Consider the following 222277-nt stretch of genomic DNA (forward strand, 5'->3'; position numbering starts at 1 on the left):
GCTAATGATCTTTCTGCAAATTAAAATAAAGATAAGCCAAATATGGTCATTAGATTTTTTGTTATGTTGGCAAATCATCATTTCCTCAACATACAAGTCAAAATAAGATGCATTTATTTATTTGTTTTTTTATACCCAGGTAAAAATACGTGTCACAGGTTTTGATCAAGTAAACACTATGACGATTTACACACAGGGCTCAAAATGTTTTTGCTACACTCCTGCTACAGCTCATAGCATTCACGTGACATTCACGTAACATTTCTTTAGGTCGACGCTGAAGTTCTGCCACGCAGAATAACTTAAGATGAATGACTCAGTTCCTTCAAGAGCTGCTTTGAAAAGAAAGCATCAGTCACTGCAGTATGGAGGCTGCCTCTGCCTCCCCTCTGCTTTGTTTGTTTCCTTCGTTCAGTCATCAGTAATGACATCATTGCTCTTCAAATCCATGCAATGAACCGGCCATACTAAAAGCAGCTCAGCGTCGGTTCTGAACGCTGCGGAGCTCTGTGCAGCTTTTCCAACCGTCCACATCTCTGGAACAGTAACAGCGTTTTTCATTTGGTAGTCTGGGTATGTGTCTTGTCTTATCCGAGCACATTTTGCCCCCACCACACGCAAATCAGGGAACTAATCAAGTCCTAGACCCACACAAATCACTGTTGCATAACTAATTGTCAACTGAAGCGCTGACAAAAAAAAAAAAAACGGAACCGCTGGCTGTTATCGCCGAATACTGCTGCGAAGGAGCTAAAAAAAACAAACAAACATGGAAGAAAATAACATCCTCTGAGATTTCCATTTAGCAGCTACAGAGAGCGAATAGCTGCCTGTCACAGCTATCATGCCAGAGGAGCCTCCTCTGTGAAGATTTCACAGTTTACTGAGGGAGTGATATATTAAATCAATGTAAAGAGATGGAAAACACTGACTGGTTTTGGCAAGCGTCACTGAGATTCCACTAACACCTGCTATGAATGTTCGGAAAAGTAATAACATCTGCAAACATACTTGGTTTATTCCTTAAATGTTACCTATATAGACACACTATTCATACAAGCTAGAATGGATATATATTTACCACATATATTTTATCCTTACAGTGCTTTGAAAAACATATTTTCTGGCTACATCTGCAGATTAGCCTAAACTAATAATAGAATAAGGCACTTCTCTCTGCCTGTACATGTAGTGTCTAGGGCTACATTCACACTGCAGGGAAATATGACTCAAATCTGATCTTTTTGCTTATATGTGACCCATATCCGTATTTTTCTAGGCAGTGTGAACGGCCCAATTCCGATCTTTTCATCCTACCAAAAAATCTGATTTGTGCAACTTTAAAATGTGGTACTAATTTGGATATGTATTGGATTTCTTTTCAAAGCGTCCACAGTCTAAATGGTCATGCTGTATTTTATCCGTGTTTTACATCACTCTCCTGTCTCTCACTACACATCCACACAGTAGCAGCAGTTAGCAGTCCACAGAAGAACAGTGTTAATAGCTGTGCTGCTTTCTTCTTAACTTACCTCATCTTGCTATGATGTGGTCTTAATATTGTCAGCTCCCATTGCTCAACAACTTTCTAATAATAACAAGGAGAGATGTGGCTGCATTTATTTATTTTTTAAATTAAACTTTATTGGATAATCCTAGAAACAATTACATTCACCATTACTTCCGTAAACAGAGCGCCGCTGTGTGACGGCTCCTTCTGTTATCTGCGCACGCGGGTCGCTTTGCGGTCTTGAACCGTTCAGACAGCAGTATGATGCCGGTTGCATTTAATAGTATAATAGTAATATGAACGGTCACCTAAAAAAAAATCTGATTTCAGCAGAATATTGGAATAGAGCATCAAGACCTGCAGTGTGAACAAAGCCTATGTCTGTGTTTGTGAGTATAAGAGAGAAAGGCAAAGAGGGGAAAAGAATGCAAACAAGGCTGTCTGATACATTTTCTTTACTTCCTTGGGGGGAAAAAAACTTCTTGTTTATCCTCAACCTTAGCCAATCAGGGAAGCGCAGTGTATTCACATCTAAGCTCTGCTCAAGTCCACTCGGTTTGACCCTCTTCCTGAGCAGGCCAGAGAAACCCATGCTGGCCCTGAGAAGAAAACTGTTGCTGAAATGCTCTCAAAGCAGGCAGGGCTGAGTAGAGATGGCAAAACCGAACCGGTGGAAAAAGGTGCTGTAAAGTTTAATGTCAGAGTATGACTTACATCCTATTTTATATTGATTTTTGTTATTCAGCCCCTTCTGAGGGTAAAAAAAGAAGTCAATAAAAGCCCTTAAACATATGACTCTGTCACATTAACAATAATAGTCCAATTTCTTCTATATTATTACTGTTGTGCTCTGAGCTCAGTAATGAGCCGCCTTACAAAAGCCTTATAATAGTTTTGATTGTCCATTTAAACCTTGAGGTGCTCTCTGAGCCTCTTAGAATCCAAGGCCTCCAGCTGAGGGAAAACAAGTCAATTCTTTTCTCTAACACAGGCATGAAACCAACGAAGAAAAACCCGAAACGGCAGCGCCACAAGGGTGAGAAACTGGACCCAAGGATAAGCTTAGGGCTGATGGTCGGCAGTCAGCTAAAGGTTTAGAAATATTTAGCTGTAGCTTTTAGTAAAATGGTTGCAGGGGTCCAGGCGTTCCATAGGAGACAAAGACTGCAATGGAGGAAGGCAAACATAAGGTGGCGCAGTCTTGAGATAACAGACAAAAATGTGTTGATCTTGAAAACTTGACCTTAAAACTGGACCAAACTTTACTTAAATCTCGCGGCCACTGCACCACCGATACAGACAAGAGCTGACAAACTGTGGCTGGAGGCAGCCGCCTATTAAGCTGGAGCTTGAGGATGTCTGATAGGCAACGGGTGCTTCTTGTCAGCATGAAGAGCACACTGAAGGCTCCACCTCACACTGCCTGTGAAAATGACAACATAAGGAGGGGGAAAAATACACTGGGTTGTGGTCGAGGGAAGAAAATGAACCTGATTACTCAGCAACTGCTTTTAGAAAATGATCCTCTTTATAAATAAAAAATATGCGGTGTGGCCACATCAGATTCCAGAAACTGGGTCTGGTTGGGTGAGCAGCAAGACAAATTAGGATTAAATTGTAAGAGGTAGCATCATGCTTTAAAACGTTTTACATCTAACGGGCACTAACTTGTGCTGAAGTCAAAGCATTACTTGCTAACAAAAAGACATTGACGCATCTACGGCAAGATTTTCAGAAGTTACAATATCAAAACTGCAAAAATTCTGTCATGGCATCCCTGCATTTTACGCTATTAAAATGAGACGCTAGAGGAAGAGACCATCAACTATATGGAAAATAGTTTAGCTTGGTGCTCCACCTCCCACTGTTTTACTTTTAAATATTTATTGACACAAAAAGCTTATGCCATTGTGTCTCAGAGCTTTCAAACTATGAACGGCATGGCTGGCTACCTGAGCAGAGAGCCTGACCAATTATTATGACCTTGTCATTCTGACGTTACTCTAGAATAACAAGGAGTTTCTGCACCAAACAAAAAGTGAAATAATGAATTTGGGATAGAGATTATTATGACCATAGAGTGAATTTTCACAGCAGAAGAAATAGCTTTTTGCTTTTCTGCTTTAAAAATGGTAAAATTATCTTGTATTTATGTTTTTGTGTTTGAAGTTTTTGTCTAAATACAGTGAAACTATAGTATTTTTACAGTCTTAGGTTATCTGTGAGAATCCCAAACCAGACTGTGTCCTCAGTCAAAATATTGTCATGATGTTGGTGTGTGCATGTAAGTTAGTGTGTTCGTCTGAGGTCTTTTCTGAACAAAGTGTGCCTGCTGCGTCTTAATCTCCTCCTTTGGCTGCTGGTATTATAGGAGCTGTTGGATAACCAGTCTGAATCAAGATCTCCAACCTTCATCTGTTTGACTTTATGGAAATGTACTCTGGAACATTGATCCTTGCCGTGACGCCTGCCTCCACAGGCCACCAGGATCTCCTTCCCCTCAACTCTCTCTACTCACGCCGAAACAGTAAACCATTCATACCTTCCTGATTATCTGACTCAGTCCTGTTCAGATCCACCGCTACATCTAACTGCTCCTCTCTTCCTCCAAGGGCACTGAAGACTTCTTTCTTGTATAGTTCTCTCACTTACTTATAAATAAAAACTTTTTTTGTGAATGTATCCCGATTCCAGCGTACTATTTTGCGCGTGGATCAGGAAACTCTCTAAAAACAGGACGAATATTTGCCACGAAGCAGGTCTTGGGCCTTTTTCTGTGTGATTCTACGAGGTAAAGCAGTAAACAAACAAGTTTACACAAGTCTTCTTTATAAGTACAATTTTAATTCGGATAAAGAGCTTCAATGGAAAATATTCATACGTGAAAAGCGATTTGGACAGTTCAGAATTTATAATGCTAAAATATAAGTGCTTTTGCTTTAACATTTCTGTCAGTTTTGCAGCCTTTCTCGCTGCTGTCATGCAGTGAGGTTGGAAAGGCCCAAAATGTGGAGCATTTGTTCCCCAGAACATTTTACTCGCAAGTCGTGCTGAGAGTAACAAAACATTTTCTCACTTTGCCGTCTCCTTTGCCGTCGGGGTTGGGGGTGTGGGGGGTGTGGGGGGTGTTGGCAGGTTGGAAGCCCATCACTGATGCATGGGCAATCGAAGAGATGCAGGGATGCTCCACGGATGGATCACCATTCCATTTAGCTTCGTGCCTGTTTAACATATCACTGCACACTCACCCCTGAGGCTAATTTGGAAACAATTACCTTAACATGCATGTCCAGGGAAGGAGCAGGCAAACCTTGCAGAGTTTTGGTAAACCGAGGCGACATTACTCATTTGCAGAACACCGGTGAGCAGTTCCCACTTAGCGCTTAAACTGTGATTGCAATTCACATTTTTCTTCATGAACGTGTTAAATGATCAGCGCCTGCAGCTGCTGACCTCCAAATGGAATCGCCAGCTGTTTCTTCGGGAGCATCCCACTGAAGCCAAACGGAATAACAACATGTGTGCCGATATCGTCAGAGCTAAAGACAGCACGAGGTATCGCTGGAAAACAGAGGACCCTTCAAGGCAATTCAACGTGACAGCTGACAGATGCTCAGCTCTCCAATGGGCTTTAGCTCCGACTGACGCACATGTGACTTATGGGCCGTCAGGGCTTCGGTAAACCCATTCCTTTGTTGGCTCTCTTTCCTGTTAAAGTGTCTCTGAAATAATAGAGGCAGCTCAAGAGGAGATAATTCACGACATCATGTATCCTATTATCTCATGCCGCCCTTAATCTATGAAATATAGCTCCTGTCAACCGATGTGACGATCGTTTAGATCACCTGAAGTAAAAAAAAGCTCCTCGCTCACAATGCCGGCAACATCAACACAGTAGGACAATTTATAGCAGCCGTCAGCTCAATCTACTGAGGGATATATCTATGTTATGGCTGAAAGAGTTGTCTGAATCTTCCATGTCTTTTTATCCGTCTTTTCATCATTAACAGTTAAACGTCGATCCCCATTACGCAACAGCCCAGCAACATGCAGACTGAGAAGTGTCTCCATCTCCTGCCATGGGGGAGATGGTTCAAAGAGGCAGCGTAATGCTTCCCAAGGTTTCCATTGGCTTGATGACTGATGTGGGTAATCACGCTGCCTGTACCGACTAATGATGAGTGATTTTTCCCTTAGGGGAGAGGAGAAAAATAAAAAAGCGCCATCATCTTTCTCGTTTTTTTCCGCATTCTAATCTAGGACCAATTTCTCGTTCTTTCAAATTTTCTCCATAGACCACAGAACTGGGCAGGCAGAAAGCTGCAGTGGATCGTATAGATTCAGTGATTACGGCGAGCCCTGACCCCTCTGTTATGCCGTTACCGTGTTTTTAGCCCTCCTTCTTTGTGGAATAGATGGTTCTCTAAAATAAATGCGCACGTCAGCCTATCTGCTGCAGCAGAGCAGGTGGGAGAACATTCTCTATACAAACATGGGCGAGAGCAATTAGACGAACAGCGGTGAAAGTAGTTCATCCACGGCGCTCCTGCGCCGTGGACGAGCCGTCTCCCTTTGACTCGCGTCTCTATTGTGATTAGGTCTTCAGGGTCAGACACGGGAACGTCTATGAGACTGAATGAATGCGCAGGCCAGAGGTGTTCTTGGCTAGACTAATCAAAAGAGATAAATATCTACTGGGTATTTTGGCAACTGACTTGAGAAATCCATATCGCCGTTCGTACAGATTAAAGCAGAATTTACGTTTCTGAGCATTCACATTCTGGGAACACTTGTTGGTCTTTCTGTCACAGTCTAGCAATGGTGAAAGTGGGATAGCTGCTCTAATTTTTTTTTAAAAGCTGGTGAGCAAACTTATGCTTTTGTATTTAGAAAAAACTACAACCTGATCCCTCCTTGTAACAAGACAAATTTGCAAAGCCTTGATTGATTCATTGTAATGTACAAAAACAAATCCGTGTCATAAGCATCTGACCATTCATTCTGACGCTTGTTACACATTTGGAGAAACAAAAAAAATTATGTCAATTTTGCCCAATTAAGATTTGAAAATAACTATACATCATAATAAGGAGAACAAGATAAACCACTGGAAACTTGTAGTTCTGGCTTATATCAAAAGTTTATCCTTTTATTAGGAGTTTCAAGAAGAAGAAGAAAAAAGTTTTTTGACCCTTATCTCAGAGAATAGACTTTAAAATACTTCTGTTAGTCTATAAATCTCTAAATGGCTTAGCACCTAAATACATCACAGACTTGTTATCAGCGTATAAACCATCCAGACCACTCAGGTCTTCTGGCTCCAGCCTACTCTGCATACCTAGAACCAGAACTAAACAAGGAGAAGCAGCATTTAGTTCCTATGCTCCACTTATCTGGAACAAACTTCCAGAAAACTGTAAAAGTGCAGAAAGCCTGAGTTCCTTTAAATCGAGATTAAAAACACATTTGTTTAGAATTGCCTTTGAATGTTCAAGTTAAAATGTTTTACTGTTTTCAAATGTTCTTTTTTGTTTCTACACTATCCCTACTTGCTTTTATTCTGTTTTATTTTCCAATATTTTAATCATGTAAAGCACTTTGCATTGTCTCTGTACTGAATTGTGCTATATAAATAAATTTGCCTTGCCTTGCCTTGCCTTGCCTTGCCTTGCCTTGCCTTGCCTCTTGACGCCTTACCTTAATTTGAGAAAAAAAGGAAAGCTATGGCAGCCTCGTCTCTCTGCTCGGCTTATGGGGAAACAGCAGGACACAAAAAGGTGTTGTTCTGGTCCATAATGGTCACACAGGGACTGAAATGCTGCCGGTTCTGGTTCAAATCTTCGAATGACTTGGTGAGTGACCTTTCCACTGGACAACTGCTAACACTAAGCATGTCGAAGGTACACAAGAAAGTCAAAACAGCGATCTTTGCAGGAACTACCTTATAATTCATCACAGCAGATGATCAGTGTTTTTTGACTTTCTATAAAAGGCAAAATAGTGTCACACGAGATAACTTTGACATATTGATACAGATTCAGACTAAACTTGTTGAGCTTTACACTGTGGTGTCACAAAAACATAAATATTTTTAAAAGTTCAAAATCTGTGTGGGAGTGGAGGTTGTTATGGCCAAAAATAAAGGTACAGCCAGGATTTTGTAAAGGAACACGAAGGAAAGCAGCTGTAGGCACAGTGCCGCAGTCTGCTTGTTAAAAACAAGTCTGCTTGTGTCCTCCTATAGCAGAATCTGGCAGGATTTGGCTTTTTAGATAATACAACTCCACTGCTTCTCTCACTTACCAGCTATCAGACAACTTTTGATGCTATCACACTTTCCAGGAGAAAATAAACAAATTATCAGACGTTCATATTAAACATATTTGGTAGTATAATTTTTTTACTGTATGGCTTGTGTCAAACATTTTATTAAAAGTATAGAGGCATACACACACACTCTGTCAACATCAACAAAAAATGAACAGTCCCAAATACCAGTTAGCTTTAATCCAACATGATTAGATTTTATGGCTTCACGTGGATTCAAGGCATACAGCCAAATCAGGAAAAGGACTCGATGAGAAAAGATAGTTTTTGAAGAGCTTAAATCTGACAGAAACTCTGTGGGATCACTTGAAGAGGACTGTGAACTGGAGATATCCTCAAGATTTTATAGATTTTAGTACATTTTGCCTTGGCGAATGTTTCCAAAATTGACTGAATGTGGAAACGCAATCAAAAGGCCCTTCAACAATGTGCTAGTTTAAGGATGGGCAGTGTGCATTTATGTGATAGGGTTATTGCAACTTTTTTTGCCTTTTAACGGATTTGTCTGTTTTTCACTTAGGTTACACAGGGTGTATAGTGTTTAGATTAGAAAATCATCAAAGCTTCTAATTGGGACTCATGTCATATTATCTTTCATAAACGACTTAACTGATGCAGTCATTCCTTAAACAGAAGTCCAACACGTATCATTTAACCACAATGATAACTATGGCAGGATTCATCAGGGTGAGATAAAGCAAGAGTAGTTCAGGGCGCACAAGACATCATTTTCACACCTTGATTGGCCACCAGAGACCAACCCTTAACACTACAGTGTAACAGAGTAGATTTACAACAGCGGCACATGCTGAAAAACAACTGTTGGTCGTAATTAAACCTTAATTTCAAAATATAAATTGTTTTCCTGTGAGGCTGTGTTCCCATGTCTTTATATTATATTCGTTTCATTGTTGATCTGTTTTTGTCATGTCCTGGCCCAGTTGACTGCTAGGTTCTCTCATACGTCCTGTAGCCTGTAAGCAGGGTGGTCCGCTGCACCGGTGACTCTCCTGCTGCAGCAGCGCAATCAGCGTGATCCCATTCACCTTCATATACTGGTGTTCTTCAGCCAGTCGCTGCTCGATTTTTCAAAGCCATTTGGGTGAGCAGTTCCTTGCCTACCTTGCCCATTTGTGATCAAGTTCTCGTCTTCTGGATTCCCCGCTGGACACCTCATCGGCTTCTGTTTTCTGGACAATGACCTGAACTGTTTCTCGACCACGAACCTTGCCAAGCCCCAGAGGATCTCTCGGCACATCATCTGCATCATTGTGTATGACCCAAGCCTGCCTCATGGACCTGATTCCTGCCTCAGCCCTTCTGTCTGCCACCTCCAGCTGAGGTTTTTGTCTCCGTGTTGTGTGCTTACAATTACGATGATGAGGGATGTCATAGATTGATGACGTTGTCATTCCGCTGTGAAAACGCCCAATGAACACCTGCACAGAAATTCAATTGTTGGCTCCTTACCACCAACAAAATGTAGAGAGCACATACCTCGTCTATGACCGTCTTTGGTCAGATTCTCCACAGTAAGGTCCTCTCGCTTACAAGTTTGTATCCAACATTGACATTCCTCTGTAATCCTTCAGGAAGATGAATGAACAAACTCCCTTTATAAGGTCACAATCATCGTATTGTGACTCCCTCTGGCAGATAGCAACGCAGCACTGCTTCGTTGTTACCATGTTTGTTGAGGAAACATTTAGGACAGATCTGTTCACTATTTGACTTGTACAAGTAAAGTAGTATGTTTGTACTCTGGGGCCTGGTGCAGTGGGCGCGCCACGATTACGAATATTGTTGTGTGATTTGAGTCCCAAGGTGACAGCACCCATGGAAAGTACAGACAGGATAAAAAATAAAATTATGCTTGATGATACTTCAAGTTTGCCATTATATAATGAATAAAAAAGGAACATTTCTAGTTTGTTTTTTTTACTTTAATAAAGATACCTTCAATTATGCGCTCATATTCCTGACATTATACTACAGTATGGAGCCACAAATCCTGAAGCTTCGGTTCAATATTAGGCAAACAAGCAGCACATTCATTTTAAGGATTTGATGAATGTATATTTACCTGTCAGTTAAAAAAACTGTTTCCAGCAACATTACAGCATTTCTGAAAAGTAAGTTATAAGGATCCCAAATCATAGATCAAACTGTTGCCTCTGTTACATCTTACATAGATGCAGCTCTGCTGTAATAGCTGCAAATTAGGGGAACGAAGGAAATGCAGTCTGGGTTTAAAACTAGTTATTATACATATCAATTATATCAATATGCTTATATCTTTTTTTCTGTCATTTAAGAAGAAATCAACCTGTTCTTTATTTTTATCATCAACCTCTGCAATATTTGTCTCTTGGTTTAATCTTTCTAATCTTCTGTTTCCTTCAGTTAGTTCTTGTCATCTTTTCACTTTGAGTCTCAGTTCAAGTCGTTGAAATGTGTTTCATCTACCTGCCCTACTGTCCTCTTTCTTGCATTTGGGTCGAGACAGATGCAGCGATCAAAAAGAACAGCTTGAAATAATGTATCCTTAAGTCATGCATGTTCATAGGAATCTTATCCAACTGTCAGCAGCTCAACATAATGTCAACGGTGTCAAATGACATTAAAACCTTGGAGTAGGAGCAAGGCGGCTGCAAACGCAACCATGCGCTAAAAACAAAAGGTACGCACGATCATTAACCATCAGTCCCTGTATTTCAGAGAATAGACTTTAAAATACTTCTGTTAGTCTATAAATCCCTAAATGGCTTAGCACCTAAATACATCACAGACTTGTTATCAGTGTATCAACCCTCCAGACCACTCAGGTCTTCTGGCTCCAGCCTACTCTGCATACCTAGAACCAGAACTAAACAAGGAGAAGCAGCATTTAGTTCCTATGCTCCACTTATCTGGAACAAACTTCCAGAAAACTGTAAAAGTGCAGAAAGCCTCAGTTCCTTTAAATCGAGATTAAAAACACATTTGTTTAGAATTGCCTTTGAATGTTCAAGTTAAAATGTTTTACTGTTTTCAAATGTTCTTTTTTGTTTCTACACTATCCCTACTTGCTTTTATTCTGTTTTATTTTCCAATATTTTAATCATGTAAAGCACTTTGCATTGTCTCTGTACTGAATTGTGCTATATAAATAAATTTGCCTTGCCTTGCCTTGCCTTGCCAGTCCTGGCGCCGGTTCAGACTAACAGTATTCACCGCAGACAAGAGGACTCTACAGTATATTTCTGGTTGCAGTAGACTCCCAACTTTACGCACAAACATAAATAAATGCTTAATTTTACAGTGTATATGAAATGTTTGGGGACAGGAAACATTCTATTTCATGATCAAACCTTTTTAAATTAGTTTTTTTTTAATTAACAGGTATAATCACCAATACATCTGTAGGTTTACTACCAATAAGTCCTGCACCTGAAACTATCCGCTTATGCTCCAACGGCTACCAAGTCATCTGCAGTCAGCCGATGTTACACACAAATGCACATGAAGGAATAGGGTTATATACTGTAGTGAAAATGTCATTACCAATTCTTTTCAGGTTTTTGAACTGGCACGCCAGATTAAGACAAGTGAATCCAAATGAGGACTGTGTATTTAATCCGTGTGCAACAACAAAGTAACATTTAAACAATGACACACAACTGATGGGCACATCCGCCCTGCTGTGCAACTACCAGGTTTTCTTTTCCTCCAGTCTTGCCTCGTCAGGCTGGGGTTTGTGCAGAGAGCAAGGCTCTGCGCGCCGTTCACAGCTTATTTCTTCTCACCGTCGCTGATTTATAAAGGTCATTTTCCAGAGGGTGGCACTTAACGGTACGGCAGACATAAACAGAGGATGATTACAATCTTTCTGTGGTAAAGGAAAACTGTTAGGCGACATTCTCCACGGCCATCAAAAGAACTGCTGATTGGGTAATACATTTAGCAAATATGCTGTTTTATCTTTTAAACCAAGGTTTTAGAAACATGTAGAATTAAAGTAGCAGCAAAGTTGTTTTCTTTGCCTGCTCGGATGCAATATGTTTGCAAAGCGCTCGCAGATGTCTTTGTTCATTTGAATAGCCTGTAATACATTAAAGGTGACCTATTATGCATCCTTTTAAACATTTAGGATATGTTTATGGATGACACAAAACATGTTCATTACATTTTTTTGCATAAAAACGTTCTCAGATAATGAGATTTCACCTCCCCTGTTTTGCCTCATTTGAGCTCTTTTCAGAACGAGTTGTTTTTAGTTTAAGTAAATAAGCCCCCAACTCAATGCTTACACTTTATACACGTGAAAATGGCTGCCAGCAGATGCACAACGGTACCGCCGTACATCCCTGATCCTGAGTCAGAAGCAGAAGCAGAAGTGTAGCCTCCTGCACAACCAGAAGGATCAGCTCACTTAATCAAGTTAATTAATTCACACAAGCCATAATACCACAGGGCTTTAGGGGAAAATATTTTGGGCTGTTGTTCGTGATTTGCATTTAACCTGTTGATATAGTCATATTAATTAAATTAGAACATGTGTTTGAATGAGACTCGTTTGTCAGATTAAAAAATAGATAATAGAAATAACATTTAAACAGGTAAAATACTTTTCATTGAGCCATGTATGTTTTTTTTATTGGTAGTAGTATTCTAATCTTAATTGTAGCGTCTTCATTGGCTATAAGTGGGAAATTATCAGAATTAACAAAAAGAAAGGCTTGAAACCATCAGTCTTTTAATTAATCTATATAACCTGTTGCATTAAGTTACTGTAATAAATTAGCTTTTCAGCAATAATATATTGAATATGATTGTATCTCTAGTTTAGGATTTAATTTCGGTGAAAAACTAAAAGGAAATTCTACAGAAACAAGTCTTCTGCCAGTAGAAATGTTCTCCATCACAGTTGCCTCCATGCCCTTCATCCTGGAACGAGTGAAACAGTCTATATTAGAAATCTGAGGGCATCACGCTGCCCGTAATCTTCTCACTGTGTCTGCTGTGCTGAGCTGATGGTGGCCCTGTAAAAGCAGATTTCTGTAAAGGTCAGTTTATATAAAGGTAGCAGACAGAAAGCAGACACAGCACCAGCCACAGGAGAAGCAATCTGAGCCTGAAATCATCTGACGGATCCTTATGAACACTGCTCACATCAGTGCGTCGCTTTCAGCAGGCAATCAGGTCACGATCATGTCGAGCGACGGAGTCCCTGATATGAATGGCAAAAATAAAAGAGACACACTTTCTTGGCAACTAAGTTGCCAGTGGCCATAATTAGGGATTTAGACACATGTCCTGGAAATAATCACTTTATGTTTCAACCACTTTATTTTTTGATTACTTATTTATTACATTCATTTACTGAAGAATTATACATTCACCAAATCCATGTAACCATCTTCATTTGGATTTATCGATTTTTCCCCCCAGATGAACTAATGTCAATTATGGCATTTTTAATTATTGGACTCTGTTAACACTGAATCAAAAGCAGAAGTCTCAAATGAATACCCCTGTTGGCTATATTTGCCCCATTTAATTTAATTTGATGAAAAACGACCGTGATCATTTCTTGGTACTGCTTTAAAAATCCATGTAGTTGAGTGATAGCCCTTAAAACATCAAACCACCTTAAATATTTAATCAGCACTGGTAGCTAACTGTGTCACACTCGTGCTTTACTGAGTTAATTTCAAGGCACTTGTAACTCCCTCCAATTCGAATAATGGACACAAGGCGTTCTTTGCGTTTACTGGCATTTAATCCGACACAGGTGTCATCAATTATGCCGTGAGAACTGTACAAAAACATAGAATAATCAACATACAATAAGGCATTCTCATGGAGAATAAACAGAGTAATTGTAACAATATAAACCTTTCTGAATTAATAGGTTGACACCCTTGTGTAACATTTAGAGACATGTGACTAATTAACTTAACAGATATCACAAACAAACATATTCATTTATAGAAACACAAAATAAACTTTGTTTACCTCATTGGCCTTATTAAGTTGAAGGGGTTAATAAAAATGCATCTTACAGCACCATCTTCTTCAGGAAAACTTCAGCAAAACCAAAAATCTTCCTTGCAAACGTAATGGACAGGGAAAAATCCAGCGTGCTGCCCTCTACTGAATCTAGCGTGCATTTAAACCATCGATCCGACCAGAAACAACACACTGAACATTGGTTCCACCCTGGAAAGTTAACATATATTCCAAATGTGCATTTTTACCTTCAATTGTTGATTTTATTAAATCAACATTGTTTTTTAACATTTATTGCAAATTAAAACTATGAAATTAACTTAAACAACATAACTGCTCTTGATGGCAGTTACACTCCCACCAAATCACTCGTGATTTTAAAAGGAGAAAACCTTAATGCAAACAAAATAAAGTAGCTTCTTAAGTCAAACATAAGTTTAACACCAAAGTTGTGATCTAGTCAGCTTCAAGTAAAGTAACTGTTTTGTGAATAGGTCTCTCAAGATAAACTGGCTTATTGACCCTTCTTCCTTGGTCATCTAATGTTCCATCACCAAGCAGCAGCTCAAGTTTCCTAATGATTCCATCCTCACTAGGATACACCTTTGTGACTTTGGCTAGCTTCCACTCATTTCTGGGTATACTAGTATCCATCAGCATCACAATGTCATTGATCTTGGCATTTCTCTTCATCTTGTACCATTTCTCTCTCTGCTGAAGATTTAACAAGTATTCCCTCTTCCACCTGGTCCAAAATTCATTGGCCAGGTATTGCACTTTGCGCCATCTCTTACGAAGATAAAGATCTTCCTTCACAAACTCACCAGCTGGTGGTAGAACCACTGAAGACTTCATGGTCAGGATGTGATTTGGCGTAAGAGGCTGTGGACTAGTAGGATCACTGAGTTGGTGAGTTGTCAAGGGCCGACTATTTATAATTGCCATAACTTCATAAAGGTAAGTGCGTAAGGATGAAGTGTCAAGTCCTTTGGAGGCACGATCCAGAGTAGATGTCAGTACACTTCTTATCGTCCTGATCTGCCTTTCCCAGACCCCACCCATATGACTGGCAGATGCTGGGTTCATGACAAATTCACAACCTAGTTGTTTTACGCATTCTTGGTCCATTTTCTTTAAAGATTCCAAGAACTCTCGCCTTGCTCCAACGAAGTTGGTTCCTTGATCTGACCTAAGCTGGCGAACATTTCCTCGTATGGCAATAAAGCTTCGAAGAGCATTGATAAATGCGTCAGTTGTCATGTCATCAAGTAGCTCAATGTGCACAGCACGAGAGCACAGACACGTGAATAGCAGACCATAGCGTTTAAGTTCCTTTCTTCCTTCTTTAACATAAAATGGGCCGAAACAGTCCATTCCACAATAGGTGAAGGGAGGTGACGTTTCAACTCTCTCAACTGGTAAATCTGCCATTTTTTGTACTTCAGCATTTCTCCTAAACTGCCTACATTTCACACACTTGTAAATGTAGGAGGACACAGTGTGACTGCATCCTAATATCCAGATGCCATTTGATCTCAGCTCATTCATGGTCATTCCACGTCCCTGGTGATGAACCTTTCGATGAAAATGTTCAATCAGCAACTTTGATATATGGGTTTTGCTTGGCAGAATTGCCGGATGTTTAATATCAGGGTGTAAATCAGCATACTCCAGCCGACCTCCTACTCTTAGAACACCCTTTTCATCCAAGAAAGGATTCAGTTTGTGGAGACGATTTTTACTGTCCCTTGTTTTCATTTCCTTCTTAGATTTTAAACGTCTTATTTCTTCAGAAAACACTTCCCTTTGGACAGTAGAAATGATAAATAGTTCAGACTCCTTTCTCTCTTCAAGACTGCTGGCTTCATTGGTTCTGGATATGAAACCCTTGGCCTCTTTAACACGCCGCATAAGTCGTGCGATGGCTTTAACGAGTTTTGTCCAGTCTGAGAACCTTGAGAAATGATTGAGCATTGAATACTCTGTTGCCTGTGCCTTGTGAACAAAGGTCTTGCGAAGTTCTGGATCTTCATCTCCCAAATCTCTTATCTGCTCATCAGCAGAAGAAAGTTTGTCATGCCAGAGAAAATCTGGACCAGTGAACCAGTTAGAAGTAGTTAGTCCTTTTGCTGTCAGGCCACGTGATGCATGATCACCAGGATTATCCTCAGACTGCACATATCGCCATTGATCTGGACTGGAACTATCTTGAATACGCTGAACCCGATTTGCCACAAATATGTGGAACCGTCTGGCATCGTTGTTAATATATCCAAGGACAACCCTTGAATCTGTCCAGAAGAATTCTTGGGCTTGAACCTCCAACTCCTTCTTGAGCAGGTCACTTGTTCGGACGGCAATAACAGCTGCTGATAACTCAAGTCTAGGGACTGTAAAGGCCTTTGTTGGAGTTACCCTAGCCTTGCCAAAAACTAGAGAACAGTGGACTTGGTTCGATATACTAATGGCTCTCAAGTAGGAACATGCACCATACCCTTTAACACTCGCATCTGAGAAATGATGCAGCTCATATTTTTCCACGGTCTCAAAGCCTTCAGGGAGATAACATCGCTGAATTTTGATTTCAGACAGATTTTTTAAATCTAAAAGCCAAGACTCCCACCGTGATTTGAGGTCCTCTGATAATGGTTCATCCCATCCAACCCTATCTCGACACATCTGCTGGAGAATTTGTTTGCCAACCAGAATAAATGGTGCTACAAAGCCAAGAGGGTCATAGATGGATGCCACAGTTGATAGAACTCCTCTTCTGGAAAGTGGACGCTCATCCACAGTCACTCTGAAATGGAACTGGTCCAAACCCACGCACCACTTAATTCCTAAAGCTCTCTCAATGTGAGACTCACCAAGAACCAAATTGCGATTTCTTACTGAATCTGCACATTCTTCTTGTGGAATGGATGCAAGTACTTCCTGGCTGTTAGAAATGAATTTGTGAATTCGCAGTTGGCCAGCCATGCAGAGTTGCCTTGCTTCCTTCACCAGCTTTATAGCTTCATCTTTGGATGCAACACTTGTCAGTCCGTCATCAACGTAAAAGTTATGTTCAATGAACCGGATGGTTGTTTCACTGTAATGTCCATGTCCTTGAGCAGCAACATGCTTCAAACCAAAGTTTGCGCAACCAGGTGAAGAGGCAGCTCCAAACAGGTGCACTCGCATGCGATACACTGATGGGTGAGCCTGTACGTTTCCATCATCCCACCAGAGAAATCTCAAATAATCCTGGTCTTCTGCCTTAACATGGAATTGATGGAACATACGTTCAATGTCGCACATTATGGCAACTTGTCCCTTGCGAAAGCGACAGAGAACACCTATCAGGCTGTTTGTTAATTCTGGGCCAGTGAGAAGATGGTCATTTAATGACACACCTTCAAATTTGGCTGAACAGTCAAATACAACCCGGATCTTTCCTGGCTTATGATGGTGGTACACGCCATGATGTGGAATGTACCATGCAGGAGAGTTGTTAATTTCTTCTTCTGGGACCTTTTCTGCATCCCCAATTGTTATGATTTCATTCATAAAGGTTGTGTAGTCTCTTTGGTATTGCTTATCTCTTTCAAATTTTCTTTTTAAGCATCTGAGCCTGTGAACTGCACATACCTTATTATCTGGGAGCTTTGGTCGATCTTTCTTGAAAGGAAGTGGCATTTCACAGTGTCCATCTGCTTTAATGTTGATACCTTCTTCTATTATGGTGATGAAGCGCAAATCTTCCTGAGATAACTTTGCATCTTCAACTCTTCTCTCACTGAAGTCAGACTCAAGCATCCTTAGCACATCTGGTGGGGAAATAAACTCCTTGACTTGAGTTCGGCAAATGTATTTTACTTCATTTGTGAGCTGTTTAGATGTCTGCAGATGAGGCTTCACGGACTTCATGATGATCTTATGGCTGCTTCCAATTGCATCACCATAATCGACACATGGGCTAACACAGCCGATTATACTCCACCCAAGATCCGTTTTTTGAGCAAATGGCTCATTGTCTTTACCTGGTACCACTTCTCGGGGTAACAAAGCCTGCGGACAGTTGTAACCTATGAGCAGTCCTACATCACACTCAATCAATGGAGCGATCTCCTCAGCCAGATGCTCTAGGTGTGGCCATGCTCGAGCTGTCTTTGGTGTGGGGATGTGCCTTAGGTTGGCAGGAATGAACTCTCTTGAATAGGTTACAGGGAGATAAATTTTCTTTGCTGAGTAGAAACCTCTCACCTGCAATCCAACTATCCTCTGACTTGGGATGATTGTGTTTCTGGATGAAAGTGTGGAGAGTTTTAACTGCACAGGTTCCCCTTTTGTTTCTAGAGCTTCTGCTTTATCTTGCATGATGAATGTAGTGTCGCTTTGGTTATCAAGTAGTGCATATACGAGAATTTCATTCTCAGGGTTACTTGATGTAGATAACCACACTGGAACAACTGTAGAGGAGTACATGTTGTCCAAACCTTGCACTATTCTGTTTGATGTAACTTCATTTGATGGTTCAGTTGTGCGTCTGCGCTCTGCTCTTTCAGATGACTTGGCCTGTTCAGAGTTTGTTATATCCTCCTTATGCTCATTACTGCATTTCTTTCTGTTTGTCATTTTGCGATCTTCATGTAAACACGTTGGGTGTTTTCCTTTACATGTTTCACAAAGACTTCTTCTTTTGCAGCTCCTTGACTGATGCCCTGGTTGTAAACATCCAAAACATAATTTTTTTGTTTGAACAAACTTCAGACGTTCTTGTATTGGGGTTTCTTTATATCTCCAGCATGACTGAATGTCATGATTGTATTTTTCACAGAAGACGCACACTTTAGCTTCTGTTCTTTCTTCAGAGTTGCTCACAAGCACCTTAGCACCAACGTTTCGTGTCTTTGTTGTCTTGGCCTTTTCAACATCACTAGACTTCAGTGCATGGAGCGAAGTTACAGGATTGCAAGCAATTTTTGCTTCTCTTGTGATGAAGTCCACAAACTGATTGAATGTAGGAAACATGTTACAGGTTTCTTCTATCTCAATCACCTTTCTGTTCCAACTGGCTACCAGCCAGTCAGGAAGCTTTGTGAGGAGTTTCTGATTTTCATCGCAGTCATTCAATACTTCAAGGCCTTTGATCTGGGACATTGCAGCCTGGCAGCCCCTAAGAAAGTCTGAAAAATCCCTCAGCTCCACACTGTCTTTGGGTCCCATTTTAGGCCAGGATGCAAGCTTATCCTTGAAAGCTTTGGCTATTACAAACGAGCTTCCAAATCTTTCTTCCAAAAGAGACCATGCTGAATCATAAGCTGCATCCGTTCCTAATAGGAAATAACTCAATGGCTTTTCTGGCGGGTCCACCCACATATTTACGAAGGTAATAGATCTTTTCATTTACTGGGATGTTTTTTCTGCTGTTAGGATATCAACAAGGTCAAGTGGAACGAGCTGTTTATCCCAGAACTGCATGGCACACTTAGATGGCACTGACCCAAAAGATTGGCACATATCTATCAGATACCACCCTGGAGGTGACGCAGCTTCCCTGCTGATGTCACAGTTTGGATGTGTACCGCCCTTGCATAGGTAAAAAGTAAGTGGGAGTCGCCTGACTGGGTAAAACGAACTGGGTCCACCGAGGGTGCTTCACCGTAGTCACGGCACGGTGAAACAGTAACAAAATTGGTGTTTCCGCCCGGACCCAAAAGGCGGCATACCACCTTCCGTTTTCCGGCCAGGACGTCATTCCGGAAGAAAAACACACACAGCCCGCGGCCGCAAAAAAGTAAACAAGGCCTGGTGTCTGCCAACCATCTCAACAGAGCATTTTACTGGGGATAAAATGCTTATTGCCTAAAAAAGGACAGGACTCTCATTACCATCCAACTAAATCGTTTTTGTCCATGCGGAGGAACCAAGAAAAGGACTGGGGATGAAGAAGCCAGAGACCTCTGATTCCTTATTCTTCAACGGGAGGAGTTGCCTGAAGAGACCCTAAGCGCGATTAGATTATTTTCTGCCTTGTGCCTGAATGGCCTGAAGGCTTCCTTAACTTTGCGTTATTGACGTACAGACTCTTTTTATATCACAAAACTGATTTTTTCCTTTCTCTTCTCCACTGACTTCCATCACCATGTTTGATTTTATGTGTTATGATGTTTATACTGTGATGTTGCATTATGATGATCGCTATGGCTTTATGACTAAGAATGGAAACTCTCTGTTACAGACACACACACCAAGACCTGCAGTTCTTGCTAACTTTTTGCTTTGTTATATAGAGAACCAGGATCTGATGGCTATCACAGATCCATAAGTTACTCGGTAAGGCTAATTTCTAGATTCAATACAGGGTGTCTTCTCGCTCAGATTGGCCCAGAGTGGGAGTGCCCTTGACTGGGGCTCCATCACTTTTTTGCCATTTCTTAGAGATGGTTTTTTGTGATGAAGACTCAGCCTGCCCTATGATGCCCCCTACTGGTACTCCTGGATTTGTGAGGTGTGAAGATGATGGATCGTTGTCCATAGGAATGGAGAGTGGAGGACCGAGTAGGAGGTTTCTTGGGGTGGGGGTAGAGTAGACGAATTTGGCCTTGATTAAGGTACACCTTTAGCTTATATAGTCTAAAGTAAACTTAAAATAATGTGCGCATAGGAACCTAAAACAGGCCTAGCTTGAATAGTTGAACCCTAAATTGTAGATAAAATGCTTGGACTGTGGGCTTGAGTAAAAAAGGCTGAATTATGAAGTATTCATGCTGATTGATGCTAAGATGTTTCCATTGTGGTTTGTCCGGCCCTTTTCTTGGAACTGTTTTCGTTGTGATGTGCCTTTGGGGCACACCAACAGGGGGGGCTAACGGACAACTGGACTGTTTTTACAAAGTGCTTTTCAGTCACACCAGCAGAGATTGTGTGACCTCAGAGACTGAACCGCACTATCGACTGCCGTGGAGATCACAGATGGATGGACTCTGGAAGCCGGAAGCTGACGTGATTGGATTGCTTGGACTGGACGGAATGACCGACTGTTCTGGGAGAGGGACAGACTGAGAGCTGTCGTTCCACTGGTTGATCATCTTTGGTGATGTGCCATAATGACACATCATCAGGGGGACTGTTAGGATATCAACAAGGTCAAGTGGAACGAGCTGTTTATCCCAGAACTGCATGGCACACTTAGATGGCACTGACCCAAAAGATTGGCACATATCTATCAGATACCACCCTGGAGGTGACGCAGCTTCCCTGCTGATGTCACAGTTTGGATGTGTACCGCCCTTGCATAGGTAAAAAGTAAGTGGGAGTCGCCTGACTGGGTAAAACGAACTGGGTCCACCGAGGGTGCTTCACCGTAGTCACGGCACGGTGAAACAGTAACACTGCCTATTAGAGCTTGAAATGACATTTTCCAATCCTTGTATCTTAGAGGGTCTCCATTAAACACAGAAGGTTCAGGTACTGGGAGACGGCTTACATTAATAGACTCCGCTATTGCTTCAGCAAGGACTGTGGCATTGTCTGTTGGATTTGTCACCGGATGGTCACATGATTTTCCCTTAACACTTGATGGTCTATGTTGCTCAGCTGCATGGTTATGAAGTAACTCTGTTATCTCCTCGTCAGAGCTTGCTTCTTGCTCATAAACTTGCAGCCGTGCCTTTGCTGCACTTAACTTCTTAACAGTCTTTAAGCGCTCTATTTGCCTGCGCTTCTCTTCCAGTGCCTTCTTTCTTGCCACATTTTCTTCCTCTTGTAATGCAGTTCTCTTTCTATCTTCTTCCTCAAGGTTTTCAAGCTCTAATTGTTCACATTCTATCTCTTGTAGGACCTTCAAAGCAGCTTGCGTGGCAGCCAGCTCTGCTGCAGCCTCATGTCTCTTAATGGAGGAACGACTTGACTTTATGCTTGTACTGCTTGCAGAGCTTGAACTTCCTACAGAGCTTTTACTTGTGCCTTCAGAAGCTGAAGATGAAAACACAGAGCTTGACTTAGGCCAGACAAAATCCACTGTCTGAACATCCATTTTTTCTTTACTGCATAGATAGGTGGATGCATTTTCCAAGATTACTTTGGTAACAGCATCACAGTTGTCAACTCTGCGACGGGTCTCACTGTCTGGAGGAGCACATTTGCGCAAATCTTCATAACTGTGTCTAACATCTGCTAAAGCACCACATATTTTGTTCTTTAACTCCTGCACAACCTCAATAGAGGGAGATCCCTGTATCACTTTCTTAGCTTGCTTAACAATCACTTTCCATTTGTTGTAAACAATGGTAAAACGATGATGTAGTTTTTTTAATTTGTTTTCATGCAATTCTTGTGCCTTTTCAGTGAGCTTTCGACTCCTCTGACCTCTTCGTGGCTCCTCTTCTTTTTCTGCTAACTGTTGTAGGTCTGCAGTATTACCTTCATTGAGTAAATCACCCTTTTTTGTTTCAGTGATTTGCTCCATTCTGCAGTGTTTACTCAATTGTTTGCCAAAACAAACAAATAAATTAAATTGATTCCAGCTGTATCCTTAACAGATTCAAAAAGGGATCAACTCAAACAACTGGAAAGATAATAGCTATAAACCTAACTTTGCTTCAGATAAACTTGTTGAAATATTTAAGTGTGTAATACCTTTCAACAATAAAACACTTTCTTTTGTTCGTTTTTCTTTTTGTCAAAGGGACCACAACCTTAGGAAAATATCTAAATGATTACTACTTTAAATTGCATTCACATGATAAACTGTAGATACAACCAACACAACATGCCTGAACATTTAGTTCTCCAACACCCTTAGCATTCACATACACAAATATGTAAAATTACTTCATTCATAAAGCATAAATGGAAAGCACTTTAAACTGATAATGACACAGCACACCAGATTACTTAATATTTTCAGTACTTGCAGTGTCCTTTAAAGTAATTAGCAAAGTTGATCCGCTTCTTTAAATTTAACTTGTTTTAAATTTATCTTGTTGGATCATCCATGTAAAACTTCAAACTGCTTGCTGCTTAGGTTACTGGTGTATTGTCAGTCTTATCTTTATGATGCTGGAGTGCGATGGATCTTCTTTGCTGTTCAGGAGATGTCAGGATCAGCTTGTCAGCTCCTCAGCTCCTCACCTCATGTCGAGCAGGGTGAGTTCTCACTGTAACTCCCTCCAATTCGAATAATGGACACAAGGCGTTCTTTGCGTTTACTGGCATTTAATCCGACACAGGTGTCATCAATTATGCCGTGAGAACTGTACAAAAACATAGAATAATCAACATACAATAAGGCATTCTCATGGAGAATAAACAGAGTAATTGTAACAATATAAACCTTTCTGAATTAATAGGTTGACACCCTTGTGTAACATTTAGAGACATGTGACTAATTAACTTAACAGATATCACAAACAAACATATTCATTTATAGAAACACAAAATAAACTTTGTTTACCTCATTGGCCTTATTAAGTTGAAGGGGTTAATAAAAATGCATCTTACAGCACCATCTTCTTCAGGAAAACTTCAGCAAAACCAAAAATCTTCCTTGCAAACGTAATGGACAGGGAAAAATCCAGCGTGCTGCCCTCTACTGAATCTAGCGTGCATTTAAACCATCGATCCGACCAGAAACAACACACTGAACATTGGTTCCACCCTGGAAAGTTAACATATATTCCAAATGTGCATTTTTACCTTCAATTGTTGATTTTATTAAATCAACATTGTTTTTTAACATTTATTGCAAATTAAAACTATGAAATTAACTTAAACAACATAACTGCTCTTGATGGCAGTTACAGCACTGATTGACTGGCGAGAACAGCCCACCCTCTGATGAAGCCCCCATTAACATGAGCCTTGTACACAGCTCAGTGCAGACATGTTTGATCAGGCCGTCAGGCTGCAATGCAGAGATATTTTGCTCAGACAGGCTGCTTGTTTGCCGAGCTGTGGAAGATAGAATAAGAAGCTATACTATTCAAAGTTTGGAAGAATAGAAACAGGGAGCTGTTGGATTTGAATCGTTGATGACCTTAATTCATCCAACAGATCTGTCGCCGGTTCCCTTTGTTGTTTACTCATGAAACCGTGTCTTTATTTTCTGAAACTAACCATTGTCAGAGCATAAATATTAACCTGTTTGTTACAATTTGCTAATGAATTACAGCCAAATATTAATGTATTGATACAATTGAGATGAATTGTAAAAACAACAAATCCCACAAATATTACTGGTTCAGGCTCTCTCTGTTTAACTGTGTTCCTCTCACAGATAAAGCCAAATGGCAGCTGTTGCAGTCATAACTCTGCGAGGTCTATGATTTTGTTCTTAATGAAAACATTCCTGGATGAGTAGTTGTAGTGGGGAAATGGATTAGTACTTCAGTGTCTTTTTTTCCTGCTCTTTCAATGTCCAGTCAGTTCCAGCACAACCTGAGCTTTGTTCTGCTGCAGGAATCCTTTTGACAAAAGCGACTTGTTTCTTTCCACTGTCGCACCATGCTTGCCCCTAGTGAGGATAACCTGATGCAATGGGCTGAGCTTCGTCAAATAAATACCTTTTTACCATTTGAGATCATAAATAGAATTGTGATTGCCCTGATTAAATGGGAATATGTGTCACTGAATCTAAATCTGACCAAATTCACCGGATTACACATTTTCTGACATAAATTGGAATCCGTTTTTCTTGCAAGGTGCAATGAGACGACATCTGCTGTGAACTGGTACCGTATAAATGAACATTACTGAATCACATTGAAAAATTAAACCAAGAGCCCTGATTCAACATAAGAAGCCCCGAATCGCTCATTCAACGTTGTAAAAACGATCTTCTCATCTGATCTCGGCAGGAAGCCGGTGAGAAAGCGTTCTCTCCTCATTTTGCGCGCTCTGCCGATGGGAGCGCGCACAGACGCACGGAGCGAGCGGCCAGGAGAGACATCCTCTGAGCGCCATATCTCAGACCTGACGGACAGTTTTCTGGTGCGCTTCCGAACACCTGCCGTGGGAGGGAAAAAAAACAAAAAGTCCGACTTCTTTACGCATTTAAATTCTCGCCCAAATTGTTGCGATGGAGTTCCCAACAGTTCCTTCGGAGGACTTTCAGGAGGTCTACTCTTTGTCCACAACTCCTTATTTAAATGTCACATTCCTGGAGGATCTGCTGACTGAGCCCTCTAAAAGCAACCAAACCAGCGGGATCGCCGCCAGAAACACCACAAGTCTCATCATCGCAGTCTGCATCACGGCTCTCTACTCTCTCATCTGTGTGGTGGGACTGCTGGGAAACGTGCTCGTTATGTACGGAGTGATCCGGTAAGGTGCATGTGTCACACTTAGATTAAAAAAAGTAAAAGATTATTCAACTGTTTGTCTGGTTGATGTAAATCATCATAGTCCACACACTGATATATAGGCAAAAAAACATTGGGGTTGATTACAAAGGGTATAAATACCTGATTAAAGTAACTATCGCTGTTTTTACCAACTTTGGGGAATTTGATCAAGTTTCCGGATGAAAATTAATTTTCATTCTGTGCGATTTGGGTTTCCTCTGTCATCCGTTTGCGAGCCTATGGCAAGCAATTTATGCAAATATTGCTTGCAAATACTGCATAAAACCCTCCACTAATAAAATGTAACTGTCGTCTAATATTTTGCTGCACTCATTTTCAACTGCGGATTTTTGGCACATGATAAGCTGACATTTTTTGTTGCTCTACTGATATGGGGGGAAAAAACAACCTTATATCAGCACAACTATGGAATATTAACAGAACAACGTGCCATAACAGCCCTGCGCTTTACACACAAAAACCCACCTCCTACACATAGCAGAGAGGGAAAAGAGAGGGAGGACCTTGTGATCTGCAGCTTCTTGTTCAAATCACTCCACTGTGCCAATTAGTCCTGTTAGGAACAGTGGTGAAGACATGATGGAACAGACGTAGTTAAACACCAGATCCAATTACATGGCTTTTGTTTCATGCAATCCTGAACTGAAGGTTTTGGCTGTGAAGTAATGCTGCTTATATATAAATGAATAAAATGTGAGGTTAAGGTTTGGTCTCTCGTTCTCTAGTCAGAGAGCAAGAAATTCGTATTCTTAGCACAGATAAATACCCCTACACCTGGCAGAGTTAGATTTATTATTTAATGACATTTTGCTTCTGTTTGGAGATGGCAACAGGCTTATTGTTGTGTTCTCTGTTTATATTTACCTTTTACCAGAAAATCTTTGGTCAAAAATAATTGAGAGCCTTCTCAATAATCGCTGGAAAAGCCTATATTGGCGTTACAGCAATCACAAACGTATTACAATTGCTTTAAGCCTGTTTTGGGTATTTTGGATTATTCATTTTATGCAGTGAGCTTCATGTCTTTGAGGTTAGAAGCCCCCAATCTTTAGCTCCCCCCACACATTCAGTGTTTGTATCTAGTCGGGACTCTGGCAGGGCCTCTCTAAAACACTAACATCTCTTTCAGTCGGAAAAACACGTTAATAAAATTTAAAGATTCCTTTAAAGCCAAGACCAGGAGTGGGAATAATTTGGGGTTCAACTGCGGTACTTGATATCAGTATTGCCCTTCTTTCTGGCACACTTTGTCCTTCCACCTAATTTTCCATTAATATGAGGAGAAGTTGAGTTTTGTATTTTTAGCAGATGTAAACCACAATCACCATATATTACAGAAAGAAAAAGAAAACTTTCTGTGATAGACTGGCGACCTGTCCAGGGTGTACCCCGCCTCTCGTCCATTGATAGCTGGGGATAGACACCAGCACCCCTCGTGACCCCAGCAGGGATAGACGTGTTAGAAGATGGATGGATGATGACTTTCTGTGTGTGGCAATGCTTTATGACACATGCCTTTCTATTTTTGAATAAAATTACTGACATAAACTACTTTTCAGTCACCTTCTGATTTATGGAGACACACAAACATGCAGTTTCTGTCAAACCATAGCATGGAGTCATCCTCCCTCGTCTTCTGAGGGTGTGTCCTCTACTGTCTGGTCAAAGAAAAACAAAAAACATACAGGCACATAATCTAATGAGTTAGCAACTACTGCCAGGTTTTGCCAAAATAAATATTTAAACAACTATTCATCTGCCAGAAGGGGCAAAACACACAGGTTTAAGAAAAGGAATCTGAAACTAAGACCGCCTTTGGTTTGATTTTCCAGTTTTAATCCACTCATTTCAAACACAGTTTAAATCCGGCTTACCGGCTCATTTCTTCTGTGTACAAAGGCTTCTGGGCATTTAGTGTACTTTTGTGGCTGAAAAAAAATCGTGCTTTATTAGATTATGTTTGACTTTGCTTGGTGATTGGGTTGCCAGCGAAACGAATCAAAGCATGAACTGTTCTCCAGACTTGAACATACTGCTTGAACTGATGCCACCAATGGAACGTCTGTGTTTTTCAGATAATGCCCTTTTTCCTGACTGCTACTTTGAGTAAGGGCCGAATAAAAATCTCCTCTTCTCTTCCAAACCTAACCAGGTACACAAAGATGAAGACTGCCACCAACATTTACATCTTCAACCTGGCTCTGGCCGACGCTCTGGCCACCAGCACCCTCCCCTTCCAGAGTGCCAAGTACCTGATGAGCACGTGGCCCTTCGGCGAGCTCTTGTGCAAAGCGGTCATCGCCATCGACTACTACAACATGTTCACCAGCATCTTCACCCTCACCATGATGAGCGTGGACCGCTACATCGCTGTGTGCCATCCCGTCAAAGCCCTGGACTTCCGGACGCCTGCCAAGGCCAAGCTCATCAACGTGTGCATCTGGATCCTCTCCTCCGTCGTCGGAGTGCCGGTGATTATCATGGCGGCCACCAAGGTGACAGACAAAGGTGGGTTAATTTAAGAGGAAATCAACGACGTTGTTTAGAAACGCTACTTTATTGGAAAATGTCTTTGCCGCTAGAGTTGTAAGTGTTGATCTTAGACAGTTGTCACACCAGGAAGGGTGATTTGAGCTTGGCTATTAACTCAAAATTAGGTTCCTCATATGGCTTCCTATTAAAGCTCTTATGGGTTTTACCCCTCAGGAAACACCGCCTGCATGCTCCGATTTCCTAAGCCGGAATGGTACTGGGACACGCTGATGAAAATCTGCGTGTTCATCTTCGCCTTCGTGGTGCCAGTCCTCGTCATCACCATTTGCTACGGCCTCATGATCCTGCGGCTGAAGAGCGTCCGGCTCCTGTCCGGCTCCAAGGAGAAGGACAGGAACTTGCGGCGCATCACACGCATGGTCCTGGTGGTCGTGGCGGCTTTCATTGTCTGCTGGACCCCCATCCACCTCTTCATCATCGTCAAGACCATCGTGGAGATCGACCACAGGAACCTTCTGGTGATGGCCAGTTGGCACCTGTGCATCGCCCTGGGCTACACCAACAGCAGCCTGAACCCCATGCTGTACGCCTTCCTGGACGAAAACTTCAAGAGGTGCTTCAGAGACTTCTGTCTGCCGTACCGCTCCCGCTCGGAGCAGAGCAGCTTCTCCAGAGCGCGGAACAGCGCGAGGGAGCCCGTGTCTGTTTGCGCGCCTGCAGGGGCGCAGAGGGCGCCTGGCTGACTAAGCGCGGATCAGTCAGAGGAGGAAGAGGGTCAGGATGGACCGCAGACTGATGACACACAGTTCTCCACCACAGGAGTCTGAGACTGTGACCTTCAAATGAACCGTGGATGGGGTTCATGTCGTGAATCTTTGACTGAAACGTTATTTGGGAATTGTCTTTGAAACATGTGAATGCCTGCTGATAAGAAACCCAGATAAACCAACATTTTGTGTGGGCTAACTATAAAAAAAACATATAAATCACAAAAAAAATCATTAAAAAACAAGTAATTCAGCACTTTATCTCCGTGCATCAAGAATATTTTTTTCTAATTTGATATGTGGGAGCTTCACAAATCCAATATAGGTGAGCAGCACTCATTCAGAGTGTTATCAGTCACGTGTTGACTACATTAAAAGGCAAAATTGAGATCTGAATGGCTTTAAGGAGTATTTTATGGCCAGTTTGGGGACCTGTGATTGTGTATGATTGGACAAATCAGTGTAATCAACACTCACCCCCAAATTACATGTTGTATTTGATGATAATCGCATGTCTTAGATAACAATCTGGCCTGATAGATAATTTCTTCCTGTAAGAACAGCAGAGAGGATTTAACTTAAGATCCCAGCGATGGCTCAAAGTAATGCACAGTTTTGAATTTAAATGTCATATCTGATCCAATTTAAGATGTCCAAAAATGACTTTCTAATCCAAAATATTGTAGGAACTGGTAAAGGACAAAGGACTACAAAGCTGTCAATTTAACAACATTACGGTTAAGATCACTTTGTTTTTAATAATCTGAATCCTTATCAGATTTTTAGTAGATGGTGAAGATTTTCTTTTTGCCAAAAGCTTTAAACCAGGCAGTAGTTTCAAACAACTTCATCAAAGAGTGAAAAGAACTATAAATGCCATTTATGTTTATTCGCTTCTCCATTTAGAAAGCAGTGATACAACAACAGCAAGCCTAATTTTTTTATCAATAAATAAAAAAATGAAAATTAAAAAAAGCAGTAATTTTCTGAAGTATAATTTTAGTACGTTAGCTTCTGTACTATGTTCTGTCTCTTTATTTCGATTGGATAGTAGCTCCCAAAACTGTCATTCTACAAACCTTAGCTCCAATTGAGTTGATTACTAAATTGTCACACTGCAAACATTTAAAAGATTTGCTGAAGCTTTCCTGGGGATCCCCTAGACAGTATTGTCATACCACCTCTTTGATTTAATGAGATTCTACCTGTGAATGTTCATGTGAGATATTTTATGCACTTTATCTGGATTTACTGGATGTATTCAGCTCTTACTACACAGAAGCGCCGCCTTCATGAATGAGTAGCAATCAGCTTACATCGTATTTTACATCGTATGCTGAATGAAATGTAAATATGGGGCTCTCTAAGGGCCAATAATAATACTAGTGTGGTTTTAGAGCTTTTATTTGATTATGTTTATGAACAAATAAGCTGCAGTTGGGTAAACAACTGTGTAATTATTAATGCTGTAAATATTGATTCTCTAATTTAAAAAAATTTATTCTGTCACATTAATGGGTTTTTCCTATTTTTCTGTCCATAATTTATATAGGAGCATTTAAACTTAGCAGCAAAAGTAATTAATCTGTGGTTGGTTGATTATTTCTGTGTTTTAACAACACTAACTGTAAATAAATCTCACACTGTTGTAAAGTCTTTTTACTTCCTCTTAAATGTTGCCGCGTTTTGTAGGAAAACACATTTGTGGGTTAAGCAGCGGAGCTAAACCCATGAAAAACTGCCAAATCCTCTTTACAGCTCACTCTGCCATTGGCTGTTTTGTGGTTCGTGGGATTGGATGATTGAAGATTGAAGTTTGAAGAAATAGGAAATATTGGCAATTTCAAAAACTTATTCATTTACTAAACAGGGGCCTCGGTAGTCTGTGACGAATCCCACAGTGCCACAAAAGCCAGGAACCTCCACCTCATGCTTGGTTACACACTAATGCGGGATGGCATCCCATTCTTTCGCCAGTATTTTGTCATAAATTCATAAGTCAACCAATGTGGTTCAGTTGGTCACTTTGGGAGGCACGGCAAACTCATGTTGCCCCCACAAGTTCAGTGGGGTTGAGGTCTGGTGTGGAGGCAACCTCCTCTCTAGTCCCAATTTCTGGAGGCTGTATCTGAACAACACTTCCTGCAGGAGCTGGGTTCGATTTCCTGGGGGACGTGGCAACCTTTAGGGTGAAAAAAAACAAACAAAAGGCTTTTTAACAGTATAACATTTCTTGCCATTGGGCATCGTTTTAACAAACAAACAGCAAAATAGAAAATATATGCTTAGTTTAAAAAAGCACAACTCATTGAATGGATCTTCAGCGGAAGGAACTGTGATGATGTTATTCAATTATCTCTTTAGTTTTGACTGTAAAACAGCAAATTCATTTAAAGAGAAAAACTATGTTTGATCCTTAACAAGTCTGCATATGTTTACAGATATATTGTTATGTTACACAAATAATATATATACCGCTTTTGTCTTTGGACCTTTAAGTCTGCTAAGAAAACTGGTATAGCTTCTTTCTGGTGCTTTTACTTTGAAATTTGGATTGACTGTGTTTCCTTCTGTGTGCTATTTCTAGCTTATGCTGTTAACAGTAACAAGCTTTGTGGGAGTTCCTTGTGTTAATGGTAAGCTTTGTTGTTGATCATTCTTTGAGTCAGCATAGCTCTGACTGACACCTGCTGGCCGGAGGGCCACAGTTACGAGGTTTGTGCAAATGTAAGTCAATAAATAAAAAAAAAGATCAAATAAGACAGTGATGCTTGTGGAATATTTGGATCAGTCGTGTAAGGGTTTGTTGCAAATTAACTTTGAATATTAAACCAAACGCCTCTGTAGCCTACTATGTGCAGTGGATTAGTATTGATCAGCAGCTAGATGCACTCAGCTGCGTGAATCATGAAAAACCTTTTTTGCTTTATATTCCAATGATGAAGTAGTCCACAACAGCAGAAGAAAAAGCATGCATGGGTGTTCAAAGATTTTACAAATAGAAATGCTAAATGTACAACGTACATTTCTATTCACCCTCCCTTGACTTGATATATGGTAGAATAAATACCAGCAACTACAGCTGTAAGTCATCCCCTCTACCAGTTTTGTATATATAGAGCGACACTGAAATGTACATCTATTCTTGTTTGCAAAATAAGTTCAGATGAATAAATAACTGATAGATGGCATGAATGCTCTGCTCATCTGGCAGATGTCTTCAGAGCGCCATGCACTTTTAGTTTTCCGCATGAATTTGCGTTTTACACGTCGCCCGTAGGTTACATTTTGGTCTTCTCTGGACAGAGCATCCCTGTACACATTCACTGCAAAAATAGGGGGGTCTGAAATCAAGATAAAAATGGTAAATCTGATGGAAAAGGTTCTCAAAACAAGTGAAATTATCTGTCCATGCAGCAAGATGATTTCACTTGACAAGATTTTTTGATTTAATATAAGACAGTGTTAAGTTGAACACTTGAAATGAAAAAAATATATATTATCCTATACATCTAAAGCTGAGGTTGCTGTTTTTTTTGTCTTGGAATGAACAAAATAAGTTGCAGTGCTTGCTGCATGTGTCTCCAACAAGTATTCAACAAAGTTGTTTCTGAAGCACAACATAGGAGTTTACAGGAAAATGACTTGCTGTATTTAAGAGAGTAATCAGATATGACATTATGACTGTTTCTGACTCAACTGTAACTTAGACAGGAGGTCTAAAAAGAGCTTTAATTTGAAGCTTTAAACTGATTTTTTTTTCATTTTCATTTATATATTTTCTTTCTGTTTGATTCCCAGCTTGAATGTGATGATTACAGACCAACTGCAAGTTGACACAGAAAAAAAACAAAAAACAAAACAAAACAACATCACTATTTCTTTGTGTGAAGATAACAAAATGACAACAGATGGATTTTTATGGAAGCATTCATTACTGTCAGCATGTAATCTCCAAGATGTCACAGATGTGGGGTTACTGCCCACAGTGGACAAAGTGGCATATTGGAATCGAAGCTTTTTTGTGTAACACTGATGAGAAGTGCTGACTAAGTGCTATATAACCCAGAGCTTAAAATGCGCCAGAAGAGACGTTCTGATTTTTTTTAGACGCTGCGACGTGGGCTTGATGCTTTCTGCAGCAGATGCTTGCAAAAAAGGGTCCGATTATCGAGTCGTGCTCGAAATGGTAACTAAAAGGCTGAATAACAATAAAGCTGTGAAGCATCATTTTTCGTTGCAGAAGAGCTTCGACTGGATATTGAATATGGAATATGCCTGCCATCTGCTAGCAGTCGTAACAGACGGCATGGAAATTAGAGATTCGTAGAGAGCGAAGCCTGACCCACATATTTTATTTTGCCAAGAAAACACAAACTGCATCTCAACCATTAACAGTTTCCACCTACAGAATGTATTTTACTGACCCTCCCAGCTGACAACTCCGTTAGCATCTGGAGGCCGCTGCGTAAATGACAAAGTGGAGAAATCAGAATCTCAAAATTAAAATGTTTGGTTTGTGAACAACATGGCTAGCCTGAGAAAAAAATTTTAAATTGTTGGAAAAGGTGACAGGCTGTTTAGTCTGTGTCTTGGATTGTAGCCCCATGATCTCTGATTACATCAGTTACTCACATGAATCATGTGACAATTACGGTTGCATTGGAGAAGACTGAAAACCTACATTTTATTTTAGTAATTCAAACAGAAACAGAGATAAGGTGGTACATGTCTGTCATTTTGATGATAAAGGTTCACAATAACGATAACCTAAGCCCAGGTTGCTTTAACAGCAACCTTCAGCTCATCTGCGTGGTCAGGTGAATCTTCCTTAAACTCTTTATGAGGGTTTTCTCAAGGCTGTGGTTATCCCTGTGTCTTCTGCAGCTTTTTCTACAACACTTTTCCTTCCACTCAACTTCCCATAAATATGCTTGAATACAGCAACAGGTCATCAGTCAGCTTCTTCCGCAATAACCTTTTATGGCATACCCTCTAAACGAAGGGCATCATTGGCTCTCTGATGGCCTGCTGACTGCATGACTGTGCCAGCCTTAACACAACACTTATTCATTAAAAGCCTTTTCAACGAAACTGAATTTTAATATTATTCCCTCTAAGGCATGCACATTCAATTTAACAGCGATAAATACCCGAATGGTATCACTAATGCACGAGCTTCCCTTTTGAATTGAATCAGCGAATAACATGAACTTTCGGATGATTTTCTGATTTATTAAGATGCATATGCACATTCCACAAAAAGCAGAATCTCTCATTCTTAATCTGAGTGCTTTTTTTTAAGTCATTGAATCAAAATGTGGTTAAAAGGATCATTCTGAGTAACATGTTTATGAAAAAAATAAATAGCGTCTCTCCTTTTCATGTCCACCCACCACCCCTGCTGTTTGTAGTTTCCATTTTTCTCCCAGACAGAGTCTCCCCAGGCAAATCCTTTCACCACATCATGTATCATAACTCAGATTGCTGCTTAGTCGCTGCCTGGGGAAAGGACTTCATTCCAACCTGTCCAGCAGACCTCAGTAACTAATTACCACACAATCAATGTGAGAGAGACACAAAGGTCCATCAGAGGGATGAGTCACACATCAGCGCGTCCTTCCCTCACGGCTGCCGCTGCACTACTGTGGCCTCCAGAGAAGCCTTCAGCCCACGGGATGAACGGTCCAATCTATCAAGCAAATCACAGATAATTACTGGTGCAGTCCGCGGGCGATGGAGGACCTGCAGTTTAACAGCAAAAGAGATATTTATTTGCAAATGAACCCTAGTTATTTTCCGGCACACTTGCTCATAGAAAAGCATGTTTTTCGTTGTTTTTTTTTATCTCAGAAAAGACCATTTCCGCAACAAAATGACAACACTGGAGTATTGCTAATGTTTAGTACATTAGATATTGACTAATGAATGAGTAAAAGCAGTGGCATTTGTTGCTTCAGTGTACTGACACGCAGCTATTTGAACATCAGACAGGAAGCGGGACTCTATTAACAGTTTAAACTCTGTAATGCGCCCCCCTGGATGACAGGCGAGCCCGCGGACCGCGTGTTTTATTCCCACCTGCAAAGCGAAAGCCGCAAAACAATGCGCCCTCAAGAGTAATCCAGCCTACGTGTTTGATGAAAACGATGCGTGGGTTAAATGTTTTCCCGTACAATCACAAACACGCTCGCTCTCATGTGCACTATCGGTCATTTCATCACAGCACTGATAAAAAAAAACACAAGTGCCCAAGAAGTGGATTCGGGGTAGCTGAGTTCATGTGAGACTGTTGGTTTCTACCAGCCTGTATTTTTTTTTTTTTTTTTTTGTATGGCTTATATAATAAATCAATCCTACTAATGAGGTTTTCTTTACCCCCATTTTGTCGCCTTGCAACCACGAACTTCCATGTATTTTATAAATATTTGATGTGATAGATGGACCAACAAAATGTAGAGCAAAAATAGTAAAGTAAACCAAAATGATACATGACCATCAAAACTGTTTACAGGTAAAAACCTGAAAATCCCTGCATGCAGTTGTACTTAACTCGCCTACATATTTTCTAGCGTAACCATCATTTATGGGAATACTTTTCTTCAGCACAGAAGCAGAAGCTGGTTAGAAGATGGATGGAGCTAAATACAGAGCAATACTGGGGGAAAAACTGTACGTGGCTAAAAGGGACGAGACTGGAGCCGAGGCTCATCTTCCAACAGCACAACGACTGTAAGCCATAGGCAGAAATCACTTTACATGAAAGGAACCTATAATTTCAAACAATATAAAAACACAAAAATGAAACCCTCAATCTCTCTGTTTATCCAATGAAGTGGAATTTTCAACCTTGTGTTAAACAAACAGCCAGCAATACGTTATAATGGTTTCTAGTAAAGCATGTCCGTGTCCTAAAATGGTCCAGTCAAGGTCCAGACCTAAATCCAAATTAGAATTTGTGACTTAGTGTTCAGAAATGCTCTCCATCCAATCTGAACAAATCTTAGCTCATTTGCAAAGGAGAATGCAGTCATTTTCATCGGTGACTCTATTACTAATTGTTACTAAATATGTGACTTCTGAAGGCAACCTGTTACACTGGATTTTATTTAAGGCTATAGCAGAGAAAATAGGACAAATTACAAATGAATGCAGCACATTTTAGACTTTTTGTTACCAAATATGTGACTTCTGAAGGCAATCTCTTATACTGGATTTTATTTAAGGCTATAGGGCAAATTACGAATGCATGCAGCATATTTTACACTTTCATTTGTGAAAACAGTGAAAAACACCCTTTTCCTTCCACCTTACAATCATGTAGCACTTTGCATTTATGTGTCAAACACATACAATCCAATAAAATACCTTGAAGTCTGTGGTCATGATGTGAAAAAATAGGAGGAAAAAAACTAATTTCCAAGGGGAATGAATGCTTTTGGTAAACACTGTCTCCAGGACTCTTAACACAAAAGAGCCAAAAGCATTCACTCCATTAAATAACACAGAGTTTTTTAATTAAAACCAACTTGAGGAACTGGATTCAATCAAATTAGAAAGTGCACGATTGTTGAGAAACCAGCCGTGCGATTCAAGAGCTGCCAAGTTGCACACAAAGAACAGCTACATGATGCAAAGACTGCAATGTTGCGCGTTTTTAGCGCATCCATCATGAGTGCATCCTGCAGTTTGTGGAGAGGCGGCTCCACACACACGCAGCCCGCAGCCGTACGCATGCACCCAGTAGCCGATCAGCTCGCTGCTGTGATTAATGTGACTTTGCCTGTTATTAGGAGTGAATGAGCAGCAGTGCAGGTGCCGGAGACTTCTCGCTCTCCCCTGTGATTACTTTAACAAGGAGGAGATTAGAGCCCACACTCGTCATGACAAATCCAATTCCAGTTTGCGTGAATGAAAGGAGTTAATCACAGGATTCCTTTCCTGCCATTCAGTGCTGATGTCTGCCTTTGTGCTGGGGATGTTTCAGGCGGTTTTTAACAATTATCAGTCACTGAAGGCTTCCGCTGTTTTTTTAAAGCATCCATCCTTGACACCTGTTAACTTTTAGAGCTTAAATCTCTCGCTTATTTTTTTTATCTGAAAAGTCAAAACAATGTATTAAAAAGCAGCTCCTTTCAGCTTTTCTTCTATGAAGGCCATAAAGTTGCAGCTACTGAACATTTACGCGAGTTGAAAAGTTTATCTCAGGGGAAGGAAACAAAACTAAAATGTTCTGCTGTTCAAACAGAAAGTTACTTAGCTAACATGGTACTCCAGGAGGAAAACAAAATGTTTAGAGAACACTTAGTTCTCAGAGAGGGATGTGGTCAAGGTAACAATCCACATAAAAAAGGAAAACAGAAGGCGTTTCACATACAAAGCACCAGAAATCAATACAAATCTTTTTAAAACTCCAACTGTGTAAACATCAGTCTTTCGTTGCAGCCTGACCCCGAATGCCTTTCTGGCATTTCTCCCCCCATCAGAGAACAGAGGCATGCAACGCAACAATGGCTGCACTCAGGACAGTAAAGTGCTCATGAGAGCCGCATTACTGTGTCAAAGCTTTCTGATCAGCCTTTTGCCGCGAGGACTCGGGGGTCCAACAGCGCGTCCACAGTCCATTTGGTCAGATGAGACACCTATCTATGCATGCATTTCGCCTTCACAAAAGAGACTGTGGCTGTGCTGCATGTGCTTTTTGGAATAATTTGCATTCTTTAAGCCCTTTTCTGTTGATTTAAATTCATGACAGCATTTGTCTGGAATGCATCGTTTCCATTTGTAATTGACATGAAGTGACTCAGAAGCAAATACCTGAGCATTCAGGGGGCATGATTTACATATTTCTTTTCAAAGGCTCAACAGGATGGTGTCTAGCTGACAGTAATGGCCTCAGAACGACGCGGTGAAGGCATTATTCGAACGAAAAGCGGAAAGACCACTTAAAGTGGAAAGTAAAAAAAAAAAAATGTTGGCAAGACAACAAAAAACAAGTAAGCTGAACATTGCTTTCACACTATTTTTTTATACCCTTAAAGCAAACTTGACAGCGACTCACACTGTCAAGTAACACTCCATGGTTCTCCAGAAATGCTCTCTATGTTTTCGCCCGCCGACGAAAAGACAAACAGGAGATGTTCCCAGTTTTCATCCGAGAATCTGGTCTCTTAACTTTAAACCAGCAATGATTTCCAGCAGTAACATAAACAGCTGACTGCTAAACGGATGCCAAGCCAGCATTTTTCTTGCTGTGGTTCTTCTGAACCCATGGATCCTGCTCTCAGCGCCATTGGCCCACAGGAACAAGGCTCTTCATCTTTTAAATCAGCTCGGTTTGGACAGAAACTCTAGAAATGTTCTTAGATCCCTCCCCAGGTCGATACTTTCTCTTAATTTTGCCTTTTGAGCGCAAAGCAAAATCTAAAGTCCTGGAAAACCTTTTTTTTAACTAACTCATCCATTCACAACCCTTTTTGTCATAACTATTATATCCCTGCTTCTCTCCTCCCCACTCACTGTCCCTACCACTCCTTATCTCACTCAATCATCTTATTTCCCCATTACCTTTTAATGCGACACGTTAGACGCAGCTCCATTCATCTCAGGGATTATTCACGGTAAAAAAAAACATTAAACAAAAAAAGTCCAAAGTGATATGAGTCAGATTCCTGCTGGTACTGGCCCTTTTCATATTACAACAGAGAAACCCATCAACCCATTCTGCTTTTCTACTAATGTCAATTTGATCTCTTATTTCTCATTTTCCCTATTGCACCATTAAGGGATGGAGGATGCGTAGACAGATGGACAACTCGCCTCTTGAGTTAGAACCCCCCCCCCCCACTTCCTGAGTGTTCTTCTCCCAAGCTACCAGTCGTGAGACTCTCCATATGTTGCTCTGCCTTCTGATCTCTCTGTACTCGCTTCTGCTCTGCTTTTACACTTATTGAACCAGTAAACTCACATCTGCAGCTGTGAACGTTTCATTTCCATTTGCTACTTTCATGGCTGTGAGTGCTGCAGACAGTTAATCCATCAAATCGTATCTTTTTGGCATTGTTCTGTCATTATTTCCCCCCCTCACCACTTCCTTTTTCATCTCAGCATTTCTGACTGTTGTGGCCCAAAGTTTCTACCTGAACAACAAGGTACACACCTAAAATGTAATAAAGTCAGTTATGCAGGAGGATTTCTTTCATTTGCAATGCTGACCTGAGATTTCGATGCAACCAGAACTACAGGACAAGCGCCGATCATTTCATATGTTTGGTTTTGTACTCTTTCTCATAAAATGGCACCATCTACTGCAGGATGTGAATACTGCCAACCCATTGGTTCATATCTGGTTTGACAACCAAGCAATTTGTTTTTTATCAATTCAGTCATTTATAAAACAAATATTAATTTTTTCAATTCAATTAAATTTTATTTATATAGCGCCAATTCATGAAACATGTCATCTGAAGTCAAATTCAACCAGATTATACAGATTGGGTCAGATTATACAGATTGGTCAAAAATTTCCTATATAAGGAAACCAGTTGATTGCTTCAAAGTCCCGACAAGCAGCATTCACTCCTGGGGAAGCGTAGAGCTACAGGGAGAGTCATCTACATTGTTCATGGCTTTGCAGCAATCCCTCATACTGAGCAAGCATGAAGCGACAGTGGAAAGAAAAACTCCCCATTAACAGGAAGGAAAACCCTCCAGCAGAACCGGGCTCAGTATGAACGGTCATCTGCCTCGACCGACTGGGGTTACAGAAGACAGAGCAGAGACACAACAAGAGAGACAAAAAAGCACAGAAGCACACATTGATCCAGTAATCTGTTCTACATTAGATGGTAATAGAGGGTGAGCCGTCTTCTCTGGATGATGTCACAGCTAACAGAACGTCAGACCAGGTGTACCTACTATGAAGAAAAAAGAGAGAGAGCAAAAAGTTAAAAGCTGAAATGACGAGAAGCAATGCAAAACTGGAGAACAGTAGAACTCAATAGTGAGAAAATTAGACCCTGATGTCCTCCAGCAGCCTAAGCCTATAGCAGCATAACTATAGAGATAGCTCAGGGTAACATGAACCACTCTAACTATAAGCTTTGTCAAATAGGAAAGTTTTAAGCTTAGTCTTAAAAGTAGACAGAGTGTCTGCCTCACGGACCAAAACTGGGAGTTGGTTCCACAGGAGAGGAGCCTGATAGCTAAAGGATCTGCCTCCCATTCTACTTTTAGAGACTCTAGGAACCACCAGCAGACCTGCAGTCTGAGAGTGAAGTGCTCTGTTAGGAACATACGGGGTAATCAGAGCTCTAATATATGATGGAGCTTGATTATTAAGGGATTTATACTGTATACTGCTTTATACCTCGCAGTAGAATATCTACTGAGAGGTCGCTCATTACAGTGCCTAATGGTAAATGGACAATTTATATTGCGCTTTTCTACTCATACTAACCGCTTTACATTGACCAGAGCCACATTCACCCAGTCGCACTGACTAATGTTCATTTGATTATAACATACCTAAATTTACTGGATATCTATTGTATGTGCCTTATTCAACTAAACAGATTCTAAAGATAGACTAAATACAACTTATACATTTAACAAAAAAGAAAGAAAAATCAGAAACTATCGGTCAAAGGCTCTTAATATAACACGTATCTTACGATTTCATTGGAAGATGTTTTTGTGGGATTGAGGTAGCTCAAGTATAAGGCAAAATAGAATATCAATACTACTACAAATTAACAGTAAAAACATAAAAAGTATCTATAGTGAATTTTAAAAACAAGCTACTTTGACTAAGATGTTCAGTTATTGAAAAAATTCAAACTTAAACCTCAGAACTCGATTTTCCCATGGGATCAGTTACTGATCATCTTGTTCCTGGTTTAGTCTATAACATTTTTTCAGAATAATCAGAAGACTTAATCTTTTTTTTTTTTTTAAACTCACATACATCTTTCAATTCCTTCAAATTCTGTCAGATGCTACACTATTGTTATAAGTCAAGGGACCTGCAGCAACCTCCCCCGCCTGAATATGATTTATTCCTGTCCTACCCAAGTATCTCTCGCCTCATCAGATCACTTAACTAGAGAACTCATTTATTACCCTGTAATGTTAAAACTTGAAACCGTAGCTGAAATATAACCTGTAATTTAAAAAACCCACATTATCTAAATGTTTCTAAAATAACTTTGTGTACAACAAGAACAGGTCTTAAAAAATAACCACCTTTATTGTCAGACCGGAAAGGCAACAAAATGCAGGATCCAGAATGTGTTATTACATTTACACACAGTCACAACGGCTGCGTGTTTGTGTGCACTGAATAAAATGAACAGTAGTTGCACATCTTAAACTCACAGACTATGAATGTCCCGTCCAGACCAAATTCAGATTATTGCTTAAAGAAAATATTTTAAAAGACTAGTGTACACAGACGTTACCAAACAGTTTCTCTCATTTTTGAACATGCAGTTACTTTCACACACACTAAACACTTTCAGTCATTCAAAATGACTCGATGAGAATTTAAACAAAACAAAAGACCCATAAAAATAGCCTCATTTTACATGATCTACCAGACACAATGTGAACATTTCATCCACGTTAAGAACAAGGCAGTTCTTCTAAAAGAGGCCAAGCCTCACCTCTCCTCTGTGCGCTGAACGTCACGCTTCCTCAGCACAGAGAGTCACAAAAAGGTTCCTGAATATCAACTCTGAGCATCCTGAACATGGCCCCCACATCAAAAACGATCAAAACTATGCCCTCGTTGTGTCAGAGGGACATCAGCTCTCCTGTTTGTCTTTAACCAGTAAGACTGTGTGCTGCCCCCCACTGGATGCCTGCAGAACTTCACGGTTCTCCAGCTGCTTTCCTGTCATCTTTACTGGACTCCACTCGTCTTCTTCCTCTCCTGTGCCGAGCTGCAGGTTGGTTCCCATGCCCCACGCATACAGAGATCCTGGAGTGTGTTGAGAGGGAACAAAGCCAGCAGTGAGGAAATTACATCTAACAGTAAAGTGCAAAATAAGGAAATCTGCTCATTCATTTTTCTAATTTGACTGAACACAACAGGAAGATTACCCGTATAAGATCATTACATTTTTACACTTTCTAGCTTCAACAAAACATTGACTTTGTTTTCCTCCTGATTGTTTACTCTCATCTCAGGAAACCCAGAGCAGCAGCACATTTATTTTTCTTCCGCCGCCTCCTACCTTCCATTCCCAACATGTTTTGATGCAAAGTTCTAATGCAAATGTGATCAGGTGACAGTTTAACAGCACGATCAAAACTGTATTATATGAGCCGTTTAATTTTTTCCAAGACAGTAAAAAGAGCCTTTGGTCTTAGCCAGTCTTTAATTAACTGGTAACCTGCAGGACCAACTAATCTGAATTTGTACTAAATCAAGAAGCAAAGACTTATCTACTGCAGGAAGGATGCTAAGTACGAGGTTTTAACAGAACTGAACTTCAGAAACTCTGAAAGGTCCTTTTAAATGCATGAACACTGAAAATTGACAATTCTTAGTGTGTAAACACTTCAGTTAGTAGCTGATTTTTACTAATCTGAAAATACATTAAAGAAAAAGGCTAAGTTAGTAGTCACCTTTTAATTCCTTCAAATTATGTTAGATTAAACACTACTTTCTAAATCAAAGGACCTCCAGCACCTCTTTGTATTACAGCCAAGGTTTTTTTTTTTTTTTTTTTTTTACATATAAGTGTCCTAAGTCCCAAAAGATCACACATCAAGCTGACCTGGAGAACTGTTAACCAAATAAACCTGCCAAACTAGCTAGTTTCTCACCTTGTCTGGTGACGGCGTAGCTGACAGAAGCTCCACACGACACTCCTTTCACCGGCTCCATCGCCGGCACGGGGGTCGGCTCGCTCTTCTCCTCAGCTCCTTCACCAAGTCCAAGGCGGCCGTACTCTGCTCTACCCAGGCTATAAACCTGCCCTAAAATTAGAAAACAGCAAAAACAAAAAGATCATATTTCCCTCTGGTATATTAATTATATAAACAGCAGTAATATTGTCTTTGCATGCCAACATTAATCAGAGCTAGCCTGTTTTAACGTTAATATCTAGTCTTTAAGTCGCTGTGGTCTGCTTACCTTCAGCATCGAGGCAGAGAGTGTGATGTTGTCCTCCAGAAAAGTCCACCCAGGCCGTGGTGGAGTTCTTAAAGCAGGTCAGTTTTACGGGAACAAAACACATGGCGGTGTTTTTAGTGCCTGGAAAGATGGTGTAGAAAAATGGCAGCATTTACTGTGAAGGAACGTACCAACACCGCATACTGTCAAAGTGAATTAGCGCCGCAAACGATGTGCAATCATATTTAATACACCAAGAAACGTCACTGGTGTCCACAGATCAATATTCTCTCTAAATAATCACAAAAAAAGCCACTCTTACCCAGCTGGTGGTAGTTTGACAGACCGAATCCGTACACATATCCTTCTTTAGACACAGCAAAGGTGAGATACGCTCCACAGAAGGCATCAGTGAAGTGAACTTTCCCTCTAAGTTTCACCATCTGCGGGACCAGCAGTCGCTCTGAGAGGCCAGGGCACAGACGGCAAAGAAACATGAGCAACACCAGAATGACATGTTGCCATCAAACAACGTTCTTGGTTTCACAGAAGTTACCCACCAAGACCTTTCCTGCCGCCTCTGTTTGAAAAATGCTCTGGTACTCGTCCCAGCTGCCCCTGCTCTGCAGAGCCCGACGTGTAAAGGTTTCCATCCAGCGTGAGCAACACCACATGATCGTTGCCTATCACAGACAAACAAACCCGTTAGCTTTTACAACGCAGACATAAAACAACGTGAAAGTGAAGTACAGCACACCTGAGGCAATCTTCACAACAGGTTCTGTGACGGGGAACTTTACTGGAACCGGACACGTTTTCATGGGTTCCAGAAGACCAATAACACCATTGTTGTCCTGGAAAAAAACAAAAACAAAGTGGATCCAACGCACTCATTTAAGCACCTTAAAAAAAAAAAAAATGCCAGAAGCATAACCTAGAAAGAAGGGTTACAACTCAGCATGGGCAAAGCTTTTTAGGTTGAACCTGAACTATTACAGATTTCAGTAATAACAGCACAGAACAGATTCTTTTAAAAGTGTTTTTGTCAAAATAAACAGGTAAATAAAACTAGTTAAACGCTTAAACCCTTTTTAAGACATGTACTGGCTACCAGTAATCAAATGACCCACAAACACCAAGCTCTTCTACAAGGAGATAAAAAAAACAGCCAGAAAATGTAATCATCCTATTTCTATCCAACGCAACCGTCGATTACCCGACTGATGTTTACTTTGCTGCTGTATTTACATTTCACTTTCCATGCTACGGTGACTTGTAACACTATGAAAATAGAAAAAAAGTGCTCAAAGTCAACATCTTTCACATATAACTAGAAAATTTACACCTGTAGGTTTTCAAACATGTGAGAAGTGGATAAAAAAAGATTAAAAAACCCAAACTAACCCTGAAGGAGCCCCAGATGTACACTGATCCATCCTCTGTGAGGGCGGCGGTGTGGCTGTCCCCTGCAGACACCTGGATCACCTTCTCATTCAGCGTCACTTTTCCAGGAACCATCTCGGACCCTTCTTCTGACGTGTCCCGACCCAGAGCGCCCTCGTCGTTGCAACCAAACGTGTAGATCTAGAAACAACCGATAGATGTTTACCCGAGGAACGCGGCTTCTTTAATGCAACCTTTCCGAAAGGAAAAAGACCGACGTAGACTCACATGCCCAGCTTCACTGAGACACACTGTGTGCATCCCTCCTGCCACCACCTGCACCATCTTCTCTGGCAGTGAAACCAGGGCCGGCTTCTTCCTCTCTATGATGTCCTCCCCTAAGCCCAGCTGTCCAACATCACCTTGGCCCAAAACTAGAACCTGGCCCGCCTCTTTACAGTGACTCCTGTGTGAAACTGTGACAAACGCACACAAAAACAGGAATAGAATCAGAAACCTTTATTTCATTTCTTCATAGGACATGGACCCAGACATTATGAGAGCCATGCTCCGCTAAAGGAGCAAAGCTGGATAGCTTTAATAAGGGATGTCGCTTAAAAGAAATAAAAGCAGACAAGATAGTCTTTTTTTTCTTAACTAGCCTAACTAGTTAACACTAACTTAACACTCAGTAGGTTGTAATAAGGCATATTTTAAATTGGTTCGCCAATAACTGCATGAAAAAAGATTGCGTAATACAGAATAAACAAAATTTGTCCAACAGCGCCGAAGCCTGGTGCATCTCCAGTAAAAAGCTTCTGCTTGCCAAAAATGAAGAAATGCAGAATACAAAGTATGCTTCAATGTAGTTTAATGTTCCAGCTTATCTATTAACTCCAACCAACGTAGTGCTCCACTTTATGACTTACCTTTTACTTTCTTGGCCTCCTCCACACCTACAGGACTGTCTATAGTCCTCCTCTTGGTTCCGGTCTTTTTAGCAGGCATGGCAGCAAAGCATTCACACTGCGGGAAACAAAGGAGCCGTGAAAAACAGCATTAGCAAGGATTTTCATTAAAGTTTCTCTATCAAACAACATTATTTGTTAAACAATATAATATCCTTAAAAAACTCTCAGAATTAAGGCTACAAGAGATACAGGCGTAGACAACCTGAACACCAACCTTTAATCTATTAAAGTTTACGGCTTAACGTGAAGACTAAAGTCTGGGAGTATAGAACCCAACATGGAGGCAGCCCCGCTGACCCACTACAGACACAAACAGCCTTTATCTCACTGGCCAGTAGCTGATGGGCTGTAACAGCTGTGAGGGGATCATTTTACACAGGGAACAGCTGTACTTTCTGCACCTCTGCTCCCAAACTCAGACAAAAAAAAAAACAACATTCAACGTGTAGTGAGCCACAATGCTAACTACAGTCTGGCCTGGACCCACAAAACTGATCCCAATTACTCACTTTACACATAAAAGGTACCATTTAGCAATAAGCATACTGTCCACTTCAGTTAACATTGCGGCTATTTATGCATCCGCTTAGTGCCAATTACGTTATTCTGGTATTATTAGACGTGTACGTGTCTGAGATCGATCTGGTTATGGTCCACGACGCTCTGAGACCATTTGCACTGAGTGCTGTTCTGCAACCATCAGTGATTTGAGCCAACTTTCGCTGTGAGGCAACTAAAATATAATTGTTCAATCGGATTTTAAACATTTAGCAATCGCTGTATTTTTTTTAACAGGCCTCGACGTGGCATCTTGCCCTTTAGCAACATCTGCGTCGCGCATGAATCGCAACCCAGTTAATCTTTCACAGCTTTAAATTCAGCTGCGTGATCTAAAACTTTCCACATGTGTGCTGGCTAAAGTTAGCTAACCTGACTAACATGCATCACAGTAAATAACACGCAAGAAAATTAACCCAGTTTATCGGTATAAACAACTCATAAAACAACCGCTTTCACGTCTATATTAGTGAGCTATTTGTTTAAAATAAATGTAAAACGGTTAAGTGGCCAGGAGCCACCGACAGTTAGCTCAGAGTTAGCATCACAATCGATAATGAATGAAAAGCGGGAAAAAACTACGATAACTTCCTGACACACACACTAGTAATGTGGGTTTTAGTTGTCTGCTGTTAAATATATCACGACGAGTAGTGGCTGAAAAGTTTACTAACCGTAACAACTTGTAAAAGTTTGCGGTGTGCGCAGAGGTGAACGTACACAGCGGATTCCCGGTTCTCACACACGGAAGTTACGTCACGTTCTTTAGAGCCACGAGGGAGGGAGCACGTTTTCTTAAAGAGACAGCGACATTTTGAGCTGGCCGAAAAATCACCACATTCACTACGATTCATCGCGACTGATCCCCTTGTATGTTTTATTTTCACTTTTTTTTGTCACGTTTAACATTTCAAATGTTCATACACATGTTTATGTCAGCCAAAGATAACCATAAATAAAAAATGCAAATAAAAAATGGCGATGATTCAGTTTGTTAAGTAGGGGAACAAACAATGCAAGCCATGTGGAAAACTAGTATCCCTGTGCTCTGACCCTTGACAATAACTACCATCAAGTGTTGTTGATAAATGAATGGCAACAAGTGACTGATAAGTGGGTCTTTTACATAAGGAACTTGGTACAACTTTCTTATTCAATGTTAGTTTAAATGAATCAGCAACAAGGGTGAGTTTTTTAGCCTGCAGCATCACAGCATTTGTGTTTTTGTTTTATTTCCCCCAGCAAGCAGCTCAGAGGTAGGATTACTACTGTGCTTTGGACATATAGACTATAAGCATGCACATGTGTGCTGAATTCTTGGTTCCATCAAAGCAGACCATCACATTACCACCACCATGGGTGACTATAACATTATAGTGGTTGACTGTATAACATTATAGTCAACCAAGCTTTCCAAAGGACTCCACTTTGATTTCGTCAATCCCTTGTGGGGTCATGAGGGGTGCTGGTTCCTGTCTCCAGCTGTCAATGGGCGAGAGGCGGGGTACAACCTCACCAGTCTGTCGCATATATATATATATATATATATATATATATATATATATATATATATATATATATATATATATATATATCGGGTCGCGGGGGTAGCAGCTTCAGTAGGGAGGCCCAGACGTCCCTCTCCCCAGCCACTTGGGCCAGCTCCTCAGGAGGAATCCCAAGGCGTTCCCAGGCCAGCCGGGAGACATAGTCCCTCCAGCGTGTCCTGGGTCTTCCCCTGGGCCTCCTCCCGGTGGGACGTGCCCGGAACACCTCTCCAGGGAGGCGTCCAGGAGGCATCCTGACCAGATGCCCGAGCCACCTCAACTGGCTCCTCTCGACGTGGAGGAGCAGCGGCTCTACTCTGAGTCCTCCCCTGATGACTGAGCTCCTCACCCTATCTCTAAGGGAGAGCCCAGACACACTACGGAGAAAACTCATTTCAGCCGCTTGTATTGTACCCCCGCGACCCGACCCCGGATAAGCGGAAGACAACGGACTGACGGACGGATATATATATAGCAAACATGAGATAGTCCTTTGTGCTTTTTTGGTCAACAGTTTTTTCTCTCTACTCAAGAACTCCTCTTCAGATCCTTTCTTGCTAAGTTTTTGTCTCTCATTGTTGAATTATGAGCACCAACCTTATCTGAGTTCTGCGGAGCAGTAGATATTGTTCTGGGTTCTTTTGTAACCTCCTGGGTGAGTCATCAGTGCACTCTTGGAGTAATTCTGGTAGGTCAGTGACTCCTGGCAAGATTCAGCACTGTTCTGTTCTCTCCATTTGTGATAATGGCTCTCAGAAATGGCCCTGTTACCCTTTCCAGAATGGTAGATGCTAATAGCTGTGTCTCTCATCTGTTTTTAAATGTCTTTAGAGTGGGACGTGATGTGTTGCTTTATAAGAATTTTTAGGTTGCTCTTATTCTACAGGACCAACAGTAATCAGACAATGGGGAATCCACATTCAAATATTGTGGTTACTCAATTAATTCAAGATTTAGGGGCGATTGCTTTTTCAAGAACGGCTAAATTGGTTTGGGTAGATTTTTATTTGTCATGAACAAAGTAAATATTCATTTGAAAACTAGTTTGTACATGCTCAAGTTAACTTTGAAAACACAAAAGTATTTTTATGTGACCAAACAAGAAAAAAAAGAAAAAAAACAGCAGAAATCTCGTCAAATATCTCGTCATATTCCTTGATGACAGTTCTGTGTGTGAGCTCAAAAACTTAATGCTGTTCATACAGAGTAGATGAAGGTAAATGCAAGTAAAGGGGAGTATACACCAACAGAGGGAGGTGTTTCGCTACGGAAACGTCACCACATGTTTCGATAGTGACAATTTTAGATGACTTTGAGCCTAGCTTAAAGAGGTTGAACAGCACATGGTTAGCTATCACTTTTGTGAACTATTGCACACATACAAACATTTTTTCTGCCATGAAACCAAACAAAAGTTTTAAGTGCAGAAAATAGGTGTTCGGTAGAGACGTTTCTTTAAGTTATACACTGATTTTCAGACCTTTGAGCACCTTTTCTAAAAAAAAAAAAAAAAAAAAAAGAGTTGTGGCTCAAACCAGTCTTAGCCTATGAGCTGAAAGATTTTTTGGATACATTTTCATGATTTACAAAATATGTACAAAATCAAATTACTTTTTTATGCTTCCCTTTCAAATGAATAAAAAAGACCAATTCAAGACATGCATTGAAATTTAGGACTTAGGGTAGGCGCCAGCCACCTCTCATTGTAAAGTACCCTATAAATTATGATTTTATATAAATTAAACATACTGGTATCTTAAATATCATATTGGGTTTGTATAGTTACTTTCAGAATCTTAGTAAACATCTAATATTTGCATACTTTAACGTTTTAAATTATTATTTTTTTAATTGGGGACAGCAGTTTGCATCAATTCGGTAGAATGGCCCACATATGAATACAAAGATTAGTTAATTTCAAGGCTTTTTGCACATCCCTACCAAACTTGTCCACTGTGGGGGGCTCTGTTGGACAGTCGGGAGAGGGGAAAAAAAGGAGCCGGACACAGCGTCACTTCATAGGAGGTTCAGAGAATTATAGCATTATTTATTTGGATCCAGATATGACTATTTACAGTCAAAAAAAAAAAAAAAAACTCATCAGCTCATACAATTCAACATCCAATTAAAACTCAACTTGTTTTTTGTTTTTACAGAAAAAGAAAGGCGTTCATGTTTCCATTCTTGTAGCATTTAATCATTACTAATGCTTTGTACTTAAAAAAATAGCAACCTATAACACCTTTATATTTCAAATGTATTTCCCAAATGAAAGGAAGACAAGATATACAGAAGCATTAGTTAAACCTATATGAACCTATACACAGCATAGAGAACCCTGTAAGCTACTGGCCAGACAAAAATACAATAAAACACACCTGCAGCTTTAAAATCCTTTTTACCAAAATGGACTCCCTGTTGACCGTTTATACATTTTCTGATTTATTTTTTTGTGTGTGTGTATAAATCCCTGATCTAAGCTCACAGCAACGTATATTTAAGCTCTTATTACAGACGCTATGAGAATTACCTTATTTTAAAATGGCTACAGAATGCATTGCTTGTTCAATCTTTAAAAGGAAGTAAAAAAAACAAACTGATAAAAAAAGTATAAATGAAGAGAGATCATCCAGACGCTGGACGTCTGGTCGGCTCATGCAGTGGACTGCTAAAAATCATTTTCCTATAGTCCTTCAGGCATTGCTTATGTTGGCACGCGTTAAAAAAAAAAAACGCAGATGGCCTCCCTGACCTGCACATCTTTTTTTCTGCAGCTAGTTTGACGCTAAATTGGCCACCTCAAAATCACAACCACAAACACAGGCAAAGGCAAACAATTAAACAAAAAAGGCTCAAATAAAAGCTCTCACTATTCATGTGGTTACAACTGTAAAATAAAATGTCTTGTGCATAACAGGATACTTTATCATAACATCTTTCCCCCAGTTGCATTCTAAGATATAACAACAGCAGTCTGTACATCACTAATATAAAACACAATATCCCAGAGATGCCAAGTCCTAAAGCGGAAAACGTCCAAATCTTCACATTCCGGTCCTTCAGTCTCCGTTATCTATTATTACTGTGTGAAATGTGATAGGTCCTCATCGTTATCACTGCTTTTATTGGATTCTAGTAACATTAACAAGACGAGTTAGCGTTTCCATTTACATCGAAGAGAAGAAAAAGGCAACACAGAATGAGGCCGCGTTAAAGGTTTTAAGTAGATCCAAGTCTCTGAAGGGTACCACGCACGCAGCAGCAGAGCGAGAGTAAGCCCTGTAGTGTCGCTCCTCCTCTGCCTCACTCCTTCGTTGGCACGTTGGGTCTCTCTCTCTCCCCCTCCTAACCTGCACGCTCCCCCCCGTCGACTAGGAGAAATACTGCATCTGGACCTCGCCCGCCACCGCCTTGGGTGAGGCAAAAAGCGATGTAGCGAGAGGGCGATGGAAGGCAGGCATAGAGGATCCACGTTGTGAGTTACTTCCAGGCTCCTCCCCGATTAAACAGTACAGCAAAGTCTGGCAATGTTGAGGGGGCGGGGGGAGGGGGGGGCAATCTGCGCACAGAGCCGCTTCTTCTCACGGAAATCTTAAGTGCTTCTTTATCCGAGCGCGTGGACCCTAAGGCCGATGAAACCTGGGAACAACAAAGGACAGGGAACCAGTGAGGCATGAACGTAAATTCATAATTTCTCTGCTGATCATGGTGCACATCGCTTCACAAGTTAATTAGCACGCTTTTATTACTGTATCTAAATAATCAACTTGCTAAAGTATTAACACCCCTTATACTTTACACCTTGTACAAATAATAAATAAAAAAAGAATACTGTGATATGCATTTGTTTTCATCTCTCATCACGCAGATTGCCTTCCAAGCTCCCCTAGAAGTCCACTATAAGAACAGCTGCTGTGTGGAGGTCTCAGAGGTGAGAGCAAGGGCTACACCCTAGGCTGTGAAGACCTCATGCAGCACTGCTTAATACGTTGCCAAAAATGATATGCCAGGACATGGCTACCTGCTTCAACTGACCAGCTGGGGGGGCAAACAGAGGATTAATCACAGAGACAGCCCCATTATAACTCTGGAGGAACTGCAGAGATCCATAGCTCAGGTAGGAAACCCTATCAACAGCATAAATAAAAGTTGTGAACCCCACCATTCTAGCTTTTATGGAGGAAAAGCAAGAAAAAAGTAATTGTGGGAAGGAAGCAACAAGAAGCCCAGCTTGCAGTTTTTCCTCAAGCCATGTAGGGGACACAGCAGCCATGGAGGTGCTCTGGTCAAATTAGATCCAAATAAAACTTTCTGGTCTACATGCAAAAAGTGTCGTTATGTGTGGAGCACAACTAAAAGTGAATTCATCCCTGAACTCGTCCCCATCCCTACGGTGTAACACGATGGTAGCAGCGTCGGGCTGAGGCAACCTTTTATTTGACACTGAGGTTCGTCAGGGTTGATAAGAAGATAGGCAATATTGACAGAAAACATGTTGGAAGCTGCACAAGACTTGAGACCAAGATGAAGGTTCACCCTAAAGTTGGACAACGGCGCAGCGAGAGCTACAATAAAACATTCGGATGGCAGCATGTTGGTGCCGTACAACGGCCCAGTCAAGGTCTGGACCTTAGTCTAATTGAGAATCTGTGGAAAGTCTTAAAAAATGCCACAGATGCTCTCAATCCAATCTGGTTGAGTTTAGGCTAATTTTAGTGAAAAGAAGTTTGGAGGACAAATCTGTAAAATCCTAAAATTATATGTATACTACTCTTTGTCATTCCTTTTTTCCAATCCATTGCCATTTCCAATTTCAGAGCATTATCCCTACGAGGAGCAGAGAGTTCAAAGAGAAACATTTTACCCGACATAATGTGTGTTTGCTGAAAAAAGAAAGAAGAAAAGGCTGCTTGGAGAAATATTTCATGGTCAATTGAAAATTTGGTGTAAATTACAATATACCCCTTTGCATATAGTAATCTGACTAAACGTACAGCTCCATAGATTAGAATATTATTGATTTCAATTAAAAAAGGGTAACTATATTATATAGAGCCATTTCACACAGAATTATATATTTCAAGCATTTATTCCTGTATTTTGACGATAATCGCGTACAGCTAATGCAAACACGAAATTAGAACTCAATATTTGCATAGGGCTTGTCTGCCATGAATTACTGCACCAGTGTGGTGTGGCATGGAGGCGATCAGCCTGTGGCTCAGCAAAGCCGTTTAGGAAGTCCAGGTTGCTTTAATAGAGGCCTTCAGCTCATCTGTAATGTTGTAATGTCTGGTGTCTCTCGTCTTCCTCCTGATAGTACTCTATAGCTTCTGTTCTGGGTTTATGTTAGTTCAGTTTGCTGCCTGATCAAGCGCAGTGATAAATTGGTAAATAAACCAGGTATAGGTGCTCTTGGCCGGGTGGCCTCTCTGAAAAATGAAACCTACATGTCCATATAGCTTGTTGATGGAAGCATGATGCTCCAAAATGGCTGCTTTGATGACTTTGCAGTATCTGGACTTGATGAAACCCAGTAGACAAATGTGAGTAGATGGCATGTCTCCCAAATCACAGCTGACTGTAGAAACTTCACACTGGACCTCAAGCAGCCTCCATTCTGCGCCTCTGGACTCCACTACCAGACCTTTGGAACCCGATTTTCATCTAAATTACACCACTTAATTTTATCTTAATAATGAAAAAAGAACATTTGATCGCTAGAAAACAGTCCTCTCCTATTTCTTCCCCCATGTGCACGATAAGACGCTTGTGACAACACCTCTGGTTCAGAAGCGAGCAACAGCAGCAGTTCTTGTCCTGGGTACATCTGTGTGGGGGTGCTTTTAAAACAACGACTCCAGCTTCAGTCCACGTCTTGTGAATCTATCCCAAACTCTTGAGTGAGCTTTGCTCTACGGTCTTCATCTGTGCAGTTGTTTCTACCACAGCTTTTTCTTCCACTTAACTTTCCAGTTTCTTTAGTAATGGACTTTAAGGCTTACCCTATTTATGAGTGTTAATGACTGTCTGCTGGGCTACTGGTGAGTCAGAATTTTTTTTTAATGATTTTGTGGGGCATAAACATTTCTGTATTAAAAATAGGCCATTGGGGAGCGTGCTTTGGTGGCGCAGTGGTTAGCGCGGGTTTGACGCCGACCTGTGGTCCTTTGCCGCATGTCTCTCCCCCTCTCTCATACCCCCTTTTCCTGTCAGCCCACTGTATGAAAAACGAGCCGCTAGTGCCATTATAAAAAACACCAAAAAAGCTCAAAAATAGGCCATTGGCCCTAATTATGTAAACTGTAAATGTCTAAATGAATAAAAATGAACACTTAAAATATGTTACTCTGTACAATCACTATATTACGGGTTTCACTTTTTGGAACCGAAACTGCTGAAACAAATGACCTTTTCTATGGTATTCCTATTTATTGATATGCACCTGTGATTTAAACCTAATATTGAAACCATAAAAGCGTACCTTGTGTAAATTCTGCTTTCTTCGTGAACCTCCATTTCAGTGCTTTTGTAGTCATTGAGCTCCTTTCGGATGGCCGCCTGCAGAAACCAACACTTAACAGTTAAAATGAGGAACCTCAGGGGAAAAATATAGGACGTCACTCATGGTTTTATCATCAAGCAAGAAAACAACACCAATCAGGAGTGATTTCCAAAAAGCAACGTCTACTCAAACCGTCTCATGAACAAGGATACCTTGTCTGCTGGAGTCAGCTTGGTCCACGGCTTGTCCGCCCTTCTGTCATAGTCTTGGGCTTCTGTGACCTCCACATACTCGTGGAAACGCAGGATCTTCCTCGCCTGCAGCTCTGCGACTGTGGGTCTTTGACTCAGCTACAACAGAATGATGATTTTTTGTTTTTGTTACCGTTTAATATCCAGGGAAAAAAGAAAATCTAACGCCTGGATGTTTGTTGTTGACGTGGCTGGCTCACCTTTCTGGTCAGACGCCGTTTGATCTCCCTGACCTCCGCCTGCCTGTCAGCCTGATTTTTGGCTAAAAAAAGAACAGGGACGGAGCTTATTTTAGACTCGGATATGAAAGCTTGGTTTGATGTGCAGGAGAAGAAAGAAGCTTCCAAAATTAGATCTCTCAACTGAATTGAGAAACCTTCTCAAGCACAAATTATAGAGGAGACAGCTTTGTTGCGCATAACGCGGGAGCATAGCTTGAGCGATACAATTAGGCTTCGACAGAAACAAATAATTCAGAGACAGAACTATTATAGCAGTCACTGATGAGTAAACACTTAAGGGAATAAGTCCAAATGTGTTACTGACGGATTTAAGGTGAAAGGGAGAGACGGTTAATACTGACGCTGAAGGATGTTTCTTTGCTCAAGTTCCTCAGCAGTCGGTCTCTGGCTGAGCCGCCTGCGCAGGTAAAAACAAAGAGGAGAGAAGAAAAGAAATCACAATAAGTAGGACAATGATCTGAGAATCTATTTCTGTGTTTTCTCCTTAGATCAGGATCAGCGTCGCCTGTTTAAGCCTCAAACGAGGAAAAGCGAGTATGACAAACAGCACGATTACCTTGTGAGCGCGGTGCCGATCTGTGTGCGAATGGCCTCCCACTGCTCCCTGCTCTGCCAGGTTAGGCCCGTCTGCCCCGGAGGGTGATCCTCTCTGTTGCTTCTCTCCTGCGCGAACCGGTCCCTGTCCGGGGCGCAGGGCCGGCTGCTCAGCTTCAGAGCCAGAGTGTCCTTCCTCTGGACCCTGCTGGCCAGAGCACCTGCATGACAGAAAAGCAGCGAAGAAGAGAGAGAGAGAGAGAGAGAGAGGAAGTAGCTGCTCAGGAGCTCCAGGACACTGCATAGAGCCCCAACAAACAAAAACTAAATACATGGGGTTCCTACAAATTAATAATGTGCAAAGTACATATTTCCCAAAAATCCATCCCTGCAAAAAAAACACAGACCGTAAGGGTGGATGGACATATGAACTAAAGGGAGGATAAATTGATGGATTTTTATACAGCTGGGAAATACAAACATCTTCCTATGCTCTTATTTTAATTTTTAAACTCATGCAAACCTCAAAAAACACCTATAAAAATAAAATGTTATAGTTTTTTCACTATTTAGTAACTATTTCAGGACCTGAGATAGTTACTTAAATTCTTTCTCCGTATAAAGCGACTGAGCTTACTGAGTGGGGGCTCGTCCTCTTCATCGGAGTCTTCCTCATTATGGTGCCCAGGGCCGTCTGAATCGCTGTCCTCCCTGTGCCCGTCATGCTGACCCTGCTCATCGTCTTCCTCGTCTTCCTCCTCCTCGCTGCTATTTTCCCCGGGAAGGACGCAAACGCCGGCGTCGCCGACCAGGCAGCGGCGACTCCGTGGCTCCAGCTCTGGCTGGGGGATCTCCCCATCATACTCCTCCTCTTCCTCGTCATCTTCCTCCTCTGAGTAGTCGTCTTCAGATCTGACAGGAAGGAAGCGTTTTTTGAATGGATAGTCAGACGAATGATGATCTTGGCTTTATTTATGGGTCAACTCACATTTTAATCAGAAAATGCTCGTTTTGGGAAATGAACGTTCAGCACATACTGAAACATTGTGGTGTCATACATTTGTCTGCCCAGTCGGCCTGTTATTTCTGTCAAGTTCACAATAATCAGGATCAGATTTAAGGCTCAAGTACAAAGTTTATATCCTAGATTTCAAGAAATTAGGATCTCCTTTCTCCTAAAACTCCACATTTTGCAACAATAGCATCTGTTGCAATTAGAAATATTCCTAGCTTTGATCTGGGGACCAGCATCAGCCAATTTTTAACTTGGCCAGAAATGACCAGTAACCAGTCAGCCAAAAACCCTCTCAGCGGGAACTAATCGGATGGGGTGAAAAAAAAAAATCTGATCCGAGCGCCATTGGGTCACGGTGATCACCCCTCAGTGCGGACGTCTGTTAGTAAAGAAGATTTAAAGTCGTTCATTTTCCGTATCAGTGAGATCTGCCAATGAAGTCAGAGAAAGCACAGATAAGTTCGAAATAAAAAAAAAAACGATATGTATGACGTCAGCTTTGAGACACGTCCACTGTTCATTCAGACTGAGAGAGAGAGAGAGAGAGAGAGAGAGAGAGAGAGAGAGAGAGAGAGATTTAAAGCAGATAACAGGAAGGCTGAACAGAGAACAGCAAAGTTGCTCTAGGCTTTCAGGCTGAGGTTGTCATGAAACACGTTGAATCCTAAAATGGTGGCTTCCATCTTTAAATTGAGGACGTCCCTGCATTCACCAGGGGACCCCCATGGTTACTGCGGCTTTAGCTACGCTGGCTGCAGTAACCATAAACAGAAGATCCTAAAGAGAATACGACTTTAACACTGCCGTTCTTTTGTCTTTGTTTTAAAATGGGAGTACAGACCAGTGTTACAACTCACAGTTTTAGCGGCTGAATGCTGACAGGCAGAGGTCGCCCGCGATCCGCTTGATAGTCCGGAGGGGTCTCGAAAAGTAGCGCGTGCGCGCGCTGCGCCCCGTCTGGGTGCGGCTGCGCCGGGCCGGGACTGGACAGGGCTCTCTGGATCATGATGTGCAGCGGGACGGGGGCTGGGCGCTGGGGCGACTCCACGGTCGGGCTCGGTGGGTCGAACAGCATCGGTATGGGCTGGGGCAGCGGGTGCGGGTAGGAATGCTGATGGTGGAGGTGGTGGGTGTGCATGTGCTGGCGGGGTGGCGATGGAGGTATGTGGGTGGGCAGGGGCGGGGAAGGAGGAGGAGGGGGCAGCTGGAAGCCCAGGGGGAGGTTGCTGTGGTCCTCCACAGAGAGCGGGGACGGGTTGACAGGATGGCTCGCCGTGGAGTCCTCCGTGTTGCGTTTAGTGACCGGGGTTGTCCTCTTAGGAGGCATTGGAGGAGATGGCTTCGCCGGATGAAGACTCGCACCCCCTGCGGCTTGGTTAAAGTCACCTGCAAATAAAAGCAAACCCCAAAACATCTACTCAAATTGTTTCAAACACAACGTGAATGCTGAGGGCTATGCATAACGATGAGCCGCTTGCAAGGTTGTTGTTTTTTTCCAGTTCGGTTTGTCCCTTTGACATGTGTGCATAAAGGTTCAATCACACACGTGCAATCGTTAAATGCACATGAAGACTTTTAGCACATGTGTGACTGAGCACGAGAGCGCACATGCAGTGTGTGCCGGGAGATGCACACAGTGCCCGGGCAGAGCAGAGTGCAGCATGTGCCCCGGGTCAGAGAGACAAACCAGATGCATACATGCTCTTCACAGCCAGATTCTACACAGTCCATCGAAGCTTATATAATTTGCCCCATATTGTGCAAAAGAGCCTCCTAAACACAAAGCGTCAGCTGCTTGCATGCACAGCGATATACTTACTACGGTGGCTTGCAAAAGTATGCGCACTCCATGAACCCCTGCACACTTCATCACGCTTCAACCACCAACTTTAATGTATTCGATTGGCATTTTATGTCATAGAGCGCCTTAAATTTGTGTAAAATTATAAAATGGAAGAAAATGATGTGTGGTTTTGAAATCAGGACCATTCTAGCATGAATGTGGTTTGATCTAAATCTCAACCCCAGTTGTCCTTCATTCAGCTCCATCCATCTTGGGTTCAGCTCTGACCAGTTTCAGTGTTGCTGTCGCCACCATCATCATCATCCTGTCATCCTGGGGATGGTGTGTTCAGGGTGATGGGCAGTGTTGCCCGGTCTGCCAGTCTACCTATGCCTCGGTGGTTTGCACTTGTGCCTTACCATCGACACTTTTGAAACTTTAAGATTGAGATGTTGTTTTTTTATAACTTTATACCTAGCCTTCCACTTCTACACAGCTTTCTCTCTGACCTGCGTTCCTTGGTCTTTATGATGCTGCCTGTCTGAGGCCTTCACAGAACAGCTGGAGCTATCAAACCCAGGTCGACTAAATTTGGTCATTAGGCGACCTTTCAAGGCAACTAGTAGCTCTTTTACGCAAACGCGTGCAGCGGAAGATCACACTGATTCACATTTGTGAAAAAATTTAAAAACCACATTTTTCTTCCACTTTACAATCACAAGTTCCTTTGTGTGCGTCCATCACATACGATCTCGGCAAAAATGCACTAAAGCTTGTGGTCATAATGTTACAAAATGTAAATATAAAAAAAAAAATAAACTTTGCGTGGCGCTGCATATAGCCCTCAAACGCCTCAGAACAGCTGGGAAAGCGTAGCTGTTCTATAGCGGCACGGCGAGACAACAGAGTTACAACATGCAGCTGACTAGGCTGGAGTCTACATGAGGTCCAGCCAACCAGTTTCTCAACTCTACTTTCCCATCCCCTCGTATGCAATCTGCCCGTTCCCTCGGTGGATCATGACACATGTCATCCTGATATGCATTAAAAAGTGATGTGTTGCAGTCAGCGGCTGACACCGGCTCAAGGCTCGCCCCCATTCACACGTAGAGCCCCTAAAAACAAGTCAACCAAGCGCTCTCTCACACAGAAGCGCCCTCGTTTAAACACAAAGCAGGGCTCAGTATCAGCTTATTGTAAGCATGCGACTCTTATTTAGTGCATCCAAAGAAGGGAACTCAGTGCCAATCGAGAAGTTAAAAGGCAGAGCAGCAGAAAAAAAAAACAACAGCAGCATGTTGGCAGCGAGAAGGGACGTGACACGATGAAGGAGGAAGACGCCGAAGGAGGTGAGGGGCGTCCTGATGACGGAGGCGTCTCCTTTTTACCTGAGCGCAGGCCTCCGGCCCGCCGGCACAGGTAGACGGGCAGAGACAAGTAGACGTCGTAGTCGCACTCTCGCTTCCAGCAGGACCAGTAGAGAGGAAGCTGAGCGTTTTCTCCCCCCTGCAGGGCGGATACTGATAGGGAGGAGACGGAGGCCTTTCAGCGAGTGTTTATTGAATAAATGAAGCTACGTGGGAGCGCTGTCGAAGCTGCTGGTTTAGGCAGGGATGTTTCTATGAGGCAGCAGATGGGAACCTTTAAAGGTCATTAATGAAACACGCTGCTGTGGATGGGGTTTTACTCTTCCCTGAAAAACCCTGAAAAATATTTGCCTCCTTCCACATTTCTTTACTGTTTTTTCTTCATGCATTTTATTCACATGTGAATGTTTCAAGTCATCTAAAAAGATGTATGTCAGATAACGATAATGTAAGCAAATACAAAAAGCAGTTTGCAGCTAATTATTTTCTTTTGAAAAAAACAAAAAAACAACAACGGCTTTTTTTGGGGTTGCAAAGCCATTTCAAAGGATTACCGACTCCACTGAAAGTACACAGAGGCACCCGTTATCCACACATGGAGAAAACATGGATCAGTGTTGAACCCCCAGTCGGTCAAGGCAGATGACCGTTCATACTGAGCCCGGTTCTGCTGGAGGTTTTTCCTTTCCTCTAAAGGGGAGTTTTTCTTTCCACTGTCGCTTCATGCTTGCTCAGTATAAGGGGTTTGCTGCAAAGCCATGGACAATGCAGACGACTCTTCCTGTGGCTCTACGCTTCCCCAGGAGTGAATGCTGCTTGTCGGGACTTTGATGCAATCAACTGGTTTCCTTATATAGGAAATTTTTGACCAATCTGTATAATCTGACCCAATCTGTATAATTTGATTGAATATGACTTTGGAAAGTGCCTTAAGATGACTTGCTTCATGAATTGATGCTATATAAATAAAATTGAATTGAATCAAATTGAATTCAGTTGAACCTTCCAAGGAGAATCCTGTAAGTCTCTCAAAGTTATTGGTTAACGATGGGAGGTTATTTGGGGGGGGCGTTTTACGCCAATGCATCTGGTTTAAAACAAACACGGCATTTCAGAAGAAGATCATCTTTGAGGCAGTCACACACAGTGGTGGTGGTGTGATGTTCTGGTTCAGCTTTGATGCTTCTTGACCTGGATGACCAAACATATCTGATGGAACCATGAATCATGCTCTCTACTAGAAAATCCTAAAAGAGAATTTCTTGCCATCATTTTGTGATAGAATAGTCTTTAAGGTTTCGCCATGGGCCAGTCAAAACCTCGGCTTAAGGTTGGCCTTTCATGCTCGTAACAAAACCCCACAATGTTGCTGAATTAAAGCAATTCTGCAAGGTAGAGTGGGCTAAAATCCCTCCACAGTGATTTAAAAGACTTATTACCAGTTTTTGTGAACGCTTGTTGGCAGGTGTTGCCACCAGGGGGTGCTGCAACCAGTTTATTTTAATTATGGGGGCAAATACCTTTTTCACATGGTTTTTGATAGCATTCTCACTCTAGTAAATAAAGTCATCATTTGAAAAAATGCATGCATTTCCTCAGGTTATCTTTCTGTGTTTTTGTTTGATGATGTTAGTCATTAAGGTGCGACAAATAGGCTAAAAACAAAAAAAAATCTGCGAGGTGGCGAATATTTCTTCGCAGCATCTACACCTAATAAGTTTTTCTTTAATAGTTAAAAGCAGTTGAGATTGTCATCTTTTGGACCTTTTTTTAAATAGGACCCAGAACTGTAAGATAAACGTTTTCTGCTTTCCAGAGATTTTAATGAACACAACCCGATTCTGTCTCACTGGTCCATAAAAGAACTGTCCAAAAACAACGGGTCCCTTTAAAGCAAACCATCCAGATCATTACAAACATGGATGGCTTGTTACTCTAACTTCAAGAACACGGTGTACGCTCATTTGTCAAGACGCCCGAATATCAACAGATGTGCTGTTAAGAAAAGAGCGAATCATAACAGAGAGTCTTGGCCAGGAGGGAATAAAAACGAGATCCCTGATGAGACAAAGACCTCACTGTAAACAACAACTACACTGTCTGAGCTGAAGCACAGCCACGAGAGGCTCCGCTATCTTCAGAGTGTAAAACACAGAAAATGTTGACACTGAAGGAGCCCAGGCATGATAAATAACTAGCTGGGGAAAAGCTTCTCAAGCTGTTCAAATAACATCATTAGCACAATGTCTGAACGGGAGCGAGTGGAGCTTCTCAGGTCCAAAACTTCCCGAATAACAATTAGCTCTGCACTGTACACATGTGCACGTTTCCTGTAGGAAAGCCACCTGCAAAGTGAGTACACATTATGCACCTCTGTGAATTTCGGGATAAAGACCCGCTTATTTCGCAGTGCTTACCCAGCATGGCTGCGTTGTTCCTGTTTACGGGCTTAGGCGGAGGCAGAGGAGGCTGCTTGGTGCCCTGCGAGGTGGGCGTCAGGGCCGAAGGCGCAGGCTGGTGCGTGCTGGTGCCCGCAGAAGACACGGATCGAACAGGCTTCGAAGCCCCAGCCGAGGGGGAGGGGTACTGGCTGGAAGGATGGTTGGACGGGGTCCGAGGCGGACCGTCGCTGCCCGGCTCAGGGGTGGAAGTCTTCAGCCACTTGGGAGGCATGACTGACTGTTTAGGCGGCAGAGGCTCGCGAAGGGTGTCCTGCAGGGCCTCTGGGTCAGGTACAAAATGGCTGTCTGACTCTGTGAACAGAGAGTACCAGACAGGTTTAATGCAATAAAGCAAATTCTGGTGGCAGTACTTGGTAAAACTACAGTACCGCAGCTGAGTTTAAGAATATTAAACAAACAGTTCCTGAGTTATTATGTTAGGCGTACCTCTATATATGTTATCCAACTACATGATGGTTCATAGGCTTGGCCAGTTACCAGTTATAGTACAGGTTTTAAAAAGTTACAGCTTTAAGCCACTTATATATCTAACCATACCTTTCCAATGATTTAAATACATTCTAATATAATTCAGGGTTTCTCCTCTTATATTTGGTATACAGTAGCCAGATATATATGATGGATAGAAGTGTAATGAGATCTTGTAGCACAAGGTCTCGCAATCTTAAAATGCCACAATATGTCTGATTAATATGTGAAGTTAGTCTCATAAAGTACAACTATATCTGGTGAAGCAAGTGTAAGTTACTAATATCGCTGTCTGATACAACGCGGGATTTGATCTCGAAACCATGTTTACGTTTTTTTGAGAATCCTGAGACATCCTGAGATGCCTTGTTTAGATGACAGAGTCAAATGATGAAGACTTCTCATCAGGCTGGTGGACAAAACACAAAAACGGGCGAACCATTAGTTGCAAATGATGCTAAAGGCAACATCGGCTTCCACGGGTTAGCATACATAGTGGTGTTTGGGATATCAAAGGGTGCGTCTTGCTTAGCTAAAGTGTGACCATATTTCTTGTCAGAGGGAAGTCTTGTCATGCGCCATCTAGCTGCTGTCAGGATGAGACTTTAGTCGACGGAATCGCAGCTTCTGAGCCCTAGATATGAAGGTGTAAGTCCAAAGTTTAGCACACTTTTGTGTGTATGTTTTAAGACTCTTATTTTTAAATTAAGATACAAAGCAGTTCTTGAGTGGCCCTGCTGTGTTGACAGAGTAGGCAAACAAATATTTCTCCAAGTCCAACAGCACTTGCTTTTATTTAGATATTCCATTACTTGCATTACTTTTCTGTCTGTGCCTTTCTCTAAATTTTGACCATTTCCATCCATATTTTAGAACAGCGCGTTAACCAATAGTGTTGAGGAATTTGATCAAGCTGTGCCTATCAATCACTAAACTCAGTTTGTTGACTTTGGAAACACAAAGTCACAATTACAGTAAATACAAAAGCTGAGTTTTCTTGTCTGACAAAATACTTAAAGGAACCACACCAGATTTTGCACAATTTCAAACTGCGAGTGAGGAGAACTGGTTAGTTTGAACTGTTTTTTCCCAATGAGAAACTCTCGACATACCAATGGAATGAGTATTTTTACCCCTAAAATAAGATTACTAGCTATCCTGCACTTGAAATAAGATAATGGAGATTAATTGCTATTATTTTAAGCGCAAAAATCTTATTTAATTGGCAAATAGTCTTATTTACCTGCTCAAATTAAGGAAAAATACACTAATTTCAAGAATATTTTACTGACTTTTAGTTCTTTTTTGGAGTGTGCACAATCCTCCGGGGGAAACAAGGCTTCATCGGCGGACTTTTCTTTGTTTTCTTTGACATAAATGGCTAAGTCTCGGGTAAAAGATAGTTTCTTATGTCACGGTCAACGCTTACATGCATGCCATGCTGTTCTGTTTACGTAGCCTGTTGTGCACGCGCTGGAGGAGCTGCTGCTTAGCAACGGCTGTGCACCTTGTTGTGCCATCGGCGGAGAAAGTCGTCCCGGGTTGTCCCCAGATTGCTGCTTATTCTGACTAAAAGAAGCCTGGACTCGTTCGATCGTGCAATCAATTAATCAATTGTCATAGAATTACATCTTTACCCCATAATAGATTGTGTAATAAGCATGTTTCTTAACCAGACATTGTTTATTGCAGCACAAAAAGTTTGAGAAGATAAAGAGGTGGTGAAGCTGATAGGAAACTACAGCTAAGTTGTTGCATTGCCAAAACATCCCAAGTCGGACAGAGGCAACCTTTCCATTAAAACTTTAAACTGTGTTTGAGATGGAAATGATAAATGTTTTTTAGTAACCGGATAGACTAATAATTATCTGGGCTCTGTGTTTGATCCTAAAGCAGAAAGACACCAACACTTAAGTTTTGTTTCTGTATTTATCACAAGCTACATTGTTATCTCAACTTTTCATGCATCCCTAAACCAGGGTTTACATTGATCACTGTTAGAATCTTTTCTCAGATCTACTTTTACTGGAAAAGGCAAAAAATGCTGAATGTAATGCAAATGTGTTTTTTAAGTTGCATAATGTAGTGTTAAGGTTATTATAGTCTTAATGGTGGCATTAAATGATATAAATAAAAAGACTATTTGCCATTTGCATTCGCTGTATAATGCTTCCACAAATAAATATGAACTCCTGTTTGTGCCAGCGACAGGAAATTTATTCAAAGCAGAAGCTTACAAAACACCTTCCTGCAAAGCTCTGAATGCTTTAGAGAGTGAGTGAGCAACTCTCTGCAGCTACACCACTCCAAGCACTGTTCACGGCGGCTCTTGTTTGAGAACGGCATTATCTGGGGATCAGCTGTGAAGGCAAACAGCGTAGGCAGCTGCAATTACGACCGAAAAAAAGCCCACCTCCCTCTGACCACCCCACTGCTGCTGCTGCTGCTGCGGCTCCCACGCCATTCCTCAAAGTCGCAGCACCAAAGTACAGAGCTGTTTATTTACAGATGAACCTTTATCAATGCGACGTCACCGAACCAAAGAGGAAACAGTCCGGAGGAAAGCAGGAAGTCGAAATCAAGCACAGAGGACGCAGAGAGAGAGAGAGAGAGAGAGAGAGAGAGAGAGAGGAAGAATGAAAACGAGGACAGAAAGCAGGATATGTGATAAAGATAGAAAGAGTAGGAGAGGGAGAGAAAGGGTCGTCAAAGAGAGAGAGAGAGAGAGAGAGAGAGAGAGAGAGAGAATACAAGGTGAGATTTAGGAACCAGCTTGAAGAGACACATGCAGGAAGGCAAAAACTATTCACATCCACTCTAACTGATTTCCTTTTGACACCTTTACTATTGTTCTTTACACTATTTATACATTTTCAACTATTTTTCATTAAAATGTCCTTCTTATGTCACAGAAACACCACATGGATGAACGTTTCACAGTCTCTTGCAAACGTCCTGATACCGTCTTGCACTTTTTCACATTTTGCCATTTTACAGCGACAAACGTGTATTTTATTTGGATTTCACGCGGCAGACAAACACAAGGCAGGACGTACCTGTGAACCGTCTGGAAAATGCTGCCATGGTATACATTTTATCTAAAATCTTAGATAACAATCTGAAAAGTGTGCCATTCATTCCTAGTCAGTCCCCTTTAATCTGACGCCCTTAAATAATATCCAGTGCAACCGACTGCCTTGAGGAATTTAATGGATTAATGGAGTCAACCTGTGTGTAATGTAATCTCAGTATAAATGCAGCGGTTTTGTGAAAGCCACAGAGGTCTGTTAGAGAACATTGGTGTCTTCTTGAAGACCAGGGACTACATAAGTGGGGGCAGTCATGCCGTGGGGATACTTTTCTTCAGTAGGGGCACTGAAACTTGTCAAAATTGATGGCAAGATGGTTAGAGCTAGAACACAGGGCAATACAAGACTAAAACTTGAAAAGACTTGAGATTATAGAGCAGAGGTTCACCTTCCAGCATGACAATGATCCTGAAACAGCAGCAAAAGTACAGTTCAGCGGCTTAGATCAAAAAGTATTAGTGTGTTAAAATGGTCCAGTCAAAGTCCAGACCTAAATCCAATTCACAATCGGTGACAAGACTTGAAAACTTGTGTTTATAGACGCTATCCATTCAACTACATCAGCAATATGTAGTTTGACTCAGAGGGCTGAACACAATGCATGGCACATTTTGTTGACTTTTATTTGTAAAATAAAAATCTATTAAAAAAATCTAAATTATTTATCATTCTCCTTTCAGTCACAGTCACGCTCTACTTTGTGTTTTTCTCCATTTATCCCATAAAAAAGAAAAACGTTCAAAGGTTTTGAATACTTTTGCCAGAGATTGGAGCAACGGTCTAGTGGTCAAAGGAGTCCATGAAAAAGGGTAACTATTATCATTATTTACCACGTCTGTTTTCAGGAGGATTTGGTTTGCTTTTTCTTTTTGGAACCATGCTGAGCTCACAGCATGAGCATTCAGGAGCAAAAATGATCATAACAGATTAATTAGGAGAGGGGAAGGGAGGACGATCTGTTCTCTCATGTTCCTGAATAAGAAGCATAGCTGGAGCAAGCCTCCCGGGAGCCGACAGGAGGCTGTCTATATCTGGGAGAACAGCATTATGAGCTGAGGAGTGACAGCAAGATGGAGGGAAAAAAATGCAGAGCTGAAGATTCGCCTCATACTTTCAACAATACATCAGCAGGGTCAGGTCAGGAAATGGGAACATCACGGCTTTCATGACAAAAGCTCGGCTGGGAACTTAGGAGTGCAGCTTTTAGGAGTTGCTGGAAAATCTCGGGCGGCAGGACGGACGAGACTTACCTCTGCGGGTTCTTCCCTCCTCTGCGGAGGCGTGTCGAGGGAGCGTTGGCTTCCAGTCTGCTTCTGCAGGCCTCCTCCTGCCGTCCTCCGACGGGGCTTTCTGCAGCCCGGGCCTCCTGTTCCCGTCGTCGGGGTGAAGTCTGCCCCCGCGCCTGCCGTCGTCCATCTGAGCGTGGATCTGTCCCTGCCAGGCCAAGTTGGATTTCCATTCACCCTCTCCATGTGCACGTGCCCCCATCCCCCCACTTCTCCACCCGTCTTCATGTAGTCCGGTGCCCCTGGAGCACAAAGCTCCACGGCGGTCTCCGTCTGAGGGAGAGCGGCCCCTGTGGTCCTCCGGCTGGGTGAGCCTCCCAGGGTTCATCCTAAAGTCCGACTCTCCGTGGTGCTTGACCTGGTTCCCTGGGCTCCTCCCAGTGCTGACTCCTCCTCCTCCTCCTCCTCCACCTCCACTGACTGGCAGTGTGTGGCCATTCTTAACGTAAGACTGCTTCACATTTTGGGCCTCTCCGTCTGTAAAGGTGGGCCATCAAACACAAGTAAAGTAGGAGGTTAAAAACAAGATCTGACCATCCAAACCAAAGACAAAGTGGAACAGGGTAGAGATGAACAATGATTTTTAAAAATCGTAATATTTTATGTGACATTTTAGGCAATAATGCGCAAGGTTTATCCACCAGCACTGCTCTGTAACTACTGTGTTTTTTCCAGCACCACACCTACCAACGTAACCTCTGACCAAAGTACAACGTTCCAATTAAACTCCTGGTAGCATTTAGGGAACTCTACTTGTTAACATTTTTGTGATAGTAGGGCAGAAAAGGCTTTTTCCTGGCATACTTGCAAACACCTGTTAATAAACATCACTTTACATTTTACTTTACATTTTAAAACAGCTGTTGGCTACGAGTCAGCAAGAGCCCTCGTGTCCGTTGGTAGAACCAAAAACCCACTATAGTCTCAGTATGACGGCGGACAACATGGCTACTCAACTAGCTAGCGTTGTGCTACTACCAGTGACCAGCGGGAAAACGACGGTTTATTAAAACCTGAAAGCTTTGAGATTTTTTCTCCTCCACTGACTGAATGTCCTTAAAAATTAAAGATTATGCCTTTTAAAAAAAACGATTCTGGGTGAGAAATATATAACACAGCCTACGTCGCACTAAGGCAACGGAGGACTAGCCTACGGATAGTGGATACCCATTGTTTGTCCGATATAGGAAGAAGCGAGACTAAATCAAAAGCCAGACAATTATCGCCGCTGGCATCAATATGTCAGGTTGTTGTGTTTAATGTTTGTGCAAATCGATATTCTGAGAACTTAAGCTCTACCACAGGCAAAGGGGTGATCAACATATTCAGAGCTACCGAATGCAGCTTTGGCTTCAGGCTCTAAAACGGGTGAATTGAAATGAAGACACTATCAGAAATGTAAGTGCTCATTTTATACCAGATGAGAATATCTGTCTACTCTTTGATTTCACTGGAAACCCCGGTTTTTGTAAACAATTGTTTGAAACGCAGTTTTTACTGATGATGACCCAAGCATTGTACATTGTGGTCTTTTGCCCTTGCCTTTGGTTGGAGAGAGTTTTGGACTTTAGCACATAAAACTTGGAGTCGAAGTCATGGTATGTCACCTCCTGTACATGTTCACAATCAACAGTCATACGCATAAAAGTATTTGTTTGCTCGTAGCTTCTCTCTTGTGTACACGCTAGGTTTTTCCACCAAATATGTAACAGATAGCTGAATATTGAGCCACTTGTTCATGTCATGCTTCCTTTCAATAACTGTCCACATATCTGGAAGCCAGTTTTCATTTGTTAAAGTTCGTTTTTTAAAGTATGATTCACGATCTTTTGCGGATGATACACTGAAGTACCTGGATAACACTGGGCTAGGCACCATAGCTCCATTGCCATGCAGCCTTCTTAATTTACAAACAGTAAATAGGTCTAAAAGTACAGAAGGAACCATAAACACAACCTTTATGAATCTGATCTGCAATAATTTAAGTTTCTTGAATGTTACTGCTTATTGCTTCAGTTCTTAAACGTTTTGAATAACTACAGTGAAAGGGATGCATGTCTGAATAATTTAAAGAGGCTGATAGAAACAAGAAAAAAGTAAAAGGACAACACGGTATAGAGATGTTCAGTGTTTGTTGCTGTGATGCAGAAGCAGCTGTGGGTTTAATAAATGGGCCTCAGCGCTAGCGGGCCGCGCAGAAAGCTTGCACACAACCCTCTCGAAGCTATTTTGCTGGAGGGCACAATTTGTTCCAGTTTTCCAGAGCTCTGCAGAGTGGCATGTAATTTTAGACTGATATTACATTACTATGAAAAACACTGAGCAAATTCCCTTGTCTTAAAGTGTGCCTCAGACACCTGATGGATGCAGCTCCTGCCACAATGTGCTGGTGACCTAACTGTGGAGCCTGTGTGGATGTGATCGCCTCAGGGCAGCTTCTGTCAGAAAAAGATACCGCTGGCCAGAGAACTGAAACGAATCACAGACGACTTCTTACCATTATCTGGGACCTCCTTCAGCAGGCCTTGCTCTATAAGCTCCTGTCGGGTGCGCCTTGTCGACATCTTTCTCTCCAGTTCTGTGGTCAACAAACACAATTCAAGCGAAGTTTTCATCTCCTGATGTTTTTGTTGAGAAACTTCAGGAGAGCCAAAGAACGTGGTAGCATTTAGGTAGAAACACGCAGGCTTCTGACTTGGGTCCCAAAAGCTGAATGTGACCGATATGATCAGTAAGAAAGGATGGGTGGAGCGAGCTTGCAACACAAACCTTCGGATGTTTCTTTGAACTTCTCGCTGCTTTTCTTCTTCCGCCACTTCCAGGGTTTGAAGATCTTGCCAATGGTAGAGAACTTGCCTTTACGCTTCGGGGGAGGGGTAGTGTCCCCTGCGCTGCTCCCCTCTCCCACCATTGTGCTGTGGTGCTGCTCCGCTTCATCATCTAAAAGCATGAAACGGATGGTTACAGTGTCAGATTTTAAAAACACACGGCAACATAAAACAAGACCAGAGGAGCTGGAAAGTCAGAGCAGTGCTCCATCAATGGCAGGGATGCACCGAGAAATCGGCTGGTGACTGGAATCTGCTGAGTTATAGGACCTGACCGGCGACCAGTCAGGGCCTCTTTTTTTTTTACAATCAATGAACGCATCGCACTGGAGAGAGACACTTTCGCGGTAACAATAAGAGTATTCAGCGTGAACGAGGGTGGAAGACGTAAAGTCAGCCATTTTCAGTATCAGCAGGGTTTGTAAGAATGAAGTCAGAGGAAGGAGGGATAAAATAAGCTTTTAAAAAGGAAACCATTTTCTGCAAGACACGTCTGTGGCTTTATTCAGGCGTGAGAAACTCCTAGCAGAGAACAGTAAGGCTGTTATCTCCAGGAAAGTTGTTCTCTTTTATCATTTCCAGTTCCCAACCTTTGTTTGTCCTGGAACGTGCTTGATTTGAAACTGTCGGCAGCCTGTTAGAAATCCCAGAGTTAGGACAAGGGTCTACATTACCAAGGACATCGGTTCTCAAAACCTCTTATAACAAGTACCATCATCTCGACAGACATTTTAAAACTTTATTGTCACAGAACATTTCCCGTTAGTTGTGTCACAACAACAATGAAAACACTTTGGGACACAATCAGTGGTTAAATATGTTTAGAGTTTGCAGACGCAAAGAAAGGCAAAGAAATACCACGTATTAAACCTAGTCACTGGCATACAAATCAGCAAATCCCTCCTGTTTTTGAACATGTAAGTATAATTCTTAATTTTGTTTTGATGTGAATTTTTACTGGAACACATTATAAGATGCTATCAGCAATTGTTAAATTTTTTACATAACAGGTCATTTGTAAGCAAAGTAAGTAAAGCGTCTTTCACAGACACAAAGTCAAAAAGCACTGTACAAAATAAATCACATTTATAAACAGTTTGAAGACAGGCGATGGAAACACATAAAAGCCTGGTAGAACAACAGTTTTCAGCTGGTTTTTAAAAACGCCCACAGAAATATGAAGGTAAAAATTTGATTTTGAATGTGTGTGAGTTTTTGTTTTTTTGTACAAGTAATTATTTTGTTGTACGAGTTAAAATAATTTTGCAGCACAACTTCTCACATCATAATTTACAGGCATTCACATCCAAGCGTTTTGAAACATTTTTACCTTCATACAGAATCTGCAAGCCGAAGCTGCATCGGCAAACTCTTCCACAGTTCAGAAGCCAAAGACTCAAAGGCCCTGTGTCGTTGGAAAATGTAAAGGTAACTTCTTTGTTTGATATTTTGTATAAACTCAAAATAAGTATCCCTCTCGCTGTGCTCTGCAGCAAGGTCAGATTTATGATAGAGGCTGTGTTTGTGTAAAGCCTGGGAGGGTTTCTATAGAGATCAGAATCTGCCAGATGCAGATAGGGATGAAGTCATCCCTGAACTTCATAGGAACAAGGGTTAAATTTCTAGTGTCAACCTGATGGAGAAGTTTCAAATAGCCTATTCATTAGGGCCAAGATTTCCAGGCTTCTTGCTTTCCTTGGTTCATGTGGTTTTATTGCTGTTGTGTGACTTTCCACCTGAATAACACTGTTATAAGCGAGAGGCTTTCTGCTTCCTAGTCAGAGCAGAGGCAGAGCAGAGTGCTTTTGATAATGTTTTCTTCTGTTCCCATTCTTGCAAGTATTAATAAACTACTGGTGGAGCAAAAATCACTGATCTCCTTTCTTTAATTGAGAGCTGGGTTATTTTTATTCAATTATCACATGTCCCTTTAGTTTCTAGCCTTGTTTTTGAAGAACATCCAGAATATTCTAGGTTTGGGGTTGAAGGCTACGAAGAGCAGTGTGTTTGGTTAAATGCTGCAAAAAAATAATCAGGAGCCTGGCCATTTAGAGGCCTGTAGGTGAGGAGCACTTTAAATATTTAAGATCAAATTTAACAATCCACTCAGAGCGAGGGTAGAATATATAAGACTGGGTGTGTTTACTAGATTTAGTAAGAAGTGTGGCTGCTGTGTTCTGAATAGCTTGCAGGCATGAAATTAATGATCTGTCTAGACCAATAAAAAGATCATTAAAATAGTCTAGATGTTATAACTCAAATGCTTCGATAATGTTCTCTAGATCTGCTCGGGAGACCATTTATAGTATTTTAGAAATGTTTCCTAAACGAAAGAAGCAGGAAGGAGAAATAGATCTGATGAATGGGTCAAAACTCAGTGGGGAGTCAAATGTAACTCCAAATTTTTTTTTTCTTAGATTTTTTTTTTTACATAGTTTCTGGGGAAAAAAGAAGAAACTGTCTGATTGATTTTAGATTACAGTTGGCTGGCAGGTATCAAGGTTTTTGTGTTAAAAACCATAAAATTGCAGGAGAGCTCACCGCTGATTCGAGAGATAAATGTTGGATCAAGGTGGACAGTTTATCCTGGAGGAGTAGTTTAAAAGATGCATCTGGAAAGATGTGATAGGAGGTGTCAGAAAAAGCGACTGTAAGATCAAGTAAATATTTGGGCTGAGAACTGGCCCTTGTGGAACCCCACAGAAAAACAACTGGCATCCAAGTATCCGATGAATCTCAACGTTGTTCTAACATCAGTGATTCTTTTCAGGTGCACTTAAACTGCCAGCAAGCTTAGCAAATACCTTTTATACAACCAATTTTTAATGATCAGCCTGCTTCTGTGGGCACACTTTGATAAACTGTATTTTGGGCCATCCATGTTAGTTTGCCGATTTAATGAATTGGATTTTCCAGACCGATCCAAATGTTTTCACCCTTTTAGAAAGATGTTCATAATAAAATACAGGCTCTATTTGATTCAGTTGTCCCCCTCTTGTCTCTACTTATCATTTAACTTGTTCTGGCCAGAATTAAGTTTTTCCTTATGATTACTGAAAGAGAGTGTTGCACAGAAAGTAGCTGAAAGACTACTCAGTAAATTTTACAACCTTAAAAGCAAAATACTCAGTTTATGAAGTGGAAGGACAGCATTTTCTGTAGTCCCTGCCCCCCTAAAATTTTTAATTGGAACCATATTGAAACATATTCCAAACCAAAAGATTCTGCCAAACAGAAAGTAAACATGCAAATGTTAGCATCATCTTTCAGCAACCCACTCCCCCTGAAAAGATTGTCAGCAGGAGCAAGACGTGAGTTTATTTAAGCCGTTTGAGTCAATTTATGTTGAGTCAGACAAATGTTTAGATAAAACCATGCTTTTTTTTCAGAACAGTATTTTAGCTCTCTTAACACGATTTGCCCTCGTTGGAGCAGAACATTGAGGCTGACCTGCAAGAATCTCTAGTTTGGAAAAAACATCTGTCGATGTTTGACAGTATGTATAAAATACGTTGCATCGTCACAGACATCATTGGTCACTGACTTAAGTTGGACACAATCACAGTACTAATGCCTAAGATGCAATAATTGTAGATTTAAAGACATAAATTTGACCTTTTGCAGACATCTCACACTATAAACCAACTCTTTTGAGAAGGCTTTCATTGTGACACTAGACATTGCTAAAACAATGTTTTATTTCACAGATGGATGCTCCGGTAAGCGTAATATTTATTAAGCTGTTATGATTAATACAATAATACATGTCAATACAAGTAAAATAATGCTATTTAAAGAGAATAATCTTATTGCTCTATTTTAGAACCCTATAAACTTTTGCCATGAATGCATGGTTGAATATTTTCCTTATAGTATTTATTACTACTCTTATTTAACTTTGATCTAATTTTTACCAAAACCTGTAATAATTACCATTAGATAAGGAACCCATTGTCGTACATTCCTGTCTATAAACCATGGTTCAAGCACATACACACATAACAGCTGCTTTATTGGGAGCCACGATAACCAGTATTACAAACTAAAGATAGTTTGGGGCGCGGCGGTGGTGCAGGGGTAGAGCGGGCAACCCATGTTCAGAAGCCTTAGTCCTGGGTTCAAGTCCCGGCCCGTGGACCTTTGCTGCGTGTCTTCCCCGTCTCTCTCCACCCTATTTCCTGTTAGCTAACTGCCAAATAAAAGGCCATCAGTGCAAAAAGACAAAGAAAAAAACAAAACTAAAAGATAGTTTAAACTGTGAAGTCTGTATACATTTAGACGAGGCATTTTTATTTGTATAGGGCATTTTTAGTAACAGGACAATTCAAAGAGCATTATGTGAATAGAGGAATAAGCTTAGTTTTGTTTTAAATGTGTAAAATCCTGTTTCACAGTGAATGCTCTCACACACAGCAGGGTGATGATGCCTCCATTCATAATATAAATACATACTGAGGCTAGAAAGCCATTTTGTGTGCTGTTATATCTTAAACATGATAGTTTTTTTTAATGGGAGGAGTCTTAGTTGGCTAAAACTGGAATCGACAGCTCTAAGCTTTACCGCAAAAGATTGATGGGTGCATCTCTAACTACTACATGTCAGGTTTTTGGATTTCTATCTGAACTGAGCCACAGTGCCTTTGTAAAAAGTGACTGCCTCATCATGGAGGGTATTATATTTCGCTGTTACTTCTCGGGCACTGAGTGTGCTTTGGCAGGGTGATGCTGAGAGCTCATGAACTCCTCCACAGAGCTACCATTAACAGGAGGGCTCTGATGCTGGCTTTCAGCCAGCCTTTCTTACTGTCAAGTGCTCACATTCCTTAACTGGATGGAGACTAGTGCCTTATCAGCCCTTCAGCCCGCGCTGTCTCAGTGCAGAGGAGGCGGGCAGGATGGATGCGGTCAAATGCAGCAGAAAAACGCTGTCAGGCACAGCACACACGATACAGCTAACATTCAGGAAACGAGACCTTTTTTTTTTTTTTTTTTTTTTGGTAAGGAACGCTGATCACTATGGGATGTTAATGAGGCTGGGAGCACTCCATCAAATGACACTCTGCAGTGATGGCTAAATATTCTGGGATGCATCACTGACAGCTCCATCGACGGAGTGCTGAGCTAAGAGAGAGAGAGAGAGCTTCGAACGTTAGGTTTGTGTCAAAGCTGCAGCTGCTGCATTCAGCAGACATAATATTTACCACTGGGAAGAGAAGAGATTCAAGTTTAAAACTCCCAGTTGTGGTGCACACACAGGATGCCGTGGCGTCAGCGGTGCCACACAGTCGGATTCCCGCAACAACACGATCTCAAACAATACTAAAGCAGGTTGCTTAGTAAACAACTAAAAATCACAGAAGCAGAATAACAACATTAATCTTTTCTGAAAGCAAATGAACATTTGAAAACACAGTGAGTTAATAACGTCCAGCCTCCACCTAGAGTTTGGCACCTTCCTAATTAACACCTTGGTATAATGAACGCTGCTGACACACGACTTTCAGAGCCAAAAGACAGATTCTTTAAGCATTTATCATCACTGCTAAATGGGGAAAAATAGTTGCCAGTTACTATTACAAAGATATAATAAGATAAGAAAGAAAACTAGTTTCAAAACTACTAGATTTTTCTCAAACCGTTGAGATGCCAGACAAAGAACAGGAGCGCCGAGAGTATCCTGTATGTACGGAGCATGGAGTGCTGCTGAACTGCCCCTCCCTACTTGTTGCTGGTCACTACTGGCTAGCTGGCTGCAAAGAAAGCTAATACACTTTCTCAAGCAGACAGTGGACTACTTAACCAGCTAATATAAGCTTTTTACACTTGAATGACTCTGTAAAGAGCAGAATGGTAAAACGAATAATATTCCACACAATAAGCACCTCAGATATATGACTAAATTCAGTCGACATTTCTATATTGTACTTAAGTCTGTGTATTACAATAACAAATGGCGTGGGTTATGGTGGCCATCTCTACGCCAGCTCATCACGGCAAAGCACATAGACACACAGGACAAACGGCCACGCACGCACACACCCATCCAAGAGAAACCAATTAACCTTTTCAGGCTATGGGAGGAAGACGAAGCGCCTGGACAGAACCCACGCATGCGAAGGCAGAACATGCTAGCTCCGTGCAAAAAGACCTCAGCCTGAGATCTGACCTCCGACCGTTTGTGCTGCAGTGCTAAAAAAAAAACGTGAAATCCCTGTGTTAGTTACATATTGCAATAATAGAGATTTAAATTAACCCACGGTTTTTCTCACTCTTCTCACCAAGATGACCCTTTCCATCTATGTGAGGTGTGGACCATAAAATCCATCCAATCAGCCAGGCACATTATCAGCAAACAGTTTTAACGTATGACGGCAAAAATACTCTCGCAAATCAAATAAGAGCAGTCCTTGCAATTGTGATATCGCTCACCACTATGCCGCTCCGTTAAAGATGACATTATGTTTGTGATAATCAATGGTATTTTATTTTAGCAGCATAAGGTATGTTTAGCTTTTGTGTTTTAAACCAAATCAAGTGGATCTTGGACATTTTTGCAATACATTTGTGTTTTATGTAACAATTGGATCAGTGATCAGAAGGGATGTTCTTTCTGTTTTCATATCTCAGTGATTGCATCAAAACTAGGAAAGCCCCACTATTGTTGTTCTTTAAATGCATCAACCAACCAAAATGTATGATATTGAGTTAAAAAAAAGTTAATTAAGAATCTGATCAAAGTAAAAATACTTAAATGCATATATTTTAGTTCCTTCAGTCCTGTTTGATTCAAAACTATTTCCTCTATAAAAGAATTTGTGGCACTTTTTTATATGTTATACAGCTTGGTAAAAAAAATTAGTAATTGGTCAAAATGGCAGTCGGCAGGTCAGAACTCAAAAAGATTCAGAAATCATTAGAGCCTTTTCTAAAAACAGATCCTGATCTACCTGGAAGAGGGGTGTTAAGCGTCCAGCTTCCATGGTGGTGGGACCTGAAACAGCATGCCATGGGGAACCAGGCGACATTCAGAAGGCCAAAATCTCCAGATATCCTGTTTGCATCCCAGAAACCAAGTCGTAGAGGAGGAAAATCCAGCTGAGCATGTTCCAGTGGAAAACGAAAGCAGAGAAGATCCAGGTTCAAGAAGCAGGTAAATCCATTTCATCTGAGTGAGGCGAGAATGCGAGGATTCAGACCAGCTGCCATAACGTCCAGATTAAGCACTGCTGAGGGGAGCTTCTCTGTGATCCAGCATGGATGGCGTTTCTCACACGGAGCCGACCGTTCTGTCAGAGACGCCTCTGATACAGAGACTCAGCTGAGCCAGTGAAGCAGGATAAGAGCTGTGGCGGTGCCGGGCCTGCGCACACGCTGCGCAGATGACGATTGTGGACGACTCAGCCCGTCCAGCGGGCTTCCGTTGGAAAAAGATCCTGACAATACTCATTAAAATGTGTCAATCCAACGGCGTAAAAAAAAGAGACAAAAAAAATCACTTGGATCCGCTCTTTCACAGAAAAGATCTCCAACTAGTTGTTTCTGTTAGAGTGAGAAGTGATTCAGAGTCTGCTGGTACTGCAGCTGTCTGTTCGTGTGAGTTTGGAAATGGCAGTAGACGGGATAAAAAGAGCTACAAAGAGAGAGAAAAATACAGCCGTGATTGGTGGTGGTGGTGGTGGTGGGGGGGGGGGGGGGGGGGGGGTTGTACTGGAAACGCAGTCACACAATCAGGGTGGAGTGCCATTTCCTCCCCGAGAACAAAGACAGCCTCTTCCCCTTAAACTTAACTCAGTGTACAAGAGAGATTGCAGAAAAAAAGCTGACAAAAAAAATACAATTAATTTTCACTACAAGCATGAATAAACCCAGAATTCAGCCGTGTTCTATAATCAGAAGCTCTGACCAGATGAGGCCTACCAGTCAGAAAAGATGTGGGAGTTTGCTCCTGTGTGGGTGGTTCCTCTGACATATTCCATCCTAACACCATCAAGCATCTCCTGGAGACCTGGACAGGTGATCGAGCCGCTAAAGCAGCCTGCTTTTTTTTAACAAGTCTGCATGAAAGGCTTACATAACACAACCGCATCCACTCCAACGGTCCTCCAGTTGGGAAATCCCTTCAACTTTACAAGAACCTTTAACCCCTGGCAGGGCAGATTATCAAATTTAATCTACTTAATTGAGCACAGTGGTTATAATCACTGGGACTGGATCTTGGGCAAATTCATTCAGTACTTAACAGTAAGACTGGGTCAGTGACAGAAAACAAATAAGAGTACAATACTATATTAGTTACATGCAATTTATAAACGATACATAACCTGTAATAAACACTTTATAATTTAGTATTTTGCCAATTTACTGTACCTTTAATAAACCAAAAATGTTATTGTGACAATCTAAAAGTTTTGCATTAACATACCTTGACAGGATAAACAGCCGACGTAACAGAGATAGAAGACCCAGCTTAAGTTCAAGCTATAGTATGCCATGAAGGTTATTTAGATAAAAGGTATAAAATAAGACAATGAAGTTCTGCCAAGTTCAGAATAAAATCTGGGCCTTTGAAAGTGAAGACGGCTCCAGAACTACAAGTGTTAGAAGGGGGTAAAAAACTGCTTGAAAAGGAGAGGAATGTCCCCAATGGAGCTTTATACATAAAATATACTAGTGCTTTTCTCTTATTAAAGACCCAAGAATTTTAGTCCAAACACGCTTTTAGACAGCGGAAAAAAGGCTGAAAATTATCCGATTCTCTTCAAACAAATATGTTTGATCCATTGTCAAACTAATTTACAGAAGAAAGAAAAATGTATGCTACCATTCACATGTGTGGGGTCACCCATGTCATGTTTTTATTTCCAAGAACACTCACATTTTAATCAATCACATGATTTGTTAAATTAATGAAAAATATAGTCAGGACATTGACAAGGTTAGATATAATAATTTGTACTTTAAAATAATGATTTTGCCCTTAAAACTTTGCTTTTATCAAATAATCCTGCATTTGCAGCTTTGCAGACCTTGGGCATTCTAGCTGCCAGTTTGCTGAGGTAATGTGAGGAAAATCCACCCCATGCTTCCTGAAGCTCCTCCTGCAATTTGGATTGGCTTGATGGGCATTTCTTCAACAGCTCCAATCGGTTCGGACCAAAACGGTCGAAACCGGAGCGGTACAAGATGGATTCTCGTGTCTGTGAACGCATTACTGTGAGAATTCAGCTTGCAGGCTGCAGGCTTGACTTATATGCAAGAAGTTTTATTAGAATTTATGCAGGGAATATTTCATGTTAAATGGACACTGAAACAAGTAGGTGGAAGAGGAAAAAAGGGGAGAAAAGGTGAAAGAGAAAGAGGAGAGAAAGGGGAGAGAGCAATATAACATCTTCTGAGTCTGCTTCTACACCTGCAAAGCAAGATTTAAAAAGAACAGCAAAACCCGCTGATAAAGTATTACAGGTACAAACAACCAACGCCTTGATACCATCACTGAAGAATATACAGTATTATTTAACATGAAATGTATAAAGTGACAGCTAAAAATATTAATAAGGGTTTTCTGCACATAACTGAATCTGTAAGTACTTGAATCGAAGCACCTGTAGGTGTTTGTGAGAGAGTGCTTGTGTATGTGAGGTTTTTCCATGAGAAAAATGCTCAATAGTGGTTGTGAGGAGCCAAAGACCTGCTCCCCAGAGCACTGAGGCAGATGCCAGGGGAACCAAAATACCAGATGCCCGAAGGGACCCCCCGAGCAAAGGTGCCTGGGGGGGCCAAGACAGGGAAATCTGCCTCCCCCACCCAAGGTAGCAGGAGAGACGGACCCCAGGAACCCCCCGCCCAACACCTACAAGGCTGAAGCCCCCGGGAGCCGCGGAGACTAGCCCCTGGGCTCTGCCGGCAGCGGATCCAGCCGTGGGCCCCAAGGACCCGAGGCCGAGGTGGGGGCTCTGACCAAGCCACGGGGGGGCCATGCCCTGCGAAGCAGCCGCCAAGAGCGAGGAAAGTAATTTTGAATGCAAGTAATTCAGGTTCTCATCCAGATCTAAAACTTGAGACTTACATGTGACTGGCAAAACAATGACTTGGTCCCACGTCAGGTTAAATCAACAGATTTTTAACTGAATGCTTACTGTCCACTCCAAAATGAAAACATTTATGCTTTTTGATAAGATCTCCCCCTTGGGTAGAAATAGCAATACCTGATATCTGGGTGTGGTTTATGGAAAACAACACTAGTTTGACTTACATTAAGAACCAACTTTAGGCTGTACAGATAACCTTGCAGGACCTGAAAAGAATTTTGAATCTCATCCAAAGCCAACTAAGTACAGAATGATCTCTATAAATGTGCGCTCTAGCTGTATACATCATTTTTTCCATCTTTGTTAACTAGAAAAATAAAACAGAACCCTGAATTTGAGCCTTGTGGCACTCCTTTTGACATCTTCAGGCAATTGGACTCATATCTATCTGAAAGCTGACATCTAAACCAGCCAAAGCCCCCGTCACTCACAAATCCATATCACTTGTCCTTTTTTTTTTTTTTTTTTTTTTTTTACAGCGGAACAATGCTACTTCCTGTCCTATAATAACCTCATTTGTTACTGTCATAGCTGCTGTCATGGTTGTACAGAACGCAGCACTGTATAAGACCACTGAAAAAGCTTAGGCCAACCAGGTATTGCCTTAGTTTATTCTGGAATATTTGCAATAGAAAAACATCGGAATACAGGGGGATAATTATTTAAATCAGCAAGCATAGAACAAAGGCAGCTTTTCATGTCTCATGATTGGGGTTAAAAATATGAGTAATAGCAATGAAGTCATTTGCAGGTTTCACAACACGGGGTTTTAAATTAGCCCAGAAGACTGTTTTGGATCAACAGGTTTTAATGCGTTACGGAATGCCAGAGTAGAAAGAGGGGTAAAAACAAACGAGACAGTAGGAGGTAAATGGTGCCTTGAGTTAAAAATGATGCAAAGGAACAACCATGTTTGAAATTCGCAGAGCAAGAAATGCCCCGTGCTCTGTAGGAGGAAGATAAATGGGCAGCACGTGCACGAGTGTGTAAAAACACAGCTGAGATTTATGCACACGATCCCGTGATTTAACATTCTTTGTGGTGGTGAAAGTGAAGAAGGAGAACAGACAGAGGGAGAGAGAGAGAGAGGGGGGGGGCATGCAAAGATGATTACACAATCTCCAGCCCCCTTCTCTTCAAGATGTTTAAAGTCTTTAAAAAGGACCATCAAATAAGGAAACAGATTCAAACTGTGTGTGTGAGGGGGGGGGGAGTAAATCCTGTACTTTGACAAAGTGAGCCCGAGTAAGGTCAGAAACTCACCGCCAGAGTTGTGCCGCTGTGGGTCCTGAGCTGGGATCTCCACACGAAGGCTTTGTCCCATGATCCATCCCCCGAGGGGCCTCTACCTGCTCTGCGCCCCGCACCGTGGGCACGACTCTGGACAGATCGGCAGCTGCACCTGCCTTCCTGCCGCTTCAAAAAACAGCACTGTCCCTTTCATCTGCCTTTTACTCTATGCCTTCCACTTGAGTCCTCCCCCCACGTCCCTCCTTCTTCCAATCTCCTTAAGACTTCCCCTCCCTCTGGACTCCCTCTCCCCCACACTCAAGGACCCTCCCTGCTTGGCTCGCAGCACAGATCAGCAGTCAGATGCCTACCATTCCTGGGTGAAAGTCGGGTTATGTTTTTAATTTGCCGCGCGTACTGCAGTATGCGGTGCATTGTGCGGCTCCAGCAGTGGATGTACAAGGTGAGACTTTTTAATGTAGGGGAAACTGGGAAATAAAAACTTACGTAGAAATACTAGATTTAAAACCACAAAGCTTAGACTAACATCTATTTGAATTAAATGGTTGAGGCACAGCAGAAAGTATCTAAATGTTTATTTTTTTTATTGCAGTTTCAGTTAGTTTTTATTTCATTCAGAAATGACTAAAATACGTACACAACCATGCACACAGTAAATATGGCAAATCACTGCATCTTGAATGAGAAAGAGCAGCAAAAAGAGCAATCTTATGTCATTCCTTTCATTAATTTTAACAAACCTACATCAGTTCTGTTATTCAATCTTTTTTTTCTGTATTTACATCCATCTTATCTCAGTTATTTACCTTTACAATAATTACATTTTACTATTTACAGTACTTAAATGTGTGCAAAACGTATTACCATCATACTGTATATTCCCATCATTTTCGTGAACTTTAACTACCATACATCTTTAACATAGTGGTTTTTTATGTGTTTTTTGAATGCCATTATCATTCTTGACTCCTTAATTTCTTTATGGAGTCCATTCCACAAGTTAATACATTTTTCTGTCCGTTCCATCATTTTTGTTTTGAAAAATATATATATATATTTTTGTCTATTCCTTTCAGATTATGTTGACTTTCTCTTTTTACAAACCTTTCTTGGATGTTCACTAGCAATATTTTTTAGTGGCTTAAAACAAAACCTGAAGAACAGTATAAGCTACTATATCATAGAATTATAATAACTTAGACTTAACAAAAGTGGGTTTTAATTTACTTGAAGACACAACAACAAGAAAAAGCATTTACATTTAGATGTAAAGACGGTACCTTTATTGGATTTTAGTTGGATTTTATGTGACAGGCCAACACAGAAATCTATTACTGTTTACTGAACAAAGGACATTTTTTTTATTCTACACAAACAAATCTGCAAAGTGAGGTAGGCCACCTTCACCCTGACGCACCTAAATAAAACCCACAGTGTTTAATGCGCCCTCAGCATAAATGCAGCTGTTCTATGTTCTAATAATTTTTTTTTATCACCTGCACTAAATATATGGTTATTTTAATTAAACAAATTAGTCAGATTTTCTGCAGGGAAAGGATGTGCAAATCCAGAACTTTATAAAGGGTTTTGCTCATTTGCCTTATTAAGAGACAGTCTTCCAGTCTGCAAATTATTTTGAGCTTGAGTGAAAAAAACTGAATACTTTTTGGTCTAGCAATATAAAAACAGAATTGGGGTCAGTCTTTGAAAACACTGGCTGTATTTAGCCAATTTTAATAAATTCATTCAGAGCAGATCTTAACGCACCAAAATCTGCAGTCAATTAAAAATTGTCGGATAGATGTCGTCCTACTTACTATAAAATCACAGAGAGGGTAAAAAAATTTTGTTAGCTTTGCGTTGTACCCTAATAATTTCCAACAGTAAGATTTTAACCTGTATGTAATAATTTTATCCTAATTTTGTTGGGAGCTACAATAGCCTAACAGGGCAGCATCCCTAACACACAGCGGGGGCTACAGTGAAATGATTTAGGTCAAGTCATCCATGTATTAGAAAAGGCCTGGTCAGAATGAGTGGTAAATCTTTAGAACTCTAGCTCCACACAGTCAGACTGAGCTTAAATTAGTTTGCAAAGAGGAATGAGCAAAAGATAAATTAAAAAAATAAAAAATCAGCTTCTAAATGTGCTGGTAGAAACAAACCCCTAAAGGCTTGTAGCTGTGATTGCAACAAAAAGGTGGTTCTACATGTGAACGTCTCGGGAAGACTGAATACCAACGTGTGTCAAATATTCAGATTTCTGTTGTTAAAATAATAGACAACTAAGGTTGTACGTATTAAAACAGGTACAAAGTGATACATTTGTACAAAGCTGATCGCAGACCAGGAGCAAAGCAATTTCCGTCTCTAAAATGAGCAAAACAGTGAGAACTAACTTTTTTTCATAAGTGCCTTCATGAATATGCAGATCACATGCTAATGGACAAACCGCGCAAATTTATGGGGAGGGGATATGCGAATGTAATACGTAATACCCGCAAAGCGATTTTCCGAAGCTGAGGCTGCGAGTTGGCGCAGTTTTTGCCTCCATGTTTAGTACCTCTGAAAGTCAAGTGCAAAAATGCCTGCGGTCCTTGTGGCCATGAAAGGAGGCATTGGTATAATGACAGAAGAAGGACAGAGAGTCTCTCTGCAGGTGAAAATGTTTGGGCTGGTAGAATAACAACAGTAGAGTCATTTTAGTGCGGAAAAGGATGGCTGCTCAATGCAGCGTCTGCCCGTGGGGATTGGGGACGAGGTAATAATCTTCATGCACTTAAACCAAGGCGAAAAATACCGAACCTGATCCTAAACATGCTTGTAAATAAACAAAGCTGCATGTTAACTGCTTGTAACAGAAATAAATGTTTTTGCCATGCTGGACTGACTGGAGTCTTTGAGTAGAGGGATGGAGGAGGAGTAGGGCTGAACGATATAGAAAAAAAAGCATATTGATAAAATTTGAAATCATATTGACTCTTATCGATAATTATCAACAAATTCAAAACATATATATTTTAAGTGCAGCGCTGGCCATTTTATGCTCTTGCTTAACGGCCTATTTTTAAATACAGAACACACAAACACTGAATTCAAACACAACCCTTTATTCCACCAACATTTTACCAAAACTGCAGGTTTTTTAAAAAGAATATGAGCTCTCTGAATTTTTTGAAGGGGGCGGAGCTTAGTTCCCGGGTCTGAGTTTGTGATTGGTTGGAAGGGTGTAATGACTGTAATGCTAACAGGCTGGAATACAAAAGGTAGGAAAACTGTTCTTCCATTGAACTTTTTATTGACCCTTTTTTTCTATCATCGATATATGTCTATCGATCGATATATATTGTTATTGAATTATTGTCCAGCACTAACGAGGAGGAGGGGAGGGCGCTGTGCAGGTCTGACCAGCTTGCTTAAATAAATTGGTCTGCGTGTGGACAGACCTATTTATGTTATTATTTTCTTTTAAATAGTTATTATCATTATTACCTCCAACGACTGGAGGGAGGTTTCTGACAACAGAGGCTGTTGAAGCTCTGCTCCATAACTAATACACGAACCGGTAGAATAACGACGAACGGGGATCTGATTTGCAGGCTGTAATATCTTCTTGTTAAAGTGAGACATAAAATAAAAGTTTTTTTCTTCTGTTTTGCGGGACGTCTGCTGACAAGACCTTTTTTTCTTTATTTTAAAGAATAATTATTATTGTCTCTAAGCCAACCTTTAACAGCAGATATTCTCCATTCATTAAAAACAGTTTTGTGCATCCTGGGTGTCTGGAGGGATTATACGAAAGATTTGATCTTCCTCTTCCTTTGACAGCAGCTCCCAAACTGCCAGCGGTTTACTCATTTAAATGGGGTGGACCAAATCTGTGTTGTACTTCTTATCCACTAAGGACGCAATCGTTGAAGATCAGGGGCAACACGCCCACTTTTTGCTATCGCGGTTTTCTTTCTGCCAACGCAATTTAGCGCTCTTTATTGGAAATCTTTGAAAACCAGGCTCTATGTATCACTTTCCTTTTGCCTCACGATTATGGGTTCCATGTTTATAATATAAAATACCAATGAGAACAAAGTGAATTTTGTGGTTTAGGTGTGACAATAAAAAGAAGAAAAAATAGGGGGTTTAGGGGTATGACTACTTACGTGTGTGGTTTTTGCTTTTGCTCAGAATTGGTAAAGGGATTTTTTTATGCTACTCAGCACTCCCCGTGCCTCCAGACACTATTTTATACCATTCTCCAACTCTTTTATCACATTTCCAGCAGGACTAAAGGAATTAACATGACTCTGAAGCCCATTTGCCAAGGAAAGCATTCTGGTTTGGAGCAAATGCAAATTCAGAAAAAAAATGCTTCTCTGAACCAGGAAAAAAAAAAGAGGAGTAGCAGAAGCTGGACTCCATGAATCAGTGCTCTGATTCCTTTTGAGGTTTGAATGACTTCAGAAAACCTCGTCCAGCATGCCCCTCAGAGGGGTCCAGTCCACCGAGCTGCGTCACTCTGGCCCGGACAGATCTGAGGTTTCAGAGCGTTCGGGCTGCTTCTCTATAGCTGCCTCTAAAGAGGGAGCGCTAATGTGTTCGGCAACGTCCCTCTTCTCTCCCTCTGCCCCACATACACTCTCCACACCGGGCCAGCGTCCAGAGAGAACTAAGCCAATCCGCATGAGCCCAGAACCTGTTGTTGGCCTGACCTGGATAACAGACTGGGCCACGCAATTTCAGGAAGGCAGCCGAACCGAGGACGCTGCAGACATGTGAACACAGATTCACCAAACCGTGCATGTCACAATAAGAGCTGGTGATGGGCCAGAAAAGCATAGAAATGCATCGCCATGTCGTTATCGGCCTGTTCTTTAAAAACACCTAACTCTAAAATGAAATGAGCAAAAAATTTAAACCTTTGCACTTTACTTCAGGACCAAAAACTGCTTAAAGAGGACCTGTGAGATGTCAAAGCATCTCAAATTGGCCGTCGTTCTAATGAAAGAATGCCATTCAGGGAAAAGAAGCTAAAGGGGGGAAATAAATCTGCAGGAAAAAATTTATAAAATTTGTAGAGACACAATAGGAGTTAAAGCAATAAGGCAAAACGTTATGACCACCTTTCTAATAGTGTGTTGGTCCCACTAAACCATCATTGTGGGTCCCTCGGCTTGCCTCCTTCCCTCAGTGCATCCTGATGCCATGTATTTCAAAGGTAGGTAACAAACATGATGTTAGAAAAACCAAACATGATTCATCACCATCTTCCATAATGCTCATGGTCCATTGTTCAAGCTTTCAGTGAATGACAGCAATCAGCTTTGGTACCCTGGCTGATCTGCAGGCCCATATGCAACAGACTGCGATGCAATGTGTATTTTTCAGACTGTTCTGTCAGAATAAGCAATCTCTTCACAAATATGAGCTCATCTGTAGGACCGGACCACACAGCCAGCCTTCACCATTAGGTGCATCAATGGCCCTGCCGCCAGTTCATCGCCGTTCCTTCCCTAGACCACTTTGCATAGGTAATGACCACAGCAGAGTGGAAACACCCCACAGCAGCTGGCATTTTGAAAATCTGGCCTGGCCTTCGTGCTTCGATTCCTGTTAAAACTTGATCTTTACAGTTTCCAGTTGTTCCGGCTTCTCACACGTCAACTTTTGAAACAAAATACCAACTTGCTGTAAAACCTATCCAAGCCACTGACATGATGTAAACTTAAGTCACTTCCCTCTGGGCAGAATGTTACGAAAGATCTGTGTATATTTTAATATTTTTAAAATGCCCAAAAAGCTAAAAGCATGAGGAGCTATAATTTGGGGTATAAAGCGGGATCTCCGCTTTATACCCCACTTCCTAGATTTAGTAACAAAGTATGTAGACCGTTTTCCTTAAAATTGCAGCAGCTTACAATGTGAAATATGGTAACAATTCATAAGACTCTCTCATGCCTTTAGTAATTTAACCAAGACAGCTTAGAGCAACATCCAGCAAAATCCAGTGGATTACCCGTTTACAGCTGTTTTTAAAACTGATATTCATGAAGCAGATGATCAAAGAAAGAACTTAAGAGAAAAATCTAAATACTGTTTAACCAATATTGCGAATATTTTATAGCATTAGATCATAACATTTAAATGTATAACTGTAAATACCCAAAAAGAGAAGTAGACAGCTCCTTTAAAACCTTCAGGCATCATAACTAAAAACTAAAATGGATTTCAGAGTTTAACACAAATTCAACTCACTTTTATTGTGAAGTGACAACAGGAAGTTCTGACTGAAAATCACCACACACTACAGGGCACAGGCACACTTAGCAATGGTTAAGCTATTCAGGCATTTTTAATAAAAAGTAACTGAGCTGTGAATCAAAAAACAATCACCGCAAATAGTCAAGATAAACGTTTCCTTCCCATGCAAAGCTGCCACGGTTACTAGAAAAGCAAGAATCGGCGCAACTATGTGAATATAAAAGTAGTTCATATGGACAAATGAAATTAATCATTTTGTCCATGCTGCAAAAAGGGAACTTAATGTAAGTAAGATTTTCTTGAAATTTGTGTATTTGTCCTTAATAGGAGCAGGGAAATGAGATTATCTGCCAATAGAATGAGTGTTTTAATCCCTAAAATAAGATTATGAGATATACTGCATTTGATGATGGAGATGAGTTGTTGCTTAGTAGTTTACCTTATTAAACCCTTATTATCTTATGAAAGCCTTATTCTATTGGCTCAAATCATGGACAAATACACTAATTTCAAGAAAAATTTACTTACTTTTAGTTCCCTTTTTGCAGTGCAAAAAAAAGCAAACAAAAGAAAACAAATATTTTCGAAAAGCCTTAAAACCCCCCTCAGATTTATCTGAACCAGAAAAAAGAAATAAATAAAAAACACCCGAAGCCTCCACATCTGGGAGGAGAAACCAATCCTCAGGCAGGCACTGATGTCGTGACGATGTGTCCCTCTAAATCTGAGTGGCTCTTAAAATGTGGAAAAGGCAGACAAACCCCATAAACACTGTGAATCCACTGCCTCCTTTCTCAGTAGCAATCACCGCTGCATTTAACCAACCACAGGCAGCCAGTTGGTACTCACCACGATTTTCCATTACAGAGAATGAGCCACGCCAATCACTGGTTTCTGAAAAACAAATGTTTGAAAATCAGCAACAGCTTAAGGTGTGAGCTTAGGCGTCCAGTGAATTACATTCAGAATAATCCTACTTATCATTTTACATCAAAGTATCCTTTGGGATATCCTATTAGGGTAAAATGTCCCATTCATTATATACATGCAAATAAATATACGACAATGACATTGAATTTTATTTCGAGACAGTTTAATATAACTATCTAAGGCTATTTGTTGGTAATAACAAATGAAGACATACACTGTAGAATGTCATGGGTGGTGTTGGGGTGGTAAATGTCCCAGGAAGTCTTTGCATTTTTCTTCTTCAATTTTCCCACATGATAATGATGTCAGCTCCACCCATCCTAACTCATCTACAAGTGGGGAAAAAAAGAAAAAAGATCAAACTTAGTTATGAAAACAAATATACATAGCCAGGAAAGGGTTACCATCTAAAGATTTTTTTTTTATTCAAAGAAACCGGGCCTGGACCGCGTAAAAACAAATCCTAAACCTCAAGCCAAAAACATAAATTAATCAAAAAATAAAACACACAACAGAATATTGAAAAAAACTGAAAGTATTGAAAGAACAAATCAGTGTTGAATATTGTGTGTGTGTGTGTGTGTGTGGGAGGGGGGGGGGGGGTTGGGTGGTTCTCTTTGCTGTAAAATAAATAATTTTTTTAAAGCTTTGTTATAAATATTGTCATTTTGAAATATCTATAAACGAAAGTGTAATTAACCAAGGACCAAGTGACCCCTGGGCTAGATAGGAAAGGGTCTTTCTAACTTTTCACCATCTAAAAATAATGTACAAAAACAGAAATGCCTTTTTTCACTGCGCCTGTTACACTTTTTTTTCTTAAATAACATGCTTTTCAAAATGATTATTAAACAGTCACATTTTTCTTTCTTGGATGATATAAGAACCTAAAGAACAGTATGGAAGGGTGTACAAGACAATAGCTCAATGGAACATGTCAAAAATGTCTAATTTTACAGTGGGTGGAAGATCCTCAGTAGCTCGGTTTGTAGGAACACCTAATTCACACAGTTTATAGGAGATGATCTGCAGCATAAAAGCTGCTCCTGCTCTGTTGAGTCACACTAAGCACAGCGAGAAAGCACTCAGATTTCTTTTTTTTTTAACCTTCCATTCCACTATTCACAAGTAAGAACACTACACTAATGTCATTAAACACTTCTACTGGCCAAGTGCGTACTTTATACCTTCAGACCAACTCTTACATGAAGTGAGTCACTTATCTACAACAGAAAATGTTGATCACCTGAACATTTTTGGTTTATGAACTACGAGAGCAGGTGCAAAACAATGGAGGTTGATTTACTTCAGAAATTTCTGAGACATAGAAAGGTATTTATTTTAATAGATAAAAGCGGTACGGATTTCTATTTTTTTTCCTATAGAATTATTTGAAGACAACTTTTTAAAAAAAAAATGCAGTTATGACAGGAGCTCAGAAGCCATTCCTTATATTGGAAACCAGGACTATTAGTTACATCCATCCATTTTCTAACACGTCTATCCCTGTTGGGGTCCTGTCTATCTCCAGCTGTCAAACTTTTTGTAGCCATTTCTTGACTTAGGAAGGCCAACACAAATGTCCCTTGGTTAAATGGCATGCTCTCTGATGTTTCTTATTTTGACACGTGGCCAAGAGAAGAGAAAGTAGCTTTTGTACAAGAACGTTTAATTGTAAAGATAGACACACATTTCCTTCATTTGTCTGACATGTTGTCGAGTCTGTCTCATTTTAAAAAGAAACAAAGACAAATCGATGTAGGTGTCAGATCATATTTATACAGCAAGAAAACCAAAACCGTTGGATTACTAATCCCATATTCTTTTAAAAAAATAATTAAAAAAAATAAAGTCTGAATAAAAAAGCTTTGGTTACATGTATTTTATAGAAAATGTAACAGGAAGCGATGCTTGTTGCACTACAGATATAAAAAAAATATTGTTTCATAATCTTTTCACACTGAATAATTACAGTCAAATTAAATTCAGAAAAGAATGTTTGCTAAATTTAGCACTTGGATACTATGACACTGCAAAGAAGAATTTATTTTGAGATTGTTTGAACCCCTTTACAAGGGGTGCCAATTGTGATACCCGGGTTTAAATCCTGGGTCAACCGACCTGTGTCCAGAAGGGCATGTGGTGTAAAAACTCTGCCACGTATGTGTGCGAGTTGTAATGAGCTGCTGAGGCGACCCCTGAATGTGAGAGCAGCCAAAATGACACACATAAGTGCACTAGGTGTCCCATCCAGATCCAAACCTAAAGTGGACATACAAAATTCCTTCAGAATGTCTCCCAACATTACAGCGGAAGTTCACTGTAAATTATCTATCTGGTGACCTGATGGTGCACTATATTATCCTGTATTTGACCAAATTACTGGTCTAACCAAATTGCAGCGGTGTTGCCTTGCGGGATAGTGTTATTTTCAGTGCAGAGATGAGACAAAAGTCCCCTTAGACTCTGCTCCAAGTCTGATACCACATGAGGCCATTTGATAAAAAATGTTACTGTAATCAGGGCTCTGTGTCCTGCCACAGACTACAGCTACATCTGCCAAATGAGACTGTGACTGGAGAGTAAAGCTCTAAAACACCATTCTGGATTTCGGTATTCTCTATTCCTCTTTAAGGTGGTGGTAGTGGGGGGGTCAAAGGTGAACTTCCCTAAGAAAAGAAGAACCCAGAGCTGATATCAAATAGGCATTTGTACTGAAAACACGTGCACTGACAACACCATCAGAGTTCTCCTCACCATACAACCAGACTGAAGGAAAACCCCCAACATACAGTCAGAACACAAAGTAAAGGCACTGTCTCTCACTTCTCCGGCTTGTTACCCTTTTCTAACAATACTATAGCTCCACTGTAGTTGTATCTTGCAAAATGTAACTTTAAAAACTGTATGTGGACAACAGTGATGAATGCTGCTTCTTTAGATTCCACGCGACTTTCCCTCGTACCTGCAAACAAGAGGAACCTAAAAAAAGCATCGGAGCTGTCCTTCAGCCAGCTGACCGGCAGTGTTTAACTACGGGAGGGGCACTACTGCATTACTCTACACTTGATACAGCCAGAGACAACACTTTCTGATATCTCTACAGGGCATTAAAACATTTTTGCTGGTTTTGGAACCATCATTCATAAAAACATTGGTTTACCTTTAGGCTATAGCGGTAGCTGGCACACCTGACCACACTGGAAACGAAGTGCAATGCACTATGCTCCACCAAGTGTTGAAATAATTTTCAGTAGATCAGGCTGCCATCAGTTGGAGCTGCTTCAAGCTTTCAGCATCCTGAGGTGAGTGAAAATGTATCAGTGCATCTGCACGATGTAGTCAGAGATAAAGCACCCTTATTGTGAGGGGATTGCTGCACCAATTGAGACATAGCTGTGTAAATACTATAGCCCTGCCACACATGTTGAGTGTGCACCCTGCGTCATGACAGCTGGCAGTAGACACCCTGCAAGGATAACTACAAATTGACGATGGATGGATGGATGGATGGATGGATGGATGGATGGATGGATGGATGGATGGACGAATAGATTTTTATATTTCATAAAAACGTAAAGCATATATGTAATAGCATGATGGGGATGTTCGAATAAAAAAGGATGTACTTTTCTTTTTACCGCAAGGGAAACTGGAAACCGGCAGATGCATTTATGGTATAAAATTGCTTTTTTTTTTTTTTACACTCCCGCCCATCGCCTGCCACAGCCTTGGCCGGATGACTCAAAATGCGGTGAATGTTTCACAGCAAGAACAAAAATATCCCTGAAGTCTGACAGTGAAAGCCGATTAAAGGCAGCAGTGAGTGGGGCAGAACTACAAATACCAGGCACATTTTCTGAACATATCGGCCTCCTTTTGAGACATTAAATAAACAGCACCAGTGCAGGCTTGCTGCACGACAGCGACAACGCAGAGGTACGACAAGGCAGTCATAGCCTCATTAAATATCAGTTTCACTTACACTCTGTGCCACGCTCACGGCCAAAAAACCGAAGGAGAAGGGGATGTTGGTAGCCTAGTTCCCCTTTGAGTGGTGAACCGGCAGCCTATCCCCTAACACGCAGGTTTCTTCTATACGAAAGTCATGGGACTGTCCAAACAGTTTCTCCTTATAAAAGACTCGCTCTCTGAGGACATCAAACTTCACCACGGGTCCATTATTAGTCCAGGACAAACAGATCGAAGAAGAAATCGCCAGCTAATGACACCAGCTCCCAATTAGGGCCCTAATTATTCTGACAGAGAGAATAAATGAGCCTGTCCTCACATCAGTCCCTACCTGTCCTATAACTGACTATACAGCCCCACAAGAGCAGAGCGATGACTCTCCTTTTAAAACTTACATTATCCGTTCACAACCTCCGCAGCTTCGTGCGCAGACGATCCAAGCAGGGATTCAGGCTCTTTTCTTTTCTTTTTTGTCCTCCCTCTTGGACAAACGCGCTCTCCAAGAGTGGCAGGCGGCAACCAGGTGTGAAAAAGTGTGGCCGCTCCAGACCACGCAGCGGTGCCAACTGTGCAACCTCCTGCGCAGCGCGCACACACACACCCTCAGCGACGACTCTTACTAGGTTTGATTCGATTACAAAGAGAGCGGAAACGGCAGCAGCTGGCTGGGATATATGCCGTCTTTAAATAGCAGTTTGCTCCTAACTCCAGGGCTCGGGCAAAAAAGAAAAAAAAAAGAAAAGCCGCCAAGCCAGTTGAAAACACACATTAAATTCACACTCCAAGACCTCCATGCTCTGCCTACTATGAGACCGTCTTGCAAGGAACGCAAGGTTAATTTGGTAGCAATCAAAGTTACCTGAGATAGGTGAGCTAAAGGACTCCTAAAAGGCCAGCCAGAGTCCAGAGTCCACCGAGTCAGAGCCACAGACCCTTTCCTGCTAAATAAGTCGAGCGGCACAATTTCCTCACCTGGCTGCTGAATGGACGGACGAGGCCGTCTGTTCCCAATCCGTGCTGGGCGAGCGTCACCGCCGAGCCTGCCCCAGAAAAGCGCCGCTCACCACAGGGACCGGTGGCCCACTTTTACAAGGAGCCCAAAACGCTCCTCGCCTTTGCTAAACTTTTCCTCCTCGGTGTCCCTCCAACCGGTGCGCAGGCTACCTCAGTCAGGTACGGGCCGACGTGAGATTGTCACGGCAGACGAGCTGCTTTAACTAAATAGATGTGGAAGTTGCAACAAATCCACGTTCTGACTTTCCAGTTTGCGCGACCCAGATTTGCTGGGACTTTAAGCATCTTTGGAACTGGAATATCGTCGTCTACTACTGGGAGACTCCAACCAAAAAGGCTAAGCATTACTGAATTCCAGACAGACTGTGGCTTTAATATCGCAGACACTGACGCTGTGATGACAACAACCACGATCTATTGTGCAGCCCTGGCCATCATCATTTACCTGGGTTAGTTGGCTGAGACACTATCTTAAAACATAGCCGCCTCTCCTGTATGTATTTAAACATCAGCGTGTATTAATATGTAATATTATGACAGAACCTCACGTTAAAAAAAATTACAAATCCCTTAGGATGGGAGTAAAGGGTTGGCCCTGCTTAAACTTTCACACCACATGTGTCTTTTGCATTTGATAATATCCCAACATGGTCAAACCTTTCTTTCTTCTAAATAACAGGAATGAGTAGTGGACTTCTTTCAGCCAGCTGATAGACAGTGCACAGCAACAGGTGGAGGAGGGGGCAGCACTGTGCTGCTCTAGCCTCATTACAGCCGGATACATCAGTGAGATGATGGCTTTTTCCATCATCTCACTCAAATGGCTTTAAAACCACATGATAACGTTGGCTTTGGCTGAAAGCGGAAACTTTTAAAACCCCAGCAAACCTTTTTAAATGGCATCCTGCCCGTTGGCTGATCAAAACGCAGAGTAAAAGTCAACAACTTACACACATACTGTACACCGTGAACATCTAAAGCTTTACAGTCCAGCCCTGCTCCCCCCGGTGACACGCTCTCTCTGAAGGAGGCGAGCAGGAGGGTGCTGGGGCTGTACTGGAGACATTTAGCTGAGAGCTTCTTCAGGAATCTCCTCATCCGCGCGGTCCAAGCGGAATCAATCAAAGCCCAGCTGACAGCTTAACCATCGTGGTCGGCTCTTAATGGCCCATTAAAGAGAGGGCTTTAAATGGGAAGTGGGATGAGCTGCAACACAAGGCGGCGTTTGGTTTTTCCTGGGAGAGCAAATTAAGTTGGGGGGAGCTATTAGGCTTTAGGCACATGAAACCGGAGCAAAAGCACACTGCTGCTGCTGCTGCTGAAGACCTGGCTGGCAGAGGTCTCACATGTCACTGACCTACCTGTTTCATGCAGACCAACACTGAAGTACCAATAGTTTAATATGGTTGCTCTGCTTTCTCAGATGAACTGATAGCCTATGAATGGATGATTCTAATAATTCACTGTATAATCCTGAAAGCAATTTCTATTAACGCCCTGGATAAAGGTATGCATTTCTGCTTCATTGTCGACGAGAGCTTTGGCAGGGTGTAATTCATTAAAAACATTTAAACAGTGGCGGAAGAGCGCAGTTCATTTCGTTACATAGACCCAAATGTGTATATTCTTAAAATAATAATCAAATAAAATCTTTACCCCAGCAATCTGCGTCCCGTGTGGGTCTATCTCAATCTCCATGTGGAACCGTCTCCATCTCCGAAAGCATGAAGCACAGCACCTGAGATGCTGACTCGGTTCTAACGCGAGAAAAGGATTAGATCCAGCGGCAGCGACTCCCGGAACCGCGTCTGTGTGTGTGTGTGTGTGTGTGTGTGTGTGTGTGTGTGTGTGTGTGTGTGTGTGTGTGTGTGTGTGTGTGTGTGTGTGTGTGTGTGTGTGTGTGTGTGTGTGTGTTTTCTGTGATCCTGCAAGCGGTGTGGCCTGAGGATGCAGCTCAGAGTAAAAACACACAGGTGTTGCGCCGAGCTGGGTTCCCCCGTAAAAAACAACAACGAGTTTCCACACTAGCTGCGCGTCTACGCAGCGTTTTACGGTTTTCACGGTGCGTTCACGGACAGCTCCGACATTGGACAGTCTGTATTGAAATTATTTCAAAAGGATGGAATTAATTAACAATTTACTTCATAATAACTGAATATTATGATTGACTGTTTCAGATAGTTTCACTGGTTTATATTATCTTTTGATATATCTGACCAAAACTGATGGATGCTAGTATTTCTTAAACCTACGATCTACAATGGAATTGCTATGAATAGATTTCATTCACTCATTGTTTATAAATGGCTTATTTGTGTAGGCTCCCTGGGGACCTAGAACCTATGTGCAGTGTAAAATTTTAAATAAAAGATGACATTGTAAAATATGAGCAACTACTATTGTCGTTGACTTTGTTTTTCTGTTTGTTCTAACTTTGTCTCAGTAAGGAATCTAGTTGTGTCAGTGTCTCTTGTGAATTGACACAGACCAGGAAACAGTCACAGTATAAGACTGTTTGGGGGTCCTTGAAGCATTGACTCCTCTAAAAACGTGTAAACCTTCCCCAAACTCTTGAATGGACTTTTCTTCTCAATATTGCTTGTACTCTTTTTTTTTCTACCACAAGTATTCCTTCCACCAAACTTTCCATTAATATACTTAGAAACGTCACTCTGTGAACAGCCAGCTTTATTTTTATTTTTTTAAGCAATGACCTTTTATGACTTACCCTGCTTGTGAAGGCTGATATTGACTGTGAGAAAGAAACACAATTTGTGTTTTTTATGACCTTTCATGCATAAAAAAAATAAAAATAAGCAGCAGTTAATGCTTGAAATATTACTCAGCTATTACTCAGTTTTAAGCCTATATTCACTTCTTAAATATAGTTACTGGAATAAAATAACATTTTAATAAACTGTTAATTTAATGAGATTTACCCTAAATGAACATTAGTAGTCTGCCTTTGTGTTAACCTGTCCCCCCGGGACGTTGCTGTCAAAGTTACTATATGGTTGTTGTTTTGTTTGTTGTTTTTTAAAAAGGTAGCTACAGTAAAATATCCTCATATTAGCTATAGATTAGGATTGTGTGCAAAATCTCTGATAACATATTGATTTTAAAGCAAAAGGTTAGAAAATGATTACGCGTATTAATTAGAGGTGAAGAAGACTCGTGTGAAATATTACGGCTCCAGAAGTTCCTGAAATCGGCGTTCTGTTGCTTTCCTGTGAATAATCTAGTAGACGAGGTGTCCCTGAACGCATCACTGGCCGTAAAACGCCGTGTAGAGGCGCACCCGCGTCGGCAGAGCAGAACTGGCGGAGAGGCACTTCTCCAAGCTGAAACTGGACTTGACTGAACACTGCGGTGAAGTCAGCCAGCACGAAGAATACAACAGCTTCCGGTTAAATACAGTGAAACAAAAGCGGACGTTTGCACACACAAACACACACACACAAGAATAACATTTTATGAACTTGTTAAACGCGTTTTCTCCTTCATAAACATGCGCTTTTAAACACGCGTCTGTATCCGCCAATAGCTGCGGCTAACGACCCAAGATCACAAACAGAGCATCCTTTCCGACGCGCAGATCACATGCAAGGCCTATAGATTCTTAATAACGATGCCTGCCACAAACAAAGTCCCTGAGGCTGGATTTATCGGAACACACCCTCCGACAGCCTGCCGCCGCGCTCGCACGCATCCTTTGTTGCGCCTTTTAGCGGCGCATCGGTGACTGTGGGGCTCCAGCGACTGGCCGACACAAGGCACCGGCGTTTTTTCTGGCATGCGGGGTCTGCAGATCCGCGCTGCATCGCACTGCAGACCCCGACAAACTACTCTTGCTGCCTACCGGCCAACTCGCAGCATCGCAACTTGTCGGAGGTTATTGTCTGCGGAGAGAAGCGAACTCACCCGGCTCGCATGCTCCTGCAGGGTCCAGGGTTCATTCATCCCCCTCCAGACTGCTTCTCTCCTCCTCTGTGGAAATAGTCGCAGCCGATTTAAAAATAGCAGCCCGGTCATTTACCTCACACTTTCTCTGTCCCCCCCACCACCCCGACCCCTCCAACACCCGGCCAAACATTTCAGGCTCTTCCCGGAAACCATCCCTGCTAAGGGAATCTCGGTACTGGTAGTTTTCCGTGAGAACCGCGTCTGGTCGCTCCGCAGCGCAAACGCGACCCCCGCTTTGCGGTGCGAGGACTCCAGTACCCACCAGGCATTGCAGCGCATTGATCCCGGGGGGGAGGCCAGGGAGGAGGGGGTGGGGGAGCATACCGTTATATGCGGCTACTACTCATGGAGGGGGGGTGAAAGAATGTTTACCAGCTCCTCTCCTGTTTTCCATCTGCAGCTTTGGAAACCACGTTTCAAACTCCTGCTCCGTCTCACACACGTAGATGAGACGAGTCGGAAATTTTTTCTGCATTTCAGCATAAAAACTGAAGCGCATACATTACACAGCTGTGTTGAAGACAAACCTGGATGCGCTTATTTCTGTTAATCTAGGTTATTATGGTTTAGAGGTAACCACAACACCATAATCATCATCTAATCTGGCTTTAACCACGTTTCACTAAATTGCGAGTATATTTCAGAATAAATGACCACTTAACAACTTGTGTGTGTGTGTGTGTGTGTGTGTGGTGTATATATATATATATATATATATATATATATATATATATATATATATATATAAAACACAATTGAGTTTAATTTACTTAAAAAAGCACACACACACATAACTATATCAATCTATCTATCTATCTATCTATATATATATATATATATATATATATATATATATATATATATATATATATATATATATATATATATATATATATATATATATATATATATATATATATATATACACATACACACACACACACACAAAAGTTGTTAAGTGGTCATTTATTCTGAAATATACTCGCAATTTAGTGAGACGAATAAAACACAATTGAGTTTGATTTTCCCTAATTTTCTAAAGTAAGTGTAATCTGAATTACACATTTTCTAAGTAATCTGCAATAAAAAAATGAATCTATAATTAAGCTCTTTACATTTCTTACTTTATAAGTGCAAAAACTCAGCAGTCAGAATGAGGCTTTCCTCTTACAAGCTGCCATAAGACTTTTATTATTTATTTATTTATTTTCCATTGCATCTAGCAAGAGCTTATCTTGTGTTTCTGTTTTCTTGATTACTGACCGGTGCACTTCCAGATACTGTAACTGGAATTGTAAAATAAACTTTTTTTTTTTTTTTTTACAGCCTTCTTTTGTTTTGAGTAATCCCACGAGCGTCAGCACAGTTGCATACAGAGGACGCTGCTGTTGGTGTTTCAGGAAACCTTGAAGGATTCCTGAAAACCTCAGAGGACTTCTCTGGACCTGTGTTATAAGTCAGAACCTGCTAAGACTTAAAGTCTGAGAGCCTCCTCACATTCATTGTGCCAGAATAAATGTTAATGCATGATAATGCATTTGTCAAGAAAAATACATTCAGTACTTGCTTTTATTCCTCTGCTCTGGAATAATGAACACTATACAGCAGGTAAACCATTAAAACCTGGACCAGGAGTTAGTCTTCGTATTCCATTTAGCCTTTTGTGAGCTACCCAGAGCTGTAAATCTAAGCAGTGAGGTTTAAATCCCTCCAGCAGCATCTTGATGTTTGGGTTTGTTCCAGTCTGAGACTATAGCAGCCAAACGCCCTCTAGTGGTCAACCGCGGAGTTGACATGGTTCTTAGCCAACCTAAAACTGATCTGAGGGCACCGTTGATGGTCTTCAAAGCAAGTCCATGAATGCAGAGACAGGTATAAAAGATTACATCTAGGTAATGAAAGAATGTGCTTACCTGATAACAGGAGGATTTAAAGTCATACAACACCTCCAGCACAAGGAAGCATTCAAACCCCACGGGGAAAAACCTCAACTAATAAAATCTCTTTCTTCTTCCAGGTCCTTGTGAATGTTTGACATCAAACATTACATAATAGGATAATTTAACTTTTCCTGGTTTAATAGGTTATCACCATGTGGCATTTGAGGTTTAAGATACTGTGAGCGGCGCGTTAGTTCGTGGCGCCTGGGTAAAAGTTGGTGTATGCACATCTTTTTAACGCTGGAACCGATACCGAATGCCATCATATGAAATGTCAAAGCAGAACTGATTCTTAAATCTTTATGTGGCGTAAACAATAGGATGGCACTGTCTTCTAAAAAGGTCTTTATCAGTATTTATTCTAGGTTTCTTTACACTATTGCAGTGGAGTGGCACCCTAGAGCAGCGCATTTGTATTTTGAGAACGCCAACCTGCTTTGACCCCCACAGACTGCCACTATAGGTCCCTGAGCAAGACTCTTTGCCCCGTTTTCCCCCTGGGGGCTGTGAAAAAAAAGCTGTTCCCTGCTCCTTAAAGGATGGGTTAGATGCAGAAGACAGATTTCATTGGAATAATTGCAATGACAAAAAAAGCTTTCTTTTTTTTCCCTCTCATTTTGATCTACCCCCCCCCCCCCCACACACACACACACACACACACATACACACGCTTAATATTTCAAAAGCAACACATCCAAATAAAAAATCAGTCAAGAACAAATGAGAAACATAGTCATTGACACCTATAAGCATGGAAAAGCCATTTCTAACACCCAGAGGATCCATTGATCCACGATGGGAGCCATTATCCTCTCATGGAGAAAACAAAGAGCAGTGGTGTTCATTCTAGGTTTGGCCGGTCTACCAAGGTTATTTTGTCATCCAGAAGGTCCCAAAGAGCACAGCACAACACCTAAAGCACTGCAGGTCTCACTAGCCTCCCTTCCACAGTATGATTGATGACCACACAGTAGAAAAGAGACTGGGCAAAAATGGCATCAGTGGGCGAGTTCGGCAAAAAGAACACAAAGACCCGTCTCACATCTGTCAAAAGGCCGTCTTGATAATCCCCAAGACTTTTGACAGATTGTTCCATAGACTGATGGGGGGTAAACCTTTTGGGATGTGTGATTGTCATTATATCTGCCATAATGCAAACATAGCATTTCAGGAAAAAAATTAAAACACCCCACCCAGAGTCAAACATGGTGATTGTGTGATAATCTGCAAGAGTTTGCTATTCCAGGACTGATGAACCATCTGTCCTCTGCTAGAAAACCCTGAAGGAGAATATCTGGCCATCAATTCTTGCTGAAGGACACTCGGCCTATACAGCAGGACAAGAATCTTAATCACACAGGTAAGTCCCCGTTTGAATAGCTAAAAACACAAACGTTTTCAAGAGGCCAACTCAAAGCCCTGATTTTAATCTGACTGAGTTGCTGTGGTGTGTCTTCAGACAGGCTATCTATGCTGCAAAAAGCCTTTGGCATCGGCGAATAAAAAACATTTTGCAAAGAAGAGTAGGCCAAAGTTCGTGCACGGTAATGCAAAAGACCGTTTTCCTGTTATCACAAATGCTTCATGGCAGCTGCTGCAGCCAAGGATGGAGTTAAGGAGCAATTATTAAAACTTAATTTCATCTGAACAATTAAGAAAGAACATTTATATCCTATTTTACTTGGATTGAAGTGTAGCTATCCAACTATCAAAGGAGGTAACTGAGGAAGTTCCCACCCAGTCTTACCACAAGGTTTTTGGGTTTTCAGACTGATCATCATCCCAACTCTCACAAACTGGAAGTAAACCCTCATGGACCTCTGGGAATATAAATTAATAACCTTGGTGAAAGAACAGGATCATTTGGAAGATCATGTAGTGTCAGAATGATAAAGAGGATTTCAGGATTTGATCGACCAGAAGCTATTTTTCTATGCAATTTATCAACTCTAAAGTTGTTATGTGTACCATGCTGTCTGCATGTTGCTGATGATCAGCATTGCTTATATTGTGTTACTATGAGCCTTAGTGTAAGAATTGAAAAAAACTTGAAGTTTATGTAGTTGGTCGTTTTATTGTACAGTATTGTATTTGTTGTTTTTGGCGTTCCCTTTTTAGCCTTTTCTATTGTAAAACAGCCCATTCACTGACTTTGTCATTAAATCCGAAATAAGACATTGTATTTAACCCCTGTTTGATAGATTATGTGATCTGCAACATCTGAATTAGGCTCCTGTGCCCATTTTCACTAGAAACCTCCATCAGATGACAGTGCTGAACTGGTATCTCAGAGTAAAACAGATAAGGGAAACATAAATCAATAAAAAAATGTATTTGCTCCACCACAGGAACAAGATCTTTCATGACACACGGATGTTAATATTTAAATATAATGTGCATTCATTTTGGCACCAATCTATCCTTAGTTATGCTGAACATTGATTTTACTTTGCCATAGTCTTACCCACTCAACATCCATTCAAAGTTAAGTCTTATTATAAAAACAACAAAAAAAGAGATGTATACAATATAAACCAGGGTCCTTTGGTGCAAGGCACACTATCAGTTGAAACTAACTCCTTTATTCATGGAGATCACAACATTTTAAATGTTTGTTGGTTCCGTGTCATGGACTCTCAAAAATCTGATATTTAACTCTTGTTTGCACATCCTGACGGAGAGCTTTGCTATAGATCTTCATCATGAAAATCTCAGAGCAGGCATGATTCCACTGATGATGTTCCTCAGAGACAATCATGTTTGGTTTTTCTCGTTATGTTTTTTTTCTAGCCCTAATTAATCATTAATGCTGATGGCTGTGATCGCTAAATGGAACATTGTATTTTTTATAAGTTTCAGTTAAAGTGTCACATTGAGATTCTAGAAAATATACTGTTTCTGGTTTCTAGTTGCCCTGCATTTAGCTCCGTGCATCTTCCCATCAGCTTCAATCAGCTTCCTGATTCCTGCCAAACAGAACCATTTACACAGCATGATGCTGCTGCCACCATGTTTTGTCCCAGGGATGGTGTTCAAGTCAATGTGCAGTATTAGTTTCAGTGCCAGAGAATTTTGTTCAACATTTCTCTACATACTGCCCATTGTATGGCAAACTGTCAACAGGACGTCTGTCAAACAGGCCTTCTTCTGGTCATTTTTCCATGTAGGCCAGATTTGTGGAGTGCAACATCTCTACAACTTTATCCCTGACCTGTGATGAAAGTTATAAAAATAAAAAAATGAAGGGATATGAATACGTTAACAATACATGGCGTCTTCAACATTTAATGTTTAAAAACAATAAAATGGAAGGCCCCTATCGCATAAAAATACTCTCTCAGGGTGAACTTTTTTTGTAGACACATTAATGGTTTGAAATAATTACAAATACTCCAAAGGAGCTTTCAAAAGAGATAAAATACAAAGTAAAGCTTTTGATTTTTCTGCAATTTCTACCCCTGTTCACTGCGCAGAAAACATGAAAAACAGTAGGCTATTTAAAGACAGGGAACACGCTGTCACCAAATTTGATCAATGCCCGCTGGCTGTCACTTCGGCAAAAGCCTTTTGAGAACATGTGAACACAGCGCACTGAAAGCATAGAGCAGATATTTACCAGTCACTGTGGGTCATTTCTCATGTGATGAGATCTTTGAAACAAGAGCATTCACTCAACTATTGTAATGCTCACAATATGAATGCATCTAATTATGGACATACCGACATAAGAGCATTCCTCTGGCACAGAACAGCTTAGGAGAAACAGACGTCAATCAGAGTGTGGCGTTTCCCGCTCAGTGAAAAGCCGGACATGCGCGGATGCACGCAGGTGGAGGGTTCGAGTTCACTGGCAGAGCATCTCTGGTGTGACATTCAAACCCAGGTGTGATTTGCAAACAAATCTATCAGTATTAGAGGTGTTAGCAGAGCAGTCAGTAGACTGTGGCAACAGTTAGTGTCATGTTCCATGTTTACCTGTAGTGTTTTGCCTCACCTCCTCCTTCCTCAGGGTGTGACAGGCAGGTTGGATCCTCAGCTGTGCCTCATCAGGTAATTGGTGAGGGTTTAAAAGAAGAGCCGGAGCCTGAAGCAGACGCCAGATGGTCTAATCACATCCTGTGGTAACCAGGCCCCAGAAGTACTCTCCAAGCTTAGATTGAGCTTCAACCCTCTTTAAGGACTAACCCTTTGACTTTTTCCTCTCACAGTTCCTCCTCGTGGATTGCTCCCCTTGTGAGTGGTTTATCCGAACCGCATCTGGGCCGCACGCTGGAACCAGCGGATCGCCCCTCCTTCTCTTCTTCGTCTGCTCCGCTCGCTGATGCTATTCTGAAGGCTCCTCTGACCCGTCACCTGTCTGTCCATCCTCCAACGTTTTTCTCACTACTGGAACAAGTAAGCGGACCCACCTGTACCACCTACCATCTAATCCAGCCATGCACTAACAACTCTTCCCTCTCCTAGTGTGGAACTGGACTTCCTTCCCCTGTGATTGCCCGCTCATTATTGTTTTTTCAATAAACCCTTTTTTGAACTCACTACTGGTCTGTAATTGCTGCCTGAAACTGAGTCTCAGCAATCGTCATGACAGAACCATCTGGCCAACCTGACTCAGTGGCGCAATTACGGACCGCACTGTCCGAACAGGGAATCCTCCTAGGTCGTCATGACTCCTCCCTGCAGGCCATGTCACAGCAGCAGGCTGCCTTAGTTGACAGCGTCAACCAGTTGGCCCAAAATCTTCAGAATCTAAGTTCACAATTACTAAACCCTGTTGTTAACCCTTCTCCTCCTGTTTTCGCTGCAGCCGCCCCGCCAAGCGTCTCGGTCCCCGCCTACCGGGAGTTTACCTCGCCCACCCCGCAACCCTTTACGGGGGAACTAGGTAAATGCAAAGGATTCCTCTTGCAATGCACCTTAGTGTTTAATGGGTCGCCCCGTTCCTTCCCTGATGACACCAGTAAGATATCATATATCATTGGTTTACTTAGAGACAAGGCCCTTAGGTGGGCAGAGAACATAATTGATGAGAGCACACTGCCAGCTTACCATTATAGTAATTTCATTGAACTTTTTAAACAAACCTTTAGTCCCCAAATTAGTGATGAGGAGTCAGCTAATAAAATGTGGGGATTAAAGCAAGGAAACCGCTCTGTGGCTGAATTGGCTATTGAGTTCCGCACTTTGGCAGCTCAATCCGGCTGGAATGAAAAAGCTCTTAAGGGGGCATTTCTTCATTCCTTAAATGAGAGAATTAAGGATGAACTGGGGTTGCACAGGGCGCCAGAAACTGTTAACGAGCTAGTCAATTTGGCTATCCAGGTGGACAATCGCATGAGAGAGAGGGTAAGGGTTAGAAATCCTTTCGCCTCTGGTTCCCCTAGAACTAGTCACTATGGCCTGGTAACTTCTAGCGCTCAACCTCCTTCCTGCCCTCCTGAGCCCATGCAAATAGGCAGAACCTGTTTGTCTGCTGAGGAGCGTCAACACAGAATTTCAACTGGCAGTTGTCTTTATTGTGGCTCCCCCCAGCATATCATTTCCTCCTGTCCAGTTCGCCCAAAAGACCAGGCCCGTCAGTAACTCTGGGGGTCCTGGCGGGTGACACTAATTATGATCTTTTGAAAAACCCTCGGCTCTCAGTTCAATCTTCCCTTAAGATAAGAAATCAGTTATTCCCTGTCCTTGCACTCATTGATTCAGGTTCAGAACAAAATTGAATAAGTCCCGATCTTATTGAGCAATACAACATAGCAGTCATTGATCTGCCATCTCCGGTCCGTGTTACGGCCCTGGATGGTCACTCCCTTGCTAGCATAACTCAAAGGACTGAGTTAATCCCATTTCAGGTTTCAGGAAATCATCTTGAAAAACTTAGCCTTTTTGTTTTTCCCACTAAAGATTTCCCAGTAGTTTTGGGCTATCCTTGGTTGCAAAAACACAATCCCCAAATCAATTGGTCGAACTTACGGATAGAGTCCTGGAGCTCATCCTGTCTGAAGCAGTGTTTACAATCAGCTGCCTCCTCCCAGCCTCCCTGCTCTACCCAGTCTGTTTCAGTCCCCGACCTTTCCAACGTTCCCTGCCAATATCATGATCTTCAACAGGTATTTAGTAAGGAACGAGCTTGTTCTCTTCCTCCTCACCGCCCCTACGATTGTGCCATCAATCTTCTTCCTGGTGCTCCCCTACCCTCAGGGCGTTTGTTCAACCTCTCCAGACTGGAGCGAGAGGCCATGGAAAAATATATTAATGACTCTCTCCAAGCCGGAATCATCCGACCTTCCTCTTCACCTCTGGGGGCAGGATTCTTCTTTGTAGCTAAGAAAGATAAAACCCTTCGTCCCTGTATTGATTACAGAGGTTTAAACCAGATAACTGTCAAAAATAAATACTCTCTCCCTCTCATCTCCTCCGCTATTGAACCTGTTCAACAAGCTACCATATTTTCAAGACTGGATTTACGCAACGCCTATCACCTCGTCCGCATTCGCAAGGGAGACGAATGGAAGACGGCCTTTAAAACTCACATCGGCCACTTTGAGTATCTGGTTATGCCCTTCGGTTTGACTAACGCCCCGGCAGTCTTTCAGAACCTGGTCAATGATGTTCTGAGGGATTTTCTCAATGTATTTGTTTTTGTATATCTGGATGACATTTTAATTTTTTCAAACAGCTTGGAGGAACACCACAATCACGTCCGTAAAGTGCTTCAGAGACTGCTGGAGAACAGGCTGTATGTCAAAGCGGAAAAATGTGAATTTCATGTCCAGTCCACAGTTTTTTTGGGTTTTGTGTTTGAGGGTGGACAGATGAAGACAGACCCAGGAAAGATTCAGGCCATTGAAGATTGGCCCACTCCTGACTCCCGTAAGAAGCTCCAGCGCTTCCTCGGCTTTGCTAACTTTTATCGCTGTTTTGTCAGGAACTTCAGCCTCATTGCTGCTCCCCTCTCTGCCCTCACGTCGACAAATAGACCCTTCATCTGGACTCCTGAGGCTGAAAGGGCCTTCTCAGAACTCAAGAAAAGGTTTGTGAACGCACCCATCCTCATCCATCCCAATCCCCAAGCCCAGTTCACTTTGGAGGTTGATGCATCTGATACAGGCGTTGGAGCTGTCCTGTCACAACGGGCTGAATCTGACAACAGATTGCATCCCTGTGCGTTCTTTTCAAAGAGATTCACTCCTACTGAAAGGAATTACAACATCGGTGACCGGGAACTGCTTGCCATTAAACTTGCCCTGGAACAATGGAGACATTGGCTAGAGGGCACAGAACTCCCGGTTGTCATTTGGACAGACCACAAAAACCTGACCTACCTCCAGAGCGCCAAACGGCTCAACCCTAGACAATATCGGTGGTCCTTATTTTTCTCTCGTTTTAATTTAGCTATTACTTATCGGCCAGGTTCTAAGAATATTAAACCTGATGCCCTCTCCCGACAATATGCCTCTGATGACTTAGTTGAGGCCCCTGAGCCCATTCTTCCCACTTCCTGCGCTATAGGAGCACTCTCCTGGGACCTAGAAGGAGCTGTTCATAGAGCCCTGCTCAGCGAGCCAGATCCTGGGGGGGGGGACCCCCGAACCGTCTTTACGTTCCCTCTTCCACTCGGTCTGCAGCCATTCATTGGGCGCATTCCTCAAAGTTCTCCTGCCACCCAGGGGTCAGTCGTTCTATTGGGCTTTTACGACGTTACTTCTGGTGGCCGTCTCTGAACAAAGATGTGGCAGAGTACGTAGCAGCTTGCCCGACATGTGTTCGCAGTAAGAACAGTCACAAGCCTCCCTCTGGACTCCTTCAACCTCTCTCTGTTCCTAGCCGACCTTGGTCCCATATAGCCTTGGATTTTGTTACAGGCCTCCCATCTTCCAAGAGTAAAACAACTATTCTCACTATTATTGACCGATTCTCCAAGGCCTGTCATCTGGTTGCCCTCTCCAAGCTTCCCTCTGCTGCTGAAACGGCGAAGCTTATGTTCCATCATGTCTTCAGACTTCACGGCATCCCGTCAGAAATAATCTCGGACAGGGGTCCACAATTCACTTCCCGGGTCTGGAGAGACTTTTGTTCAGCTCTCGGAGCTAAATCCCGCCTGTCTTCCGGCTTCCACCCCCAAACTAATGGTCAGTGTGAGCGCTTGAATCAGGAGTTAGCTAACGCCCTCCGCTGTGTTTGTGCCTCAAACCCCACTTCCTGGAGCGTACACCTTCCGTGGATCGAATATGCGCATAACTGCCATATCTCTGCAGCATCTGGTTTTTCCCCCTTTGAAGCATCGCTGGGGTACCAGCCCACACTCCTACCATCGTCTTTCCCCGATCCAGTCTTTCCTTCTGTCAAGTCTCACCTCCGCTCCTGCCATAGAATCTGGAACCAAACTAAAGAAGCACTCCAACGCACTTCGTTTCAAAACAAGAGACTTGCTGATCGCAAACGGACTCCAGCTCCCACTTATGTACCTGGGCAAAGGGTTTGGCTGTCATCCAGAAACTTTCCTCTCAAGGACTTCTCTAGAAAGCTTTCCCCCAGGTTCTTAGGTCCTTACATTGTTGACTCTGTCATTAGTCCTTCCTCTGTGCGCCTTAGGCTGCCTTCCCATATAAGAGTCCACCCAGTCTTTCACGTTTCTCAAATAAGGCCTGTCCAGGCCAGCCCTTTGTGCCCTCCGACCAAACCCCCTCCACCCGCCCGAACCATTGACGGACATCCGGCATTCACAGTGCGTCGTATTGTGAGTGTTCGTCCTCGTGGGCGTGGCCATCAGTACCTGGTTGACTGGGAAGGGTATGGTCCTGAAGACCGTTCCTGGGTTCCCCGGTCCTTCATTCTTGACTCTTCCCTCATCACAGATTTTGAGCAGGCTAATGCCTCTTCTGCTCGTCCGCCAGGAGGCGTCCATTAAGGGGGGGGGTACTGTCATGTTCCATGTTTACCTGTAGTGTTTTGCCTCACCTCCTCCTTCCTCAGGGTGTGACAGGCAGGTTGGATCCTCAGCTGTGCCTCATCAGGTAATTGGTGAGGGTTTAAAAGAAGAGCCGGAGCCTGAAGCAGACGCCAGATGGTCTAATCACATCCTGTGGTAACCAGGCCCCAGAAGTACTCTCCAAGCTTAGATTGAGCTTCAACCCTCTTTAAGGACTAACCCTTTGACTTTTTCCTCTCACAGTTCCTCCTCGTGGATTGCTCCCCTTGTGAGTGGTTTATCCGAACCGCATCTGGGCCGCACGCTGGAACCAGCGGATCGCCCCTCCTTCTCTTCTTCGTCTGCTCCGCTCGCTGATGCTATTCTGAAGGCTCCTCTGACCCGTCACCTGTCTGTCCATCCTCCAACGTTTTTCTCACTACTGGAACAAGTAAGCGGACCCACCTGTACCACCTACCATCTAATCCAGCCATGCACTAACAACTCTTCCCTCTCCTAGTGTGGAACTGGACTTCCTTCCCCTGTGATTGCCCGCTCATTATTGTTTTTTCAATAAACCCTTTTTTGAACTCACTACTGGTCTGTAATTGCTGCCTGAAACTGAGTCTCAGCAATCGTCATGACAGTTAGAGTCAAATCATTGATTGTACAAGAAGAAAAAAATTATGTTGGAAAACATCCTTTAATTTCTTTTGTTATTTAGAGAAACGTTTATTTTTCATGAACATTAGGTCATAATGCAACAGTTCATAGAGCCCTGTGTGTCACGTTAGTTTTAATACTTGTGGTGTTTTACAGTATGTTTTGGAAAAAAAACATTTTCCAGCTAGGAGAGGCTGGAGGAGCTGCAGAGTTCAACAGCTCAGATGGTAGAATCTTTTGATTAAATTGAAGAATTGCAATTAAAAAATAAAACATACAAAGTCCTGTTTGGAGTCTGCCATAAATCACATGATGATTCAAACATCTGGGTGTTTAGCCCAATGGTTTAAAGGCACATCAAATTAACCCCTGAGGTCTTTGCTAAAGTATGAAATAGGCGAACAATTGTGCTTTGCCAGTTTTAGTTTCTTGGCAACCAAGTTTACCAATAATATGATATTGCTTCAGTTTGGGGATTTGCGACATCTATTCATCATCTATACCTGCTTATCCATGCAGGGTCATGGGGGGTCACTGGGCAAGAGGCGGGGCACACCCTGGACAGGTTACCAGTTCATCACAGGGCAACACAGAGACACACAGGACAAACAACCGCACACACACTCACACCTAAGGGCAATCTGGAGAGACCAATTAACCTAGCAGTAATGTTTTTGAAGTGTGTGTTAGGAAGTCAGTGTACCCAGAGTGAACCCACACATGCACAGGGAGAACATGCACTCAGTGCTGAAAGACCCCAGGGAGTTGAACCATCTTGCTGTACGGCAACAGCACGGTCACTGTGCAGCCTTTATTACAGCAGTATGATGAAAATAATTGAATTAATAGGACAAAATGTCTGTCACTGCAGCCTGCCTGCTGCTAAAACCAAGTACCAGTAATATTGTTCTATCTAGTTTTGTAAATCAGTGACTGGCAGCTACATTATTTGATCCTCAGCCACGTCTGGCATAATGTTCAAATGCCACAACCTTAAAAAACACATCGGTTTTATTCTTTCAAGCATCATAACACCAATCAAGCATTGTTTGTAGTAGTGTTACAGTCTGAGGCCACTTTGTTGCTTTAGGACTTGGATGACCTGCTGTAACTGATGAAACCATTAATTCTGCTCTTTACCAGAAAAACCTGCAGGAAAACACCCATCCATCAGTTAATGGACTTAGATTACACAGGAGCACAATGACCCAAACCACACCAACAAATCTGCTTCCAATTTTTCACCCCAAAAAATAAAAAATGTAGGTTTTGGAGTAGCCTATAGTCAGAGTAAAAGTTATATAAACAATTTATTGCTTCTTTATCAGAACAGGTTTATAGCAGTTGTTGCTTGGAGGATGGCACATTAGGCCATATATACTTTTACATACAGATTGGTTTTGAAAGCTATACCCCTGGCCCCATCCCCCGAGTGAGTTCATGTGAAAACTGTATTTTTGTGTTGACGCAAGTGACAAAAAAATAAATAAATATGACAAAATTTAAATAAGGGGGGCAAATGCCTTTTTTCATATACCAAGCACTGTAATTCATCATTTGCAAGAGGCACAATCTATAACTTTAAATGAACAACTTTCCAGAAATATAAATAAATCTTATACTACATAGACTGATCAGATTTTTTCTCATTTAAATAGGCCACTGTTGGTTTTATTAAAGTACCCAAGAGGTGCCAGAGGACGCAGCAGAAGCATTAGACAGTTTACTATGGAGACAAATTTCTGCCAAAACGTTGCACACAAAAAAAAAGCTTTGCACACAAATAAAACTTGTTTTGCACACAAAAAGATATGTTTCACACAAAAAAAATTGTTTTGCAAACTGTTTGCCAACCTTGCACTCAAAATATCATTTATAAGTTTTCCTCAAGCACAAAACGGTCTCTGCTCGCACAAAACAGCCTCTGCTCGAGTACGAAACAATCCCACTACCGCTGCGGTAAATTTGTGCCAAAAGTCACGTGATGCATTGAGTTGTTGTTGTTGTTGTTCAGACTTCCCGACAGCAGGGGGCGCACCCGAAAGAAACTGAAACGCGCCGGTTTGGCTAAAGAAGAAAAACGTGACATCACAGCTAACAGCATTAGCACCCCACAGGTAACTTTCAAAGCTTTCCCGGTGAAAAAGTAATAGCTCACTGATAGATCATGTAAGATTTCAGTTAAAGGCACTGTTTAGTTTTATCTCTGATCTAAAAATGTTGTGTAACGGACTTTTGAAAAATAACGTATTTAAACCATGATTTAACTCTCCTTTCAGAATTCAACGTGTTTGGAGAGACGTGTGGTGCGCAGGAACAAACATATACAACAATGTGCTGCACTCAGGCGAGGACAACAGTTTGCTTGAGCTGTCAAACATGTTGGATAACTTCTGTTGTCACTATTTATTTATCCCAAGACTACAACTAAGTTTTCACACCATCAGCAGTGGCTGAGATGACCATTCACTCAGAACTGAGAGGAATCTGACACTTATGGGAGATGGGAAGCATCCAGCATGCTGTGGTAGAACCAGAAATCACAGAGGTAAGATGGATTTTTTTTTTGTGCGTGCTATTATACAGTTTCTCACAATGCATATATTTCAAACCAGAAATTAATTTATCTGATCATTCCAATACAACAAAACATCGAAAACATCAGAGAGGTGGCATTGAAACTGTTTTCTTTGAAATGTGTTTATTATTAAAATAATTAATGGGTTTTGGAGTCTTTTTTTCAATCCTTAGCTCCATGAATTAAATTATATTCAGTAAGTTGTAGCAACAGAATCATGGCCTCTTTTTTATTCTCTATATATCTCCATCTTTCTTGCAGGGACTCTGCCTGCCTCATATTGACAGTGGACTGCTGGATGACCCACACTGTGGGGTCACTATTCCTGAAACTGGCAATGTGTTGAGCCCCGAACAACTGGTAGCACTGAGGGCAGCCATGGATGCACTGGGACATTCTGAATCACACGGTTCAGATATATATATATATATATATATATATATATATATATATATATATATATAAATAAATGTTGCTACTGTCCAGTATGACCAACACTTTACGAGTTTAATCTTATTTTGGTTACCATTGTTGCAAAAGGTTTTCAAGTAATAAAATCTAGCCAGGAAAATGTAACTAAGTTAGTGTATTCACTGAATAAAAATGTAGAATTGCTAGGATTGTGATAGTAAATGTGTAAGGTACTGTATAAACCTTTTGAAAATGCTGAGGTTATTGAAAAAAAGGGGCACATGACCCCTTTTTTTACTAAAACTGAGGATGCAAACATTGTGAGACAATTAAACAGTCCTTTATTTTCCACATTGCATAATAAACATACCCTTTGATAAACTCTTCGTTTCCAATTCTTACCAATATTAATCAAAGTGAATACACCTTTTTCACAAGGATTGCTTTTATTGTTGAAATTAAGACTGAAAGAACTCCATTAATTCTCCAGGTTTTTCCCAGTAAACAATCCATATATTAACAATAAAACGGGCTGTATTAAAAAAACTGGCTGATGAAATGGATGAAGCCAAAAACAGGACTATGAAAAACAATTTCTGCATGTAAGACTGTCAGGAAATTTAGAACAATCTCAAACCTGGCCTTTTTTTTCCTAACTTTTTTTTTTTTTAGCCTAAAGGGCTCCACTAAGAGCTATGAAGGACATGCTGCAACAGTTACTGATCAAAGTAGTTAATACTGGGAACTAAAACGGTTACATATTAAGTTATTTTTTAACAAGCCCAACTCCTCATGTGTTTAAAGATTCCATCAAATCCTGAATTGTTCAAGTCTTGGTAGTCTCGTGATGGAAGTCGACCTGGTAGACTACCAGAGTTTATGTAGGAGCCTTCCATCCAGCCCAGAACTTTGATGGCCTTCACCTCATCAGTGGGTGCTGGAAAACAGATATGTGTTATTGTTATGTAAAGGATAATACTGTTAAAGAAAAAAATAAATCACCACTTCGATGAAAACAAACTTTTCAAGAAAATATCTGCTCATGTGGCTAATTCCAGCTGTGGTTTTTGCCATGGCCAAACCAATTTTATTAAGTGCACAACACATATTTGCAATTGGGCACAGATGACCTCATTTTTACTTTGAAGAAATTAAGGAGTTAGAAAGGTAGTGAGATATGATCTAGATCTGCTGCTATATGCTTTACTTGTAACATTCATATTTATGTTAGAAAACGCAATTTTTAATTAATTTCCTTACCAATTTTCATATAATCAATATCCACTCGTTGCAATTATTTTAAATTCATTAAGAATTCGTTTTGCACATAAGCATACATGCATTGGTTTGACAGTTTTAGGATAAATTACCAAATCCAAACACCAATTTAGATTTACACCAATAAGAACAATAGACAGTCATTTGAAAACAACACAAAAACCACATGATAATCTGTTAACAATGCATTTATCTGGGTATCCACTCAGGTACTATTTATTTGACACAGCACAGTAAAAGCAGAAGCCAACCACAGTGGCTGCATTACAAAGCAAAAGTTGTTTTAGCATGGCGTTCAACCTAAGGCAAGCTTTCATGTTATTTGCTCTAAAAAGTAACATGGTCCCTTACTGTAACATAGCAGGGCCTTTAACTGAAATCTTACATGGTCTATCTGCAAAGTGAGCTGTTACTTTTTCACCGGGAAAGCTTTGAAAGTTACCTGTGGGGTGCTAATGCTGTTAGCTGTGATATCACGTTTTTCTTCTTTAGCCAAACCGGCGCGTTTCAGTTTCTTTCGGGTGCGCCCCCTGCTGTCGGGAAGTCTGAACAACAACAACAACAACAACAACTCAATGCATCACGTGACTTTTGGCACAAATTTACCGCAGCGGTAGTGGGATTGTTTCGTACTCGAGCAGAGGCTGCTTTGTGCGAGCAGAGACCGTTTTGTGCTCGAGGAAAACTTATAAATGATATTTTGAGTGCAAGGTTGGCGAACAGTTTGCAAAACATTTTTTTTGTGTGAAACAAATCTTTTTGTGTGCAAACAAGTTTTGTTTGTGTGCAAAACTTTTTTTTGTGTGCAACGTTTTGGCAGAAATTTGTCTCCATAGTTTACCCTGTAACGCGTTACACCTCTCCCTGTAACTTGTGCTGCTGCTAGGAGGATTCCTGCGTCTCTGTGCCAGCACCATGGACAGAGTTTGGCTCCTGAAGCACATGGTGGTCGTGTTTCGTCACATAGGATAGTCAAAATGTTTTATGGTATGCATATCTTATTCAACCTGATAACACATTTACAAGATAATCGCTTCTTCTGATAGCGTTATCATTATGACCGGCTCTTGGCAACTGAGAAAAAAAAAGAAAATCACAACAAGAGTCCACAGTTACCGCAGAGAGACTTTCCTCAATTTACAAAAGCAAAAGACTGTAGTTTCATGACAAACCAGTGATGCAGAGCGTTGTCATGGCCATTCAAAGCATTGCAGAGCATCCTCTGCGTGCGAGCGCTAATTGCAATCCGCTTTGGAAGCAGGCAGCCTGTGGCTTTGTTCAGGCCTGTCAGGGAAGGATGGCTGCAGGGGGTCTCTATAAAGAAAAGCCCAAGTATGTAAAGAATGACCTGAAATACAGTCAAGCAAGGCAACCCACTTCTTAAAAATAGATGCTCATCAAGAGTCAGCTGCTGCTGTCGTGCAAACCTTCATCGACCTCCTTGCATATTCAGGTGCGCTTGCACTGTGTGCGCAGTGCAAGCAATCAGAGAAAAACACAGAGTGACAGGGTATTTTTGTGCCTCCCCGGCTTACAAAACGAGGCATTCTTTCCACAGATCCCTGTGATAACATGGCTCTTGCCGCCTCTGAATAGCAGGTAAACTCGTTATTGATTTGAAGCGGTAAATTCCTGAGCCATTCATCCATGCAAGGCCTCCTTTTGAACCCAGAAATGTGTTTGCTTGACACACAATTGAGTCACACATGTTCCTCTAATGCGAATTTGTGCTCCTTTGAATTCTTCTTCTCATGAGTTACTTGATTTACTTTGGCATAGAAAACAACATTGTATATTTTTTGTGCTTTGATTTTTTTTATTCCGGATTCAAGAAGACTGAGGCATATCAAACTTGAATGAATCTTGTTTTTTTATTCTTTTTTATGATACAGAAACATATTTAGTTTTCATAAACAAAAAGGACGGAATTACATTAAAAATCTATCCTATTAGAAATGCAAATTGAAGCTGATATTTCTTAGAAATATATAAAATAAGTTGACAATATTGAAGCAAACATAGCATGTATGTTCCATATCTCCATGCTTGTATTCATGCGGTGGCTCCTTTCCTTTTAGGGCTGTGCCTCAGTTGCCTCAGCTCCCATAGGCTCCACATCCAGAGTTAAATATAACCCCGTAGCGTTTTCACCACCTCCGACCCTCCACATCTGTTTCTGCTGCGTACCTGCAGACCTCGGCATGTTTTTCCACCTCTCTGTTCGCAGGAACAAACAGAATATGCAGCCTTCCCGGATCGGACACATCTCTTAGAGACCCCTCTCAGCCAAAGGAGGGTCATTTGTTCAGATGCTCGCCTTCTGCTCCTTCTTTCTTTCTCTTACGCTCCTACTGCTTCTGCAGCTCCGCTGTTCATCAGGCGTTCTTCCGCTCAGCCTGGGACGACTGTTCTCCGCCTGAATGCTCTACGTCTAGTGCCGGGTTTGAGTCCTTGGCTCCAGCTCTGAAAGAGAGGAGAGGTCAGGGAGTTAATGAATGATCAATCCAGGTAAAATAAAAATGTGACTTATAGAGTCTTTTATTGATATTTTCTTAAACTCACATCAAGGTGTTGAGTGTGTCAAGCTGAGGCCTCTTCACAGACTGGATTTCAGGGCTGCAGACAAGGAAACAGACAACTTAGCAAAAAAATAAACTGCAATGCAGCAAAGTCATTGCAGTGTAAATGTTCTTTTAAATCCCAGAGAATGCATTTAACTCCATGGACCTGTAATATGTCTTAACATGTTCACTGTTAACCATGTTGTGTGGCACAGCTACCATCACCTAAACAGACAGGAGAAGTAGCCAAGAAGACAGTTCTGATTGTGGAGGAGCAGCAGAAATCCACAGCTCAGGTAGAATAATTGGTGAAAGGACAACTATTAGCTGTGGGGTCCATAAATTTGGCATTTAAAGATGGCCGGCAAGAAGAATTGTTGAAAAAAAACCAACAAAAACATATTAAGTCTTGTTTGCTGCTTGCCATAAATCATATAGGTAACACAGCAAAGATTTGGAAAAGAGATGGTCTTGTCAGATTGGATCAAATATAATGTTTTGGTCTACAGACAAAACATGATGTTTGTGGGATGCTGCACATTGTTCTGACAATCCTCCCCATGATGAAACATGGCGGGGGCAGCATCATGATGTGGGGGGTTCTACACAAAGAGAATACAACATAAAGCATAGGCATAGTCAGAGGTAGAAAATACAAGTGCACAGAAAATAACCGGGAGTTGAACAGGACAATACACCAATGAACATGGATAACCAGTGAGCTTAAGTAAAGAGTAGGGATGGAGAAATGACACCTAAACCAGAACGAGCAAACAAACAGAGGAGATCTCGAGTAGCTGTGACAGAAGCAAAGTAAGGAAGCTGAGGGAGAGACACTAATTAACACAAAATGAGCTAAACAAGGAAACTGAAACTATAAACCAAGAGGAAGAGATAACCAGAGATGTAAGAGAAATAAAACTATATATACAAAGAACAGAACACAAGAATAAAGATGGAAACTGAACACATAAACATGAACTAACATTGCAAGACCTAAATGAACAACAAGGAAACTCTGAAAACACAAAAGAAAATCAGGATCCAAACACTTGGAGATCGTGTCCAGTTAGAGGCTGGAAAAGACTTGAAGCTGGGGGGAGGGTTCTCTTTCCACGAGGAAAAATGACAGCTGCATTTTCAGCAAAAGGCTCCACAAAGCATTGACCTAAGGGGGCTATACCCACCACCGTTTTATGGTTTTTACATGCAAAACATGTAAGACTGTGGACCAATTCTCACATTTTATTGGTCTATCACATAAATGTCCCAATAAAACACCTTCAAATTGGTGGTTGCAACATGACAAAACGGGTAAACGTCTGAACGATATTCTAACCTTTTAAAGGAAATGCGAGACTCTTCAGCTTGCTGTCTCTTTGGATTTAAGGCGCTGCCATTACAGCGCAGCCATTTCGGGGGAATGTGACTAAAGGTTTCAGTGCCTCCCACACAGGTGCTTCCTCAGGGCAAATGGAAATGAACCCTCTGCAGACTTTGTGTCTGCCCCCACTTCTTCAGGCCCCAGCAGGACTGTTTTGATGCTCACACCTGTAGACACGAAGGCCGCTTGACGCACATTTGGGCTAAATATAGAACATGCCGTCTCACACCCCACCACTCCCTGTCCTTCTCACTATTAACTACCTGTACAAACTGTTTCTTTCTAGCTGATGCCCAGTGAGGAATGCTCGGAGGCCCAACTCACCGGAGACGGCAGAAACTGGTGCAGGTCTCGTCATCGAGCCTGGCGCAGGTGCAGCGCCCGGCGAACCTTTTGCGTCGCAGCAAACCCCCACCTAGGCCATAAATGGTTGTCTTGCTGTGGATATAAAGACAACCTCGGTGACATAAACATTCTGCAGACTTTGCTCCCTGTTCCCCTGAGGCTGCCTGTTTAATTGTACAGCAATAATGATAGGTGGGTTATTCAGAGGTTTCTAGGCTCAAAGTGGAGGCATTAACTCCATTCTAAACAAGCAAAGTCACTGCTAAGGGTTCAGGCACTGTGCAGGGTATGGCAGGCCCTTTTAGTATCTAATAAAAAAATGCACTAGCTATTCAATGTTTCCTTTATAGCCCACCTGGGTGTGTTGACCCAGATGATGTCCAGGTGACAGAAGTAGTGGCACTCCGAGTCCAGGAGGTTGCTGCAGGCGCAGCGCTTGGTCCTCACCGGGTGAGTCGGCACGCCGTTGACGGCTTCTGCTTCCGGCTGCTTCACAACTGGGAGACCCAAACCTGAAGTGTTAAAACAGAGAGGCTAAGCGAACACCGCTTAAACTCCACAGCCCTTTACAAACGGGATTTACTGCATTTTGTTACAACTGTTTTAGGATGATTTTTTTTTTATCAGTTTTTACGGAAAATGTAATCACAAATTAACTTTAATTAGAGTGTTTTTCTTTCTTTCTTTGTCTAAATATATCAGTGAACCGACAAATCTAAGTTATAACAGCTTGTTCACAACTCTAAAAGGACACCTTTTTTTTCATTACGACCTTTTACCACAAAAAGAATGTCAACATTTTCGCTATCGCACAATTAAAACAAAGCATTTTGGCATTAAGAAAATAAACAAAAATCTGATTAAAACCTAGAAAAAATATTTGTAAATCTTATAGGAGGAAGAGATGAGCTGTAATTAAAGCCTGTCTAAATAAAATAAATAAATAACCTGCTAAAAACAGAAACGTCCTAAGGAAATTCAGGGTTTTTGTTTCCTCGAGATATTATCATGTTTTGCTTAAGAGGACAGTAAAGATTTGACTGTTAAAGGTGAGGCAGAATGAAAATGAGTTTGCATAAAAGAATAAAAGCTGAATCATTGTCCAATGTCTTGTAAGCATTTTATAGTTTGATGGTTTTGAGCTGAAATTAGGGAGGAAAACTTAAACATAATAAGCACAATGTGTTTTGAGTGTTTTTTTTTTAAAGCTTGATACAAGTGGTAGTGGCAAAATATTTAAGATACGCTTTATAATTTACACGAAAATTGGATTAAAATGTGTTTTAAATGAAACCATTTCAAAACTTCCAAAAAATTGTTAGAGGTAGAAGACTTACCGTCCTGAACTGAGGCCCAAACGGTGACCAGAAGCAGAAGGCTGCTGTGAGAAGGCATGGCTGGTACAGTGTGGATGAGGCTCTGCAGAGACCGCTGGCTGCTCACTTGTTGCTGCTGCTGCTCTGCTCTGCTTGTTTTGCTGCTGCCGTCTGAACTTTATGCCTCTCCTCCTCAGTTATGTCACCACAGAAGCTCCCTCCCACGCCCGCCCGTGGTGGAGCGGCAACATGCGACCCCGGGCCATTCGAACCTGTAACACATTCCAGGAATGTCTGCACCTCTGTAGCCTCTGTGTGGCACTGATAAATGTCAGCTGCTCAGTGACGTTTACGATTGTGGGTTGCCTCCGATTGAGGGATTTACCTGACCTGAGGGAAAGCGTGGGAACTAATATGAGATAACTGTACAGTGATAGGATCTGAAAATCATTTGGAAGCGCCATGAGGAAAGACAGCAGTGACCGATGGAAGCACGTGTGGGAAGAGGACCAGATCCTGACACGATCACAGGACCTTAGTGGTGACATTTAATCAAGTTGATTTGATTCAAATGTTTAAGTTGAGCATAAGACACAGGAAAACAAGTACGGGTTAAATTTAAAAGTTTAAAAACTATCAAAATATACAGTATTTGTTTTATTTTATTTCAAATTCACATATACTTAACTTGTATAAGTTTTTTATTATTATTATCATCTTAATTTATTTAAAAATTTATTTTTGCCATGATTTACGTCAGTTGTGATATTACAGCTTTTAAAGGCAGCGTCTTTGAAGGCACGCTTCAGATTCTATTTTTGTAAACAACTAAGCTGTTTTCAAATGATGATTTCACTGATTAAGTGCAAAATTAGTCTTACATTGTTGTGGAGAAAACTTGGTAACAGTTTTATTTTGGCAACACCGAGGGGCGTGGAGTCCGTTTGAGCCGAAACACAAGCTGATTCATCCCTGCAGGTGTCAGGGATCGTGGTCGTGTCCCACCCACACGACCTGCCGAGACAGGGCAGCGACGGCACAGTCATGCAGATAGGCAAATACCGGCCTTCACACACGCTGATGCAGGGAACACGTGCGGATTTGCCTTGCAGATACATCCACAATGGTGCTCTTTTCCAAAAAGATCAGCAGATTTGTTTTTTTTCTGAGGAGAATGGATGAAGCGTTAGACATGTAACTCAAATCAGAAGGAGTTTGTTTTCTGTGCGGGGCTGAGAAGGTTTTCTATGACACCTGACAAACCTCCTTATTTAGAACAAATGCAGATGTAGAAACTTCTTTGCCTTGTAGGGTTTGAAGGCAGCGTTCTGATGAAAAAACAAAACAAAAAAAAAACTCCACAGTGCAGAAAAATAACAACACATTAGCCACTGTACTTTTTTCTCTCCTTTCATATTTTTCTTAATATAACGTGGAGAAACTTTACATTCAGGACTATGATCGTCCTTGGTCCGTTTCCCAGCTGTTTCAGACGTCTAACAGTCATATGTGATACCAGACTGCTAAGGGAGAGGGAAACGTGTCTCTCTCATATAATCATGTAAGAATTGATATATTTTCTACATACCTTCAGCAGAGGCTTTAAGTTTGGTCGTAGATGTGCCGTCTCCCCAGGGATTCTTACTGTCAAAAATAAATGCCAGTATTAAGGGGCATGGCGGTACAAACAAGACAGTTTAGTATAATTTTAAATGAACAACATCGCTTGTTTCTTGCATATTAGCAGCATAGTCTTTCTTTAACACAATCTCAAACTATTGATAGCTCTGAGTGGTCATTTTCTACCGCTAAAAGCTGATGAATGAAAAGTTGTCCTTTGAAAATCTACAAATTCATGCTCATCTCACAAGATAGGTAGACAGTTCTTACAGTTTTTTTTCTGCTTTGGCAGCACTTAATAAATCAAACATCAGTAATACTGATAAAATGCTTGAAAGTAGTCAAGTCTTCTTTAGTGTTCCCCTAAAGCGTAACACTCAAATTTTTAAAGTAATTCAAATCATTTCCTAACAATTTAGTTGAATTCCATTCAGTTTATAAAGCCCCAAGACAGACAGACATGATTTGTATCCAGAGGAAGGAAAGGAAATCAATGTCCAGTTATTCAGGCCATGAATGACTGAACATTGTGCAAGTGGAATCTCAATAGCAAGTTAGAGTGTTTAAGCTCTCATAAATAATACAGTCCAACCACGTAGACAGATTCCAATATGATTAATTGTCAATTCAAAACTAGTTATAAAAAACAACTTTCAAATTTAGTGTATCTTGAGAATTCGCAGAGTAATCTACATAAGACTGATGGCACCAGGGCCATTTACTTGGCACCAATCTCTCATTTAGGGCAAGAATATGGTGATAGTGAAAAGAAACCACTCCCTTTTAATAGGAGACACGGCGAAGCAGCAGCAGGTTTATCATGAGCAGACACCCTGACCGGGTTTGAGAGGACAAAGCACTTGTTCAGGTGTGCTTTCTATGATGAGGACAAAGAAGTAATGGGAGAAGTAGCCACATTAGTGGCTTTATCTGGGGAGAGAGGGAGTCTGGTGCTGAATTTCTAGTATAATTTATAGGATTAAAATTATAGAATATGAAGTTCATGGCCATAACTCTGTCAATGACATTGTCCAGAACAAAGATGATGTTAAAAATAAAAACAAGGCCATATGTATCAATCATACATGGACTCAACATTAATTTCTTAGCAGCAACGTACACATCTAAATACAGAAACACTTCCAAGGAGAGAAAAAAAACCCGGAAATTACTATGCATTCAATGAGCAGCTGGTTACCATGGAAACTCTGAGCGCACGCTGGTGGAGAGGCATGACTGACCAAGGAAGTCAAGCTGATTCATTTTTGCTGCTGAAAGATGAAGAGATGTGACAGCTGCTGTTTGATCTCTAACAGGAAACCAAGGATATTACTTCATCAAAAATCCTGCACATAAGTAAAACACAATTTTCCTTTGTTACATATTCCTTCATGCATATGAAATTACGAGTAAATTACTTTTATTTAATGAATTGTGAAATAGAAATATATATTTTTTTAGTTTATAACATTCTGGCAGCTGATAACACACATTGAGGTGTTTTTTATATAAATAGCGATAGACTAAACCTGTTGTATCTTACTGAAACGAAAAACACAGATGAAGTAAAAGACAAGCGGCTACTTATTAGTTCATTTGATCAACATAATGTAAAGTGTTACCACGGTACACCTAATCTTACTCACACTAAAAAAGGATCATTAAAGGGTTGCATAAATGTAGGTTTAAAAGAATATGCAATTATGATTTAAGCTTCTGACCCTTTATTAACCAGTAACAACCAGTAAGACAACCATTAGTGAGTTTTCTTATCCTAATGCAGACCATTCCCACTTTTACCCTATTTCCTAGCATTGAAATAATTCCCTATTAATAGTTGTTGGATTATTAATAACTGTATTAATAACTGGTTTTATGCTTTTTATCATTCATTCATAAAGGAAATCTTATTGTAAGGTAGTAACAGAGCTTTCATTTTTAAATAGCACAAGCCTCACCTTAGCTCACCCTAATGACTAATCTCTGTTCCGAGGTTTATTTTGGGTGATCTGATTGAGCGGTCATCAGATCATCTTTCGACCTCTCATCAATAAACTTGAATAATATGCCTGTGTAAGCTTTACATAACTCCCGTCCTACTGTGCAGTTAAACATTGTTCCTTATGAGGATGGCAAATCAAAAGCGTTGTTGCTGCTGCTGATTCTGTCTGAATAGCATTGGTTGTGCAATCTCAGTATAGTAACGCTAAACACTTACATGCGGATAAGCCAGCATGATAAAGCTATTTTCCAGGGAAGGGTGTGGCAATGCTGATATTTCCCATGCAACCCCTTTGGATGTGTCTCTACAATAAAATCCTGAGCTCTGTTGAAAATTATTTACAGACACAAACCAGCAGCTGACCCACTTGGCCAGCGGTTGTATGCTCTGGATTTTATAACGGGTTATTTAACTTGATGCGGGCTCCAACTTGATAAAGTTTTGAAAACCCTTTGAAAAGGCATGTACCACCTTTTTATCTGCATCAAAACTAAAACGAAGGTAAGTGGAGTACAACATGGCTCAGGTGAGTCAATAGTTATGCAACCAGATGCTGCTGCTGGTGCTTCCTAAATCACAGAGGAAATTGAGAGGTGATCGAGCGTTTTCTGTTCTGGCCCCGAAGCTCTGGAACTCTGATTAGTTGTTGCCACTGAAAGGTGGAGAGATGTGACAGCTGCTGTTTGATCTCTAACAGGAAACAGACAATACTGCTTCATCAAAATCCTGCAGATAAGCGAGACATTTTTTTCTTTTGTTACATAGTTCTGCCTCTCCATATAAGACGAGCTAAACTTCAGTTCAAAGCGCACTTTTAATCTGGCTTTTAACACATTGGGAATCTGACATTGATTGTACCTTTTTAATCTGATTTTATTGTGCTGTGTACATTTTTTTATTAGTTTTTATCTTCTTCTTTATCTTCTTCTTGTATTTTTTACTGGTTGTGCAACACTCTGGGTAAACCGACGAGTCCGCCTGCGGCGGCTCCACCCGGGCTCGCGCCCTAGGCTTCCGTGCTCACCGCGGCGGCCCTCCTACTCACCGCGGCCTAGCCCTCGAGGCTCTGGTTGCCGGCGGCGGCCGGGTATGGGCCCGACGCTCCAGCGCCATCCATTTTCAGGGCTAGTTGATTCGGCAGGTGAGTTGTTACACACTCCTTAGCGGATTCCGACTTCCATGGCCACCGTCCTGCTGTCTATATCAACCAACACCTTTTCTGGGGTCTGATGAGCGTCGGCATCGGGCGCCTTAACCCGGCGTTCGGTTCATCCCGCAGCGCCAGTTCTGCTTACCAAAAGTGGCCCACTGGGCAGCTCGCATTCCACGCCCGGCTCCAAGCCAGCGAGCCGGGCTTCTTACCCATTTAAAGTTTGAGAATAGGTTGAGATCGTTTCGTCCCCAAGACCTCTAATCATTCGCTTTACCAGATAAAACTGCGAGGCTGAGCGCCAGCTGTCCTGAGGGAGACTTCGGAGGGAACCAGCTACTAGATGGTTCGATTAGTCTTTCGCCCCTATACCCAAGTGTTCCAGCACTACGGTGCAGTACAATAGCCACTCAAAGAAGTCTCACATGGTAAGATAAGGTCACCGTGGTTTTGTAAGTGGTTACACACTTGGTAATGATGAGAACTACGCACCGTGACTTTAACACACCTACCTCAGCACCCACAGGACACCAGCAAGCGAGTCTCTTTCTCCTCTTTTCGCAAGAAGCCAACTCTTTCGATAATTTAATCTCTTACCAAATTACTGTTTTTCAAGGTAAACCGACAAAAGTCAAATATAAGGATCGCAAAGGAACCAAAAAGAGCTTGACCCCAACCCCAACCCCTGCCCCCTTACCATAACCCTATTCTAAATTCTAAAATTAACACTCTAAAAAAACAAATGTAAAACAAACAAATTACATAAAACAATTTGTCAATCTTTTATATATTTTTCCAATTATCCATTATTTCACATTCAAGTCAATTATGGCAGAATTCATTATCCAACAAATTAGGCTAAAACACCCTCGAAATTTATTAAAATACTAAAAAACAACATTAAAATGGATTGAAATACTAAAAAACACCATTAAAATACATTGAAAAACTTAAAAACACCTTTCGGACAAGACACATCTCCACATAGAGCTGTTAAAGCCACATTCACTAACACAGTGTGCTCTACTTGCCTGAGGAAGGTCCGGCAAGGACCGAAACGGCGCAGCTAAGCACATTCATTTCTTTTTATTGTTAAAAAAAATTAAAAACATTTAAAAATGTAAAAAAATAATTACTTCCTTTGAGGAGTTTTTTCTTTAGTTTTTTCTTTTTTCTGTCATTCTTCCACTCGGAGCAATTAGCCACAGCAATGGCTTCTCGTGGTGGTTCCGGCTGGACCACCGTCCACTATGGGAGGAACTCCTCCCAAAAAAGATTTGGGGGGCGGGAACCTACGGAGGGACGGACAGTGCCCTACCTGTCTCCAGCCGGAGACAGGCTCATTTCATGTACCGTAACCCTAACCTCTAGGGTATAAAGCTTTATACTACTGCCCAACAAAGGCCTTGTAATGGCTTAGATAACATGCAAATTCAATAGAAACAGGTCCACCCCCTTGGGAGGAAAGTTTCATAGCAGCAGGGGACCCCTGCTCAGTGAAGGGCCGTCCCAGTTGACTCTCTCTCCTTTGTGGCTGTGTGGTCAGAATTCAATCTGACCTCAAATATTCATCATGACGTTAATATGGCACAACACTGAGATAAAGTACCTTTTTAACAGTATTCTCATTTATTACAAATAACTGTATATTATAGTGCAATTATACACTGTTTTAAAGTAATTTAATGTTTATTAAACAATTATTGTCTAGTGATAATCAGCTGTTAAGCATCAACAATGGTTGAAAGGGATGAATTTGACCACTAGCGATCTTTTAACAGCAAAACCTTCAGAATAAAGGAGTGACAACTTCTTTTCAAGTTCAAGAATTTAATAACAGAAATAAAATGAACATCCAGAGAACATCACTATGTAATGCTGTTTATCTGAATTAACACAATATTTCAATCAGTAAATCCTCTCTACTAGGCTAGTGAAACTTAACTAAACTACTAAGCAAAATGAAGGTAAAAAGAAGCTAAGCTAACGAACTATTTACATGCAAAAGTAAACAAAAGACAAAACAAACGTGGTTGAACATAATCAGAATAATTCAGTGAATCCCGTTCACTGCAGATCTGATTCCAAAAAGCATGGAACGGAGTTAAAAAAAAAAAACATTCGGCATGTGTTTCAATCCATTCACAGTGAAAATGGCACTACAAAATAACAGCTCATTCAAAACAAAGGTCCTTTCAGATTCATGCCTGAAAGGCAACACACTCCCCGCCTGACCTCTGCGAGGTCATTTATTGACCCAGATGAACTACATGAGTCTCGGAACATGAGTCTTTAGTTAGAAGTAAGACAACTTCTGTGACTGGTCTGAAGAAAGTCTTTGAATGTCCCTGACTTGCGGTCCTCAATTCCACCTTCCTCACCCTTCCATCTTCTCCAGGGAAGGCCTTTATGATAATAGCCATGGGCCAGTTGTTGCGGGTAGCTTGACTGTCTTTCAGAAGGACAATATCTACTTGCAGGTTTTGGTAAGATTTGGTCCATTTCTTTCGACACTGCAAGTTTGACAAGTACTCTCGTCTCCAGCGACTCCAGAATCTATTGGCAAGAGCCTGAACTTGTCTCTTGTCCTTTTATGGCAAAGAAACACCTCAAAGCGTTAAAACAGCTTGAAGTGTCCATTGACTCAATGACCTCAATGTGGATGGCTATGGAGTTCATACAGCAGAACAATACAGCCCACCGTTTGCTTTCAGCTTGTCCTCCTCTTGTTCGTCTGGCAGTAATACACCAGGATCCAAAGACATCTAATCCCACATATGTAAATGGAGGGTAAGTTTGAAGGCATTCTGGAGGCAAATTTTCTAAGGTTCTGGAGAACCTAAGAAAGCGTTCTGTGCTGAGGCCTTTCGCTTGCAGTTTTGTGGCATAGCTCCTCACTTGTGGATGGATATCCAAGTCCAATTCTGGTTTGACCAGGTTGAAGGACTGAACTGGATCTGTTTCGTGGGGAGAGTTGAGCAAGAAGTTAGGGCCTTGTACCCATGCAATCTGTGCCAAGAGTGAGGCAGGAATAGACCTTTATGCATGGTTTGCAGGATTATCCTCTGTGCGCACATGGTGCCATTGCTCAGGTTTTGTGGTTTGGTGAATGCGCTGAACTCTATTATGGACATAGACATAGAATTGTCTGGATTCATTATAGATATAGCCAAGGACCACTATGCAGTCAGTATAGAAGTTTGTGGAATCCAGCTTCAAATCCAATTCATCATGGATTAAGTCTGTCATTTCGACAGCTAAGACTGCTGCACAGAGTTCGAGCCTTGGAATAGTTAGTTCAGACTGAGGTGCAAGTTTTGACTTGGCCATGGCAAACCCAATTTGAGTTTGTCCGTCTTCTTGTATGGTCTTTAAATATGCCACAGCACAAATGGCTTTGATTGATGCATCAGAAAAATCACAGAGCTCTGTATGCACTGCCTTGTTTAGTAAAGCTGACATATATGTCCTTGGTACATGAAGGTGTCTCAGCTCCTGAAATGATTCTTGCCAGGCTTTCTATTTACTGAATTTGTCTTCAGGTAGTGGTACGTCCCACTCAGAAAGCTCAGAAGTGAGTTCCCGAAGGAGGAGCCTCTTTTGGATTGTGACTGGAACCAGAAAACCCAAGGGGTCAAAAACACTGTTTACCGTTGAGAGGACACCACAGCGAGTGAATGGCTTGATGGTGTTTGCTACAGAGAAGGTGAATGCGTCACATGCCATCTCCCACAGGCGACCCAGGCTGCGTTGAGTTGGTGCAGCCACTCCGCTTAGATCCACATCCTCCACAACTGCAGCACAGTCTTCTGATGGAAAAGTCTCTTCTCAGCCTTTGGCTGTTGGAGGCAAACTTGTGGAGCCTGAGGCTTGACTCAGCCAGTGACATCTGTGTTCTGCTCAGCAAGTCTATGGCTTCAGCATCATGGAATGAAGGCCGTCGTCCACATAGAAGTGGCGCTCCACAAAGTCGACAGTGTCTAACCCATGTTCTCGTGCTCCCTCTCTAATTGCTCTCCTGAGTCGGTAGATGGCTACGGCTGGGGACGGACTGTTGCCGAAAACATGCACTTTCATTCTGTAGTCTATTATTTAATTTCTCACATAATGGTTTTGGTACCATAGGAGTCTCAGATAATTTCTGTGGTCCTCTCGCATCAAAAAGCAGTGGAACATCTGGTGTATGTCTGCCAAGACAGCAACCTTTTCCTTACGGAACCGCATCAGGACTCCGAGCAGAGAATTGTTGAGGTCAGGGCCTGTAAGCAGTACATCATTGAGTGAAACACCTAAGTGTTTGGCAGTAGAGTCAAACACTACCCTAATTTGGTCGGGTTTTTGAGGGTGGTACACCCCAAAGGTTGGCAGGTACCAACATTCTTCGTAGTTTTCTAGTGCTGGAGCGACCTCTGCATGGTCATTCTCCATATTTTTTTCATGTAAGCAACATACTGCTGCTTCACCTCTGGCTTCTTTTTCAAGCTTTGTTAGAGTGATGCAAAGGGTTCTTTGTGCTTTTAAAGTAGGGTTTTTCAGACTTTGCAGGTGAGCCGTTGGTACCTAGGATAGCAAAGCTAGGATCATTCCTTTTATGAGCTTCTTTGCGCACAAACTTGCTGAAGAACTCAAATGGTGGAAATCTTCCTCCATTTTCTTCTTTGTGTTTTGAACCAGCCGAAATCCATTTTTCTTGAAGCCCATTGGGGAATTTTGCGACTATGGGTTCGATGCCGCGTGCGGTGTCCAGGTAGGAAAGAGCTTGGAGGTAGCCATCCTCCTTGGTGCACTGCACTTCCATTAACAAATCTGCTAGTTCCTGGAGCTTCATCCGTTCTTTTGCTGACACTCTCAGGAAATTATCGAGCCGGTCAAAAAGGGCCTTTTCAATTATTTCAGGTGCTGCATAACATTCCTGGAGGCGTTCCCAGGCCTTTGTGAGTGCTATGACTGGGTTTGTTATGTACACTGACCGTAGACGTCTGACATGATTGCCGGATTCTTTACCAAGCCATTTTGTCATTAAGTCTAATTCCTTGGTAGCTGTAAGGCCTAGCCCTTGAGTGGCGCTGATATATGACGACTGCCAAGCACGATAATGTTCAGGCTGATCATCAAAGTGATATAAACTTGAACTCACCAGGTCCCGCCGAGCCAAATACTGTGCCAGGTGTTCATTTGTGAGTCCAGAGTAAGAAGCAGTTGATGCTCTCTGGGAGTAGAAGGGCTGTGCTGACCTGTTCAAGTCAGAGTGGCTCACTTTTGAACCTCTCTCACTGCATGAAAAGTGAGATTTTCGTCCCCGTAAACTACCGCAGATCTCCCTCATTTTCGGCAGTTAACGACAATTTGCAACCCGCGCTTGTTGCCGTTTTCAGTGCCACAAATTGTCGGAACCGGACTCTGACGTATGTGGAGAGCGATCAGCTGTACTAATGGCCCTAATTAGCATATGAATGCAGCGAACCCGCGCGGCTGGCCAGGTCTGGCTTGAATAACCTACTCAGTATTGGCTGAAACCACTTTTTTTAAATAAGTAAAATCGCTCCTGATTGGCAGCAAAACCACACGTGGCCAGGCCAGGCTTGAACGTTCTTACTGAGTATTGGATGGAACCACTTCTTTCAAACAAGTAAAATCACTCCTGATTGGTTGGCAGATCCCCAATAACTTATTTACATATATATATATATTTATATATATTTATTATATATATATATATATATTTATTCATTCATATTATGCTGTATATTCATGTTATCCTATGTAGGCTACTACACTATTATTAGGCTACCATCAAGGATATGAATGAATTTATACAGGAAATGAACATTTGCCAGGAACATGTTTATGCAAAGAAAGAGCTTTATTAAAACAAACAACTATATACAACGCGAGGATCCAAAAACTACAACTCCGTGAACTGTCCGTTTGCCTCCTCGGGGTTGTAGGTAACTGCTGGCGGCGTTCTTTCTGAGGCAGGTCCGATGTGCAGACGCCTACTGTGCGTGGCTCTGTACTTCGGCGTCGCCTCTAACCGGGACTGCAGCTTCACACAGAGTTCAGAGAGATCCGGTGTTGTGCGCAATTCTGTTCCCCCGTGAAAATCTGTTTCCCCCGTGAAAATCTGTTTCCCCCGTGTCGGGAATGCGCTTTGCAGCCGTTTTCCCGGCGCTTCTAATTGATTTCTCGGTAAAACAACTCATATAATCATGTCATGGTTGTAACAGTCAGTTTAATCGGCAGTTGTTTACAAAATTGTAGAATAAAAATAAACAAACTATGTCTTCTTACGCTGTATTGTGTTATAAATGGCAAGATAAACGGTCTTTTTCCAACTTTTGTCACTTTAACCTGACAAATAAAAGTAAGCCATAAAACACTATTCCAGCACCTACTGTGTATTTATGATTTTACATTGCTGAAAGAGGAGGATGGGATGGCTGATAGCAGGACACAAACATTATGGCTGTTTCTCAATTCACGAGAATGCGAGCGCGTTCTCGTGAATTGAGAAACAGCCTAAGACTTCCTGAAAACACAAGAGTGTAGACTTCCCAGTACATCCCTTTGTAATATAAAATATGACAGTTTACTGGATTAAGGAAATTTCTAGTATACTACATCCCATCACACATAATTTTTGAGAATTTAGAAACATTTGCTCTTTATTTCTCAAAGTTTTCGGGAGATGCCTGAAAGACCGTTTATTTATTTTTATTTTACAATTTTGTAAACAGCTGCCGATTAAACTGAATGTTACAACCTTGACATGATTATAGGATTTGTTTTACCGAGAAATCAACTAGAAGCGCCGGGAAAACGGCTGCAAAGTGCGCTCCCGACACAGGGAAACAGAATTGCGCACAACACCGGCCTACGAAATGGCGGCGGCCGTCCAATCCATCCAGAGACCACGCCAACAACGCCATCTTCTTCGCCAGGTTAGAAAATAATTAAATGAGAGTGGTATGAATAAAAATCAAACGCAAGTCACAATAACATTAAACAAGGAAGGAGAAGCAGTAAAAACAAGTCACTTACAGATAATGTCATCTTTATCAACATCGTGTCAATCTGGAATTGCAGACATGGCTCCGAGCAAATAGGAGGTCACCGCCTCGCTCCGGTTCATAGCGCCTGCAATTTGTCTCCGAGTTGTGAAGACGGCATACTGCTTCCTGTAAATGAAAATACACTTTAATAAAGCTTGTTCTTTTGCAAGGCTACTAGGCTAATCTTAGATTTGGTTGTAGGCTAGGCTACTTTTAGCTTAGCTAGCAGTCACCGAACATATTCTTACCTAAGCTTGGGATTCTGCACCCGTCTTCTCTTCTTGGAGTTAGTCTCTCCCGCACAGTTGTTCGACTGCAGAGCCGCCAACTTGTCCTCTATGGACAGCAACCTGGAGTTTACCGAATTCTGCAGTTAAGTGAACCGCTAATTCATATCGGCACTATTAGCTGACGAGACGGTCCGCTTCTTCTTCTTCTTCTTCTTCAGGTTTTTATGGCGGTTGGCAACTAACTTTAATGGTGCATTACCGCCACCAACTGGACTGGAGTGTGGTACTGGAGTCTAACCTTCCCTAATAGGTTGCAAACAAATAAAACAAACACACAAACAAACATAACGAAACAAACCAATCAAAACAAAACAAACAAAAAGATCATACTAAATTATTTTTATTAGTCCTGTATTCCTCAGGAAGCCAATTACGTAGTTTACACTCATTTCCCCTGTGTTTTTTTTGCAGAAGTTTAGCCTCATCTGTTCTCCTTGTAATTGTAAGACTAGTCTTTGTCTTTCTTCCTGATATTTATTACAGTGTACAATAACATGCTCTATAGTCTCTGGACTACCACAGAATTCAGTTGCCATCAGCATGCTTCTTCATTATTAACAAAGTTTTATTTAGACGTGTGTGTCCATACCTCATTCTAGAAAATACATCCTCCTCTTCCTTGCTTCTGTTTGTATTTCTGCTCTTTCCCACTTTATTCTGAATGTTATAGAACTGTCTTCCAGTCTGCCCACCGTCCCATAATGTTTGCCATTTACCCTTAACTATGTTTTTGACCATACTTTTAATTTCTTCTTTGCTGTAGTGCACTTCAACATCTATATTAGAATGTCTAGCTGCTTGCTTAGCACTTTTATCTGCTAACTCGTTTCCTATTACTCCTATATGAGCTGGTACAATACCAGAGTTATATTAATTCCTGACTTTATTAGATTATTTGCAGCTTGCAGTATATCATACACAATGTGTTGCCTTGATTTTGACTGAAATGTTTTAATACTGATTAAAGCTGAGCTGGAATCTGCCTTCCTTGGCCTATTGTCCTCCACCCAAAGCAAAGCTAGCCACACAGCAATCAATTCCGCTGTGTAAACTGCTAAATCATCACTCATTCTTTTTCCAACTTTAATGTTTAATTTTGGAATGACATAAGCAACACCCATTCTTTTATCAGTTAGTTTAGATGCATCTGTATATATAGTTAAATCCTCACTATACCTCTCCATTAAAGTGGGACTTATTTTTAGTTCATTAAACCCCATTTCATTTACTTTAACCTGAATGACCCAACCAAAACTTCTGACTTGAACATTTCCACGCTCTTGGCATTGCTTCAGTACCGACTGACTCATATGAGACAGTCCACTGATAGCAATCAGCAGTTTCTTCTCGTCAGTCTGCGGACTGGCTGAAAGTTGTAGATCGCGTCCAAGAGGAGTTGAAGGGGAGTTGAATGCGAGACATGGGTAAACTCCCCCTGCAACCCTGATTTGCATTTGTATAGCTCACAGCATTTTCATTTACATGTTAAAGCCTCCCCTAGAATTAGGAGGAGGGGGGGTCATGGGGGGACCACGCCAAGCAAGGCCCACGTCAATTTCTGACAATTCACGGCAGTTTTCGGTGTTGCCTGCAAATTACCGTGAACAGCCGTTAACCTGAACTTCCACCACAATCTACAGTGCCGCATAGTGACGAAAATCACACTTTTCATGCAGTGTCTGTTGCTCAGGTTCTCCTTGGGGAGCCCAACTTTCTATTTTGAGCACTGGTGGGACACATAGATCAGGAGGCTGACATGTTGACTGGGGAGCATTAATGGCTGCTTGAGCTGGGGAGTCGGTAGAAGGATAGCTTCTATGTGAGTGCGGGTCGAAGTGTGATACAATGTATTCTTCTGTCCTTCCCATTTTATCCTCTTCTGATGTGCCTACTTCATCTAGCAGCATATAATTTTCCATACTGTCTGCTGCTTCCCACACAGCTGCTTCAGCCTCAGCCATTGCTGCCTCCCTGCGAATAGTGAGCGCTTCTAGCTCAGCATCTTTCTTTGCCGTTTCCAGCTGATATGTAGCTTCTCTTTCAGCCTTTTCTTTCTGGTGCTCTGCCTCTTTAGCAGCTCTCTCTATTTTAGCTTTGGCTTCTTGTTCGGCAAATGCAAGACGTGTTGTAGCTGCCTCTGCTTTAGCTCGTGCTCGTATTAATGAGCCAGTTGATGTTGTAGATGAGCGTGAACTTCTTCTACTTGCCACAGAAATCATGTCGCTTTGTTTAGCTTCCATCTTACCACGACGTACAACGCCGGCTTTTTAACGTCTTTCCACTATGTTGTCCTCACTGCAGTGTAGCAACTGCCGCTATACAACTAGCTAAACTCTTCCTTATAAACAGACCTCTCAACTTTTATCAAAAGTTAAGAGTGAGATTATGCTAATTTTGGGGACGGGGCTTTATTTGGGCGGGGCTAACTGGACCCTGGAAGAGCCGGTGGAGTCTCAACTCCATCTCATTTTTATCCCACCAGACATTGAAGTAGACATGCATTACTTTTGTTAAAAAGAGAAAGAGACATATTAATACCTTATTGTTCAGTTAATGGATTAAAATATAAAAAACACACAATTGTTCAAATAATACTGAATAAAATTAAGTAGTTTTAAGTTATTCACCGAATTATTACACTGTTATACATTAATCTATGGGTTTGTTTATCATTGTAGATCTATAACCTGATTGGTGAATCAGGCTGAGTTTCATCATTCTTTATGGTCAACATTTTCCCCTCAGCAGCAACACTAAAGCACACAGAGGTTCCCGCTGCGTCTTTATGCACGATCCAGCTGCTGATGTCTCCCTCTTTTCAGCTCAATGCACTTCTAGACTGTTACAGTTACAGTTTATAACCAGCCCGTTGCCAAAAAACGCATCCCCTGCATTTTCTACGTGTTTACACATGTGTTCTGAACTACTAGTGTGAATTTCAGGTGTGTGGGACAATTTTTAGATTGCAAATTCTGCCCTGTAAAACAATGACAGTGCAATTGTCGCTCTATGATCTGAAGCCCCATTTGGAGCTTTTAAACAGGCTTTTTAAAAACTTTGATAATTTGCTGCTGTAATATTATAGATTTTTCAGAATAAAAAGCTAGCAGATGTGCAGAATCAAAACATAACAGAAATACAATTATAGAGCATTCAGTATTGTCAGAAAGCCCACACTGTTTCTGGATAAATAGATTATTGTATATGTTAAGTTCTTTTCCGTTTTATGCCTCTTTCCTTGTAAGTTTGAAATGTCCCATGCTCCTGAATGCACCATAGCTTTCTGACGCTCACGAATGCATCCCACTGGTCTATGAACGCTGTGTCTGCACGTTTGATCTTCCGCTTAAGAAAAAGCTTTTCAGTTTCAAAACTCACGTCGGCTCTCACGGTTTATTGTTGTGTGTGAATGACAAGAGACCACAACAAATAAATCAGCTGTACCTCGGATAAAAACTTTAACACCTGTACTTTAACACCAGTACTTTTGTAAACAAATTTGCCAAATACACACAGTTTTTTTTCACACTAGAAGTACATTTAAACGTTTTTATATAACATAACAAGTCGCTCCGTTGGTCGTATTTTAATTCGTTTTCCGTCGATATTCATTTGTACAGAGCGAGGCGCGCTCCCGCAACAGGGGATGCATATCTCGGCAGGCATGCACTTTTGAGCATAACACCGGCTCACTTTCACCACTGGTTAAGACTAAAATTATTCATAACTCTGATCACTCTTCCTGCTGCTCTGTTAACACGAACTGCAGCAGGAATTACTGATGGCCACAAGTTGTGAAAGAAGCCGAAACAGCTCAGCAGAAGGCGGAGTTTTGTGGTCCGCAGCCCAGATGGGCTTTGTGATTTTTATGCGTGAGAAGTGCCATGTTTGCGTGTGAAATGCCATGTGTTGCGTGTGAGCGTGTGAAGTTAGTGAAATTCGTGTGTCACACGGTCAATGCGTGAGAGTTGAGAGCTATGCTTATAAATGAAGACGGGAGTCGTACCAAGCTCTAGTCTCTCTTAACTGTGGCTCTTTTCTTCGTAATACAAGGTAAGAGTGAAAACTGTAACAACACAAACACAAAAATTACCGTTTAACTAGGAATCAGGTGCTTTCCATATGTAAATAAATGTAAATAAAATGTTTTAGGCTACAAATAAATCAACGGCATTTTGATGTAAGTACTACTATTTAATATCAACTTATAAACTTAAATAAGAAATTATGAACATACGACATTGCCTCTGTGACGTATACAGCGATAAATCAGGTAGTTGAACACAGAAATGTAGCAAACATGTGAACACCTAACTTCCAACTGCCTCTAACAGCTGTACTAACTGCCATGGTAACTGAAAATAAACCTGAGATTCGGAATGTTAGAGTGAAAATGGCCCTACAAAATAACAGCTCATTCTAAACAAAGGTCCTTTCAGATTCATGCTTGAAAGGCAACACACAAAGGTACACATAATCTTGAGGAAGATTGCTATCTTGTTATTTGGAGAGGTTTGGAACTCTCCACACACACACACATACATATATATATATATATATATATATATATATATATAAATATATATATATATATATATATATATATATATATATATTTATATATAAAATCAAAACCCACTGTGCATCTTGGAAAGCGAAAAGCAGAGCGCTTCTCGCTTTCCAAGACGCACAGAGAAAAAGATGCATTGGTCTGTGGCAACATGCTTCAAATTCTGCCTTTTTAAGCCGTGATTCAGGAACCAATTTACCTTTCAGCGCCCCTCCATTCTTCTCCCAGAGCTGTGCGGGACAGAGACGTACTTCTCTTTTCCACGTTTTTTTCCCCATGTTGTTTTTGTGTGTGTGTGTGTGTGTGCATGTGTCCTGTCTGGCAATGTGGCAATAAGAATTGTTGTCTTAATGCCAAAGATTGCCCAACAGATTTTGCTTTCACAAGTAGAGCCATACTGCTTTTGCTGTAATGCTCCGCTTGATTTATATACAATTTATACTGGGACAATATCATGTTAAATGGACACTGAAACAGGAAGGTAGAAGAAGGAAAAAAGGAGCAAAACAGATGAGACAAAATGCTTAAAATGGAGAAAAGGTGAAAAAGAAAGAAGAGAGAAAAGGGAGACAGCAATACAACATCCTCTGAGTCTGCTTCTTCACCTGCAAAGAGAGATATAAAAAGAACAGCAAAACCAGCAGATCCAATATTACAGGTACAAACAGGTTCAACATTAATCTCCTCTAATGCCAAAAACTTCAATACCATTATCTTGTTTGTTTATTTTTTTTGTTTTTTTTTTTGTTATTTGATGCTTATCCCATTTTATAACTAAGGTTTTAACAAAACTTTCTCATTGGCATTTATGGATTTTTTTTAATGACCTTAGTGCATGTTTGGTGTGGGAGGAAACCAGAGCACCTGGAGAAAACCCATGCAAACACAGAGAAAACATGCAAACTCTGCACAAAAATATTCCACACTCTGCTGTTAAAGTGAAGGTGAATTAGACTGAACATTTTTAAAAATATTTGCTGTTAAACTTGCAGAAGAAAGTACCTACAAGTGCCTTGTATACAATGGTAGTCTAAAGCTTAGACCATGGTTTCCAAACAGCTAATTGATCAACCCACAAACTTGCCGTATTTCTTTTCCTAATCAGTAGGAGGCACTAATGTACACACCACACCCCCTCCCCCAATTTATTCACCTCTTCTCATCTAGTTTAAACTCAACTCTGGCCCACTTAATATTTTAAGCATTTTTTTAAACAAAATAAACACATTTGCAGATATTTTCAAAACAACTTTCACAGCTTTAAATAATTCTAGTAATATATTTTAATAGGATTTTTTTTTTTTTACTTAATTTTTTTTTTCAGTCTGATTCACCTTCACATATACTTACCCCCATTTTTACTTACTACCCTGTGATTATCCCCTTTCCTACTCTTTTGTCCTTCTGTTCATTCCTCCAATTTTCCATGTACCCGAAAGCCATAGAGACAGGTGTACTCAGAATGGCCCCAATTGCTCTTCACTTGTAAAGTTATGTAGGTGAAGGCACCCATTTTATGAACCTGTGGGCCAAAACAAATAAAATGTGGTATATTAGCACATTACATGATTGGTACGTAAAGAACAGATAAGAAGTTTGAGTAGAAATTTAATCCATTTTCCAGACCAGTTATTCAGTGTTAGTGCCTTTAGAATCAGAATCAGAATCAAGTTTAATTGCCAAGTAGGTTTGCACTTACAAGGAATTTGACAAGGTGTTGATGGTGCAGACAAAAAATAAAAATACAATAAAATAAAAATAAAATGGACATATATACAGAAGCTATATACACTCAGTATATATATTCATATTCATTTTTGTCTTTCTTTAGTTACATTTGTTGATGAGCAGAGATAATATATATAAGTACCACTAGTAAACTTCACTAAACTGGCTAACATTAATGACTTGACTTGGCTACTCTGCAATAGTTCTTTTTCTTCTCCCAACAAGGGCAAAATAGCAATTCATAGCCAATTTAGTATATACAATGCCGTTCCAATGTTGTACTTAAATGTCCCTTCATGGCATGTCTGTCAATGCATTCTTATAAAGTCATGATGAAGTCCAGGGGTCTCATGTACAAAAGAGTGTGCAGCTTTCACACTAGAAGTTGGAGGTAGGGAGAAATCATTTGGTCTGTTGCTCCTGGAGTTATATAAAACTGAATGGAGTCATATTTCAGTGTATTTGGGTATGTTTTAGTACTTTCTTGTTTGTTATTGTGACAAAAAGGTTTGCATGGCTGCCACATACTTTCATGGCAGGTCAAACTTTTGCTTAGCTTTCCACACACATGAACATTACCTTTCAATGTTCATTTGTATACATGCCAGAAACGCTTTATACATGAGGCCCCTGGTTTTCTCAAGAAAACTACCTTAGAACTATTTGCAGTGAGAATGGCTGCTGTGGCTTACAATAAAAATTAGACGAAAGGTAATTTAAAAAAAAGAATAAGTGTGATATATTTACAGGGAGTTTGAAGGTTTGCAGCCGGTCTCCATCCTCATTATAGAGAAAAGTTCCTAAAAGGCTCCCCTCGTCTAGCAAATCATTCTTTCCCTGAGAAAGAGAAAAAATACATATGCAGCTGAACAACATGTTTTCTTCACATCTATGAAAGTTAGACAAAGTTTTGCACAGATTGTATGTCGGTGTGTCTGTTTAGTACAGTGGCATGAAATTGCAGTATTTTTCAGTGTGAGGATGAGGTACATTTTTTTTGACATAATAATACCTTTAATTATATTATTATTTTCCCCTTCCTAATTATATAGATATTAATATAATAAAAAATTTTATTGGTGTTTGGTGTTCCCTGGCTGTCAAATAACTATTAACTGAAGTATTCAGATAGTTGAATGAGCTGACCATTGAGCATCCTGAGTTAATATTTTTTGGTGCAGGCTGTAAAGTGTAGTAGGATATTAATTTATGTCATATCAAGTCATTGCTGCAATATTTGTGCAGCACTTGCATCTAAACCAGAAGTGCATGTTTAAGATATATGTAGTGTCTGAGGGTTTTGACATTAATAATGCATGACTTACAAAGACAGAAAACTCTTTTGGAGCGCTGGGGATGGTGCCAGTCGGTGATAACATTTTGGGAATGTGAGCCAGGGTGACATGGCTTATGGAAACTTTGTAAGGCAGGGCAATTGATAAACGTCCTTGGGAACCTGCAAAGGCCCAGCATTGTCCTGGAAGCAGGTGGGACTTTCCCTGAAGAAAAGAGTAGAAAACAAAGTTTAGGTTGAGTGCCAAGCCTTGGAAAAAAGAAAAATACCATACCTAATATTTTCTCAAAAAGAAATACCACTCAGCCTATTATTAATTCAATGTTCTGAGTGTCGTTCATACCTGGATTACAATCGTTGGTCCCACAGCTGGTCGTCGTATTGCTAATCCATACAAACTACACGTTTCTCTGCTCTGATACGTGTCTGAGGTCATTTGGTGTAAAATCCTCGCTCCTGTACACAAAAACACAAATAATGTGAGTCAGGAAACCTTTAAAACTGAAAATGTACAATTTGATTTATAATCTTATTGCTGATTTATTATGGTAATGTCTCACCTTGAGATTGCAGAGCAAAGTTGGGCAACAGATCTGCTGGTGGTAGAAGGTAGTCCACCTCTTTCTTTATCCTCAGCAGCACTTCATGCTGGTTGGCTATAAGCTTTTCCAGATCCTTGCATCCTGGGGTTAAGACCTGTGCACAACATTAAAGTTAACAGCTTCTTCCCATGTTTACAGAAAATTTTAATATAGTGTTTAGATTAGGAAGATGAAAAATACCATGTCCGTTGCATTTGGTGTAACAAGTGTCTCTGAAGGTTGTGAGGGCAGAGCAGAAAACAGGTAGGCACATCCTAAAGAATAAGGATTAGCAGAAGATGCCAGTTGGTGACATGACATTCAAAGTACAAACTTTCTAAAACACCTTTAAACTAATGTTTGTGGAAGAAGAGCGTTTACCATAAAACAGGGAAAAGAAGATGATGATGATCCAACAAAATGTTTTCAGTGTGTAGTTTTTCTGATTTATATTGCCGCTGCCGTCTTCTGCAGGGACTGCTGTTGTTCTTGCGTTTAATAGCCGCCGACTTCTGCATCTCCTTGTGGGTTTACATGGAACAAAGATAAATGTGTGAAGCGTGAGTTGATAAACAGATGATTGTGTTGTACCAGGGTTTATACAGGAATGAGTAACCCTAATTTATTGCTTTTTAATGCTCTTTTAATGCTCGTAGAAATAATTTTAATGCCATCAACAAGTACCCATGACTGTCCTATATATATATATATATATATATATATATATATATATATATATATATATATATATATATATATGTATAGAGTACTTTTTGATGACTGTGTTCAGACAACAGAGCACCTCTGCATGCAGTGTTGCAATGGATCCAAATGTTGTTCCAAGATCGTCTGATTTCCCTACGTTAGTAGCAGTAAAGCTTGCTCCAGCTACTGCTGTGCTGTTTGCGGTAGCTAATGCGGACGTGACTGCATCGGTTACAGAAAAATAACTTGACATTGTTAGCTGTTGTCTGCCCCTTGCAGCTGATCTGTGGCTGTCCGCAGTGGTGTAGTGGTCCCTGGAGCAGTGGGTATACTCTCAATGTTTGCCCTTTTAGACGCAGCTCAGAAAAATGCTGTCTTAGAAACAATGACATGTAACACTGCTCTATTTAGTTTACCCAAAAATCCATCAGTAGTGTTTACTCGTTTTAGCCTAAAACATTTAGATTAAAATATTTCCTTGAGCTACTATGCGAGGTGTGAAAATACTGTTGTCTCTTTTTTAAAGATTTAATCCAGCTTCTGACAGGTAATGTAACATTTTCTTTGATTTATATTGAAGGAATTCCTACACTACATCCAGAATCAACATTTCATTACTTTATTGTAGGTTTTTCAATTTAGACCCAGATGATAAGGCATATGGAAAGTCCTAAATTGAATGAGAAAGAGAATCTAAAGAAAGAGACAAAATGAATGACGAGGAGAACATCAAAACTCAAATCTCGTTGTCTTTGCAAATCATGAATTGTCAAATATACCAGTTGAAACACCCAAATAACTGTTGATCCTGTTGATTTAGACACCCTGACAATGAAAGTTTAGCCCCTCGATTTTAAAATGAACGGTGATTTTAAACTTGACAGTCAAAAAGGGACCCCAGTTAAGTCATTTTTATCATTTAAGGAACAAAGCAAAGATACAACTTATTCTTTCAAGGCAAAAATATGGAAACACTACTCTAAGCCTTCATTTTATCATGGCTGGATTAGTGTAATTCTCTTTATCTCTGAATCGGTCAGTCCTCACTCAAATGTCTGCAGCTGGTTCAAACACTGCTGCACACCTTTTAATGGAAAAACATAAAATAAAGCACATTACCCCATCCTGGCCTCCCTTCACTGGTTGCCTGTTTATCTTAGAGTTCAGTTTAAAGAAATTCTGTTTGTTTTTAAGGATTTAAACAGCTTATCATTATTGTTGTATTTGTTTTAAACTGTTGAGTCTATACCCAAGTAATTTTACTGGATGTTATTTTGTTTTACCGTGTTAAAGTGCTATTTAAATAATGATGACAATTATGATGATTATGATCACAAGAAACTTTTGCATCATCACCCAGAAGCTGGAAAGAAAAGAGACAAAACGATTTTTCACACTTCACTTAGTAACTCAAGGAATTATTTTAAACTAAATATTTTAGGCTAAAATATTAAATTGTTTATTGGTGGTTGTCTTTTCTTCAACCCCACCGTTATGTTTAGTAATTTCTTCCAAAAGCTGCAGCATTTTCATTTAATCCATCTAAATGCAGTATTTGCAAGCCCTACTCTGATTGGATGTAAAGAAACCTGTCTGTGATTGGCTGGTAAGGCGACAGTTTTTCAAGTCACGAGCACACAGACAGAATCCAGTGAGTGCATAGCTGGTATTGAGCGTGGAAGTAGCAGGTCACGGGCAGACAGGGAACCGAGGGTGAGCAAAATGGGTTGAGAAGAGTTTATCAATTTTGAGCGCGCAAATGATGTTTAAACGGTGAATACCTGTCTCACTGCGAGCTCAAACAAAAGACACAAATATCGCTCCAGGAGTGGATATACGTAATTCTGACTGAAAATTAAGTGGGTATACGCCGTATACCCGCGTACACCCTGGACTACACCACTGCCTGACCGACTTCATGTGAGATTGTGAAGCATTGACACTCATTGTGCAAAGCTTAATTTTTTTTACAAACACGGCAAAATCCTTCGGCATCTTTACCGTCGACAGGCTGCAGCCATGTCCCGAATTCCTCGTTTTCATACACTTTTGTTGAAATTAGCATTTTCCCATTCTCTAGCTCTTTCTCCGCCTCGAGCTCCTTTTCCAAACATTGTAAAAACATACAGCTTTACGAACAACCGGAAGCAGTTCAGCTTGTTTGGTCCCGCGCAAACACACGGAATCAGTTATATCTGATATAACATATCTGATGAAACTGTTTTTATGGACGTATTTTTTTAGAAGAAAAAATAAGGCATTTTTTATGCCACAGATAATCACATTTAATGATTTTAATGCTAATTAAGGCCTTCATTTAAAAAAAAATCATTTAATGACTTTTAATGATTTTTAATGCCCCGCAGAAACCCAGTGTACATGATTTAAAAATATTTGGTGATTTAACTTACCTGACTCTGGTCTCTTTGTATGAAACAGTCGGTACTCCATCAAAGCTGTAGTACCCGTTCAATAGCAGGCGGAGGCTTCTTCTCAACATATCTGTGAAGAAAAACAAAAACGTAAAGGTTGTCGTGACTCTGACACAAAACATTTTAAAAAGACAACACAGCTGTGACATTTACTTTTTAGTGTTGAATGTTATTTCAAGTTTAAAACTGTCAGTATTTCTAGTCATGAAAATCAGATCATCATTTTGACTGCCTTTAAGATCTACTAAAGAGAGTATAAATCTCCTTTTGTACATTAACCCATAGTCTAAACAATCCACAAAATGTATGAAAAGTGTCTGAGGATCAATTACTTCAAAAATGAAAAAAACTTTTTCTGCTTAAATTATCACTGACAATGCTGTCAGAAATCTTTTAGTTAGATCTCCCAGAAGTTTATTATCCCAGGTTTATAACTGTTTAAAGAAAAAATACTTACATTTGCCGTAGCTCATTGTGTTTAGCTGATTTAAGTTAGTCTTGCTTCAGTTTTTCCAACGTTTGTCTCTCTTTGAGCTCAACTGGTAGAAGTGTGAGAATTCTGAGTGGAGTGCTTCCTTAATGACTAAAGTTCCAGAGGCATCTGATGTCACGTTACCCTGTGACATCAGAATGTTCAGCAGTGCCCGCCCACACATTAAATATTGGACCGGTTTTATAGGATTTTAGAAATTATTACACCAAGAATCGGTAAAACTCTCTTCTACTGTAAAGCTAGTGAGTTTGCAAAGACTAACGTGTGAACAAACTAATCCATGTCTTTCATTTTTTGGGTACAATTTTGGGTACAAATATATTTGGGTACAATTCAAGGATATGTATTTTTTTTTTTAATTGTAACTGCTATTTGCATTTTATCATCCCAGGCTGGGCCTTTCTCTCCATTTAGTTTTCATGTTTTCCCTGCAATGTACTGGTGGCCTGTCCAGAGTGTATCTGCCGCTTAGCCCCTGAAAGGTGGGCCCCAGTCCTAACGCCAAAATCCTCTGTGATAAGACAATATAGACAATGGAATACAATATTTTTCAACAATAGGTTATTGATTAGGATTTACAAAATGTCACAATGTAAAACAATATTAATACGTTCTTAAGTGTTATGATGTGAAGCACTAGGTTAGAGCTTGCGTTGTGTTTTCCTTTAGAATGTTTTTACATTAATTAACTTGCTCTTGCTGTTTTTTTTTCAACCAATAAACAGGTTTACTAACCTGTAGATAAGTAATGGTTCAGGGGTTACACATGTTCATTCCTTACAAATTAAATAATTGTGAGGTGAGACTTTGTGTTGATAATTCTCATAACTTATTTAGTGTCGTTATGCTGTTGCTCCATGTTGTATAGACCCAGACTGAGCCATTGTTAGCTGCCCAGATAATAGCCACCTTGATGTGCATTGAGCCGGTGAATCCCCATGGAAAATTTACTTGTCAGTGGAGTTGGGGAAATTTTACAGGTTAAGACTAACAAACTACTCCTCCCAGCATTCATTGCAGTTCTGATGTCACAGACTGAGGCTATATATACATGTAGTCCGTGGGCCAGAATCTGTAGGACGTCTCCTTAAGAACTTTCGTATGAACTGTCAGGGGGCAACTTTCTTCCACTTGGATAAGTTGCTACACATAGCAGTGATCTCAAAACACCAATGTTCCCACGTTGTCACTTGCACATTAATAAGTTATAGCCGATAAAAAATCTAAACTGTTGCGCTCCGGTCCAAGAGGTCACGTGATTTGAGTTTTGCTGCCCAGCCAATCAGATCGCTGTATTGTCAGCTGTGCGAGTTCAACCAGTTCATCATGGCTGCGCCCATAAGGTGTCGTACGCATCTGTTTCCAGATGAAGAAAGCCCAATAATAGCATATTCTGGTGCCAGTTAGCAGAGATCTTGGTGGCAAGGAAAAAGAAATAGCCCAGTCCATCCATCCATCCTATAGCAGCAGGTCTTGGTGATATCACAGTAAATTGGGCCAAAGTCTGAGCTATTTCTGCCCTGCGATGGACTGGCGACCTGTCCAGGGTGTACCCGCCTCTCGCCCATTGAAAGCTGGAGATCGGCACCGGCACCCCTCTCAAACCCAGCAGGGATAAGTGTTTTAGAAAATGGATGGATGGATGGATTTTCGCACCCAGAACAGCAAATAAATTAAAATGTTTCAGAAATAGGTGGTTTAAAGAGACATTTTTTCCTTCAGTTTAAATACAATGTTTATACAAAGTTGGAACAACAACAAAGGGCTGCACTATTGCCAGCAATATTGCCTCGCAGCAAGAAAGTCCCAAGTATGAGTTCTGGCCTGGGCTTTTTCCACATGAAGTTTGCGTCTTTCTGTACGTTTGTGTGATCTGACCAATTCAAGCTATTGTCTGCTCATCTTCACACAGCTATCTGTGGACGTCTAGAGTACTATACAGAACAAGGCAGGAATACTAGAAGGAAAAAAGGTATCAAGTGTCACATTTAAGAACATTCAACATTAGGGTTAGGGTTCCAATGAGGCTCTTTTCTCAAATTAAAGAACCTTTTGAAAAACAACAACCTTTAAGCAGGTATTACAATGCTCTTAATAGAGCCAAGTTTTGTGTATTAAAAATTGTTTTTTTATGTTCTGATGTAAAATTATAATCTTGTGTTTTCCTTAGCTGTAAGTGGAAAATCATCATAGTTGACATAAATAAAGGCTTGAAACCAACAGTGTGTGTGTAATTGATCTGCCTGTATATAATGTGTTTCACTTAGAGAATTGACTTAATGATGTTGTGCAAATATACACTGTATAAATAACTCTCTGTCCGTTAAGTGTTGTCTGGTGATAATCAGCTCTTAAGCTGATATCAAGACAATGGTTGAAAGGGATGAAGTCGAGCAATAGCAATCTTTTAACAGCAAACCCTGCACACACATAGAATAAAGGAGTGACTTCTTTTCAAGTTCAAGAATTTAATAACAGAAATAAAATGAACATCCGGAGAACATCACTATGTAATGCTGTTTATCTGAATTAACACAATATTTCGATTAACAAATCCTCTCTACTAGGCAAGTGAAACTTAAAGTCTAAGTTGCACATAAAATGTATTTCAACGCAGATGCATTCAAATAGTCACCAGAGTAAAGAAATGTATATTATATGTGAATTATGTACGCCATTTGGAAGTAATTTCGATAAAACTTGCTGTATATGCAAATGAGCCCAAACATTCCTCAATCGGGCTGCTCCTTAATGTGACGTCACACACAGACTGAGTACCGTGCATCCGGCAATAACACTGTCTACTAACACTACCACTTTCCTTGCTCGTGAATGTGTTTCAATTGTTTCAAAGATGTACATTAACAATGAGTGGTACACAAGTGTCCTATTGGACAAAAAACATATATTGTATCATAAAAAACTGTATCCTTTTTTACAAGTGATACCTTCCCATTTTCCATATGTAGAGAGTCTGTTGGGAAACATCTCAGGGTTCATAAAGGAAACAATCCACTCATGGTGGTGCTTTCAATTTTATGTACCAGAAAAAAGAGAGGACATTTTGCAGCAGATAATATGGATGAATTCCAATATACTAATAGACGGAAAACCTTTCTTTTGGAAAAACATGTTTGAAAGAGGTGTTATCTTTGTTAATGACATTATCAATGAGAACGGTAAAATTATGGAGCATGAGGAATTTAGAACTTTGTATGGTGATGCTTGTTCAAAGTTTTTCTTTAACCAGCTCATTGGAGTAATTGGAAAAAAATGGAAAAAGATAATTAACAATGGAACTACTAAACTATATGTTTGTAAACCTCCAATAAGTAACTCTAATTGGCAAAAGGGAATTAAAATAAATAAAAAAATATATAATTTTTATTTAATAAAAAAGTCACTGAGGGTTGCCCCATATAATACATATAGAAAATGGGAGGACTACTTTGACTGCCCGCTGCCGTGGGATAACATATTTAAACTAATCTATAAAACTACTGTTGATGTACAAAATCGTTATTTTCAAATTAAAATTATATATAATTTCTTACCCACTGGAAAAATGTTAAAATTATGGAATATGACAGAGTCAGATGACTGCCGTTTCTGTTGTCAGGAGTCTGAATCCACCCTGCATTTGTTTTGGTATTGTCATATTAACCGATAATGAAGGTAGAAAACATAACAATAGATGGGAAGTTCTCAAATGTTTATACTGAAAATGTAATTTGCGGATGAATGATTTCATTCAATGTGGGTGAATGAATGTGAATAAGTGTGTGTGTGTGTGTATGTGTGGGGGGGAGGGAGTGTGGGAGGGAGGTTTTTTGGGTTGGTACATTAACTGTGTAAACGTATTCTGTGCTGTGATTTATGTTGATTTAATAAAAAAAAAAATTGAGGACTACCTGAGCTCTGATAAACCTATTTAAAATTATTTGTGAGCGTTCTTGGTTGGCATGTGGCAGCTGAATTCACTCTATCCCCACCAGGGGGCAGCAGAGACCACTTGTTACGACACTGAAGTTTGTTTTTGACATGAAAAATGAATTAAAATGAGAAAGAAATGTGAAAAAAAAATGCTGTTTATCTGAATTAACACAATATTTCGATTAACAAATCCTCTCTACTAGGCAAGTGAAACTTAAAGTCTAAGTTGCACATAAAATGTATTTCAATGCAGATGCATTCAAATAGTCACCAGAGTAAAGAAATGTATATTATATGTGAATTATGTACTCCATTTGGAAGTAATTTCGATAAAACTTGCTGTATATGCAAATGAGCCCAAACATTCCTCAGTCGGGCTGCTCCTTAATGTGACGTCACACACAGACTGAGTACCGTGCATCCGGCAATAACACTGTCTACTAACACTACCACTTTCCTTGCTCGTGAAGTGTGAATTGCATAAAACACTTTTGTCACTGCCGGCAATCCAGTCCTTTCGCGTTTCTTTTATGATTTTATCCCATTTCTTTCGGACTTTTTGATCCACTGGCCAAGTATGTAGCGATACTTTCTGGCCTGCACTAGACAGCGGTGAAGTTGGTTTGACATTGGACATTCAAGCTCCGCGGAGTCAGCGGAGCACTCTTGAGAAACAAAAATCAAATCAGATTTGTTGACAGTCCCTAACTGTACCACCGCGTATGGAAAAAGGGAGCAGCTGAGAGACGCTGGCCGAAATTGGAGTCCTTCAACCGGATCAACCGTGAGCTAGATCCCGCTGACTCCGCGGAGCTTGCATGTCCAATATCAAACCAACTTCACAGCGGTCTGCACTAGGCCTATAAGCGACACTACAGCCACCAACTACGCACCTAGAAGGCATTTTATCTTGTTATTAGTTCGCCGATATTTTTATAAGCGCTTGCTCAAAGTACACGTGGATCCGCAGATTTGGTGTGTGAAAGATGATCCCGGAAAACATGCATATATATCCTGGTTCGCCGTACCGGTTGTACAATGTAAACGATGTGTGTTTCTATGCAAGTTCGCTTTGCGCGTTCTCGGTGTTCTTGAACTCACGTCACACTGTCGGAAATGGCCGATCGTAAACGGAGGCAGCACTCAAATGCGAAATACCATAATCGGTGTAAAAAATGTGCAATATTTCATATTTAAACTTCAGTTGAACACTTTTGATACATGAAAATTCAAAGTTTACCTTGTTCTGGAAATTATTCAACGGTTTTCAGGATATTTTTTCGGTACAGCACTTAGACTTTAACTAAACTACTAAGCAACATGAAAGTAAAAAGAAACTAAGCTAAGGAACTATTTACATGTATAAGAACACAAAAGACAAAACAAAAGTGGTTGATTATAATCAGAATAATTCAGTGAATCTTGTTCACTGCAGATCTGATTCAAAAGCATGGAATGGAGTTAAATTAGCTCAACTAATTTAGAAAAACATTTGGCATGTGTTTCAATCCATTCACAATGCGAATCCTGAGTTAAATAAAACATTAATAGACAAAATAATATTTTGTTTAAGTTAAAGGACCAAAGTTCAATTTAAAGCTGGAATTAAATTGATGTTAAATTAGCTTGACTAATTCAGAACAACATTTGACATGTGTTTCAACCCATTCGCAATGCAAAGCCCAAGTTAACCAGAACATTATTTTGAGTAAATAATATTCTAAAGACTGATTTGCTCAGTAAAATCAATTAAACCTTATGGCCAATCTTATTAATGCGATTCTCCCTCCGGGCGCCTGGGGTCGCTGTAGCGATCGGTTAAGGTCTAAAGTTATCAAAATTTCCTTTAAACCATCATTGATATTCAATATTAATGCGGGAATAGCTCTATTGGCCGACGGTGCAGTGAAACAACAAGCGTTATGCCTTAAAACAAGCTCTTTTGAATGTCCGTAATAGAAGCTAATAGCATTTTGGCTAGCGGGTTTTCGGCATTAACTTTAAAGACTACTCTTTGAGGCTCTTTTATGTTTAACTTTAAAGACTTTAGTTTTATTTTTAGTCATAGTGAGTGGGCCGGATAACGTAAACATCAATGTCCCATCAATGTATGAAACCCTTGTGGAGATAACCTTTGTTATAACCATAAAACACACTCGAATGATATTAGCAAAGCCATGGCTGTGTCTCATTCCGCCTACTTCTACACTTCGAACACTTAGTTTTGAGTATATAGTGTAGATAACACAAAAAGTCAGTGCACTGAAGGTACCCGTGTAATGCCAGTTCAAACGTGACGAGACTGCATTAATTCGGGACATGACGGACTGCCTTTCCCATGATACAATGTGTTCAAAATGGCCACCAACTCCCATCATGCAACGCGACCCAAAATGGCTGCCGCCCTTGCAATGGAGAGGAGAGATAACGTTGCTAGGCAAAAGTTGATAAAACTTGGCCACGCAGGACAATCTGCCTTCTTCCCTGGCTCCCTGCCAACCCGAGAAGACACACAGCTGTACTCCGTGGATTAATTACCCACACGCCACGTGCTCGAGTTTCTCGCTGGACCGAGATTTTTCGACACAAACTTATTCCCTGCGGACGCAGGAGGTCAACTCAAAAGGTACCCTTTTTAATTCCCTCTGATCAAAATACTGGAAGCCGCCTTATCTCCCAGTGATCGAAAGAGGACTACGCTTCTGCTGGGCCGAGCAAAGTGACTGTTGAACCCGGAGGAAGAAACGAAGGAGCTTCTTCCCCGTCCCGCTGCAGCCTGCGGACAACTGCGTTCGTCAAGACGCGTCCAGAAAGCCGCATTACTCGGAGCGCTCCGGACCAGCCCCGAGGCACCTCAAAGTAACGGGTTCTCCCCTTTTATTTCTGTCTCACCAACAGGGTGTTTAGAAGTGCCTGGGCAGACGTTAGAACTTTGTAGGCGCAGATTAATGCTTTTATTCCACGACAAAGTTGGAATTATTTTGCTGAATGTTTTTCTTTGTATGTGCATGCATTTTACAATTGATTTGGCTGTGTTGATTTGTGATTCATCAATAACCCCGCCGTGGGTCCCTGCTTCAGTTCTTTTCATCTTCTTCCCTGTTTCCCCCCTCTCTCTTTTCGCTTCTTCTTATCAGTTAATCTCTTTGTCCGAGCCCAATTCGCGGGTTTTGCTTAAACTCCCAGTTAGCCGCGCCCTCTCGAAGCGAGGCATTATCCCATCAGCGTAAGCGTGGTTACGTCATTAGGACCTCCCCTCACGCCTCACGTAAATTGGTAGACCATACGTCATCGTAGCAGCCATCTTGGGAGGGTGATGTGTATCTGAACTGTAGGGAGCTTAGCTGAACTAGCTTTCGTAAGACATCAAAGCGTCCAGTGAGATTCCCGAAGCTGTTCTGTCTGTCAATGCTGATACGTCAAATGCCGGTGTTTCGAGGGCGGTGTTAAACAACTGTGAGTTAAGTTAAGATCTGCTAACCGCTCATTTTAATCCATTGTTTATTTTTGTTTTGTTCTTTTATTTCCATATATATATTTTGCATGTTTAGTTTTAGTAGTGAGTAAGAATTCCAAAGTTGTTGAATCAATTACTGTAACAGGGAATTGCTTTTGGTTCAATAAAACCAACGACTGCGGAATAGACATTGTTTTGTGTTCAATCTAATTCACAGTTGCGTGGCTATTCAGAATTCAGAGCTAACCTCCTTTGGAGTTAACATCTGATATTAATACAGAGACATATCATTGGATGGTGATAAGGAATAAGGATTTAAACTCTAACTGCAGGTACATTGGGGTTCTCACAGCTGCCGGATAAACCTCGTCGGTTAAAAGTCCGACCAGATCATTTATTTCAGCATAAATGAGTTCATAACAGCAAATTAACTAATGCATTAGTGGTATAAATTCTTACAAGCCTACAGCTAACATCACCACCATTTGAACTATATTGTGTTATAGCGGAATTTTGAGTTGAATGATTTATTATTTAAATTATAATACCAAATTATAATTAATAATAATAATAATAAGCATATTCAACCAGCTTCTGGCATAACACCCGGATGACCCCCTAAAAACGGGCACAAAATGCAGTGTGTAACGATGGACCCTACTCGCACTAAACGCACGCCATCTTGACTACAAAGCAGAAAGGGAGGAACTAGGGACGTCGGGAAGATGTTCCCATTTTGAAAATAATGGCGGACAATTCAGCTGAGACAGCCGGAGCTGCGACACCGCAATCATATAAATGTAAGTAATGGTGGTAATACGAGGCATTGTACTCTCGTCTAATGCATTACTTACATGTCCCTCACTGACAGAAGCTGATATAATCATTTGGCGAGTTAATTAGCGTAAGTTACATGTTAATGCTATGCTACCTAGTTACCTATAGCTACCTAGCACGTTAAGCCAGCCATTGAGACGAGCACGTTATACATGTGAATACGTTATACTTTTGTCTCATCGAGGTATTTTGATCTGTTTTAGGGACGGACGAAGATACAAGGGAGCTTATCCCATGGCGTGCTGCCAACGCAGATTTGTTTACGGGGAGGAGAAATGCAACCCTTACTGGATTTGAGTAAGTACATTGCATTAACAGTTGTATTACGCTACGTTCTTCACTTCAAACTAACGTGATCACATATGCTTGTTATGGACAGTGCTGTAGTAAACACATGTAAAGCAGTCTGCATCTCTGTCCCAACCCCAGGATAAATAATCTCCTCAAAATAAATGTTGTGATATTGTTGTTGCAAACAAAACATAAGAAATATTTAATGTGTAACATAACATTAGGTGGGCGAACCCAGTACTCGTGTCATGTTAAATGTTCTGGTAGTGGGCCTCTGTATTATTTAATGCATTGATATGATCTGCTGTTGTGTTTTTACAAGGGAATTCATTAAGAAAAAGGGGTTGGAGGGGAGGCTGGATGCCAAAGCCATCAGGAAGCGATGGGAGAATTTGGTCCAGAAATACAAGGTTAGTACAAGGTTGTTCCATACATATCTTTTTGGAAAACTCCTTTAGGATTGTTTGGGAATTTTACCTAGGGTGATTGAGAGACTTTAAACATTAAAAGTCAAATTCATGATTGATAAATTCCTAAAAATACTACCTACCTACTTTATCAAACTGATAAGAAGTACACAATATATTTACCTCTGGTGTATGAATTGAACCATACAATGCTTAATACAATGTTTAATGTTGAACACATTAGATTTTGCAGAATGGTCATGTAATTTATTCAGATATGTTTTGTTTTTTAACATGCCAGATGAAATCAAACACAATCATACAATGGTCATGTAATTTATTCAATCATACATTTTACATTTTTAAATGTAATCATGGTCAGGGACATAACATGCCATTGCCATCCTCTGTCTCTGCTCTGCACCAGAGACGGCTCCTGGAGGTGCTGGTGCTGGTCTTCGTGCCCTCCTGACATCAGTATCTGGTTCCTGCAGGTCTTCGTTGCTCATACATATGTTATGTAGAACAGTGCAACAGACGATGACCTCCGGCACGTAAGTCACATCCACTTCCAGAGCCTTGAAGAAGATGGACCTCCACCTAGTCTTCAGCATCCCGAAGGACCGCTCAACAATGCTCCTGGCCTTTGAGAAGCTGTTGTTAAAGCGAGCCTGAAGGTGGTTGCGAACGGGCTGTCTGAAGGGTGTGATGAGGCTGATGGGCTGGGATAGGCAGGGGTAGCCCCCATCTCCAAGTATGCTGTATCCTGGTGGAGGGTAGGACTGCTGATAGTAGATGGGGCTGTTCCTCAGTACTCTGGCGTCATGAACTGACCCACAGTACCCCACGAACACATCGAGGAACTTCCCCACGTTATCACAGATGGCTTGCAGCTGGATGGAGTAAAAGAGCTTCCTGTTAAAATAACAGGCAGCATCTTTTTAAAAATATTTGCTGTTAAACTTGCAGAAGAAAGTACCTACAAGTGCCTTGTATGCAAGGCACTTGTAGGTACCAATATATGTTCAGCCAATATTTAGAGGATCCTGCGTTGACGTCGGAGGCGATGTATTTTCCACATGCTGTGAATGTAAACGATTGTTGTTTGTAAACAAATGCCGGCATATATTTTTGGCGGGCAGAAAAATTCACGTTCACGTGTGTTAGTTCGTCACGTCATTTCCGCTAAGCGTTTTAACATAAGTGTTCCTTTTGGAACACTACTAACGGTCGAAAGTGGGCACTACGGCAGTAGGTGGTCAGTGCACATCAGCAGTGCACTGACGCAAGTATTCAGAATGAGACACAGCCCATGTGACCCAAGGCTAGCATGAGCTACCTCTGTTAGCCCTTTGTTCAAAGACTCATGTACAAAACGATTTACAAAACATTTCCCAAATGAACCATTTAACTTCTCCCTCTGGTTTCTCTGCCCAAACCTGTCGGCGCCTCATGTGAGTTCTGTCCACTTTGGCCATCCAAGGAAGGAGCACTGAAAAGCAGGGAAAATCATTGCTCTGTTCAAGCCTGCAGCTCTGCGGCTATGGGCTAGCCGAAGCGTGGTCTGGTAAGCTTGGAGGCCTCGACCGATGTCCATTTAATAGTCTGATCGCTCAGCTTGTCTGGTGAGGGAAGGCATCCGCCGTCTCGCAAACCCCTCCAGAATTTTCCTCCGGTCAAACGTTCAGAATTCAATCTGACTTCATGTTTTTATCATGGGTTTAATATAGCACAACAATACCACAAACCTACTTTATCTATAATGTTTATTTATATTGATTTTGAGCATTATGGCTTGCTGCTTTAAAAACTCAAAATTCACTTGCAAAATTACAATATCACATAAGCTCAATAAAATGATTCAAATGTAGATATGCCAAGGTACACATAATCTTGAGGAAGATTGCAATCTTCTCTTTTGGAGAGTTTTGGAAGCAGAGCGCATCTCGCTTTGCAAGATGCACAGAGGAAAAGATGCATTGATCTGTGGCAACATGCTTCAAATTCTGCCTTTTTAAGCCGTGATTCAGGAACCAATTTACCTTTCAGCGCCCCTCCCACTGCATGAAAAGTGAGATTTTCGTCCCCGTAAACTACCGCAGATCTCCCTCATTTTCGGCAGTTAACGTCAATTTGCAACCCGCGCTTGTCTCCGTTTGTCAGTGCCACAAATTGTCGGAACCGGACTCTGACGTATGTGGAGAGCGATCAGCTGTACTAATGGCCCTAATTAGCATATGAATGCAGCGAACCCGCGCGGCTGGCCAGGTCTGGCTTGAATAACCTACTCAGTATTGGCTGAAACCACTATTTCAAACAAGTAAAATCGCTCGTGATTGGCAGCAAAACCACACGTGGCCAGGCCAGGCTTGAATGTTCTTACTCGTGATTGGTTGGCATATATATTCATATATATTTATTTATATATATATATTTATTCATATATATATATATATATATATATATATATATATATCATATATATATATATATATATTTATTTATTCATATTATGCTGTATATTCATATTATCCTACACTACTACACTATTATTAGGCTACCATCAAAGACATGAATGAATTTATACAGGAAATGAACATTTGCCAGGAAGATGTTTATGCAAAGAGCTTTATTAAAACAAACAACTATATACAACGCGAGGATCTGCCCACACATGCGTATCCAAAAACTACAACTCCGTGAACTGTCCGTTTGCCTCCTCGGGGTTGTAGGTAAATGCTGGCAGCATTTTCTCCGAGGCAGGTCCGATGTGCAGACGCCTACTGTGCGTGGCTCTTTACTTCGGCGTCGCCTCTAACCGGGACTGCAGCTTCACACAGAGTTCAGAGAAATCCGGTGTTCTGCGCAATTCTGTTCCCCCGTGAAAATCTGTTTCCTCCGTGTCGGGAGCGCGCTTACAATCCATCCGGAGACTCCGCCAACAACGCCATCTTCTTCGCCAGACATGAGGTCGATGGTGGCGGACTTCCAGAGTTCCACTTCCTCATCCACCTGCACACTCTGCCTCGATTCCAGCAGCTGTAAAAAAACAAAAAAAAAAAAAAAACAATGAATCAGTACTATGCGATGGGATGCACTGCGTATGGACACAACACATCTATCAATGCACCTGAAAAATAGTCACCAAATAAAGTCTTACCCTCTTTCTTCTAGCTCGACTCCGAGCTGAACTCTTGGCAGCTTCAGCTCCTGCGTACCGTCTCATAATACGTCTTACAGGCGGCTGGAAAACAATTAAATGAGAGTGGTATGAATAAAAATCAAACGCAAGTCACAGTAACAAGGAAGGAGAAAACAGTAAAACAAGTCACTTACACACAATGCCGTCTTTATCAACATTGTGTAAAACTGGACTTGCAGTTATTGCTCCGAGCAAATAGGAGGTCACCGCCTATTATAAGGCGTGCTTAGTCTGTGAAAACAAAATGTACAGTTATGATCGGTATCTATCCGTATCTATTTCCTTTTACCGCAGAATGAAAGCATATTCTTTAAATCTTACCCTTGCTACGGTTCATAGCGCCTGCAATTTGTCTCCGAGTTGTGAAGACGGCGTCCTGCTTACTGTGAATCACAAAAAATACACTTTAATAAAGCTTGTTCTTGCAAGTTGAAGGCGAGCTGAACGCGAGACGTCGTCCAGCCATTGATCACTTACCAGCAGTTGTGGTTTAATTTCATCTTCAGGCTCAGAAGAGGACATGAGCACACAGTAGCGGAGCGCTCAGCACGTTTTTTTTACTTCTTCTTCTTCAACATTACCAAAAACCTACTTTATCTATAATGTTTATTTATATTGATTTTGAGCATTATGGCTTGCTGCTTTAAAAACTCAAAATTCACTTAAAAATTTCCAATATCACATAAGCTCAATAAAATGATTCAAATGTAGATATGCCAAGGTACACATAATTTTGAGGAAGATTGCAATCTTCTCTTTTGGAGAGTTCTGTAAGCAGAGCACATCTCGCTTTGCAAGATGCACAGAGGAAAAGATGCATTGGTCTGTGGCAACATGCTTCAAATTCTGCCTTTTTAAGCCGTGATTCAGGAACCAATTTACCTTTCAGCGCCCCTCCATTCTTCTCCCAGAGCTGTGCGGGACAGAGACGTACTTCTCTTTTCCACGTTTTTTTCTCCATGTTATGTTTTTGTGTGTGTGTGTGTGTGTGTGTGTGTGTGTGTGTGTGTGTGTGTGTGTGTGTGTGTGTGTGTGTGTGTGTGTGTGTGTGTGTGCTTGTGTCCTGTCTGGCAATGTGGCAATAAGAATTGTTGTCTTAATGCCAAAGATTGCCCAACAGATTTTGCTTTCACAAGTAGAGTCATACTGCTTTTGCCGTAATGCTCTGCTTGATTTATATACAATTTATACTGGGACAATTTCATGTTAAATGGACACTGAGACAGAAAGGTAGAAGAGGGGAAAAAAGGAGCAAAACAGATGAGACAAAATGCTTAAAATGGAGAAAAGGTGAAAAAGAAAGGAGAGAAAAGGGAGACAGCAATACAACAACATCTGAGTCTGCTTCTTCACCTGCAAAGAGAGATATAAAAAGAACAGCAAAACCAGCAGATCCAATATTACAGGTACAAACAGGTTCAACATTAATCTCCTCTAATGCCATAAATTTCAATACCATTATCTTTTTTTTTTTTTTTTTTTTTTTTTTTTTTTTTGTTATTTGATGCTTATCCCATTTTATAACTAAGGTTTTAACAAAACTTTCTCATTGGCATTTATGGATTTTTTTTAATGATCTTAGTGCATGTTTGGTGTGGGAGGAAACCAGAGCACCTGGAGAAAACCCATGCAAACACAGAGAAAACATGCAAACTCTGCACAAAAATATTCCACACTCTGCAGATAAAGTGAAGGTGAATTAGACTGAACATTTTTAAAAATATTTGCTGTTAAACTTGCAGAAGAAAGTACCTACAAGTGCCTTGTATGCAATGGTAGTCTAAAGCTTAGACCGTGGTTCCCAAACAGCTAATTGATCAACCCACAAACTTGCCGTATTTCTTTTCCTAATCAGTAGGAGGCACTAATGTACACACCACACCCCCTCCCCCAATTTATTCACCTCTTCTCATCTAGTTTAAACTCAACTCTGGCCCACTTAATATTTTATTTCCCACCAGCATTTTTTTAAACAAAATAAACACATTTGCAGATATTTTCAAAACAACTTTCACAGCTTCAAATAATTCTAGTAATATATTTTAATAGGATTGAGATTTTTTTTTTTTACTTAATTGTTTTTTCAGTCTGATTCACCTTCACATATACTTACCCCCATTTTTACTTACTACCCTCTGATTATCCCCTTTCCTTCTCTTTTGTCCTCCTGTTCATTCCTCCAATTTTCCATGTACTCGAAAGCCATAGAGACAGGTGTACTCAGAATGGCCCCAATTGCTCTTCACTTGTAAAGTTATGTAGGTGAAGGCACCCATTTTATGATCCTGTGGGCCAAAACAAATAAAAATGTGGTATGTTAGCACATTACCTGATTGGCACGTCAAGAACAGATAAGAAGTTTGAGTAGAAATTTAATCCATTTTCCAGACCAGTTATTCAGTGTTTGTGCCTTTAGATTCAGAGTCAGAATCACAATCAAGTTTAATTGCCAAGTAAGTTTGCACCTACAAGGAATTTGACTTGGTGTTGATGGTGCAGACAAAAAATAAAAATACAATAAAAAATAAATAAAATGGATATATATATACAGAAGCTATATACACTCAGTATATATATTCATATTCATTTTTGTCTTTCTTTAGTTACATTTGTTGAAGAGCAGAGATAATATATATAAGTACCACTAGTAAACTTCACTAAACTGGCTAACATTAATGACTTGACTTGGCTACTCTGCAATAGTTTTTTTTTTTCTCCCAACAACAAAATAACAATTCATAGCCAATTTAGTATATATAATGCTGTTCCAATGTTGTACTTAAATGTCCCTTCATGGCATGTCTGTCAATGCATTCTTATAAAGTCATGATGAAGTCCAGGGATCTCATGTACAAAAGAGTGTGCAGCTTTCACACTAAAAGTTGGAGGTAGGGAGAAATCATTTGGTTTGTTGCTCCTGGAGTTATATAAAACTGAATGGAGTCATAATTCAGTGTATTTGGGTATGTTTTAGTACTTTCTTGTTTGTTATTGTCACAAAAAAGTTTGCATGGCTGCCACACACTTTCATGGCAGGTCAAAATTTTGCTTAGCTTTCCACACACATGAACATTACCTTTCAATGTTCATTTGTATAAATCCCAGGCACGCTTTATACATGAGGCCCCTGGTTTTCTCAAGAAAACTACCTTAGAACTATTTGCAGTGAGAATGGCTGCTGTTGCTTATAATAAAAATTAGACGAAAGGTAATTTAAAAAAAATAATAAGTGTGATATATTTACAGGGAGTTTGAAGGTTTGCAGCCGGTCTCCATCCTCATTATAGAGAAAAGTTCCTAAAAGGCTCCCCTCGTCTAGCAAATCATTCTTTCCCTGAGAAAGAGAAAAAATACATATGCAGCTGAACAACATGTTTTCTTCACATCTATGAAAGTTAGACAAAGTTTTGCACAGATTGTATGTCGGTGTGTCTGTTTAGTACAGTGGCATGAAATTGCAATATTTTTCAGTGTGAGGATGAGGTACATTATTTTTGACATAATACCTTTAATTATATTATTATTTTCCCCTTCCTAATTATATAGAGATTAATATCATAAAAAAAAATTAATTGGTGTTTGGTGTTCCCTGGCTGTCAAATAACTATTAACTGAAGTATTCAGATAGTCGAATGAGCTGACCATTGAGCATCCTGAGTTAATATCTTTTAGTGCAGGCTGTAAAGTGTAGTAGGATATTAATTTGTCATATCAAGTCATTGCTGCAACATTTGTGCAGCACTTGCATCTTAACCAGAAGTGCATGTTTAAGATATATGTGGTGTCTCAGGGTTTTGACATTAATAATGCATGACTTACAAAGACAGAAAACTCTTTTGGAGCGCTGGGGATGGTGCCAGTCGGTGATAACATTTTGGGAATGTGAGCCAGGGTGACATGGCTGATGGAAACTTTGTAAGGCAGGGCAATTGATAAACGTCCTTTGGAACCTGCAAAGGCCCAGCATTGTCCTGGAAGCAGATGGGACTTTCCCTGAAGAAAATTTTAGAAAACAAAGTTTAGGTTGAGTGCCAAGCCTTGGAAAAAAAGAAAAATACCATACCTAATATTTTCTCAAAAAGAAATACCACTCAGCCTATTATTAACTCAATGTTCTGAGTGTCGTTCATACCTGGATTACAATCGTTGGTCCCACAGCTGGTCGTCGTATTGCTAATCCATACAAACTACACGTTTCTCTGCTCTGATACGTGTCTGAGGTCATTTGGTGTAAAATCCTCGCTCCTGTACACAAAAACACAAATAATGTGAGTCAGGAAACCTTTAAAACTGAAAATGTACAATTTGATTTATAATCTTATTGCTGATTTATTATGGTAATGTCTCACCTTGAGATTGCAGAGCAAAGTTGGGCAACAGATCTGCTGGTGGTAGAAGGTAGTCCACCTCTTTCTTTATCCTCAGCAGCACTTCATGCTGGTTGGCTAAGAGCTTTTCCAGATCCTTACATCCTGGGGTTAAGACCTGTGCACAACATTAAAGTTAACAGCTTCTTCTCATGTTTACAGAAAATTTTAATATAGTGTTTAGATTAGGAAGATGAAAAATACCATGTCCGTTGCATTTGGTGTAACGAGTGTCTCTGAAGGTTGTGAGGGCAGAGCAGAAAACAGGTAGGCACATCCTAAAGAATAAGAATTAGCAGAAGATGCCAGTTGGTGACATGACATTCAAAGTACAAACTTTCTAAAACACCTTTAAACTAATGCTTGTGGAAGAAGAGCATTTACCATAAAACAGGGAAAAGAAGATGATGATGATCCAACAAAATGTTTTCAGTGTGTAGTTTTTCTGATTTATATTGCCGCTGCCGTCTTCTGCAGGGACTGCTGTTGTTCTTGCGTTTAATAGCCGCCGACTTCTGCATCTCCTTGTGGGTAAACATGGAACAAAGATAAATGTGTGAAGCGTGAGTTGATAAACAGATGATCGTGTTGTACCAGGGTTTATACAGGAATGAGTAACCCTAATTTATTGCTTTTTAATGCTCTTTTAATGCTCGTAACAACAGAGCACCTCTGCATGCAGTGTTGCATTGGATCCAAATGTTGTTCCAAGATCGTCTGATTTCCCTACGTTAGTAGCAGTAAAGCTTGCTCCAGCTGCTGCTGTGCTGTTTGCGGAAGCTAATGCGGACGTGACTGCATCGGTTACAGAAAAATAACTTGACATTGTTAGCTGTTGTCTGCCCCTTGCAGCTGATCTGTGGCTGTCCGCAGTGGTGTAGTGGTCCCTGGAGCAGTGGGTATACTCTCAATGTTTGCCCTTTTAGACGCAGCTCAGAAAAATGCTGTCTTAGAAACAATGACATGTAACACTGCTCTATTTAGTTTACCCAAAAATCCATCAGTAGTGTTTACTCATTTTAGCCTAAAACATTTAGATTAAAATATTTCCTTGAGCTACTATGCGAGGTGTGAAAATACTGTTGTCTCTTTTTTAAAGATTTTATCCAGCTTCTGACAGGTAATGTAACATTTTCTTTGATTTATATTGAAGGAATTCCTACACTACATCCAGAATCAACATTTCATTACTTTATTGTAGGTTTTTCAATTTAGACCCAGATGATAAGGCATATGGAAAGTCCTAAATTGAATGAGAAAGAGAATCTAAAGAAAGAGACAAAATGAATGACGAGGAGAACATCAAAACTCAAATCTCGTTGTCTTTGCAAATCATGAATTGTCAAATATACCAGTTGAAACACCCAAATAACTGTTGATCCTGTTGATTTAGACACCCTGACAATGAAAGTTTAGCCCCTCGATTTTAAAATGAACGGTGATTTTAAACTTGACAGTCAAAAAGGGACCCCAGTTAAGTCATTTTTATCATGTAAGGAACAAAGCAAAGATACAACCTATTCTTTCAAGGCAAAAATAAACAAAATAAACACATTTGCAAAAATATGGAAACACTACTCTAAGCCTTCATTTTATCATGGCTGGATTAGTGTAATTCTCTTTATCTCTGAATCGGTCAGTCCTCACTCAAATGTCTGCAGCTGGTTCAAACACTGCTGCACACCTTTTAATGGAAAAACATAAAATAAAGCACATTACCCCATCCTGGCCTCCCTTCACTGGTTGCCTGTTTATCTTAGAGTTCAGTTTAAAGAAATTCTGTTTGTTTTTAAGGATTTAAACAGCTTATTATTATTGTTGTATTTGTTTTAAACTGTTGAGTCCAAGTAATTTTACTGGATGTTATTTTGTTTTACCGTGTTAAAGTGCTATTTAAATAATGATGACAATGATGATGATTATGATCACAAGAAACTTTTGCATCATCACCCAGAAGCTGGAAAGAAAAGAGACAAAACGATTTTTCACACTTCACTTAGTAACTCAAGGAATTATTTGAAACTAAATATTTTAGGCTAAAATATTAAACTGTTTATCGGTGGTTGTCTTTTCTTCAATCCCACCGTTATGTTTAGTAATTTCTTCCAAAAGCTGCAGCATTTTCATTTAATCCATCTAAATGCAGTATTTGCAAGCCCTACTCTGATTGGATGTAAAGAAACCTGTCGTTGATTGGCTGGTAAGGCGACAGTTTTTGAAGTCACGAGCACACAGACAGAATCCAGCGAGTGCATAGCTGGTATTGAGCGTGGAAGTAGCAGGTCACGGGCAGACACAGAACCGAGGGAGAGGATAGTGGGTTAAGAAGAGTTTATCAATTTTGAGCGCGCAAATGATGTTTAAACGGTGAATACCTGTCTCACTGCGAGCTCAAACAAAAGACACAAATATCGCTCCAGGAGTGGATATACGTAATTCTGACTGAAAATTAAGTGGGTATACGCCGTATACCCGCGTACACGCTGGACTACACCACTGCCTGTCCGACTTCATGTGAGATTGTGAAGCATTGACACTCATTGTGCAATGCTTAATTTTTTTTACAAACACGGCAAAATCCTTTGGCATCTTTACCGTCGACAGGCTGCAGCCATGTCCCGAATTCCTCGTTTTCATACACTTTTGTTGAAATTAGCATTTTCCCATTCTCTAGCTCTTTCTGCGCCTCGAGCTCCTTTTCCAAACATTGTAAAAACATACAGCTTTACGAACAACCGGAAGCAGTTCAGCGTGTTTGGTCCCGCGCAAACACACGGAATCAGTTATATCTGATATAATATATCTGATGAAACTGTTTTTATGGACGTATTTTTTTAGAAGAAAAAATAAGGCATTTTTAATGCCACAGATAATCACATTTAATGATTTTAATGCTAATTAAGGCCTTCATTTAAAAAAAATTTCATTTAATGACTTTTAATGATTTTTAATGCCCCGCAGAAACCCAGTGTACATGATTTAAAAATATTTGGTGATTTAACTTACCTGACTCTGGTCTCTTTGTATGAAACAGTCGGTACTCCATCAAAGCTGTAGTACCCGTTCAATAGCAGGCGGAGGCTTCTCCTCAACATATCTGTGAAGAAAAACAAAAACACGAAGGTTGTCGTGACTCTGACACAAAACATTTTAAAAAGACAACACAGCTGTGACATTTACTTTTTAGTGTTGAATGTTATTTCAAGTTTAAAACTGTCAGCATTTCTAGTCATGAAAATCAGATCATCATTTTGACTGCCGTTAAGATCTACTAAAGAGAGTATAATCCTACATTTGTACATTAACTCATTGTCTTACTGTAGTTTCAAAGTCAACTTAAACAATCTACAAAATGTATGAAAAGTGTCTGAGGATCAATTACTTCAAAAATGAAAAAAACTTTTTCTGCTTAAATTATTACTGACAATGCTGTCAGAAATCTTTTAGTTAGATCTCCCAGAAGTTTATTATCCCAGGTTTATAACTGTTTAAAGAAAAAATACTTACATTTGCCGTAGCTCATTGTGTTTAGCTGATTTAAGTTAGTCTTGCTTCAGTTTTTCCAACGTTTGTCTCTCTTTGAGCTCAACTGGTAGAAGTGTGAGAATTCTGAGTGGAATGCTTCCTTAATGACTAAAGTTCCAGAGGCATCTGATGTCACGTTACCCTGTGACATCAGAATGTTCAGCTGTGCCCGCCCACACATTAAATATTGGACCGGTTTTATAGGATTAAAAAATGATTACACCAAGAATCGGTAAAACTCTCTTCTACTGTAAAGCTAGTGAGTTTGCAAAGACTAACGTGTGAACAAACTAATACATGTCTTTCATTTTTTGGGTACAATTTTGGGTACAAATATATTTGGGTACAATTCAAGGATATGTATTATTTATTTTTTTGTTGTAACTGCTATTTGCATTTTATCATCCCAGGCTGGGCCTTTCTCTCCATTTAGTTTTCATGTTTTCCCTGCAATGTACTGGTGGCCTGTCCAGAGTGTATCTGCCGCTTAGCCCCTGAAAGGTGGGCCCCAGTCCTAACGCCAAAATCCTCTGTGATAAGACAATATAGACAATGGAATACAATATTTTTCAACAATAGGTTATTGATTAGGATTTACAAAATGTCACAATGTAAAACAATATTAATACGTTCTTAAGTGTTATGATGTGCTTGCGTTGTGTTTTCCTTTAGAATGTTTTTACATTAGAATGTTTTTACATTAATTAACTTGCTCTTGCTGTTTTTTTTTTTCAACCAATAAACAGGTTTACTAACCTGTGGATAAGTAACGGTTCAGGGGTTACACATGTTCATTCCTTACAAATTAAATAATTGTGAGGTGAGACTTTGTGTTGATAATTCTCATAACTTATTTAGTGTCGTTATGCTGTTGCTCCATGTTGTATAGACCCAGACTGAGCCATTGTTAGCTGCCCAGATAATAGCCACCTTGATGTGCATTGAGCCGGTGAATCCCCATGGAAAATTTACTTATCAGTGGAGTTGGGGAAATTTTACAGGTTAAGACTAACAAACTACTCCTCCCAGCATTCATTGCAGTTCTGATGTCACAGACTGAGGCTATAGTATATACATGTAGTCCGTGGGCCAGAATCTGTAGGACGTCTCCTTAAGAACTTTCGTATGAACTGTCAGGGGGCAACTTTCTTCCACTTGGATAAGTTGCTACACATAGCAGTGATCTCAAAACACCAATGTTCCCACGTTGTCACTTGCACATTAATAAGTTATAGCCGATAAAAAATCGAAACTGTTGCGCTCCGGTCCAAGAGGTCACGTGATTTGAGTTTTGCTGCCCAGCCAATCAGATCGCTGTATTGTCAGCTGTGCGAGTTCAACCAGTTCATCATGGCTGCGCCCATAAGGTGTCATACGCATCTGTTTCCAGATGAAGAAAGCCCAATAATAGCATATTCTGGTGCCAGTTAGCAGAGATCTTGGTGGCAAGGAAAAAGAAATAGCCCAGTCCATCCATCCATCCTATAGCAGCAGGTCTTGGTGATATCACAGTAAATTGGGCCAAAGTCTGAGCTATTTCTGCCCTGCGATGGACTGGCGACCTGTCCAGGGTGTACCCACCTCTCGCCCATTGAAAGCTGGAGATCGGCACCGGCACCCCTCTCAAACCCAGCAGGGATAAGTGTTTCAGAAAATGGATGGATGGATGGATGGATGGATGGATTTTCGCACCCAGAACAGCAAATAAATTAAAATGTTTCAGAAATAGGTGGTTTAAAGAGACATTTTTTCCTTCAGTTTAAATACAATGTTTATACAAAGATGGAACAACAACAAAGGGCTGCACTGTTGCCAGCAATATTGCCTCGCAGCAAGAAAGTCCCAAGTATGAGTTCTGGCCTGGGCTTTTTCCACATGAAGTTTGCGTCTTTCTGTACGTTTGTGTGATCTGACCAATTCAAGCTATTGTCTGCTCATCTTCACACAGCTATCTGTGGACGTCTAGAGTACTATACAGAGCAAGGCTGGAATACTAGAAGGAAAAAAGGTATCAAGTGTCACATTTAAGAACATTCAACATTAGGGTTAGGGTTCCAATGAGGCTCTTTTCTCAAATTAAAGAACCTTTTGAAAAACAACAACCTTTAAGCAGGTATTACAATGCTCTTAATAGAGCCAAGTTTTGTGTATTAAAAATTGTTTTTTTATGTTCTGATGTAAAATTATAATCTTGTGTTTTCCTTAGCTGTAAGTGGAAAATCATCATAGTTGACATAAATAAAGGCTTGAAACCAACAGTGTGTGTGTAATTGATCTGCCTGTATATAATGTGTTTCACTTAGAGAATTGACTTAATGATGTTGTGCAAATATACACTGTTTAAAGTTATTTAATGTTTATTAAATAACTCTCTGTCCGTTAAGTGTTGTCTGGTGATAATCAGCTCTTAAGCTGATATCAAGACAATGGTTGAAAGGGATGAAGTCGAGCAATAGCAATCTTTTAACAGCAAACCCTGCACACACATAGAATAAAGGAGTGACTTCTTTTCAAGTTCAAGAATTTAATAACAGAAATAAAATGAACATCCAGAGAACATCACTATGTAATGCTGTTTATCTGAATTAACACAATATTTCGATTAACAAATCCTCCACTGCATGAAAAGTGAGATTTTCGTCCCCGTAAACTACCGCAGATCTCCCTCATTTTCGGCAGTTAACGACAATTTGCAACCCGCGCTTGTCGCCGTTTTCAGTGCCACAAATTGTCGGAACCGGACTATGACGTATGTGGAGAGCGATCAGCTGTACTAATGGCCCTAATTAGCATATGAATGCAGCGAACCCGCGCGGCTGGCCAGGTCAGGCTTGAATAACCTACTCAGTATTGGCTGAAACCACTATTTTTAAATAAGTAAAATCGCTCCTGATTGGCAGAAAACCACACGTGGCCAGGCCAGGCTTGAACGTTCTTACTGAGTATTGGATGGAACCACTTCTTTCAAACAAGTAAAATCACTCCTGATTGGTTGGCAGATCCCCAATAACTTATTTACATACATATATATTTATATATATTTATTTATTATATATATATATTTATTTATTTATTCATTCATATTATGCTGTATATTCATGTTATCCTATGTAGGCTACTACACTATTATTAGGCTACCATCAAGGACATGAATGAATTTATACAGGAAATTAACATTTGCCAGGAAGATGTTTATGCAAAGAAAGAGCTTTATTAAAACAAACAACTATATACAACGTGAGGATCCAAAAACTACAACTCCGTGAGCTGTCCGTTTGCCTCCTCGGGGTTGTAGGTAAATGCTGGCGGCGTTCTTTCTGAGGCAGGTCCGATGTGCAGACGCCTACTGTGCGTGGCTCTGTACTTCGGCGTCGCCTCTAACCGGAACTGCAGCTTCACAGAGTTCAGAGAAATCCGGTGTTGTGCGCAATTCTGTTCCCCCATGAAAATCTGTTTCCCCTGTGTCGGGAATGCGCTTTGCAGCCGTTTTCCCGGCGCTTCTAATTGATTTCTCGGTAAAACAACTCATATAATCATGTCATGGTTGTAACAGTCAGTTTAATCGGCAGTTGTTTACAAAATTGTAGAATAAAAATAAACAAACTATGTCTTCTTACGCTGTATTGTGTTATAAATGGCAAGATAAACGGTCTTTTTCCAACTTTTGTCACTTTAACCTGACAAAAGTAAGCCATAAAACACTATTCCAGCACCTACTGTGTATTTATGATTTTACATTGCTGAAAGAGGAGGATGGGATGGCTGATAGCAGGACACAAACATTATGGCTGTTTCTCAATTCATGAGAATGCGAGCGCGTTCTCGTGAATTGAGAAACAGCCTAAGACTTCCTGAAAACACAAGAGTGTAGACTTCCCAGTACATCCCTTTGTAATATAAAATATGACAGTTTACTGGATTAAGGAAATTTCTAGTATACTACATCCCATCACACATAATTTTTGAGAATTTAGAAACATTTGCTCTTTATTTCCCAAAGTTTTCGGGAGATGTCTGAAAGACCGTTTATTTTTATTTTACAATTTTGTAAACAGCTGCCGATTAAACTGAATGTTACAACCTTGACATGATTATAGGATTTGTTTTACCGAGAAATCAACTAGAAGCGCCGGGAAAACGGCTGCAAAGTGCGCTCCCAACACGGGGGAAACAGAATTGCGCACAAAACCGGCCTACGAAATGGCGGCGGCCGTCCAATCCATCCAGAGACCACGCCAACAACGCCATCTTCTTCGCCAGGCTGGAAAACAATTAAATGAGAGTGGTATGAATAAAAATCAAACGCAAGTCACAATAACATTAAACAAGGAAGGAGAAGCAGTAAAAACAAGTCACTTACAGATAATGTCGTCTTTATCAACATCGTGTCAATCTGGAATTGCAGACATGGCTCCGAGCAAATAGGAGGTCACCGCCTCGCTCCGGTTCATAGCGCCTGCAATTTGTCTCCGAGTTGTGAAGACGGCATACAGCTTCCTGTAAATGAAAATACACTTTAATAAAGCTTGTTCTTTTGCAAGACTACTAGGCTAATCTTAGATTTGGTTGTAGGCTAGGCTACTTTTAGCTTAGCTAGCAGTCACCGAACATATTCTTACCTAAGCTTGGGATTCTGCACCCGTCTTCTCTTCTTGGAGTTAGTCTCTCCCGCACAGTTGTTCGACTGCAGAGCCGCCAACTTGTCCTCTATGGACAGCAACCTGGAGTTTACCGAATTCTGCAGTTAAGTGAACCGCTAATTCATATCGGCACTATTAGCTGACGAGACGGTCCACTTCTTCTTCTTCTTCTTCTTCTTCTTTCGGTTTTTATGGCGGTTGGCAACTAACTTTAATTGTGCATTACCGCCACCAACTGGACTGGAGTGTGGTACTGGAGTCTAACCTTCCCTAATAGGTTGCAAACAAATAAAACAAACACACAAACAAACATAACGAAACAAACCAATCAAAACAAAACAAACAAAAAGATCATACTAAATTATTTTAATTAGTCCTGTATTCCTCAGGAAGCCAATTACGTAGTTTACACTCATTTCCCCTGTGTTTTTTTTGCAGAATTTCTTCTAAGTTTAGCCTCATCTGTTCTCCTTGTAATTGTAAGACTAGTCTTTGTCTTTCTTCCTGATATTTATTACAGTGTACAATAACATGCTCTATAGTCTCTGGACTACCACAGAATTCAGTTGCCATCAGCATGCTTCTTCATTATTAACAAAGTTTTATTTAGACGTGTGTGTCCATACCTCATTCTAGAAAATACATCCTCCTCCTCCTTGCTTCTGTTTGTATTTCTGCTCTTTCCCACTTTATTCTGAATGTTATAGAACTGTCTTCCAGTCTGCCCACCGTCCCATAATGTTTGCCATTTACCCTTAACGATGTTTTTGACCATACTTTTAATTTCTTCTTTGCTGTAGTGCACTTCAACATCCATATTAGAATGTCTAGCTGCTTGCTTAGCACTTTTATCTGCTAACTCGTTTCCTATTACTCCTATATGAGCTGGTACAATACCAGAGTTATATTAATTCCTGACTTTATTAGATTATTTGCAGCTTGCAGTATATCATACACAATGTCTTGCCTTGATTTTGACTGAAATGTTTTAATACTGATTTAAGCTGAGCTGGAATCTGAAGCAATTACTGCCTTCCTTGGCCTATTGTCCTCCACCCAAAGCAAAGCTAGCCACACAGCAATCAATTCCGCTGTGTAAACTGCTAAATCATCACTCATTCTTTTTCCAACTTTAATGTTTAATTTTGGAATGACATAAGCAACACCCATTCTTTTATCAGTTAGTTTAGATGCATCTGTATATATAGTTAAATCCTCACTATACCTCTCCATTAAAGTGGGACTTATTTTTAGTTCATTAAACCCCATTTCATTTACTTTAACCTGAATGACCCAACCAAAACTTCTGACTTGAACATTTCCACGCTCTTGGCATTGCTTCAGTACCGACTGACTCATATGAGACAGTCCACTGATAGCAATCAGCAGTTTCTTCTCGTCAGTCTGCGGACTGGCTGAAAGTTGTAGATCGCGTCCGAGTTGAAGGGGAGTTGAATGCGAGACATGGGTAAACTCCCCCTGCAACCCTGATTTGCATTTGTATAGCTCACAGCATTTTCATTTACATGTTAAAGCCTCCCCTAGAATTAGGAGGAGGGGGGGTCATGGGGGGACCACGCCAAGCAAGGCCCACGTCAATTTCTGACAATTCACGGCAGTTTTCGGTGTTGCCTGCAAATTACCGTGAACAGCCGTTAACCTGAACTTCCACGACAATCTACAGTGCCGCATAGTGACGAAAATCACACTTTTCATGCAGTGCTCTCTACTAGGCAAGTGAAACTTAAAGTCTAAGTTGCACATAAAATGTATTTTAATGCAGATGCATTCAAATAGTCACCAGAGTAAAGAAATGTATATCATATGTAAATTATGTACGCCATTTGGAAGTAATTTCGATAAAACTTGCTGTATATGCAAATGAGCCCGAACATTCCTCAGTCGGGCTGCTCCTTAATGTGATGTCACACACAGAACGAGTACCGTGCATCCGGCAATAACACTGTCTACTAACACTACGACTTTCCTTGCTCGTGAAGTGTGAATTGCATAAAACACTTTTGTCACTGCCGGCAATCCAGTCCTTTCGCGTTTCTTTTATGATTTTATCCCATTGCTTTTGGACTTTTTGATCCACTGGCCAAGTATGTAGCGATACTTTCTGGCCTGCACTAGACAGCGGTGAAGTTGGTTTGACATTGGACATTCAAGCTCCGCGGAGTCAGCAGAGCACTCTTGAGAAACAAAAATCAAATCAGATTTGTTGACGGTCCCTAACTGTACCACCGCGTATGAGAAAAGGGAGCAGCTGAGAGACGCTGGCCGAAATTGGAGTCCTTCAACCGGATCAACCGTGAGCTAGATCCCGCTGACTCCGCGGAGCTTGAATGTCCAATATCAAACCAACTTCACAGCGGTGTGCACTAGGCCTATAAGCGACACTACAGCCACCAACTACGCACCTAGAAGGCATTTTATCTTGTAATTAGTTTGGCGATATTTTTATAAGCGCTTGCTCAAAGTACACGTGGCAGATTTGGTGTGTGAAGAAGATTCCGGAAAACATGCATATATATCCTGGTTCGCCGTACCGGTTGTACAACGTAAACAATGTGTGTTTCTATGCAAGTTCGCTTTGCGTGTTCTCTTTGTTCTTGAACTGACGTCACACTGTCGGAAAAGGCCGATCGTAAACGGAGGCAGCACTCAAACGCGAGTGCTGCCTCCGTTTTTATCATGGGTTTAATATGGCACAACATTACCAAAAACCTACTTTATCTATAATGTTTATTTATATTGATTTTGAGCATTATGGCTTGCTGCTTTAAAAACTCAAAATTCACTTACAAAATTACAATATCACATAAGCTCAATAAAATGATTCAAATGTAGATATGCCAAGGTACACATAATCTTGAGGAAGATTGCAATCTTCTTTTTTGGAGAGTTTTGGAAGCAGAGCGCATCTCTCTTTCCAAGATGCACAGAGGAAAAGATGCATTGATATGTGGCAACATGCTTCAAATTCTGCCTTTTTAAGCCGTGATTCAGGAACCAATTTTACTTTCAGCGCCCCTCCATTCTTCTCCCAGAGCTGTGCGGGACAGAGACGTTACTTCTCTCGTTTTTTTCCACATCAAAACAGATGAGACAAAATGCTTAAATTGGAGAAAAGGTGTAAAAAAAAAAAAAAAGAGAGGAGAAAAGGGAGACAGTAATACAACATCCTCTGAGTCTGCTTCTTCACCTGCAAAGAGAGATATAAAAAGAACAGCAAAACCAGCAGTTCCAATATTACAGGTACAAACAAGTTCAACATTAATCTCCTCTAATGCTATTAATTTCAATACCATTATCTTGTTTGTTTGTTTTTTATTTGATGCTTATCCCATTTTATAACTAAGGTTTTAACAAAACTTTGTCTGTCATTTATGGATTTTTTTTAATGATCTTAGTGCATGTTTGGTGTTGGAGAAAACCAGAACACCTGGAGAAAACCCATGCAAACACAGAGAAAACATGCAAACTCGGCACAAAAACAGGACTGATGGCGATGAATCATATGTTCCAGTATGCTTATATTCCACACTCTGCTGTTAAAGTGTAGGTGAATTAGACTGAAGATTTTTAAAAAATATTTGCTGTGAAACTTGCAGAAGAAAGCACCTACAAGTGCCTTGTATGCAAGGCACTTGTAGGTGCCAATATATGTTCAGCCAATATTTGGAGGATCCTGCGTTGACGTCGGAGGCGATGTATTTTCCACATGCTGTGAATGTAAACGATTGTTGTTTGTAAACAAACGCCGGCATATATTTTTGGCGGGCTGAAAAATTCGCGTTCACGTGTGTTGCGTTCGTCACGTCATTTCCGGTAAGCGTTTTAACATAAGTGTTCCTTTTGGAACACTACTAACGGTCGAAAGTGGGCACTACGGCAGTAAGTGGTCAGTGCACATCAGCAGTGCACTGACGAAAGTAATCGGAATGAGACACAGCCCATGTGACCCAAGGCTAGCATGAGCTACCTATGTTAGCCCTTTGTTCAAAGACTCATGTACAAAACGATTTACAAAACATTTCCCAAATTAACCATTTAACTTCTCCCTCTGGTTTCTCTGCCCAAACCTGTCGGCGCCTCATGTGAGTTCTGTCCACTTTGGCCATCCAAGGAAGGAGCACTGAAAAGCAGGGAAAATCATTGCTCTGTTCAACAGCGGGCAAGCCTGCAGCTCTGTGGCTATGGGCTAGCCGAAGCGTGGTCTGGTAAGCTTGGAGGCCTCGACCGATGTCCATTTAATAGTCTGATCGCTCAGCTTGTCTGGTGAGGGAAGGCATCCGCCGTCTCGCAAACCCCTCCAGAATTTTCCTCCGGTCAAACGTTCAGAATTCAATCTGACTTCATGTTTTTATCATGGGTTTAATATGGCACAACAATACCACAAACCTACTTTATCTATAATGTTTATTTATATTGATTTTGAGCATTATGGCTTGCTGCTTTAAAAACTCAAAATTCACTTACAAAATTACAATATCACATAAGCTCAATAAAATGATTCAAATGTAGATATGCCAAGGTACACATAATCTTGAGGAAGATTGCAATCTTCTTTTTTTGGAGTTCTGGAAGCAGAGCGCATCTCGCTTTGCAAGATGCACAGAGGAAAAGATGCATTGATCTGTGGCAACATGCTTCAAATTCTGCCTTTTTAAGCCGTGATTCAGGAACCAATTTTCCTTTCAGCGCCCCTCCATTCTTCTCCCAGAGCTGTGCGGGACAGAGACGTTACTTCTCTCGTTTTTTCCCACATCAAAACAGATGAGACAAAATGCTTAAAATGGAGAAAAGGTGTAAAAAAAAAAAAAGAGAGGAGAAAAGGGAGACAGTAATACAACATCCTCTGAGTCTGCTTCTTCACCTGCAAAGAGAGATATAAAAAGAACAGCAAAACCAGCAGTTCCAATATTACAGGTACAAACAAGTTCAACATTAATCTCCTCTAATGCTATTAATTTCAATACCATTATCTTGTTTTTTTTTTTTATTTGATGCTTATCCCATTTTATAACTAAGGTTTTAACAAAACTTTGTCTGTCATTTATGGATTTTTTTAAATGATCTTAGTGCATGTTTGGTGTTGGAGAAAACCAGAACACCTGGAGAAAACCCGTGCAAACACAGAGAAAACATGCAAACTCTGCACAAAAACAGGACTGATGGCGATGAATCATATGTTCCAGTATGCTTATATTCCACACTCTGCTGTTAAAGTGTAGGTGAATTAGACTGAAGATTTTTAAAAATATTTGCTGTTAAACTTGCAGAAGAAAGTACCTACATGTGCCTTGTATGCAAGGCACTTGTAGGTACCAATATATGTTCAGCCAATATTTGGAGGATCCTGCGTTGACGTCGGAGGCGATGTATTTTCCACATGCTGTGAATGTAAACGATTGTTGTTTGTAAACAAACGCCGGCATATATTTTTGGCGGGCTGAAAAATTTGCGTTCACGTGTGTTGCGTTCGTCACGTCATTTCCGCTAAGCGTTTTAACATAAGTGTTCCTTTTGGAACACTACTAACGGTCGAAAGTGGGCACTACGGCAGTAAGTGGTCAGTGCACATCAGCAGTGCACTGACGCAAATATTCGGAATGAGACACAGCCCATGTGACCCAAGGCTAGCATGAGCTACCTCTGTTAGCCCTTTGTTCAAAGATTCATGTACAAAACGATTTACAAAACATTTCCCAAATGAACCATTTAACTTCTCCCTCTGGTTTCTCTGCCCAAACCTGTCGGCGCCTCATGTGAGTTCTGTCCACTTTGGCCATCCAAGGAAGGAGCACTGAAAAGCAGGGAAAATCATTGCTCTGTTCAACAGCGGGCAAGCCTGCAGCTCTGCGGCTATGGGCTAGCCGAAGCGTGGTCTGGTAAGCTTGGAGGCCTCGACCGATGTCCATTTAATAGTCTGATCGCTCAGCTTGTCTGGTGAGGGAAGGCATCCGCCGTCTCGCAAACCCCTCCAGAATTTTCCTCCGGTCAAACGTTCAGAATTCAATCTGACTTCATGTTTTTTTAATATGGCACAACAATACCACAAACCTACTTTATCTATAATGTTTATTTATATTGATTTTGAGCATTATGGCTTGCTGCTTTAAAAACTCAAAATTCACTTACAAAATTACAATATCACATAAGCTCAATAAAATGATTCAAATGTAGATATGCCAAGGTACACATAATCTTGAGGAAGATTGCAATCTTCTTTTTTTGGAGTTCTGGAAGCAGAGCGCATCTCGCTTTGCAAGATGCACAGAGGAAAAGATGCATTGATCTGTGGCAACATGCTTCAAATTCTGCCTTTTTAAGCCGTGATTCAGGAACCAATTTTCCTTTCAGCGCCCCTCCATTCTTCTCCCAGAGCTGTGCGGTACAGAGACGTTACTTCTCTCGTTTTTTTCCACATCAAAACAGATGAGACAAAATGCTTAAAATCGAGAAAAGGTGTAAAAAAAAAAAGAGAGGAGAAAAGGGAGACAGTAATACAACATCCTCTGAGTCTGCTTCTTCACCTGCAAAGAGAGATATAAAAAGAACAGCAAAACCAGCAGTTCCAATATTACAGGTACAAACAAGTTCAACATTAATCTCCTCTAATGCTATTAATTTCAATACCATTATCTTGGTTTTTTTTTTTTATTTGATGCTTATCTCATTTTATAACTAAGGTTTTAACAAAACTTTGTCTGTCATTTATGGATTTTTTTTAATGATCTTAGTGCATGTTCGGTGTGGGAGAAAACCAGAACACCTGGAGAAAACCCGTGCAAACACAGAGAAAACATGCAAACTCGGCACAAAAACAGGACTGATGGCGATGAATCATATGTTCCAGTATGCTTATATTCCACACTCTGCTGTTAAAGTGTAGGTGAATTAGACTGAAGATTTTTAAAAATATTTGCTATTAAACTTGCAGAAGAAAGTACCTACAAGTGCCTTGTATGCAAGGCACTTGTAGGTACCAATATATGTTCAGCCAATATTTGGAGGATCCTGCGTTGACGTCGGAGGCGATGTATTTTCCACATGCTGTGAATGTAAACGATTGTTGTTTGTAAACAAACGCCGGCATATATTTTTGGCGGGCTGAAAAATTTGCGTTCACGTGTGTTGCGTTCGTCACGTCATTTCCGGTAAGCGTTTTAACATAAGTGTTCCTTTTGGAACACTACTAACGGTCAAAAGTGGGCACTACGGCAGTAAGTGGTCAGTGCACATCAGCAGTGCACTGACGCAAGTATTCGGAATGAGACACAGCCCATGTGACCCAAGGCTAGCATGAGCTACCTCTGTTAGCCCTTTGTTCAAAGACTCATGTACAAAACGATTTACAAAACATTTCCCAAATGAACCATTTAACTTCTCCCTCTGGTTTCTCTGCCCAAACCTGTCGGCGCCTCATGTGAGTTCTGTCCACTTTGGCCATCCAAGGAAGGAGCACTGAAAAGCAGGGAAAATCATTGCTCTGTTCAACAGCGGGCAAGCCTGCAGCTCTGCGGCTATGGGCTAGCCGAAGCGTGGTCTGGTAAGCTTGGAGGCCTCGACCGATGTCCATTTAATAGTCTGATCGCTCAGCTTGTCTGGTGAGGGAAGGCATCCGCCGTCTCGCAAACCCCTCCAGAATTTTCCTCCGGTCAAACGTTCAGAATTCAATCTGACTTCATGTTTTTATCATGGGTTTAATATGGCACAACATTACCAAAAACCTACTTTATCTATAATGTTTATTTATATTGATTTTGAGTATTATGGCTTGCTGCTTTAAAAACTCAAAATTCACTTACAAAATTGCAATATCACATAAGCTCAATAAAATGATTCAAATGTAGATATGCCAAGGTACACATAATCTTGAGGGAGATTGCAATCTTCTTTTTTGGAGAGTTCTGGAAGCAGAGCGCATCTCGCTTTGCAAGATGCACAGAGGAAAAGATGCATTGATCCGTGGCAACATGCTTCAAATTCTGCCTTTTTAAGCCGTGATTCAGGAACCAATTTACCTTTCAGCGCCCCTCCCACTGCATGAAAAGTGAGATTTTCGTCCCCGTAAACTACCGCAGATCTCCCTCATTTTCGGCAGTTAACGTCAATTTGCAGCCCGCGCTTGTCTCCGTTTGTCAGTGCCACAAATTGTCGGAACCGGACTATGACGTATGTGGAGAGCAATCAGCTGTACTAATGGCCCTAATTAGCATATGCATGCAGCGAACCCGCGCGGCTGGCCAGGTCTGGCTTGAATAACCTACTCAGTATTGGCTGAAACCACTATTTCAAACAAGTAAAATCGCTCGTGATTGGCAGCAAAACCACACGTGGCCAGGCCAGGCTTGAATGTTCTTACTCGTGATTGGTTGGCATATATATTCATATATATTTATTCATATATATATATATATTTATTCATATATATATTTATTCATATATATATATATATTTATTCATATTATGCTGTATATTCATACTATCCTACACTACTACACTATTATTAGGCTACCATCAAAGACATGAATGAATTTATACAGGAAATGAACATTTGCCAGGAAGATGTTTATGCAAAGAGCTTTATTAAAACAAACAACTATATACAACGCGAGGATCTGCCCACACATGCGTATCCAAAAACTACAACTCCGTGAACTGTCCGTTTGCCTCCTCGGGGTTGTAGGTAAATGCTGGCAGCATTTTCTCCGAGGCAGGTCCGATGTGCAGACGCCTACTGTGCGTGGCTCTGTACTTCGGCGTCGCCTCTAACCGGGACTGCAGCTTCACACAGAGTTCAGAGAAATCCGGTGTTGTGCGCAATTCTGTTCCCCTGTGAAAATCTGTTTCCTCCGTGTCGGGAGCGCGCTTTGCAGCAGGTTTTCCCGGCGCTTCTAGTTGATTTCTCGGTAAAAGAAGTCCTATAATCATGTCGAGGTTGTAACATTCAGTTTAATCGGCAACTGTTTACAAAATTGTAAAATAAAACAAAACAGCGTAAGAAGACCTCGTTTATTTATTTATATTTTACAATTTTGTAAACAGCTGCCGATTAAACTGACTGTTACAACCTTGACATGATTATATGAGTTGTTTTACCGAGAAATCAATTAGAAGCGCCGGGAAAATGGCTGCAAAGCGCGTTCCCGACACGGGGGAAACAGATTTTCACGGGGGAACAGAATTGCGCACAACCCTACGAAATGACGGCGGCCGTACAATCCATCCGGAGACTCCGCCAACGACGCCATCTTCTTCGCCAGACATGAGGTCGATGGTGGCGGACTTCCAGAGTTCCACTTCCTCATCCGCCTGCACACTCTGCCTCGATTCCAGCAGCTGTAAAAAACAAAACAAAAAAAAAAAACAATGAATCAGTACTATGCGATGGGATGCACTGCGTATGGACACAACACATCTATCAATGCACCTGAAAAATAGTCACCAAATAAAGTCTTACCCGCTTTCTTCTAGCTCGACTCCGAGCTGAACTCTTGGCAGCTTCAGCTCCTGCGTACCGTCTCATAATACGTCTTACAGGCGGCTGGAAAACAATTAAATGAGAGTGGTATGAATAAAAATCAAACGCAAGTCACAGTAACAAGGAAGGAGAAAACAGTAAAACAAGTCACTTACACACAATGCCGTCTTTATCAACATCGTGTAAAACTGGACTTGCAGTTATTGCTCCGAACAAATAGGAGGTCACCGCCTCATTATGAGGCGTGCTTAGTCTGTGAAAACAAAATGGACAGTTATGATCGGTATCTATCCGTATCTATTTCCTTTTACCGCAAAATGAAAGCATATTCTTTAAATCTTACCCTTGCTACGGTTCATAGCGCCTGCAATTTGTCTCCGAGTTGTGAGGACGGCGTCCTGCTTACTGTGAATCACAAAAAATACACTTTAATAAAGCTTGTTCTTGCAAGTTGAAGGCGAGCTGAACGCGAGACGTCGTCCAGCCATTGATCACTTACCAGCAGTTGTGGTTTTATTTCATCTTCAGGCTCAGAAGAGGACATGAGCACACAGTAGCGGAGCGCTCAGCACGTTTTTTTTACTTCTTCTTCTTCAACATTACCAAAAACCTACTTTATCTATAATGTTTATTTATATTGATTTTGAGCATTATGGCTTGCTGCTTTAAAAACTCAAAATTCACTTAAAAATTTCCAATATCACATAAGCTCAATAAAATGATTCAAATGTAGATATGCCAAGGTACACATAATTTTGAGGAAGATTGCAATCTTCTCTTTTGGAGAGTTCTGGAAGCAGAGCACATCTCGCTTTGCAAGATGCACAGAGGAAAAGATGCATTGGTCTGTGGCAACATGCTTTAAATTCTGCCTTTTTAAGCCGTGATTCAGGAACCAATTTACCTTTCAGCGCCCCTCCATTCTTCTCCCAGAGCTGTGCAGGACAGAGACGTACTTCTCTTTTCCACGTTTTTTTCTCCATGTTATGTTTTTGTGTGTGTGTGTGTGTGTGTGTGCTTGTGTCCTGTCTGGCAATGTGGCAATAAGAATTGTTGTCTTAATGCCAAAGATTGCCCAACAGATTTTGCTTTCACAAGTAGAGTCATACTGCTTTTGCCGTAATGCTCTGCTTGATTTATATACAATTTATACTGGGACAATTTCATGTTAAATGGACACTGAGACAGAAAGGTAGAAGAGGGGAAAAAAGGAGCAAAACAGATGAGACAAAATGCTTAAAATGGAGAAAAGGTGAAAAAGAAAGGAGAGAAAAGGGAGACAGCAATACAACAACCTCTGAGTCTGCTTCTTCACCTGCAAAGAGAGATATAAAAAGAACAGCAAAACCAGCAGATCCAGTATTACAGGTACAAACAGGTTCAACATTAATCTCCTCTAATGCCATAAATTTCAATACCATTATCTTGTTTTTTTTTTTTTTTTTTTTTTTTTTTTTGTTATTTGATGCTTATCCCATTTTATAACTAAGGTTTTAACAAAACTTTCTCATTGGCATTTATGGATTTTTTTTAATGATCTTAGTGCATGTTTGGTGTGGGAGGAAACCAGAGCACCTGGAGAAAACCCATGCAAACACAGAGAAAACATGCAAACTCTGCACAAAAATATTCCACACTCTGCAGATAAAGTGAAGGTGAATTAGACTGAACATTTTTAAAAATATTTGCTGTTAAACTTGCAGAAGAAAGTACCTACAAGTGCCTTGCATACAATGGTAGTCTAAAGCTTAGACCGTGGTTCCCAAACAGCTAATTGATCAACCCACAAACTTGCCGTATTTCTTTTCCTAATCAGTAGGAGGCACTAATGTACATACCACACCCCCTCCCCCAATTTATTCACCTCTTCTCATCTAGTTTAAACTCAACTCTGGCCCACTTAATATTTTATTTCCCACCAGCGTTTTTTTAAACAAAATAAACACATTTGCAGATATTTTCAAAACAACTTTCACAGCTTCAAATAATTCTAGTAATATATTTTAATAGGATTGAGATTTTTTTTTTTTTACTTAATTGTTTTTTCAGTCTGATTCACCTTCACATATACTTACCCCCATTTTTACTTACTACCCTCTGATTATCCCCTTTCCTTCTCTTTTGTCCTCCTGTTCATTCCTCCAATTTTCCATGTATCCGAAAGCCATAGAGACAGGTGTACTCAGAATGGCCCCAATTGCTCTTCACTTGTAAAGTTATGTAGGTGAAGGCACCCATTTTATGATCCTGTGGGCCAAAACAAATAAAAATGTGGTATGTTAGCACATTACCTGATTGGTACGTCAAGAACAGATAAGAAGTTTGAGTAGAAATTTAATCCATTTTCCAGACCAGTTATTCAGTGTTTGTGCCTTTAGATTCAGAGTCAGAATCACAATCAAGTTTAATTTCCAAGTAAGTTTGCACCTACAAGGAATTTGACTTGGTGTTGATGGTGCAGACAAAAAATAAAAATACAATAAAAAATAAATAAAATGGATATATATATACAGAAGCTATATACACTCAGTATATATATTCATATTCATTTTTGTCTTTCTTTAGTTACATTTGTTGAAGAGCAGAGATAATATATATAAGTACCACTAGTAAACTTCACTAAACTGGCTAACATTAATGACTTGACTTGGCTACTCTGCAATAGTTTTTTTTTTCTCCCAACAAGGGCAAAATAACAATTCATAGCCAATTTAGTATATATAATGCTGTTCCAATGTTGTACTTAAATGTCCCTTCATGGCATGTCTGTCAATGCATTCTTATAAAGTCATGATGAAGTCCAGGGGTCTCATGTACAAAAGAGTGTGCAGCTTTCACACTAAAAGTTGGAGGAAGGGTGAAATCATTTGGTCTGTTGCTCCAGGAGTTATATAAAACTGAATGGATTCATATTTCAGTGTATTTGGGTATGTTTTAGTACTTTCTTGTTTGTTATTGTCACAAAAAAGTTTGCATGGCTGCCACACACTTTCATGGCAGGTCAAAATTTTGCTTAGCTTTCCACACACATGAACATTACCTTCCAATGTTCATTTGTATACATCCAAGGCACGCTGTATACATGAGGCCCCTGGTTTTCTCAAGAAAACTACCTTAGAACTATTTGCAGTGAGAATGGCTGCTGTTGCTTACAATAAAAATTAGACGAAAGGTAATTTAAAAAAAATAATAAGTGTGATATATTTACAGGGAGTTTGAAGGTTTGCAGCCGGTCTCCATCCTCATTATAGAGAAAAGTTCCTAAAAGGCTCCCCTCGTCTAGCAAATCATTCTTTCCCTGAGAAAGAGAAAAAATACATATGCAGCTGAACAACATGTTTTCTTCACATCTATGAAAGTTAGACAAAGTTTTGCACAGACTGTATGTCGATATGTCTGTTTAGTACAGTGGTATGAAATTGCAATATTTTTCAGTGTGAGGATGAGGTACATTATTTTTGACACAATACCTTTAATTATATTATTATTTTCCCCTTCCTAATTATATAGAGATTAATATAATAAAAAAATTAATTGGTGTTTGGTGTTCCCTGGCTGTCAAATAACTATTAACTGAAGTATTCAGATAGTCGAATGAGCTGACCATTGAGCATCCTGAGTTAATATCTTTTAGTGCAGGCTGTAAAGTGTAGTAGGATATTAATTTGTCATATCAAGTCATTGCTGCAACATTTGTGCAGCACTTGCATCTAAACCAGAAGTGCATGTTTAAGATATATGTGGTGTCTCAGGGTTTTGACATTAATAATGCATGACTTACAAAGACAGAAAACTCTTTTGGAGCGCTGGGGATGGTGCCAGTCGGTGATAACATTTTGGGAATGTGAGCCAGGGTGACATGGCTGATGGAAACTTTGTAAGGCAGGGCAATTGATAAACGTCCTTTGGAACCTGCAAAGGCCCAGCATTGTCCTGGAAGCAGGTGGGATTTTCCCTGAAGAAAAGAGTAGAAAACAAAGTTTAGGTTGAGTGCCAAGCCTTGGAAAAAAGAAAAATACCATACCTAATATTTTCTCAAAAAGAAATACCACTCAGCCTATTATTAACTCAATGTTCTGAGTGTCGTTCATACCTGGATTACAATCGTTGGTCCCACAGCTGGTCGTCGTATTGCTAATCCATACAAACTACACGTTTCTCTGCTCTGATACGTGTCTGAGGTCATTTGGTGTAAAATCCTCGCTCCTGTACACAAAAACACAAATAATGTGAGTCAGGAAACCTTTAAAACTGAAAATGTACAATTTGATTTATAATCTTATTGCTGATTTATTATGGTAATGTCTCACCTTGAGATTGCAGAGCAAAGTTGGGCAACAGATCTGCTGGTGGTAGAAGGTAGTCCACCTCTTTCTTTATCCTCAGCAGCACTTCATGCTGGTTGGCTAAGAGCTTTTCCAGATCCTTGCATCCTGGGGTTAAGACCTGTGCACAACATTAAAGTTAACAGCTTCTTCCCATGTTTACAGAAAATTTTAATATAGTGTTTAGATTAGGAAGATGAAAAATACCATGTCCGTTGCATTTGGTGTAACGAGTGTCTCTGAAGGTTGAGAGGGCAGAGCAGAAAACAGGTAGGCACATCCTAAAGAATAAGGATTAGCAGAAGATGCCAGTCAGTGACACGACATTCAAAGTACAAACTTTCTAAAACACCTTTAAACTAATGTTTGTGGAAGAAGAGCATTTACCATAAAACAGGGAAAAGATGATGATGATGATCCAACAAAATGTTTTCAATGTGTAGTTTTTCTGATTTATATTGCCGCTGCCGTCTTCTGCAGGGACTGCTGTTGTTCTTGCGTTTAATAGCCGCCGACTTCTGCATCTCCTTGTGGGTAAACATGGAACAAAGATAAATGTGTGAAGCGTGAGTTGATAAACAGATGATCGTGTTGTACCAGGGTTTATACAGGAATGAGTAACCCTAATTTATTGCTTTTTAATGCTCTTTGAATGCTCGTAGAAATAATTTTAATGCCATCAACAAGTACCCATGACTGTCCTATATATATATATATATATATATATATATATATATATATATATATATATATATATATATATGTATATATATATATATATATATATATATATATATATATATATATATATATATATATATATATATATATATGGAGTACTTTTTGATGACTGTGTTCAGACAACAGAGCACCTCTGCATGCAGTGTTGCATTGGATCCAAATGTTGTTCCAAGATCGTCTAATTTCCCTACGTTAGTAGCAGTAAAGCTTTCTCCAGCTACTGCTGTGCTGTTTGCGGAAGCTAATGCGGACGTGACTGCATCGGTTACAGAAAAATAACTTGACATTGTTAGCTGTTGTCTGCCCCTTGCAGCTGATCTGTGGCTGTCCGCAGTGGTGTAGTGGTCCCTGGAGCAGTGGGTATACTCTCAATGTTTGCCCTTTTAGACGCAGCTCAGAAAAATGCTGTCTTAGAAACAATGACATGTAACACTGCTCTATTTAGTTTACCCAAAAATCCATCAGTAGTGTTTACTCATTTTCGCCTAAAACATTTAGATTAAAATATTTCCTTGAGCTACTACGTGACGTGTGAAAATACTGTTGTCTCTTTTTTAAAGATTTTATCCAGCTTCTGACAGGTAATGTAACATTTTCTTTGGTTTATATTGAAGGAATTCCTACACTACATCCAGAATCAACATTTCATTACTTTATTGTAGGTTTTTCAATTTAGACCCAGATGATAAGGCATATGGAAAGTCCTAAATTGAATGAGAAAGATAATCTAAAGAAAGAGACAAAATTAATGACGAGGAGAACATCAAAACTCAAATCTCGTTGTCTTTGCAAATCATGAATTGTCAAATATACCAGTTGAAACACCCAAATAACTGTTGATCCTGTTGATTTAGACACCCTGACAATGAAAGTTTAGCCCCTCGATTTTAAAATGAATGGTGATTTTAAACTTGACAGTCAAAAAGGGACCTCAGTTAAGTCATTTTTATCATGTAAGGAACAAAGCAAAGATACAACCTATTCTTTCAAGGCAAAAATATGGAAACACTACTCTAAGCCTTCATTTCATCATGGCTGGATTAGTGTAATTCTCTTTATCTCTGAATCGGTCAGTCCTCACTCAAATGTCTGCAGCTGGTTCAAACACTGCTGCACACCTTTTAATGGAAAAACATAAAATAAAGCACATTACCCCATCCTGGCCTCCCTTCACTGGTTGCCTGTTTATCTTAGAGTTCAGTTTAAAGAAATTCTGTTTGTTTTTAAGGATTTAAACAGCTTATTATTGTTGTTGTATTTGTTTTAAACTGTTGAGTCCAAGTAATTTTACTGGATGTTATTTTGTTTTACCGTGTTAAAGTGCTATTTAAATAATGATGACAATTATGATCACAAGAAACTTTTGCATCATCACCCAGAAGCTGGAAAGAAAAGAGACAAAACGATTTTTCACACCTCACTTAGTAACTCAAGGAATTATTTGAAACTAAATATTTTAGGCTAAAATATTAAACTGTGTATTGGTGGTTGTCTTTTCTTCAATCCCACCGTTATGTTTAGTAATTTCTTCCAAAAGCTGCAGCATTTTCATTTAATCCATCTAAATGCAGTATTTGCAAGCCCTACTCTGATTGGATGTAAAGAAACCTGTCGGTGATTGGCTGGTAAGGCGACAGTTTTTCAAGTCACGAGCACACAGACAGAATCCAGCGAGTGCATAGCTGGTATTGAGCGTGGAAGTAGCAGGTCACGGGCAGACAGGGAACCGAGGGAGAGGATAGTGGGTTAAGAAGAGTTTATCAGTTTTGAGCGCGCAAATGATGTTTAAACGGTGAATACCTGTCTCACTGCGGGCTCAAACAAAAGAAACAAATATCGCTCCAGGAGTGGGTATACGTAATTCTGACTGAAAATTAAGTGGGTATATGCCGTATACCCGCGTACACCCTGGACTACACCACTGCCTGTCCGACTTCATGTGAGATTGTGAAGCATTGACACTCATTGTGCAATGCTTAATTTTTTTTACAAACACGGCAAAATCCTTTGTCATCTTTACCGTCGACAGGCTGCAGCCATGTCCTGAATTCCTCATTTCCATACACTTTTGTTGAAATTAGCATTTTCCCATTCTCTAGCTCTTTCTCCGCCTCGAGCTCCTTTTCCAAACATTGTAAAAACATACAGCTTTACGAACAACCGGAAGCAGTTCAGCGTGTTTGGTCCCGCGCAAACACACGGAATCAGTTATATCTGATATAACATATCTGATGAAACTGTTTTTATGGACGTATTTTTTTAGAAGAAAAAATAAGGCATTTTTAATGCCACAGATAATCACATTTAATGATTTTAATGCTAATTAAGGCCTTCATTTAAAAAAAAAATCATTTAATGACTTTTAATGATTTTTAATGCCCCGCAGAAACCCAGTGTACATGATTTAAAAATATTTGGTGATTTAACTTACCTGACTCTGGTCTCTTTGTATGAAACAGTCGGTACTCCATCAAAGCTGTAGTACCCGTTCAATAGCAGACGGAGGCTTCTTCTTAACATATCTGTGAAGAAAAACAAAAACACAAAGGTTGTCGTGACTCTGACACAAAACATTTTAAAAAGACAACACAGCTGTGACATTTACTTTTTAGTGTTGAATGGTATTTCAAGTTTAAAACTGTCAGTATTTCTAATCATGAAAATCAGATCATCATTTTGACTGCCTTTAAGATCTACTAAAGAGAGTATAAATCTCCTTTTGTACATTAACTCATTGTCTTGCTGTTGTTTCAAAGTCAACTTAAACAATCCACAAAATGTATGAAAAGTGTCTGAGGATCAATTACTTCAAAAATGAAAAAACTTTTTCTGCTTAAATTATCACTGACAATGCTGTAAGAAATCTTTTAGTTAGATCTCCCAGAAGTTTATTATCCCAGGTTTATAACTGTTTAAAGAAAAAATACTTACATTTGCCGTAGCTCATTGTGTTTAGCTGATTTAAGTTAGTCTTGCTTCAGTTTTTCCAACGTTTGTCTCTCTTTGAGCTCAACTGGTAGAAGTGTGAGAATTCTGAGTGGAGTGCTTCCTTAATGACTAAAGTTCCAGAGGCATCTGATGTCACGTTACCCTGTGACATCAGAATGTTCAGCAGTGCCCGCCCACACATTAAATATTGGACCGGTTTTATAGGATTTTAGAAATTATTACACCAAGAATCGGTAAAACTCTCTTCTACTGTAAAGCTAGTGAGTTTGCAAAGACTAACGTGTGAACAAACTAATGCATGTCACATATTTTTTGGGTTCAATTTCGGTTACTAATATGTTTGGGTACAATTAAAGTATATGTAATTTATTGAATTGTAACTACTATTTGCATTTTATCATCCCAGGCTGGGCCTTTCTCTCCATTTAGTTTTTTTATGTTTTCCCTGCAATGTACTGGTGGCCTGTCCAGAGTGAATCTGCCGCTTAGCCCCTGAAAGGTGGGCCCCAGTCCTAACGCCAAAATCCTCTGTGATAAGACAATATAGACAATGCAATACAATATTTTTCAACAATAGGTTTTTGATTAGGGTTTACAAAATGTCACAATGTAAAACAATATTAATACATTCTTAAGTGTTATGATGTAAAGTACTTGGTTTGAGCTTGCGTTGTGTTTTCCTTTAGAATGTTTTTACATTAATTAACTTGCTCTTGCTGTTTTTTTTTTCAAACAATAAACAGGTTTACTAACCTGTGGATAAGTAACGGTTCAGGGGTTTCAAATGCTCATTCCTTACAAATGAAATAATTGTGAGGTGAGACTTTGTGTTGATAATTTTCATAACTTATTTAGTGTTGTTATGCTGTTGCTCCATGTTGTATAGACCCAGACTGAGCCATTGTTAGCTGCCCAGATAATAGCCACCTTGATGTGCATTGTGCCGGTGAATCCCCATGGAAATTTTACTTGTCAGTGGAGTTGGGGAAATTTTACAGGGAAAGACTAACAAACTACTCCTCCCAGCATTCATTGCAGTTCTGATGTCACAGACTGAGGCTATAGTATATACATGTAGTCCGTGGGCCAGAATCTGTAGGACGTCTCCTTAAGGACTTTCGTATGAACTGTCAGGGGGCAACTTTCTTCCACTTGGTTAAGTTGCTACACATAGCAGTGATCTCAAAACCCCAATGTTCCCACATTTTCACTTGCACATTAATAAGTTATAGCCGATAAAAAATTTAAACTGTTGCACTCAGGTCCAAGAGGTCATGTGATTCAAGTTTTGCTGCCCAGCCAATCAGATCGCTGTATTGTCAGCTGTGCGAGTTCAACCAGTTCATCATGGCTGCTCCCATAAGGTGTCGTACGCATCTGTTTCCAGACGAAGAAAGCCCAATAATACCATATTCTGGTGCCAGTTAGCAGAGATCTTGGTGGCAAGGAAAAAGAAATAGCCCAGTCCATCCATCCATCCTATAGCAGCAAGTCTTGGTGATATCACAGTAAATTGGGCCAAAGTCTGAGCTATTTCTGCCCTGCGATGGACTGGCGACCTGTCCAGGGTGTACCCGCCTCTCGCCCATTGAAAGCTGGAGATCGGCACCGGCACCCCTCTCAAACCCAGCAGGGATAAGTGTTTTAGAAAATGGATGGATGGATGGATGGATGGATGGATGGATGGATTTTCGCACCCAGAACAGCAAAAAAATTAAAATGTTTCAGAAATAGGTGGTTTAAAGAGACATTTTTTCCTTCAGTTTAAATACAATGTTTATACAAAATTGGAACAACAACAAAGGGCTGCACTGTTGCCAGCAATATTGCCTCGCAGCAAGAAAGTCCCAAGTATGAGTTCTGGCCTGGGCTTTTTCCACATGAAGTTTGCGTCTTTCTGTACGTTTGTGTGATCTGACCAATTCAAGCTATTGTCTGCTCATCTTCACACAGCTATCTGTGGACGTCTAGAGTACTATACAGAGCAAGGCTGGAATACTAGAATGAAAAAAGGTATCAAGTGTCACATTTAAGAACATTCAACATTAGGGTTAGGGTTCCAATGAGGCTCTTTTCTCAAATTAAAGAACCTTTTGAAAAACAACAACCTTTAAGCAGGTATTACAATGCTCTTAATAGAGCCAAGTTTTGTGTATTAAAAATTGTTTTTTTATGTTCTGATGTAAAATTATAATCTTGTGTTTTCCTTAGCTGTAAGTGGAAAATCATCATAGTTGACATAAATAAAGGCTTAAAAACCAACAGTGTGTGTGTAATTGATCTGCCTGTATATAATGTGTTTCACTTAGAGAATTGACTTAATGATGTTGTGCAAATATACACTGTTTAAAGTTATTTAATGTTTATTAAATAACTCTCTGTCCGTTAAGTGTTGTCTGGTGATAATCAGCTCTTAAGCTGATATCAAGACAATGGTTGAAAGGGATGAAGTCGAGCAATAGCAATCTTTTAACAGCAAACCCTGCACACACATAGAATAAAGGAGTGACTTCTTTTCATGTTCAAGAATTTAATAACAGAAATAAAATGAACATCCAGAGAACATCACTATGTAATGCTGTTTATCTGAATTAACACAATATTTCGATTAACAAATCCTCTCTACTAGGCAAGTGAAACTTAAAGTCTAAGTTGCACATAAAATGTATTTTAACGCAGATGCATTCAAATCGTCACCAGAGTAAAGAAATGTATATTATATGTAAATTATGTACGCCATTTGGAAGTAATTTCGATAAAACTTGCTGTATATGCAAATGAGCCCGAACATTCCTCAATCGGGCTGCTCCTTAATGTGACGTCACACACAGACTGAGTACCGTGCATCCGGCAATAACACTGTCTACTAACACTACCACTTTCCTTGCTCGTGAAGTGTGAATTGCATAAAACACTTTTGTCACTGCCGGCAATCCAGTCCTTTCGCGTTTCTTTTATGATTTTATCCCATTTCTTTCGGACTTTTTGATCCACTGGCCAAGTATGTAGCGATACTTTCTGGCCTGCACTAGACAGCGGTGAAGTTGGTTTGACATTGGACATTCAAGCTCCGCGGAGTCAGCGGAGCACTCTTGAGAAACAAAATTCAAATCAGATTTGTTGACGGTCCCTAACTGTACCACCGCGTATGGGAAAAGGGAGCAGCTGAGAGACGCTGGCCGAAATTGGAGTCCTTCAACCGGATCAACCGTGAGCTAGATCCCGCTGACTCCGCGGAGCTTGCATGTCCAATATCAAACCAACTTCACAGCGGTCTGCACTAGGCCTATAAGCGACACTACAGCCACCAACTACGCACCTAGAAGGCATTTTATCTTGTTATTAGTTCGGCGATATTTTTATAAGCGCTTGCTCAAAGTACACGTGGATCCGCAGATTTGGTGTGTGAAAGATGATCCCGGAAAACATGCATATATATCCTGGTTCGCCATACCGGTTGTACAATGTAAACGATGTGTGTTTCTATGCATGTTCGCTTTGCGCATTCTCGGTGTTCTTGAACTGACGTCACACTGTCGGAAATGGCCGATCGTAAACGGAGGCAGCACTCAAACGCGAAATACCATAATCGGTGTAAAAAATGTGCAATATTTCATATTTAAACTTCAGTTGAACACTTTTGATACATGAAAATTCAAAGTTTACCTTGTTCTGGAAGTTATTCAACGGTTTTCAGGATATTTTTTCGGTACAACACTTAGACTTTAACTAAACTACTAAGCAACATGAAAGTAAAAAGAAACTAAGCTAAGGAACTATTTACATGTATAAGAACACAAAAGACAAAACAAAAGTGGTTGATTATAATCAGAATAATTCAGTGAATCTTGTTCACTGCAGATCTGATTCAAAAGCATGGAATGGAGTTAAATTAGCTCAACTAATTTAGAAAAACATTTGGCATGTGTTTCAATCCATTCACAATGCGAATCCTGAGTTAAATAAAACATTAATAGACAAAATAATATTTTGTTTAAGTTAAAGGACCAAAGTTCAATTTAAAGCGGGTGAATTGGTGTTAAATTAGCTTGACTAATTCAGAACAACATTTGACATGTGTTTCAACCCATTCGCAATGCAAAGCCCAAGTTAACCAGAACATTATTTTGAGTAAATAATATTCTAAAGACTGATTTGCTCAGTAAAATCAATTAAACCTTATGGCCAATCTTATTAATGCGATTCTCCCTCCGGGCGCCTGGGGGTCGCTGTAGCGATCGGTTAAGGTCTAAAGTTATCAAAATTTCCTTTAAACCATCATTAATATTCAATATTAATGCGGGAATAGCTCTATTGGCCGACGGTGCAGTGAAACAACAAGCGTTATGCCTTAAAACAAGCTCTTTTGAATGTCCGTAATAGAAGCTAATAGCATTTTGGCTAGCGGGTTTTTGGCATTAACTTTAAAGACTACTCTTTGAGGCTCTTTTATGTTTAACTTTAAAGACTTTAGTTTTATTTTTAGTCATAGTGAGTGGGCCGGATAACGTAAACATCAATGTCCCATCAATGTATGAAACCCTTGTGGAGATAACCTTTGTTATAACCATAAAACACACTCGAATGACATTAGCAAAGCCATGGCTGTGTCTCATTCCGCCTACTTCTACACTTCGAACACTTAGTTTTGAGTATATAGTGTAGATAACACAAAAAGTCAGTGCACTGAAGGTACCGGTCATTTTGTGCCCCTAAAAACGGGCACAAAATGCAGTGTGTAACGATGGACCCTACTCGCACTAAACGCACGCCATCTTGACTACAAAGCAGAAAGGGAGGAACTAGGGACGTCGGGAAGATGTTCCCATTTTGAAAATAATGGCGGACAATTCAGCTGAGACAGCCGGAGCTGCGACACCGCAATCATATAAATGTAAGTAATGGTGGTAATACGAGGCATTGTACTCTCGTCTAATGCATTACTTACATGTCCCTCACTGACAGAAGCTGATATAATCATTTGGCGAGTTAATTAGCGTAAGTTACATGTTAATGCTACCTAGTTACCTATAGCTACCTAGCACGTTAAGCCAGCCATTGAGACGAGCACGTTATACATGTGAATACGTTATACTTTTGTCTCATCGAGGTATTTTGATCTGTTTTAGGGACGGACGAAGATACAAGGGAGCTTATCCCATGGCGTGCTGCCAACGCAGATTTGTTTACGGGGAGGAGAAATGCAACCCTTACTGGATTCGAGTAAGTACATTGCATTAACAGTTGTATTACGCTACGTTCTTCACTTCAAACTAACGTGACCACATATGCTCGTTATTGACAGTGCTGTAGTAAACACATGTAAAGCAGTCTGCATCTCTGGCCCAACCCCAGGATAAATAATCTCCTCAAAATAAATGTTGTGATATTGTTGTTGCAAACAAAACATAAGAAATATTTAATGTGTAACATAACATTAGGTGGGCGAACCCAGTACTCGTGTCATGTTAAATGTTCTGGTAGTGGGCCTCTGTATTATTTAATGCATTGATATGATCTGCTGTTGTGTTTACAAGGGAATTCATTAAGAAAAAGGGGTTGGAGGGGAGGCTGGATGCCAAAGCCATCAGGAAGCGATGGGAGAATTTGGTCCAGAAATACAAGGTTAGTACAAGGTTGTTCCATACATATCTTTTTGGAAAACTCCTTTAGGATTGTTTGGGAATTTTACCTAGGGTGATTGAGAGACTTTAAACATTAAAAGTCAAATTCATGATTGATAAATTCCTAAAAATACTACCTACCTACTTTATCAAACTGATAAGAAGTACACAATATATTTACCTCTGGTGTATGAATTGAACCATACAATGCTTAATACAATGTTTAATGTTGAATACATTAGATTTTGCAGAATGGTCATGTAATTTATTCAGATATGCTTTGTTTTTTAACATGCCAGATGAAATCAAACACAATCATACAACGGTCATGTAATTTATTCAATCATACATTTTACATTTTTAAATGTAATCATGGTCAGGGACATAACATGCCATTGCCATCCTCTGTCTCTGCTCTGCACCAGAGACGGCTCCTGGAGGTGCTGGTGCTGGTCTTTGTGCCCTCCTGACATCAGTATCTGGTTCCTGCAGGTCTTCGTTGCTCATACATATGTTATGTAGAACAGTGCAACAGACGATGACCTCCGGCACGTAAGTCACATCCACTTCCAGAGCCTTGAAGAAGATGGACCTCCATCTAGTCTTCAGCATCCCGAAGGACCGCTCAACAATGCTCCTGGCCTTTGACAAGCTGTTGTTAAAGCGAGCCTGAAGGTGGTTGCGAACGGGCTGTCTGAAGGGTGTGATGAGGCTGATGGGCCGGGATAGGCAGGGGTAGCCCCCATCTCCAAGTATGCTGTATCCTGGTGGAGGGTAGGACTGCTGATAGTAGATGGGGCTGTTCCTCAGTACTCTGGCGTCATGAACTGACCCACAGTACCCCACGAACACATCGAGGAACTTCCCCACGTTATCACAGATGGCTTGCAGCTGGATGGAGTAAAAGAGCTTCCTGTTAAAATAACAGGCAGCATCTTTTTAAAAATATTTGCTGTTAAACTTGCAGAAGAAAGTACCTACAAGTGCCTTGTATGCAAGGTACTTGTAGGTACCAATATATGTTCAGCCAATATTTGGAGGATCCTGCGTTGACGTCGGAGGCGATGTATTTTCCACATGCTGTGAATGTAAACGATTGTTGTTTGTAAACAAACGCCGGCATATATTTTTGGCGGGCTGAAAAATTCACGTTCACGTGTGTTAGTTCGTCACGTCATTTCCGCTAAGCGTTTTAACATAAGTGTTCCTTTTGGAACACTACTAACGGTCGAAAGTGGGCACTACGGCAGTAAGTGGTCAGTGCACATCAGCAGTGCACTGACGCAAGTATTCGGAATGAGACACAGCCCATGTGACCCAAGGCTAGCATGAGCTACCTATGTTAGCCCTTTGTTCAAAGACTCATGTACAAAACGATTTACAAAACATTTCCCAAATGAACCATTTAACTTCTCCCTCTGGTTTCTCTGCCCAAACCTGTCGGCGCCTCATGTGAGTTCTGTCCACTTTGGCCATCCAAGGAAGGAGCACTGAAAAGCAGGGAAAATCATTGCTCTGTTCAACAGCGGGCAAGCCTGCAGCTCTGCGGCTATGGGCTAGCCGAAGCATGGTCTGGTAAGCTTGGAGGCCTCGACCGATGTCCATTTAATAGTCTGATCGCTCAGCTTGTCTGGTGAGGGAAGGCATCCGCCGTCTCGCAAACCCCTCCAGAATTTTCCTCCGGTCAAACGTTCAGAATTCAATCTGACTTCATGTTTTTATCATGGGTTTAATATGGCACAACAATACCACAAACCTACTTTATCTATAATGTTTATTTATATTGATTTTGAGCATTATGGCTTGCTGCTTTAAAAACTCAAAATTCACTTGCAAAATTACAATATCACATAAGCTCAATAAAATGATTCAAATGTAGATATGCCAAGGTACACATAATCTTGAGGAAGATTGCAATCTTCTCTTTTGGAGAGTTTTGGAAGCAGAACGCATCTCGCTTTGCAAGATGCACAGAGGAAAAGATGCATTGATCTGTGACAACATGCTTCAAATTCTGCCTTTTTAAGCCGTGATTCAGGAACCAATTTTCCTTTCAGCGCCCCTCCATTCTTCTCCCAGAGCTGTGCGGGACAGAGACGTTACTTCTCTCGTTTTTTTCCACATCAAAACAGATGAGACAAAATGCTTAAAATGGAGAAAAGGTGTAAAAAAAAAAAAAAAAAAGAGAGGAGAAAAGGGAGACAGTAATACAACATCCTCTGAGTCTGCTTCTTCACCTGCAAAGAGAGATATAAAAAGAACAGCAAAACCAGCAGTTCCAATATTACAGGTACAAACAAGTTCAACATTAATCTCCTCTAATGCTATTAATTTCAACACCATTATCTTGTTTTTTTTTATTTGATGCTTATCCCATTTTATAACTAAGGTTTTAACAAAACTTTGTCTGTCATTTCTGGATTTTTTTTAATGATCTTAGTGCATGTTTGGTGTTGGAGAAAACCAGAACACCTGGAGAAAACCCATGCAAACACAGAGAAAACATGCAAACTCGGCACAAAAACAGGACTGATGGCGATGAATCATATGTTCCAGTATGCTTATATTCCACACTCTGCTGTTAAAGTGTAGGTGTATTAGACTGAAGATTTTTTAAAAATATTTGCTGTTAAACTTGCAGAAGAAAGTACCTACAAGTGCCTTGTATGCAAGGCACTTGTAGGTACCAATATATGTTCAGCCAATATTTGGAGGATCCTGCGTTGACGTCGGAGGCGATGTATTTTCCACATGCTGTGAATGTAAACGATTGTTGTTTGTAAACAAACGCCGGCATATATTTTTGGCGGGCTGAAAAATTCGCGTTCACGTGTGTTGCGTTCGTCACGTCATTTCCGCTAAGCGTTTTAACATAAGTGTTCCTTTTGGAACACTACTAACGGTCGAAAGTGGGCACTACGGCAGTAAGTGGTCAGTGCACATGAGCAGTGCACTGACGCAAGTATTCGGAATGAGACACAGCCCATGTGACCCAAGGCTAGCATGAGCTACCTCTGTTAGCCCTTTGTTCAAAGACTTATGTACAAAACGATTTACAAAACATTTCCCAAATGAACCATTTAACTTCTCCCTCTGGTTTCTCTGCCCAAACCTGTCGGCGCCTCATGTGAGTTCTGTCCACTTTGGCCATCCAAGGAAGGAGCACTGAAAAGCAGGGAAAATCATTGCTCTGTTCAACAGCGGGCAAGCCTGCAGCTCTGCGGCTATGGGCTAGCCGAAGCATGGTCTGGTAAGCTTGGAGGCCTCGACCGATGTCCATTTAATAGTCTGATCGCTCAGCTTGTCTGGTGAGGGAAGGCATCCGCCGTCTCGCAAACCCCTCCAGAATTTTCCTCCGGTCAAACGTTCAGAATTCAATCTGACTTCATGTTTTTATCATGGGTTTAATATGGCACAACAATACCACAAACCTACTTTATCTATAATGTTTATTTATATTGATTTTGAGCATTATGGCTTGCTGCTTTAAAAACTCAAAATTCACTTGCAAAATTACAATATCACATAAGCTCAATAAAATGATTCAAATGTAGATATGCCAAGGTACACATAATCTTGAGGAAGATTGCAATCTTCTCTTTTGGAGAGTTTTGGAAGCAGAACGCATCTCGCTTTGCAAGATGCACAGAGGAAAAGATGCATTGATCTGTGACAACATGCTTCAAATTCTGCCTTTTTAAGCCGTGATTCAGGAACCAATTTTCCTTTCAGCGCCCCTCCATTCTTCTCCCAGAGCTGTGCGGGACAGAGACGTTACTTCTCTCGTTTTTTTCCACATCAAAACAGATGAGACAAAATGCTTAAAATGGAGAAAAGGTGTAAAAAAAAAAAAAAAAAAGAGAGGAGAAAAGGGAGACAGTAATACAACATCCTCTGAGTCTGCTTCTTCACCTGCAAAGAGAGATATAAAAAGAACAGCAAAACCAGCAGTTCCAATATTACAGGTACAAACAAGTTCAACATTAATCTCCTCTAATGCTATTAATTTCAACACCATTATCTTGTTTTTTTTTATTTGATGCTTATCCCATTTTATAACTAAGGTTTTAACAAAACTTTGTCTGTCATTTCTGGATTTTTTTTAATGATCTTAGTGCATGTTTGGTGTTGGAGAAAACCAGAACACCTGGAGAAAACCCATGCAAACACAGAGAAAACATGCAAACTCGGCACAAAAACAGGACTGATGGCGATGAATCATATGTTCCAGTATGCTTATATTCCACACTCTGCTGTTAAAGTGTAGGTGAATTAGACTGAAGATTTTTTAAAAATATTTGCTGTTAAACTTGCAGAAGAAAGTACCTACAAGTGCCTTGTATGCAAGGCACTTGTAGGTACCAATATATGTTCAGCCAATATTTGGAGGATCCTGCGTTGACGTCGGAGGCGATGTATTTTCCACATGCTGTGAATGTAAACGATTGTTGTTTGTAAACAAACGCCGGCATATATTTTTGGCGGGCTGAAAAATTCGCGTTCACGTGTGTTGCGTTCGTCACGTCATTTCCGCTAAGCGTTTTAACATAAGTGTTCCTTTTGGAACACTACTAACGGTCGAAAGTGGGCACTACGGCAGTAAGTGGTCAGTGCACATGAGCAGTGCACTGACGCAAGTATTCGGAATGAGACACAGCCCATGTGACCCAAGGCTAGCATGAGCTACCCCTGTTAGCCCTTTGTTCAAAGACTCATGTACAAAACGATTTACAAAACATTTCCCAAATGAACCATTTAACTTCTCCCTCTGGTTTCTCTGCCCAAACCTGTCGGCGCCTCATGTGAGTTCTGTCCACTTTGGCCATCCAAGGAAGGAGCACTGAAAAGCAGGGAAAATCATTGCTCTGTTCAACAGCGGGCAAGCCTGCAGCTCTGCGGCTATGGGCTAGCCGAAGCGTGGTCTGGTAAGCTTGGAGGCCTCGACCGATGTCCATTTAATAGTCTGATCGCTCAGCTTGTCTGGTGAGGGAAGGCATCCGCCGTCTCGCAAACCCCTCCAGAATTTTCCTCCGGTCAAACGTTCAGAATTCAATCTGACTTCATGTTTTTATCATGGGTTTAATATGGCACAACATTACCACAAACCTACTTTATCTATAATGTTTATTTATATTGATTTTGAGCATTATGGCTTGCTGCTTTAAAAACTCAAAATTCACTTACAAAATTACAATATCACATAAGCTCAATAAAATTATTCAAATGTAGATATGCCAAGGTACACATAATCTTGAGGAAGATTGCAATCTTCTTTTTTGGAGAGTTCTGGAAGCAGAGCGCATCTCGCTTTATAAGATGCACAGAGGAAAAGATGCATTGATCTGTGGCAACATGCTTCAAATTCTGCCTTTTTAAGCCGTGATTCAGGAACCAATTTAACTTTCAGCGCCCCTCCATTCTTCTCCCAGAGCTGTGCGGGACAGAGACGTTACTTCTCTCGTTTTTTTCCACATCAAAACAGATGAGACAAAATGCTTAAAATGGAGAAAAGGTGTAAAAAAAAAAAGAGAGGAGAAAAGGGAGACAGTAATACAACATCCTCTGAGTCTGCTTCTTCACCTGCAAAGAGAGATATAAAAAGAACAGCAAAACCAGCAGTTCCAATATTACAGGTACAAACAAGTTCAACATTAATCTCCTCTAATGCTATTAATTTCAACACCATTATCTTGTTTTTTTTTTTTATTTGATGCTTATCCCATTTTATAACTAAGGTTTTAACAAAACTTTGTCTGTCATTTATGGATTTTTTTTAATGATCTTAGTGCATGTTTGGTGTTGGAGAAAACCAGAACACCTGGAGAAAACCCGTGCAAACACAGAGAAAACATGCAAACTCTGCACAAAAACAGGACTGATGGCGATGAATCATATGTTCCAGTATGCTTATATTCCACACTCTGCTGTTAAAGTGTAGGTGAATTAGACTGAAGATTTTTAAAAAATATTTGCTGTTAAACTTGCAGAAGAAAGTACCTACAAGTGCCTTGTATGCAAGGCACTTGTAGGTACCAATATATGTTCAGCCAATATTTGGAGGATCCTGCGTTGACGTCGGAGGCGATGTATTTTCCACATGCTGTGAATGTAAACGATTGTTGTTTGTAAACAAACGCCGGCATATATTTTTGGCGGGCTGAAAAATTCGCGTTCACGTGTGTTGCGTTCGTCACGTCATTTCCGCTAAGCGTTTTAACATAAGTGTTCCCTTTGGAACACTACTAACGGTCGAAAGTGGGCACTACGGCAGTAAGTGGTCAGTGCACATCAGCAGTGCACTGACGCAAGTATTCGGAATGAGACACAGCCCATGTGACCCAAGGCTAGCATGAGCTACCTCTGTTAGCCCTTTGTTCAAAGACTCATGTACAAAACGATTTACAAAACATTTCCCAAATGAACCATTTAACTTCTCCCTCTGGTTTCTCTGCCCAAACCTGTCGGCGCCTCATGTGAGTTCTGTCCACTTTGGCCATCCAAGGAAGGAGCACTGAAAAGCAGGGAAAATCATTGCTCTGTTCAACAGCGGGCAAGCCTGCAGCTCTGCGGCTATGGGGTAGCCGAAGCGTGGTCTGGTAAGCTTGGAGGCCTCGACCGATGTCCATTTAATAGTCTGATCGCTCTGCTTGTCTGGTGAGCGAAGGCATCCGCCGTCTCGCAAACCCCTCCAGAATTTTCCTCCGGTCAAACGTTCAGAATTCAATCTGACTTCATGTTTTTATCATGGGTTTAATATGGCACAACATTACCACAAACCTACTTTATCTATAATGTTTATTTATATTGATTTTGAGCATTATGGCTTGCTGCTTTAAAAACTCAAAATTCACTTACAAAATTACAATATCACATAAGCTCAATAAAATTATTCAAATGTAGATATGCCAAGGTACACATAATCTTGAGGAAGATTGCAATCTTCTTTTTTGGAGAGTTCTGGAAGCAGAGCGCATCTCGCTTTATAAGATGCACAGAGGAAAAGATGCATTGATCTGTGGCAACATGCTTCAAATTCTGCCTTTTTAAGCCGTGATTCAGGAACCAATTTTCCTTTCAGCGCCCCTCCATTCTTCTCCCAGAGCTGTGCGGGACAGAGACGTTACTTCTCTCGTTTTTTTCCACATCAAAACAGATGAGACAAAATGCTTAAAATGGAGAAAAGGTGTAAAAAAAAAAAAAAGAGAGGAGAAAAGGGAGACAGTAATACAACATCCTCTGAGTCTGCTTCTTCACCTGCAAAGAGAGATATAAAAAGAACAGCAAAACCAGCAGTTCCAATATTACAGGTACAAACAAGTTCAACATTAATCTCCTCTAATGCTATTAATTTCAACACCATTATCTTGTTTTTTTTTTTTTATTTGATGCTTATCCCATTTTATAACTAAGGTTTTAACAAAACTTTGTCTGTCATTTATGGATTTTTTTTAATGATCTTAGTGCATGTTTGGTGTTGGAGAAAACCAGAACACCTGGAGAACGCCCGTGCAAACACAGAGAAAACATGCAAACTCTGCACAAAAACAGGACTGATGGCGATGAATCATATGTTCCAGTATGCTTATATTCCACACTCTGCTGTTAAAGTGTAGGTGAATTAGACTGAAGATTTTTAAAAATATTTGCTGTTAAACTTGCAGAAGAAAGTACCTACAAGTGCCTTGTATGCAAGGCACTTGTAGGTACCAATATATGTTCAGCCAATATTTGGAGGATCCTGCGTTGACGTCGGAGGCGATGTATTTTCCACATGCTGTGAATGTAAACGATTGTTGTTTGTAAACAAACGCCGGCATATATTTTTGGCGGGCTGAAAAATTCGCGTTCACGTGTGTTGCGTTCGTCACGTCATTTCCGCTAAGCGTTTTAACATAAGTGTTCCTTTTGGAACACTACTAACGGTCGAAAGTGGGCACTACGGCAGTAAGTGGTCAGTGCACATGAGCAGTGCACTGACGCAAGTATTCGGAATGAGACACAGCCCATGTGACCCAAGGCTAGCATGAGCTACCTCTGTTAGCCCTTTGTTCAAAGACTCATGTACAAAACGATTTACAAAACATTTCCCAAATGAACCATTTAACTTCTCCCTCTGGTTTCTCTGCCCAAACCTGTCGGCGCCTCATGTGAGTTCTGTCCACTTTGGCCATCCAAGGAAGGAGCACTGAAAAGCAGGGAAAATCATTGCTCTGTTCAACAGCGGGCAAGCCTGCAGCTCTGCGGCTATGGGCTAGCCGAAGCGTGGTCTGGTAAGCTTGGAGGCCTCGACCGATGTCCATTTAATAGTCTGATCGCTCAGCTTGTCTGGTGAGCGAAGGCATCCGCCGTCTCGCAAACCCCTCCAGAATTTTCCTCCGGTCAAACGTTCAGAATTCAATCTGACTTCATGTTTTTATCATGGGTTTAATATGGCACAACATTACCACAAACCTACTTTATCTATAATGTTTATTTATATTGATTTTGAGCATTATGGCTTGCTGCTTTAAAAACTCAAAATTCACTTACAAAATTACAATATCACATAAGCTCAATAAAATTATTCAAATGTAGATATGCCAAGGTACACATAATCTTGAGGAAGATTGCAATCTTCTTTTTTGGAGAGTTCTGGAAGCAGAGCGCATCTCGCTTTGCAAGATGCACAGAGGAAAAGATGCATTGATCTGTGGCAACATGCTTCAAATTCTGCCTTTTTAAGCCATGATTCAGGAACCAATTTTCCTTTCAGCGCCCCTCCATTCTTCTCCCAGAGCTGTGCGGGACAAGGCAAGGCAAGGCAAGGCAAGGCAAATTTATTTATATAGCACAATTCAGTACAAGACAATACAAAGTGCTTTACATGATTAAGATATACCAAAATAATAAAATGTAGATAGAAAATAGAATAAAAGCAAGTAGGGATAGAATGTAGTAACAAAAAAGAACATTAAAAACAGTAAAACTGTTTAACTAGAACAGTCAAAGGCAATTTTAAACAGATGTGTTTTTAATCTTGATTTAAAAGAACTCAGGCTTTTCGCACTTTTACAGTTTTCTGGAAGTTTGTTCCAGATAATTGGAGCATAGGAACTAAATGCTGCTTCTCCATGTTTAGTTCTGGTTCTAGGTATGTGGAGTAGGCTGGAGCCAGAAGACCTTAGTGGTCTGGAGGGTTGATACACTGATAACAAGTCTGTGAAGTATTTAGGTGCTAAGCCATTTAAGGATTTATAGACTAACAGAAGTATTTTAAAGTCTATTCTCTGAGATACAGGGAGCCAGTGTAAGGACTTTAGAACTGGGGTTATGTGCTCTACTTTCTTAGTCTTAGTGAGGACGCGGGCAGCAGCGTTCTGGATCAGCTGCAGCTGTCTGACCCACTTTTTAAGAAGTCCTGTGAAAACACCGTTGCAGTAATCAATTCTACTAAATATAAACGCATGGATTAGTTTTTCCAGATCCTGCTGAGACATCAGTCCTTTAATCCTAGAAATGTTCTTCAGGTGATAGAAAGCTGACCTTGTAATTGTCTTTAGATGCTTTTGAAGGTTAAGGTCTGAGTCCATCACTACTCCCAGATTTCGGGCCTGATTGGTGGTTTTTAGCTGAAGCGACTGAAGCTGTGTGCTAACTTTTGATCTTTCCTCTATTGGTCCAAATATTATTACTTCTGTTTTGTTTTTATTCAATTGGAGAAAATTTTGGCACATCCATGCATTGATTTCTTCTAGGCATTTACTCAGTGCCTGAATTGGTTCATAGTCACCTGGTGACATGGTGATGTAGAGCTGTGTGTCGTCTGCATAGTTATGGTAGCTGATGTTGTTATTTTTTATTATCTGAGCTAGAGGGAGCATGTAGATATTGAATAGGAGGGGACCCAGAATGGACCCTTGGGGAACCCCACATGTGATTTTTGTCATCTCTGATGTAAAGTTACCTACTGATACAAAAAAGTCCCTGTCCTTTAAGTAGGATTTAAACCAGTGGAGAGCTGTACCAGAAAGGCCGACCCAGTTCTCCAGGCGTTCTAACAGGATGGAGTGATCAACTGTATCAAATGCTGCACTGAGGTCCAATAGAACCAGCACTGTGGTTCTTCCACAGTCTGTATTTATATGGATGTCATTAAACACCTTGATAAGGGCGGTCTCTGTACTGTGGTGAGCACGGAAACCTGACTGGAAAACATCAAAGCGGCTGGTCGTAGTTAAGAAGGTGTTTAATTGTTGAAATACAACTTTTTCAATGATCTTACTGATAAAGGGGAGGTTTGAGATGGGCCTGTAGTTCTGGAGTAGAAGTTTGTCTAAATTGTTCTTTTTCAGCAGTGGTTTGATAATTGCTGTTTTTAGGGACTGGGGGAAAACACCTGACAGAAGGGACGCGTTTATTATCTGAGTCAAATCAGACGCCAGGACAGGTAAAACTTTTTTAAAGAAAGCTGCGGGGAGAACATCAAGGCAGCTTGAGGAGGAACTTAACTGCTGAATTATCTGCTCTAAGCTTTTGGAGTTTATTTGGCTGAATTGGGACATTTGGTCAAAATCAATTCTGGTAGGAGACAACGTTGGTACTGAACTTAGTATGGATGTACAAACAGATCCTCTAATCTTTTGGATTTTTTCAGTAAAGAAGTTTGCAAATTCATTGCAGGCCCTGGTGGAGTGGAGTTCTGAAGCCACGGACACAGGAGGATTTGTTAACCTGTCGACTGTGGAAAATAAGACACGAGCATTATTAATGTTTTTCTTAATGATCTCAGAGAAGAAAGATTCTCTTGCATTTTTCAATTGTAAGTTATATCTGTTAAGTCTCTCTTTATAGATGTCATAGTGAACCAGGAGTCTATTCTTTCTCCACCTGCGTTCAGCTTTGCGACATTCCCTTTTTTCACTTCTAACTGCTGGAGCATTTCTCCAAGGAGATTTTTTCTTCCCGGAAACAACTTTCACTTTAACTGGAGCAATAGGCCGTGGGCCAGAATCTGTACGGTGACTTTTCGTATGAACTGTCAGGGGGCAACTTTCTTGCACCGGGATAAGTTGCTACACATAGCAGTGATCTCAAAACACCAATGTTCCCACGTTTTCACTTGCACATTAAGAAGTTATAGCCGATAAAAAATCTAAACTGTGGCGCTCCGGTCCAAGAGGTCACGTGATTCGATTTTTGCTGCTCAGCCAATCCGATCGCTGTATTGTCAGCTGAGCGAGTTTACCACGTCATCATGGCTGCGCCCGTAAGATGGTTGTTTCTGTTGTGTCTGTTTCCAGACGAAGAAAGCCCAATAATAGCATTTTGTGGCGCCACCTGGCAGAGATCTTGATGGCAAGAAAAAAATAAATAGCCCAGACCATCCATCCATTCATCCATCCATCCATCCATTCATCCATCCATCCATCCATTCATTTTCTAACACGCTTATCCCTGCGTTCGCGAGGTGCCGGTCCCTATCTCCAGCTGTCAATGGGCGAGAGGCGTTGTATAAACTGGACAGGTCACCAGTCCATCGCAGGGCAGAAATAGTCCAGACTTTTGCCCAATTTACTGTGATATCACCAAGACCTGCTGCGCTAGGATAGCACAGGTGTCGTTGTGCCAAACGACTTATCCCCGCCAGAATTTGTATTCCCTGCGCCAAGAGCGCATTCAGCTGGAAGAATGAATCTAGTCAACTCCGCCTCATTTCCAACCTATTAGGCGTGGAAATGAGGATGTTTTACTTTTCTTAACGAAATATAGCAATGGTGTCGTTACATTATCGTTCATCCATCCATCCAGTATAATACGTTATGAGAAAGAAACCGGTCATTTCCAGATGTGTCACGAAAATATTAGCTTTATGTTATTAGATTGTCGAATGTCTGTCTGCTGAAACCAAAATCCACCTTCCTAAGTCCATCACAGCTGTCTGCTGGTTCTCTTTTTTTCTTTTTTGGTAGCTAAACCCGCATGAATAGATTATATAAAGCGGATTTCACGTGTGATCAAATGAACACTGAATAAAGGCACAGCCAAAATTATCAGATTTAATAAGATTTTAATTCAACCAAGAACCTTATCGAGATATTAACCGTATTAAGAAAACGAGATATGTCTCTTTTAAAAATAGAACAACGTATTAGGAGTTTAAAAAAAAATAAATTTCATTTTACTAGAATGTGATGTTTAAAATATTTAGACTTCACAAAGCTGGAGGTTAAAACTTTTATTGATTTCAAAAATACAATACAAAATTCTACAAATTCCGAAGGGGATAACTCGTTTGGCACAACGAGTTTATACAACGCGTCTCACCCATTGACAGCTGGAGCTCGGCACCAGCACCTCGCAAACCCAGCGGGGATAAGCCTGTTAGAAAATGGATGGATGGATGGATGGATGGACAGATGGTCTGGGCTATTTATTTTTTTCTTGCCATCAAGATCTCTGCCAGCTGGCGCCAGAAAATGCTATTATTGGGCTTTCTTCATCTGGAAACAAATGCATACAAACATCTTACGAGCGCAGCCATGATGAACTGATGAACGCGCACAGCTGACAATACAGCGATCTGATTGGCTGAGCAGCAAAAATCGAATCACGTGACCTCTTGGACCGGAGCGCCACAGTTTAGATTTTTTATCGGCTATAACTTATTAATGTGCAAGCGAAAACGTGGGAACATTGGTGTTTTGAGATCACTGCTATGTGTAGCAACTTATCCTGGTGGAAGAAAGTTGCCCCCTGACAGTTCATACGAAACTTCTTAAGGAAGCGTCCTACAGATTCTGGCCCACGGCCTACAATGCAGTCAATGATGTCTGAGACTTTAGAATGAAAGTTATCTACTAGCTCATCTACTGAGTTGCAGCCCAAAGTTGAAGTAGCAGAGTAAGCTTGAATAAAAGTTTCAGTGGCATTGTCCTTAAAGGTGCGTTTTCTTACGATGTCCCTTTGGCTAAATGAGTCACTGGTAATGATACATTCAAAGGTAACGGAGAAGTGATCGGATAAGGCAACATCAGTTACATTGACCTGTGAAATGTTTAGACCTTTAGTGATGATTAAGTCTAAAATATGCCCCTGCTTGTGTGTTGGCTGTTTAACATTCTGAGTTAAACCAAAGTTTTTAAGTGTGTCACACAGTTCTTTTGCACTTCTGTTTTCAGGGTTGTCAACGTGAAAGTTGAAGTCTCCCACAATAATTAAACAGTCATAATCAACACATATCACAGACAAGAGGTCACTAAAATCCTTAAAAAAGTTTGATGTGGACTTAGGAGGTCTGTAAACATTCAGAAACATAGTTCGTACCGGGCTCTTTACCTTGAGAGCCAAATGTTCAAACGAGTCAAATTTTCCCAAAAACACCTTTTTACACTTTAGTGAATCATTAAACAAGGTTGCTACTCCTCCACCTTTCCTTTGCTGTCTGCTCTCACAAAGGAAATTGTAGTTTGGAGGTGTTGACTCCAGCAGTATTACTTCTTCATTAGATTCATGTAACCATGTTTCTGTTAAAAACATAACATCAAGATTGTTGTCAATAATAAAGTCATTAATTAAAAGGGATTTTCCTGACAGAGATCTAATGTTTAATAAACCTAGTTTATATGATTTGGTGGTTGATGATGTCTCTGTGACAGGTTGCATCTGACAGTTAATGACTTTCAAGTATTTGTTCCTGTTTATCCTTTTGTTTTTCTTTTTTCTGCCACGAATCATCACAGATATTCCGTAATTCCCGGGAAAAGACCCAAGCTGATTCTCGAAACTGTCTTGTCTGATAAACGTGCAGCGAGGGCCCGCTGTGTATCACAGCGAAGTAATCTGAAGGTCTTGAGGACAGGCATGTTCCGTGATACGTAGAGGAGGATCTGGGGCTCTGCGGCCTTTGGAAGATGCTGGTTTAGTCACAGAGCTGTGGCTATATGGAGAGGATGTCATCTGTAGGCCAATCTTAAATACTTTGTTCATGTTGGGAGAAAATTCCAGAAAAGGAACCTCTGGGCTTTGTGGAGAGGAAGGCGAGGCGGGTGTAGTCTGGATCGGTGTTTGTGACGATGGCGATTCTTGGTCCTCTCTTTGTCCTGCTGAGATCTGGGATGAATCCTCCTGTAATTCTGATGTAGCCTCTTTCTGTGTCATCTTTCTGGCCATGTTTATCTTGGCTTGTTTGGGCTGCACTGGGCTTATCTTTTGTTTAGGCACTGGATGTACTTTGTTTTGGGACAAAGCTGATGACGTATGGTTCACAGAATAGAAGATGTTTGAAATCAGCCGTTTTGCACCTGACCTATTTAGAGAGAAGCCATCTCTGTTGAACAGATGTCTTCTTTCCCAGAAGATGTTAAAGTTGTCTATGAAGGTTACAGTTGTTTGTTTGCATGTTTTTTCCAGCCATTTGTTTAACATCAGAATTATCATCTCCACAGTAAACGGGCGAGAGAGGGCCGCTAAGAAGCACCTTGACATTAAGGCCATGAACTAGGTTCAACAAACGAATGTAATCCTCTTTCAATACTTCTGATTTTCTTATCCGGGTGATGTCGCCCAGGGCTTCAGCTTGTATTATGAGTTTTTCCAAGGTCGGGCGTTCTTTCAAGATCCTCTGAAGGTTGTCTGATATTTCAGACACCAGGCCAGAGTTCGAAGGGTTATAAATCAACACCTCTGTGTTTTTCTTGTTACAGAAATGTTTAATCCCCCTTACAGATCCATTGCATAATATCAGGGTCCTTGGCCCTGTGGCATGTCTTTTCTGGGATGTCTTAGAACGAAAATCGTTGACATACCTCTGATTGTTGTCGTGATCCTCCCTGGTCACATTTTGGAGCGGAGCGAATCTGTTTCGTAATGGAATTCCTGCATTTCCAGCAGGTTTACTCCTATCATTTGTTTTGAGAACAGCCCGTTGTTGTTTCACTTGTCCTGGGACATCTCTCTGTAGTCTCAGCCAGTTTTCTTTGTCTGGGTGCGGGGTTCGTTTATCCTTTGGTCTTGCACCCAGAGTGGTCCAGGGATTCTCATTTTCCTCCGGGGACTGTTTGTTCGCCGAGTCGCTGGGCTGGTGGTCACCATTCAGAATCACAGGCAGGGTTGTTTCATTTCCATGCGTGGCGTTTACATCATAATTCACTTCGAGTCGACAGATTTTCAGTTCCATAACAGCTATCTTCTGTAAAAGCTTGTCAAAGTCCATTGTGGTGAAGGTAGGCATCCTTTGAATCGGGTGGTTCTCCTTCATATCCGCTTCATGTTGAAGTCTTTCCATAAGAGCATTTTTCCTGAGAACTGCCTCCTCTGGGCTGTTGTAAAGAGGCATCTTGTGTGGATTAGCTGAAAACTAAAAGAGTCCACACGGGGAAAAAATCAAACTCAAAAATAAATCACAGAAATTAAATAAAATAAAATAACTAGACAGTTATTTTATTTTATTTAATTTCTGAGACGTTACTTCTCTCGTTTTTTTCCACATCAAAACAGATGAGACAAAATGCTTAAAATGGAGAAAAGGTGTAAAAAAAAAAAAGAGAGGAGAAAAGGGAGACAGTAATACAACATCCTCTGAGTCTGCTTCTTCACCTGCAAAGAGAGATATAAAAAGAACAGCAAAACCAGCAGTTCCAATATTACAGGTACAAACAAGTTCAACATTAATCTCCTCTAATGCTATTAATTTCAACACCATTATCTTGTTTTTTTTTATTTGATGCTTATCCCATTTTATAACTAAGGTTTTAACAAAACTTTGTCTGTCATTTCTGGATTTTTTTTAATGATCTTAGTGCATGTTTGGTGTTGGAGAAAACCAGAACACCTGGAGAACGCCCGTGCAAACACAGAGAAAACATGCAAACTCTGCACAAAAACAGGACTGATGGCGATGAATCATATGTTCCAGTATGCTTATATTCCACACTCTGCTGTTAAAGTGTAGGTGAATTAGACTGAAGATTTTTAAAAATATTTGCTGTTAAACTTGCAGCTACCTACAAGTGCCTTGTATGCAAGGCACTTGTAGGTAGCAATATATGTTCAGCCAATATTTGGAGGATCCTGCGTTGACGTCGGAGGCGATGTATTTTCCACATGCTGTGAATGTAAACGATTGTTGTTTGCAAACAAACGCCGGCATATATTTTTGGCGGGCTGAAAAATTCGCGTTCACGTGTGTTGCGTTCCTCCCGTCATTTCCGCTAAGCGTTTTAACATAAGTGTTCCCTTTGGAACACTACTAACGGTCGAAAGTGGGCACTACGGCAGTAAGTGGTCAGTGCACATGAGCAGTGCACTGACGCAAGTATTCGGAATGAGACACAGCCCATGTGACCCAAGGCTAGCATGAGCTACCCCTGTTAGCCCTTTGTTCAAAGACTCATGTACAAAACGATTTACAAAACATTTCCCAAATGAACCATTTAACTTCTCCCTCTGGTTTCTCTGCCCAAACCTGTCGGCGCCTCATGTGAGTTCTGTCCACTTTGGCCATCCAAGGAAGGAGCACTGAAAAGCAGGGAAAATCATTGCTCTGTTCAACAGCGGGCAAGCCTGCAGCTCTGCGGCTATGGGCTAGCCGAAGCATGGTCTGGTAAGCTTGGAGGCCTCGACCCATGTCCATTTAATAGTCTGATCGCTCTGCTTGTCTGGTGAGGGAAGGCATCCGCCGTCTCGCAAACCCCTCCAGAATTTTCTTCCGGTCAAACGTTCAGAATTCAATCTGACTTCATGTTTTTATCATGGGTTTAATATGGCACAACAATACCACAAACCTACTTTATCTATAATGTTTATTTATATTGATTTTGAGCATTATGGCTTGCTGCTTTAAAAACTCAAAATTCACTTGCAAAATTACAATATCACATAAGCTCAATAAAATGATTCAAATGTAGATATGCCAAGGTACACATAATCTTGAGGAAGATTGCAATCTTCTTTTTTGGAGAGTTCTGGAAGCAGAGCGCATCTCGCTTTGCAAGATGCACAGAGGAAAAGATGCATTGATCTGTGGCAACATGCTTCAAATTCTGCCTTTTTAAGCCGTGATTCAGGAACCAATTTTCCTTTCAGCGCCCCTCCATTCTTCTCCCAGAGCTGTGCGGGACAGAGACGTTACTTCTCTCGTTTTTTTCCACATCAAAACAGATGAGACAAAATGCTTAAAATGGAGAAAAGGTGTAAAAAAAAAAGAGAGGAGAAAAGGGAGACAGTAATACAACATCCTCTGAGTCTGCTTCTTCACCTGCAAAGAGAGATATAAAAAGAACAGCAAAACCAGCAGTTCCAATATTACAGGTACAAACAAGTTCAACATTAATCTCCTCTAATGCTATTAATTTCAATACCATTATCTTGTTTTTTTTTTTATTTGATGCTTATCCCATTTTATAACTAAGGTTTTAACAAAACTTTGTCATTTATGGATTTTTTTTAATGATCTTAGTGCATGTTTGGTGTTGGAGAAAACCAGAACACCTGGAGAAAACCCATGCAAACACAGAGAAAACATGCAAACTCGGCACAAAAACAGGACTGATGGCGATGAATCATATGTTCCAGTATGCTTATATTCCACACTCTGCTGTTAAAGTGTAGGTGAATTAGACTGAAGATTTTTAAAAATATTTGCTGTTAAACTTGCAGAAGAAAGTACCTACATGTGCCTTGTATGCAAGGCACTTGTAGGTACCAATATATGTTCAGCCAATATTTGGAGGATCCTGCGTTGACGTCGGAGGCGATGTATTTTCCACATGCTGTGAATGTAAACGATTGTTGTTTGTAAACAAACGCCGGCATATATTTTTGGCGGGCTGAAAAATTCGCGTTCACGTGTGTTGCGTTCCTCCCGTCATTTCCGCTAAGCGTTTTAACATAAGTGTTCCCTTTGGAACACTACTAACGGTCGAAAGTGGGCACTACGGCAGTAAGTGGTCAGTGCACATCAGCAGTGCACTGACGCAAGTATTCGGAATGAGACACAGCCCATGTGACCCAAGGCTAGCATGAGCTACCTCTGTTAGCCCTTTGTTCAAAGACTCATGTACAAAACGATTTACAAAACATTTCCCAAATGAACCATTTAACTTCTCCCTCTGGTTTCTCTGCCCAAACCTGTCGGCGCCTCATGTGAGTTCTGTCCACTTTGGCCATCCAAGGAAGGAGCACTGAAAAGCAGGGAAAATCATTGCTCTGTTCAACAGCGGGCAAGCCTGCAGCTCTGCGGCTATGGGCTAGCCGAAGCGTGGTCTGGTAAGCTTGGAGGCCTCGACCGATGTCCATTTAATAGTCTGATCGCTCAGCTTGTCTGGTGAGGGAAGGCATCTGCCGTTTCGCAAACCCCTCCAGAATTTTCCTCCGGTCAAACGTTCAGAATTCAATCTGACTTCATGTTTTTATCATGGGTTTAATATGGCACAACAATACCACAAACCTACTTTATCTATAATGTTTATTTATATTGATTTTGAGCATTATGGCTTGCTGCTTTAAAAACTCAAAATTCACTTGCAAAATTACAATATCACATAAGCTCAATAAAATGATTCAAATGTAGATATGCCAAGGTACACATAATCTTGAGGAAGATTGCAATCTTCTCTTTTGGAGAGTTTTGGAAGCAGAGCACATCTCGCTTTGCAAGATGCACAGAGGAAAAGATGCATTGATCTGTGGCAACATGCTTCAAATTCTGCCTTTTTAAGCCGTGATTCAGGAACCAATTTTCCTTTCAGCGCCTCTCCCACTGCATGAAAAGTGAGATTTTCGTCCCCGTAAACTACCGCAGATCTCCCTCATTTTCGGCAGTTAACGTCAATTTGCAACCCGCGCTTGTCGCCGTTTGTCAGTGCCACAAATTGTCGGAATCGGACTATGACGTATGTGGAGAGCGATCAGCTGTACTAATGGCCCTAATTAGCATATGAATGCAGCAAACCCGCGCGGCTGGCCAGGTCTGGCTTGAATGTTCTTACTTGTGATTGGTTGGCATATATATTCATATATATTTATTCATATATATATATATTTATTCATATATATATATTTATTCATATTATGCTGTATATTCATATTATCCTACACTACTACACTATTATTAGGCTACCATCAAAGACATGAATGAATTTATACAGGAAATGAACATTTGCCAGGAAGATGTTTATGCAAAGAGCTTTATTAAAACAAACAACTATATACAACGCGAGGATCTGCCCACACATGCGTATCCAAAAACTACAACTCCGTGAACTGTCCGTTTGCCTCCTCGGGGTTGTAGGTAAATGCTGGCAGCATTTTCTCCGAGGCAGGTCCGATGTGCAGACGCCTACTGTGCGTGGCTCTTTACTTCGGCGTCGCCTCTAACCGGGACTGCAGCTTCACACAGAGTTCAGAGAAATCCGGTGTTCTGCGCAATTCTGTTCCCCCGTGAAAATCTGTTTCCTCCGTGTCGGGAGCGCGCTTACAATCCATCCGGAGACTCCGCCAACAACGCCATCTTCTTCGCCAGACATGAGGTCGATGGTGGCGGACTTCCAGAGTTCCACTTCCTCATCCACCTGCACACTCTGCCTCGATTTCAGCAGCTGTAAAAAAACAAAACAAAAAAAAAAACAATGAATCAGTACTATGCGATGGGATGCACTGCGTATGGACACAACACATCTATCAATGCACCTGAAAAATAGTCACCAAATAAAGTCTTACCCTCTTTCTTCTAGCTCGACTCCGAGCTGAACTCTTGGCAGCTTCAGCTCCTGCGTACCGTCTCATAATACGTCTTACAGGCGGCTGGAAAACAATTAAATGAGAGTGGTATGAATAAAAATCAAACGCAAGTCACAGTAACAAGGAAGGAGAAAACAGTAAAACAAGTCACTTACACACAATGTCGTCTTTATCAACATTGTGTAAAACTGGACTTGCAGTTATTGCTCCGAGCAAATAGGAGGTCACCGCCTCATTATGAGGCGTGCTTAGTCTGTGAAAACAAAATGTACAGTTATGATCGGTATCTATCCGTATCTATTTCCTTTTACCGCAGAATGAAAGCATATTCTTTAAATCTTACCCTTGCTACGGTCAGTGTTGCCAACTCAGCGACTTTGTCGCTATATTTAGCGACTTTTCAGACCCCTCCAGCGACTCTTTTTCGAAAAAGCGACTATCGACAAATCTAGTGACTTTTGGAGACTCTTACGTGAAAGCACGTATCGTTTATACTCTTGTCCTCCAGCGGCAGCTGCTGCCGTGGGGCGCCTCCCCCGTTCTGCCCCTCCCGCAGGAGTCCCTCTCAGCGCTGCAGTCAGAGCCACAGCATGTTTACCCTCAGCGTCCAGATTGCAAATAAAGCGCACATGCGCCGGGATTGACGGCGCAGGTTGATAATAAATAACTGAATTTTAAATATTTTATCTTAAATAAATATCGGCATTTGATTCACACAGCCACGTGTTCATGTTTCACCGTGATTTGTAGGCTCCTAGTGGACCACAAGAGAAAAAAGAAAATGTTGAAAAAAAGTTGAAAAGAAAAAAATTGTAAGTCCGCCATAGTTTCTCTTTATGGTTCATTTTGCCGGTCTCAAACCCGAGTAAAGGAGGAGGGTTAGTATTGTAATAAAATAAACACTAATAAAAAAAAATAATAATAATAATAAACATTAATGGACAGAAAAAAAGTAGCTCTATATATATTGAGTGTTTTTACTCACTTTTTGTCTCTCTCTAACGACGTTATTTCTCACACAGCGTCAATAATATGCACATCACATCATGTGGCAGATTATGCAAATTAGGTGATGACGTCATTCAGCGACTTCTAGCGACTTTTAGACCAGCCAATAGCTACTTTCCTTACTGAGGAGTTGGCAACACTGGCTACGGTTCATAGCGCCTGCAATTTGTCTCCGAGTTGTGAAGACGGCGTCCTGCTTACTGTGAATCACAAAAAATACACTTTAATAAAGCTTGTTCTTGCAAGTTGAAGGCGAGCTGAACGCGAGACGTCGTCCAGCCATTGATCACTTACCAGCAGTTGTGGTTTTATTTCATCTTCAGGCTCAGAAGAGGACATGAGCACACAGTAGCGGAGCGCTCAGCACGTTTTTTTTACTTCTTCTTCTTCAACATTACCAAAAACCTACTTTATCTATAATGTTTATTTATATTGATTTTGAGCATTATGGCTTGCTGCTTTAAAAACTCAAAATTCACTTAAAAATTTCCAATATCACATAAGCTCAATAAAATGATTCAAATGTAGATATGCCAAGGTACACATAATTTTGAGGAAGATTGCAATCTTCTCTTTTGGAGAGTTCTGGAAGCAGAGCACATCTCGCTTTGCAAGATGCACAGAGGAAAAGATGCATTGGTCTGTGGCAACATGCTTCAAATTCTGCCTTTTTAAGCCGTGATTCAGGAACCAATTTACCTTTCAGCGCCCCTCCATTCTTCTCCCAGAGCTGTGCGGGACAGAGACGTACTTCTCTTTTCCACGTTTTTTTCTCCATGTTATGTTTTTGTGTGTGTGTGTGTTTGTGTGTGTGTGTGTGTGTGTGTGTGTGTGTGTGTGTGTGTGTGTGTGTGTGTGTGTGTGTGTGTGTGTGCTTGTGTCCTGTCTGGCAATGTGGCAATAAGAATTGTTGTCTTAATGCCAAAGATTGCCCAACAGATTTTGCTTTCACAAGTAGAGTCATACTGCTTTTGCCGTAATGCTCTGCTTGATTTATATACAATTTATACTGGGACAATTTCATGTTAAATGGACACTGAGACAGAAAGGTAGAAGAGGGGAAAAAAGGAGCAAAACAGATGAGACAAAATGCTTAAAATGGAGAAAAGGTGAAAAAGAAAGGAGAGAAAAGGGAGACAGCAATACAACAACCTCTGAGTCTGCTTCTTCACCTGCAAAGAGAGATATAAAAAGAACAGCAAAACCAGCAGATCCAATATTACAGGTACAAACAGGTTCAACATTAATCTCCTCTAATGCCATAAATTTCAATACCATTATCTTGTTTTTTTTTTGTTTTTTGTTTTTTTTTTTGTTATTTGATGCTTATCCCATTTTATAACTAAGGTTTTAACAAAACTTTCTCATTGGCATTTATGGATTTTTTTTAATGATCTTAGTGCATGTTTGGTGTGGGAGGAAACCAGAGCACCTGGAGAAAACCCATGCAAACACAGAGAAAACATGCAAACTCGGCACAAAAATATTCCACACTCTGCTGTTAAAGTGAAGGTGAATTAGACTGAACATTTTTAAAAATATTTGCTGTTAAACTTGCAGAAGAAAGTACCTACAATTGCCTTGTATACAATGGTAGTCTAAAGCTTAGACCATGGTTCCCAAACAGCTAATTGATCAACCCACAAACTTGCCATATTTCTTTTCCTAATCAGTAGGAGGCACTAATGTACACACCACAGCCCCTCCCCCAATTTATTCACCTCTTCTCATCTAGTTTAAACTCAACTCTGGCCCACTTAATATATTATTTCCCACCAGCATTTTTTTAAACAAAATAAACACATTTGCAGATATTTTCAAAACAACTTTCACAGCTTTAAATAATTCTAGTAATATATTTTAATAGGATTGAGATTTTTTTAATTTAATTTTAATTTAATTTTTTTTTCAGTCTGATTCACCTTCACATATACTTACCCCCATTTTTACTTACTACCCTCTGATTATCCCCTTTCCTTCTCTTGTGTCCTCCTGTTCATTCCTCCAATTTTCCATGTACCCGAAAGCCATAAAGACAGGTGTACTCAGAATGGCCCCAATTGCTCTTCACTTGTAAAGTTATGTAGGTGAAGGCACCCATTTTATGATCCTGTGGGCCAAAACAAATAAAAATGTGGTATGTTAGCACATTACACGATTGGTACGTAAAGAACAGATAAGAAGTTTGAGTAGAAATTTAATCAATTTTCCAGACCAGTTATTCAGTGTTTGTGCCTTTAGAATCAGAATCAGAATCAGAATCAAGTTTAATTGCCAAGTAGGTTTGCACTTACAAGGAATTTGACTTGGTGTTGATGGTGCAGACAAAAAATAAAAATACAATAAAAATAAAATAAAATGGATATATATATACAGAAGCTATATACACTCAGTATATATATTCATATTCATTTTTGTCTTTCTTTAGTTACATTTGTTGAAGAGCAGAGATAATATATATAAGTACCACTAGTAAACTTCACTAAACTGGCTAACATTAATGACTTGACTTGGCTACTCTGCAATAGTTTTTTTTTCTCCCAACAAGGGCAAAATAACAATTCATAGCCAATTTAGTATATATAATGCTGTTCCAATGTTGTACTTAAGTGTCCCTTCATGGCATGTCTGTCAATGCATTCTTATAAAAACATGATGAAGTCCAGGGGTCTCATGTACAAAAGAGTGTGCAGCTTTCACACTAAAAGTTGGAGGAAGGGAGAAATCATTTGGTTTGTTGCTCCTGGAGTTATATAAAACTGAATGGAGTCATATTTCAGTGTATTTGGGTATGTTTTAGTACTTTCTTGTTTGTTATTGTGACAAAAAGGTTTGCATGGCTGCCACACACTTTCATGGCAGGTCAAAATTTTGCTTAGCTTTCCACACACATGAACATTACCTTTCAATGTTCATTTGTATACATCCCAGGCACGCTGTATACATGAGGCCCCTGGTTTTCTCAAGAAAACTACCTTAGAACTATTTGCAGTGAGAATGGCTGCTGTTGCTTATAATAAAAATTAGACGAAAGGTAATTAAAAAAAAAATTAAGTGTGATATATTTACAGGGAGTTTGAAGGTTTGCAGCCGGTCTCCATCCTCATTATAGAGAAAAGTTCCTAAAAGGCTTCCCTCGTCTAGCAAATCATTCCTTCCCTGAGAAAGAGAAAAAATACATATGCAGCTGAACAACATGTTTTCTTCACATCTATGAAAGTTAGACAAGGTTTTGCACAGACTGTATGTCGATATGTCTGTTTAGTACAGTGGCATGAAATTGCAATATTTTTCAGTGTGAGGATGAGGTACATTATTTTTGACATAATAATACCTTTAATTATATTATTATTTTCCCCTTCCTAATTATATAGAGATTAATATAATAAAAAAAAATGTATTGGTGTTTGGTGTTCCCTGGCTGTCAAATAACTATTAACTGAAGTATTCAGATAGTCGAATGAGCTGACCATTGAGCATCCTGAGTTAATATCTTTTAGTGCAGGCTGTAAAGTGTAGTAGGATATTAATTTGTCATATCAAGTCATTGCTGCAACATTTGTGCAGCACTTGCATCTAAACCAGAAGTGCATGTTTAAGATATATGTGGTGTCTCAGGGTTTTGACATTAATAATGCATGACTTACAAAGACAGAAAACTCTTTTGGAGCGCTGGGGATGGTGCCAGTCGGTGATAACATTTTGGGAATGTGAGCCAGGGTGACATGGCTGATGGAAACTTTGTAAGGCAGGGCAATTGATAAACGTCCTTGGGAACCTGCAAAGGCCCAGCATTGTCCTGGAAGCAGGTGGGACTTTCCCTGAAGAAAAGAGTAGAAAACAAAGTTTAGGTTGAGTGCCAAGCCTTGGAAAAAGGAAAAATACCATACCTAATATTTTCTCAAAAAGAAATACCACTCAGCCTATTATTAACTCAATGTTCTGAGTGTCGTTCATACCTGGATTACAATCGTTGGTCCCACAGCTGGTCGTCGTATTGCTAATCCATACAAACTACACGTTTCTCTGCTCTGATACGTGTCTGAGGTCATTTGGTGTAAAATCCTCGCTCCTGTACACAAAAACACAAATAATGTGAGTCAGGAAACCTTTAAAACTGAAAATGTACAATTTGATTTATAATCTTATTGCTGATTTATTATGGTAATGTCTCACCTTGAGATTGCAGAGCAAAGTTGGGCAACAGATCTGCTGGTGGTAGAAGGTAGTCCACCTCTTTCTTTATCCTCAGCAGCACTTCATGCTGGTTGGCTATGAGCTTTTCCAGATCCTTACATCCTGGGGTTAAGACCTGTGCACAACATTAAAGTTAACAGCTTCTTCTCATGTTTACAGAACATTTTAATATTGTGTTTAGATTAGGAAGATGAAAAATACCATGTCCGTTGCATTTGGTGTAACGAGTGTCTCTGAAGGTTGTGAGGGCAGAGCAGAAAACAGGTAGGCACATCCTAAAGAATAAGAATTAGCAGAAGATGCCAGTCAGTGACACGACATTCAAAGTACAGACTTTCTAAAACACCTTTAAACTAATGTTTGTGGAAGAAGAGCATTTACCATAAAACAGGGAAAAGAAGATGATGATGATCCAACAAAATGTTTTCAGTGTGTAGTTTTTCTGATTTATATTGCTGCTGCCGTCTTCTGCAGGGACTGCTGTTGTTCTTGCGTTTAATAGCCGCCGACTTCTGCATCTCCTTGTGGGTAAACATGGAACAAAGATAAATGTGTGAAGCGTGAGTTGATAAACAGATGATCGTGTTGTACCAGGGTTTATACAGGAATGAGTAACCCTAATTTATTGCTTTTTAATGCTCTTTTAATGCTCGTAGAAATAATTTTAATGCCATCAACAAGTACCCATGACTGTCATATATATATATATATATATATATATATATATATATATATATATATATATATATATATATATATATATATATAAATAGAGTACTTTTTGATGACTGTGTTCAGACAACAGAGCACCTCTGCATGCAGTGTTGCAATGGATCCAAATGTTGATCCAAGATCGTCTGATTTCCCTACGTTAGTAGCAGTAAAGCTTGCTCCAGCTACTGCTGTGCTGTTTGCGGAAGCTAATGCGGACGTGACTGCATCGGTTACAGAAAAATAACTTGACATTGTTAGCTGTTGTCTGCCCCTTGCAGCTGATCTGTGGCTGTCCGCAGTGGTGTAGTGGTCCCTGGAGCAGTGGGTATACTCTCAATGTTTGCCCTTTTAGACGCAGCTCAGAAAAATGCTGTCTTAGAAACAATGACATGTAACACTGCTCTATTTAGTTTACCCAAAAATCCATCAGTAGTGTTTACTCATTTTAGCCTAAAACATTTAGATTAAAATATTTCCTTGAGCTACTACGCGAGGTGTGAAAATACTGTTGTCTCTTTTTTAAAGATTTAATCCAGCTTCTGACAGGTAATGTAACATTTTATTTGGTTTATATTGAAGGAATTCCTACACTACATCCAGAATCAACATTTCATTACTTTATTGTAGGTTTTTCAATTTAGACCCAGATGATAAGGCATATGGAAATTCCTAAATTGAATGAGAAAGATAATCTAAAGAAAGAGACAAAATGAATGACGAGGAGAACATCAAAACTCAAATCTCGTTGTCTTTGCAAATCATGAATTGTCAAATATACCAGTTGAAACACCCAAATAACTGTTGATCCTGTTGATTTAGACACCCTGACAATGAAAGTTTAGCCCCTCGATTTTAAAATGAATGGTGATTTTAAACTTGACAATCAAAAAGGGACCCCAGTTAAGTCATTTTTATCATTTAAGGAACAAAGCAAAGATACAACTTATTCTTTCAAGGCAAAAATATGGAAACGCTACTCTAAGCCTTCATTTTATCATAGCTGGATTAGTGTAATTCTCTTTATCTCTGAATCGGTCCGTCCTCACTCAAATGTCTGCAGCTGGTTCAAACACTGCTGCACACCTTTTAATGGAAAAACATAAAATAAAGCACATTACCCCATCCTGGCCTCCCTTCACTGGTTACCTGTTTATCTTAGAGTTCAGTTTAACGAAAATCTGTTTGTTTTTAAGGATTTAAACAGCTTATTATTGTTGTATTTGTTTTAAACTGTTGAGTCCAAGTAATTTTACTGGATGTTATTTTGTTTTACCGTGTTAAAGTGCTATTTAAATAATGATGACAATTATGATGATTATGATCACAAGAAACTTTTGCATCATCACCCAGAAGCTGGAAAGAAAAGAGACAAAACGATTTTTCACACTTCACTTAGTAACTCAAGGAATTATTTGAAACTAAATATTTTAGGCTAAAATATTAAACTGTTTATTGGTTGTTGTTTTTTCTTCAATCCCACCGTTATGTTTAGTAATTTCTTCCAAAAACTGCAGCATTTTCATTTAATCCATCTAAATGCAGTATTTGCAAGCCCTACTCTGATTGGATGTAAAGAAACCTGTCTGTGATTGGCTGGTAAGGCGACAGTTTTTCAAGTCACGAGCGCACAGACATAATCCAGCGAGTGCATAGCTGGTATTGAGCGTGGAAGTAGCAGGTCATGGGCAGACACAGAACCGAGGGAGAGGATAGTGGGTTAAGAAGAGTTTATCAATTTTGAGCGCGCAAATGATGTTTAAACGGTGAATACCTGTCTCACTGCGAGCTCAAACAAAACACACAAATATCGCTCCAGGAGTGGGTATACGTAATTCTGACTGAAAAATAAGTGGGTATATGCCGTATACCCGCGTACACCCTGGACTACACCACTGCCTGTCCGACTTCATGTGAGATTGTGAAGCATTGACACTCATTGTGCAAAGCTTAATTTTTTTTACAAACACGGCAAAATCCTTCGTCATCTTTACCGTCGACAGGCTGCAGCCATGTCCCGAATTCCTCGTTTTCATACACTTTTGTTGAAATTAGCATTTTCCCATTCTCTAGCTCTTTCTCCGCCTCGAGCTCCTTTTCCAAACATTGTAAAAACATACAGCTTTACGAACAACCGGAAGCAGTTCAGCTTGTTTGGTCCCGCGCAAACACACGGAATCAGTTATATCTGATATAATATATCTGATGAAACTGTTTTTATGGACGTATTTTTTTAGAAGAAAAAATAAGGCATTTTTAATGCCACAGATAATCACATTTAATGATTTTAATGCTAATTAAGGCCTTCATTTAAAAAAATTCATTTAATGACTTTTAATGATTTTAAATGCCCCGCAGAAACCCAGTGTACATGATTTAAAAATATTTGGTGATTTAACTTACCTGACTCTGGTCTCTTTGTATGAAACAGTCGGTACTCCATCAAAGCTGTAGTACCCGTTCAATAGCAGGCGGAGGCTTCTTCTCAACATATCTGTGAAGAAAAACAAAAACACGAAGGTTGTCGTGACTCTGACACAAAACATTTTAAAAAGACAACACAGCTGTGACATTTACTTTTTAGTGTTGAATGGTATTTCAAGTTTAAAACTGTCAGTATTTCTAATCATGAAAATCAGATCATCATTTTGACTGCCTTTAAGATCTACTAAAGAGAGTATAATCCTACATTTGTACATTAACTCATTGTCTTGCTGTAGTTTCAAAGTCAACTTAAACAATCCACAAAATGTATGAAAAGTGTCTGAGGATCAATTACTTCAAAAATGAAAAAAACTTTTTCTGCTTAAATTATCACTGACAATGCTGTCAGAAATCTTTTAGTTAGATCTCCCATAAGTTTCCTATCCCAGGTTAATTACTATTTGAAGAAAAAATACTTACATTTGCCGTAGCTCATTGTGTTTAGCTGATTTAAGTTAGTCTTGCTTCAGTTTTTCCAACGTTTGTCTCTCTTTGAGCTCAACTGGTAGAAGTGTGAGAATTCTAAGTGGAGTGCTTCCTTAATGACTAAAGTTCCAGAGGCATCTGATGTCACGTTACCCTGTGACATCAGAATGTTCCGCAGTGCCCGCCCACACATTAAATATTGGACCGGGTTTTATAGAATTTTAGAAATTATTACACCAAGAATTGGTAAAACCCTCTTCTACTGTAAAGCTAGTGAGTGTGCAAAGACTAATGTATGAACAAACTAATGCATGTCACATATTTTTTGGGTTCAATTTTGGTTACAAATATGTATGGGTACAATTAAAGTATGTGTAATTTATTGAATTGTAACTACTATTTGCATTTTATCATCCCAGGCTGGGCCTTTCTCTCCATTTAGTTTTCATGTTTTCCCTGCAATGTACTGGTGGCCTGTCCAGAGTGAATCTGCCGCTTAGCCCCTGAAGGGTGGGCCCCAGTCCTAACGCCAAAATCCTCTGTGATAAGACAATATAGACAATGGAATACAATATTTTTCAACAATAGGTTATTGATTAGGATTTACAAAATGTCACTATGTAAAACAATATTAATACATTCTTAAGTGTTATGATGTGAAGCACTAGGTTAGAGCTTGCGTTGTGTTTTCCTTTAGAATGTTTTTACAATAATTAACTTGCTCTTGCTGTGTTTTTTCAAACAATAAACAGGTTTACTAACCTGTGGATAAGTAACGATTCAGGGGTTACACATGCTCATTCCTTACAAATGAAATAATTGTGAGGTGAGACTTTGTGTTGATAATTTTCATAACTTGTTTAGTGTCGTTATGCTGTTGTTCCATAGAAAAAACTCAAAATTCACTTACAAAATTACAATATCACATAAGCTCATTAAAATTATTCAAATGTAGATATGCCAAGGTACACATAATCTTGAGTAAGATTGCAATCTTCTTTTTTGGAGAGTTTTGGAAGCAGAGCGCATCTCGCTTTCCAAGATGCACAGAGGAAAAAATGCATTGATCTGTGGCAACATGCTGTAAATTCTGCCTTTTTAAGCCGTGATTCAGGAACCAATTTACCTTTCAGCGCCCCTCCATTCTCCTCCCAGAGCTGCGGGACAGAGACGTTACTTCTCTCGGTTTTTTCCACATCAAAACAGATGAGACAAAATGCTTAAAATGGAGAAAAGGTGTAAAAAAAAAAGAGAGGAGAAAAGGGAGACAGCAATACAACATCCTCTGAGTCTGCTTCTTCACCTGCAAAGAGAGATATAAAAAGAACAGCAAAACCAGCAGTTCCAATATTACAGGTACAAACAGGTTCAACATTAATCTCCTCTAATGCTATTAATTTCAATACCATTGTTTTTTTCTTATTTGATGCTTATCCCATTTTATAACTAAGGTTTTAACAAAACTTTGTCTTTCATTTATGGATTTTTTTTAATGATCTTAGTGCATGTTTGGTGTGGGAGAAAACCAGAACACATGGAGAAAACCCACGCAAACACAGAGAAAACATGCAAACTCAGCACAAAAACAAGACTAAAGGTGATGAATCATATGTTCCAGTATGCTTATATTCCACACTCTGCTGTTTAAGTCAAGGTGAATTAGACTGAACATTTTTAAAAATATTTGCTGTTAAACTTGCAGAAGAAAATACCTACAAGTGCCTTGTATGCAATGGTAGTCTAAAGCTTAGACCGTGGTTCGCAAACAGCTAATTGATCAACCCACAAACTTGCTGTATTTCTTTTCCTAATCAGTAGGAGGCACTAATGTAAAAAAATTAAAAAATCCCTCCATACCACCCCCCCTCCCCCAATTTATTTACCGCTTCTCATCTAGTTTAAAATCAACTCTGTCCCACTTGATATTTTATCTCCCACCAGCATTTTTTTTAAAACAAAATAAACACATTTTCAGATATTTTCAAAACAACTTTCACAGTTTTAAATAATTTTAGGAATGCTGGTGAAGATTCTCAGTCATCCAGGTCATGGTCATTCCAAAAAAAGTAAAAAACAAAACAATTGGACTTGTTTTCCATAGTTTGAAGACGTTTCGCTTCCTATCCAGGAAGCTTTCTCAATTCAAAAAGTCTGGAGTAATGTGGAGTATCAAGCTTTATACTATTGCCCAACAAAGGCCTTGTAATGACTTAGATAACATGCAAATTCAATAGAAACAGGCCCAACCCCATTACTTAGGGTGTAAAGCCCTATCCTGAACACAGAGGATTGGAATAAACCGTGACACATTTTGCCACATTACAAATACAAACTTCTGTGCATTTACAAGGGAATATATGTGACAGACCAACACCAAGTAGGTCATAATGGTGAAGTTGCAGGAAATGTATGCATACTTTAAAAGAAATTTCAGGAAAAAGAAGCATTACACGTATTTAGCCCCCTTTTACTCTGATACAGACATAATTCAACCATCTGCTTCAAAAGTCATATGGCAAACAGAGGTCACCTGTGTATAACTTAGGGCCGGACGATAATTAAATAACGATATATATTGATCGATAGACGTATAGTTCAATATAAAAAACAGGGGTCAATAAAAAGTTTATTAAAAGAAGAGTGCATTCTAGCCTATCATGCAGGTTAATACGACAGTCATTACATCCTCCCAACCAATCACAAATGCAGGAAAGCTTCATCAGCCTTCAGAGAGTTCAGGGAGCACGTGTTCTTTTTTTCTTTTTTAACACTTACAGTTTTCGTAAAAAGTTTGTTCAATAAAGGGTTCAATTCAATTCAATTCAATTTTATTTATATAGCGCCAATTCATGAAACATGTCATCTCAAGGCACTTTACAAAGTCAAGTTCAATCATTCATTGAGTTTGAATCCATTTATTTAAAAATAGGGTCATTAAGCAACAGCATAAAATACTCAGGGCTGCACTTAAAATGTATATTTTGAATAGTTTTGATAATTATCGCTATCAATCAATATGATTTCTATTTTATTGATATGCTTTTATTCTATATCGTCCAGCTCTAGTATAACTTCATCTCAGGGTATGTACAGCTTTTCTGTGGAGGCCTTCATAGACAGCAGTCACACTGCTCACTGCTCAGGTGGGGAAATCCATCGACAGAACAACTGCTTGTCATGAACTCCACAAATCTGGCCTTTGCAGAAGAATGTGAAATTATTTGTTTAAAGAAAACATGTCTTTGGTAGAAACTATAAGGAACACACACACACACACACACAAAAAACATAAAATAAGGTCCAGATGAATAGAAATGATTACTGTGTGGTGGAAAAAGCAACACAGCATCCCCCCAGAGCAGCATGGTGGTGGCAACATCACAATTAGGCTATGTGAAAATTTTTGTTTCTTAAAGATTATCAGATTACAGTAGCTGCAGAAAGCAGTTACTGGGTCACTCAGATAAAATCCCAATAAAATACATGCAGAGTGTTGAGGTTGTGCTGATCTGTGAATATCACTTGAAGAAAGGTTTGATTGATGTCCTGTGTGCGTTTAAATGAGGACTTGGTAAATATGGCCCGTACTTTAGCACACTTTGCTGTTGTCCTGCAACAAATTTAATATGTGGAGCTGTCAAGTCACAGGACATTCCCAAATGGGCTACAAGTGGTCCATTCACCGCACCGTGGAGCTGCTCTTGCTGCTTTGCACAGCTCCTGTCGCTGACACAGCGTGCCCCACAACCTCCGGCATGTTGCAAAACATCCCAAATAAAATCAATAGGAGAGTAGCTGTGTCATGTTATTTTGATCAATTTAAACAACACATAACAGGTCAGGGCTGCACAGTGGGGCAGTGGGTACTGTTGCCTTGCAGGCCTGCGTTCGAGTCCTACCCTGGGTAGAACTCCAGGTTCCTCCCACAGTCCAAAAACATGACTGTTAGGTTAATTGGCCTCTCTAAATTGTCCTTAGGTGTGAGTATGTGTGTGAGAATGGTTGTTTGTCTAGTTTGTCTCTGTGTTGCCCTTCGATAGACTGGCGCCCTGTCCAGGGTGTGCCCCGCCTCTCACCCACTGACAGATGAGAACCCCTCGCGACCCCAAAAGGGATAAGCATGGATGGAGCTGCTTTGAGCTAACGGCCGACGTTCCCTTGGAAAACGATTGCCCATGTGCGTTGACTTCCAAAAGCTGGGTGATTGTTGTTGTTCTTCCGCTTATCCGGTTTCAGGTAGCGGTCAAGACGTCCCTTTCCCCAGCTAATTGGGCCAGCTCCTCCAGGGGAATCCCAAGGCGTTCCCAGGCCAGCTGAGAGACATAC

General features: G+C 40.5%; 8 protein-coding genes and 3 long non-coding RNA genes across 21 annotated transcripts; 2 read left to right on the plus strand and 9 right to left on the minus strand.

Annotated features, from left to right (window-relative positions):
• The first annotated feature begins 24549 nt into the window (after window positions 1-24549).
• oprd1b (opioid receptor, delta 1b) lies at window positions 24550-31348 on the plus strand. Its single transcript, XM_012852331.3, has 3 exons — window positions 24550-25135; window positions 27329-27684; window positions 27883-31348. The coding sequence occupies exons 1-3, from the start codon at window positions 24891-24893 to the stop codon at window positions 28410-28412; spliced, it is 1131 nt and encodes a 376-aa protein (XP_012707785.2). The 5' UTR covers window positions 24550-24890; the 3' UTR covers window positions 28413-31348.
• A 9309-nt stretch (window positions 31349-40657) lies between these two features.
• rcc1 (regulator of chromosome condensation 1) lies at window positions 40658-46237 on the minus strand. The gene is made up of 10 exons (XM_012852339.3): window positions 46142-46237; window positions 44868-44964; window positions 44227-44414; window positions 43960-44139; window positions 43313-43409; window positions 43116-43238; window positions 42878-43018; window positions 42577-42696; window positions 42267-42419; window positions 40658-41415 (listed from the first exon to the last, which is right to left on the minus strand). Exons 2-10 carry the CDS (start codon window positions 44944-44946, stop codon window positions 41240-41242), a joined length of 1257 nt encoding a protein of 418 aa, XP_012707793.2. The 5' UTR covers window positions 44947-44964; window positions 46142-46237; the 3' UTR covers window positions 40658-41239.
• A 2788-nt stretch (window positions 46238-49025) lies between these two features.
• phactr4b (phosphatase and actin regulator 4b) lies at window positions 49026-96449 on the minus strand. 5 transcript variants are annotated; one of them, XM_012852335.3, is made up of 16 exons: window positions 96276-96449; window positions 87583-87697; window positions 87288-87332; window positions 68786-68956; window positions 68514-68594; window positions 65981-66493; window positions 61129-61464; window positions 58733-58864; window positions 56419-56947; window positions 55184-55458; window positions 54569-54767; window positions 54354-54409; window positions 53971-54032; window positions 53732-53869; window positions 53499-53575; window positions 49026-50653 (listed from the first exon to the last, which is right to left on the minus strand). In XM_012852335.3, the coding sequence occupies exons 3-16, from the start codon at window positions 87298-87300 to the stop codon at window positions 50638-50640; spliced, it is 2598 nt and encodes an 865-aa protein (XP_012707789.2). In that variant the 5' UTR covers window positions 87301-87332; window positions 87583-87697; window positions 96276-96449; the 3' UTR covers window positions 49026-50637. The 5 variants fall into 5 exon arrangements, with proteins under 5 accessions (XP_012707789.2, XP_012707790.2, XP_012707788.2 ...); XM_012852336.3 differs by lacking the exon at window positions 96276-96449 and adding an exon at window positions 94011-94194; XM_012852334.3 differs by lacking the exons at window positions 87288-87332; window positions 87583-87697; window positions 96276-96449 and adding an exon at window positions 80196-80415.
• A 13453-nt stretch (window positions 96450-109902) lies between these two features.
• Window positions 109903-110847, plus strand: LOC118557787. Its single transcript, XR_004928007.1, has 3 exons — window positions 109903-109945; window positions 110108-110376; window positions 110668-110847. It is a non-coding gene; the product is annotated as an uncharacterized LOC118557787 (long non-coding RNA).
• Window positions 110848-113986: 3139 nt separating this feature from the next.
• Window positions 113987-122855, minus strand: LOC105917509 (endothelin-2). 2 transcript variants are annotated; one of them, XM_012852330.3, is made up of 7 exons: window positions 120520-122855; window positions 119290-119345; window positions 117723-117973; window positions 116741-116897; window positions 116365-116478; window positions 114658-114711; window positions 113987-114558 (listed from the first exon to the last, which is right to left on the minus strand). In XM_012852330.3, exons 3-7 carry the CDS (start codon window positions 117778-117780, stop codon window positions 114471-114473), a joined length of 471 nt encoding a protein of 156 aa, XP_012707784.2. In that variant the 5' UTR covers window positions 117781-117973; window positions 119290-119345; window positions 120520-122855; the 3' UTR covers window positions 113987-114470. The 2 variants fall into 2 exon arrangements, with proteins under 2 accessions (XP_012707784.2, XP_035987479.1); XM_036131586.1 differs by lacking the exons at window positions 119290-119345; window positions 120520-122855 and having other exon boundaries at window positions 117723-118188.
• A 12268-nt stretch (window positions 122856-135123) lies between these two features.
• LOC118560549 (SUN domain-containing protein 2-like) lies at window positions 135124-142781 on the minus strand. The gene is made up of 9 exons (XM_036131638.1): window positions 141583-142781; window positions 141105-141195; window positions 138370-138509; window positions 138190-138263; window positions 137968-138103; window positions 137751-137863; window positions 137439-137612; window positions 136861-136950; window positions 135124-135907 (listed from the first exon to the last, which is right to left on the minus strand). The coding sequence occupies exons 1-9, from the start codon at window positions 141596-141598 to the stop codon at window positions 135794-135796; spliced, it is 948 nt and encodes a 315-aa protein (XP_035987531.1). The 5' UTR covers window positions 141599-142781; the 3' UTR covers window positions 135124-135793.
• Window positions 142782-155216: 12435 nt separating this feature from the next.
• On the minus strand, window positions 155217-161911 carry LOC118560534 (SUN domain-containing protein 2-like). 3 transcript variants are annotated; one of them, XM_036131614.1, is made up of 8 exons: window positions 161119-161911; window positions 158497-158636; window positions 158317-158390; window positions 158095-158230; window positions 157878-157990; window positions 157565-157738; window positions 156990-157079; window positions 155217-156030 (listed from the first exon to the last, which is right to left on the minus strand). In XM_036131614.1, exons 1-8 carry the CDS (start codon window positions 161286-161288, stop codon window positions 155917-155919), a joined length of 1011 nt encoding a protein of 336 aa, XP_035987507.1. In that variant the 5' UTR covers window positions 161289-161911; the 3' UTR covers window positions 155217-155916. The 3 variants fall into 3 exon arrangements, with proteins under 3 accessions (XP_035987507.1, XP_035987511.1, XP_035987515.1); XM_036131618.1 differs by having other exon boundaries at window positions 160708-161910; XM_036131622.1 differs by lacking the exon at window positions 161119-161911 and adding an exon at window positions 158783-159150.
• Window positions 161912-175796: 13885 nt separating this feature from the next.
• Window positions 175797-176650, minus strand: LOC118560552. 2 transcript variants are annotated; one of them, XR_004929433.1, is made up of 4 exons: window positions 176270-176650; window positions 176114-176175; window positions 175926-176023; window positions 175797-175833 (listed from the first exon to the last, which is right to left on the minus strand). It is a non-coding gene; the product is annotated as an uncharacterized LOC118560552 (long non-coding RNA). The 2 variants fall into 2 exon arrangements; XR_004929432.1 differs by having other exon boundaries at window positions 176114-176650.
• A 552-nt stretch (window positions 176651-177202) lies between these two features.
• LOC118560542 (SUN domain-containing protein 2-like) lies at window positions 177203-184061 on the minus strand. The gene is made up of 9 exons (XM_036131631.1): window positions 183768-184061; window positions 183268-183358; window positions 180483-180622; window positions 180303-180376; window positions 180081-180216; window positions 179864-179976; window positions 179552-179725; window positions 178979-179068; window positions 177203-178017 (listed from the first exon to the last, which is right to left on the minus strand). The coding sequence occupies exons 1-9, from the start codon at window positions 183781-183783 to the stop codon at window positions 177904-177906; spliced, it is 948 nt and encodes a 315-aa protein (XP_035987524.1). The 5' UTR covers window positions 183784-184061; the 3' UTR covers window positions 177203-177903.
• A 25083-nt stretch (window positions 184062-209144) lies between these two features.
• Window positions 209145-209480, minus strand: LOC118560554. Its single transcript, XR_004929435.1, has 3 exons — window positions 209469-209480; window positions 209281-209378; window positions 209145-209188 (listed from the first exon to the last, which is right to left on the minus strand). It is a non-coding gene; the product is annotated as an uncharacterized LOC118560554 (long non-coding RNA).
• A 1956-nt stretch (window positions 209481-211436) lies between these two features.
• On the minus strand, window positions 211437-218085 carry LOC118560527 (SUN domain-containing protein 2-like). Of its 3 annotated transcripts, XM_036131600.1 has the most exons (9): window positions 217946-218066; window positions 217445-217535; window positions 214712-214851; window positions 214532-214605; window positions 214310-214445; window positions 214093-214205; window positions 213781-213954; window positions 213197-213292; window positions 211437-212243 (listed from the first exon to the last, which is right to left on the minus strand). In XM_036131600.1, exons 1-9 carry the CDS (start codon window positions 217959-217961, stop codon window positions 212130-212132), a joined length of 954 nt encoding a protein of 317 aa, XP_035987493.1. In that variant the 5' UTR covers window positions 217962-218066; the 3' UTR covers window positions 211437-212129. The 3 variants fall into 3 exon arrangements, with proteins under 3 accessions (XP_035987493.1, XP_035987487.1, XP_035987498.1); XM_036131594.1 differs by having other exon boundaries at window positions 213203-213292; window positions 217445-218085; XM_036131605.1 differs by lacking the exon at window positions 213197-213292 and having other exon boundaries at window positions 217445-218085.
• Window positions 218086-222277: the final 4192 nt, after the last annotated feature.

This window comes from Fundulus heteroclitus, chromosome 3, assembly GCF_011125445.2.
Source record: "Fundulus heteroclitus isolate FHET01 chromosome 3, MU-UCD_Fhet_4.1, whole genome shotgun sequence".
In the NCBI taxonomy this organism is placed as follows: domain Eukaryota; kingdom Metazoa; phylum Chordata; class Actinopteri; order Cyprinodontiformes; family Fundulidae; genus Fundulus; species Fundulus heteroclitus.

Excerpts from the sequence above, each read along its gene's own strand:
- LOC118560549 (XM_036131638.1), bottom strand. Across the intron at positions 137,864-137,967 it reads CTTTGCTCTGCAATCTCAAG|GAGCGAGGATTTTACACCAA; the intron begins GTGAGACATTAC and ends TTTTGTGTACAG. Across the intron at positions 135,908-136,860 it reads TGCAAACCTTCAAACTCCCT|GTTCATAAAATGGGTGCCTT; the intron begins GTAAATATATCA and ends TTTGGCCCACAG.
- phactr4b (XM_012852334.3), bottom strand. The coding sequence starts at position 80,256 with ATGGGACAAAGCCTTCGTGTGGAGATCCCAGCTCAGGACCCACAGCGG. Across the intron at positions 66,494-68,513 it reads GAAGGAGGTCCCAGATAATG|ACGGAGAGGCCCAAAATGTG; the intron begins GTAAGAAGTCGT and ends CCACCTTTACAG. Across the intron at positions 53,576-53,731 it reads AGCTGACTCCAGCAGACAAG|GCGGCCATCCGAAAGGAGCT; the intron begins GTATCCTTGTTC and ends TGGTTTCTGCAG.
- LOC118560527 (XM_036131594.1), bottom strand. The coding sequence starts at position 217,614 with ATGTCACAGCTGTGTTGTCTTTTTAAAATGTTTTGTGTCAGAGTCACG. Across the intron at positions 214,206-214,309 it reads CTTTGCTCTGCAATCTCAAG|GAGCGAGGATTTTACACCAA; the intron begins GTGAGACATTAC and ends TTTTGTGTACAG. Across the intron at positions 212,244-213,202 it reads TGCAAACCTTCAAACTCCCT|GATCATAAAATGGGTGCCTT; the intron begins GTAAATATATCA and ends TTTGGCCCACAG.
- oprd1b (XM_012852331.3), top strand. The coding sequence starts at position 24,891 with ATGGAGTTCCCAACAGTTCCTTCGGAGGACTTTCAGGAGGTCTACTCT. Across the intron at positions 25,136-27,328 it reads GTTATGTACGGAGTGATCCG|GTACACAAAGATGAAGACTG; the intron begins GTAAGGTGCATG and ends AAACCTAACCAG. Across the intron at positions 27,685-27,882 it reads CACCAAGGTGACAGACAAAG|GAAACACCGCCTGCATGCTC; the intron begins GTGGGTTAATTT and ends TTTACCCCTCAG.
- LOC118560542 (XM_036131631.1), bottom strand. Across the intron at positions 180,623-183,267 it reads TACAAAGAGACCAGAGTCAG|GAGATGCAGAAGTCGGCGGC; the intron begins GTAAGTTAAATC and ends TTTACCCACAAG. Across the intron at positions 178,018-178,978 it reads TGCAAACCTTCAAACTCCCT|GATCATAAAATGGGTGCCTT; the intron begins GTAAATATATCA and ends TTTGGCCCACAG.
- LOC118560534 (XM_036131614.1), bottom strand. The coding sequence starts at position 161,288 with ATGTCACAGCTGTGTTGTCTTTTTAAAATGTTTTGTGTCAGAGTCACG. Across the intron at positions 157,080-157,564 it reads CAAAAGAGTTTTCTGTCTTT|GGAAAGAATGATTTGCTAGA; the intron begins GTAAGTCATGCA and ends TCTCTTTCTCAG. Across the intron at positions 156,031-156,989 it reads TGCAAACCTTCAAACTCCCT|GATCATAAAATGGGTGCCTT; the intron begins GTAAATATATCA and ends TTTGGCCCACAG.
- rcc1 (XM_012852339.3), bottom strand. The coding sequence starts at position 44,946 with ATGCCTGCTAAAAAGACCGGAACCAAGAGGAGGACTATAGACAGTCCT. Across the intron at positions 43,239-43,312 it reads TGTTGTGAAGATTGCCTCAG|GCAACGATCATGTGGTGTTG; the intron begins GTGTGCTGTACT and ends TGTCTGTGATAG. Across the intron at positions 42,420-42,576 it reads TCTCTGCCTCGATGCTGAAG|GGCAGGTTTATAGCCTGGGT; the intron begins GTAAGCAGACCA and ends TTCTAATTTTAG.
- LOC105917509 (XM_012852330.3), bottom strand. The coding sequence starts at position 117,780 with ATGCCTTCTCACAGCAGCCTTCTGCTTCTGGTCACCGTTTGGGCCTCA. Across the intron at positions 114,712-116,364 it reads ACCAGTTTCTGCCGTCTCCG|CCCTGAAATCCAGTCTGTGA; the intron begins GTGAGTTGGGCC and ends CCTTGTCTGCAG. Across the intron at positions 114,559-114,657 it reads GACACACTCAACACCTTGAT|AGCTGGAGCCAAGGACTCAA; the intron begins GTGAGTTTAAGA and ends CCTCTCTTTCAG.